The sequence below is a fragment of the Balaenoptera borealis genome (assembly GCF_965194805.1).
Source record: "Balaenoptera borealis genome assembly, chromosome: 2".
NCBI lineage: Eukaryota > Metazoa > Chordata > Mammalia > Artiodactyla > Balaenopteridae > Balaenoptera > Balaenoptera borealis.
In genome coordinates this window covers 64,477,120-64,765,092 of record NC_138867.1, presented here as the reverse complement: position 1 = coordinate 64,765,092, position 287,973 = coordinate 64,477,120, and the positions used below count along the sequence as shown (strand labels likewise).

Here is a 287,973-nt window from a genome sequence, read left to right as displayed (position 1 = left end):
CTGAGACCAGGTGTGCAATCTCAACTAAAAGACAGTGGGGGACTTCCCTGGTGGTGCAGTGGTTAAGAATCTGCCTGCCAATGCAGGGGACACAGGTTCGACCCCTGGTCTGGGAAGATCCCACATGCCACAGAGCAACTAAGCCTGTGCGCCTCAACTACTGAGCCTGCGCTCTAGAGACCACGAGTCACCACTACTGAAGCCCACGTGCTGCAACTACTGAGCCCACGTGCTGCAACTACTGAAGCCCACGTGCCTAGAGCCCGTGCTCCGCAACAAGAGAAGCCACCACAATGAGAAGCCCATGCACCACAACGAAGAGTAGCCCCCGCTCACCGCAACTAGAGAAAGCCCGAGCGCAGCAATGAAGACTCAACGCAGCCAAAAAAGTAAATAAATAAAAGACAGTGGGTTCAAGTCCCAATCTGAGTTTTGGCTGGGTTTGAGTCCCGGCCTGTGGGTTCAAGACCCAGTGTGAGTTGTGAGGTTTCAGGCCAATTGAACTACACATTTGGTTATCAGGCAATTTTAGTTCAGATATCAACACTGTTAACTTTGTGTATGCTTTCTCCCCACCCCCATGCCTCTTTTGTATCTTGGATTCTCTAAGAAGTCAAGGAAATAAGAATATCACTGCCTCCCAGGGCTGTTAGTGATCTGAGGCCAAGGGTTTGGAGAAAGTTGTTTTCTGCAGTTTCCTAGGTAATACCCTTAGCTCCCTCCTCTGTGCAGCATAGATAGGGGTGCAGCTATAGTGCCAGTCTGCCCTTAGTGCCCTCTCACTCCTCTTCTAAGCACTCATTTCCCCTTCCACGTCCCCTCTTCTCCCAGGAGAGTCTCTTAGAGCCTATATTTGAAGGGATTTGTTCCAAAGGGAATTCAACCTAAAACAGATGCTGATAGGTTTAAGCTATTAACCTTCTCAAAGACATTTACATTTCAATGTCATTAATCTCTCTCTGTTGACTTGCATTTTCCAAATTCAAAGACCACTTTCAGTTCTCATTCTCCATGTCCTTGCTTTGGTCCCTAAGAACAAGGTGTTGAAGAGTGGTATTGATCTGAGAGAAGGAAACCTGAGATCCTAGAATGAAACATTTTGTGTTGCAATCCAACCACTTACGCACTTAACCATTTCTTAAGCACCTACTGTGTGCCTGACACTGTGTTCTAGCTGCTGGAGATGTAGCAGAGAAGAGAAGCAAGGCCCCCGCCCTCATGCATCTTCCACTCTAGTGGTGACAATAAACAATAAATACACAAAAAGATACCATTTCAGATAGTGATAGGTTCCATGAAGAGGAATGTGAAACAGTGAACAATGCGATAGTGAAAGATGTGAAGAAAGCCCATTAGGCAGGATGGTTGCAGAAAGCCTCTTTAAGAAAGTGGTATTTCCACCAAAACGTGAAGGGTGGATTTGGGGAAAAAGTGTTCCAGGGAGAGAAAACAGCAAGAGCGAAGACCTGGATGCAGGGACAGGCTTAGCACAGCACACAGGAGGTTCAGAAAAAAGCCAGCGTGGCTGGAATGTAGTAGAGGAAGGGTATGAGATGAGCTGAGAAGTAATCAGGTCAGGTACGGCCTCGCAAGCCATGGTAAAGATACAGAAAGGCTATCTTGCCCCAAGTCACACAGTTGGTAAATGGCAGAGTCAGGATGATAACCCAGGTCTTTTCAATCCTATCAAGTGTTTTTGCATTGTAATCTGGTTTATGCCCAAAATGGTGCTAGATGAAGAGAGACTTTACTGGACATTCCCAAACTGTCCTTCTTGGACATTCCAAAACTCTAAGAAGAGACAGACTGTTATCGCACTCTCTTCTCTTCATTCTCTCTTTAAAAAAAAAAAAAATACTAGATATGAAAACTTCAGAGTGTACCATGCTAAATCATACAAATTCTGTCTTTTAAACAGGGGATCTGAATTTTATAGATATTATAAGTAAATACATATTGAACATTTATCATATGATCCCATAGAGCATGCAGAGAAGTTATTTTGGTGTTGCTATGTTTGACCTTATTAAAATTCAAGCACACAGGATTGCCTAACACCTTTTTTTTTTTTCTACCATCTATTTTTAAACATAAGACCTACTCTCCCTATTACACATTAGGAAACTTAATATAGCTGAGGTGCTGGTCAGGATTAGCTACTACATAGATTGTCTGGGGCTTTTATGTTTTGCTTTTAAAATCAGAAATAAATCAAAATAATTGTTTTTTAAAAGTAAATTTGTGCTCAAAAAAAGAAAGAAATTGGCTAATAAACACCAGATGTGTGTTAGATCTGGTGATGAGCCCTGAACTCATGAGTGTTCCAGGACTGGCTCTGCCATTAGACTAGGGTTAGAATCCTAGCATACTTCCTAGCCATCTGACATTAGGTAAATTACTCAAGACTGCTAAATCTCCATTTTCTCTCCCATAAAATGGGAATGAAAACAATGCATATATCATAGAGCTATTGTGAAAATAAACCAAACTAACAAGTGACCATGCTTGGAATAGACTAGCTATTCCTTGAGTTGATGTCGGTTTCCCTTCCTTCTCTGGGTCTCTGTTCACTCATCAGAAGCATAAACAGGTCAGGGAGATGATGCTAAAGTCCTGTCTAGGATAAGTGTCATCAGCAGCCAGGCCTTCCAGCAATATTTGGACCACAGGGCAGTGAAACCTCCTGTTGTAGGCAGATAGAGAAGTTGCTAGCAAGATGACATGGAGACTGACAGAAAACTCCCAGAGGAAGGAGCAAGGAGGCTTCAGAGACTGGCGCTTGAAGGACCGGGATCCTAGCAGAACCCTGCCTCTGCTCCCCAGGCCCAATTCATCTTACCAATGCATTTGCTTCAACTAATTACTTGTGAGATTATTTGTTTAATGCCTGCCCTCTCCCGAGACTAAACTCTAAAGATTAGGAACTCTGTTTTCTTCACTCATTCTAGATTCAATTTACTTTGTTTTGCACACAGTAGGCCCTCAACAAATATTTGTTGAATGAATGAGCCTCTTTTCTTTTAGTAGGTACATTTCTGAAATTGGAGGTGTCTCGAATTTAGCTAAGCAACATGGTGGCATTGCTGCTCTGGCATTCATTTTGTTGGACCAAGTGGCCTGCAGGGGCCTTAAACTGACACCAGCCTCCTCATGCAAGAACATGTCCCGGAGACAGTCCTCATAGTAAGCTCCTGATATGACTTCCCCAGCAGTTTTTGTGATCAATAGTCTCCCTCACCTTCCATCGTCTTCCCCTTGTGCGCCCCTTAGATAAGACCCCTGTGAAGTTTACCAAAATCCCATGCATTTTGGTTTGAATTGACTGATCCAGCCTTAGCCCAAGAACCCCCAAGAATTCCACACATAGACCCTAATAAAGGCATGTGTGCCAGGTTCTGCCTCTCCCTTTGCCTGTACTCACTCTGCCTTGACCTCCCTGTATGGCCCCTTGAGGTACGCCATGCATTTCCTCCAGGACTTGTGAGTAGTAACCTTCTCTAGTTCAATTTCTCTTGTGGTCTTTTGTTGAACTGTTGCTCATGCTCACCATCCGGCACCCTATGTTCCACTTAATAAATGTTAACTTAATGACATCATAACAGGAGGAAAGTCATTTTATTTACAAATCAACAATTTTAAGCGCCCTAGTGAACTCAGCCAATAAGAGGAAATTTGTGATGAAAATTTCTGTTTAGCTGTGGATTTTTTTTTAAAGAGAAGTGTACCCAAACTAAGAAAGCATAGTAATGGCTCCATGAGAGGGCTTTGAGCATTTAGAGTTTGGTAGCATCAATTAACCCTCCCACATATCTTGGACTTTATCAGACTAGGATGTAGAGTTTTGGAACTGAATACACTCCAGTTGCCTTAATAGAGGACTTTTCTCTAGGCAAAATGCAAAGCCTATTTTTATCTGTCCATCTATGATCCGCCTCAAGGGTCAGTCTAGGGGAGGCTTCCCAATGAGTCACAGAAGGTGGGAATGATAACCACACACATCCTAATTGAAAAATCCCTCAGTACTTATCACTGTCCCCTCCAAGCTATTGTGTTTCCAGAGTCCCTGGCTATTGTCAATCCCTGGAAAATGAATGGTCAGCAACTAATGAAATTCTACCTAATCTAACAGGTTCAACATCCCAACTAAATTTGCTTCTCAAGGGAATCTGGATGACTTGACATTCACCTGCTCATTCATTCACTCATTTATTCATGCCATTCATTTATTAATTCAACAAATATTCCCAGTCCTGGAAATCCTGAGTGATTCTGGATGAGAAAAAGAAAGCTTAAACAGAGCGGTAATTAGCACAAGAGCTGGAACCAGGAACTAAAGAATATCTAATCACATACTGTGTCTGGAATATCTTTCTGCCCAGCTGGAGTATCACCTCTGCAAAATCTTTCTAAATTTCATTTTAAGAATATACTTCTTTTCTCTGTTCCCTTGTTAATATCCTTAGTATAGTGCTATAACATTATGTTGGAGTTAACTGCTTCCCCTCACCAGACTGTGAGCTCCTTAAGAAGGAACTGTGCCATCCAACCACCCTTATGTCTCTGGTGCCTTGCATAGGGCCAAGCATATAGAACTCATTATCAGTGGAACAGTTCTCTGCATTCCAGTGAAGTTAATGGATTTCTAGGTATTATCAGGCCTGTATTGTCCAATATGGTAGCCACTAGCCACATGAGGCTATTGAGCACTTGAAATGTAGCCTGGGGGTGGGGAAGAAGAATTGAGACGTACTGTAAATGTAAAACACACATCAAATTTCAAAGACTTTGCACACAAAAAAGTTGGGGCTTCCCTGGTGGCGCAGTGGTTGAGAATCTGCCTGCCAATGCAGGGAACACGGGTTGGAGCCCTGGTCTGGGAAGATCCCACATGCCACGGAGCAACTAGGCCCGTGAGCCACAACTACTGAGCCTGCACGTCTGGAGCCTGTGCTCCGCAACAAGAGAGGCCGCGATAGTGAGAGGCCTGCGCACCGCGATGAAGAGTGGCCCCCGCTTGCCGCAACTGGAGAAAGTCCTCGCGCAGAAACGAAGACCCAACACAGCCATAAATAAATAAATAAAATTTTTTAAAAAAGTAAAATATCCCATTAATAGTTTTTATATTGATCATATGTTGAAATGATAATACTTTGGATATTGAGTTAAATAAACATATTATTAAAATTAATTTCACCTGTTTCTTTTTACTTTTTTAATGTAGCTGTTAGAAAATTATAAATTATATACGTGGTTCACATTGTAATTATTTTATTATCCAATAGAAATATTGGATAATACTGGGCTAAATCAAAGATTACTATTTCAGGTACAAACCATACCCAGTCTCTTATATCTGATTCTCTCTTTTGGTAGGAAGGAAGGGGAATTTGGTTATATCGTCCAAATTGAGTCAAGGCTTTCATTGAGCCTAGGTTCAGAATATCCAGGGAATATAAGACACTTTTTTTTTTTTTGGCAAAATTCTATCAGTTAATATGTCCCACATTTTGGTAGGTTTGCTGTTTTAAAGAAAAAAAATCCAACTCTTGCTGTAGTCCCTATACGGAGTCAAAGTCTCACCAAGGGCATGTAATACCCATGCAGCCAACACTTAAATAGCCCTTCAATTCCTGGCTCCAAGAGCCTCTGCTTTATCTTCTCTCCTCCCTCAGTCTCTGGCATCCTAAGCAGTCACCCCTCCCATCTCAGCTTTTTCCACTGACCTCAGAAGAGGGCTGTCTCAAATAACACCCTTGTCAAAACATCTAGGTAAGCACAGAAGTGGGAGACATCATATAAATAGACATATGGCAACACAGTGCTCCAGACTGATAACAGAAACCACTTACCAACTCCCCTCACCTTCCAAGAGGTTTCTTTCTTACAATGATTAAATGTAAATGTCACTAATAAGTTTAATTCTATCAGCTTAGGGAGACCTTTTTTATACAGGCACTGGCAAAGCTGCAAATGAACATGATTTTTAAGATTTGGGCACTGTTGTAGCAAAAACCTCTGCGCTTAAACAGAGAAATTAAAATTGACCAACAGGGGCTTCCCTGGTGGCGCAGTGGTTGAGAATCTGCCTGCCAATGCAGGGGACACGGGTTTGAGCCCTGGTCTGGGAAGATCCCACATGCCACGGAGCAACTAGGCCCGTGAGCCACAACTACTGAGTCTGCGCATCTCAAGCCTGTGCTCCGCAACAAGAGAGGCTGCGACAGTGAGACGCCCGTGCACCGCAATGAAGAGTGGCCCCCGCTCACCGCAACTAGAGAAAGCCCTTGCACAGAAACGAAGACCCAACACAGCTAAAAATAAATAAATAAATAAATAAATAAATAAATAAATTTAAAAAGAAAAAAAAAATAAAAATAAAAAATAAAATAAAATTGACCAACAGAAAAGATCCAAAACAAAAATTCTGAAAAATTTCCAAGTGATCTGTGGGAAAGACCAAAAGAGTCAGGCTTCGCTGGACTACAGTCAGAAAAATACAAAAATCATGGATGTCTATTTACGTATCTTCCTCCATACAGGAGACCATAAGCTTGAAACATTTAGTACAGTGTTGGGCACGCAATAGGTGTTCAATGAGTATACGAGAGTATAGGCGCTTACTATTTAATGGGATAATGCAATCACCATGGTTTTCTTTTCTTTTTTTAACCCTGAGTGGTATGGTAGGCAGAACCCAACTTCCTATTTTACTCTGAATACAATCGGAAGCCCTTACCACGGCCTGCAAAATCCTACATGATTTGCAACCCACCCACTTCTTAGACTCGTTTCCCATCACTCTCCCTTATTTGCTCTCGAAACCTGACCTCCTTGTGTTCCTCAAATAAGCCACACACAGTCCTGCCTCAGCGCCCTTGCACCAGCTCTCCTCTTTGCCTAGAATACTCATTCCTTCAGTCTCTGCTCAAATGTCACCTCATCACAGAGGCTTTCTTCACCACCTGATCCAAAACAGTATAATCCTTATCTGCTGTACTTGTCCTCATATCACTGATTGCCACCTGACATACTACATATTTGTTTGTTTATTTGTCTCCCCAATCTGGAAAGCCACTCCCAGGAGGGCAGGGACTTGGTTCATTTTGTTCACTACTGTATCCTTTGTGCCTAGAAAGTGCCTGACACATAGTAGGAGTTCAGTAAGTAGTTGTTGAATGAATAAACAAATGAACATAGATTGGAGTCCAGACACCGGGATCTAGTCCTAATTCTACCGCTAAAAAGTTGTGTGACTTTGAACAAACGTCCCCTGACACTCAGTTGCTGAATCTGTAAAAGGATTGGTTGGGAAAAGATGTTTCTATAGCCTCTCCCAGCTCTCAAATCCTGCAGGTTTTATAGAGATGCTTTTTACATACAACTTTTGTATTAAGTTTTAGCAACATGAAAATCTTTTTCTTGTATCCACAAACAATGAGCCCTCTGGGCACTTCATTATGATTGAAGACCCTACTCCAAAGGCCCTGGATGAAGTCTTCCCCCATCCTTCCAGACAGGATAGACCCCAGGACTTCCTGCCTACTTTGAGGTGTTTCATACAGACCTTTTCTTCCTTAAATCTCTTATAACAGTTAATGACATAATTACATTTTTCTGTTTCTCCACCTAGAATGTGAGTATCTTGAGGACAGTAATGGAGTCTTAGTAATGTTTGTATCCCCAGCATGGTCCTTGGCAATTAGTAGGCATTCCATGAATGTTTAGTGAATGAAGGAATACAGGAAAGCCAAAGTGGAATAGGACCATTTCTCATACTGAAAATGGAGACATCACTCTCGCCTCATTGATGAATGGTGGGCAGAAGGTAGCTTGGCTGCTAGTAATGATTCATCTGAAGGGATGTAAAGAAATTAAAACTTACCGGTAACCTACTAAAGGCCAAGCACTCTTACACATGTTCACATAGTTTATTTAATCCTATGACAACCTATGAATTAGGAATTATCACTAATTATCCCTTTTTATAAATCTGTAAAATTATCCTGATTTAGAGATGAGAAATATGGAGCTCAGAGAGGATGGGGAATTTGCCCATGATGGAATGGCAAACAGAGTTGCCACTCAGGCCTCTTCATGCCAATGATATTCATATCACTGAATGATACATCAGAAGGGTAGTTCTCTAATCTAATACAAATACTGGCATGTATAATGGTGAGCTTCCCTGCACTTTACAATTAAAGGTGATTTTTTTCCTTGATTCAGAAAGGTGGCTATAGATAATTCTATATATTATTGCTGGAAGAACAAAGAAAAGATGCACAAGCAGATGACACTTTGAACCTTTTGAGTTTTTAAAAGTGAGGTTTTTTTCTGATAATAAAGTGCACTGTCTGTTCATTATAGAAAAACCAAAAAATATAGTTAAAGAAAAAAGTTTAGTCGACCATTATCCCATCACTCAGAGACAACCACTATTAACCTTTTTTTAACCTTAAGGTTAATAAAAGTTACTATAACCTTTATTATGCTAAGCTTTATTAACCTTTTAAGCCTTTTCCCAATACATACTTTATTTTATAGTGAGATCATTCTAAATTATAAAATGAACTTGTTTTCAAATTCAATATATGCACTTCCCATAATGTTAGAAATCTTCATAAATAACATTTTAATAATGGCTTAATAATACCAAAAGAGATGCCATAATCAATCATTCTGTTATTATTACTTAAGCTATTTCTATTCAGTTACTTTCATGTGCCTCTCAATTAAAAAAAAAATCAGTCTGTAATTCAACTTCTGCAAATAGTTCTGATCTTTGAGGAAACACAGAGACAACTTTTCCATTCAAGAAGGGGAAAACTCCCATTATTATTCAGAATAGTGAATAAAAGGTCTTCCCTTTTCCTCCAATAACCCTTCCATATAGAAGTTAGTTGGAGCCATTCAAGTTTCCCCTACAGTAAGAAAGGATCTTTCCTCCAAAAGAAGGGAGGTGTGGAAGTCTAGCAGTGGCTGGGAGTAAACAGACCGAGGCTCACATCTTGGTTCTTACATCTACTTGCCGTATACCCTCAGTAAATTATGTAAAGCCTCGGTTTCCTCACATAGAACAGGACAGTTACCTCACAGCGTTGCTGGAAGGGTTTAAAACGAGAACTGAGCCTGGCACGGAGTGAGCCCTCTTTTAACTGTAAAACTTGGATGGAGGAGCTGAGGGGAAGAATGTCTCATCATTCTTTGTTCCCATAAATAGAGAATATTCGAAACTCTCACCTCTAGTCTCAGAAGAAAGAAGAACTTTAGGCCATAATTGTAAACTCACGCCCACCAAAACGGTTTGGTTTCTGATCACACTTTGAGGTTAGAAGACATTCAAGAACTCCCAGTTCCCAGAGGAGTTCCTGCCAACAGAAACCTCTCTCCTGAAAGAGCCTACAGCTGCCACCTCCTTTCCCCTTGCCCCACCATGGAGCAATCTCTACACATCTCCCTTCCTTCTCTCTGCTGCTGCCTCTCTGCTCTGAGCCCTCCCCAAACACAACTTTCCCATCTGCCTGTCAGTCTCCTTTCTCAATGACACCAATCTGTTCTCCTAAATCCTCTCCAGAAGGATTTACTGTTATTGTTGTTATTTACTGATTTCTTGTTACCCATGTCATGAAATCCAAAAATTTTTAAATGGGATGGTTTTCAAGGCCTCCACCACCACCATCTACCTCTTCCCCCATGTCTCCCTCCACTCTACATTCCGACACTTGGCCTGGTGTCCACCTTATCATCTGTAGTCAGAGCAGGCTGACGTTGACTGCAGATAAATCATGCCTTTACCTGAAGATCTTGACCTTTGGCAAAGAGCAACACAACCCCAAAGTGGTATTTTGAATCTCTGTCAGCTGCTCACATTTTAGAGTAAACGAGTTTTCAGATTCTTGGGTGGCAGGGGTGCAAATTTTGCTTGGGCAAAAGGATATGAGGATCCTGGATGCCATTAAGGGAAAAGGTTGGATTGACAGACTTCCCCTTCTCAGTACTGCCCGGGAATCACAGGTCCCTACTCCTGTTCCGTCTCCCACAGGTGCCTTCTCTTCTGCGTCTCCTTTCTGCAACTCTTGCCCATTCTCCAGGGCCTAAGTCATGCCCACTACTTTTGAAGGCAGCCGCAGATCTACACACTCTTCTGACCTTCCACAGTACCATGGTCTGTCCTTCCCTCCCCTCTCGTGTATTCAGCACATTGTCTCATGGTCCCCATATTGCTTCCTAACTTCTTCCGCAAAGCCTTTGAGGGCAGGGACTGTGCCTGCTCCCCACTTGGTAAATACGTGACCGATATTCCAGACTTATCTGACTGACAGTTCACCCTAACCAATGCCCCTCTGTGGGCCGTTTCAGCTTCAGCTCTGCTGTCTTTGGTTGGGCGGCACGTTTAACTTTGGGTAAGATGGGCGCTCTGCAGTGCTGCACAACCACCTGTCACCTACAAAGCCTTTCTACTGACATTAATAGATTTAGGAAGGGACACAGCTGACTAACAAACCGAAAAACAAACAAAAAATTAAAAACAAACACCTTACCCCCATCCCCGTACTCAAAGAGAACAAGGAAAGGTAAAAACAAATCCAAATCGAGAGGAGATGATTCCTGCTATTCTCATTTTAGGGCCTACAAGAAAGAAGGGAGGCAGGGAGACCCACATTTGTGTATAGTTATTACCTAATTGTATTCACATGTAATGTTGATGTTTGAAACCAAAAAAAAAAAAAAAAAAGCAGAATTTTAATAACGGGGTGACTGAAATTCATGCTTCTTTTCTCCAAAGAATGTGTGGGCGTTTGTACCAAAATTAAGTCCTCTTCGAGCAACCTAGGCCAGTGCTGGGCATCCAGGAGACTTCCAGTCCTTTGAAGTTTCCAGAGCGGCTTCTCGGCCTCCACCCCACCCCATACCCTCTTCTCCTCTGGCTCAGGCTTTCAAGATTGTTCCTAGGCTTTGGACCAAATGTAAGCATTTCTGCACAACTCTGCAGTTCGGCAGGACCCGAAGTAAATCCCCAGGAATAAACAAGAGCAGCAGCAAGTCACAAGGAGCCGGCTGGGGGGAGGGGGTGGTAGTGAGGGAGGAAGGGGGGATGGGGAAGGATGAACTTTGCTGCTCCAGCCGGGCCTGTCACTCCAGCTGACAGCAAGCACCTGCACCTTCAAGTTCTTCTTCACAAGGCAGCGCCCCCAGAGAGAAAGTGCTTAGCTCGAGGGAAATGAACCCCAGCGCTTAAAAAGAGGGAAAGGAAGGGTGCGGCGTTTCCCCCGCGCAGCACCCGCCCAGCCCCGCTGCCGCCCTCCCGGCCCGGGCGGCGCGCGTCTGGCTGCGGGCCCAGAGCGAGGGGCCCACGCTACCTGGCGTCCGGCTCCGGCTCCGGCTCCGAGTCCGACTCCGCGGCCGTCCCGTCCTCCTCGCCCGCCGACTCCTCCTCAGTGTCCGGCCCCCGGGTCGCCTCCTCGTCCGCGTCGGAGCCCAGGGCGCTGTCCGCGGCGTGGCTGCTCTCGCTGCTAGCCATCGCGCCTCTCCCGGGCCGGAGCTGGAGCCGGAACCGCCCGCGCCGCGCCTGGTGTTCTCCCTCTGACGGCGCCTCCGGCCCAGCCCGGCCCTGCCCTGTACCGGCGGGGCGGCTCGGGTTCCCTCCCGGGGGCGGGCGAGCCCCGTGACTTTAAATAGGCGTCAGAAAGTTTCACCACCGAGCTTCTGGGGCCCGGGCTCGGCGTCTCCTCTTCCCCGCGCGTCTAACTTCCCCCAGCCCTCCCCGCCCCAATTTAGGCGGATCCCTGGCGGGCCCTTTGGGCAACTGGAGAGCACCACTCCGAGGGGCGCAGGCTCCCGCTGCATCCGGGAGTTGGGAGGAGGAAAGGCACACAGCCCCCCTGCTTCTCTTCCCTCTAGAGTGGGTTAGGTAGGCTTCAGGTTTGGAGCAGAGCTGAGCTACTCGATGGGCCCTTATCCCAACCAAATAACTACTCCCTTTTACAGAGCAGAACACTTACTACTAGTTCAGGCACTCGTAATTTTCCCCTCACAACTCTGCTGTGGTAGGTTTAACTAAGACGCTGGTTTTATAAATGAGAAAACAGGCTCAGAAGAGCTTGGGTACCTAGCGTGCTCAAGGTCTCCTTTTGCTAGTAAAGTGACCCAATGGGAAACAAAGTCTGCCCATTCAAAAGCCCAGTTTTGAACCATTGTTCAGTACTGGCTCCTTTTATATTTGCAAATCAATGTTGTGTATTCTCTTCCTCAGTGACTCCTGGATTATTCAGCCAGGAAACTTTTATCTCCACAAATCTTAAAACTTTGAAGAGGAATAATTTTCCCTACATTGGCCAAAGTCTGTTTTGTCTGAAATTCAACCCAAAGTCCCAGATCATGCCATGCCCATGTTTAAGAGCCCTCAGTGGCTTCCCACTGTTCTAGGACTAAAGCACAAGGTCCTTGGGAAGATAAATGCTAACAACCCACATCTTAGCTGTCTGGTCTTGTCTTTAGAAGTCAGGAGTTCTAACATTTATCAAGTCACACCACTGTGCCTTTATGTACACAATTCCTTCCACCTGAAACGTTCTTCCCATCTTTATTTACCTGGTTACTCATCATTCAAGATCACACCTTTCTCTGAAATCACCAGCTTTAGCTCAATATCAGTTTTAGGTTCCCACATTATCCTACATTCAAATTACGTTTGTGTCTCTTTCCCCAGTAGACTCTAAGTTTGTTATCTTTGTCCCACTATCCCCATCTCTTACAAGCGCAGAAGCTTAGCAAAGTACTTAGCACATAGTAGGTGCTTAATGAATGGTCCCTGCACTGAAGAGAACAGGCCTATGTAAAACAGGTAGAGATATCTTCACAATACATAAAGATCTTTTTTTTCATAAGGATGATTTTATGGCTAGAAGAGCTAACACTGATTTTTAATTACAGCAAATTCTATTCACAGAGTTGTTAAATATGATAAATGTAAATTAGGTAGTATTCCCCAGTTACAGTTATCCCTAGCTCATATGTGTGCATTAGGTCTGTGGGCAAAGAACTGCAGGTAGTTGAGGTACAGTACAGAAGCATCAGCTAGGGGGCATGAGAGGGAAGACAGCAAGAGTCCAGCCTTCCAGGGTTCACTAAACCAGGTTTAACATCAGCAGTATGCATTCTCTTACAGCAGGTAGGCTTTTGCATTAGTAATCCCAAGTGTCTGCTCACTAGGACAAAAAGGAATCAATTGCAGCTGTGGGATCTATTAAACACTAATCAAAACTACAGGTATATTCCCTCCATTTAACTCAAAATTTCTTAGGAACACTAACTATAGTCAACAAGATTTGTGAAGATCCTAGCTCAAACCAATCCAAAATTTAGAACTGCAGTACAGATTGCACATTTTAAACTTTCTAACACTACTTTCTTGAGTAACAACATAAATAGAAATGGCCAGATCAATACAAATAGAAAATAAAAGAATGTATTATTCACAACACAAATAATTCATATTGAAAATAATTTAAAAGCCTAAAAAATTCTCTCATATATTGACAGACCACTTATCTGACATATTTAGCAGTCACAAAGTGCATAATCTTAGGTTTCAGTCTACTGATTTACAACTGTGTGTAAATTTATTAACTTCTTGATCTGTTATAGCGATACGGCTGAAAAGCAGCAACAGTGAGATAGGGGGCCCGGTGGTCATTGAAAGCTGAGAGAACAGTGGCATGAAAGAGTCCATGGTAAATTCTGGGGCTTTATTAGGAAATGTCATAATACTGTAGAGGTAGAATGCCCCAGACACTTACCCATGCCTGACAGCTACACAGTATTACTATGGAGTACTATGGCTATTATTTATTCTTTATAATTATTACCTGGAATCATTACTAGAATATTAATTATACTCAACACATTCTGATAAAGAAGAGTTGCACAGTGTAAAATACATTTTAGGGAAATTTCCAAGAAAAAGAACTAGTATATAAAGCTTAATTGCTTCAAAAGCATTAATCATCAGTAAACTGAAAAATTCACCTGTGTGGAAAGCGTCATTCCTAATAATGCCAGAGAAACAGGGTGCTGATGTGGCTAGTTGGCTTAAAGAAGAATGAACTTGAATCCAAGATTCTCTGCATAATCTAAATAATTATGCACAATAACCGGATTCAGTTCAGCTCCAGATGATAACTAGAGCCTCAATCTCATCTCAGAAGTAAAGACTTTCACAGAAGAAAGAAAAAAGAAAAAAAGCAAAAAACACATCGACAATTTCCATATATAAACTTTATTCCATTTGATCATACAAAAATTTAAACTTAAAGAAAAAAATGAAAATATGCACCTTTTACAAGTCAAAAAGCAAAAGTCTTGTTAGCATTTGAATTGGTCTGCAAAAAAACCAAATACATTAGAGGTACAAACTGTGCTACAGCAGGTCTAAAAGAAGTTGTACACAGTCCTTTTGAAAAAGTTAAAACTGTTTTTAAGATTATTTATATTTAAATTTACAGGCACTGACCAATTTACAAATATTTACATAAACCAAAAACAACCTTAATAAACACTGTAGCTTTTTTAGCAGCCACCACTATTTCTTCTTGTGGAAAAGAAATGCTAAAAAAGATATCTTTACAAACATTAAGCTTTTATTTATAATAATGTTATGTCTTATCTAGAACATTTTATAGTGGCTTACTGCCTAAAAATTCCAGTTTAGATTACAATCCTATAATTATACACAGAAAAAACTCTGATACTATCAATAGGATATAATCTCAACTTCGATCTTTCAGTTTCTGTTGCTTCATGTCACAGGAAAAATAAAAGCAGGAAAACGGGAAGTAAAGCAAAAGTGCAAATTGCACTAAGTTATCATAAAGCACAGAGGACTTAATCTTTTCAAAATGTCTACACTGAACTGATTCTTCAAAACAATTCCCTAACTGCTGTACAATACAGAGTTAGTGCTCATATTACTACAGTGCAAAATGTAGTTGTTTCAACACAAAATTTAAAGCAATCGCGAGTACACCAAAAGCATGTGAGGTACTAATGAAATGCTAATATCGACACAAAGCCTCAGTCTATCCTGATGAGTCAAGTGAGGACTTTAGGCAATTGTCCAGTATTTCATGCCTCCGCAGTGATTTCACTGAAATAAAAGATTTCATTTTGCTTCAAGTAACTGAATAACTGACTCGAATCTTCACTTCACTAGAACAGACTCAGGCAACAAACCATCTACTGACGGTGATACTTTTAAGTATGTATAAATCAGACCCTTTCCAAAACAGTTCACACATCTCTTCAGTATTAGCATGTGGTACAATTAATTACAGTTATAGCAAAAAACTTTTATTTGATAATTCCCAAAAAAATATTTTATTTGATCTCCTGAAAATTCATGCCATAATATTACTAATCATCAATGTAAACATTTTCAAAAATACATCTTTAAATCAAAGGGTTTTATTAGGAAATGTCATAATAAAATATGCATATATATGTCCTCTTAAGAATAAAACATGAAAACAAGAAGAACAATTAAAAAGAAACCATGATGAAGGTAAACAAAATGCATTATGATGTTACTACTGTTCTTTATTAAGAAATAGAGGCCAGTTATCTTTTCAGGATAGCAGTTCTTAACGGTAGTATACTGTTCAAATCTCGTTTGTTTTTCAATCTGTGCCATGACTGGAAGAGAAAGAAAAATCATTCTTAAAACCTAAAGTATATGTGGAACAAAAGACTGAAAGAGGAGTTACTAGAATGTTAACAGTGATTTCTCAAGGCAGTAAAATTTGGGGTGACTTTTTTGTGTCTGTGTTTTTATCTCCCAAGTTTTTAACACAGTAAAAGTATTGTTTCTGTCATCAGAAAGAAGATGTTATTTAAAAACTTTACACCTGTGTAGTTCCAATTCATTAATAAAGAAATGAGCACATAGGTGGTACAAAAAGATGCAACTGACAATATTAACATTTATTCACCAATTTAGATAATGTCATTTAAAACAGCAAAGTAATTAATACAAAACCTTTGGGTTTGAGAGGGTAAGGAAAGATTACTTCAATTATTTGATTGACTATTTTGTATCTAGAAAGCTCTTTCAATTAAAAACTGTATTTATGAAGAAGAGAGTAAATCTATAATAAAGCACTTTATACAATGCATCTAGAAAAAAGAGTGAACAGAATTTTTAAGAAGAGAAAAAAGAAACTGAAATTCTCGTTCATAAGCTAAAAATCTGGCCCACTACCAAAAAATCTGGCTGCAGATCTCTGCAGTTTGTTCTCACCTCAGTTGTTCAACTGACTAAAAGTATTGGTTTTATAGCTAACAATCATAAATGAAAGCTCACCCATCAGTAAGAACAGCAATGTAGAAATGCTATTTTTGAGTTCTCAATTTAATCTGATAGAGAAAAACATTCCCTCTTGGATACTTGTTTTGCCCTGCAGAATTCCATTTCATTTTAAATTTTCTATTCTGGTTGACAAACTGAGAGGGCCTAATTTGAAGGACAGCCTGTAACATGATACACTTGCATTTTTAATAATCATCAAAATAAAGTCTACCTGGACATCTCGGTAATGAAAAAACATGCCTCTAAAATGATCTTCATAAGTTCCTTGATCTTTTTATTCTATGAAGTATTCTCTCCTATATGTCTCATAATATTACTATACATATTTCTATCAATGTGTTTCTACTCTGTACTGTTGTAACTTGAAGCTAGGAATCAAACCTAGCAAAATCACTGATGAAAAAATTCATACTGTGGACTAGAGAGCTAAGGAATAAACTCCAGTTTACACATATATGACTATTTATATATATAAAATGTGTGTGCACACAAACACATACATTCTGTTTAACTTCTCAGAATATAAACAAAGATAAAATGGAGCTCTAGTTCCTTGTTACAGTGGGGTATACAGAAGAAAAATATGGGACATGGCTTTCTTCTAAGGCTACAAGTTCCCCAATATTTTAAGGAGGGAAAGGAGTCCTTTAGGTTTTATTCATTCATTTTGAGAGCTTAATAAGCTCACTGTGAAAATGCTTATTTCCACAAAGTGAAAGCCATGTGAGTAAAGGCGGAGTCAGATCTCTCTGAAGGAGTATTTCTAAATTCAAGTAATAAATTCCCTATTGTGCCACATTAATTGTTTCACAACACAGGAACCAGAGCTGTTCTTTCCTACTACCTATATGTTTTTTTAATTTTCAAAGCACACTAGTGCACTAATGCTTCTAGAGTCAATCTGATGCATTGTTTACCTTTAAAAATTGATCCTTGATCATGTCAAACTTCTGCTTTTCATGCACAGCTCTGGCTGTATTTGTTCCATCAAAAGGTTCTACAATGTTAAATGCACATATAAACAAGAAATTATTAAAATGAGAACTTCAGTTTTTTATTTGAATTATATGAAATTGCCAATATTTGACAGTTTCTGACCTACACAGTAGCAATTGCATGTGGTTTAGCCTAACATTAGATTTATGTGTATAATAAATAGTTTTATAATTGCTATGAGCTGTCTAACAAGGTAGATAAAATTCAAGTGAGAAGATATCTAAAAATGAAGTAATCAGCATAGGTATATTAAGTCTAAATCATAAAAATAGATAAGATTTCTGAAGAATCATAGAGTCAAGAACCTACTGTGAGGGACTTCCCTGGTGGCACAGTGGTTAAGAATCCGCCTGCCAATGCAGGGGACACAGGTTCGAGCCCTGGTCTGGGAAGATCCCATATGCCACGGAGCAGCCAGGCCCGTGCGCTACAACTACTGAGCCTGTGCTCTAGAGCCCGCGAGCCACAACTACTGAAGCCCGTGCACATAAAGCCTGTGCTCTGCAGCAAGAGAAGCCACCGCAATGAGAAGCCCACGCACTGCAACGAAGAGTAGCCCCGGCTCGTCACAACTAGAGAAAGCCTGCACACAGCAATGAAGACCCAACACAGCCAAAAATAAATAAATAAAAAAATTTAAAAATAATAAAAAACCACTGATTTGTCTAGTAGGAGAAAGGTCAATGCCTTTGAAAGTAGAGGTTTAATACCGGGGAGGATGGAAGACAGTACAGAGAACTATGGTGTGACTAAATGGCTTAAAAAAAAATACAGTGAGAACGGTAACTTGTATTAGAAATTTGGCAGTGAAAGACAGAAAAACAGGATAGAGAAAAAAGTGGACGAGACAGGAAGAGAACAAAAGCAGAGATTTTATGTGTGTGTCTCCAATATTACTTTCCATGTCTTCACCCTCACCCCACTCACCCTTCACCCACAAAATAAGAGAGAAGAGTTCATATATAGAGACAAAGAAACTGATTCTATATAAGAGAACGAGGAAACTGAAGATAATAGTGAGAAAAGAAAGATAACTAAAGGCATTAGGAGTGAGATGGAAGCTGAAATAATGCCAGCAGTAGGTTAAAATTACTGGAGTTGAAGAATTTTGGTGTAAAAAAGAAAAAAAAAAGTACTCAGAAAAGCCAGTAGGATCAAGTCAAGAGTATTTTTCAAGGATGAGAAGACCTATGTGTGCTGTAAAGCTGAAAGAGAGAGACTAGAGAGAAAGAGAATGAAGTTGCTAGAATGAGGGGAAAGACCTCAAAAAAGGTGTGAAAGAATAGGAAATTTGATGGAGATGTTAACTTTAGATTTGTCATATAATCTAATCAGGCCCATCATTTTAAAAACTCCTTTTGTTTATTTTTTTATTGCTCAGAAAGGCTATTTCAAAAGAGTTTATTGTCACAGTACTTTTCAAAATAAAATAACGCCATATGCCAAACTATCAGATTACACAGTGCGTAGCACTTTACAACTGTATTTAATATTCAAAAGAACCAAGTAACTAAAATAACATACACACACTGTGCAATTTAGCAAACCAAACACCAAAGCAGGAGATTCAATTTCACATTTATAAACTCTTAAGATGTTGCATTATAATTCAAGATTAAAATACTCTAAATTTGATGTTTTCCTGCAAATGCCAAATCTCAACCCTTTATGTTACCTCAAGATTTACAAAAGTCATCAACTTGGCATCTGTGAGAACAATATTGCCTCTTGAAGTCAGTTTCAACTGACTTAAAGAAATATTCAACTACATGTAAATTAATTTTAGAGAACAGACTATCTGCAGACCATTTAATTTTTAAAGGAAAATCAATTTTATATTCATAAAAATCTAGCTTGTATTAATTATCAATATTTAAGTATAAAAGAACTAATTTTATTTCAAAGAATCATTTTCTTCTACCTGTAAGTCATGAAACTAAATTTCAACCAACTACAAGCATGAGAGGTGCGTGAAGACTGCTCAAATCTTACTGACTGGAAAGATTCGACACCTAAATTCGTGTTTATTATTTCTTACAACTAAAGAATTTTAAATTATTTTTTTGAATTAAAATCTTACGATTAAAAGACTTATAAACCACTTCAGAACATAAATGTATTACTTTTAGATGAAATATAAGCTGAAAGTATTCAAGTAATTCTCTCAGTACCATGATGATAGTTGGCTGGAAATAGAGAGTAGTTGTGGGAAAGCTACCTTCTACACAGATGTATTTATTTCTCCACTCAATACCATCAGGCCTGGGAATGGCTTTGGCTTCACGAACTGAAATCATCTGACTGTTCCAGCTATCAAAAGAAAAACATTAATCATGTTAACTATTTTAACTTCCCTTTTATTATTTTTATTATATCAGTAGTTAAGCTTACTCTGATCTTCTCATAGAATTGGAATTTGCTTCAACCCTCTGCACCTCGATCCCCATTTCCCCTTCTCTACTTCGTTTGTCTCCACAGCACTTACATTCTAACAATTTGCTTATTTATTACGTTATTGTGTGTCTCCCCTAAATAGAATGAAAGCTCCAAGATGCTGAGCTCTTTGTGTATTTTTTTTTTTACTCTTCACCTAGTTGCTCAGTATAAACTAGGTATTCAATACATATTTTTTGAATAAATAAAGTAATATGAAAACTAAAGTGTAAGTAAGCAAAAAAACTATGTTCCTGGTTAACACCCCAGTTAGAATTTTTTATTTGGTAAGAGAGAGGTAATCTTCTTGTGTTGTTTTCTGGCATCATTAAATAATTTCTGTTCAGGTGCACCTCTACTGATATGATTTACGGTAGAAAATTTTTAAATTTTCCAGTAGAAGCAAGAAGATGCTGTTTTAAGGAAAAAAAATAATAATACTCTATGAAAACATACCGTTATTGCTGTATATCAGATGTAGATGTTAACAGTGAAGTTTTATTCAAGTAAAACAATTTTATCAGCATGCTTGAAGGTAAACTGTCCAGTCTTTAGTATATCCTAAACTTACACTGTTCTTTTAAATTTATAATAATTTTGTACAAGTTCAAATTATAATAATTTTATACAAGTACAATTTTCCTTTTTTCAAAAACATTTTAAAAACACATGACCACTCAGCTTGTATTCAACAGAAAAATGAGTTTGGGGTATAGCTGATATCTTTTTTTTCAGCTATATTTAGCTTTCTCCATAATTTCAGTAGGAGAAAGACCATGGTTTGGGACATTCCAAATGCAACACTCGTCCTACTCTGCCTCTATTTATTAGAGAATCCATAAGGACATAATCGTGGGTCCAGTATGGCATTTGTTTCTGGAAAACTAACTAATTTCTATGTTAAACATGCAAGAAAATATTGCATCTTGTGAAGTTTGATAACTGAAAAGAATCTTCGAAGTATGATTTTCTATTTTTTCTTACCAAGAATACAGTTTAGAAATAGTTTGCAAACACAGCTTTAAGTTCTTTAAAAATATATATCAGAATTTATGTTTTTTAAAAATAAGTGGGTTGTCAAAAAGAAATACTTAGGATTGGTTACAGGAAGATGTTTTAGATCCTTCATGTACAGCAGCTCCGTTAGTTTGGGCTCCAAACAGAAAAGAAGTACACTGCTCTACTGGTCCAAGTGTGTTACCAAAATTTTCTTAAACATAACAATGTAAAGGGGAGAGTTATATAACCACATTGCTGACCCACACAAAATTACAGTAGAATTACACCTTGTGCTACTTCACTTTATATGGCATAAGACAAATTTCACTAATAAAATGAACTTTTTCCTGAGACTACTTGTTTCTAATTTCAACTTGTAGGACAGTGGAATCTGCAGTAGAATTAAAATAGGAAATATTATGTTAAAAGGGGGTGGACTGATTTTTTTCTCTCAGACAAGTTTAAAATATTGAAATACTGTATCCTGCTGTTAAACTAAACCTTTTACTTTCTTAAATCAAAGGAACTCTCCTCACCACTATATTTCTATTAAATCCAATTCTGAATTTATATTACATGCCAGTATTTGATTCTAAACTGGATCACAGAAACATATGTGACACATCCATATTCACTTCTTCATCCCTAACCAGATAGTGTTTAATCTTCAACCTATAATCAACCCAAACAATTCAGTTATTTAAATGACTATCATTTGAAGTACTTCATAGAGGAATAAAAAAGAATATTTGAACCACTACTATTTGGACTGATTCAATCTACTGCATTTTTGAAGAACTTTTAAATATTTGAAATTATTAAATATTTCAAATCATAAACATGATACATAACTTATATACTACTTTTAATCTTAGAGGTGAATTTAAATGTAGAATTCAAATGGTAATTTAGAAATATTTTCCCTACACATTTCCTTCTTTAAAACAGGCTCTAAACTAAGCCTTTTATCATACTGTATTTCTCTACCATAATTTGCTTTCCATGTGAAAATCTGTCATTGTCACTCAATAATTAAAGTATAAAATAAGATACAATCTATAAAAGAGGGATGTTTCAGAAAAGACTAGAACAACAGATATGGGACTTAATCTAAAACAGATCTGATAATGTATGATAATCTTTTGAATATAAAACAGATTACTGACTATATTGGTAAGATGCTCGCTTTTTTTCTTCAGTAATGATAATGAGCTGGTACTCATTCATTAATTCTCTTCTAGCCATTCTTTTTGTGACAAACAAAGTATTTTGAGACAATTGATTAAATTGGAAATGCAGACTTCAACAACATTACAAAGAAAAATTTAAGTCTCATAAAGACAAAATTATGCGTCTGATACCACATGGCTGCATATATGCTAAGACTAGTCAAAGTAAGTGAAAAAATTGTATATTTCTGTTCTATTACTAAGGGTTGGGAAGCAAACAATCAAACAAACAAACACTTTGTTAGGGATTTCAAATCTTGTAAACAGAGAAAAAGCCTGACTCTAATCCTAGAGTTTTGTTTTGTTTTGACTGGCTCCTCTTCTGCCTGACCCTTTAAATGCTGGTGTCTATCAGGACTTTGTCTTTTTCGATCTTTTTCAAATGCTAGAGCACTCATCTGGGCTTCAGTACTCTGATGTTTCTTTCCCAAATCTTCTTCTCCAGCCACTAAGCCCCACGCCAAAATTTACAAGTAACTATTGGAAACTGCCACCTAGATGTCCTGTAGGCAACACTGTGCCCATTTTCACGACTGAATTTAATATGTCCTGTCCATTGTCAATTATTAAAATCACTCCCTTGCATATCCCTCCACTCTCTTACCTGCTCTTGCTGCACTGAACTTATCTGGCTGATAAAACTATAATTAAATCTTTGTTTACTCCAATCCTTTCCCAAGCAGCTAAACAGCGCTGGAGAAAAAAATGCAACCATATTGACCTTTCGATTTATGATCACTTTAAATTCATGATGACTTAGCTCAAAAGGATCCTAAATGCTACTACCCACCAATCATACTATATTCCCATAGTTAATTCACTCCTTTACTCTTCTACATGACAATTCATACCTTCTCCTCACTTCTCAAGTCTACTCCCTCACAATCCTTCCCAGCTGATGTCCATGCTTCATTTCACTAAAAAAACTAAAACAATCAAAAGATAGTTTCCTCTAGTTCCCACCACATCAACCTGCATTTGTCTGTATCTATATATTCTTTTTTTTTCCTCATTATTATTAATGAATTGTCAGCGCTTCTATTCCACTTGTGCTCTAGATTCCAATCCTTCTCTACTCAAACAAGTAGACTGTTCAACAATTTACTACAATTTTTCTGGTATCACCAATTTTGCCATAAAGATGGCAAAATTTCTCCTTTCTAAAAACAAAATCTCAACCCTGCTTAATCCTCCAATTTCTACCCCACTTATTCTGCTCCCTTTACAAGTACGTAAATTCCCCTGGAGAGTTAGCTACCCTACCTAAATCCTCCCCTCCTTTTCTCTCTTTAGCTCACACCAATGACACTTTTTTTTTTTTTTTGATAGGTAAGAAGTGGATTTATTTAGAGAGAAACACACTGCACAGACAGAGTGGGGGCCATCTCAGAAGGTGAGAAAGGCTCCAATGACCCTTTTTATCCACATTATTCCACAGAAACTGCTCCTGTCAAGGGTCCAGTAGCCTCCACATGGACAGATGCTTCAATGGTCAGCTTTTAGTTCTCATCTTGTACTTGATCTATCAAAACATGTGACGCACATAATCACTCCCTCCTCCTCAAAACGTTTTTCCCCCTTGGATTCCAAGACACCACATTCTATTGCCTTTCCTCCTTTCTCAATGATTCTTCTTTTTTTTGATTACTATATATTAGTTCCTTCTCATACCTAATCTATTTTTACTTCATCTCTGTATTACGACATTTTTCAAAGGGAAAAATGAAAGGCATAAAACTTAAAAGCAGTGCAACAGTGGTTAATATTTTGCCACATTTGCTTGTGTGTGCGCGTATATGTGTATGTTTTGAACTGACCCTTTTGTTAAGCTGGAGACAGAGTGAAACTTCATTTCTTTATCCTTTGGCATATATCTAAGAATAAGGCTATTCTCCTTTGTAACACCAACAGCATCAAGAAATTAATGTAACTCAAATGCCTTTTATAATTTTTCCACCCTCTCTACAATCCGATTGTAATCAAGGTTCATCCATTGTATTTGATTGTTCCATCTCTTTAAACTGGAAATGTTCCCTCCACTTTTTTTTTTTTTAAGATAATTGACTTTTTGAGAGACTAGGCCAGTTGTTTCACAGAATATCTACATTCTGAATTTGTCTTTCTCTCTTCATTGTCATTTAAAACACTCTTGTATCTTCTGTATTTCCTGTACCCCTCTTAACACTGGAGTATCTAAGGGTTTAGTCTTTGGACCGTTTCTCTTTTCTATCTATATTCCCTTGGTTTTCTCAAAAAGTTTCCTAGCATTAAATACCATCTACCTGCTGACAACTTCCAAATATAAAGCTCTAACTGTGACCTCGCTCCTGAACTCTAGAGTTGTATATCCAACTCTCTACTCAGTATCTCTACTTGAATATTTTGTGGGTATCTCAATCTTAAAATATTCAAAATCAGTAATGTTCCTCCCTTGTCTTCCGCATCACACCTAATGGCAACTCCATCCTTTCAGTTGCTCAGGCCAAAATCTTAGAAGTCATTCTTGGCTCCTCGCTTTCTCTTATGTCACATCTAATCTGTAGCAAATCAAAATGTAAGTGGAATCTGACCACTTCTCATCCACTGCCACTGCAACCACCTTTAACCCAAGCAACATGACTTCTCTTAGATTACTACAATACCTTTCTAAACAGTCTCCTTGCTTCTGCCTTTGGCTCCCCCTTCACTCTATTCTTATCCACCAACCAGGATGCGCATGTTATAAACTAAATCAGATCACGCAATTTCTCTACTGAAACCCCTCCAGTGGTTTCCCGTTTTACCCAGAGGAAAAGCCAAAGTCATCAAAATTAACCACAAGACCCTACATGACATGAACTTCCTTAACTCTCAGACATCATTGACTTCTACACTCTCTTCCAGTCACACTGGCCTCTTTGCTGTTCCTTGAACATGTTAGGCAAACCTCCACCTCAGGGTCTTTGCAGTTGTTTTTCCTTCTGTTTGGAAAGCTCTTCTCCCATATAGACACATAACTCACACCTTCCTCTCCGTTGGGTCTTTATTTCAAAGGTCACCTTTTCGGTGAGACTGTCTTACCATGCTAGGTATTAAACGGCAATACAGGTATTAAAATTGCAACAACTACACACACCAGAATATCCTTTCTTGTTTTTGCTTTATTTTTCTCTACTTACCACCATCTAACATACTGTACATTTTATTTGTTTACTGTCTATCTCTCCATACTACAAGATAAGCTCCATAAAGACAGTTTTGTTAATTGCTATATCCCCAGTGCATAGAAAATAGCTTGGTATAGAGTAGGCGCTCAATGATTTATTGATGAAATAAAATGAGGAAAAAATAGTAAGAAAGGAGATAGAAAAATTGTCCTTTGTATTTCCTTTTTCAAAAAATGTATGTATTTAGGTATATACGTATGTATTTTTAATTCAACAGATAAACTAGCAGTAATGACATGTGATTGGGCATCCAGAAAATAAAGAGAATTATAAAACAGATACCTTTTAAGGTTCTTAGAATCTCCAGTATCTATGAGTCTGTAAGATATTTAGAATTTAAAATTTTCTTTTCTTTTCTTTTTTGTTTTTTTGCTAAATTACAAAGTGATTAAATTCTGACTGTATGTTTTTCTAGACTCCCGGAACCACCTGATCCTTTTTTTTCCTATTTTGTCAGTTCCTCGTTCCTAGGTACATTTCTAGAAACCTGGCTTCATTTTAAGAATTTTCAGCAGCAAGGTTTAAGGAGAAAGCTGTGAGTGAAGTAGGTAAGAAAATCTTTTTAATGGTAATTTTTAAATGGCCATATAAAATTTCTGCACCATTCATACCATGTACACAAGCATCCTTTCACAGGCACTTAATTCTCTGTCTTCAAGTAAAGGGAGTTTTTTAATAGTATCTCAAAGTTCAGAAAAAATCCTTACAAACACTTCTAATGGCTGCCAGAATTCTTCTGCACAGCACCTAGTTCATTACCATGACTACACTCTTGGCTATGCTCCCTACAGTCAAATTTCTGAAAATATCTGGTATGAAACAACAATGCACTATATGATGAAACAGTAGGTGAAGATGTCACCTAAATCATGTATCATCATAACAAGTGCGCCCAAAAGTTCAAAACCTCTTAGCCAGATTCATTTGGCACAGCAAGCTAGTTTCTGTTAATACTAAACTAACATACAAACCTGCACATCTACCATTTTGTTTCAGTCCAACAAAGCAGATGATTTTCAAAGTATTTCTCTAGATGCTCTAATCCTATACTCTACATGGCAGAAAAATATCTTTCTTCTATGAACTTCCCCCAATATCTAATTTACATGACACAACAGACGATGCCAATACAGTCTAACAACTAAGAATGTGGTTTTAGAGTCACCTGAATTTGAATCCCAGTTCTCTGGCTATCTAACTGTACGTTATGGGCAAGTTTCAAGTTCACAAATTCCCGAAGTTTGAAAGGGGGTTACTGTGAGGATTAAATGAGATAATACATGGGATTCACTCAGTATACTGCAGGACACTAGGTAAACATTCATGAAACATTAGCTATTATCATTGCAACATCTTAAAAAATCTTAACTCTAGAATAACCTTTATATTTTCTTATGTCCCGTGTCTCATACAGTCTTAAATCTTTCCTCATCTTTATATAAATGAAAGCTCTTTCCTTTTTATCTTTGTTGCCTAGACTTCCATTCAGATCCTGGTCATTTTTAACCTGGATTATTATAACTTCATTCTTATTGAACTACTTTTCTTCAGCACTTTTCTTACTCCTTTTGTTAACCTAATTCAGTAATTTGTAAGTCACCTTAAGGATCTCTGACTCATATCCATAATCTTACTTTCTGCTTCAAAATTATTTATCTATAGCAAGTATTTTTCAAGTACCACTACCTGGCATTGGGCTAGGTAATGGAGACACAACCATAAACAAAACAGGCAGTCCGATAGAAACTTTACTTGGAGGAATGTAAAGAACACTTCTTCCTTCAGGTCCTATGTTTCAAATCATCTTATATGAGTCAAGTTTCTTTAGAACTCCTGTATAATAGCAGATAATATCAACATTTCAGTAAAGTATCATAGTTAAGAGAGTGAATTTTGCAGTCAAAACTATCTGAAGTATTCCCCTTACTACCTGTGTGATCTGCGGGCCAGTTTCCTCACCTCTCTATATGCCTCACTGGTAAAATGGGCATAAAATAATACCAACTCATTTGGCTATTATGTAAACTAATGAGATAATACATACAATCTGCTTAGAACAGTTTTTCCCACCAAGTAATAGCAATTTATTAGGCTTACTATTATTGTTCCCCTCTCCAAACCTCTTCAAACTGGTACCCTATGATCATTGTACCCTCCTCCTCTAACTGTACAACTCCTAAGTTCTCTCATTTTCTCCTTCAGGCTTTTCCAAATTGATCAGAAGAGCTGCAAACAACCCCTAATCCCACTCTATCTGGACTAAGAACTCCCATAAGAACTTTCAGTTATGGCCATCCTGACTATACACTTTACTGTTTCATGTTTATATATCACCCTCACCAAAAAAAAAAAAAAAAAGGGAAAAGGAGTATTCCTTGATTTGTATATCATACAAACAACTATTTATTCAGATATCAAGTATTAAGTAGAACTTTTTCCAAGTTTGTTTTAGCTATGTTTTTTTATTACAAATTTTAAGTTCCTGGAAAATAGATGTTCCATACTATACAGCACCTACACAGGACCAACACAAACATTTATTCAGGCCCTACAGTGGAAAAGAGGTGGCTAAATATAAAATGGGATCACTACTGAAATCAACTAAAACTGGACTTATTGAACTGTAATTTTTTTAATTAGCTAGAAACAGGAAAGCTATGTAGTTTCTAATAATCATTAGATATTAAATTTTATAAACTACACATTTTTGGAGTAGTTTACAACAATGAAATTGATAAATACAGTTTATGACCCAATTTGTAGCATTCACTTATTTACAAACGAATAAACACAATTTGAAATTTCACTTACTCAAATTCTGTAGCATAATATTTAAGAAAGCCCAGTAAGAGGTCCCCAAGATTTGATTCATTCTTTGAGAGGTAAGGAGGAACATTACATGGAGCTTGATGTACAAGGTGCAGCTGTATAGCAGGACTAAAAGATTCCTATCAAAAAGAAAAAGGGAAAAATGTGAGGCCATTTAAAAACACACCAAAAAACTTTATAAATCCTAACATAAGGCTGTCTGAAGAAGAGAGAATTTTCTTTATTTGGCAATTTGGAAATCTGAAGATTTTCTTCCAGTAAAGGTTTCACCAATGTTTGGAGTAGGCCAGAAAGGACCTGAAAAACTAAGATATTCTAACCCTGACTGAGGTATATCACTCAGTTAACCAAATGAATTCCTATGGTAGCAAAAGATTTTCTAATTCATAAATAAAACCTTACTGTACATACCAAGATTCCATCCAATAATATTTAGATTTCTTTATAAACGTATATCCTTCTTAATTATTTCTATAAAGAGCAGTTGTACTTTCTGAAGTGTATCAAGGACAAGATGAGAGCTTTCTCCAACTGTCACTTAAAATTTCTCTCAAAGGCCATGTAAGTAATTTTAATATATAAATAGTACTTACGCTGATTTTAAGATTTTTTGAAATTTTATTTCATTTTTGTATTTTGTATCTTAGAGGGAACAGAAATAATGATGTTCAACATGAATTGAACTTGAAAAGACAAAGAAGGCAGGGAAAAGAAGAAAGATAGGAAACATACCAGCAAGCAATATTCAGCAATTTACTTTTAGCACAATATGCATAAAGGAGGATATCATCTGCTTGCAATCCAGGCCCAAGCAAGATACTTATTAGAAGGAATACTAATGAGTACTTATTCTTTTTGCCTATGGTATGCCATTCATTTTCATATCTGATCTTTCCTCTATTAGTAGCAAGTTATGGCTCTAAAATAAACTAAATGAACTATAGAAATTCTCAAATAATACATATCTATTACATTAGAAAATACTTTTTCTCAGGTAATTTTCACAGTGCCCTCAAGAAAGGTTTTCTATATTCCCCTTTGCCATCAGAGTAGAAACAGATTTAAAAAACAAACAAAAAAACCCAATTGGTTAAGACAGCAGAATGATAACTACACTTAAGGTTCTCAACTACCCAACAGATCAACTTTGGGTTTATAGATATTAATTCAATTAGTAATATCTGAATAACTCCAATATTTAAAAAAATAGAGGGTCCCCAAATAACTAAGTGGTAATACCGAGAAATAGGGTAGTGCATCTATTTAATGACAGTCCTCAAAAAACATCAGTAAAAACAAAGAGCAAGAAAATAAAAATATATTCTCTCCTGCCTCATTACCTATAATTCTATCAACAATTTTTAACTACCAAGAAGTGATTACCTTTCTGTCAGAAGAAAAATTCTACTCCAACCACAACTCACAAAGTTGGCATTCCTAAATGTGGGGCTCCCCTTACACTTCTAACAGATTTAGTATTACATTATATGACTCAAGTAGAAATCTTATTTGTCTCTAAGACTAGGGGGACTAGGAGAGAAGCACTAATTTGTAATAAAGAGTTTTAAAGGCAGAAGAAAGAGCAGGTTTCTTACTTGTCTTGCTCTTACTTAAGTGTAAAATTGGACTTAGGATAACATTATTTAAAACTGTAAAACTGGCTCCAGCTCTGACGTCGCCTGTGCTCCTTGAGGAGTGACGATACCACGGAACCGGAGCCGTGACTGAGGCTGATGTAAATCTGAAGGCCTACCCTCTTGCAGATGCCCACCTCACCAGGAAACTACTGGACCTCATTCAGCAGTCATGTAACTACAAGCAGCTTCACAAAGGAGCCAATGAGGCCACCAAAACCCTCAGGAGAGGCATCTCTGAGTTCATCAGACGCCGAGCCCCTGGAGATCATCCTGCACCTCCCACTGCTGTGTGAGGACAAGAATGTGCCCTATGTGTTTGTGCGCGCCAAGCAGGCCCTGGGGCGAGCCTGTGGGGTCTCCAGGCCTGTCATCGCCTGTTCTGTCACCATCAAAGAAGGCTCACAACTGAAGCAGCAGATCCAATCCATCCAGCAGTCCTCTGAAAAGCTCTTAGTCTAAACAGGTGGCCTCTGCCACACTCCCTGCTGACTCCTACCCCAGGGGTTATGTATCATTTGTCTGTTAGCATATAGTATTTCGAGCTACCTTCTATTGTTATAAAATATTATAGTGCTCAAAAAAAAAAAAACTATAAAATTTAACTAATATTCTCTAGGGAATTAAACAAAAAGGTTTAAGTTCAAATGACAGGGAAAAGAAAAGTGGGTCACTGTTTAATAGTTTCTGCTCTGAAAGCTTCTTATTTTGATTTCTAGCACCTAGCACAATAAGCATTCAACTTATGAAATGATGCTGAGAAGAGCAGCCATTTTCTTACCTGAAGTTTAAAACTGTTTGAACCCCCTTTAAAAATTTTATTTTGTTCAGTAATTTAAAGAAACACATCAGTAATTGAGAGTAAAACTATAGAGTTGTGAGACCTACTATATTAAAATGCTGAATGACCCTGAACCAACAGTTTGGCCAGTGTTCTCTTAGCTTCAGTGTTCTTTTTCAAGGTCATATATAAAATGGGCCATGTCATACCTACTGAGGGAGAACTGAAGGAGAAATCCAAGCAAACAAACAAACAAACAAAAAATAGGATCCAACTAAAAGAAGCTACAAGTAAATAGGAATTCTATTTAACCTTAAGTAATCCCCATTTTTGGTAATCATTCATATTACAGAAAGATTTTCTGCTTTAAGAAAAATTTCACTGAAGAATTTTTTTAAAAGGAGCTCCCCAACTGCATTTATGTATTGAACAATATATGTTACTTCAGATAGGATGAGGGCACGTAAACAGCAATCCAAAAGCCAAAGAGATAAAAGCAGCCTTTAAAATTACAATCTGAATCCAGAGAAAAACAATTTAACCAATACAATATAACATCTATTTCTTAAAGCAATTTTTCCTTTGGATTATTGATATTTACTAGTTTAATTTTTTTTAACTTAGGGAAGATATCTCTATTATTTTTTAAGGTTATATCTTATTTTGGGCTTCTGATATCCAGGTATGTAATGACTAAATCCTGAAAACATTTTCCAAATGATATTTAAATGCTGAAGACACATATCTTCCATTTCTCTTCACAATGCCAAGTTAAGAAAAATTTAAATAAGTAATCTCTTGAAAAACATTTGAAAAGTCTCACTGTTTTTGCCCATATAATTGCCTAGCAAAAACACCTTTTGCCAGACTCCATGATCTTTTGAGGCTGTGTCATCATATCTTACTTTACCTTCAAAGTTTGAAAATTTGGACAATTAAACACTTTCTGGACTAAATTAGACTGGCTGAACTTTTACTTGGTAACTGTTCTTTAAAATGATGTATAGCTTAAATGAAAGAAGACTGTTTTCCATTTCTAGGCAAAGAAATTTAACTTGCACAATTTTCTAACAATATGAATTTTTAAAGCCTAGAAACGTTGAGGAAGATCTCAAAGAAAAGGATAACTGATATGGAGCATTTAAGTGGAGTTCTACCTATATAGAGAAAGAACTAAATGATACATTGAAGTTCTACCAAGACTTCTTAATTATATGCAGATCACCACTAATCTAGTGATGTACATTAAAGACTGATCATTAAATTACCTTTAAACTATATCTGATATGAGTGAGATCTTTAAAGTTTTGAAAGGAATGTAAGTAGTTAACACAAAGTAGAAGTACTACTATGAAGTGGTTAAAAGCATGAGCTCTGGAGTCAGACCTAGGTTTGCAGCCTTGTTCTTCTATAGCTATGTGAACTTAACCAAGTTATCTAGCTTTCCAAAGGTTAAGCTCCTTCATCCATAATATAAGTAACAGTATTCATAGGGTTGTTATACAAATTAAATGATACAATGTATGGAAAGCATAGTAGCAATATTATCTATTTATTAATTATTCAGTATATGCAAGGCATCATGATTATTTTAACTATACATTTACAACACAGTATGTGGTTACCTCCTGCAACTTTCAATGCATTATTGTGGAATTATCTTTGGCTTCTGAGAATAGGAAGATACCACTAGGGAAGGAAACAAATATAAGTTGTCTTGATAAATCTACCTAGCATAAATCTAGGTGAATCTCATAATATGCTTGCATTAAAATAAAGATCCCTTCATTCGCCTAATCTGAGCTTATATATTTAAACCTTCTCAACTTCATTTCTTTAACTCAACAGTAAATACTCTGTCCTCTATCATTTATGTTGCTTTTTCAGTCAATAGTTAAGTAGTAATAATCGATAATGCTATATATCATGATATAGTTTTCAAAGATAAAGATGTTTATAATCTTTCATCCTTTCCTTTCATAATTTAATAACAACTGAATTGAAACACCATACTAATTTTTTAATTGAAAGTTTTTTATTACTGTAAAGTTTTAAATCATTCTCAAACTTATTTATCAAGCTGAAATTCTGTCATATCAGCTTTTCTTAAAGGTATATAAATATATCTGTATAGGAACAATCAGATATACACAAATAAAATGTAGTAAGCCATGCAAATTAGATGAAATGGTATCTTAGTGACAACTACTATCATTTTGCCTTCCATAAGCAGCATAGTCTAATGGAAAAAATACCAGTTGCTGCATCCATAAGTTGTGACTAAACAGCCTGGATCAATCATGTAATCTTTCTAACATTCAACTGTGAAACAAGGGGAGTACTTTAGAAGTTTATTTGCTTAGGATTGAAGATACTGTATATAAAATTTATATGTGCTGATATAAAATAAATACTAAATAAATGATAGTTACTGCTAGTAATAAGAAACAAGCTAATTTGCTTGTTCCATCAGATGGACCACTGAAAAAAGCACTCCACTGATCAGTTTACAGGTTTCATACAAAACAAAAAAACCTGCTAAGAGGGGGTATTAAGTCCTTATCCATGTAAGTATCAATCTTATAGTAAAGATAATGTGGTTTAAATATTTATGACAATGTAAGCACACATGAAAGCAAATTAAGACATTCTTAAGTCTAGTAGGGCTTGCTATTAGTACTTTTTAAAGCCTTGGGGCTGGGCAGGTATTAAATCTATTTCCTGGTTACAGGTGTAGAAGTAAGATTATTAGCAAAACAGGGTGGAGAATATAGGCTTAGAGGTAGTACATGTGAACAGAAATCAGGACCCTGTCATGGGAGAAAGCTAGATGATTAGAAAAATGAAACACAGAAGTAAAAATGAGGTTCTTCAAACTAGAATATACTAGTAAGAATCTGAGTATCTTGTAAAAGTAATACCTCTGTCTCCCAGCATAGTGCTATTAAACTGAAATTTCATCAGTATTTTATATTAGTAAAAAGAGTTCCAAGTAGTACATGGTTTTAAGTGAGATTTCTGTAGAAGCATCTTTTCAATACACAATAATAATAGATTCTTTAAAGGGTAAGTTTAACTATTAGATCCTTTGTATGTTGAAAAATATATGCAGCTCTTTCTACACTGAAACCTAGGTCTTAAAGAAAAATAAAGTTGAGACAATGCAATGAAATAGTAAACACCCAGTCATTATCTTTGACCATTCAGTATGAGCTAAAGAATAAAAACTATAGAGGGAGGAAAACATTCAAGAATAGGCCCAAAAGTTCATGTTATTTTCATTTCTATACTTTGATGCTTTCATTTATCATAATGCTTAAAAAAGCATAAATACTTATACCTAGCTATACTGTAAACTCATTATAATAGTTCTTCACAGCAGAAATTTGTTTTTAAAAGGAAGACGATAAGATAGCTAGATTCCAAAAGGTTCTTGTGTTAAACAGTCTCTTCTAGTAGATGACACCACAAACTGGGAGGCCCCCACTACAGCAAGACTCTATTTACAGTGAACCCTTTATTATCCAGTACCTCACATGTGTGCATTACAAGAATAACTGATGTTCAAAAACAAGAACATCAGTTCTCAATCATCAAAGATTAAATTACATCTAATTTAGGTTCCATATCAATATATTTATTATATTTTGTCTGATACATATAAAATAAATAAGTTCTTTGAAAACTGATCACTCAAGATGGATGTTATGTTTTCCTTTGTAATATGACTATTTAGTAAGTTTAGAAAACATCTCTTCTTATAAGTTTATGAACAGGTAAAAAATTATGTGGTTTCAGAAGGTTGGTCAAACATTCTAAACAAGCTGCCTAAATATTATTTCCAAAAAAAACCAGGAACAAGAATGACTATGGAAGAAGACAGAAATGGTAAGACTATAAACAAAGAAACAGCAAATTCTGGAAAAAAGAACACAAAAACTAGAAAAGAAACAAAAATACTCAAATAGATTATGAATATGTACATTACCTAGGTTTCTCTAAACTCAAACTGAGTACACACTAAACTTTTTCTAGTAGGCACACTTCATTTCTTGAGTGTTTCCAATTAACTTCACCAGGATTCTTAATAGTATACGCACAAGGATAGTGTACTAATGTTACCTCTTAGAATATTACTTGGTAAGATCAAATGAAAGATAAAAAGACTACCTAATTGTTCATCATCTTAATTTTTTTCCCTGATTTCAAATTATACATATGTTAGGCTATAAAACTTCTGAGTTACTAACTAAAGATATGTTCTAAACATGAAAAAAAGTAGCAAGAAAAAACTGGTAGCATGAAAAAAACTGGTATGTGTCCAAATGGGCCTTCACCAACTAAGTATATTTAATTCCCATTAGTGATAATCATGAGCATCACACAAAAAGTTCCACCATTAATATGAATGACAAGATTGTCTGCCAATAACCAAATAAAATAGCAGAGTCTTCTGAAAAATTATATGAAACATTTTTGCATTCTAGTGGCCAATGCCTCAGCCTATGTAGAAAATGTTATCATATACTTAGAAGGTAATTAATACTACTTTTATATTCACGTTAATACTGCACATAATAGTTCCACATATACTTGTCATAACATGTATTGTAATAATTTATAAGGAACACTTACTGGGTAAATTTTTTGGATGGATGGAAGGATGGGTTCAGGTAGGGCTATAAAAAGAAAAAGTTTAAAGCTTCCGTGATTCACGTAATTCATTTTACAAAGCAATAATTTGTCAGCTACACCCCAGGTATGAGACTATATGGGTTTATGCTAAAATTCAACAGCTTTCATATACTTTGTGAAATTAATTCTGATCCCTAAAAATTTAAATTCAAAATATATCTAAGTTGACAATTTAAGGTCTGTTAATAAATTACATATATTTCTATGTAAACCAATGTTCCTTACATGGTTTTAGAATAACAGGTCATCAATAAATGGACACACATCATTTGGTCCAACATCAGACATACACACAAAATAAGCAAGACAACTGCTGTGCTACAGATATTAAAAAGACATTGTTAAGATGGATGTAGCTATCAAAAAAAAATTTTTTTAAGTACAATCCAATGGCACTACATCATAAGAATAATAGCTCTATCATAATTGTCCCTTTATTATTTAATTTCTTCTAACAATAATACCAAAATTGAGATAGTTCTGGGAAATTGATCTATTGGGAAAAAAAACTGAAAAGATCTTCAACTTCATTAATATATTTTTAAAAAGAAAACCTCAGCAAAGGTTAGAATCTAAATCAGGAGATTTGTACCAATCTGCTATATAATAAATAAAATTTCATACAAAAGAATCATTATCGTCATATGCCACTGTATTTTTTTAACTGCCATTCTGCACCCTTCAACAGCTTTACCCAAATCCAACCTCATTAAATGTGCTAACTGTAATCTCACATCATTATAATGTAGATCGAATAACATGAAAGGCAAAGTGTTTAATATTCACAATATAAGAAGTAACTGTAAAATACAGTGTCTTGAATATGGTAAGATACAAATAACACATTTTCAAGATTTCTTTAAGATTAAAGACCAAATATAGTACCGCATGATAAACTATATATTTAAGAATTAGAAATACATTACATATACAGTTGACGCTTGAACAATACAGGGGTTAAGGGCGCCAACCCCTGTGCAGTCCAAAATCTGCATATAACTTTATAGTTGGCCCTCCATATCTGAGGTTTCAAATCTACAGATTCAACCAGCTGCAGATCATGTAGTAAGTACTGCAATACATATATACTGAAAAAAATCTGTATATAAGTAGACCCGCACAGTTCAAACCTGTGTTGTACAAGGGTCAACTGTAATTAAATAAATTCAGTAACAAAGAATCATTACTTCACTTTTAATTTGCTATTTAGCAAAAGAATTTTTAAGTGACTCCTGGAATACATTAATGAACACATAATCAACCATTATGACCAATTTACATGGTTTCCAACTATGATTATAAATGTATAAATTTCTACCACATAGTACAAAGTAGGATGCTTCATTTAAATATCTCTTCATCATGCTTTATTCCCAAGTTGAAAACTGGAAACTGGAATAAAATAAAATTCCATGATAGTATGGAACGTTCACAGTGTATGAGTAAGAATATTAAGGGAAAAAACTCACTCATTACTTACCAGAATCACTCTCAGGAAGTAAGGATACATATTTTTTTCCCCAAAGGCATTCAAATGCTAAAATTCTAGAAGACCCTACAAATAAACTCAAGCCCCAGTCACTTAATTCTAAAAGTCTCTATATCTGTATAACATTTTTAATGGCTTTTTAATAATTTTCATTATAATATAGAAGTCAAATTGGAAACTCTTATTAGAAATTAGTTTAATTTTTAAATCTAAAAACCTGAGTTCTATTCCCATGGAACACTGCTAGTAAAATAAAATTATAACTTAAAAAAGGATGAAGAAAAGACTGTAGAAAATTCGAAAAAAAATATTATCTCATTCTAGTTATCTAGTTATCTCATAACTAGAATGCTAGGTGAGAAAAATAAACACAAACCACTGGTATAGGGTCTTTCAGTAGATAAAGAGCCTTTAGAACTAAGCAATTTGGAAGCTTTTGGGGGCAAGGTTATCATTCAAAAAATCCCCTGCCTTACAACCTTAAAGATTTAAAAACACTCGTCATTAGAGAAGCAGTTAGTGTACCCTGGCAATTATTTATCAATGCTATCCTGATAGTAACCTCAAAACATTTAGTAGTTTTTCAAATGTTTACTTTATTCCAAACCAACATACACTCTGAAAGAATCTCTCTGTAACAACATCTCTTTTGATTTCAAAATTTTGGACTTCAATCTTTTAATTTTCTCTCTCAAAAGCAAAATAAGACAAAAGTTTATTATTGCAGGATATGATCAATAGATAATGCCTTGAATATATTTAATCTATAAGATTTTACTTTGCCTGTAGTTTGGATGAGAGCTTTCTGGTCAGGCCTTCACAAATTTATACACATAAAAGTTACATACTAATTCATCAAAAATTAAACTAAAAAAAAAAAAGCAGACCTTCAACAACACTAAACAACCACTAATTTTGAAAACGCAAGAACAATTTTAAAATGCCTAAGAGATATTTCTATACCTGGTAATACGGTAAACATTCCATGAATATTCATTCATATTGTTGTTTCTAACCAATTGACACTTTTGCCTTTATTATTAACTCATAATCTTAGATTGCTATTAAACTCTCTTCTCAATAGGTTTTTCCCTTCATGATTTCATCAGTCACTTTTTCAAGCGTATGTAGTTTGTAACTGACTGTTGAAATTCATTCTAGGAAATGCTTTAATCTTTTCAACCTTTCTACATAAAAAGGACCTGTTTCCCTTCTCTGTTCATGGCAGAAAAGATATTAAAGTATTTAAAGTTAAACAAAACTTAAAGGTCATCTAATCCAACCATTAGTGTTACAGATGAATATTAAAGCCAGAGAGGTAGAATAACTTGGCCAAAATCACACAAACTCGTTCACTGTGGCAGAGCTGGAACTGCTCAATACACCTTGCAGACTCTTGTATGACAAGAAGAGCAATTATTAACACTTATTTCAATCTCTGTAATTTCTTCTGTGGAGGAGTAGGTTAAATCTGCCAAAGTACAGAACTACACAGTAGGTCTGGTTAGCTGATGTCTTTTAACAAATACCTAGAAATGGCTGATGAGAGTGCCATTAATTACTAACCATCTCAGTAAACAGCACCACTTTATCAAGAATAAAATGTTTAACAAAATCTAAACCAAATTTTAACATGATTTCATTACACTGGTAAAATACTAACATTTGAATTTTTAACTTGCTTACAAAACCACCAAGGGGCATCTGTGATTAAACTACATTTTCTAAAAAAGCAGTCAAATTAAAATTTCTAATGTAACCCAAAAGAATGGAGAGATAGGGCACATATTATGAATGTTCATGCATGTTATATGCTTTAGTCAAATCTAATGTTTAAATCTCAACTAAAACTAAAAAATGAATAGACACTAGGTGGTAGTACATGAATGTTAGTCTTATTCTTCTTCATATATTTTATATGTATTTTACAAGAAATATTTCTAATCTATTCAATTTTTAATAAAAGTGAACTGCAATCCACAAGATTGGACAGAGTTCACTAAAAAAGCATCGAAAGTAATATATGTTTCAGATTGAACTATAAAATAGGACAAAAATGATCAGTGATATATAAAGAAGTATCTAAAGCAGCCAACATCATGTTTCAAATCCTTTTGGAAGGACAAATCAATCATCAAATTAGTATATATCCAAGACTGTTCAGCAACAAAAATACATGTATTATAATTAGCTTGAAATTCTTTAACAACAAAGAGGAAGATTATCTAACCTTTCTGATGATTACTGATTCACAAAATTTTGGTCCATTTAAACTATTTTAAGTCTCTCTCATTACCTCAAAAAAATTCACCTGATTCCATTGTTCACATAAAAATATACTCTCTTATGTAATATATTATAAAATATCTACAAATACAGTAATATATAAAGAAAATGAATCCTACTGTCCATAAGTAATAACCCCTGATAAATTTTTGGCACATACCTTTTCAGTATTTGTATACATATGCATATATACACACTCAAGTATAGCTACTGTCTTTTAAATAAAATTGGTATTATGTTGTATATGACATCGTATCATAAATATTTTCTTATATCAATAAATATCTTTAAAACATGATTTTTAGAATCTGTATAAATTTCATATTAGGATATATCATAATTAATTTGACCATTCCTCCTACTCTGAAAAACTTAGATTTCTAATCTTTCATTATTTCAACAAACACCATGAAAAACAGCCTTATATAAATTCATATATACATTGCTGATTATTTACCTTAGGATAAATTCCTAGAAATGGAATCATTGAGTCAAAGAGTATAAACATAAATATTACAACAATTGTTTTCTAAACTGTGCAATATTAACCCACAACTTCCTGGTAAATGGTCTTACATTAATATCAAGTCTTTCACCCAATCTCCATGCCAGTTCATAGGATATAAAAGCTTCTTTAAACCAACAAGAAAATCATTTAATTCCTGTCTCAAGTGAAAAATAAAAAACACGATGAATGGTGCTTGAGCAAGATAATGGGTTCACAATACAGTGGTGAAAGTTCTTTGAATACAAGAGTGAATACAGGAAACTGTCAAAAAATAAAAACACAGTGAAACTTCTTTATAATGTTTTCCAGGGGTAACATTACTAAAACATTTGTTCAAAGCAACAAAATAGGAAATGTGGTTGTATGTGCCTTAGAGAAAACTTTTTAAAACAATGGTATTTGAATATAAGGTCAACAGGGAAGACACCATAATGAAGTTTAACTGCATTTCCGTTTTAAAAATTGGGAAAAACTCCACAATACTTACTTTGTAAATAGTGCAAAACCATCAATACAAGACTATAGCTGCTTAAAGTACCACGACTGGCATCATTTATCTCATGGTGACTCGCCCACTTCTTAATCACCAGTACTAACGGACGAACTCGATTTTCAACTGAAAGTAAAATTAAAACTTAAAAATGGTAAGAAGATTTTACAGTTTCTTTGAAAGTTTACATTATTTCCGAACTCCATGCCAATAGAAAGAGCAATGCCTCCTGTTATTAAACACTGTTCACCATAAATGTGTCTTACTTCTAAAACGTACTTCAGTTACCTTTTAAAAATGACCAATTATTAAAATTCATTTTATTGACCTATAACTCTGGTAGTATGTGATTTTAGTGTAGCAACATATTATGTATATAAGAAAATGAGACACACTGTACATAAACACAAAGAGGTATCAGTATTTACTACACACATCTTTATGAAGGAATGAAGAATGAAGGATAAATACAGAAGGTGTTAATTGTTTGGAAATAAACACAAAACTTACGGTATGCATACGTTCTGAGAAGGAATGTGTTTCTTATTCCAACAATATTGTTTACATTCAAGTCGAACTCCACACAACTATTTTAAAAAATGAAAAAAACTTCAGCTCAAATACAAAATAAACTAACTCCCTAGTAACTAAATTCATATCCATCCATCCATCCAATGATACAAAATAGCATAGGCCCAAAGACCTTAAAATGAGACAGTACGGAAATAAGAATGAAAACATACTTTTAGTATGATCGGGGGTCTATTAAAGATATAAAATGAGATTACTGTTGAAAGATCCATAATGTACCAGTAAGGCTCCAACTATTCTTAACAAAAAAAAAAAAAAAACAAAAAACTCTTAATTTTGTAATCTTTTCCAGATAAACAAAATTATATGGCCAAACACATTTCTGGGCAAGTTATCCCACTAAGTTATATATTCTCAATCAATTTTGAACGACAGCATCATTTGCTTTAAAATAGGAATGAAAAGCCAAATAAAGTACAGGTGAAAAACTAAAAGCTCTGTCTACACTTTATATTCCCTCCAAAAGGGTTGCTTAATTATAGTATCATGACAACTTTGGCTACTGACATCTAGGAAGAACTATAACAGCCAAACATATAACAGAAGGGACACTTCTTTGAAATCAAAGATATCATGCAATTCACAATTTAGAAAATACAGCAATAATGATGGGATACATAAAGAATGGCTAAACTCAAAATAACAGGACTAACTAATGCATAAGTAACAGAACCATATATTATCAGGTCCAACTTCTGAACAATGAGTCTTTCTGTGAAAAGTGCCTAAAATACAAACTTAAGAAAGTCCTTTCTATAGCTTTTAACTGTAAAATTTGAAATTTATCTTTTCAGATTTTCTAGTTATGGGAAAAGAAATCCTATAATCTTTCAATTATCCATGCACGTTAATAAAAATGGAGAGTGAAGTTAACACTTCAGATATATTTGGCTTTGGGAAGCTTACGGTAACAATAAAGTTACATTCTTTGTGTTTGTACAAATCTAACACTGAAACCAGTTTGCACTCCCTCTATATAACTCAATAAAGAGGAAAAAACACTTAGATGGAAACTAGTGTGCAAATAAAAACTTCCAAAAATATGAATTCAGAGCTTTAAAAATATCCACAGTACTTGCTTCAAATTCTACTTCTGGAAATACTGAAGTAACCCTTAATATGGAAAGAATTTTATGCACAAAATGCTTATTTAAACAGGGAGTGGTTAAGTTAAAGTCAATAAATTTACACAATGAAATACTGTAAAGCAATTGAAAATGAAGCCAGAAGATAGTCAATGATAAAAGCAAGTATTCATGATATACTGTTAAGTAACAAAGTATGATTTCAATTTTAATTTTAAAAGCTTTTATGCACTCATACGCATAGAAAAGGGTCTGAAAGGCTTATACCAAAACATTAACATCAGTTATCTTTGGATGTTAGAAGTGCAGTTGTTTTTTTCCTTATTGGTGTGTATAGAGAAGAATTATAAAATGGTGCTTATATAGAATACTTAACAATGAAAAAACCTTGTATAATAATCTTAAATAGAAAAAGAATTGTTTATATAACTACATTTTTAAAAACAATTATAATTAGCTAATAGTTTTACTTACATTTACTTTATTTTTATCTCTCTATATCCTCGTGCTTTAAAAAAAAACTTCACCATTAAAAAAAAGAAAACTCCACTGCTACTTGATAGAAATCCAGTAAATATTTATAGATTAGATGGATGTTTGGATGAATGAGGGGGAAAGTTTGAGCCAGCACTTATCTAAAGATTTCTTTAAAATATATATATTCAGTCAATTCTGATTATTCACAGTAGTTATGTTCTATATAGTTGCTGCAAACACTGAACCATCGCTCCTAGGGGAAACAAAGGATTAGGTTTCTAGGAGCCTCCAGTTACATGTTCATCAGCGGATCAATATGTCTCCAGTCACATTTCATTGGGTTGGCCAAAAAGTTTGCTCGGGCTTTTCTATCACATCATATGGAAAAACCCGGATGAATTTTTTTGGCAACACTATATTTTATTTTTTTGTGGCTGCACTGTGTGGCATGTGGGATCTCACTTCCCTGACCAGGGATCAAACCTGTGCCCCCTGCAGTGGAAGCACACAGTCTTAACCACTGGACTGCCAGGGAAGTCCCTCCAGTCACATTTTCCTCAACTGATCAATATGTAATTTTGTTTTATGTATGTTTCAACTTAAAGACACCTCATTTAATATACTGTTCATTCAATAACAGTGAAGTCATTGCAAAAAGCACTGTACTCTACTTGTGCTTGAATGAAGCACATCTAACACACATATTTCCTCCATAAGGCACATCACAGCTTTGTGCAAAAGGACCCTAGACAGTACCTCAGCACTATGTTCGGGACTCACTTTAAGCAGCAAAATCAAGCACAAAAGCACAAAAATGTGAAAAACAGCACTAACTAGACTGTGAAAAGGACATGTTTATATATGAGAGCTGAAACAAGAAAACAGAGTGTCACATTGTTAAACTCAGTTGGGAACACCTACATCAGGTGACTCAAAATTTTCCCCACTCTGTGTATGTCTATGAATAATCATAAAAGTGTTGCAAATGTTAATTTTGGGGGTTACAAAATAAATTTTATCAAGTATGCAAATTCATAAATATGGAATCCATGAATAATAATCAACTGTGTATATACTTATATAATTTCAGTATTACTTTTATAAACTGGGCTAGAAAATCTGATTTATCACAATCCTATATATTTTTTAGAAAATCTTTTTTAAACAATAAAACAAACACCTATTTACATTTTATAAAATGTAAATAGATAGATATTATATAAAAGATTCTAATTCCAATACCTATAAGAAATTCAGAACCCGAACTAGTAGAATATGTAGATAGATATAATTATATTAGTAACAACCACTTTTGATATAAATACACATCAAATTTCATCAATTAAGATATGTTCTCAAGAGCACATTACATTTCCAAAAGGCAAGAGGATCATTTAAAACTCTAAAGTATAAATACGTATATATTCTTTCAATTGGATAGTCCCAAATACTCAAAACGTCAACCAGAATAAGTACAGTTAAGCATGAACAACTGCTCAGACTATTTTAAAAAATCATTTCAAAAACCAAATCATTTCTAAATGAAGATAAGCTATTACGTGATAGCAATTATCTACCTCAGAAGAATACCTAAAAATTATCTAAAGCAACTTAAAAAAAAGAACTCAATAATTACTGACCTGACTTTATCCCTGAACTTCACAATTGGCACTTTTGCTCGAATCAGCTGAGGTCTCTCAATGTAACCAGCTGAAGGATAAAAGATAATATGGATATCTGTAAATGTTTCTCAAATTCATAGTGTTCCAATGCACATTTTTAAAAAGTAGTATTTTACTTAGCTAAAACAATTTGAGAAAATATAGTCTTTGAGACAGAAAGCAAAGACAAAAGGACATTATCAAATTCTTCTAAGTTTGGAACTTCCAATACCATGTAGAGGACTTTATATATTAATACGTTATTTTCAGAAATGTGGTCTAATATTTAATAACACCTATAAAGAATTTCGTCAGAGCATTATAAGAGAAGTATCTAGGCCAGCAGCAGGGGGATAGCTAAATTCTGGTACAGCACATGGCAAGATATTATGGCAGCCATAGAAATCATATTTATAAAGAATCTTAAATGTGGAAATGTTGGCAACATGATACAGGGGGCAGAGATACATTCAAATAAGTATGATCTGTAAGAGGAAAAACACATACATACATATTTTTTTATTCCACCAAACTTAAAAAAAAGTTTTTTGTGAGTTGAAATACATGTTCATTGTAGAAAATTAGGAAAACACAGAAATGTATAAAAAAGAAACTGCGAACTTTTCCCAAATGAGCAATTTCCTAATGTTTTAACTAAAGAAAAACATAATAACATATTTTAAAACTAAAAATTTTCTGTTATAATGCTTCTAACACCAAAATCATAAAATACATCAAGCTTGAAATAGAATTACGTGCAGGAATTCAGTGAGGTTTAATGAAAAATAAGATTAAGAGTTAAAAGTTCTGAGTTCCAAGTACAGGTTCAGACACCAACAAACTATACTCCTCGGGCAAATTACTAAGCCCACTGATCACCACTTTCCTTAATTATTAAAAACACTAATTAAAAAAAAAAACTTTCATTTGAATTATATGATCTCTTAGGTCCCTTTCACTTTTAATATTTTATGATTTTAATAATAGTTATTAAAAATTCACTTATGGTACAAATTACTCCTTTATTTTACCAATGTGAAATTCAAGTCCACTGAAATAAATCTCTTGATTTGTGTCTTTCCTACAACTGATATGTTATTCAAGGGCAATAACTCGTTAAGTGACTTTGTATTTTCCAGCTCAAAGCCTGACACATAAGGAATATTTGTTAAATAAACAGACAAACTATCTTTCCAACATCACAGTGTGACTTCAAATGTCCACAATATTCTGTGTAAGTTTAAATAAATTATTTGAGATGGCTTAACATGTGGATTAAAAACTGCTTCATCAGCTTATTCAAAGAATAAAATCTTACAATAAAATGGCCTAAGTCGATAATTTTGCTTTCTGTTGGAGTAATATATCTGGGCTTCATGTTCAGTGATCATGTTTTTAAAACAAGTAAAGATATATGTCATTGCAAAACAGATGAAATTCTCTATTCCTCACATGAATACCTATAAGACTTCACCTGTATACTTCTTTTGGCTTGTCAGATACTCTGCATTACAGCTATTTACATTCATGCTTTAGCTTCCCGAACGGTCTACAACCTTTTGAGAAAGAACTGAAGCTTACGTATCTTTGAATTCCCCACTACCTTCAGTGGGACAGCTTACAAGTAAACTCAATAAAGATTTGTTGAATTATACATTTCTGTGTTGAATGGTTTACTCTTCTTTTTAATCAAAAGTTAAAAGGAATTCATTTGGGAAAAAGGATCTACATTATACCTAACCTAACCAGAAAATAAACAATCCTTACCAGAAAATAAATATAGTGAGAGACATTTTAAATAAATAGTTGTCAAATGACATATGAACGTGAAGCATGTCAGACTTACAAAGTCTAGTACAGAAGTGTTTATGGACTAAGGTGAGGATATGCCGTGCTTCAGTCTTCTGATTTACCTGAAAAAAACACTGAAAAGTTAAAAATAAAGTGTTTTTTCATTATCTTTCTAAACTTAGTGTTTTATTTTCTTAATGTATCTCAACAAAAAGAAAACATAAAGTATACTTTTCATTGGAGTTGTTTTTCAATATACAGTAACCTACATTATTTAAAAGTCAACCTTTATGCTATCTTTTACATCAATATTTCTAAATCAATTTCTGATTTTAAACTTAAAAGCATAATTTTAAAAGAAATACTGAAACAGCCATATGTCATTTTTTCACTTTAGTATATAAATGTAAAAAAACAATCTTCTCCAAGAAAAATAAACAGAATTTTAACTTTCTGTAACATGTTTTATTTCCCTATCTAGATTGTGAGCTGCTTAAAAATAAAATTCAAATCTATGGTGTTTCAGTATGAGTTGTAACAACATGATTCAGACATGTGAATAAGACTAGAGGATTAGTGTGATGTACCTAAGTATAACCTAATTGCATGGGAGAAAGTTTTAATTAAAACTCTAGTATTCTCCACTATGTTTACTATTTCTGAGGGATTTTTTTTCTTTTTTTTTTTTTTTCAGTTTTCCTTTATATGATTTCAAAGCCTAGAAAAATATCAAGAGTTTCTTTCCTGGAGTAAATCTCCTTCTGATTTGCAGTAACTAGAAGTCAATTTTGTTAGTGGACTAATAGGAATAGTAAAAATATATATTACCATTCAACAGAGGTTTTTGTATTTTTTAAGAGGTGGAATATAAGGCATATTAAAATTACACTGAAATTAACTTAATCTTTGGTAATTCAGAAGAGACTTCATTCAGCATATTAAAGAGGCTGCTCAGGTCAGTTTAATGAACAACAATTATTGTGGAATTAAGGATACACAAGAGTATCAGTTAACAGGGAATTCAAATAAACATAATACTAAATAGCAAAATTTGGTTGCTAAATAAGAAGAAACAAAGTCAAAATATCAGAGACAATTATGTTAAATCACAGTAGTCTTACTTAAAATTTCAGTGAAATCTCTCTTTTTGAATTCCCAAAATAAGTACTCCAAATCCCATAGTATTTTCAAGGGGAAAATAATAAAGATTAAAAATAGAATCACTGAGAATAGAAATGGAAGGAAATATATCAAGATAAAGACAAGCTCTTCCTCTTTGCTGCATCCTGGTAACATACCCAACCTAATAACATTTCAAAACAGAGCCAGAGCTCCTTAAAAACACAGAGTGCAACCACCTCACTTTAACAGTTTAGAAATAAATTAATGCTAGAATTTGTTACGTTTATTGTGTACATGCCTGAAAAAAAAAAAAAAAGAAGCAGCATTTCCTGGCTTTCCTTGAATTCTTATAAACAGATAATTCAAAGAAGCAATTAAACAAAACAGGTTTTTTTCCTCAATGACTCTTACATGAAATTTCTTAAATGACTTAACATGAGAAACACACTTGGAATAAATGTTTCATTACTTACAGGTTCCTCTTTAACAACTAGACATAAATCACCATCACTGCTCCGAGTACCAAATCCATTTAAAGAGGACCCAACTAAAAAAAGTCTGCTCTCTAGAGAAACAGAAGAGAATTATAAGGTATTATTTAAAATTTAAAATTGGGATGCATGTACTTAAAGGGCATGCAAAACAAGGAAACATACGTGGAAATATCAGCTGAATTTCTCTCTGCAGCTCTGTTCGACAGAGTTCTTTCTTCTTTAAATCACTTACTTGCTGCTGACATGCTTCAAATAACTCCAGTATCTGCTGACTCAACTTGGATGCACCACAAAAAAAGAAGTAAAAATTTTGTTCAGAAATGTAAAAGTTATTACCGTACTGAGAAGTATAAAATTACTGACAGTATTTTTAAAATATATATTATCTCCTTAACACATTCCAATACAAAACTACCTTTATTCAAGTAACAATAATTACTTAGTAACTGAAATAGTTACCAACTTTTACATAGTAAAGTATCACTGACAAGTCACAGAGAATTCATAATGAGTATAATTCACGGGTCATCAAACTACAACCTTCAGTTACTGCCTGTTTTTGTATGGGACTTGAGCTAAGAATGGTTTTGACATTTTTAAAGGGTTATAAAAACAAACAAAAATATGCAACAGAAACCATATGTGAGTGGCAAAGTCTAAAATATTTACTATCTGGCCTTTTAAAGAAGAAGTTTACCCAACCCCTGGTATTCACACCACAAATACCAAATACAACAGACTTTAGAAGGAAAGTCCCTGGTTGTCTATGCTCATGCAAACCACCCTCTTCCCCATTCTTACAACACTGCCTTGAACCCTGCCTTCTTGTGGCCATCTATGGACAGATCTCCCTGTTTATCTACCTATCTGGTTCACACTTTCCCCTCCAACTAATCTCTTGCCATCACCACAGGTGACACCCTTACCTAAAATGGGCTAAGTATCATAACATACTCCCAGCATTTCTGAACTTCTTTTACTCCAATATTTTTTATCAGTGTTACACTCCCAGAGCCATAACATGGTCTTTACAATAAAACAGATCTTCTTTAGCTCTGAAATTTTAAATTCCAATATACTATCTTGGCTTCAATCTCCTGTCCAATTTTCGCTTTCTTACCCCCCTCATACCTTCTCTACAACCACACAGACCTGGATTCTCTTGAATCCTTCCTTTTCTCCCAACCCAACAGCACCTGAAATAGCATGATTTCCTTCTCTACGCAGTCTATACCCAACAACTCATCCCTTGAACCACTCTTTTTTATCATGCCTTAACAACATTATACCCTTGTCATGCTCTAACAAAATCCTAATTTTAGGTTCACTACAACTACCTTCTCTGCTCTTATATTTGAGTTGCTAACTTAAAAAAAAAAAAAATCACAAAATTGGTATCTTTCAAATTTATAGTTTAAGAACAAACCTAAGATTGACCCTTCACATCTCTCAGCAATTACTTCCATGTCTCTGGTTAGATATTGCTTCCTTTTTTCACCATCAGCATTCCAAAATGTTTACACCTTTCCTCAAGTTCCCTATACTTATCTCACTTTCTTTAGCAGATAACTTCACATTAAAGTTTACTAAGAAAATTGAGGATACCAAATGTGACATTCCTCAGCTTCCTAACTACAAACTTGCAAACTACTATCTGTATGAAATCTCATCTCCTTACCTCTCCTGTCAAACTGTCCTCTTCCTCGGTTCAAAGTTAATCCCTCTATCAATACTTCTGTATCCATCCCTTCTGGTAGCCTCTAGGGCACAAATATTCCATCAGTTTTTTTGTCTGTCTTTTGCAGTTTCAACCTCTCCCTCTCTAGGCCATTCCCCAAGTCCATGCCCAGGCACAAGTCTCACCCATCATTTAAAACAGTTTCTTTTATCATGTTTAGAATACTCATTTTAAGAAGGCAGAGGCAGTCTGGGCAACTTGGCAGTGAAAGAGACATAATTATTTAATATCCCTGAGTAACCATCCCCCCCCCCCCAAAAAAAAGACAAAGCAACTAGGGTAATAAAACAAACAGATCAAACCAAACCAGAACAAAATAAAAATGGCCAACGAATACAGCACAATTGACTACAAATTACTCATGAACCCTAAAATACTGGCAGTTAGGACCCAACACCAATAGCAGCAAGACCCACACGGTATCCGAACATAACAGAAAGAAGATGAAAGGGATCTGGGACAACCCCAAAGCCAGAACATCCAGAAATCAAACTGCCTAGAGGTACTACTTCCCACCCCCTTCCTTAAATTGGCAGGTCCAACTTGGTGTGGAATAGCAACCAAAACTGGGAGGGAGCTTCACAGGCTACAACTCACAAGTAAATGCAAGAGGATCACACAAAGATCAGAAATCTCAAAACTAAGTGAAACTCCCTTCTAAAACACAGCAACACACCAAGGAGAAACTGCCAGTAAGAGAAATCTAAACTAAGTAGTACAGAGACATTAGGTGTAAAGGAAAGAAAGTCTAAAACTAGAATGATTCTGACTTCCAGAGGACATCTGACAATGTCTGGAAACAGTTTTGGTTATCATATTTGGGGGAATGGGTACGACAGGGTGGTCACTGGCAACCAGCAGGTAGAGGCCAGGATGCCACTGAACATCCTACAATGCACAGGACAATTCCCCGCAGCAAAGATTATCTAACCAAAAACGTTAATATTGTAGAAAGTGAAAAACCCAATCTAGATAAAAGCAGGGAAGGAGAAGAGAAAAGGTCTCAGAAAGTATATTTTTGAATACTACATAGCAACAGAAGAGGATTCCTACAGCCACAAACCTAGCAAAGCTAGCTTATCCAACTCTCCTCATCTAAAAGTAGTATAGGAAAAGTCACCTCACTTAAACACAAATAACAGAAAAGAACTGGAATCTCAAAAAGAGGGGTGAGGACGGGAGGACAGAAAAAAAAAATTTGAAGAAATAATGTCTAAAAAGGATTCTAGTCAATTCACATACAAAGTTTTTATAAGAAAAATGAGAAGAGTAACATTCCTACAGATAACGAAGCATACCAGAAAGATACGCCCACAAAACTAATGAACATTTTAATATAATATGTAGAACCAAGGTTTTTTCTCTCACGTTTTAATTTCCTAAAAAGATAACTGACTATAAAGTATACATACCAGCAAAAAATAATTGGGAATTTACATTTTTTAAATTATCAAAAGCAGTTAAAAGTATGAAATACTTGGAAATATATTAAACAAAAGATATACAAAATCTGTACACTGAAAATTATAAATATTGATGAGAGAAATTAAACACCTAAATAAATGGAGAGATAGAAGAAAAAAGTTGAAGGATTTACCATACCTAACTTCTAGACTTAACCATACAGCTACAGGAATCAAAACAGTATAGCACTGGGAAAAGGACAGACAAAAAAGATAACAAAACAGAATACTGAAATACTTGTGAATGAAATGATATGATACCTGGAATTTGCTTCAAACTAATAAGGGAGGGAGGTATAGACAAAATAAGATTGGTCAAATGTCAGTAATTGTTAAAGCTTGGTGTTATGAGGATTTATTACACTATATTCTATTTCTGTATATATTTGATACTTTCCATAATAAAAAGCTTTTTTTTTTAAAGCTTTTTTAAAAAGGCATCTATCTTTACAAAAAGACTTGAAAAAGGTTTCCAGTTAAAGTGGTTAATATAAAATTTTAAATGGCGCTTGAATAATTAAGTTTTATCCACTCAGAGCAGGGTATTAGTATTAATTAGTATTAATCCACTTAGTATTTGGCCCTGTAGGCCAAATACTGCCTCTGGCCTGTTCTGTAGGGCCAGCAAACTAAAAATGATCCTTACATTTTTAAAGCATTGTTTAAAAAAGAAAAAAAAAGAAAATGTGACAGGGGGCCCATGTAGCTCACATGTCTAAAATATTTACTAACTGGCCCTTTATAGAAAAAGTTTTGCCAACCCCATGATCTAGAGAATCAGTTAGGCAGATCAAAACTGCTACAAGTCAGAGTAGGTACTCAACATTTGTTGAATAACAAAAAGAAATAAATTTCTTGGGAACTCCCTGGCAGTGCAGTGATTAAGACTTGGCGCTTTCACTGCAGTTGCCCAGGTTCAATCCCTGGTCCGGGAACTAAGATTCTGCAAGCCGCACAGTGTGGCCAAAAAAAAAAAGCAAGAAAGAAATTTCTTTACAACAATGCCCAAATGAAATGTTATTACATTTAAAAAATTTTTTCGTCTGAATGATCATGTTCATGTAGAAACATTCACATATGAAAAAATCTATGATTAGGTTGAAAATATGAAATTCCACATATTTGCTCCTCTTCTTTTTTCTACATTCTACATTCATAGAACATTTCTTCTCTCTCAAGTACTACTACAATGGAGACCTAGGAGACTGTTATACAAATGAAATTTCCTCCCTATCTAGCCGCCTTACTGATTATCCTACACCAGACATATAGAGCCCAAATAAGACAAAAACTCAAAAGAAATGCACATATATGCGAAACAAGACTCCTCTTGCTTAAATTTAGAGAAATATTTCAGAAGATGGCTCAATGGTCTTATAATTCTGGAAAAATAGAGGAATGCATGATATGAAATCTCCTTGGCTGAATATTTAGATCATATATGTAATAAGCTGACTATGCATAACGGCATTTCAAGACTTTGTTTTTATTTCATTCGAAAGTAAAATTTTCCTAATCATTAGTTTAAAAAAAATAAAACTATTGCAACAAAGTATCTGTAAAATATATTATTCTTAAAGTTGTTTAAATCTCTACAATACTACCAGTTTAGGCTGCCTGCCAAGATCTATTACTTTAATTTAAAATTAATTGTAGAAGATATCTATTTCTCACTGTATGTAAAAATTATATCTTCTCAAAATTGTATAAAAAATAAGATTTACATAATAGTTTAAAATATTAAAATTAATATTTGTTCCAAATATAAATGTTGCTTTTTCCTAAAAAATATTATAACCTGTCCTCAAACTCAGGCTCAAACCAAATTACCAATAAAGTTATCATTGTCTGAGATCAACACAAGCCATTAAAGACAAGTTAAGTATGGATTTAGATTCAGAAAAGTTTTTAAATGTGTCAGTAAATAAAGCTTCAGGTATAACTTTTGCATGGTATTCTCAGCAGATTCTCCATTTGTCCCTGTTAGCTGGGTCCCCATGTAAAAGAAAGTGAAAAAAACCTTTCATCTGGGAGTATCAAGACCTGATCACTTACTATAATACATGAAAATTGCTAACAGGGTTTGGGCTAAATATAAGTGCTATCTACAAACGACAAACACAAATTAGCAATGAGCTTTCAAGACAGGAGAAATAAAATTAAATATGGTACGGAAAATAGGTCATTAGTTCACAAACACTTCAACAAAAACTAGCAATTCCTCAGGCTCTCTCATTGCCACAATCTTTGTTACACATGTAACTGTAGAAAAAGTTAGTACCAATTACTCAGTAAAATAAAGGTAGTTATGAAATAAAAGTTTAAATTCATTCTTGATACTGAATTCCCTTTCTCTTCAAATTAAATAAAATAGAATCAGGAAAATGTCATGCTGAAAACAACCCACTCTTTATTAATGTGTTAAATTACCATGTTTTTGTGTGTGTGGCCACAATGTAGAGCCTTCATTGGCTTACAAGATAATAAGCCAATTAAGATAAGCCTTCACTGGTTTATCTTAATCAAGATAAATTAATCTCTTGATTAATTTATCAACTGGTACACTGATTAGGCAGTTTGAATTACTGATTTTTTTCCCTGAACCCTGACTGCTTTTAGGCACATACTATTACCTGAACTTAGCCAAGAAAGAATTGCCTAATAAAAGGAGGATGAAAAATTAACAAACAAAACAAGCTTTCATTTGAGAATCTCTTGTGCTGAGTCCTGGTCTAGATTTTCTACATGAATTTGCATCTCAGTGGCTTTAAAACTTTTTTGACAGACACATACATTATAAAGATAGAGCCCCAAGAATAAATTTAACCAAGGAGGTAAAAGATCTGTACACTGAAAACTATAAAACACTGGTGAGAGAAATTAAAGACTACAAATAAATGGAAAGATATCCCATTCATGGATCCGAAGAATTAAAATTGTTAAAATGTCCATAGTACCCAAAGCTATCTACAGATTCAATGCAATGCCTATCAAAATTCCAGTGGCATTTCAAACAGAAATAGAAAAAGCAATCCTAAAATTCATATGGAACCACCAATGACCCAGAATAGCTACAGCAGTCTTATGCAAGAAGAACAAAGCTGGACACATGACACTTTCTGATTTCAAATTCTATTACAAAGCTATAGTAATCAAAACAGTATAGTACTGGCATAAAAATGGACACACAGACCAATGAACATAATAGAGAGCCCAGGAAAAAACCCATGCACATATGGTTAACTAAAAGGTGTCAAGACTATACAATAGAAAAAGCATAGTCTTCAACAGTGTTGGGAAACCTGGATATCCACAGGCAAAAGAATGAAAATGGGCCCTTACCTTACACCATACACAAAAATCAACTCAAAATGGATTAAAGATTTAATTGTAAGACCTGAAACTGTAAAACTCATATAAGAAAACATAAGGGGAAAGCTCCATGACCTTGGTCTTGACAATGATTTTTCAGATTTGACACCAAAAGCATAGGCAACAAAACGAAAATCAACAAGCGGAGCTAGGTCAAATAAAAAAGTTTCTGTACAGCAAAAAAAAAATCAACAAAATGAAAAAGCAGCATAAAGAATGGGAGAAAATATTTGCAAACCATGTATCTGAGAAGGGGTTAATATCCAAAATACATAAGAAACTCATACAAGTCAGTAGCAAAAACACAAATGACCCAATTTAAAAATGGACAAAGGACCTAAAGAGACATTTTTCCAAAGAAGACATACAAATGGCCAACAGGTACATGAAAAGATGTTCAGTATTACTTAGCATCAGGAAAATGCAAATCAAAACCACAATGAGGGGCTTCCCTGGTGGCGCAATGGTTGAGAATCTGCCTGCCAATGCAAGGGACACGGGTTCGAGCCCTGGTCTGGGAAGATCCCACATGCCGCGGAGCAACTAGGCCCGTGAGCCACAACTACTGAGCCTGCGCGTCTGGAGCCTGTGCTCCACAACAAGAGAGGCCACGATAGTGAGAGGCCCGCACACCGCGATGAAGAGTGGCCCCTGCTTGCCACAACTAGAGAAAGCCCTCGCACAGAAACAAAGACCCAACACAGCCAAAAATAAATAAATAAAAAATAATTTAAAAAAAACCACAATGAGATATCGCCTCACACTTGTTAAGATGGCTATTACCAAAAAGTCAAAAGATAAGTGTTGGCGAGGATGTGGAGAAAAGGGAACCCTTATACAGTATTCATAGGAAGTACAACCATATTGGAAAACAGCAAGGAGATTCCTCAAAAAATTAAAAATAGAACTACCATATGTTCTAGCTATCCCACTTCTGGATATATATCCAAAGGAAAAAAGTCTCTATCTCAACAAGGAATCTGCACTCCCATGTTCACTGCAGCATTATTCACGGTAGCCAAGATATGGAGAAAACCTAAGTGTCCACTGATGGATGAATGGATAAAGAAAATGTGTGTGTGTGTGTGTATACATACATAATGGAATATCATTTGGCCCTAAAAAGGAAGGAAATTCTGCCATTTGCAACATGGATGAACCTGGAAGACATTATGCTAAATGAAATGAGCTAGACACAGAAAGACAAATACTGCATGACCTCACTTACATGTGGACTCTAAAAAAGTCAAATTCACAGTAGCAGAGAGTGGAATGGCAGTTATTAGGGGCTGAGGAGTAGGATGAGGAAAGTGGAGAAATATTGCTCAAAGGGTACAAACTTTCAGTTATAAGATGAATAACTTCTGGAGACATAATGTACAATTACAGTGAATACGTTCAGTTAATAATGTATTGTACACTTGAAATTTGCTAAGAGAGTAGATTTCAAGTGTTCTCATCACAAAAAAATGTAACTATGTGAGGTGATGAATATCACCTTAATTATCTTGATTATCGTAATCATTTCACAACGTACACATATATCAAAACATCATGTATACCTTAAATATATACAATTTTTATTTGTTACTCATATCTCAGTAAAGCTGGAAAAAAACTGATAGGAGATGTGGGCATATACATTTGTTCTGTTTCTAAATAAGGTGGAATATTGAAAATTTTAAAGATAGAGCCTCTGAAAAATCTGCAAAGTAACTGTCCCCAAATTGTTCCTCCTAGGGTGCCAAGAGGGTCCATAAAATTTGCTCCTTTCCAAAACTGAACATTACACAAGAAATCTTGAACAATTCATTCATAATCATCTTTTTACTTTATACTCAGTACCAAGAAAACCTCAACCTATCCTCATCTCAACTCAAAATTCAAAATCAATTACTTCAATTCACATAATGTCTTCAAACTACCCAGAATTTTCAAAAAACAGTTATTATAGATGAAATCCAGGAGTTGAGATAATTCTGATTCCTCTACAGCCTCTTTTTTGTCCAGGCAACCATATCTTCACCTAAAAGCTAGAGTGAAATAAAAGTTAAAATCCAGAAAAGTACCTCAGATTTTTTCCCTGAGAAGAGTTCTGTTTGCTAATATAACAACTTGAAAAACAGAGAAAAGACTTCAAAATGGAGGAAAAATTTAAACGCAGAAGGTACTCATTTTCAAAAATTTAATTTTTTATGTTTAATTCTCAAACTAATTAAAACTTCTACTAACACAATATTTCCCTGGAACTTACTAAAGCAGCTGACTGATTTATTATTAATAGTAAATTCATTATTACCAATGTTAAGTGAGCTCTTTACACTACCCAGCAAATACTGTTTCAAACCTTCTCCACTATTCTTAAACCTCAGACATCCCATTTCATCTTCTCTACTGTCAACAGATAACCTTGCATAGTAATTCAGAGAGAAAACATGAAGAAGCCACTCAACTATGGAAACTCCGTTAACTTCTCCATACCATATCTACAAATCTACCTATCTTCCTTTTACCTACACCTATCCTCTCCTCCTATATCCTCCAGTTCCAAAAAGCTTTTCTCTAACCTAAAGCCAATCACTCCACCTATAGGCAGGACCCATGCCCTTTCCACCTTCTAAGGAATCTTTCCCATAAACATTTATATGTGCTTAAAGTTTCTTCCACCTCAAAAACAAAACAAAAAAACTCCTTTGTTCCAGCTTCCCATCTTTGGCTCCTCCTCTTCACAGCCAAACTTCCCAAAACAGTTGTAAATAAGCTTAGTTTCCATATCTGTTTTCCTACCCTTTCCTCAACCTATTTCAATCAGTCTTGGATCCAGGCTCACCACTCCCCCTAGACAATCATACCCATCCTCTTGGCTTCAATTATCATCTACATGCCAATGATCACCAAATGTACACTTCTGGTCAATACCTTTCCTCTAAATTCCAGATCTATATGTATTTTTTTTTAATTTATTTTTATATTTATTTTTGGCTGTGTTGGGTCTTTGTTTCTGTGCGAGGGCTTTCTCTAGTTGCGGCAAGCGGGGGCCACTCTTCATCGCGGTGCGCAGGCCTCTCACTATCGCGGCCTCTCTTGTTGTGGAGCACAGGCTCCAGACGCGCAGGCTCAGTAGTTGTGCCTCACGGGCCCAGTTGCTCCGTGGCATGTGGGATCTTCCCAGACCAGGGCTCGAACCCGTGTCCCCTGCATTGGCAGGCAGATTCTCAACCAATGCGCCACCAGGGAAGCCCCAGATCTATATGTATTAAACTATCAACTCTAAATATCTAATTTGATGTTTCAAATGCACATTTAAGACAACATGTCCACAGAACTCATGACATCCCTGCTCACCCTTCAATTCCTATTAAATACACATACTCCTAAAACTTGCTCCTCTTGCATTTTGTTCTGTCTCAGTGAATGGTACCACCACGCATCCAGTTATAGAAGCCAGAAATTTGGGAGTAATCTTCAATATTTTCTTCTCTATCTAAACCAGCGGTTCTCAACTAGAGGCAATTCTGCCCCCCAGGGGACATCCGGCAATGTCTATAGACATTTTTAGTTGTCATAACCAGCGATAAGTGGCATCTAGTGAGTTGAAGCCAGGAATGTGGCTAAACATCCCAGGATGCAGATGCTTAGATGACCTAATCTCTAATCCATCAACAAATCCTATCAATTTCACTTCCCCCAACACAGCTTAAATCCAGTTTTTCTTCATCTTAACTACCAGCACTTCCTAATTCAAGGCACCATTACCTTTCACCTAGTACCCAACCATAAATTCCCTACATCCACACTTGTTCAACTGCTTAAAATGAAGTCAGAATAATTTTAACTCATCTCTTTCCTGCTTAAAAAACTCCTAAACCAATCAAACTCTAGCCACCTTGGCCTCCTTTCAGTTCTTTGCATACTCCATGCTCCCTTCTACAATTTTTAGGACCCTCAAATACGCTGTTCCCTCTCTCTAAAGCATTCTCTCCACCCCCACTACTCTTCCACTAGTTAACTCCTACTCACCCTTCAGATCTCAGCTCAAACATTACCTCCTCTAGACCATCACTGAAACTTCAAATAAATTCTCTTACCACTCTGCAATTTTCCTTTATAGCACTTATATAAATAAAACTGCGATTTGCATGATTATTTTTTAATGGCTCTCCCTCTCACTATACTGTATGTACATGTTGAAGAGACCATGTACGTTTACCAAAATGTTGTAGCACAACATTGTAGCATATAGCTGGCACTCACAAATATTTGCTGGATACTAAAAAAATACAGAATCTCATCTACTTCAAGAGTTTCAATTGTCACTTCTATTTCAGGTGACTTCAGGATTCATATCTCTGTCCCCAGGCTTGCTTCTGAAATATATATGGCCAGTTCAGCTACAACATGTTTTTCTACAATACTGATTAGCTTACAGACAATTGGTAAATAAGGGAACAGTATCAATTTAATGTATTAATTGGGTTGATTTGTATGTGGAGCTGAAATTGTGGAATTATAACCTTACAAGGAAAAAAAAAAAAAAAAAAAAGCCCTCAGCTTGGCTGCTCACAGGCAGGAGTCCTTATAGATCTAAGACAACTAAAAATAAGCATCCATATCCAGGGTTCCCACTTGATAAGCATACGCCCAGACTCACACAGCTCTCTGCTGGTGTATTTCCTTCTGAGTCTATCTTAACAGCAGACTCACTGACTCAGAGCGCCACTTTTAACTGCCTTGTCTCAGGGCCCTCCACAAGCCAGCATATCTCAACTCTGTATTGTGTATTTTTAATATCCCATGCAGCAGCATCCAACCATGCTAAGCCGCCTACCTGGTCTGTCCAAGTCATTTCCTAAGATATCGATTATTATTCTTGATAGTGTTCTGGTTACAAAACTGTTTAGGTTTTGAGTAGTGTCCTCCAGCCCTATTTCCCCATAGCCCTATATTCTTAGTGTGCAATCTGCAGAACATGAGGTCTTTCAAGAGCACAAACGTTACAGAAGATTTCCCCATAGTTCCAAATAACTCTTGACTACTTCCTCAATCAGCTTATACACCCAAAATCTGGGTTCCTTATCTCTGTTAACAGTCCAGAATCAAATCATTAAAGTTACTGATATCTCTCTCTCTCTCCCTCTCCCCCCTATATTCAATCATTCCACACATCTATCAATTTTTCTTATGCACGGTCTCTCACATCTTTTCCACCACCATCCACCGTAACTGAAAGCTTCAGCACCTCTCATCTGAAAGAATTTGATAATTAATAGCCTTCAAGGTAATCATCCAACTTCCAGGCCCTCCTTATTCCAAACCAAACTCCACTATACTTTAAGAACTATCTTCCCAAAAATGCAAATCTAATTGGGCTAGTCCTCTACTCAAAAACCTTCAACGGCATTCTAATGTGCATTCAAAGCCTCAAACTACTGCTCCACTTTTATTTCTCACTGAACCTCCCACTCATTTTACAATCCAACAGAGATAAACAGAGGTAAACCATACAAACTACTGAGCACGCTGCTGGCAAAGAAAGACACTCAGTAAACATTAGCTATTACTGCCACAGATTACCAGCTATTATAGTCAGTTCTAAGAATGTCATCTCCTTACTCTTGATTTTAAGCATCTTAAGTTCCTCCTGTTTATATTATTAGAGATGAGGGTCAAATCTTGTTTGTGTCACTTACTAGCTGTGACCTTGAGCAAGTTATTTAGCTTTCTGAGCCTCAGTAAAATTAGGATAATATCCATGTCATGGGGTTGTTGAAAAGACTAAATAACATAGCATATGTAGAATGCCTAGAAGAGAAGAGACATCAATAAATGTTAGTTTTCTTAAAAAATGTTCACTTAAAGAATGGACACAGAACTAACTACTTGCCTTCTTTCTCCCACAACTAGGCAAGTACAGAGTAGCACTCAAAGAAATTGGTTTAACAACAGAATATTATCTTTATCCCTTGAGATAAGTGCTTATGCCAAAACCATAAGATTTAGGACAATCTTTTTCTACGCTACTAAGCAAAGAAAAATTTACTGATATGGAACCATACTTTACTAGATGATTTATACTGACTAATGTGAATCATGTTATTACATTTACTGAGACTCAATATATCCTTGATCCATATGCAGAACTAGTAGTTATTTAGTTAGTTCTAAGAATTAACTATTACAAACATACAAATAAATACATGCAAAAATAGAGAGCTTCAATACTCATGCATAATATATTCCATAAAAAATGGCCCTACCTGCATGTATATATCAAAAACCCACACGTAGTAAAAGGTTGTTATATCATCATTCAAAGAATTGGTCTCATGGGATTTATACCACAGGCTTTCACAATATAGTATCACATGAGTTTCTTTAAAATGAGAAAGCAAAGAAAGGACAAAGAGTCGAGGGGGGGTGGGGAGGTACCAAAACATCCCAAGTTAGTCACTCTGCTTTTGCCTTCCTCCCACTGGTATTGCCTAAATGCTTTTCCTACTTCACAGTAAGAAAAGTATGACAGCCTTTTTCTTAAACAGTGCTGGGACAACTGGACCAAGAGCAAAAAATTAAGTTAGATCCCCTACTTCACACCATATATAAAGATTAACTCAAAATGGATCAAAGACCTAAATCTAAGAACACTATAAAACTCTTAGGATAACATGGAGGCATTAATTTTTGTGACCCTGGATTAGGCAATGGTTTCTTAGATATGCCACCAGAAGCTCAAGTAACCAAAGAAAAACAAACTGGACTTCATCAAAATGAAAAGCTTTTGTGCTTCAAAGGAGACCATCAAGAAAGTAAAAAGAATAGAATAGAAGAATTCTATTTTCACACCACAGAATAGAAGAATATATTTGCAAATCATCTATCTGATAAAAGTCTAGTATTCAGAACATATAAACAACTCTTACAACTCAACAACAACAACAACAAAAACAATTTAAAAGTGGACAAAGGATCTGAATAGACAATTCTCCAAAGAAGATACACATTCCAACACACAAATGAAAAGATGATCAACATCATTAGTCATTAGGGAAATGCAAACCAAAATCACAATGAGATACCATTTCGCACCCACTAGGTTATAACCCACCTGGTTATAATCAAGAAGACAAACAATAACAAGTGTTGGCAAAGATGTGAAGAAACTGGAACACTCACACACTGCTGGTAGAAATGTAAAATGGTGCAGCCACTTTAGAAAATACGTTGGCAATTCCTCAAAAAGTTATACATAGAGCTACTGCATAACTCTGCAATTTCACCCCTAGGTATAGACCCAAGAGAAATGAAAACATGTCCACACAAAAACTTGTACACAGATATTCATAGCAGAATAGTCAAAAAGTGGAAACAGCCCAAAAATCCATCAACTGAGGAATGCACAAATAAAATACTGTTTATCTATATAATGGAATATTACTCAGCTATAAAAAGGAATAAAGAACTGAGAAATGCTACAACATGGATGAATCTTGAAAACATGCTAAGTGAAAGAATCAAGACCACATATTGTATGACTCCATTTACATGAAATGTTCAAAACAGACAAATCCATACTGATAAAAAATCGATTAGTGGTTGCCAGAGGCTGTGGGAGAGGGGCAGAGATGAGAAAGGAACTGCTACTGGGTACAAGGTGTCTTTTGGGGATGATGAAAATGTACTGGAATTAGACAGTGGTAATGGCTGCACAACCTTGTGAATATAATAAAAACTACTCAATCATACACTTTAAAAGAGTGAATTTTACGGGGACTTACTTTCCTGATGGCACAGTGGTTAAGAATCCGCCTGCCAATGCAGGGGACATGGGTTCAAGCCCTGGTCCGGGAAGATCCCACATGCCGCTGAGCAACTAAGCCCATGTGCCACAACTACTGAAGCCTGTGCACCTAGAGCCTGTACTCCGCAACAAGAGAAGCCACTGTAATGAGAAGCCCGCGTACCACAATGAAGAGTAGCCCCCGCTCGCCCAACTAGAGAAAGCCCATGTGCAGCAACGAAGACTCAACACAGCCAAAAAAATAAATAAATAAAATAATGAATTTTATGATACAATTACATCTCAATTAAAGACAAAAGGAATGATAGGAGAATAAAAAGCAGCACAACTAAGGAATGAAGCAAGTGTTCCTTTTTGACCCAACATTTTCTGTACACTTACTATGTTCCAGACCTATGCTGGTTGCTAGGAACCCAAAGATGAGTAAAACAAAGTCACTACACTCTTTTCAGGCTCCTTCTCCTTAGCCTACAAATGTCATATTTCTCCAGAGTAGAGCAGCTTTGAAAATGCAAAAACAACAAATATAAGCCACAGACAATTCAAGAGAATGCAGATATTTACATTATAAACGCTTCTAAATTACCCAGAATTTTTTTTTTAGGTTTCACTAAATATGGGGAGAGAAAAGAGATATGCTTCTAATACTGGTATTAAATAACTCATTGTTCCCCAATGCTGATAATGTCATTTCCCAAGAATTATTATTTTAAGAACTTCATTTCATTTATTTGAAATTTTTTTTACAAATAATGTTTTTGATAAATCTTTCCTGATCATATCCCTTTGGAAGTATTACTTTCTCACTGACTCCTGGGTTCTCTATTTTTGACATTAAAAACCTCATGATAAAAACAAATATCCCAAAAGATGCTTTTTAATACTTTACTACAATATCCATATGAAAGCTTGTTTTTCTGTAATAAGAATAGGTAACGACAGAATTCTCTAAACTAAGAAATCAAACATTTTAGGCTTTAATCCCAGATTTTTATAAATCACAGAAAATCTGATATCCTGATATGAAAGCTGCATTTCCAAAGAAGAACAGCTCACAAAAATCAAAGAATCAAATTTAGACAGAAAACTGAATAGTAGTTTAAATAGTGCAAAAAAGGGCATGTTCTACTTCATCCAAGACATTAGATATTTCTGATACTTTTAATACACTATTTATATTAACTTCCCAAAAGATAAAACTAAAATCTACATTAAAATTACCTTATCTTTGGCCTCAGGCAGTGTGATTTCTCTAGGTTCTAAAAATGGTATTTCTCGAAAAGGTGGAACACCTCTGACTATATCTGGTACATAGTGTGTATGAAACAATGGCGGCATTGAGTATCTTCTTTCACCTGATAAAGGCACTATGTGGTTAACTATAGTTGGCTCTTGGTGAGGTGAATGGAAACGTTGTCGTTTACCATCAAGAGGAAGATTCTTTTCATCGCTTAATCTCCTGAAAACAAACAATATACCTTAGTGATTAAAGATATAATTTTCTGATTACAAATAGAAAACACTAAAAATATATAAATAGATGACAATACTGACTTTTTCAGTGAGGCCACATTATTAGCTCTAAATGAACCTTAAAATATTCATTTTCGGCATAAGAGATGCCTTAGAGAACACTTTAGAAAAAATGTGTAATAATGATGCACTTTTAAAAAAAACAAACCACATATATACATTAGGGTTGGTCTCCTGCATTTGAACTACCACAATACTTCATATCAGCAGCAAAAACTTGGCAGGAGAATTTCTATTTATAGAATCACTAACAATAAAAATCCAAACTCTAACATAAGGAGGATAAGATTAACTGAACTGAGTGCTATATATAAAAAAGGGCTCTTTGAGAACACCTATGTTCTGGTTTATCAGTAGGAAAGACCAAATTAAGAGACAGTTACTTTTTAAAAAAGCTTTATATAAAGACATTGGACAACTAAAGAAATCTGAAAATGAACTGCATTTCAGATAACAGTATTGTATTAATGTTAAATTTCTCAGGCATGAACAATATATTTTTGGTTATACAAGAGAATATCCTTGTTCTTAGGAGGAATGCACTGATGTGTTGTGGGGTAAAGTGCAACGATGTCAACAACCTTCTTTCATATCACTCAGAAAAAAGTAGGGGTAGGGAAGGAAAAAGGCAGAATAAAACAAATCTCGCAGAACCGATGAATCTAGGAAAACCACATACAGGTGTTCATTGTACTACTCTTCAAATTTTTCAGGAGGCTTAAAAATATTCAAAACAAAAAGGGAAAAACAATTTAAAAGTAATTATTTGAGGGAAAAGAAAGGTATTTACTTTATTAAGTTGTTTACACCATAGGAAATTATCCAATTCCTTTTGAACTCTAAAATTTTATGAGTCATAGCCACCTGAAGGGTTTTATTTTAATACTCTTGGGATTATGTCAATTACTCTCTCCTTGACAGACCCACAAAATAACTGGTACTCCTACTCACAGGTAAAGATGCTAAAAACATAAGTTTAGGGGGCTTCCGTGGTGGCGCAGTGGTTGAGAATCCGCCTGCCAATGCAGAGGACACGGGTTTGAGCCCTGGTCTGGGAGGATCCCACATGCCGCAGAGCAACTAGGCCAATGAGCCACAACTACTGAGCCTGCGTGTCTGGAGCCTGTGCTCTGCAACAAGAGAGGCCGCAATAGTGAGAGGCCCGCGCACTGCGATGAAGAGTGGCTCCCACTTGCCACAACTGGAGAAAGCCCTCTCACAGAAACGAAGACCCAACACAGCCAAAAATAAATAAATAAATAAATAAAATTTTTTTAAAAAACATAAGTTTATATTTTATTTTTTTTTATTGTTTTTTAAAATGTATTTATTCATTTATTTTTGGCTGTGTTGGATCTTTGTTGCTGCGTGCGGGCTTTCTCTAGTTGCGGCGAGCGGGGTCTTCATTGTGGTGCGCAGGCTTCTCATTGCAGTGGCTTCTCTTGTTGCACAGCATGGGCTCTAGGCGCAGGGGCTTCAGTAGTTGTGGCACGTGGGCTCAGTAGTTGTGGCTCATGGGCTCTAGAGCGCAGGCTCAGTAGTTGTGGTGCACAGGTTTAGTTGCTCCGCAGCATGTGCGATCTTCCCTGACCAGGGCTCGAACCCGTGTCCCCTGCATTGGCAGGCGAATTCTTAACCACTGAGCCATGAGAGAAGCCCCTTTAACACTTTTTAAACATAAAATTTAGAGCTTTATATGCTGAATATCTTCTATTGAGAATGTCAATTTTAGTTTTAAAAATACATACGTATAATTATGAACTAGTGGAATTTATTTTCATTCATGATTCACAAATGGGCTAGCAAGGCAACTTCTAAAAAATGAAAATTTGAATAAAGTCAATAATTTAAGCATCATTATATAGTTTTCCACAATGACAACTTTGAAGAAGAATTCACAGTGCTTCTAAGTATGGGATGTAGAGCCAAACCACCTGGTTTCAAATCCCAGCTATGCTACTTCTACCTGAATAACCAGATCATTACTTCTGTGCACTTCAGCTTTCTCCTCAAAAGACGAGGCGTAACAGTACTTACCTCATAAAGTGTTGTGAAACTTAGTCAAACCATTATTTGCAAAGTCCTTAGAACAATGCCTACTACACATAGTGAGTGATCAATAATTCTTAGCTAGTGTTATTTCTAGTTGGACATAAAAGTTACGGAATGTTTATACAGACTATAAATAGCAATATCTTGCAAATATTGCCAAATTTTATTTTAATAATTACCCCTAAAGTTCTATCATAATTACCCCGTGATACATCAATTTCTTTTAATCAAATTGGTTAAAATGAATTGATTCCTGACTTCTCTATAGAAAGCTTTATGTAAAAATTTTCACTATAATAATATTTATCATGGAACCTTACCTGTGTAAGATAAATCAAATAGTAAACTTTACTAGAAAGAAGGTGTTATAGGCTGAATTATGTCCTCTCAAAATTCATATGTTTAAGTCTTAACCCCTAGTACTTCAAAATGTGACTGTATTTGGACACAGGGCCTTTAAAGAATTAACTGAGTTAAAATGGGGTCATTAGAGTGAGCCCTAATCCAATATAATTAGTGTCCTCAGAAGACTAGATTAGGACACCGAAAACACAGAGGGATGACCATTTGAGGAGAGAGAAAGAAAGCAGCCATCTATAAGCTAAACAGGGAGGCCTCAGAGGAAACCAAACCTGCCAAAACCTTGATCTTGGACTTCTAGCCCCCAGAATTTTGAGAAAATTAATTTCTGTTGTTTAAGCCACCAAGTCTATTGTACTTTGTTATGGCGGCCCTAACAAACAGATACAGAAACCCAACTGATTTAGTTAAAAATCTCAATTAAAAGTAGTTATCTGAAGACAGTTATCCCTAAAATTTTTTAAATACTTTGAAGTTTTAAAATTCTGTTACAGGACTGATCTGATCACACAGGTCCCAGAAAACAAAATGTAGGGCATAGTGTCCATTCAACTTAATACAAGATACAGTGTTAAACAGTTCCCCAAAATGCAAATTTTTCTTTTAAAATAAGTAAGAAATACTTACTTCCTTCCTCGAAATAATGGGGAAGTTGAGGTCTGTATTGGACTGACATTTCCATATGTCAACTGCTGTAATGATACAGCTCTAGACAAGCTACCAAAGACAAAGAAAGAATAGTAGTAGTATACATTTTTTTCCTTAAAAACAAAAAACTAATTTCAGAAAAACTAAACAGTTCACTGATCAAAAGAAAACAAGACATGATGACATTTTCTCTAGCTCCAAATGTTTCATACAAAAAGGATTTGTGTCAAGTAGAAAATGACATGGGCCAAAATAACACCGTACTTACTCTGTATTCTGAAAGTTGAACTGTGCATCTATAAGCTGCTGGTGTGAATAAAGACTTGGTGACAGGGTGAAGAAGTTATTATGTTGTTGATGGTTTGGAGTGAAAGGCGGGCGACCCAAAATTGAGTTTGGGAACATGCTCTTGTTCACTAAGAGTAAACATGTATTCTTCTACCTAGAATAGTTTCAAAGATAATTTATTACAGCTTAAAGACATTGAACTCTTTGGTAACTAGCATCTGCTAATTAATAAACAATTTGTTACCAAGTTACGAATTTCATTTGCAAAGTTCTTTTTTTAAAATTCAAACAGATCTCTTAAGTCACACCATAAGTAACAAAAAAAACTTACTAATAATAAATTTTAAATCTAGATTAACCACATTATTCAAATGATAGTAAAATCTGTGCGTTTCTAATTTTATGATGAATTTTCCCTAATAAATTTATCCTAATATCAACAAATCTTTTAGAATCAAGTTAACACCACTATACTCTGATAATAAAAAGAAACAACCCAAGTGAGACATTTAATGAAATCCTACAACTTCTTACATTTATTCCCAATCTAATTTATTCAAAGGTATAAGCTGTCATGACAACCTGATTCCCAGGATTTAGATCGTACAGATCTGATCAAACAAGGGATGGAATCTGTATCACCTAATAACTATTTATAAAATTCTGAGATTCCCCTCAAAGTCTAAACAACTTATAAAAAGAACTTCCAATAAAAGAGTTTGTTCCACACAAATGGGGAAAACCTAGGTACAAAGCAATCAGAATCGTTCACTGCCCCAAGCAGAAGACTAGATATTTATTCTTTGCAATGACTGACCCCAAGAGGCTATAAACTTACAAAGAGTAGGGTAAGAAAACAAACTGAAAACAAGTATTAAGTGAAGTCTACAAAGTAAAAATAGGATCCCCAGCCTGCATTCCCAATTCAGGCAATTAGAAAACTCATCTATGGAATAATGGAACAAGAAACCATATAATACAGTAACCAAAGAACCTGTAACATAGGAACAGTCACTCACCAAGAAAAAGTTAAGCTCGCTCGCAACGTACAATGAAGCCTACTATTGAACTGCCTACCCATGCACATAAGCTTCCAATTTAGATTTCTAGTTAGAAAACAGACATCCATGGATTATCAAAAGTTAAAAAAAAAAAAGGCCTAGGAATAAACAGAAACAACACCTGCAACAAATGAAAAGTGAGGAGAAAAAAAAAACCCTCCATAATTAATGAAAAAACATTGCATATGTAAATAAGAATGTGTTTTTCAAAAAGCAGAAAGGGCTCTTGGAAAATTAAAAGCAGAAATATCCAGTAGGAAGCTAAAAGATAACATTGAGGAATGAACAAAAAGGAAAAATTGGTGAGGGCAGACAGGAGGCAGGACAGTAAGAGAAAAAAATATAAGAGAACCAAACTATGTGGTCCTACATCCAATACAATAGAAGTTCCAGGAGGAACAGAGAAAACACAGAAAAGGAAATTACCAAGTAAATAAAACAAGAAAATGTTCAAGGCTGAAGAACACCAAGCCTTAGACTGAAAGGACCCAATGAGTATAAAGCACAACTGAATATATATATATATATATATATATATATATATATATATATATATATACACACACACACATATACATACACACACACATATAAAGGTATATTACAGTGAAATTTCAGAATATCAGGTAAAAGAAGCTTATAAATATTACAGAGAAAGAAAATGTTATAAACAAAGGGATGGTATGGATAAACGACAAGGTCCTACCATATGGCACAGGGAACTATATTCAATATCCTGAGATAAACCATAATGGAAAAGAATATAAAAAAGAATGTATAACTGTATCACTTTGCTATACAGCAGAAATTAACACAACATTGTAAATCAACTATACTTCAATTAAAAAAAAAAAACACACCTAGGGATGGTAATCAAAATGGCTTTGACCCTCTCAGTAGCAACAGTAGAAACAAAACAAGGAAGTGAATGCCTTCAAGGCTCTGAAGGAAATGCTTTCTAGCTATAATTTTATACCCAGCTATACTATCAGTGCAAAAGGAAAATAAAAACATTTTTAGACATGTAAGGTATCAAAAAAAAAAACAAAAAAAAGAAAAGAAAATCTGGGATCTAGGAAAAGGGAGACCTGACACAGGGCAGAGACAAATTCCCCAGGATGATTGTGAAGGGAAGCTAAATAAACAGCTTAAGTTAGAACACATAGAGGGCTTCAAGAAGATATCCAAGGAGGAAAAAGATTAACTGGTAGATTACCTTATATATTTGACCACAGAGAGGAGTTCGGCTAACAGAGCAGAAATAATTATAGGAACAGAAATGCAGCAAGTTAAAAATAAATTACTAAACTACAGACAAAACACATTCAAAAGGTCATATAAAAAAAGAAATATAATCAGTCACCTACTTGGTTCTTACAATAACATGAACATTGAACATACTGATTTAAACAGAAATTGTAATATATTTATTATATATTTACTGCACTGTATTTATTTACAGATTACATATACTATATGCTACATATATTTACATGTTTATACACACACATAAATCTCACAATTTATGATGAGAGAGGGTACATAAAAGTGGTAAATCCTCATTTTCAGTGGATGTCAATCCAAAAAACAAGCTTTATAAAAATTTCTGCGTTTTTTTTTTTTTTTTTTTTTTTGAAAAACAGAGGAAAATAACGTATAAGCTGCTAAAAGAAATGGTAATTGCTTCTGGGACTAAGACGAGATGGCTGGAAAAATTAGAATAGGAGACAACAAGAGAGAAAAGAGAAAGATCTGGGAAGAAACAATAAGTCACTCACAGAAACTTTATTCCTTTTCAATTCTGTAAGATTAAAATTTCCTAGACTGGCCAAAGAGTGAGATTCACCAGTCCAAGGTTCATAACAGATTATGGACAATAGTCTTGGGCCACCATCAGATCCCATCCCAAGTGCCTGACTCTAATTTGGACCAGAGACAAGGTGTTACCTCCAGAAAACAAGAGTTTGTCAGCTTTCTTCAGCAGGCCTTTATCTCTTGTTATAGGAAATTGATTAAAACAAAAAATCAATCCTATCAAATCTGCTAAACTGTACTCTCTGATGTTCACTGATCAGAGGAAATACCTTCAACCAAGCAGGATGCCGGAGAATTCTTTATTAAAAGTACACTCAATAATTGTAGAATGCCAGATCTAAGGCTGTCAACTAATGCCTTCTTCTCCCTTTGCCTAGGTTTACACTCCTTCTTGGCTTCCTTGACTCTGCTCCTCTGACTCAACTCCCCATAAAACAATTACTATTTCATAGAATTCATGAGAAAATGACATTAAATACAATTCATTATAATGAATTTTGCTTGATATTTAATTTTGTTGTAACAGATACTATAGATCTGATCAAACAAGAGAAGGAACTTGTATTCAGAAAAACTAGAATTAAAACACTCTATATTCAGATTTATTTAAATCAGTTCATAGCTACAATTCTAGACATTTTGTTTATACCTATAAATAATATGCTTTTGTTTTTCTTCAGGCTTGAGACCCAAAATGACATAATAGCCCAGACCTCACCTAATTTCTATTGCATTACATGGTCAGACTCAAACTTAAGAGTAAGTCAAAAGATGTCTTGTAGCCCAGAAGTACTCCTCAAACGATCAAATTATCCACGGCTTAAAAGCTGAGAATGAGTCCATACTCAAAAGTATACTTTAGGGCAGTTATCTAAATCAGCCTATCCTTAATTCCCAGATAAGCATCAAAGGTTTTCCAGCGCCTCCAAAAACGGGTTCTCCGCAGGATGAATTTTTGGCCCTCAAGTCTGGCTCCTAACCAGGCCAGCCTTCAAAGTGGGGAGGATCATTCCTAGGGAATGTAATCAATGACATTCAATGCTCTCCAACACAAGTATTCTGCACGCCCATCTAAAGATAAGGAAGTAAACCAAAAGCCCATGAATTTCAATTCCTCTTTCTAATATTTCTCCTAATACATTCCAACACTAATTTTGATGAAGATAAAAATGACACCAAAATAATAACCTATTATAATAAAACAATATAAGGGATCATTTTTTAAACAGAATAGAGTTTCTGAGAATAAAATCCAGCAAAACTATTACCATACCAGATTTAAGGGGACCTCTACAAAATTTTAAATCTTTTTCTTTATATTCTGAATGAAAGCCTTGTTCACCAAGTAGACAATGATCCATAAAAAAAAAAATTACTCCACATTAACCACGGTAGCAGGTTTAAGAAATTTCATAAGTAAAATCCAGATATTGGTGGTATCCTATTTTTCTTAGTTTGAAAATTATCAATTTCTCAATCTGTACTTGACTATAAAAAAGAATAATCTGGGTAAATTTTGAACTGCTTTAAAACTGTTGCATTGGTTCTTGCCTTAAGGAGAGAATCTTAAGGATTACTTCTTGACTAAGGTTGCCCATTTGGAAGTTACACAGGTTTATTTGTAAATAATCATATATGAGACAAGGTAGTAATGGAGTACTTCACAAAGTAATTCCTAGTGATACAGCATTTGGTCCTATAACTTACAACCCGGAATTTCTGTCCTAAACTTGACCTCTCCTCCAAGGAATTAGAGAACACTCAAGGTTACATAATTCCTTCATCGAGATTCCCTGGAAAGTGGAATCTACCTAGTATAAAAACCAGAAATGTAGTAGCAAATCTAGTTATCTGTCCACTTTGTCCAAATGCCTTTGATCCCCTAAACTCACTTTTTTTCTCCACAATGCAAAAAGTCCAACTCCTAAATCCTGCTCACCCTCTGTCAAACCACCCACAGGTTTTGAAAAAGACATTCTTTTTAAATTAATTTTTATTAGAATATAGTTACTTTTACAATGTTGTGTTAGTTTCTACTGTACAGCAAAGTCAATCAGTTACACATATACATATATCCCGTCTGATCAAGAATTAGATCCCATCCAAGTATTAAAAAATAATCTAGCCACGTGATTCCAAATGGACATTTCTAAAATACCTATTTCACACAGAGCCTGTTACACTTCCTGATCAGACAGAATTGGGACTATTCACACCAACAGAGTAATGTTACTATTATTTGGCTATTAATCAGTACATATTAAGAGCCTTCTAGCTGTTAATGCCATGTTTAAAGCCTTGTGGTAATAAAGCGTACAATATGAGGGTATTTACAAAAGTAGTATGTCGCCTGTAATTCAAATGCACAGACTTAAGTGTTCAGTTCTGATCCTTCCCCACAAAACCATACACCACACGTTTGTTACGTTGCCAATGCAGCTTGAGTTTGTTTCATTTTCTTTTTTGTTCATCGTATTGGTATACCAATATAAATAAACGACTGCTATTTTAAACAAAGAGCTGAGAGAGGATCAAACAAGCCAGGGAACTTGGATAGTAGAGAATTTATGAGACACAGAAGCCCCCCGTGTTCTGACCTAGAAAGAGAGATGGAGAACCTATCTACAAAGGCTGAACGGTGCAAAAACAAAGGGGATAGACAACAATCTGACAGTCCTAACCTGTGCAGTTTCCTGTAAAGCTAAGAACTGAGACAATTTCACAACCACTTAGTGAAAAGTCTTAAATTTTTAATTATTAATTCAGATATTTACCTTAGTTCTTCACCACCCTTTGAAACCCCATGCAGGGTCCCAAGACAGTCTTCCTCGTTTGGTCCTAGACTGAAGACGGGGCGCGACAAAGACAAACGAATGGGAAACGTTTAAGAGTTCCTAAGATTTTTCAGAAAGTACCGCAGCCTGGGGACCGCCCATACGTCTGGGATATCACAGAGATTATGCCGGAACCTCCCACGCAAAACACTACAGTTTCCGAAAAAGCTCCCGGCGCCCCGCCCCCCACCCGGGCCTACACTGTTGCTTTCCTCTCCGAAACCCCCTAACTCACAAGTGTCCTCAGGGAAGGCTAAGCAGGACGATCTACCGGCACCGCCAGCCCAGGAGCTCCAGAGCCGGAGCAGGGACGGCCCGGCGCGCTCGGTCCTAGCTTTCTCCCGAGCCAAAGGAGTTAGTGCCCAAGCGGAATGGGTAGGCCCGGCTCCGGCTCCGGATTGCGATCTAATTCCCGGGCTCGGCGGCCGGGGAGGAGCGACACAAGAAAAGGCAGGGCCAGCAAGGGTGAGGGAGCTCGAGGGCGGTGGCAAGAGACGGAAGACGAAAAGGTAGCCGGAAAAAAGCGGCGTAGAAAGCCCTGTCGGAAACACCCGGAAGACCGAAGTGACCCCGGATGGAAACAGCGAGTAGGGGGACGGAGGTCATACTTCCGGCAGCCGCCTCGCTCTCTCCTGCGAGCTCTTCGCTCGAGTGCGCAAGCGCACAGCTCCTGGAGGCCCGGCTGGGAGGGAGTGGGACGCTCAGCAGCTGCGAGAGCGAACGCGAGCGCGTAGGGGAGGGGCTGGGACTGCCCTGAGAAAGGCGGAGCGGCAGACGTAGGAGGGTGGGCGGCGGAGAGCTACCCTGCACCGGCTCCTCAAGCTCACATTCTGATGAACATTTTTTTACTGGTCTTTCCTGTCTCTCAGCCGGGTGACTCCTCCCCAGAGAAGCTTTTCCTGGCCAAGTTTTCCCTCACTCTTCTGCACCGATCAGTATCAAGCTTTGTTTTTCCCCGTTAATGAACTGAGAGCTGCTTGGGGACCCTTATTTATCTATAAAGCCCGGACTCAACTCCCTGCCTTAGTAGCTAACATTCACCAATAAAACAAATATTTATTATTTCTTCTTGAGTGAGCTTTAATAGTTGTGAAAATATAAGTTGTTGAATTTATTCGTGTAAATCTGTTAACAATATTCCTTTATTGTCCTTTTTATTCCTGAAATTGGTAACTTGTGTCTTTTTTCTTTTTTCCTGATCGATCTGGCAAGAGGCAATATTAACCTCACTGATTCCAAATCTCAAAGTCAACTTTTGGTTTCATAGATTTTCTTTATTTTTCTTTTCTCTTTCATTGATTTCTGCTGTTATGTTTATTTCCTTTATTCTTTTTTTTTTTCTGAAGTTTTTAAAATTAATTTTCCAGTTTCTTGGAAACTGAGGTCTTTGATTTGAGATGTTTCTTCCTTTGTAATATAGGCATTTAGTAGTATGAGTTTCCTTCAAAGTACTGTGTTAGCTGTATCCCACACATTTTAATATATTGTGTTTTCATTTTACTTCATTTCAAAATACTTTCTAATTTCCCTATATGGATTTTTTTTTTATTTGATCCTCGGATTATTTATGTTATTTAGTCTCCAAGTATCAGACTTTCCGGATACCTTTCTGTTATTGATTTCTAATTTAATCCCATTATCATCAAAGAACATACTTCATATAATTCGAATCATTTTAAATTTATTGAGACTTGTTCTGTGGCCCAGAATATGGTTGGTCTGTCTTAGTAAGTGTTCAGTGTATGTTTAAAATAAGTGTGTATTCTGTAGCTGTTGGGTGAAATGCTCTACAAATGTGAATCACATCAAGTTGCCTGATATTATTGTTCAAATCTAAATCCTGGGGGGGATTTAGAACATACTTACTGATTTTCTGTCTACTTATTTTATTAATTATCAAGGGAAGAGCACTGAAATCCCTCACTATAATTATGGATTTTTCTAGTTTTCCTTGCTGTTCTATCAGTTTTTGCTTTATGTGTTGTGAAGCTCTGCTGTTAGTTGCATAAACATTTAGAATTGTTCTATTATTTAGGTGAATTTATCTTTAATGAAATGAATATGAAAATTATTATGTCATTATGAAATGATTCACTTTATAAATGACCCTCTTTTTTTCCTGATAATATTCTTTGCTCTAATTGTACTCTGTCTGATGGTAATACAATCACTACAGCTTTCTTTTTTATAGCGTTAACATGGTTTATTTTTAAGGGAAAAAGTTATTCCAGTTCTACAAAAGTCTTCCAGGAAATTGAAGGGTAAATACTTCCCAGATCATTCTATAAAGACAGCATTACTCTGATACCCAAACTCAAGATGTTCCAAGAAAAGAAAACAATGGGCCAATAGCCTCATAAACATAGATGCAAAAATTCTTAATAAAATTCTACCTATTTTCGTTCCACAATATATAAAAAATATTATACATTATGACCAAATGAGGGCTTATCCCAGGAATGCTAGGCTGAATTAACATTGGAAAATCAAACAACATAATTCACCATTCGCTAAGACTAAGAAAGAAAAATTGTATGATCATTTCAATAGGTGCAACAAAAGCATTGGAAAAATTCAATACCCATTCCTAGGAATATAAGAGAAAACATACAACTTGATAGAAAGCATCGATAAAAAGCAGCACACTTAATGGGAAAGAACTGAATATTTTCTTCCTAAGATCAGGAATAAGGCAAGAATTTCTGCACTCACCACCTCTTCAACATTGTACTGGGGGAGTTCTAGCCTGCACAATAAGGCAAGAAAAAGAAATAAAAGGCATCCAAATTGGAAAGGAAGAAGTAATACTGGCTTTATTTACAGGTGACATGATATATGGTCAAAATTCTATAGAACCTAAAAAAAGCTACTGGAACTCAAATGAGATCATCAAGACTACATTATGTAAAAATCAACATACAAAAGTAAATTGATTTGTATTATACTAGCAACAAACAATCTGAAATTGAAATTAAAAACACCAAATGCTTAGAGATGAGTTAATAAATAAATATACATTTATTTATTTATACAAATTGTACACTGAAAACTACAAAATACACTGAGAGAAATTTAAGAAGACACAGATAAACAGAAAGATATATATCATGGGTTAGAAGACAATACTGTAAAAGTGTCAATTTCCCCTCAAATTGATCTATAGATTCAGTACAACCCAAATCAAAATCCCAGCAGGCTTTCTTAAGTAATTGACAAAGTGATTCTAAAATTTATATGGAAATGCAAAGGACCTAGAATAACTGAAACAATTTTAAAAGAGAAGAACAAAGTTGGAAAATTTACACTACAGTACCTGATTTCAATGTTTATTATAAAGCTACATTAACCCAGATAGTATAGAACTGATATAAAGAGAGACAAACAGATCAGTGAAACTGAATAGTGAGGTTTTTAAAAGTCACATATATCTCTATGGCCAAATGATCTTCAACAAAGACCAAGGGCAATTCAATGGGGAAAAGAAAGACTTTTCAGCTAATAATGCTGGAACATTTGGATATCCATATGTAAAAAATCAATCAATCTATCTATCTCATACTGTATGTGAAAACACAAAACGGATCATATATCTAGCTATAAAACTTTAAACTTCTGGAAGAAAACAAGAAAAAATTATTTGCAACCTTAGGCTAGGCAAAGATTTCTTAGGTATGGTATTAAAGCACTATCCTCAAAAGAAAAAAAGTGATAAACTGGACTTTATCAAAATTAAGTACTTCTTTTCAAGACACTGTTAAGAAAGTGAAAAGACTAGGCAAAAACAGAAGATGCACCCAACCCCCAGCTTTGGGGCAGAGTCAGGGAAGAAGGACAGCAGAAAGGGACCTGGGGTGTTTTTATGATGTGGTTTTTGTGATTGTTAATTTTATATTTGGCATGTGATTGGCAACATGAGCTCTTCTGTGATGTGGAGTCATCTACAACTTCTAGGTTTGGATGTAGCAATGTGGAATAGAATGGATGTAGCAATGTGGAATAGAATGGATACAAATAAGGACTACTATTGTATTTTGTACCTATTATATGCCATCTATCTGGGGCATCTTGGGGATGGAGTAGTAAACAAAATTAACCCAGTCTGTTCTCTCCTGTAGTTTACAATTCAGAGAGAATAAACTTTACAAATTTAGAAAACAAAAACCTAATTGTATTTTTTTTAAACTGGTGGTTCTGAAAGGAATGCCCTTTATATATATATATATATATATATTTATTTATTTATTTATTTGGTTTTGCCAGGTCTTAGTTGCAGCAGGCAGGTTCCTTAGTTGTGGGAGGCAGTCTCCTAGTTGCGACTTGTGGGCTCCTTAGTTGTGGCATGTGAACTCTTAGTTGCGGCAGGCATGTGGGATCTAGTTCCCCAAGCAGGGATTGAACCCAGGCCCCCTGCATTGGGAGCACAGAGCCTTAACCATTGCACCACCAGGGAAGTCCCCAAAAATCTAATTCTAATGGTAGTAACTAAGAAAAGGAAAAGCAAATAACCGGGGGATCTAACCGATCATGAAGAGCACTATGGCTAAGAATGTGCGCTACTCAGATCTCCTGTGTGCGGAGCATAGTTGACTGACAACCTCAGCTGCTGCCTCTCTGGATCTACCACCACATTTGGAACCGAGGTCATGTCCCTGCTGAACTGCGGCCAGCCAGTGACTGAGCACTGCAGAGATGCTAGAGCCAGGCTTCCTGCAGGACAAAGGACCCTTCTAATGGGCAATTCTGACTTGGGAACTCCCCATTTGCCTAGCCAAAACTCTCTTAGTAGAGTGCTGCAGTCTTTTTCTAACCAATTCTCCTTCCTTCTCCTCCTTCAATAGATGTCAGACGTGCCTTGGAACCTGAGGCTTTCCCTGCTTACTCTTGCTTCCTCCTTTTTATCTTCCACAGGGATATCCTCTAATAAATCTCTTGCATGTCTAATCCTGTCTTGGCATCCGCTTCTTGGAGGACTGGAACTAACACAGAAGCTTTCCCTGTGAAAGTGCCATTTAAGCGAAGACCTAAGGGAGTAGAAGTTAGATGAAAATTTGAAGGAAGAAAGAGAACAGCCCTGAGTTAGACAGAAGCTTGGCACAGTGCCTGGCACATGCTTAATACTCAATAAACATCGCTTGACTAAATGGAATACAAGTGCTTTATGTAGGGCCAGTAATTATTCCTCATAAACAGTTTTACAAAGGGAGTTCTATTATTATCCCTATTATGACAAATGACAAAACTGAGGATAAGAACTGTAAAGTAACTTGCGCAAGGTGAGGCAGCCGTTGAAAAGCACAAACTAGGATACAAACTTAGGTTTGTTTGTTTCCAAGCTTGTTATTCTTAACTGCTTAAATATCAAGTTATACTGGCTCCCCTCAGAGGATTTGAAAGTGGGCTTTGAAAAGAAATGTGTATAATATAATTTTTTTAAAATTCGTAATCCATCTAAAGGACACTGCCTCTTCTAAAAACAGGGCAAGAGATATCATGAATGGAAAAAGATATTCCATGCAAATGGAAATCAAAAGAAAGCTGGACTAGCAATTCTCATATCAGACAAAATAGACTTTAAAACAAAGACTATTACAAGAGACAAAGAAGGACACTACATAATGATCAAGGGATCAATCCAAGAAGAAGATATAACAATTGTAAATATTTATACACCCAACATAGGAGCACCTCAATACATAAGGCAAATACTAACAGCCATAAAAGGGGAAATCAACAGCAACACAATCATAGTAGGGGACTTTAACACCCCACTTTCACCAATGGACAGATCATCCAAAATGAAAATAAATAAGGAAACACAAGCTTTAAATGATACATTAAACAAGATGGACTTAATTGATATTTATAAGACATTCCACCCAAAAACAACAGAATACACATTCTTCTCAAGTGCTCATGGAACATTCTCCAGGATAGATCATATCTTGGGTCACAAATCAAGCCTTGGTAAATTTAAGAAAATTGAAATCGTATCAAGTATCTTTTCCGACCACAACGCCATGAGACTAGATATCAATTACAGGAAAAAATCTGTAAGAAATACAAACACATGGAGGCTAAACAATACACTACTTAATAACCAAGAGATCACTGAAGAAATCAAAGAGGAAATCAAAAAATACCTAGAAACAAATGACAATGAAAACACGACGACCCAAAACCTATGGGATGCAGCAAAAGCAGTTCTAAGAGGGAAGTTTATAGCAATACAATCCTACCTTAAGAAACAAGAAACATCTCAAATAAACAACCTAACCTTACACCTAAAGCAATTAGAGAAAGAAGAACAAAAACCCCCAAAGTTAGCAGAAGGAAAGAAATCATAAAGATCAGATCAGAGATAAATGAAAAAGAAATAAAGAAAATGATAGCAAAGATCAATAAAACTAAAAGCTGGTTCTTTGAGAAGATAAACAAAATTGATAAACCATTAGCCTGACTTATCAAGAAAAAAAGGGAGAAGACTCAAATCAATAGAATTAGAAATGAAAAAGGAGAAGTAACAACTGACACAGCAGAAATACAAAGGATCATGAGAGATTACTAAAAGCAACTCTATGCCAATAAAGTGGACAACCTGGAAGAAATGGACAAATTCCTAAAAATGCACAACTTTCCGAGACTGAACCAGGAAGAAATAGAAAATATGAACAGACCAATCCCAAGCACTGAAATTGAAATTGTGATTAAAAATCTTCCAACAAACAAAAGCCCAGGACCAGATGACTTCACAGGTGAATTCTATCAAACATTTAGAGAAGAGCTATCACCCATCCTTCTCAAACACTTCCAAAATATTGCAGAGGGAGGAACACTCCCAAACTCATTCTACGAGGCCACCATCACCCTGATACCAAAACCAGACAAAGATGTCACAAAGAAAGAAAACTACAGACCAATATCACTGATGAACATAGATGCAAAAGTCCTCAACAAAATACTAGCAAACAGAATCCAACAGCACATTAAAAGGATCATACACTATGACTAAGTGGGGTTTATCCCAGGAATGCAAGGCTTCTTCAATATACGCAAATCAAACAACGTGATACACCATATTAACAAATTGAAGGAGAAAAACCATATGATCATCTCAATAGATGCAGAGAAAGCTTTCGACAAAATTCAACACCGATTTATGATAAAAACCCCCAGGAAGTAGGCGTAGAGGGAAATTTCCTCAACATAATAAAGGCCATATATGACAAACCCACAGCCAACATCATCCTCAATGGTGAAAAACTGAAACCATTTCCTCTAAGATCAGGAACAAGACAAGGTTGCCCACTCTCACCACTATTATTCAACATAGCTTTGGAAGTTTTAGCCACAGCAATCAGAGAAGACAAAGAAATAAAAGGAATCCAAATCGGAAAAAAAGAAGTAAAGCTGTCACTGTTTGCATATGACATGATACTATATATAGAGAATCGTAAAGATGCTACCAGAAAATTACTAGAGCTGATCAATGAATTTGGTAAAGTAGCAGGATACAAAATTAATGCACAGAAATCTCTTCCATTCCTATACACTAATGATGAAAAATCTGAAAGTGAAATTAAGAAAACACTCCCATTTACCATTGCAACAAAAAGAATAAAATATCTAGGAATAAACCTACCTAAGGAGAAAAAACATCTATATGCAGAAAATTATAAGACACTGATGAAAGAAATTAAAGAGGATACAAATAGATGGAGAGATACACCATGTTCTTGGATTGGAAGAATCAACATTGTGAAAATGACTATACTACCCAAAGCAATCTACAGATTCAATGCAATCCCTATCAAACTACCACTGGCATTTTTCACAGAACTAGAACAAAAAATGTCACAATTTGTGTGGAAACACAAGAGACCCCGAATAGCCAAAGCAATCTTGAGAAAGAAAAATGGAGCTGGAGGAATCAGGCTCCTGGACTTCAGACTATTACTACAGTAATCAATACAGTATGGTACTGTAACAGAAACAGAAATATAGATCAATGGAACAGGATAGAAAGCCCAGAGATAAACCCACGCACATATGATCACCTTATCTTTGATAAAGGAGGCAAGAATATACAGTGGAGAAAAGAGAGCCTCTTCAATAAGTGGTGCTGGGAAAACTGGACAGCTACATGTAAAAGAATGAAATGAGAACACTCCCTAACACCATACACAAAAATAAACTCAAAATGGATTAAAGACCTAAATGTAAGGCCAGACACCATCAAACTCTTATAGGAAAACATAGGCAGAACACTCTATGACATAAATCACAGCAGGATCCTTTTTGACCCAGCTCCTAGAGAAATGGAAATAAAAACAAAAATAAACAAATGGGACCTAATGAAACTTAAAAGCTTTTGCACAGCAAAGGAAACCATAAACAAGACGAAAAGACAACCCTCAGAATGGGAGAAAATATTTGCAAATGAAGCAAGTGACAAAGGATTAATCTCCAAAATTTACAAGCAGCTCATGCAGCTCAATAACAAAAAAACAACCAACCCAATCCAAAAATGAGCAGAAGACCTAAATAGACATTTCTCCAAAGAAGATATACAGATTGCCAACAAACACATGAAAGAATGCTCAACATCATTAATCATTAGAGAAATGCAAATCAAAACTACAATGAGATGTCATCTCACACCGGTCAGAATGGCCATTATCAAAAGATCTAGAAACAATAAATGCTGGAGAGGGTGTGGAGAAAAGGGAACCCTCTTGCACTGTTGGTGGGAATGTAAATTGATACAGCCACTCTGGAGAACAGCATGGAGGTTCCTTAAAAAACTAAAAATAGAACTATCATAAGACCCAGCAATCCCACTACTGGGCATATACCCAGAGAAAACCATAATTCAAAAAGAGTCATGTACCAAAATGTTCATTGCAGCTCTATTTACAATAGCCAGGACATGGAAGCAACCTAAGTGTCCATCAATAGGTGAATGAATAAAGAAGATGTGGCACATATCTACAATGGAATATTACTCAGCCATAAAAAGGAATGAAACTGAGCTATTTGTAGTGCGGTGGATGGACCTAGAGACTGTCATACAGAGTGTAGTAAGTCAGAAAGAGAAAAACAAATACCGTATGCTAACACATATATATGGAATCTAAAAAAAAAGGTCATGAATAACCTAGGGGCAAGTTGGGAATAAAGATGCAGACCTGCTAGAGAATGGACTTGAGGATACAGGGAGGGGGAAGGGTAAGCTGGGACAAAGTGAGAGAGTGGCATGGACATATATACCAAACGTAAAATAGATAGCTAGTGGCAAGCAGCTGCATAGCACAGGGAGATCAGCTCGGTGCTTTGTGACCACCTAGAGGGGTGGGATAGGGAGGGAGATGCAAGCAAGAGGGAAGAGATATGGGGACATATGTATATGTATAACTGATTCACTTTGTTATAAAGCAGAAACTAACACACCATTGTAAAGCAATTATACTCCAATAAAGATGAAAAAAAAAAAAAAGAGAGACATCCTGAATTACCCTGGTGATGTGTATGAAAGTCATGAAGTAACTGGATAGGATTTCACTAATGGAGTCCATGTTGCAAGCAGGGTTCAATAGTCAGAGAAACAGAAGGTTGAAAGAAATCCTAGGCAGTTCCTCTTAAAGTAATGCTACTTGGAGATACACAGATGTCTTTCTAATTAGGAAGGAGTGACTGAAACCAGAGGTACAAGATAGAGTTAGATGATTTTAAAATTCTTCAAACTTACCAACTTCTCACTATCCAGTGTGATCCTCTACATGTCATGGGGACACTTTCAAAGTGCATTCTTTTGGGTGCAACTTGAGAACAAATACTGACTGTTGAATTTAGCAGTATTCTTGGGAATTCAAAATACACTATTCCATCATTCTATCTCTAATGAATTTATTGTAGAACAATCTCAGCAAATGATTATAGAGTATTAGAACTAAAATGAAGTTTAGCAATTATCATTGCTCCTCATTTTATATGTAAGAAAACAATGGATGTATTAAAGATAGACAAGGAAATGAATTAATATGTACTAAATCATTTAAAGTATATCAGCATATAATTTCAATTTAGATATTGCCCGAGAATAGACAGAACAATCAAAGAAGGCAGTTGCAAATTCTACATGAATACACTGTGAATGTTTTGCTACTCATTCACCTGGATCGAGCCCTTGGAAATTTCAAGTTGAAATTACTGCCATGTGTTCTCATGCCTTCAGAAATTACTATAGTAAAATATAAATTTGAGTAGCAATTTGCTCAGAGTGATAAAAGCCTGATTTAGTGGGGAGAGGAGTTAATGAAATTTATTGCTTTGTATGATTATAAAAGTAATAAAGGCTTATTGGGAAATTTTTAGAAAATACAGAAATGTATCAAGAAGGAAGTAAAAAATTAAAATTGATGGGATACAATATAACTAAAGTCTGTGACCTGAAAGTTGGCTTTTAAAAGGTTAATTTTATGAAGACAAAAATAAGAATTAAATGCCAATCAAAATCTCAATTTTCATCATCATGAATGTTTGTTTAACAGATATGATTCAATATGGCCCAGATTAATATCACAGTCTTTAACTTTTATTACTTTGAAAACTCAAGAACTGAACAACCTAAAATAATATTCTAAGAGATTCAAAGTAAAAGAAATTCTGTGAATGGAAGAATAATTTACTAGGCAATGAGGATCTAAAAAATCGTTCTTAGTGGTAGGTTCCAAACAACTTTTTAGAATAACTGCAATTAAATGAGCTAATTAGAACCCCCCAAACCCTTATTTTTTTCATTGACTCAACAGTCATTTTTAAAATGGCATCTGATTTTTCTAACCCGAGTCCTGAAGTTATATGGATATATAGATTTTTCAACGTTATGTAAAGGTTAACAAATTCTAGGGACATGTAAAGGAATAAAATCAGTATCACAAACACTTCTTTACATAGTTCATCGCTAAGGATTTGTTTCACATTTACTCTCTTGATCTTGTTTCTTTCCCTCCTGGGAAGGTTCCACTCACTAATTCATTTGTTCATTCATTTAATCAGTCATTCAGTCAATCAACAAATATTTATTGAGCACCCATTATCTTCTGGATAAATAGTTACAGTAAGAATGTCACTATTTGGGAGGTGGAGGGTAGTAGTAATGAAAAGCTGAATAGAAGAAACAGCTAATTAGAGAAGGAGCCAAACTTCAAGACCAAACATGTAGTATGTGAACAAGATTAAACCACAACAAGAGCTAGAAAAGTGTTATTGAGAAACAGGGTTTAATTCCAAAGACTCTTTCCTCAAAAGGAAAAGTAAAGACAAGGGCTGGAAGAAAAGTGAGCTTACTGTCCAAAAAGGTAATTCTCATAAGTATCAGAATGTAATGCTTCAGTTTCTAAATTTTTCTATTTGCATTCCACCTAGCTTTATACCACACTCTCTTCTCTTGCAATTTCTTCTTAAGGAGCTCCAGTCAGAGAAGAATTTTTCAGGGAAATGTTAACCAGATGGCTTTTTCTAATCTTCCTTGGAAAAAAAATCAAAGTAGGGTTTGAAAGTAACACCGCCACCTACAAGTAAGTACTTTGAAAAGAAAAATGACTGAAATCCCAGTCATCTGGGTAGACGTCCAAGCTGCCAGAAATCTAAGAATAAAGCTTTGGAGTGGGGCTTCTGGTTTACAGAAAATAGAAATGTGATTAAAATAAAATAAGAAAAGAAAAATAACTTAAAAGTCTTGGCATATTTCAAAAACAAAAAGTCTATTTGCCTATGTTTTTTGTCTCCATATCAGCTACATCTTTCAAGTCACGTGAGATCCTTGGCCAAGTAACTTTAAACATCTCCACATCTCAGTTTCCTTATCTGCCTGGGGATATTATAAGAGCATCTGCGTCTTGGTTGTGAGGATTAGATTCTTAGTAATTATTAAGAATTGCTAAATTTCAACTCAGATACTTGTCCATTTCATCTTTTCCTGAGTATCATCATGGTAGCCTTAACTACTGCTAATGGCCAGGACTCCTTCCCTTCCACCACCATCTGCCCCAAAACAAAGTTACCAGACCCTTTGTTTTTAGGTGAAACTGAGACTATGCATAGGATTGCTGAGTAATAAGTACTTTCTGAGTCACCCTGCAACTTGAACACCTGGTTGCTACCGTAAGGAGAGAACCCTAAGCTGAACTTCAGCATTAATAAAATAAAGTAGGTCTATAAAAAATATCTAATGAATTGAAATTTTAGATTTTAGTTTTAGCAGTCACTGAATTCAACAGATAGCTCCAAATTCCAAACACATAACAGAGGCATGTGTCTTGACATTAAAATTATACTTACGAACTTTAGAAGCCAGCTTCTTTTAGGTATTGCAGTATCAAAATCAGGGGAGCTTGATTCCCACAGACCACGACTTGATGTTTTTGAGGGATGCGTAGGTGGAGGTGAGGGAAAGGGGATAAAAAGGATGCTGAATACACCAAATTGTACCAACACACTACCCAGATGGTACCACTCTGATAAATAATCGATATTATTCATTAAATCAATCTGAATATCATCCAGCTCTTTATGTAGCATCTAGAAAGTAGATGTATTTAAAAAGATAGATAAGAAATATAAGTGATGAAAGGAAGGAAAAGATACCTTCCAACTGAGGTTAAATTTAACTCAAAAATGAAAAATATGAAGATAAAAATACAAAGATATGTTCAACCATCTGTAGAATGATTTCCCTGGCAAAATTTTTGAAATATGCCAATACCAAGTGTTGATAAGGATGTCAAACAATGAGAAATCTTAAATACTTCTGGTATTTAAAACCACTTTGTTTAAAACCACTTTGGAAAACACTGCCATTTCAAATAACTTTGAATAAGTATATATTTTGAAATCCAGCAATTCCTCTCCTAAGTATATACTCTAAAGAAATTCTTACCCAGGAGACATGTACAATTATGTTAATACCAGCATTGTTTCAAATAGAAAAAAATAAAAACCTGGTAACTCAAATATCTGTTGACAAGAAACTGAGTGAATAAGTTGTAGTTTATTCATAAAAGGAATGCAGCAGTGAAAATAAATTGCAGCTACATATGTCAACACGGATGAACTTCACAAATCTGAATGCTGAAGAAAAATAAAAAGAGCAAGTTGCAAGATGATTCCATTTATACAAAGTTCAAAAACACACAAAACTAAACAATTTGGTTTTTGTTTGTTTGTTTGTTTTTTAAAGTATTTATTTATTTATTTATTTATGGCTGTGTTGGGTCTTCGTTTCTGTGCGAGGGCTTTCTCTAGTTGCGGCGAGCGGGGGCCACTCTTCATCGCGGTGCGCGGGCCTCTCACTATCGCGGCCTCTCTTGTTGCGGAGCACAGGCTCCAGACGCGCAGGCTCAGTAATTGTGGCTCACGGGCCTAGTTGCTCCGCGGCATGTGGGATCTTCCCAGACCAGGGCTCCAACCCGTGTCCCCTGCCTTGGCAGGCAGATTCTCAACCACTGAGCCACCAGGGAAGCCCCAAGAATTTGTTATTTAGTCATACATTCATATGTGGTAAAACTATAAAGAAAAGCAAGGGAATGATCAATACAAAATTCAGGGTACCAGATATCCATGGGGAAAGGGAGGAAATAAGAGGGATGAAATAGTTGAAGGACAGAGCACAGGGCATAGAGTAGTAATAGTCTATTTCTTAAACTAGGTGGTGGGTACCTGGGTGTTCACTTATTGTTATTAATAATAATACTTTATGTATTTGTTATATGTAATGACAAAATAAAATTCTTAAGTCAGAAATTATACATCATAAGAGATACTCGATTAATGTGAGATTTAAGTTTTACAAACATCCAAAATTCAGCCAAAGTAATCTGGACATAACCTCAGGGAGGTCTGATTGGATTGAAATATTACGAATATAATCAATTGTTCAGTAGACCTTTGGTCTTGTAATGATTTGTAATTCTTCTGTGGTAAGAACTTGAATTCTATATACATAAATTCTAGTTTCACAGAATTTCTGGCTACTGAATGAATCTACCTAGGATGGCTTGGAATACACCTAAAAAATTAACTTTATTATTCTCTTCTTACCTTTATATTCATGGGGACGCGTGAACTAATTTTTTTAAATTATTTTTTCTTTGTGGAAATGATCTCCACAAAAAAGCCAACTTTTAGTGCTGGTTTGGAACTGTAGAAAAAGAGAAACAGCTTAATTAAAAAGTGGTTCCTGGAAAAAAAAAAAAGTGGTTCCTGGGACTTCCCTGGCAGTTCAGTGGTTAGTACTCTGCACTTCCACTGCAGCGGGCACGGGTTCGATTTCTGGTCAGGGAACTAATATTCCGCATGCCGCGGCATGGCCAAAAACTAAGAAGTTGTTCCTAACTAGAAGGTTTATCTTTAAAAAAAGGATATGCTATTGAGAAATTTGTAATTTGAAGATTTCTGAAGGTGCCAAGATACATACCCCAAGAATGAAGAGGGAAGAAATGATAAAAAGGAGATTATTGCGTGACTGTACTTACACAGCAGTAATGCTCTTGACATACCAACTCAAACTCCCAGCAAGATCACTGATCTCAAGAATGTATTTATTAGGCCATCAGACTTAATGATATTAGCCAACTAATTTTCCTTGCTGTGATTTCATACTCCTTGTGGTTATAATTCGACTTCCTGTATTGCTTCCCTATAAAAAGAGGATGGACATATCTACCAGCATTGTGCTGGATAATTTCCATTTGGCCTGCATATCTAGCCCACCCATCCCACCCTGCTTTCTGCCTGAAAGACTGACCTATATGGACTCTACCACCGGGTTTCCTTGCCCACCAAGCTTCCTGTTGAGTTGGATCAACCCAGAGCCTCAGGAGATCAGAGGGAGGGAGAAAAGACAGGTTGGGTTTTTATTCCGCAGGCTTCTTCCTGTGGTGTCATTGTAGGCTGGCCATGTTCATAACTGAAGGTTTCCAGTAGCTTTTTTCACACAGCCTTCTCTGTCTCCGGGTTCCAATCATTGCTTCTTTCCCTCACTTCTTCAGGCTGTCAAAAAAGTCTGACCCCGTGACCCTGCTTTTGCTCTCAGAATGCCTGGAAGAGTAATCATATACAGTCTACCCCCAGAAACAACAATCCTCCAACTAACCAGTCATGAGCACAGTGTCATGGTGTGAGGATGGTGTGAAACATTTTTTTATTTTTTCCATTAAATTATCTCCATGCAGAGACAGCATCAGATGGGTGCCAGCGTCCCTTTTTGTTCTCATCTCATCTTGTCTTCCCTTTTTTTCCCTCTGCCCTATCCCCAGGATCCTCTCCATCAGTCAGTGCTCTCTGTGGTCAAGTCCATGGAAATTCCTGTCTCTAGTACAGTTCTAGGAGGGCAATTGTGAGACCTCTCAAACCTTCATTTTAATTGACTAAGGCCTTTTAGGGTCTTTAGAGTGTAGCACCTACAAAATAAACCGCAAACACATTTTAAAAACAAGACTTTTTTTCCTGCAAATATTGCTCTCCTCTTATAGTACAACGTGGGTATACTATTTTACTAAAGACCTTCTGCTCACCTGTGTGAGAAAGCGAAAGATTCAGGGGAGAGGGCAGGGAAGATGAAAAGAATGCAGTGGTAGCTGGAGATGCAAGTCATGTCCAGAGAGCATTTCAGCAAATGAAAATAGCATGTTGAAGGCCCCAAAGCTGGGAAGCTGGAACATTTGTGGAACTAAAATAAGGCCAGTGTAACTGAAGCTTTGTTAGCAAGAGACAGAATGGTTTGTGAGATAGAGCTGCGAATCAGAGAAGGCAGAGCATCACGGGTCACATTAAGGAGATTGACCTTTATTCTAAGTAAAGAAGGGGTGGATGGTTTGGGGGAAACCTGAGGGAAGGCGAGTTAAGTAAATATTGTAAAAGTTTGGTTAAGAAAGATTGAGAAGCTGACCCATGTGATCTATTGCATATCACTCTATTTCTTGGCTTTCTTGCAAAATTTTTTTTTAATTGAAGTATAGTTGATTTACAATGTTGTGTTAGTTTCAGGTGTACAGCAAAGTGATTCAGTTGTGTATATATACATATACATGTATATATACACATATATATATACACACATATATATATTCTTTTCCAGATTCTTCTCCCTTATAGGTTATTACAAAATACTGAGTGTAGTTTTTTTTTTTTTTTTTTTTTACTGCATTGGGTCTTCGTTGCTGTGCACGGGCTTTCTCTAGTTGCGGCGAGCAGGGGCTACTCTTTGTTGTGGTGCGCGGGCTTCTCATTGTAGTGACTTCTCTTGTTGCAGAGCACAGGCTCTAGGTGCGCGGGCTTCAGTAGTTGTGGCTCGCAGGCTCTAGAGCGCAGGCTCAGTAGTTGTGGCACATAGGCTTATTTGTTCCACAGTATGTGGGATCTTCCTGGACCAGGGCTCGAACCCATGTCCCTTGCATTTGCAGTCAGATTCTTAACCACTGCGCCACCAGGGAAGCCCCATAAATATGTTCTTATAGTAAAAATTTTCAACAATACAAACTGAAAATTTCCCCTGACTTATCGTCCTTAATAATTCTTGAAACTTCCTCTCAGTTAACTATTATGTACTAGGAATGTTTACATCTACAACTAACAAGAAAACCTGGCTATCAATGACCTAAGCTAATTGGAGTTTGTTTGATAGGCAGCTGTTAGCGTTGGTTCAGTGATGTCAAGATGGCTGCCATAGCTCCAAGCATGGTATCTATCATTCACGAATCAGTGTGTGGCAATAGATAATTAATTTTCACCATTGTGTGGAATTCCATTGTACAAATATACTACACTGTATCCATTCTCCTGTTAACGGACACTTGGGTTATTTCCAGTTTAAGGGGTTTTGTTTCATTTGTATTGTCTGGTTTTGCTATTAAAAACATGTGCTATTAATAGTCTTATACAAGTCTTCTGGTGTACAAATTTCTCTAGGCTATACCTAGGAGTAGAACTTCTGAGTAACAGAGTTTTCACATTTCAATTTTATTTTATTATGCCCTTTATATAAATGGTATCATGTAGTACATATTGTTCTGTATCTTTAATTTATTGCATAAGCTCAAAGATTTTGTCTATTTTTCTCACTACTCGATCCCCAGCACCATTCATTCATTTAATAAATATTTATTAAATACCTACTCTGTACCAGGCTCAAGTTGGAAACATTTACTTGAGTTTTCCTCTGAAGTCCCTTCCCTCCCTATCTTCCATAAAGGCCCTCAATTCTGATCCTTCAGTTTACAAGTTTACAAGCCGGTATTATGCCAGGAATAGGGCCACTGCTAGTCCACAGGGTGCTTTTATGCTAGTTGAAAAAAAGGCATATCCCTCCCACGGCACCCAATCACATGCCAGGGTTACACACAGCCAGCACTGCGCGATGTTTGGTGAGCAGAGCTCAGCCTGAATTTCAGCCCCCTCACTCCCTCAGCAGATGCTCTTATGCAGGTACAACCTGTTCAACTGTACAGAGCAGCCCTGCCCCAGAAAGCTAGCTAATAGATGCAAACTTCTCTTTAACTGTCTCTCAACCTGGCTATACTCAAAGATGTTCTTCCTTTACCTCTGTTATTCTCTCCTTTACCTATTGCACTAAACAGACTGTAGGAAGAGTCTATAATATTTGCCATGAAGAAAATATTTGCCATGAAGAAAAGCAGCACCAATCAGTTATTTTAAATATAAGTTCTGTGGCTCAAAAAGCATTCTTTGTCAGTAAAACCAACCCAGATACCCAAGCCATAATGATTTGGGTTGGCTTGGATGGAGAACTGGTATATGAGCCAGAAATGATCTCTGTGGGCTAGGAATAAAATATACCAGGTTCCTCTGAAGTGGCTTCACCCAATTTCTGTCTAGTGGCCCAATTTCTGTGGATGCAAAGTGACAGCAGACAAACCAATCAAATTCTGTCTTTGAGAACTACACATGATAGATGAATATAGAAAGGACATATTATTCCAGTTTAATGAGCCCAAGTAATAATGAGAAATTTATGATTTTTAGTGATACTCAGGGTTGCACTAGGATGAAGGGAAATTTGGAGCCTGAGGCAACTTCCCTTGTATAAAACTTCCAACAGAGAATGAAATCTGTGTGACTCTTCTTAACACTAATTGGTCATTTCCCCCACAGTTAAGTAGAAAATGTCTTATATCATTTTCTAAGTTCTGCTTTTCTCTGCAACCAGATGCTAACTTCCCCAAGACGACTTCCTTGTGAGTTCTTTAACCCCTGGCAGACTGCTGAACATGCACATAAGAAGAATTCAATAAATATTTGAGAGGCTGAATTACTTTTTAAAAAATTGTTAATAATTCAACCTAAAACATTTAAGTATCAAATAACATATAACCATTATAAAAAATGTAAACAGTGTAAGTTGGAGTTCATGTACTTTTTTTCTCCTCCATTCTCAACTATCTCTGCTGAAGGCTTATCACTGTTCACAGTTTTTTATATGTATTCCCAGACCTTTTTACATGCACAGACATATTAATTTGTAAGGTTTTTCCTTACATAAAAATGGAATCATATATTGTTCTGCAACTTGCTTTTTTAAATTAAACAATTTTTTGGTCTGTTCTTCATGTCACTGTGTGTGGTGTGTACCTCATTGTTTTGGATGGCTGCTTCCATGGTGTCCCTTTCATAGGATGGATATGTTAATTTTTTAAATAACCATCTATAGCTGAATATCTAGGTAGTCTCCAAGCCCTCACTATTATGAATAATGCTACAATGAACACCCTTGTACATATATTCTTGCACACTTTGGTGGTATTTTTGTAGGCTGTAGACCCAGATGTGGAATTAGAGGGGAACTTATAGTGATGTTTTGAAAAGGACATTTAGTTAGGAAAGTCTAAATTCTAGGCTTGACTCTGCCACTTCTAATCTGTGTTACTCTGAGCAAGTCACTTCAACTCCCTGAGATTCTTTTATTTCATCTGTAAGAGAAGGAAAAAATCTCAGTATGTTTCATAGGATTGTTGCGAAAATCAAATGACCAAACTAAAGCATCATGGTTGACTAATATTAGATTTCAGTATAGTATTAGCAGAATAGGAGTATTTCTTCAGCCTTTTTGTAATCTGCTGAATCTCATTAGATGACTTGCCAATTTCTAGTAGTCGGCTGAAATGTTCCTCTTTTGAATATAGTATAGGGAACCAAGTAGAAGAGTATTATTGAAATCAAATAGACAAATCATTGCATCCTGTGGAAATAGGTCTTCTTCCTTGAAAAGATGAATGCAGATCTCAGTTTTGATCATCCTTAGAAGAGCATGAAAGTGACCCATAATAAACTCCAAAAACAGAAATACAAAGAAAATGTCTTCTCTAGAATCCTATAAGGCAGCGGTCGCCAGCCTTTTTGGCACCAGGGACCGGTTTCCTGGAAGACAATTTTTCCACGGGGTGGGGAGGAAATGGTTCAGGCAGCAATGCGAGTGATGGGGAGCCATGGGGAGCAGTAAATGCAGCTTTGCTCGCTGGCCTGCCACTCACCTTCTGCTGTGCGGTCTGGTTCCTAACAGGGGGTTGGGGACCGCTGCTACAAGGTCGTAGGCAGAGAAGTCTTTGTAATCAAAAAATTCCATTATAAAATACCTTTACTGGCTAAAAAGTACTTGTGCCAGTCATTTTGTTATCAAAAACCTGAGCTTCAGTTCTGGTTTTACCATTAAGTTGCCTGTGGGTAAGAACCTACATTTTCCTCACTTGCAAAATGAAGGGGTTGAATTAGATCATGTTTAAGTTCCCTTTTACTGAAACAATAGTAAAAATTATAATAGTTACATGTATAAAGTGTTTACTGTATTAGAACCAGCACTGTTCTAATTGCTTTATATATGTTGATTCATTTAATCTTCACAGCAAACCTATGAGGCAGGTACTACTATTATCATTTCCATTTTACAGATGAGGAAACTGAGGGACAGAGAGGTTAGGTGACTTGCCTAAGGTTACACAGCTAGTGAGGGACAGAGGCAGGGCTTTGGGTCTAGGTTGTCAGGCTCCAGAGTTCGTGCTCTGAACCTTTCATCCTGTGATTCTCTGATCTCCTCAAACACTTGAGTTCTTTGCTTTGTGTTGATATTTGAAAGAAACTTCTTTTCTAGGAGTTTCTTTCCACTTTGTTTTGTTTCAAAGCTTTATTGACATAAATTTATTTGGAGGTCCTTTTGTCTTTTTTGAGAAAAAAATTAAAAATGAATAACTTATATTAGTTTTCTACTGCTACATAACAAATTACCCCAAGATTTTGCAGCTTAAACAATAAACATTTATTATCTCACTTAATTTCTACTTAGCTGTGTGATTCTGGGTCAGGGTTTCCCATGAGCTCATAGTCATGTCATTGGCGAGGGCTGCAGTCACGTGAAGGGGCTGACAATCTGCTTCCAAGTTTACTCATGGCTGTTGGCAGGAGATTTCAGTTTCTCCCCACATTGGCCTCTTCATCAGGCTGTTCATACAACTTGGTAGCTCGTTCCTTAGAGTGAGAAATCTGAGAGAGACAGAGACAGAGACAGACAGAGACAGAGAACCCAAGACAGAAGCTGAAGTCTTCTGTCCCAGCCACTCTCCTAATCTTGGAGGTGACATTCCATCACTTCTGCCATATCTCTTTGCTGGAAGCAAGTCACCAAGTCCAACCCAAACTCAAGGGGAGGGAAAGTAAGCTTCATCTCTTAAGGGGAAGAATATCAAAATATGTATAAATATATCTTTAAAACCACACTGAGTACAACAAAAACATACGAACAGTTGTATACTCACTGCCTCAAACTGGCAATTATTACCTTATCATATTTTCCTCAAAACATTTTCAAACAAAAAAACATTAGAAATAAAATCTTCTTTGTTCCCATACCCAGTCCCAATCCTTTTCCTATTCTCCAGATTCTAATCTCCAACAATTCTAAGATTATATGGTGTATCATTCCAGTCTTTTTATTCTTTTAAATACATATAGGTCAGGCTCCAATAGGTCAGGGACCTTGTCCCGCTAGCACCTGACATAGAATAGGCACTCAGGGCATATTTGTTGACTAAATCAATGATTTCTAGCCTACAGCCTCAGTCTTCTACTCTCCACTCCTATACCTGATGGATATTTCGAAATGAAAAGCCTGTCACACTCCCCCCCCAGCTTGAAAAATGCCATTGGCTCCTCCGCATGTGGAATAAAGTCCACTCTTCTTACCACGCATTAAAAGTTTCTGTGAAAACAACTCTCCCCTCCCCCCCCAAAGCAAAACAAACACCACTTCTTCTAATAGAGGAAGCAGAAGAAGAAAAACGCAAATCAGCTAATATTATTATAGCTGATGGCCCTGGTAAAAGAAGTCCCAGAGGAAGAGTTCAGAATCCATAGATAAAGGAGGTTATGTAATTATTTATAGATTTCATCTTCATTGTTGTTGTTTTTTTTTTCTTCATGCTCTTTCTCTTTCATGAGAAAAGTTTTACCTATTGTTTAAAGGGAAGGGAATCTAACATTTCATTGAGCACTTCACGATATGCCAGGCATTTGGCTAAATGCTATATTTACTTTATCCCATCTAATATAATTTTCTTCAAAAACCTAGAGTAGGTGTCACCTCTTCTTTCAAAAAGAAAATGACTGAGGTCAAAAATGTCAAATACGCCAAGGAAAATAAAATGTGCTGGTGATTTCTACATTACAAGAAAGTACAAAAGACTTGTACAATGCATATGCTTCTTATTAGTTAATATTAGGTCGTGGGCCATCTGTGGTCACACATCTCATGTGTGATACTCTTGATGTGCCAGTCTTCCTCATAAACTCCTCTCCCATCTCTCTCTCTCTTCCTGCCCTCTCTTTCTCTTCTCTTCCTCTGGGCTTGCCTCTCTTTCCCTTGCTCTTTCTTAATCCCATTATTTTCCGGGTTTTTTTTTGTTTTTTGTTTTTCGTTTTTCTCTCTGCCTACCTCTTAAGCCCATCAACAGCTTCACTGTTGCCTTCTAGGCCAAAAAGTTTACTGAAGGCTTGTCTAAGCTGAAGTGAAAGTAAACAGAAAGAAAGGCTTCCTTTAATTCCTGAGCTAGAATTGCAATAAAGTATAATGATGTTTCAGTACAATATGTGACCCAAAGTGATAAAGTTATATACTCTAGCCAGGCTTTCAGCTTCCAACATGCAAGGGACAGTTGCCCACTGAGCTCTTTATTTATTTATTTATTCATTTTTGGCTGTGTTGGGTCTGTGCAAGGGCTTTCTCTCGTTGCGGCGAGCGGGGGCCACTCTTCATCGCAGTGCGTGGGCCTCTCACTGTCGCGGAGCACAGGCTCCAGACGTGCAGGCTCAGTAGTTGTGCCTCACGGGCCCAGTTGCTCCGTGGCATGTGGGATCTTCCCAGAGCAGGGCTACGAACCCGTGTCCCCTGCATTGGCAGGCAGATTCTCAACCACTGCGCCACCAGGGAAGCCCCACCTACTGAGCTCTTGATGAGATTCTCAATCATTACTGGTAATACGAAGGTTCTCATGTTTCCATTTTGAAAAAAAAGGACCTGTAACCAGGAGATGTTCGTATTTTATCAATATGTAGAAGTTGTAGAGGGAAGTTTCCCTGAGACTTGAAAAGTAAGAATGGAAGCAGAAGAAAAATTTTCTTTAAAGGACAGACAGGATGTGGAAATCTGAAAATAGCATCATGTGGAAAATTCAAGATGAGTCTGGTGGTCCTCAAATTCCACCCATTCATTAGGTCCTGAGAGTGCGGAGGCTGCTTTGGCAAACCAAAACTAGATTACTAATAATGCAGGAGGTTTTATACTCCGTTCGAGTGTTTAAGTGGAGGTTGCCCTCCATTTTGATGCTTTCTGATTCTCCACTTTTAGGCAAACGAGAAGAAACCAAGAGGATCATTCCTTTGGCTCGATTTCAAGAAAAAGGTATTCATTTACTTGCAAAACTTTTCAAATGCTCTCTGAATATCAGACTCCATATTTAAACAAACCAAATCTTCATGAGCAAGCAGATGCTATAAATCATCAAAACAGCTCCCTCTTGCCCCACCTCCCGGGCAAACAAACAGGCATTAAAAGAAAATTAGCGTTGAAGAACGGAGCTAGTGGGTAGGTGGTTTATAGCTTGTGGGTTGATGATCTGACAACATTTTAGCAGAGAACTTTGCTGACTGGCAAAAAGCAGTGAGTTGCTAAACACTGAGAGATTGTTATGAAGACTTAAGGGCGAAGATATTGTTTCCTGGAAAAGGGGGCATTGTTTGAAGACTATTGCCCTATCACTTTCATGATTTGAATCTCATGTGGAGGTGTCTTTCCTTAGTAAAAAGCAATTAGATTCTGGCCAGGTACCACCCCCTCCTCTTCAACAGACTCTTACCACCCTGAATTAATAACATACCTTGTTGACTCGTTAAGTCTTGGTGTCATTTTGATGCATATATTATTACAGCAATACATACAAAGCTACAATATTCAATCTGCTTAAACGATGTTAAGGCTATACTTTGGAGATGAGAAACTTTGAATTATCCAGTTGATTCAGGAAATGAGTTTACTGGCCTATTGTACATTCGTTGGAAGAATGAAAGAGAGAGAGAGAGAGAGAGAGAGAGAGAGAGAATCCCCTGAGGCTTAAATCTGAAGGGAACTCAGCTTTTCACTGTACTTTTAGAAGTAAAATAGTAATGGTACTCATAAGGGAGTTTTATAAATTGGCATGCCCAAAATTTCTTTTTTAGCTATGTGCTCGTAACTGGGTAAGTGAATGAGCTGGACTGCATCAGGGACTAAAGGAAGCCACTTTGCTCTTTTTCTCCACTGCTCTTTCAAACCTCCTCTGTCAAATTATTCTTCTCCAGCCTTGGATGAAATCTGAGGCAGAGATCCTAGTTTTTCTGGTCACATTCGTGTATTAAAAAGCTCAATATCATCTAATATTAAAATGTTATGGTCTCATTTGATTCAAAGTTTCTATTTATGCCCCCATCCCCCATTCCCTCCATCCTCAGGCCTGAATCAAGCTTGCAAGCCCCAAATGGGAAAGGTCAGGGTGGTTTTGTGTGGAATGGGGGCAGGGGGGAGGGGGGAGGGGTGTTCTTTCTTCCTAGACCCACTGACTTCTACACTTTCCAGGCTGCTCTTCGTGGCTTTTCTATGGTCTGATCAATGGAGGAGGTGGATTCAAGGACAAAGGCAATGTTCTCTGCCTGGTGCGGTGGACTTTCTGAGTTCTCACTACTGAAGACCTCCAACCTCCAGTTTCCTTTCACAGAAAATTATTTCAGACTGACGATTGCTTTCTCCACCACTTCCCACTCCAATCACCACATCTCAGCTTGAAGCTTTAGATGGCTCACGACCACCCTTTAGAAAGATTGTTTTGGTGGAGTCTCTCTTTTTTTTTGAATTTTATTTTATTCATTTTTTTATACAGCAGGTTCTTATTAGTTATCTATTTTATACATATTAGTGTATGTATGTCAATCCCAGTCTCCCAATTCATCCCACCCCCCTCCCCCCCACTTTCCCTCCTTGGTGTCCATACATTTGTTCTCTGGTGGAGTCTCTTTTAAGATGACCCAAATCCAGTTCTTTTTAATGTAATCCACATGCAGCTCACAGGAAACCTGTGTATTAGCCTCCTCAGATCCTTATTTCTAATTGCATTAATCAGGGTTCTCCAGAGAAACAGAAACAGTATGTGATAGAGATAGAGACAGATGTAGATAAAGAAAATTTTTTTACGTTTTATAAAAACTTTATTATAGACATTTAAAAACATACATGAAAGAAGAGGGAATAATAAAAAGTGAACTGATGTATACATCTCCCAGTTTCCACAATCATCAACAAACTGTCAGTTCTGTCTTATCTATGCCCACAGCCACCAGCATCCCTGGCCTTCTACCCCAGAACTATTTTGAAACAAATCCCAGATATCATATCATTTATCTGTAAATATTTCATTATATATCTCAAGAAGATACAGATTTTTTATAAAAAACACAATCACAATTATTACACTTAAAAATTAACAAAAAAAGTTCTTGGGCTTCCCTGGTGGTGCAGTGGCTGAGAATCTGCCTGCCAATGCAGGGGACATGGGTTTGAGCCCTGGTCTGGGAAGATCCCACATACGACGGAGCAACTAAGCCCGTGCATCACAACTACTGAGGCCTGTGCTCTAGAGCCCGCAAGCCACAACTACTGGGCCTTAATGCTGCAACTACTGAAGCCCACGTGCTGCAACTAATGAAGCCCGCACACCTAGAGCCTGTGCTCCACAACAAGAGAAGCCACCACAATGAGAGGCCCACACACCACAACGAAGAGTAGCCCCCGCTCGCCGCAACTAGAGGAAGCCCATGCGCAGCAACAAAGACCCAACGCAGCCAAAAATAAATGAATAAAATAAATAAATTTTTTTAAAAAGTTCTTAATACCACCAAATGCTGAGTCAGTATTCACATTTTCTCAATTTTCATGTATATTTTAAAATATCTTATTTGTTTATCTATTTATTTATTTATTTGGCTGCATTGGGTATTAGTTGCTGTGCATGGGCTTTCTATAGTTGCGGCGAGCGGGGGCTACTCTTCGTTGTGGTGCGCGGACCTCTCATTGTGATGGCTTCTCTTGTTGTGGAGCACGGGCTCTAGGTGCACAGGCTTCAGTAGTTGCAGCACGTGGGCTTCAGTAGTTGCACAATTTGGGAGCCTACTTTAAGGAAATGAATATAAAAAATTAGACCTTTAAGTTTTACAAAATCATGAGACCGTGTGAGCACATTGCCAGGGCCCTTTCTGGGAGTGAGGGGCTTCATATAAATCTGACTCAAGACTCAGTCTATTTATGAAAGCATTAAATCTTTAAGGACTATTCTAGATTGTACAATGGTGAATTGGGTTCTACAATCAGATCGGCAGACCTATATTAGATCAATTCAGCTATCTACCAGATACTTCCTGTATATTTTGGGAAAAGTTATTTAAATTCTCTAAGCCTCGATTTCCTATATTAGTAAACCCACTTCATACGATAGTTGCAAAGATGAAAATACGTAAGTGTGTAAAACATTTTAGCATAGCTCATAATTAGTGCTTAGTAAGTGTTAGCTATTATTAGCTATTAGTATTAAAATCTGAAGTATCTGAACTCTGCCCTGTATTTGCCTTTTCAAAACTCACAGATCCTTAGTTCCTCACAACAAAATTCAAGGGATCATCTGTAAGGAAATAAAATCCAGAATATCCAAGTCTGAAGTTTCCTGGTGAGAACGAGCAGCTGGATCCCACTCTCCCCCGTGAAGTTCCCCTCCCGGTGGATCATCTTGCCACCATCCTACCTGGATGATAAGGAGCTGCCCCTCTTTGAACACACTGAGAACAGACTGGGCTGTGAAAAAAGAATCGACTAAAATCTAGGGGATAGTTTAAAAAAAGAATAAATAAAAATAAAGTATATCCAAGGTAGACTCTGCTTTCTCACAGCTATCTCCCCGTTCCACATGAGGCCTTAGAAAAAGAAATTTTGCTTGGATTCCTCCTAGCTTCCAATCTTCCTCATCATGGTAAATACCATACACAGGTACCCACCACATAGGTGTACAATCCCAGACACAGAACTAACATACAGTTAGGCAGGTTGGGCACTGCACAAAGATATCACATCTTAGAAGGCACTATTGGCATTGTAGACATCACAGATTTCTATGTTTACCAAAATAATTTTCTGGTGAATGGCAGCTAAGTATCTTGTTACATAGTCAATACATTGTGATACTTTTTATAATCATTGAAACTAGAATGCCTTGAGGAAGAGTTGGGGAGGGGGTGCCTTTTCCACTTTGTACACATGTATGATGTGGGTGTGGAGGCCTTGACTGGGCATCTAGAATGTTTAAAGTCTAGAAAGAGGAAGAGAGATCCAGCTCCCTGGCTGTTACCCCAAACCTAGAGCCTGCTCTCTCAGTTCCCATTTCCTGTCTAAGGTCTTACCTTTTCCTCTAGCAACTGACATAGAGAATTGCTCCACCCTTCAGCCAAGAGGTCTTTACTTTTTCAGAGCTTAATGATATAACTAGATTCATATAATACAATAATCTACAACAATAAATACACACATGGTAATAGAAAATGATTTCCTTATAAAGTTTCTAAGATACACACGTAGAGTTGTTTATTTTAAGGCCATGTTAATTTCAGGAAGAACAAATTTCTGTTACCCAAATGGCTGAGGATGTATTAAATTGAATAATAGATTATATCTGCTGTTTGCTTTGACAACTTCAGCTTTTATAATATCACATCTAAAACACGAGGAAAATATTACTAAGTTAATTTGGTTTTCAATGTAACACTCACTAGATATGATGTCATATTTCCTGAAACATCAATGAAAAGAGAACGTTTGGTTTTTCAAATGTGTTGGCCCAGTATAAATACAGCTATTTCCAACAACATCAGACCTAGCCATTTTTAGCCTTCCCACCCTTAGTATAAGTGTATTTCTTAAAACATGGTCCTTATTGCAATATTTTGTACTATGTTTAATTCTCAATATGTTCTGAGATTTAAGCTAAAACCAAGCCTTAATTCTAAATAAAAAAGAAAACAGTTTTTAAGGTGTATCTTTGTAACTGCAATATAGAATTTCCAAGTTAATTAAAAATATTAGCTTGTTATTGTTTAAACTTTCTTAGTGTAAAATATATCATACCTTCACAATAGTGTATATGTGTATATGTGCTGTTTAAAGAAGAATAATAAAAGAAGAGCTATGTACCTACTATCCATCTTAAGAAATAGAACATAACCAGTACCTTAGAAGTTTCCTTTCTACCTCTCCCTGGTGACGCTCCTTTCCCTGTCCACCATAAGTAACCATATGTTGAAACTTTGTTAATCATTCCATGCTTCTATTAATTGTTTTATCATATACCTGTATCCTTAAGCAATATATTGTCTAATTCTGCCTTCTTTTACAATTGATGTAAATGAAATCATACATATATAGGCTTGTATGATTTGCTTTTCTGTTCAACATGTTTTTGAGTTTTATCATCTATTGATACACAAAGCTGTATTTCATTCAGTTTTGCTACTCTGGTATTCCTTTGTTATGAGTAGACCACAATTTAGTTATCAATTCTACTACTGATGGGTGTTTGGGCTGTTTCCCTTTTTTTTTTTTTGTCTTTTTATGAACAATGCTGCTGTGAGTTTTTTTAAATTCACATCTCCCGTGTACATGTGCACAAGTTTCTTTAGAATATAAACCTAGAAGTGGAGAGTTTTAGTATTCATCAAAATAGATTAAGAAATCAAAGCAATGTCAAACCACAGTATTCACAGAACATATGTTTGATGACGATGATGATGATGATGATAATCTCCTTGCTGAATAGTGACAAAATAGGAGAGCTCATGCTTTGCTTACTAGCTCTGGCTTCAGAACATTACTAAATATCACCAATCTCACAGAAAGAAATTCCAAGAAACTTAACTCAAGTCCCCAGGTTTTTCCTGATAGGAGACAAGAGCTAAGAGTATGGAAGTCTTAATGAAGGGGTTTATCAATTGATGGTAAAGGTTTGCCAAGTGATACAGAACGAAGAACTGACTGCTATGGGGAAAAATATGGGCTGGATAGGAACAAGAAAGCTTGACTTCTAAGCTGCTTCTATCTATAGATGGCTGTGTGGTTTTTGAGCAAATCAGGTAATATCACTGATTCTCCGTTTTCATGTCCATAAAATATGAAGTTTAGATTCAATGACCTTTGGGTCACTTCCTGCTCTAATTCTGATTCAGTGATTTTAAGTTCTTTTGGAAACGACAGTTTTGCTCGCCCCCTAGTGGTGTCCTCTGGCCTTGCAACTGGAGAAACCGGTTTAAAATGGTGGTTATTGTCTCTCAAAAACTTCCTTGTACAATGTATTTTAGGCATTATAATTAAAAGGCATGAAAATGAAAGGAAGCTTTTTGTGAAGTTATTAAATTTTTTGAAAACACACATTTAAATAAAAGTTTTTTTTCATTGACAAGAATATTTGGTTTTAACAATAATGTCCTTGAGCTGCACACTTATAATTTTTGCATTTATTTTAATAACTTTAAATACAAAATGAGAAAAAAAAGGTTCTGCCTTCTTCGCCCAAGATGTAAAAAGAAATTAATTAATACATTTCCCTTCTACTAAATTAATGCCATTAATCATTATTTAAGTACTGTAGATAAAAGACCGGAGAGTTCCTGAGGATTAAAGAAAATAACTTACATAGTACCCTGCCCATAGTAGGCATTAAATACAGGTTAGATGAGTATGAATCTTCATCTGAAAAAAACCAACAACAACACTTTTTTTTCAGCTGGAGCCTGAGTTGTCTAGTGGATTGAAAGTAAAAGAGAATGGCATTGATCTACTTTGTAAAGCTCTTGGGAACAGACTTGCTTAACCACTTTAAGAATGGGTTTCTCTATTTGCAAGGAGGGAATAAAATTCCTGATGCTTCTTGAAATGACAGGGACATCATAAAGATTAGTGATTCGAATGTTGGTAAAGAATATCATATTCCTTATAGAGCAGTGTTATGTAAAGACTCAGGTCAGTATCATCAGAAACTGGCTACAAGGGCACTATGAAATGCATTACCTGCCATTTTTGAAATAGAGTATAAAATCCCAACAAGAAAAATAGCCCTGCTCACAAAACTACAAAATGTCATTTTTCTTCAAAGAGAGGAAAATTAGAAAAACGAAGACTCTTACCTTTGAATTTAAACACCAAATCGATACATAAAAGAAAAGAATCAGGTTCTGAGTCCTGAATGTTTTTTGTTCTTTCAGAATTTTAATGAATAAATGAAAAATAAGTTTAATTATATAAAAATACTTTGACAGAAGTTTAGCTTTGTCTTTCTGTTGTTGTCTTTTCAACAGTGGCGCTGCCTTGGGAAATCTTTTCCTATGCTCTCGTATCTGTTCACCTGACTCATAGAGACAGCCCAGTTGAGGGGGAAAAAATGAGCTTCAAGTCAGGGAAACTAAATTGTAGCTCTGGCTCTGCCTCTTAAAGTATAAGTGACCTTGAGCAAGCCCCTTGAGCTCTCTGAGATTTACTCTTTTCTATAAAATGGAGGTTTTGATAATAGCAGTAGCTCCGCGCCAGTGCCGTTCTGATGATTAATTAAGAGTGTGTAAATTCTCTTTAGCGACTGCAAAATTATTTCCAAATGTTAATGACTGTTTTTCATATTTTTATTTATTATTATTATTTTTGTCTATACAAACTTACCCATCTTGTCTTTATCAAGTCTTGATGATTTTACCTTCAAAACTCCAGCTCTTCCTCTATATTCCCACCTCTTCTGCCCTGGATTCCACTAGGACCTTTTTATTCACAGCCCCACCTCTCCCTAAACCCCGCCCCAGACTCTCCCCCAGCTCCAGTCAAACCAATCCACCACCAGGGTGAAATTTCTCACCTGAAAATATAGGCACACCCTTCTAGTGATCGGTATTCTTTCTGGCTCCTAATCCACTGCAGAATAAACTCTCAGTTCCTTCACCATCTAGCCCTGCCTACCTGTTCCCTGCATCTTGTGCTCGTCCTTTCTTGTACTGCACAGACTCATAATCCCATAATTGTCTCTTTTTCCTGTCTGCATGCATTTGCACATTTATTTCTCCTGCCTAAAAAGTCCTCCTCCTCCCACTCAGCAACTCTAGTACAATTTTTCTGCAGAATCTTCTCACTGATTGCTGGCAAAATTCTACTTACTCTTCACACCTTTGTTCAAACTCTCTCCCTTTCACATGCTCCCTTTGCACTATGTTGAGATCTTCAGAGTTTTTACTGGATGGATGTTCCTCTTTCAGAATGTGGATTCTTAACAAGGGTCGATCATGCCTTTTCATGTTGCACAAGGCCTGCACCTAGCAAACATTTAACTTTTTTTGTTGCATGAATGACTATTTTCTAGTATGCTTAGCCCTGGACTGATTTCATTTTATACATCTTATTTTTCTAGTTTTACAAGTTTTAATCATTTCTGTATACCAGTTTGGCCTCCTTCCTTCACTCTCATGTAAGTATCAAAAGTTGTAACAACCTTATCTTGGGACAGCATTACTGTATCAAATACAACATTCTTGCTTAAGTTAGGGTATTTATAATTAGAAGGAACAGAGAATTACTCAGGCTAACCCAAGGGAATGGGTGAGGGTGGGGTTGTTTTTAAGACTCTGCAGGGATATCCTGGGGATCCTAGGGAAGGCCTCAAGGGAAATGTGGTGTGTACAGAGCAGTTTCTCCATCTCTTGTCACATCTTCACATCATTCTATATATGTTCTCTAGGCCTTCTTTCCCAGCTCCATCTGTTTTCAATTTCCTAATAGCTTGCCTCTGAATTTTGGCTACAGTTCAAGTCCCCGACATCCTTTCACCCTTTGCCCCCGCACTTCCTCTGTTTTCTCAAATTTCACATCCACATGAGAGGACTCGAACTGACACAGCTTATCTCCTTGGGCCAAGCCACATTCATTCATTCATTCAATATTTATGGAACACCTGATATATGCTAGGCACTCTTATAGGTGCTGGGGTAAAAGTAGTGGAAGAGACAAATAAAAATGTCTGCTGCCACAGAGTTTACGTTCTTCTGGCCACAGACAAGACCCTAAACTGGCTATCCCTAGACCAGATGCCACTTTTCAGCACCATCGTGTGTGGTTGGCAGTGGAGAGAGGCAGGGTCACGTGGTAGAAAATGTGGTCACCTGGTCACCCAAAATTGAGCAGGACAGAGTCCCTAAAAGGAGGTGTGTGCAGGCACCTTTGAGACTTTGGTGCAATTTTAGTTTGAATCTTCTCTTTATTACTCATATTCCCTTACTTTATTTTCCTTCACATCTTAAATATCTCATATATGGTTTTAAAAGCATTCTTTTGATCTTCTTTGATCCATTCAAGGCCACCATGATATCTGAATACATTCTTACATATCCTAAGTATGTGTAATACTGGAAGGGTTTGTAATGTTTTTTAACGCCTGAAGAGTGTAGCCTGAGAGAGGATGGGTAACTTTTTATTCTTGATTTCACTGTATCAGCTCACTTTGCAATTACTAGATGTTGTTATTCCCATTTATATCTATAGTTGGGGAAAAAAGAAATGACTTTAGAAGCCATTAGGACCAAGCCCTAAACTCCATTAAAGTCCATCTTTCTTTGTGAGTCTACCTGTCTCTCTGGGATCACTATGTGCATGTGCACAGGTGTGTATGTGTGTGCACAAAAGTTTATGTGGCATAATATTCTCGCTGCCCCTTGATAGCACCATCTCTATCTCTTTGCTGTTCATCTCTTTCTCTCTCTCTCTCACCTCTTTATCTTTTTCTCCTCCCTCTTCCCACGAACCCTGAGTCCGTTGTTTCTCTCACTTATGTAAAACAGAACTAAAGGCAATGTTTTCTGCTGGTGCCACCACTTCATTGGGCTGGGATTGAAGATGAGTACCTCAGGACTGGATTACCATTTGGTAGCAGCCATCAACAGGTGAGAAGTAATGACCCAGCCAAGGGCCCAAATTGGAAGACTTTTTACAGGAGTGAATAACTGCCACTAAGAGACGCCTTTTCACTCAAAACTTAGTTACTGAAATGCATAATGCATTATGTAAAATTCATAATGACAATAGACAAGAATTTTTTTTATTAAAAAGAGATCCCAATGTGTAAAAATGTCAAGGAAATCTAACATCCTTCTACAGGCAAGAACCTTTCTTATTAACCTTTAACATAATTATAGCTAAGTACCCTGCTCTGCAGTTCACTGCTTAAACTAACCCAGGTTCATTTAGGCCCATGCAGATTAAATTTGCCATAAATATTCTTTTAGAATCAGAAGTCTGCAGGGATGTCCTGGTTCCAGAACTATAGACTGCAGAGCTACTTTTCATAAACAAATCCTCATAGGCAGTTTCCACCCTGCTTTTAAATCCTAAGTGGATCCATAACTATTTGCTTACAATGTATAGAAAGAAAACATTCATTTAATTTCTCTTATTCTCCCTGTTTCTGTCTTTGACCTCATCTTTTGAGCCTCATAGCAAGAGAGAGAGAGGGAGGGAGGGAGGGAGGGAGGGGGAGAGAGAGAGAGAGAGGACAATGTTTAGCATAATCCAGACCTGAACAAAAATCCTAAGATTCCCTTTGTCAACAGCCAGTTCTACAACTATGGACTAACTTCATCAGATTTCTCTCAACCTCATAATTGATTTTTTTACCTTCACTTGCCATCTATGTATTATTAACTTGTTTCAAACAGCTTTAGTACAATTCCAAATTCTCTTTTAAAACTTGCTTCTTAAAGAAACTCACTCTTAAAGTGGTATCAGACCTTCCCTCTCTTATTCTAAAACAGTTTTCAATATGTTAAAATAACCAGAGTTTTTAAACAATTAATTTGATTTTTCAACAAACATTTAGTGAGCCCCTACTGGGCTGGGCACTGGGAATACAGCTGAATAAAACAGACAACAATCCTTGCCCTCTTGGAGTTTACCTCCTACTGATGATAGGGGAGACAAACAAAAAGTAGCTAACAATTATGTACTATCTTAAAAGGTGAAGTGCGGTAGAAAAAATAAAGGAAGGCAGGGGGATAGGGAGTGAGAGTTGCAATAGTAAATAAAGTGGCCAGGTAGGCTGAGTCTTTTGAAACAGTTTCATGTTTTCTATTAACTTTAAAAGCAAAGATATATTCATTTATAATCCTCCCACTATAAAAAGGTGAAATACTATTTTTAATTGCTTTTGAACTTATACACCCTTGATTAAGTATTTTTATGTGGCTCTATCACCTGCCAGGAAAAAATAATCCTAAACCAGAGTTCATGGTTTGCTGGTTGTATGCAGCTGCTTTAACTGATCGCTTTATAGCAGCATTCCACTTTCTGAAGTGAATAGCAATCTTGGGCATCAGAAAACCTGTCTCTAAGAGTTGAAGATCCTGTGAATAAAGAGTGCAGTACTCTAGAATATCTGGAACCAAAAGCCTCTGGCGAAGCCACCTGATTTTAGTTTTTTCAGACTGATGCAGAAAAAGCTTACATGCATACACTTCAAATAACAGTACTAACCAACTATAAATATTTGGGGATTAGTATGGCGTGCAATTGTCATTGTTTTCCCACAAATGAAAATGGGTTTTGTTTCTCTGTCTTGCTTTGCCTGGATTCTCTTGAGCATCATTCTTACTGGCCAAATAGTCACACGGCATCAGTTCAGCTTCCAGTCAGCCAAACCAGTGGGTCTTAACCTTGGCTGTGACTGGAATCGTCTTTTAAAATTACTAATGCATGGGCCCCTGATTCCAATTAAATCAGGATCTCTGGTGGGTAAATATATGTATTTAATTCCAATTACACAAGAGATTCTAATGCATAGTCTGGGCCAAGAACCTGTGCACCTAGCCTCTCAGTCCCTAACAGCCTCCTACTCAGCACCTCTGAGGGTCTCCTAAGGTCATTAGCGATTTATTACCTCCATAGAGACCTCAGCTCTCACCCTCACTTGCTTTTTCTTTCAACTACTTTACTCCCTTTCCTTTACTTCTTGTCCCCATTATTTCTGCTTCTGCCTCAGGCCTGCCAACAGTACCTGGTAAGGTTGTTTGGCCCTATTGGTGGCCAGAGGTGAGCTAGGTTTTCAGCTCTCTGATGCAAAACACACTGATCTAATTACCTGCAGATTGCCCACTCATCACTTCTGCAGCTGCTTCTGTGGTTCTCCAGGGCCTCTCCACCCCCTGCCAGCCTGGCCGCCCTCCATGTCTGGTGCTCCGCTCAGGGCTGGCCCCCAAGGTGGAAAGCTTTGGCACTCAGGATTCCCGTTGAATACGTACTATCATAGTGTCCTAGTATGCTCTCAGTGTGGCATAGAAGGCATTTCATCATCTGGGCGTGACCTCTTCCCCACCTCACTCCCCTCCACCACCACCAGCACCTCTCCCACCCCACACACTTCCCCTTACATTATCACGTTTCTCTAGATATACCTGTTTGTTTGTTTGCTTGTTTAATCTAGAAACTCCCTTCCTCATTCTTCAGGTCCCTAACTCAAATTGTTGCTTCCCTAAGAAGCCTTGTCTAACCCCCTTGATTATAGCATTGTTCACACTGTATCATGATGGCTTATGTGTTTATGCTCCTGGCCGCCCCTCTAGACTTGAGGCAGAGGCTGGATCTTTATCTTCCATATTTTAAAATACAGACTAGCTTCTTGGGCAATGTTGGGTGGAAGAAAGACTGAATAGACTGTGGATGGCAAACTATAGCGAGCCTGTGGACCACATCTGGCCCATCACCTGTTTTTGTAATGGTAGTTTTATTGAAACACAGCCACATCTTTTGGTGTATGTATTGTATAAATATACCCATTTGTATGTACGTATAAAGTTTTATTGAAACATAGCCAAGCTCATACGTATTGTCTGTGGTTGCTTTAGTGCTGCAAGGGTGGACTTGAGCAGTTGCAAAAGAGACCATATGGTCCCCAGAGCCTAAAATATTTACTATCGGGCCTTTCACCAAAAAAAAAAAAAAAAAAGTTTGCTGACTCCTGATCTAAAAAACACCTGAGAGATCTCCTATGGCAGTGTGCCAAGTAAAAAGATAATGCAAACCATATAGGTAATTTAAAATTTCCTAGTAGCTACATTTAAAAAAGGAAAAGAAACAGATAAAAATAATTTTAGTAATATGTTTTATTTAACCCCAAATACCAAAAATGTTATCATTTCAACATGTAATTAATATCAAAATGATATAATGAGATATTTTGATAGTACTAAGTCTTTGAAATCATAAAGATATTTTATACTTACAGACCATCTTAATTTGAACTTGTGCTCAATAGCCACATCTATAGCTAATGACCAAATTATTGGACAATTCTAGGCCAAATCCATCAGTTTATAATTGAAGAAATTGGTCCAGAGAGGTTAAGAGTTTAAAGTCACATGGTGGAAGAATCAGGCACTAAACCTAGTTCTCGTTATTCCTAGGCAAGTGGTCCTTCCACAACATACTGCCTTTGGTCTTATTGTTTGTTTACTAGAAGAGCTATGATAAGGAGACCTGGTTTCTAATTCTGTACAAGCATCAATAAGTTGTGTGACTTTGGGATAGTTCTTAGCTTCCAGGATTTTCATTTCCTCATCTCTAGAAGCATTGGACTGAGTGATCTTTAAGTTCTACTGTTATGTGACAATCAAACATGTTGGTTTGAAAACCAGAATACACCGCAGTCATTTTGCCCAAGAATTCTGTTCCTAAGAAGCTGCGTGTAGATATGAATTCAAGACCATGTAGGTTGTCACCATAACTTAAAGCTTTTAGGGGCCAGAATTTTAGATAATTCATCCATTCAAATTTACATGTCAGTAATCAGGAACAAGCCTAAAGCCTGATACCTTCGTCACAGAAGCTCTCACAACATCAGTGTTACGTTCGCAAGAGATTTTGGAGATGATCCAAGAAGGCCACTGCTGAGCAGTGAAAAAGCAAAGAAGGGACTGGTGTTAGGGCCCATTCAGGGCAGCAGAAGGGTTTCCTTTCTCTGCTAACCAGCATCAGGGTCTGTCACAAATGACAGGAGGGTAGGACAGTGAGGAAATTGATCTGGCATAATACCTATGGGAAATTAGGGGATAGAGAACTGTGACCATGATTAGATAATGAAATTTTAGTTTGCAATACCAAATTTTATAACAGAATCAGTAGTATTAAATTTGTAATCCAAATCACAGAAGAAACATAACAGTGTAGGAGAAAGGTTCAGAAATGGAAGTAGACAGGCACCAAAGAGAGCTGCATCTTATTTACAAGTTTGCCTAAGACCAATTGTGCTCGCTTTTAAACTTATTCATATCTTGCCCCTCCTCCACCACAGAAAAACATTTCTTTCCTACCAGAGACTGGAGAAGATTGCAGTAGAGGGCAAAAGCTATGTGCTTTGGAGCTGGTATGAACCCCAGATCCTCCTTTTAAAAATGATATGGCCTTGGCACAAGTTTGTGCCTTAGTTTCCTGCTCTGTAAAATGGGCATGATAATAGTACTTACCACATCGGACTGAATATTAAATGAGGCAATATGGAAAAAAGTTTTTAGCACAATGAGTATCACATATTAAGTACTCAATTAATCTTAGCTAGTATTCTCATTCTGAAAACAGGATTCAAGAAGCAGGAGAGGAACTACCAGTGTGCTATACCTGCAAGTGACTGCCGGTGATTCACAGATGCTCTACCACGTTTATGGGAATATTGGTGGTATATATTAAATTGTGTGCATGGAAAGCAGTGTAATCTGACTGTGTCACTGAATCCTCCATTATTAATGCTTCAAGATCAGTGACTGGACATGATGGTGTGGAGTTCCCCAGTGAAGCTCACTGGACATTTTGCTTTTATTACTTGCTAGGTAAGTTCTTCAGAATTCTAAAGCTGAGTTTTGCTTCTTCATGACAGTATTTCATTTTCATAAGCTTGTGCATTGCTAGCTGACTTTAGTTTGCTTTGGTTAATCTGCCTTCTTTCTGGGAAAAACAACATGAGAGTAGCTTCAAGTTTACATCCTGTGTTGGGAAACTTGCCCTCCAGGACCAAGAGACTTTATAAAACAGTCCTTCAGCAGTTGTTCAGCCAGTGGAGAAGAGGTGGGTTCTCTTCCCTGCTGACTCATTGATCACGTTTCCTGCAGAATGGATTCAACTCAGCATATTTGGAATTACTGGCCAGAGACCAAGGTGACAGCCCTGGGTGTTCTTTCCTGGGACATTTATCAAGGGAAACTCAGCCCCTTAGATAGAACAGCAGGTTGGTTTTGAACCAATCATCAGCTACAGTAATTATCATCCCTATTTTACGAAACTGAAGGACAGTGAGGTTGAATAACTTGCCCAAGATCACACAGCAAGTAAGAAGCAGAGCCTGCGATCTATTTTCGACCAGTTTTTTCAATGGAACTGCAAAAATGTAGATTTTTAAAATTTTTTATTTATTTTACTTATTGTTCTTTTGGCTGCGTTGGGTCTTCATTGTTACACACGGGCTTTATCTAGTTGCGGTGAGTGCGGGCTACTCTTCGTTGTGGTGCGTGGGCTTCTCATTTCGGTGGCTTCCCTTGTTGCGGAGCGTGGACTCTAGGCACACAGGCTTCAGTAGTTGTGGCACATGGGCTCAGTAGTTGTGGCTCGCGGGCTCTGGAGCACAGGCTCAGTTGTTGTGGCGCACGGGCTAGGTTGCTCCTCGACATGTGGGATCTTCTGGGATCTTCCCGGACCAGGGCTTGAACCCGTGTCCCCTGTATTGGCAGGCGGATTCTTAACCACTGTGCCACCAGGGAAGTCCGAAATATGTAGATTTAATAGTCTATTTTGTTTAATCGAAATGATTTACAATAATTGATTTTGATACAAAGGCAATTTGCACTCTTTTAAGAACTTTTAATTTATTATTAGTTCCTTGCAAAAATTATTATAGAATTATAATATGTTTTATTTTGTGGCTAAACAATGAGACAGATGATAGGAAGTACACTCCTTCCGCTCCTTATCTTCATGTTGTCTTCCTATACATCCCTCAAAACCCAGGAGTTCATTACTTCCTCCTCTGCTACTCCTACAACTATACACATATCTATAATTGCACTCATCACATTGCATTGTAATTATTTGTGTATCTCATTTATGGCCCCTGCTCAACTGGACAGGATCTATATTTTTCTTCATGTCTGAATTTGTGTAATAAAGTCAACAAAGAACAAATGCTCATTGAACTGTATGTGAGGAAAATGCTTATGTTCAAATAGATTTCTTTTATGTGAAATGTCTTTTTCAGCTGATCAGATAGATTTAATATAAGAGAAAGTTCTGGAGTTACATGATCCCTGATACTCTATTTTTCAATTTTTAAAATAAATTTATTGATTTATTTTATTTATTTTTGGCTGTGTTGGGTCTTCATTGCTGCACACGGGCTTTCTCTAGTTGCAGTGAGCAGGGGCTACTCTTCGTTGTGGTGCGCAGGCTTCTCATTGTGGTGCTTCTCTTGTTGCGGAGCTTGGGCTCTAGGCGCACGGGCTTCAGTAGTTGCAGCACACGGGCTCAGTAGTTGTGGCACGCGGGCTTAGTTGCTCCGTGGGATGTGGGATCTTCCCAGACCAGGGATCGAACCCGTGTGACCTGCACTGGCAAACAGACTCCTAAGCACTGTGCCACCAGGGAAGCCCATCACTGATACTCTTTTTTTTTGTTTTTTTTTTTTGTTTGTTTTTTGTTTTTTGTTTTTTCACACACACACACTGTATTTTATTTTTACAAGAGATAAATAGACTGACACCAAGCATTGTACATGGATGACCACAACAAAAGCAACACTGATTGCAATTACCAAACATGAAACACACTCATACTATGTCATAATATTGACATTCAGTCCAGTAATCCTTCACTGTAACAGCTCCTTTACTTTGCAGTGAAAATTGATTTGTATATTCTTTGCCTCTGAGTCCTTGTGGGATTTTTTTTTTTTTAATTCAGACAGAAAGTCACACAAATTATACTCATCCTCATCAGTTCACTCAGTCCCATGTAATTAATTTTTTTTTCATCTTCATCTTTTGTTAGCACTTTTATGAGTTCATCAGTTTTTCATTAGAGTTCTGAAAATGCTTATTCATTCAGTTCAGCAGTACAGTCAGTTACCAGAAACCTGTACTTGTCAGAGTCTTTTCCATGAATTTCTTGAAGATGAAACCCTTTTATAGGAACATATTTGCAAAATCATCAGAGTACACCCAGAACTGTCTGTAAATGACAAAAGACTTAAAGATGACCACGGTTAAAGATTTGATGAAAGTTCATAATAATGCAGTTGACAAGAAAATTAGTTATTTCTGAGATATACATTTTAAAGTAATAACTAGGATTATTACTTATAACATTATACCAGAACATATAAGATTTTTAGAAATTTCATGCAATGTCTGAAACATTTATATTAACATATTTCCATACATATTTCCATACAAATACAAATATAAGATTTTTAGAAATTTCATGTAATGTCTGAAACATTTATATTAACATATTTCCATACAAATACAAATACAAATATAAGATTTTTAGAAATTTCATGTAATGTCTGAAACATTTATATTAACATATTTCCATACAAGTACAAATACAAATATAAGATTTTTAGAAATTTCATGTAATGTCTGAAACATTTATATTAACATATTTCCATACAAATAACCCAATGAAAGTTTAGTATTAGTTGTTTTGTTTGTTTTTTTATACTGCAGGTTCTTATTAGGCATCAATTTTATACACATCAGTGTATGCATGTCAATCCCAATCGCCCAATTCAGCACACCACCATCCCCACCTCACCGCAGTTTTCCCCCCTTGGTGTCCATATGTCCATTCTCTACATCTGTGTCTCAACTTCTGCCCTGCAAACTGGCTCATCTGTACCATTTTTCTAGGTTCCACATACATGCATTAATATACGATATTTGTTTTTCTCTTTCTGACTTACTTCACTCTGTATGACAGTCTCTAGATCCATCCACGTCTCAACAAATGACTCAATTTCGTTCCTTTTTATGGCTGAGTAATATTCCATTGTATATATGTACCACAACTTCTTTATCCATTCATCTGTTGATGGGCATTTAGGTTGTTTCCATGACCTGGCTATTGTAAATAGTGCTGCAATGAACATTCGGGTGCATGTGTCTTTTTGAATTATGGTTTTCTCTGGGTATATGCCCAGTAGTGGGATTGCTGGGTCATATGGTAATTCTATTTTTAGTTTTTTAAGGAACCTCCATATTGTTCTCCATAGTGGCTGTATCAATTTACATTCCCACCAACAGTGCAAGAGGGTTCCCTTTTCTCCACACCCTCTCCAGCATTTGTTGTTTGTAGATTTTCTGATGATGCCCATTCTAACAGGAGTGAGGTGATACCTCATTGTAGTTTTGATTTGCATTTCTCTAATAATTAGTGATGTTGAGCATCTTTTCATGTGCTTCGTGGCCATCTGTATGTCTTCTTTGGAGAAATGTCTATTTAGGTCTTCTGCCCATTTTTGGATTGGGGTGTTTGTTTCTATGATATTGAGCTGAATGAGCTGTTTATATATTTTGGAGATTAGTCCTTTGTCCGTTGATTCATTTGCAAATATTTTCTCCCATTCTGAGGGTTGTCTTTTCGTCTTGTTTATGGCTTCCTTTGCTGTGCAAAAGCTTTGAAGTTTCATTAGGTCCCACTTGTTTATTTTTGTTTTTATTTCCATTACTCTAGGAGGTGGATCCAAAAAGATCTTGCTGTGATTTATGTCAAAGAGTGTTCTTCCTATGTTTTCCTCTAAGAGTTTTATAGTGTCCAGTCTTATATTTAGGTCTCTAATCCATTTTGAGTTTATTTTTGTGTATGGTGTTAGGGAGTATTCTAATTTCATTCTTTTACATGTAGCTGTCCAGTTTTCCCAGCACCACTTATTGAAGAGACTGTCTTTTCTCCATTGTATATCTTTGCCTCCTTTGTCATAGATTAGTTGACCATAGGTGCGTGGGTTAATCTCTGGGCTTTCTATCTTGTTCCATTGATCTATGTTTCTGTTTTTGTGCCAGTACCATATTGTCTTGATTACTGTAGCTTTGTAGTATAGTCTGAAGTCAGGGAGTCTGATTCCTCCAGCTCCATTTTTTTGCCTCAAGACTGCTTTGGCTATTCGGGGTCTTTTGTGTCTCCATACAAATTTTAAGATGATTTGTTCTAGCTCCGTAAAAAATGCCATTGGTAATTTGATAGGGATTGCATTGAATCTGTAGATTGCTTTGGGTAGTATACTCATTTTCACAATGTTGATTCTTCCAATCCAAGAACATGGTATATCTCTCCATCTGTTGGTATCATCTTTAATTTCTTTCATCAGTGTCTTATAGTTTTCTGCATACAGGTCTTTTGTCTCCCTAGGTAGGTTTATTCCTAGGTATTTTATTCTTTTTGTTGCAATGGTAAATGGGAGTGTTTCCATAATTTCTCTTTCAGATTTTTCATCATTAGTGTATAGGAATGCACGAGATTTCTGTGCATTAATTTTGTATCCTGCAACTTTACCATATTCATTAATTAGCTCTAGCAGTTTTCTGGTGGCAGTTTTAGGATTCTCTATGTATAGTATCATGTCATCCGCAAACAGTGACAGTTTTACTTCTTCCTTTCCAATTTGTATTCCTTTTATTTCTTTTTCTTCTCTGATTGCCGTGGCAAGGACTTCCAGAACTATGTTGAATAATAGTGGTGAGAGTGGACATCCTTGTCTCGTTCCTGATCTTAGAGGAAATGCTTTCAGTTTTTCACCATTGAGAATGATGTTTGCTGTGGGTTTGTCATATATGGCCTTTATTATGTTGAGGTAGGTTCCCTCTATGCCCACTTTCTGGAGAGTTTTTATCAGAAATGGGTGTTGAATTTTGTCAAAAGCTTTTTCTGCATCTATTGAGATGATCATATGGTTTTTATTCTTCAATTTGTTAATATGGTGTATCACATTGATTGATTTGCGTATATTGAAGAATCCTTGCATCCCTGGGATAAATCCCACTTGATCGTGGTGTATGATCCTTTTAATGTGTTGTTGGATTCTGTTTGCTAGTATTTTGTTGAGGATTTTTGCATCTATATTCATCAGTGATATTGGTCTGTAATTTTCTTTTTTTGTAGTGTCTTTGTCTGGTTTTGGTATCAGGGTGATGGTGGCCTCATAGAATGAGTTTGGGAGTGTTCCTTCCTCTGCAATTTTTTGGAAGAGTTTGAGAAGGATGGGTGTTAGCTCTTCTCTGAATGTTTGATAGAATTCACCTGTGAAGCCATCTGGTCCTGGACTTTTGTTTGTTGGAAGATTTTTAATCACAGTTTCAATTTCATTACTTGTGATTGGTCTGTTCATATTTTCTGTTTCTTCCTGATTCAGTCTTGGAAGGTTGTACCTTTCTAAGAATTTGTCCATTTCTTCCAGGTTGTCCATTTTATTGGCATAAAGTTGCTTGTAGTAGTCTCTTAGGATGCTTTGTATTTCTGCGGCGTCTGTTGTAACTTCTCCTTTTTCATTTCTGATTTTATTGATTTGAGTCCTCTCCCTCTTTTTCTTGATGAGTCTGGCTAATGGCTTATCAATTTTGTTTATCTTCTCAAAGAACCAACTTTTAGTTTTATTGATCTTTGCTATTGTTTTCTTTGTTTCTATTTCATTTATTTCTGCTCTGATCTTTATGATTTCTTTCCTTCTGCTAACTTTGGGTTTTGTTTGTTCTTCTTTCTCTAGTTTCTTTAGGTGTAAGGTTAGATTGTTTACTTGAGATTTTTCTTGTTTCTTGAGGTAGGCTTGTATAGCTATAAACTTCCCTCTTAGAACCGCTTTTGCTGCATCCCATAGGTTTTGGGTCGTTGTGTTTTCATTGTCATTTGTCTCTAGGTATTTTTTTATTTCCTCTTTGATTTCTTCAGTGATCTCTTGGTTATTTAGTAACGTATTGTTTAGCCTCCATGTGTTTGTCTTTTTTACGTTTTTTTCCCTGTAATTCATTTCTAATCTCATAGCGTTGTGGTCAGAAAAGATGCTTGATATGATTTCAATTTTCTTAAATTTACTGAGGCTTGATTTGTGACCCAAGATGTGATCTATCCTGGAGAATGTTCCGTGCGCACTTGAGAAGAACGTGTAATCTGCTGTTTTTGGATGGAATGTCCTATATATATCAATTAAATCTATCTGGTCTATTGTGTCATTTAAAGCTTCTGTTTCCTTATTTATTTTCATTTTGGATGATCTGTCCATTGGTGTAAGTGGAGTGTTAAAGTCCCCCACTATTATTGTGTTACTGTCGATTTCCTCTTTTATAGCTGTTAGCAGTTGCCTTATGTATTGAGGTGCTCCTATGTTGGGTGCATATATATTTATAATTGTTATATCTTCTTCATGGATTGATCCCTGGATCATTATGTAGTGTCCTTCCTTGTCTCTTTTAACATTCTTTATTTTAAAGTCTATTTTATCTGATATGAGTATAGCTACTCCAGCTTTTTTTGATTTCCATTTGCATGGAATATCTTTTTCCATCCCCTCACTTTCAGTCTGTATGTGTCCCTAGGTCTAAAGTGGGTCTCTTGTAGACAGCATATATAGGGGTCTTGTTTTTGTATCCATTCAGCCAGTCTATGTCTTTTGGTTGGGGCATTTAATCCATTCACGTTTAAGGTAATTATCGATATGTATGTTCCTATGACCATTTTCTTAATTGTTTTGGGTTTGTTTTTGTAGGTCCTTTTCTTCTCTTGTGTTTCCCACTTAGAGAAGTTCCTTTAGCATTTGTTGTAGAGCTGGTTTGGTGGTGCTGAATTCTCTTAGCTTTTGCTTGTCTGTAAAGCTTTTGGTTTCTCCATCAAATCTAAATGAGATCCTTGCTGGGTAGAGTAATCTTGGTTGTAGGTTCTTCCCTTTCATCACTTTAAGTATATCATGCCACTCCCTTCTGGCTTGTAGAGTTTCTGCTGAGAAATCAGCTGTTAACCTTATGGGAGTTCCCTTGTATGTTATTTGTCGTTTTTCCCTTGCTGCTTTCAATAATTTTTCTTTGTCTTTAATTTTTGCCACTTTGATTACTATGTGTCTCAGCGTGTTTCTCCTTGGGTTTATTCTGTATGGCACTCTCTGCGCTTCCTGGACTTGGGTGGCTATTTCCTTTCCCATGTTAGGGAAGTTTTCGACTATAATCTCTTCAAATATTTTCTCTGGTCCTTTCTCTCTCTCTTCTCCTTCTGGGACCCCTATAATGCGAATGTTGTTGCGTTTAATGTTGTCCCAGAGGTGTCTTAGGCTGTCTTCATTTCTTTTCATTCTTTTTTCTTTAGTCTGTTCCGCAGCAGTGAATTCCACCATTCTGTCTTCCAGGTCACTTATCCGTTCTTCTGCCTCAGTTATTCTGCTATTGATTCCTTCTAGTGTAGTTTTCATTTCAGTTATTGTATTGGTCATCTCTGTTTGTTTGTTCTTTAATTCTTCTAGGTCTTTGTTAATCATTTCTTGCATCTTCTCAATCTTTGCCTCCATTCTTATTCCGAGGACTGATACTCTTATAAAAAAATTTTCTTATTTGAAATACTGAGTGTGAAAAAATATGGAATAACTTATCTGCATTCATTCTAGAGAACTGTAGTCTTCACATCATGGAATATTTGTAATCCATTCTTCCAAAATTAATAACTGTGTGGCTATTCATGTTTATCTACCATTTATTCTAAAATCTTTTGGACTCAAAGTTTTTAAGAGTTACATGAAATCATTGTGATCTGATTTTTTTTTCTTACTATTTCCCTATTGTGTCTTAGGTATTATAATTAGAAAATGTATCCTTGCTTTTAAGTTTTGTTTTTTACACGCTGTCATTTCTCGTTATTATTCTATGAAGCGAATGTCATTGTACACAGGATAAAATGTTTAGCAAATATACAAACACCAGATTTTAGCTGAAGAAACAAAGAGCACAGTGTTGCAGCTCAATTACACACATAGAAGCAAATACATTTATGTTACAGCTTACATTTTCACTGTTTTTTTTTTACAAGGAAAAAAACAAAGTAATTATGTTGCATAATCTTTGATTAAAGTTAGTTGAAAACCAATATAACTCTAACATGTTATGTTGTAACTCACCTAGCAGTCAATCTTTTCAGCTTTTCAAACCCCCACAATTTATGTAATTCCTGCTGTTAAACATATTAGTTTAGCTTGAATTAAAGCAAAATTTAAGCTTATGCTATCTACTGACTGGTTTCTTAAGTTTATTATATTTTAAATTAAAATTTGGAGTTTATTTATGCCATTTTAAGATGATTAAATGTGATTTCATATGTTTAAATTATAAACATACTGGTGTTTATAATATTTTTATTACAAGCCGTACGGATCTTGGACCTCAGATTTCCTAAGGGGCTTTTAGGAACTTGTGGTAAATATTTATTAGAGGATATGAGCTTTCTTTTCTTATTTTAATCTTTCTTTTTTAATTTCATTTGATTTTTTTTTTTGGCCGTGCCATGTGGCTTGTGGGATTTTAGTTCCCAACCAGAGATTGAACCCGGGCTCTTGGCAGTGAGAGTGCTGAGTCCTAACCACTGGACCACCAGGGAATTCCCAATCTTTATTTTTTTAGAAAGAGATATTATTTAATTCATCTATATTTATTCTATATTTTCATACGATAATGCAGAGGGGACAGCGTGCATTTATGGAACTTAACTTCCAAATTCCAAAAGGCTTTTTATATTGTGAATGTTTGCCTATAATGAAAGTCTGTTGAACAAGCTGAAACAATTAGAGCATCACAGGATACCAAAAGAACAATTTCCTCTCTTATACTACACTTACAACTAGTCTTGAAGATTTCTAAGAGTCAATCTAGAACCAAACTCTTTTTGCAAACATAGTACTGAATGACTTTTTCCTTCATGTGCACTGTTTGATGTGTAAAAAGAAGCCGTAATTTTTGTGAAATCATCTTGCTTTTTAAAAATATGTTTGTTTTTAAGTTTGTGGCTTGCCCAATTTTAAAACCATGATGGGAAAAAATTTTAATGGCCTACAACCTCACCAGCTTCACAAATTGAGATTTTATTATTTTCTGTGTCTGCATAAGATTTGTTTTGCATATTGCTAACTAGCCTGTAACATGAGAATTTTAATAACATCATAGTTTTCTCTATATTCAGCCACTAACTAGGCATTTTAACTAGTATGGGGATGGACAAATGAAGGACAAGTAATCATTAATCTCTGAAATGGCTGAATCTTTTAAATATCTCCCTTCACGAACAGTTTACACTCTTGCTGCTTTGCTCCTGATGGCAAAAAGCAATGCTAACTTTGGTCATTACCAGTATTTCCTTTTGTGCAAGTCCAAGTTGACTTTGTTCAACTTAAATTCAAGCCATTTTTGTTGATTTCTCTCTGGAGCTTAGAGTGCATTCAACAGACATGTGGACCTTTGATTTATTGGTCACAAATAAAACCTAAAAATCTTCCAAGAGGATAAAACTCATCTTTGTTTCAGCTTATTTTAGCAGGAAAGTTGTTTTAGCCCCACAGAGACTCTGAACCTTATTTTGAACTTATTGCCTGGTGCCTTTGAGCCATGGGATCAATATTTTGAGGCATTTGTTCCAAGCCCCACAGTTCCAAATCAGTCTCAGCAAGTTGAACTAAACTTTATTTGGCTTTAGCAATTCAAACCTCCAATATTTCTTTCAATACATGATTGAAAGTCAATCATATCTGCTCATAAATGTGTTTAGGTTTTGTTTAAGCACAGGTGTTTTATTCATTTGTAAAAGCCTTGAATTTTTAGGCTTATGAAAAAAGGATAAACTCATTATAAAAAAAAGTCCAAACATTACAAAATTATTGTAGAAAGTCAAGCTCTTGTGATATGGCGAGCCGTTATTAACAGAGGAGTAGCAGTATTCCACAAGAATGTTTTCCTGTTTACTAGCATGTATTACTGTCCTGAGAGACCTTTTTTCAATAATTCCTTGACAATTATATAGGTCTTGAAACATACTAATCATACAATACATACTATTTTGCACATCGTATTTCTCATTAATATCTCTTGGATATCTTTACATGTTAGTATTACAAAGTCTACTTCATTCTTTTATTTGGCTAAATGTCATCCCATTATACAAATGTACCATAATTCATTTAAATAAATCCATAATTATGGGCACATGGGTTATTTCCAGGTTGGTTTTGTTCGTTTGTTTGTTTGATTGGTTGGTTTGGTTTGGTTTGCCATACCAATGTTGCAGCGAATATCCTTTTAAACATATCTGTGTACAGTTGGAACACTATTTTAAAGCATTAAAAAAAGGTAATGGCATAATACTGTTTTCATGTATGTATTTCATTCTTGTTAGCACTCCAGATTATTGTTACCAGCATACCAAACTTGTAATAAATAACATTTCAAAAATTTAACTTGGTGGCTTTAGTTCTAAAGAATAAGTGCGTTTTTCTAGAATTGGAAAATATTGACCCATGAGTGACCTTCCAACACATTCTTTTATTATTCATTGAATGATAGTAATAATAATTCCTTGAGCATTATATAACTTCAGTTTACAAAGCACCTTCATATAATTATCTCATTAATAATATATTAATATAATTATCTGACTTCACATCAGTGTGATGTGTGCAGTGCAGGTTTATAGGAAAAAGTGGTGCTGACTTGGAATTTTTCACTGCCTGAAATAGTTATATAGAGTGTAAGTCCTCTGTTCTGCTAACTGAAGGAGTCAAGGCCACTGTCATGATAAGAGCGTTATATCATACCGGTACCTTAATGTGAAAAAACACTTATGTGACACTTCAATAACTGGTTGCTAATTTACTATCCAGTTTTCAGGCATTTTTATTTAATTGTTTAATATCCAGAGATTAGACTCACCAGGCATTTATTAGCTAAATGCTCCAATAATTGCTACTCCAGAACCAAGTATTTAAAAGACATTTATGCAGCAGTTGTTAATGGTGGAGGAGTCTCGGTGCCACTTTACCTCATTTGGAATTGGGAGAACTGAGAGTAATGGGAGAAAACGAAAGTCTGTAGAATGTAGCACCAAGAGGACAGTGCTTGCTAAAACCTTAGAAATTACTCTCTCCACTGATTATGACTTCTGTATTTTTATGACCCTTCCTTTACCCAGTGCCTATCATGGTAGGCTAGTAATAAATGGCGAAGCTTCTCTGATTTCCCACACTCCTGGTAGGAAGCAGGCTCCTGTGCAGAGAAAGGAAATCATTGTTATGTTGCCTCCAGTTTTGGGAAAGGAAGCAATCTTGAATGACTATTGTTGCAGTAGCTGCAAATTTATGTTGCCTCATTAGTGGATCTATCCCCACCCTGCGTTTAGCTGAGAATGCACTTCTGAACTTCCTCTCTTCCTACATCTATTGTAACATGCGCAGGACCACAAAATCAGTTTCCAGATCTGGAATCTTATGAGATGGTATCCACTTCAAGCCCTGCTTGTTGAATATGATAGCATTTCTAACCAACCATGATTCTACAGAGTGGCTACTGGGATAAACATATACATACTACTATATATAAAATAGATAATCAACAAGGACCTACTATATAGCACAGGGAACTCTACTCAATATTCTGTAATAACCTATATGGGAAAAGAATCTGAAAGAGAATGGATATATGTATAGCTGAATCACTTTGCTGTGTACCTGAAACTAACACAACATTGTAAGTTAACTATATTCAATAAAAATTTTTTAAAAATCACATTGCTGACAATACTTAGAAATTCTGGTGTTCTCTTCTCATCAGCACCATTACAGGAAGTTGATCTGCCCCTATTTCATCTGTCCAATATTATTTTGTACTTTTCAAAGTATACTTGACTGTCAAGTCAAGCTGGTTTTTTCATTGTCCCATGTGTAATACCTAGTTCATTTCCATCTTTCTGTCCAACCTTATATTTTTTCTCTCTCCTACAAGTCCTTTTTCTCTCTTGCCTAAGTGAATTCTAATTGAATTTGAAAACAAACCCCCATGTCCTGATAAAGCCTTTCCTGTTACGACAGCCTTTCCTGAGGTTTGTACACAGGCAGAGAAACTCAACACCTTTCTGCACATTCTGTCTTTCCCTTCACAACCTGTGGCTGAAATATCAAGTTTGTACTCTTGACATTCAAACTCTTAAAATAGTAACCTGTTTACTGGATTACAATAATCGTATTAGGCACCAGAGTATAGTGTATGCCTTTCTCATTCTCCCACCTCTGGGCCTTCTCTCTGAACCTAGTAGGGAGATATACTGATGAGCAAGGTTGGGTTTTAGTGCATACCTCTGGACCTATCAGAGGACTCCCATTGAAGTTCAGAGTCAGCTGCAGTTGATCAGTTTCTTACTCACATAGTGTATGGGAATGGTGGAGAGTTTCAAACTGATCAATGGCAAATACCCTACCATTCTTCTTACTTGACTAACAAATTCCTCTTATATACACAAGAATGACCTTTTGGCCCTCATGGTGTTTTTACAGCAGGTACCTTTGGACACATTTCACTTACTCAGGATATTTCAAGCATTAGTATTCCATGGCTGGTTAAAATTTCACTAATACTTTCTCATTCAGAATAATATATTTTATGTGTAATAAATAAAAAATGTTTCCAATTCAGAAAATTAAAAAATACAAGAAGTATGGCATATCTGGAGGGTGAGCATTTCCTATGATAATTTTATCTCCTGTCTCCTGACTAGTCTTATGAACTACCTAATTTAAGATTTAAAATCCTGGACTTCCCTGGTGGCGCAGTGATTAAGAATCTGCCTGCCAATGCAGGGGACACGGGTTCGAGCCCTGGTCCGGAAGATCCCACATGCCATAGAGCAACTAAGCCCGCGCACCACAACTACTGAGCCTGCGCTCTAGAGCCTGCAAGCCACAACTACTGAAGCCCGTGCGCCTAAAGCCCGTGCTCCGCACCAAGAGAAGCCACCGCAATGAGAAGCCCACGCAGTGCAATGAAGAGTAGCCCCTGCTCGCCGTAACTAGAGAAAGCTTGCGTGCAGCAAAGAAGACCCAACGCAGCCATAAATCAATCAATCAACCAATCGATCAATCAATTTATTTTTAAAAAAAAAAGATTTAAAGTCCTGGGAATTCCCTGGTGGTCCAGCGTTTAGGCCATAACACTTTCACTGCCATGGGCCTGGGTTCAATTCCTGGTCAGGGAACTAAGATCCCGCAAGCTGCATGGCATGGCCAAAAAATAAAATTAAATTTAAAGTGCTGTGTTACATGTTAATTTTTTAGTATATTGACCATGGACTTTCTAATTAGATTATAAACTTCTCAAGGCCAAGAATCATGTCACCAATGACTTTGGTACCTCTCACAGCACTTAGTATAATCCTGAGCATATCAAGATGTTCAATATGTATTCATTGACTGAAGTCAATGTCATCTTTAGATTGAAGTGCTTAAATTCCAATTCAATGGCCTTTAGGTAAGAGATGGTGAATCAGTTGGGGTCCTAAGGAAGAAACAAAATTCACCCTAGGTGGTTCAAATGAAGAGATTTTAATGAAAAGACTACTCAAAGATATACAGACAAGGATAAGATAAAGTATGGTGAGCCACCCAGCAGCCAGCTACAGAGAGAGAGCCATTTCCCCCCTGGGGATGAAGAAACAAAGAAAGGAAATAGAGTTAGCAGAACCCAGTGAGAGCTGGAGCTGGAAAAAAAGAGTGATCTGACAGAAAATGTGGTTGAAGATTGATGGGCAAGAGCTGGGGTGCCAAATCAGGGGGGCACAAAAAATACCCCACTTTCCACCCTCAGATCTCCTATGTGTTCCAGCTCACAAAGAGTCATGGAGATATAGCCAGCAAATTTCCGTCTTCTGAGGCACGGAGCAGGGCAGAGAAGGGTGGAGGAAGATTGGTGTGGCTAGGACTTGGGCAGGACTGGGGATGGGGTGGGAGGGAAGGCATGCAAAATAACCCCCATAGAAGGTTTCTATTATAAACGGAAACAAGAAAAAGGATGAATTTTTTTTTTTTTTTTGCTGGGTTGGGTCTTCGTTGCTGCGCACAGGCTTTCTCTAGTTGTGGCGAGCGGGGTCTACCCTTCGTTGCAGTGCACGGGCTTCTCATTGCAGTGGCTTCTCTTGTTGTGGAGCACCGGCCCTAGAGCTCACGGGCTTCAGTGGTTGTGGCTTGCAGGCTCTAGAGCGCAGGCTCAGTAGTTGTGGCGCATGGGCTTAGTTCCTCCGCGGCATGTGGGATCTTCCCGGACCAGGGCTCGAACCCGTGTCCCCTGCACTGGCAGGCGGATTCTTAACCATTGCGCCACCAGGGAAGTCCCAAGGCTGAATTATTATGTAAAGAATAAGAGAAGCCTAGAAATCTAAAAATTATCTGAGGAAAAACTAAGTCTGACTTAGCCAGATCTAAGCCCTGACTGTTAATTTTCTTCACTAGATCACCCTGAATACAATCTGAAAAAGGGAATAAACACTCTGTTACATTCAAACTTTCAATTATTGCAGTTTCAAGTCAAGCAATGAACATGTATAGCCATGACTCATAGCAATGAATAAAATTCATTTGCAGATATAAGTGCCATCACACTCAAAGTGGGGGCTGTACTGCTCAATGGGCGCCTCAGTGGGGTTTTTTTGGCGGGTAGGGCTGTGAAGTAAAATAACAGAACACACATGTTCCTCCTGTGTGGAGGAATTGTTATGAATAATATCAAACTGTTCTCTTTCCACTTAAAAGAGAAGAACGTTTTCACATTTTTTCCTTTTGTTTGGTGCCTTTCTATTGACCACATAAGGTTATGAATATTTACATAAATAGAACGAAAAGGTCTTGTAATCTGCTAACACTTTTAACACATAAAGAAACAGGTTCCCACAAGTCACCTGCCCTTGCTCAAATAGCTGTTCGTGGCAGAACCAGCCCAGAATGCAGATTGTCAACATCCTAATCTGGCCACTCACAGTTCTAGAAATGCTTGATTTAGCTCCAATTAAATGGCAAAAGAGTATAGGGGGTTAAGGGCAAAGGTTTGGAATTAGGCAGATTTGTGTTCAACTCCAGCTGGACTTCAGGCAAGCAACAAATAAATTCCTGCTGTGCTTCCGGTTCCTCTTCCATAAAGTGGGGGTGAATACCCACTCCATTAAAGTTATTGTGGGACTTAAAAAATATAAAATGTTCAGCACAATGCTTGGCATGTAGTAGATGTCCAATAAATAAAAGCTATTATATAGTAGTTTTCTTTGAAAATCAACTGATAATTTAGTAATAGATGATGGTCAATAAGAATTTGAGAAGCATTTTGTAGGAAACCCTAAACCAAGAAAAGAACCTTTAAGTCAATCAGAAGAGGTAAAGCAGAGAATGAGGGGAATTACTTACCTGGAGTGGAAAGGAATACAACAGACAGTCCTAACGGTAAATGAATTGGTTTTCTTTTTTCTCCTCCGTCGTTACTAAGGAAACACGACCATGAGTCCCACTTTTAAATTATGTTTTTTTGATTAATAGGCTTTATTTTTTAACGTAGTTTACCTTTTGATTCACAGAGATTAATACTAGTGGACCCACGGAAAAGTGGAAAATAATTGAAAAGCATAAAGCACTATACAGATACAAGGTCATATTATTCTTATGAATAAATACTGTGAAGTGCCTGGTTACTAGTTAACACACCAGAAAGAGGTGAATCAACAGAACTTCATCTACATAGGTTTTTAAAGAACATCAAGGGTTAAATGGTGCAACTGCTGGCAAACTTTCCCGGGGACTGATGGATTGCTTATCTGAATTCTATCTAAATGAAGAATTGCAGGCGTAGCTGTGGAAACTTACAGACAGCGAGTATTGCACCATACTGGATAAACCAGTTGAATCTGTAATTAAATGGTAGGACCATTGAAAAACGTATAAAACAACCTACTGGGGAAAAGGCACCATAGCTTGTAAGGGAAATTCACATAGAAATATTATGAGGTCTTTAGAGAAATAAAGACTATTGTGCCAAAGGGAAAACTAGTGGGCAAAACTTATAAGACTTTCCCCAAATCCTTAAATGCAAAGACATCTCCTACTATTTAATAAGAAATTTTGATGAGGTCATCAGTGGATTGGCAGTACTTTAAAAATAAAATAAGGATAGAGACCTGGCTTAAAATGAGGAAACAGAGTATATGAACATGTCTTAATGTAGGGAAGCATAAACAGCAGGATTTCAGAGATACCTCTGTGCTGAGACAAACCTATTTAAAATTTGTGTAGGTAATCTGGAAGACAATATCAGATTCATAGATGATAATGAGTTCCTCCAAGTAGGAAGTACCTATGAGAGCAATGGGAGAAATGATAGGAAAAATCTGAGCATTTGGGTAAGTAGGCAGAAAGGTAGCAGCTCTCATTCCTGTACACTTCATGCTCAGGAGTGTTGACCCCCTTTTTAGATGAGAGGGTCCCAGGGAGATGCTGTTAGTTAAGGAAATGCCACGCACTGGAGGAATGCTCCATGTAGCTGAAGCCTCTGTGTTCACTCCAAAGTAGGTGCTGGGTGAAGGACAGAGGTAGACCACTTTCTCTCTGGCTCCAAACTGTGGGATGTTCTGTCGTTCCAGAGAAGTCTTCTTGCAGGAGTGGGAAGGGCAGAAGAACAATGAAGAGAGATTTTCCCCTTAAGGAAAAATGTTTTGTGGACGTTTAGCTAAAAACTGTAATAGGTACCCTAATGTACTCTTTTTAGTTTTATCTTTTGGCCGCACTGCTTGGCATGTGAGATCTTAGTTCCCCAACCAGGGATCGAACCCATCCCCCTCCTGCAGCGGAAGCACGGAGTCTCAACCACTGGACCGCCAGGGAAGTCCCTACACTAATGTACTCTTAAGGGCTCAGTTAACTCATGCTGTAGGCTTTGAGGTCAACTTTGACTGAGATGTCCAAAGGCCTTTGAAGTTTGACATGAGCCTTTGTGCAAGGAAAGGCATTCTTTAAAGGCTGGGAGTTTACTCTGGTACCTATGTGGTAAATCCAGGGTCAGGGTTAATCTGCAGACCAGTTCATGGATGGAAGAGACTACAGTGTAGTAGTTCAGAAGGATTCGGAGATCACTGGGCAAAGTAGAAAAGATTTTGTATTTTTATGCTAGATTCTCTGTATTTGCTTTCCTTTTACACTTGATAAGATCACAGAGTTGGTATGGTATGCCTCTGTGTAAAACTCTCAAAGGTTTTGGATGCTTTAAAGGAAAGGAATGCATTTTAGAAACAACTTTGAAGTCAGTTTCTCTAATTCTTACATAGTCTAATGTTGCTTTTCCATGTATATAGTTCCTCTTACACAGCTGATTACAGAAGGAGTAGGAAGAGTGCCATTAATTTTCATGCCAGTAAAAGAAATAAAAAACTGACAGCTGCCTTTCATACATAAAAAATGCATTTACTAAGCATTTGCAATGTACCAGTGTTTTATTCTTCATTTAATTATTATAGCAAACCCTTCAGGTATTATTATTATACACATTTTAGGGATTGGAAAGTTGAGGCTCAGAGATATTCAATAATTTATCCAGGCTACCTGGCAGGGCCAAGAAGACTCAAAGTCAAAGTCTGTCTGATTCCAAAGTCCATATTCTTAATATCCATATGTATAAACTTGTTGATGTTCTTTAAGTCCATGTTTGATTGTAATCTGTATTAACACAACAAAAGGAAGTTTAATTAAAATACTTTATCATCTTTAATCTATAATATTTTAATCTCTACTTTTAAAATCTTTTCATTTTATTCTACATGCAGCTTACCCTGTTAGTAAAGAATCCACCATTACAGATTATAAAAAATATTTTTCAACAAGGGACATGCCACTGAATGTCATGACTATTCATGTGCTGGCTCTAGTGCTTTCAGACAAATTTGTTTTTGGGTGCCCACTCTATTGCACTGAGTAGGTTGTAAATCTTGTTAAAACCAATAAAAATGTAATTTCAGAATGTTTTAAAAGCAATCTCTTATGTCACTGGATTCTCAAATGCTTTCTGTTTCTACTTTCTTTTACATATAGTGCAAAAAAGATTCTGATAAAAATAATTTTATAGTTAAGTATAATATTTTTCTAATTATAAAAAGTAATACATGACTTGACAGAATTTAGAATATGTATAAAGGTATAAAGAAAAAAGTATCTAGAATTCCATTACCCACAGATAAAACATTATAAACATCTAATGTTCTTCCTTTAAATGTATATGAGAACAAAATGTTAACTGTGGATTATTTTGGAAAGTGGTTGAAGAATTTCAAGTAATTTAAAATTCTGTATATGTACATTTTAAAAATACTTCTATTTTATATATGTATATATTCATCTAAGATATTCATTGAAGTTTTCAAATATTCTCTAAAGTTAATTCCATTTCTCTATATGGTGACTATGAGATGTTATGACTTTAAGCAAAAATTTGGCCAATTTGTCTAGATGAGAATTGAAAAAAATTAATGTGATTTATACATAATAGAAAATTTGAATTTTTGCATCTTTTAATTTTATTTTTCCTGTTTACAAAGATAATATGTGGTCCTTGTATACAAATCAAATAACACATAAAAGTATTAAAAATAATTAACATTTGTTGAGTGCTTTCTATGTGCCAGGCACTGTTCTAAGAGTTTTGTTTATATTAACTCATTTAATCCTCACAATAACTCTATGAAGTAGGGACTATTATTTATTGTTTTTATTTTACAAATGAGAAAACTTAGGCATTGATAGGCTAAGTAATTTTTTTTTTTTTTTTTAGACCAGCGTAGTAAGGTGGCTTTTTTTTTTTAATTAATCATTTATTTATTTATTTATGGCTGTGTTGGCTCTTCGTTTCTGTGCGAGGGCTTTCTCTAGTTGTGGCAAGTGGGGGCCACTCTTCATCGCGGTGCGCGGGCCTCTCACTATCGCGGCCTCTCCCGTTGCAGAGCATAGGCTTCAGACGCGCAGGCTCAGTAATTGTGGCGCACGGGCCCAGTTGCTCCGCGGCATGTGGGATCTTCCCAGACCAGGGCTCGAACCCGTGTCCCCTGCACCGGCAGGCAGACTCTCAACCACTGCGCCACCAGGGAAGCCCCTAGGCTAAGTAATTTGCTTGAAGTCTTGGTTTAGTAGGAAAACAATCATGCCAAACAGCATGGTTTTTATTTGTTCACTGAGTTGTTTTAATGAGAAACAAAGATGATGAATTAGAACCTTGTCATGGACATATTATAGTTTCATTTTGGGAAATAAAATGATGAAGTTCCACATGATGTTCTTATAGATGAAGAAGGTAAAGGGAGGGTGGATGCACACCTAGGAGGATCTGGAGCTGGCTGAGCCCTGGGACTCAGGACAGGTAGTGGGTCACTGTCAAGGACATGTAGATGCTAAATGACAGAGTTGAGATTCAGACCCAGGCAGGATGTCCCCAGAGCCCACACTGAAACACTCCCTAAATTGCCTCTATAACGTATAAAAAAGAAAGGCATTAAGAAGAAAACCAAAAACTCTGATTCCACGACTCAGGGACAACAACTGCCATCATTTTGGTAAACATATTTCCAGACCCTTTTCGATGCAAAGCTTACCTGCAGCTGATCTAAGTTTTGGCAGACTGTTCTGTGATCCTCTTGGAACGTGAGACCGTGGGAAGCTTATTAGGAACTGCTGCTGCAAAGCCATTTCTCACTTGTCTCCACATCTTTCTGGGAGGGTATCATGAGACCATTTCTCACCATCTCTTAGGTTCTGAACAGGTATGAGGTTTTCTGCCTTCCCCTCTGCAATGCAATTATGATGCTAACCACCCAGAATCAGGTCAGACTTCACAGGTTAAGAGCACAGTTCCTTGCTATACACCTGAAACTAACAGTACGTTGTAAATCAACTATACTCTAATATAAACGAACAAACAAATAAATAAAAAACCCAGTCCCCACAAGGCTGTGCTCACTTAAGACACTAGCCATTAGCTCAGGGGTTCTCAGGCCACCCACACTTCTGACCAACTAGCTACAAATTCAGGTGCTCCCACTATCCCCTCAAGTTTGATAATTTACTAGAACAACTCACAGAACTCAGGAAAGCACTAGACTTATGATTATGGTTTTATTATAAAGGATAAATCAGGACCAGAAAACTGAAGAGACACATAGGGCAAGTTCTGGAGGGTCCCAAATATGAAGCTTCCATATCTTTAGGCTGTGTAACCCTCCCACACATCCTGTATGGTTACCAATCGGGGAAGCTCACCTGAGTCTCTGTGTCTAGAGTTTTTATTGGGGTTTCTTTATGTAGGCAGGATTAATTGACTCATTGACCAAATGATTGAATTGATCTCTAGTCCCTCTCTCCTTCCCAGAGACTGGGGCTGATATCACCTGGCTCAAAGCCCCAGCTCTCTAATTATATGGTTGGTTTTTCTGGCATGGCCAGCTCCTGTCCCAAGTCATTGTATTAGCAAAAAATTCAGGTATGGCCCAAGGTACCCACCATAAATACTGAAGACACTCTTATGCCTTGGGAAATTCCAAGGATTTAGAGGTTATCTCCTAGAAACCAGAAATAAAAATGTCAGCCAAATCCTTTATTATATAACACCACCCCCCTTAGCACATCACTGCAGGCTATAAAACTACTTAGCTGCAGCATGGAATCAGTTCCTCAGCAACAGTGTGTCCCACAACTCATGTTGCATTGTCACCCAGGTCCTTTTGTTTCTGTGTTGTCTTGTGGGACAAGGGACATGAGGAGCTGGCACTTTTGCTGTCTTTGCTTTTGCTATTTATGTAAGTAATAAACTATTTGAATTTTAAAAGGGCTTGTTGTTTCTTTACCAGTCACATGTGTTAGCCTTTCTTGACCTATCGTGTACAGAAATAAGAAAATCCCAAGAGGACAAGTATGGATATTAAGGTGTTTAACTTGCTTTAGCCATTTTGATTTTTAAGAACACTCAGTGGGGCTGCTCAGTAGGCTAGATGTGAGATCAGAGCATGGAGGGTAGTGAAGAAGGTAAGTTGTGCAGTAGCAATGACTGACATCAGAGGAGAGGGTAAGTTTTCTGAAGGAGACAGTGTAGAGAAGCTAATGGTGAAGGATGACTTTGATGTGAGCTCAGACTTGAATAGTCATAAAATCTTTGAATAAAAAATGACTTTAAAGGTCTTATATCCAACCTCTTACCCGATAAGAGTAACATCATCCCAACAATTGGTCATAAAGCCAGTTTATGCTGTAATAGACATACTGAGGAAACAATAAGCCAATTATTCTCAGGGCAATCAATTCTACTGATAGAGATCTGATCGTTTTTGCATTCTTTCTCATACTGAGCTAACAGTTACCTTTTAATAAATTTTACCATTGACCCTTTACTACCTCATGTAGCACATATTCACACAGCTATTAACTATTGTTTGGGACAGACATGCTATGAAGTCAGTCATCATGTCTCTCCTTGGTTTTGTCTTCAGCAAATTAAACATCTGCCTTCACCCACACCTCACGTGGCCTTGTCTCGGTTTTCACCACCTTTGTTATCTTGCTATCTCGTTAGCATCTTTCCTAAAATAAAATATCAAGATATTGTTGCATCAGTGAAGAGTATAATGAAATCACTATTTCCAATAAAATATCTTATTTCAATTTCTTCTCTTTGTATAAATATATTTTTGAACTTATACAGTCTTCTTCAAAAAAGGATATGAGGGAGATAGGAAAATAAAATGTATATTAATGTCTTATTCTGTCCTCCTACTGTTAAGTTTTAACATATTTGTGTGTTTTAAATAATATTTTTAAATAATTTGGTTTGGTTTTACATTATGAAGATAATGTGTTAATGGTTAAAAAAAAAATTCAAACAATACAAATAGTAATAGGGAAAAGTTTTTAAAAATCCCCCTAACTCTCAAACTTATAATCCCACTCCTTAAAGCACAATTTAGTTTACTGTATTCATCCAGAATTTTTTTATATTGGGCATCTTTCCTTATCAGCACTATGGATCTATCTCATTCTTTTTAATAGCTGCATAGTATTTTATTATACGGTTATACCATTTTTATTTATCAGTCCCCTTTGATGGACATAGATGTTGTTTGCTCTCCTTTTTTTATTTTATAGCAATACAATAAATTTTTGCATGTGTCTCTTTGAATGCATGAGAAAGCATATCTGTGGGATAATTTCTTTAAAGTATTTAGAACCGCTATGTTAAAATTTATGTATGCCTTCAAGGGTACACCAATTTACACTCCTGCTAACAGTCTGTGGTAGTACAGTGGACCCCTGAACAACATAGGTTTAAACTGCACAGTCCACTTACATGTGGATTTTGTAATACTACGTGATTGGTAGTTGGTTGAATGGGAGAGGTGGGGACGGTCACTGTAAAGTTATACTCAGATTTTCAGATTTTCCACTGGATGGAGGGACGGTGCCCTAATCCCCATGTTGCTCAAGGCTCAACTGTACTTGTTTTTCCATGTGCCAAACTCTAAATAATTGTTAATCTAACAGCTGACAAATAGAATATGATTGGGGCTGGATTCCTTCTGTTCACCCCACCAGATACACCCTGCACTCTTCTCCCTGCTCTTTGCCCCAGGAAGACAACCTGTATAGACTACATCACTGGACTCCTGTGCCCTCTAGCTTCCTATATGTCAAGTTTAGGAAGGGGGCCACCAGTAGGAGATGGGGAGGGGGTAAGGGGAGAGGTATTTATTGGTGAAGTTGAGATCTTTATTTCCTGGGCTCCCTCCTTGTGGGATCTCTGTGGGCTGGCTATGACCCTTAAGCCAAGGACTCAGCTCCTGTCCACACAATCTTCTCTGTTTCATTTCTAGCCACTGCTTTCTATTCTTGTCCTTTCAGGCGTAGAAGGGTGGTCTGCCCTGCTAAGCCAGATATTGCCCTCTCTCTTATGGTTTTCCTACACCCTGCCCCACCTTTGTAAGTAGTATCTTTATTAAGCATGCCTTGAAGTACCCAATTTGAATATTCTGTTTCCTGCCAGTTCTCGTTCCTGAGAGCTCCACTTAGAGAGATTCCCCGGGATGTTCAGGAGGTATCTCTCAAGGGATGCAACGTGAACATAGACCTGAATGGTAAGGAGGAGTGTGACTGTCTTAGGCATATGTGTTCCAGGCGGCAAAGGCCCTGAGTTTGGAACAAGCTTGCCATAGTTGAAGAGCAGCAAGAATAGCAGAGCAGCTTTGGGCCGAGTGGCAAATATATGGTTTGCTTGTCCAAGAGCCATTGCCTCTTCTTCCTTGCTGAGAGAGCTCTAATTTTGTTCAGACACAATGGGAAGATTCAAGGGATGAACCGTCATTTGTCTAAGCGAATCATGAAAATTCTGTTCCAAAGCGTCAGTGATTGATTTAGGGATGGGCATGTAACCCAGTTCTGGCCAATGAGACATGAGAGGGAATTTTCTGGGGTCCTCTTGAGAATTTTTCTCTCTGGTAAAAACAGGCATAAAGGAGAAAATTCCTGTCTCTTTCTCTCCTTTTCTGCTTTGGATGCTTTTTGTGAGACTATGATGCCTGGAAATGCAATAGTCTTTTAACAACCATGAGACAAAGGGCCAGGTTTAAAAACCAACATATGAAGATAGAAGAGCGAAAGGTTGGAAAGAACCTGGACCCTAATGATACACTGGGACCTTCCAAACCAACTGTAGGACCACCTAACTTCAGACTTCTTGTTAAGTAAATAAGCAAATAAAAGCCAATCTTAGCTTAAGTCACCATTAGGTGGGGTTTCTGATCCTTTGCAGTTGACACACCAACTCACACAGTAGCAATGGAGGGGGTGAGGAATGGTAACCAAGGTAAGAGAGGTGGGCAGGGGTCCGTCATGCAGTGTCTCTTAGGCCAAGGCATGGAATTTGGATTTTATTCCAAGGGTAAGAAATTTTTGCAGATGACCCGGTCAATACAGGCATATAATACAGATCTATCTAGCTATCTGTCTATATCAATGTACATATTTATCATGTATATGATAAGAATATTATTTATTATTAAAATAATAGATACTGACTAAAGATATATTTACCATTTCCATTTTAAACTTTAGAGAAATTACTATTTACAACCAGATAAAAAGAAATAAAAAGTCTCACGAGTAGCTTATAAACTAACTTGGCTGAAACTCGTAAATGTTGAGAATCTTTTTTTTTTTTTTTTTATAAAGTCTTTTAAATTTTATTTATTTATTTATTTACGGCTGTGTTGGGTCTTCGTTTCTGTGTGAGGGCTTTCTCTAGTTGTGGCAAGCGGGGGCCACTCCTCATCGCGGTGCGCGGGCCTCTCACCGTCGCGGCCTCTCTTGTTGCGGAGCGCAGGCTCAGCAATTGTGGCTCACGGGCCCAGTCGCTCCGCGGCATGTGGGATCCTCCCAGACCAGGGCTCGAACCCGTGTTCCCTGAATTGGCAGGCGACTCTCAACCACTGCGCCACCAGGGAAGCCCAAGAATCTTTTTTAATGTCTGACCTCTTATGCTTGGGAGACCCTTCAACACAGTTTCTAGGTATTGCTTCCGCCTGCTTTAGCCATGTCAGTCTTTACCAATTATGTTCTGCTTCAGAGAGCTTGCAATTGTCACCTCAACCCCTTATCTCTCTTTGAAAGAGCCCCCAGTTTTTGCCTCAGCCTTGTGTCTTTGAAAAGAAGGCAGCTTCCTTTAAGCATGGCTGTCCTAAATACCTTGGATGGTGTTTTTCTCCTAGCTGGCACCAAAAACATCACAGAATAAGGTAGATCATTTAAAACATTTGCCTCATGGTTGTCCTGTTCCCCCATTCAGCAGAAAGATTATTGGTTACCATGGCAATCAGCTTCCACAGCATTCCATTCTAAGGAACTGCACAGGTAGAGCGCAAGCTTTACTTTGCGTTCTTTACCCCAGCTCTCTGCAGATCTGCATATTTTTCCAGCCTGTACTCTGTAACTGCTGTTTAGAACAATCAATCAACCAACCAAACAAACAACTTGGAGTTAAGCCAGATAATTTTTTCAAAGGCACCATATCCCCTTCTCTTCTGAATATTTTAAAAATTTACATAAACCGTTGTACAATGATTTTCTCACAGCACCAATTGAAAACTTTCTGGTATGTTCTTTCACAAGTCTGGGATTCTAGTTGTATCTCTTTAACCATGTTTAGAAAACAAGTAATGAATTTACAGTAAAAATCAGAGCAGGAGATAGTTCTATGAGATCACTGCCCATGGGCTTTATAGCACATCTTTCCTAAGGATAATTCTCTGACTTCCCTTCCTCTACCACTCCCAAGCCCTCTGATAAAATAGTGCAGATACTCAGAAGGGTAAAAGTTGTCCTCAAGCCATTGCCTTGGAGGTGCCAAATGCTTAGACTTTCACCCCTGAGACCATTAACTACCCTGTTTCTATTCAGAACCTTATTGGTAATAGTAAAAGATGGTTTTAAACAGGCCAAACAAATTACTGGCACCCAGTACCTGCTACATTTATGGAGGAGATGGAATAACTTTGGAGCATCAACCAGATAAATTCTATTTCCCTACAACTTTTAAAAAAGTCTTATTACTTTTAATCTTTGCTGATTATTTAGTTTCTTCATAACTATGTCATATAAATGAGGAATCTAGAGATTTCTGTGGTATGGAGAGATATCTTTCAATCTATTATTTCTACCTATGACTTTATTTGAAGCAATAGTGGTATTTTGGTAATGAAAAAGAGAGAACGTGGAAGGGGAGTTGCTATTATCTAATGTTAAGCAATTAAAAATAAAATCTGGCTTTAACCCTCTTTCATGGAAGTCTTTTCTATTACCTAGATATCTTTTCATTGAAAAAGACGTATCTCATGACCTATCTATGAACATCCCATTGAACATCACCATCCCCTATTGAGGGCACGGAAGTAAACTCTGTAACTAAAACAGATGCCTCCGCCCACAGATTCTAAAATCAGTGGGTATTCATAAACCTTGCACAAATTTTCAGAGCATAGTGGGAAAAAGGAACTGTTAAAAATTTGAAACTCTACTAAAGTACTTTCTGCCTCTTCCGGTAAAAGAAAATATATTGCTTTCTAGGAAGCTCACTACTTTAAAAAACAAAACAATCAGGATAGGAAATTCATGACCAGCATTTGGGTTACATCAGCTCAGTTTTAGGAGAGAAAATATTTACTTTTAGATGGAAAGCCATATAGAATGGTTCTCTGACTCCTCTCAGAATGGTACTGGAATTGTTTCAAGGGAGGAGAGAGACAATTTATTATTCTATTTTCTGAGCAGACATACCATGATACATAAAATGTTACAAAGTTTTACTTATTCCTTTGGGTACATGAACGCATGTATTACCTTATATGCTAATCCCACATAAGTTAGAAAGAAAAATTGACCAATTATTGGTAGAATTTTCTAGATTAAGTGCAGAGGCTAAAATAAAAAATAATCGCACAAACTTCGAGTAATTATATCACAGTGCACCCTGAGATTTATATAGAAAAAAAAAGTTGTTCTCAATTTTCAGTTGACAAAAAGAGCAGTTGAGAAGGGACCATGTAGGTTTGAAAAGCAGAAACGCTAATGACGGGTCAACATTGTAAAAGCAGGGAGGCAGATAACATACTGTTTTGACAGCTGAGTAAAAATGAGGGGAAAAAAGATTGTAAACCAGAGGAAGTCATGATAAAAAGGTAGAATGAAGTGTTTGAAAATGGTAAATTGAGAGCTTTAACATTGATGGCAAGAGCACAAAAGAGAGAAAAGTGATTTAGTTTAGATAGGAAATGGCTTGTAGAGAAATTTGAGTAGAGTAATAATTTGTATTTTAATTTGCAAGGGCCAAGAGTTGACTTTATTTGAAGAACGATAGCTCTATTGCTTTAACATTTTATACACACTTAAGAAGCTCCATTTGTCTGATATATAAATTAGTACAATTTCTATTAATAAGATATATATATTAGACAAATTGGCAAGCAGGGGTTTGCTTTTGATCTTTTGTTATAACCTTAATAGAAACTAGTTTCAATATTTCAAACTATAAGCAAGATCATGATTTTATAATGTGAAGATAACAGAAAGCTTGATTTAGTTGCAACTTGGTCCTAATTCTTTTGGCTAGTGTTCTTTAGTCCTGGGCTCCTAACCTGATCAAGAAAGTGTAAATGCAGAAAGAAGTAAAAACCAATGTTCCTTAATTAGGAATCATGTGAGTAGTTTAATATTAAAAACATTAAAAAAAAACTACACATGATATAAATTCCGTAGAGTTTTAGCTTCTTTTATTTAAACTGCACTGATATCCATTTACAGCTCTCCTAACAATCACCGAATAGGTTGGCAATCCTATGTCCTGAATTTCCCAGGTCATTTCAGATTGCAAATATTTTGTCTATTGTTAAATGATGTGTTTGGATTTTGGTTTGGAAAACATGGTCACTGAACTTACAGACTAACTCTGAAATAGCAATAGCCTTTGGCATTTTGTAGTAGCTCTGTTTCGGGGCCATGGTTACCATGTTAAATCAGATCAAATCAAAGTTCATTATTTGAGTTGACCTAATAATATAAACTATGAAATAACGGAGACATTTAAAAAAACTTTGTAGTAATTTGGAATTTGAAGAGCATTCATAGCATGATTTATTATAGACACAAACACACACATAGCTAGTAAACCTATAGATAGGTGGCTCCTCATCGTTGCCATATAGGAAATGAAAAACAGCATACTTAAGAGATATTGTGTTATACGTTATACGGTCAAAACTAAGGAAGACAAAATTAGTCTAACTGTGCTTGTATTAATACTTAAACAAAAAGGATTTGGTAGTCTTTTTTATTTTCAATTTCCATAGACTGAAACTCATATTCTTGATAAACCAGAACTGAGAGGGTACACTGGGATTTGCTATGTGTTGTACATGACGATAATTATAAGGGAACAAAGTCAAGATTGACTCATTATCCTATGCCAAAACATTGCTGTTTTGCAAATGAAAACGTTTAGATCATTTGATGCCCCCCACCCCATTATTATCCTTCATATCATTAAGATAGTGTTCATGGCTCCGCTCTTTATTCTTTAGTGATTTAGGTAGCCACTAAGAAAGAAAAAAAGTTTTAAAGACTACTAAGTCCATAATGGCATTTAATAACTCTTTCGAAAATTAAGGTGCTTTTCCCCAAGTCTTGCTGGAAACATATCTACCACTGTGCTCAGTCTCTCCTCCCACATTTCCGTGCTAGTGGGGACTTGAGAAACCCGGGAAAGCTGCTGAAACAGGGGTGGGAGTGGGAGATAGGCTATCACCCGCTTGACACTTCGGCACTGTTGCTATGAATGATTCACTTGTGTTTGGCACATTTGTTGCAAGGAAATCTCCTCCCGCCGCTCCTCTCGGCTGTCTCCTGCGCTTTGGCCTTTAAGGAGAAGCGAGAGCAGGTGGGCACAGAGGAGCTCGCCGAGTCCTCCTCCCCCTGCTCCTTCCCTAATTTAGCAGTACTTCCGGCCGCGTGACATCATCCCCCGCACCCCGGTGACGTGAACGGCGGGTGACGTGTGTGCGGAGAGGAGCGCGCTGACGTTGCTATTTAAAGGTCCTCCTGCGGGGAGGATGGAGACTCAGCGAGAGCACCGGGTGTGGGGCGCGGAGGAGGCTGTGGCGGCAGGGAGCGGGGCCAGGAGCCAGCAGAGGAGCAGAGCGCACGGCCCGCGCGCCGCCGACCACTAGGGGAGGGGGGAAAGCAAGGACGGACCGCCGGACCTGCCGCCTGGCCTAGCTCCCCACGAGGGCCGGCTCGGCCCGTGACCACGAGCGTCCCCGCGGCCCTCGCAGCTGCCGCCTCCTCCCGCTACCCTCAGGGCCCCGCCGGGCCCTCGAGACGGATCAGCGCCCCAGCCCCTGGTGCCCGACCGCGTCCTCGCGGCCGCGTCCCGCCCCCTCCCGCGAGCAGGGGGAGGGACCTCACTGCTCCCGATTCTCCCCGCCCCCTCCCCCGCCCCTCGCAGCCAGCTCCACTGCCGCGCTCGCCTCTTGCGGGCAGCGCTGACCTGGGAAGCGGCGCCCTCCGCTCTGTGAGCGGCCGGTGGAGGCGGAGGCAGCGGCGGGCTTCGGGCCGCCCGGCCAGCGCTGCTCTGCCGAGCAGGAGCTGGAGGCCGGCGAAGGCGGGCGGTGATGGAAGTGTGAGAAGGCGGCGGCGGGGCCCGGGGACTGTGAGGCGGCGTGTGGCAGCGGCGCGGAGCGGGCGAGGCGAGGAGCAGGGGTGGGGGCGCTGGAGCAGCGGCTGTTCTGCGGCTTCGAGCCCCTTTCCCCTGGTCCCGACGCGGGATTAGCCGCCCGCCTCGGCTCGGGCGGGCGCCTGTCGACCCTTCAGCCCCGTCCTTCGCCGCTGCTCGGCCCGCCCCGGAGCTGGGGGCAGGGTGCCGGGGGCCAGCGTGGGGCTTGGTTCTCTGATTCATTCATTCTCCGCCGCCGGAGCCTCGAACTTGCGGTGCTCCGAAGAGCGGAGGGAAGAGCGGCAGCAGCGAATGAAGGGCCGGGCGCGAGCCGGGCTCCATTGTGCTCGGCGACGGGGGGCGGGCAGGGGCTGAGGGAGGTGGGATCCGGCCCCCTCCCCCTGCTCCCCGGCGTGCGCTGCGCCCCCAGCCTGCTGCCAGCCTGGAAATGGCTCCGTGTGTTCTCCTCGGGAGAATGAATCGATCCTGCCCAGCCTTCTCTTCCTCCTCCCCGCCTCCTCTCTGCTCCCAGTCTTAGGAGGGGGAAAAAAATTAAAAGACAGATTCCAATGTGGAGTGCCGTGCACGTCGCGAGCCGCTGGGTTTGCACTTCGAAGAGATTTTTCTACATAGCTTTTTCTAATGTGAGCGCAGGGAAGCAGTGGCATTACTGCGTTTAGAATTTTTATTTTCTCGTAGGGATCTCTCAAGTGCACGTCGCATTGGGTTGCACGCTCCACCCCCAGGGACCTGGCGTGGTGGAGAAATTTGAACCCGCAGCCTTAGTAGCACCGAAAAGGCTGAGTTACCTGGGCTCTCCCTGAGTGTGGAGGAGGACAGGAGAGAAATGACCACTGAACTCATTTTTTATAGGACTCCGTGAAGCTGGATTCTGCATTTCCCGATTCATAGACTCGTTTTGTGGAATAGAGTTGACCACCGTCTCCTCCGCGCAGCATTTTAACTCTAATAAGCAAATGCCACCTCTGTTTGAACATTTTGGTATTTCCCAGAGAGAAATCATTTTACCTAAGGGAACTAACTGAATTTTCAGCATCACTGAAATACCTCCACAAAAGGATCTCGGGGGGTGGAAAAGCAACTGCGAAATAACGGACGGAGAAATTCCTTTGGAGTTATTCCGTAGCATAAGAGCAGAAACTTCCGAGCAAGTTTTCGTTGGGCAAAATGGGGTAAGGATTTTGTGCTTAACCCCGCTTCGAGTCTGTTATGTATGTGTGTTACTGAGCGGTGGTGGTGAATTGTGTTTTATGTTTTCAAACAAATTTGCCACCTTGCTAACCTGGTCGTACTTTAAAAATATAGGTGTATTAACCTTTTAAGAAGTTATTTTTGTGGAGTGACACCGGAGGCCGTAATTAAGGAACGTACGTCTATTATTGTAACCAGAATGTAGCTTTATTAGTGGTATTTAATAAGAAGACCACACGTACTGCCCTTTCCTGGTCGAAGTGCCGCAGCAGTTTATAATCAAAGTCGTGTTGTCTTAGGTTTTGTTGCCCGTATCTTCCAAAAAGAAGTCCTGCGTTCTCTCAGTACTTTGAGAATAATCAGGTGCACAAAGGACAATTGTAAAGTAATGAGTGGTTAGACTACAGTCCTTGAAAATGATCCAGTGTAAATTGTTGTCCTCACTGTGCCCTCCTTTTTGCCCTTGAATAGCCGAAGCTAAAATCTATAGAATTGCTCTATTGGGGCATTTAAAACGAAAATCTGAAAGTCTTAGGAGGACTCCACAGTGCCCTGCATTTAGTTGAAGATCAGAGCCTGAATAGGAAACAGCTTTTTGTTGAAGGAACTTGTTCACTTTCTCTGTTTTTTTTTTTTGCTTTTATGATCAAGTCTTCAGTTTGTGTTAACAATGTCAGATGTATACCTTCTTTCAGATCCAAGTCAACCAAGAGTTCATTTTCCAACCTTTAATTAACTTTTCACACAGTAACTCGATAAAATGCTAGTGACTCTTCCTAATTTAAGCCAGACTTCCATAATATATTAATGGAGTAATGATCTAGTTTCATTGACAGATTTTCAATGATTTTTTGTCAAAGAGGAACTTCTAGAATTTTCTCTCTTTCTCTCCCTCTCTTTTTTGTAGTTGAAAAAACACATCTAAAGTGTAGTTAAGGGACAGAGATTGAAAGGACAGACACTGAAATTGGTTGTGACAGTTTAGGGGTGTGCACACCTAAACTTTCATTCTTAAAACGTTCAGAGGAAAGTTCTTAATAGTACTACCCTTTTTTGTTGGAATTAGAACTTGAAGTTTATTAACTTAAGTTTGAAGATGTAGAACGTACGTTGTAGGAGTCCATCAGAAACTGATGAGAAAGAGCGATACTTGTTTTTAAAACTTAAATGACAAAGTGATGACAATGTATATAACTTGCATGTTTTGGGATACTGCTAACAGCAATTAAAATACCTCATTCTATTTCTAGTGCTGCTATTAGTAGCTTGGTGATCTGAGGCAAATTGCTTGACCTTTGTGGACTCTTGTTTTTTTAACCTGTAAAATGAAGGTCTTAGGTGAGTTTTAAAATTTTTTCCAGCCTGTAAAAGTGAATTATTTCTTTTTCTCCTTCAGTTTTCATATTTGCTGTTGGTTTCTTGAAGTAAATCTCTCAGATGGAGAGATTTTCTCTAAGCAGTTTTGAAGCATGTAAGCTGGAAAATAATGGCATTTGAAAAATGTTTTGGGTGAATTGTACCAATTTTAATGAGAGAAAATACTGAAAAATACTACTATTCAAAACCTTTGAAATATGGCTTCCCTTGAGAGTCTGCAGCTCTTATGTTTAAAACGTGTCAGAGAAGAAAAATCAAGTGGCAGTTTTTCATGTTTTTCATGTTGAAGGCGGCATTCTCTCTAAGCTGTGGAGTGGTGGCATCATGAAAGAAAATTCATGGTTTTCCACAACCTTTAAGCTGCATGAATGTCCATGGTTTTACCAAGGGAAGCTTGAGATGAACTTAATATGAAGGGGATTGGTCTTTAAAACATGAAAATAAGCCCCTGCACATAGCCCGGATTTTAGATACTTCAGTGTAATTAAATGTGTTTATAAACGAATTTATTAGTCCTTAATAAAGTCTTAAAGGTGGACTGGAGAGGCAAAGGAGTGAATGTTTATGGCATAATTTTTCTGCAAGTCTGCGTTTGGGGCTGCAATTCTCAGTAATAGTGACTTGTTTCATCTAAGTTGTCAAGAGAAGGCATTTGTGGAAGTTTCCACACTTAGTAGGTGTTTGTACCTAATAAGTGTTTGTGGAATAAGCACAGCCTCCTGCACCTACTTAAAACAAAAGGGAACAGAGCTTTAAATGGCCTTTAAAGTTTTACCTAGGCAATCCTAAATTACCTTACTCTGACAGGTATCTAAAATTTAATATTGTGGGTGAAGAGTTTCATGTCTTATGAATACATTTTTGACTAATGTTAGGTTATAATAAAAATTTATCTCTGCCTTAGTTTTGGATATAATTGCAAGTCTAGGGGCAAAATCAAAACAAAAGGAATGATTTTGAAAGAAAATGAGTGATTAGTTCAGGCAAAAAACAAATCTAAGGCTCCTGTAATAGTAGTTTATGAACTATGGTGGAAATGAAAAAGAACAGCTGAAACTGACAGTTGGCAGAATCTGTCAAAGTATCTTGGATGCTGCCTGAACTGTTTTTAATTACAGTGAAGGTGGTTGAAGTATTGGTTTGTGAAATAGGTGTATCAGAACCCCTAAAAATGAGAGCAGGTATGTAAGGTAAAGTCTAGGAAAACTTCCGGGCCCCAGCGAGGAGCCCTTGTTAGGTATGACCCCCAGTCCTCCAAGTAGTATCTCCTAAGGAGAGCAGTGAGTCAGGAGCTATTTTGGAATGATTAGAGTAGGCAACAGAAATCACATAACTTCAGTGAGGTATTTCATGCTACCTTTTGTTTTACTTAGCTCACATTGGCAACTTAGTGACCTCAGCAAGGGAATATTCCCTCCCCCCTCTTATTAAGAGTGAGTTATTTTTAAAATGTGATTTTCCCTGCAAATGAGGTTGATAAGCTGTTTGTGATTTATCTCACCTGCCTGTGGGCGCCTCTGGAAACCCTCTTCTCCACCTTTCCTCAGATAACTTCCTGAAGCATGGAAGTGGGTGCTGCCTCATTGCAACCTGAACCAAGTCGCTTCTTTGCTGGGAGAGGAAGCTGACACCTCTTTCTGCCCCAGGCTACTGGGTGCTGCTCTCTGGGAACTTTAGCTAAAATGCAGAAATCTTGATCCAGCATGCACTGCAATCTGAATGGGCTTTGTTGCAAAGGCAACCACTCAATCATTTCTAACATCAGGAAAGTTAGATGGAAGTCTTAATTATTTGTTCTTTTTACCAGGTTTGAACCCCTATCACATGGCATATACAGCAGCTCAGTACTGCTGATACAGAGACTAGTAACATGTGCTTCTTCCCTTAGGGAGTTTATAGCTTAGAAGTTGATCTAGGATAATTACCCGAAATGGAATTCATGGCAGTTAAGGGATTGACAAAAGTGTCTTTATACTTAGTTGTAAACTCAGTTTAGTTTTAAGTGATTAAATGTCTCAGATGAAAAGGTGGTTAAAAATCTCAGAAGGTCCAACATCCCTACTGCAGTGTGTTTGTTTTTCCAGACCTATGGTGTTTAGTTGAAATATTTATTTTTAGTTACTCCATTGCTTTGTTTTGTTATTTAAGATTAATCCAACTCACTGGATAGAAGAGTAGGGAAAATGAGTTCCAAATATTTAAGTGTTTCCTGATATAATTTTTAAATGACTGAATATAAGGCATTTTAAATAGCTTTATTTCTCAGTTAGGATCTGTTTAGTTGAATGAAATGTGCAGTTTCTTGTTTGTGTTGCATATTTGTAATGACCCATGGCTTATACAGTAAAGTGACCCTATAGTTGATTATGTTTGTGGAATGACTGAGATTTTCCTAGAAATCAAAAAGACTTCTCGGTTGAGGTTTGAAAAGTTGAGTGCTTTTTGAGACAATATAAGGTTTCATGCTCATTAAGTATCTCATTTCGAAAGAATCTCCATGTGATAAGCAGCATTTATATACATTACAGGAATTGAGATAAAATTTTCCAATCTTATTGAATGGGCATTGCAAGAGTAAGTAAAACTTTTTAAAGGCTAATCATTCAGTGGTCTTTAACGTGTAATCATACAGAACTGAGTCTTACTTTTAGGTTAAAAAATCTTAATTTTCACAACATATCTCTGTATACTATAAAATTAGGACATCCACTATCACTCTGTTAAAAGAGACAGATTTATCAGTGACCTTGTGCTCTTAATTGCAGTTTGATTTTCCTTTCTTCATCCATCATAAGTGTAACACATTGGTTATTTCTGTGCTCCCTAATAAAATATCTGATTTGAAAAAAAACATGAAATTGATGAGAATCAGTGCTGCTTGTTTTAAGCAACATTTTTTAGGGAAGCAGTTGAAATTAATCACATGTATACGTTACCTTTTTTTGTGCTTTGTCATTACCCTCCACTTGTGTTTTTTTTTATTTCTCATCTTGTTTTTAAAAGTTTTAAAAAATCTCACTTCTCTGGTAGGTATAATTTAGAATTACTTTTACAGGTACAAAACTAAATTACTTGTTATTTTTGGATGTGTTGGGTCTTTGTTGCTGCTTGCCGGCTTTCTTGGCGAGCAGGGGCTACTCTTCACTGCAGTATGTGGGCTTCTCATTGCAGTGGCTTCTCTTGTCACAGAGCACGGGCTCCAGGCGTGCGAACCTCAGCAGTTGCGTCTCACGGGCTCAGTAGTTGTGGCGCACAGGCTTAGTTGCTCCATGGCACGTGTGATCTTCCTGGACCAGGGATCGAACCCGTGTCCTGGCAGGCAGATTCCCAACCACCGAGCCACCAGGGAAGTCCCTAAATTACTTTTTAGTGACCTTGCAAAGGAAAAGAAACAAACTATTCTTTCTCATGAGGGTTTTTTTTTCCCCCCAATGATTAATTGTGAACCCAGTATGGCTCTTGTGTAGCTAAAAGAATTTTAAATATGTAAAACAAACATTTGACTTAGTTAAGATCTGAATTTCATTTACACATAATTATCTTTTCTCTTTTAAGATAGGCTACTGGAAGAAGGCAAAGCGTCATTGTTCTCTTTTTTGTATCAGAAAATAAAATTATAAAATCCGAAAAATTAGCAGTCTAGTCAGTACTTTCTCTTCATAGTACAGTTTACCTTTGCACTTTCTCTAGCTTTTGAAAAATCACGTTAGTCTTTTAACACCTAATATTAGCTTTTAAAAAATTGCTTTGCTTCATGGACATTTTCTTTTAATGTTCTTCCATAAACCATGAAGCATTTCCGTGTTATCTTTGAAAAGAGTTGGCACCAGTTCCTCAAGGCAGAGCAGTTTTAAGAACTGAGGGCTTTCTGTAAAATTACCAAACAAGAGTTAGACAGAAATTAAACACAAACAAAAAAGTGTGCTGAGGGATCACAGATACCAAACAGCTTTTTTTCCTTTATTAGGTTGTTTTAAGTCATGTTTATGATGTCATGTCTATGGGCACATCTGGATCCATGTGTCCACATGCCTCAGAGTCCAGAGGGCTGTGGAAGAGAGTGTCCTTGACCCCTGCCCCGCCCACAGAAGGGCTTGCTCCTCATTTGTCCCTGTCTTTAGTAGGAGGGCGGAGATAGAGAGCCGCAGCTCTGGTACGTATCTCTCTGAGTACTGTACAGTGTGTTTCCTAACCACCTAGGTTGTAGCAGAGCTCACATGTGCGGTGTAAGTTGAAGGGATCTGGGGAATTAGACCCCACTCTTAGTGTACAGAAAATGCCGATTCCTAGCAGTTGGGTATAAGTTGGATGTACCAATTCTTCTTCTGATAAATTTTCTTGGTAAATTGTTGGATCCTTTAACCTTCACATTTAAGCATGCCTCAATCTTACTTAAGTAGTGTTGCTTTCCTTCTGTTTCATTTAAGTATGAAGTTTAAGACGGTTATTTTGAATAAGGCTTTTCTATGAGTTGGTATTTTCTGCCCTAGTTACTTTCAGTTTCCCCCATTAGGCTCTTAATAACGGTCTCTACGAAATTCTCTTAAGTGGATTTGACTATCAAAGAGCTCAAAGTACTCGTATTAGAAAATTTCTGTCCGTGTTCCTTTGTGGAAGGTAAGTCTGTACATGACTAAACTTAGGTAGGACAATTATTTTGAACCAACTGTAATATTTGAGTGTGCTTAGCTTATCCTTTTACGTTTCTGTGCTTTCTTTTTGCTTATCTTGTAAAACTGCTGTTTTCTGTCCTCTGTAGTTATGAATCTCTTTTAACATTAAAATTCATGTGCTTTGCTTAATCACCCTGCCAGCTCCCAAGATGTTTACAGAATGAGGATTCCACCTACTCTTGTGTACTCAGTTTTGCCAGGGATCTGTATACATTCAGCTGAATGGGAAGACTCACAAATCACCCTTCAACTCATCTTCCTTGAGGTTCTGTTGATTAAAAAAAAAAGTTCTGGATCTTGCAGGCTGCCTTTTTTCCCTACTCAACTGAAAATATATAGGATTTTAGTTGTCTATTTTTATTGTTGCTTTCATTTACTATTTTTTAATGCTAAATTGATATTTATTGCTATGCCTATGTTAATGTGAGGGTAATAAGACATTAATGGCAATATTGCTACTTAGTTTTACTTGGTAGCATATTAGTATATTTGGAGTAATTAGTGTATGATCTGTGGGTAAACTATAAGCTAGTCATATGGTAGGAAGCTAGCCTGAAAAATATTTTCAAAGATGGTGCAGTGGTCGTTTAGAAACCAGGATGCAAAACTGTATATTCTCAACTATATAAAATACATCTGTACATGCATAAAAAGATTTGAAGGAAATTCATTAAAGTGCTACCATGTTTATTTCTGGGACATACGATTGTGAAATTTTGTTGAGTCTTTCTGAATCTTTAAGTTTCTCTGTGATTAATGTATTAAGTTTTAGAGCTTCTCTTGGGTTTAAAGAGTGAAGGTATTAAAAAATACTAATATCTACAGTACAAAGTTACCAGGATCAGTCACTGTTCCTACATATACAGATACTTATGTGTTTGTATCAATTTTAGCTTGTTTATTTCAAATTTTATTTTTCTTTTCAAAATTGGCTAAAGAAGTAATTACACCAATGATAGCAAAACTAGTTTCTTGTTTAAGTGTAAAGAGTAGTTCAGAATGTTAGTACTAATCCCCACTTTTTTTGGAACTAGAGCTCAAAGGGAAAATGTGACTAGGGGGGGTTATGCAGGGGCAGAACATGTGCTATATCTCCAGCTCCTTGGGGTTCCTACCATTAGCTCAGGAGATCCTAAATGGATGCTCACATATACAGGGGGGGTTTCTAACCCCTTATAGTTAAAAAAAAAAAAAATTCTAATTTAATGTAAGCTTAGTGTCTTGATAGTGAGTTTTAACTAAATGTATGTTGTTTTCCTTTTAGATGGTACTGAAAGAAAGTGCATTCTAATTTTAGCGTAATCATTGTCTGCTCAGTGCATTATATTTTAAATACACTGAAGTCTTTCTCATAAATGAATTGAAATGTTATTACATGTGTTTTGTATAGTTTCCAAAGTTGATTCTACAGTGTAAATTCCATCAGTCAAAGCCCTGTTAACTGCTCTTGTAGTTACTGGACACATGAGCCTCAAGAATATGTGAGGAAGCAGGGTCTACTTCTCTGAAGACTTCAGACCAGAAAAAGAATGCTTAAGATGTTATCTTGAAACACTTTTCCTAGAGCTTAATGTTGGACCATGAGACCCACAAGTGGAAGGATCACTTGTAGCATACAGTACAATTCCTGAATCATCATGCAACAGCTGTAAGTTGTTTGATTCCCTAGAATTCGTAAGAGACAGCTGGGCCATATTGTATACAGATTTAAAATTGTTATTCTTTCTGAATCTTTTCCCCCAGAGGTCCCAAACTCTAATGCTATCATTGGCTGGGCAGAAAAATGTGTGAATATATAAGGTAGAAGGTAGTAAGGATTGGTGGGGACTGTGGGAAAGTGAAGAGAGCATGTTGTGCCTGAAGGCATTCATAGCCAGTGTTCTAAAAACCCTCTGGTGAAAGAAATATACCTGAATCCTAATCTCTTATTTATTTGGCAAACACTTTTTGAGCTCCTACCATGTGTTAGTGACTGTGATACTTTGATCTAGGTTGGATACAGTAGGTTTGGAAATGCTTTAACTCTTGACTCAGGAAGGAAGACCAGAGCATAGCAGGGTAGCGGCAGAAATTCACACTAGATTAGTGGTTCTCAAATTTGAACTTGCATCAGAATCACCTGGAGGGCTTGTTAAAAACACAGATTGCTGGACTTCAACCCACGTTTTTGATTCAGTAGGTCTGGAAGTGAGGCCCACGAATTTGCTGTTCCAATAACTTCTGAGGTGATGTTGATGTTGGTCCAAGGACCTTAGAGAGTCATGGCGTTTGAAAAACGAAGCTTACGTATGAGAAACTTCTGTCCATTCAGAAGCCTCGATGATTCTTGAAGCTTTCTTTTCTCTGCTTGCAAATTGCAAAACATCATAAATTTGAACTAAAGGGGGAAACCCTGATTGAACCTTTTATCTACTGTTTATAAGCTAAAAGATCCAGGACAACTTGAAACTGATCTCTGTCTCTTTAAACCTGATTACCTCCAGCAGTACTTACCAGTTAACGCCCCTTTCTTCAGAGTGACGTCTGCTTTCTGGCATTTCGGAATGTATTATTTTGAAACTACCTGACACTGCTTTGACTTCTGAAGTTTTTTTTGTTTTTTTTTTTAATTTATTTTAATTTATTTCTATTTTTGGCTGCATTGGGTCTTCGTTGCTGCATGCGGTCTTTCTCTAGTTGCGGCGAGCGGGGGCTACTCTTCATTGCAGTGCATGGGCTTCTCTTGTTGCGGAGCACGGGCTCTAGGCACGCGGGCTCAGTAGTTGTGGCTCGCGGGTTCTGGAGCGCAGGCTCAGTAGTTGTGGCGCACGGGCTTAGTTGCTCCGCAGCATGTGGGATCTTCCTGGACCAGGGCTCGAACCCGTGTCCCCTGCACTGGCAGGCGGATTCTTAACCACTGTGCCACCAGGGAAGTCTGACTCCTGAAGTTTTTATGCTTTTGGAGGAAGTATGATTTCCTTCTAAGTTGTTTATCCTGTTTAGCTATCCTTAAGTTTGTCCACATCCTATCGTATTAGTTTTCTGTTGCTGTGTGACAAATCACCGTAATTTTAGTGGCTTTAAAACAACACCCATTTATCTCAGTTTCTGTGAGTCAGGAATCCAGGCACCTTAACAGGGTCTTCTGCTCAGGGTCTCACAAGGCAGCAGCAGTCAAGGTGGCAGTTGGGACTAGAGTCTTATCTGTGGATCAGCATCTCCCTCAAAGCTCCCGTGGTTGTTGGCTGAATTCATTTACTTGCAGCTATAGAACTCAAAGTGACTGTGACTTCAAGGCCAGCAGGAGGAGCCCCTCTCCGGTGCTTCATCTTCTTCTAAAGGACTCGCCTAAATAAGTCAGGGCCACCCAGGGTACCCTCCCTTTTGATTAGTTGAAAGTCAGCTGATTAGTGACCTAATTACCTGTGTGACATCCCATCGTATTCAACCCTTCTACCCATACTTAAGGTGAGAGTTTTATGCAGAAAATGCCCACCAGGGGGCAGTAATCTAGGGGCCATCTTAGAATTCTGCCTGCTGCACCACATCAAATACCTATGGATATTTTCCAAATGCTCAAGTGTCAGTATGACCAGTCCATTTTTTTTGTTTGTTTTTTTTTAACTTTTACAAATCTGTAGTCCTCTGCATTCCTGCTCCACTATGGACTGGTTACTCTTTAGGCATATTATATAGTCCTCATACTAGACTTTCCCTTAATTTTTTTGGGGGGCGGTGGGGAGGCATCATATCTCCTGTTTCCTGGACACTGTTTGTTTTCTTCACTTATCCTTTTGTTTTACTGAATCTCCTTTTCCTGTAGTTACCTGAAAATGACTAGGTAGGAGACAACTTTTTTGAGACATATGTGAAAGTGCCCTCCCCCTCAATTGAGGCTAGATCTCTAGAGAGGAAGTAATTTTCTCTCATTACTGTGAAGGCACTGATCTATTGTCTTCTAGTTTCCAGTGTTCCTGTTGAAGCCTGCTTGTTTCTGATTCCTATTCCTTCACGTGTTACTCTTACCCCACTTTGGAATGTTTTAGGATTTATTTTTTTTCCTCTGCTGTTCAAAAATTTCACGATGATGTGGTGTGGCGCTTTTTGTTTTTTTTTTTTTTAATTGTTCTTTTGGTCACTGCTGGACCATTTCAGCCTGTCAACTTCCCTAAGTTTGGGAGATTTTCTTCTATTTTTAAAAAATATCATTTCATACATTTTTTTCTCTTTATGACCTATTAGTTGGATGGTAACCTTCTTTTTGTCTTATCTACCAGTTTTTTTCTTTTTATCCTGCCTTCTAAGGAAATTTCCATGACTTCATCTTCTAATACTTTTATTGGATTTTTAATTTTCACATAATTTTAAATTTCCAGGTCTTCTTTCTCAATGTGTCATCGATTTGAGGACACTTATAGTGTTTTGAAGTTTTGTTTTCTGTTCCCTAAATTTTCTTTTGTGTTCCTTTTTTGTTTGTTTAGTTTCTTCTTTCATGATGGAAACTTTCCTGGAATATCTGGTAATCCTGAGCTGTGTGTAAGAGTAAGATACTAAAAAGCTGGTTAGAAGCTCTCTGTGACCCAGTGAGTCCTGTCACCGGTAGGCTTCATGTTAGGCATTTAGGTGGTGAACAGGCCATTTTCTTGGGTGATTTCCAGGTGTCAGTAGTAGAGATCTGTTCTCTGAGATTGTAGGTCTTTTCTTTGAGACTGTTCACTCTAGAGAACAATCTTCCAATGTATATACCTCTTGGCATTCTGAGAGCAAGGTATATACCCAGGAGGCATATTACCTGCTGTAAACTGAAAACCATGAAGGGGAGGGTTTGCAGCCTTTCTCTTAATGCTTCATCCTTGTTTTCTGCTATTGGTAAAGGTAGTTGCTTGACTATGGAGGGTGGGAAAGGGGGAAAGGGAACTCTCATTGTTCTGTTACTTAAACTTTGGATCAACTCCCCAGTATCAGTCCCATACCTCACACCCTCTCCTGCAATTCCTTTGCCTCTGAATTCTGGCCAGCAAGTTGTTCACTCTTTAGTTCCCTTTTTGCAGGCACTATACAGTTTCCTTGGCTTTGCCAAATCACGTACTATTCCTTCTTCCAAATTACTTCTTTCAAAATTGTATTAAAATTACACAGTGGAGTCACTTCTGTTCTTTGGTTTCATGGGTTTATACCTTCTTTTTCCCTTCACTTTCATTTTAGTGTAGTTTCAGGAACGGGAGATATATGTGTGCAATTAATTTGCCATGTTTGACCGGAATCACTGAGCCTTAGCTTTTGAATTTATATAGGGCATCTTTCAGAATGTGTTGACAGTGTTGATGGTTAATTGATTAGCATTTGGTGGATGATGAAGTGTTGACTTTCTAAAAATCTCTCTGATTTCACCGGAAGACTCAGTGCATGATGTAACCACATCTTAAAATTTAAAAGTTAAAGTTGATCATCAGCCCAAACCGCAGCAAAGCAGAGCACTTACTCTCTCAACGTGTCAGGTAGCTAAGGTGTTGCTACAGTTTGTTCCTTAGCACTGTGCCTCTTGAGCACTTGTAACAAACATTAAGCACTTTATTTGTGTCATGAGTCACGCTAGGCGCTGGCAATACAAAGATGAGTAGACAGTCATGTAAACAAGAAATTACATTACTGTGACTTAAGTGCTGTAATAGAGATGTATGTTGTATTTGCCAGCACAGAGAGGGAAGTGCCCACCTCTACCTGGGAAGGTCAGAGAAAGCTTCACGTAGCCAGTTATGTTTGTTTGGAGCATTGAAGAACAAACAAGAGTTGATGAGGGCCGGGGGGGCCAGTGAGGAGAGGGAAAATGTGTGAGGAGGTTGTTAGGGTATTTTGGGGAGGGGAGTGGCAAAGGTACAGCTAGCTTCAAAGGCGGCATATGCTAGTTAGAAAGTTTAAGGTAGTTTGGCATAACTCAGATATAATATAAAAGTAAATTTGGCTAGAAAGTTAGTCCAGGGCTAGATGATGGCTGTGTCATGTTAGAGGATTGTACTTTCTGTAGATTAGTGGTCTCCACATGTTTTTGTGGCACCCATATTAATGAAAGATGTTGAGCATATTCCTTCATATGTGTATATTTATAAGTTGCATGTCCTACTGTGTGTTTGTAAACACACATACATATATATTATAAAACATAAAAATAGAAATGAAAGAGGAGAAAATAACTTATTCCTGTACCCCACTTTAGAGGCCATTGCTTTACATAGTGGTGAGCAAAGGAACAATTTTAAGCTGGTATAGTTAATACCGCGCTCGTGTTTTAGATTAACTACTCAGGTTACAATATGGGAAGAAGTTTTAGACTTGGAGGAGGGGTGTGTGTATATGAGAGAGAAATGAGTGGGGGTCTTGGAGATCCTCAAATTTAATTGTTTAATAGGTTAATGGCAGCAGCTTAGTCAAGAATAATGGCTTGAATTAAGGTAGAGTAGAACATGGGCTGAATTCAAAAGAGATTTAAGTAGTACTATCTATAGGCGTTGACAGTGAACTCTGTTGATATAGAGGGGTAAGGAGATTGGCTTGGTCAGCCATTAGTTGAGATAGGGAACAAGGAGAAAAGCAAGTTTGCAGTGAGGTGAGATGACAAATTGAGTAAAAACTGATGTATTTATGGCCAACTACGTAGGAATGTCTTATAGTTGGGTATCCAGGTCTGGTATTCAGGAAAAGAGAACTAGGCTGATGATAGAGTTTTGGGAGTCATTAGAATATGTAAGTAGTGGTTGAAACTTTGAATGTGGGTGAGCTCATTCAGGATATTTATAGAAAAGGGCAGATCAGGCCTCTCTGGGGGAATAGTCATTTAAGGGGCAGCAAAGAAACTGAGAGAGCTGTCAGGCTAGAACAGTGAGAGAACAGTGTCGAAAAGCCAAGAAAGGGAGTTTCCAGAAATGAGTAGCTAGGATCAAATGTAGCAGAAACATCAAATGAGGCAAAAAGTATCTATTAGGTTGGGTAAGTAGTGGTCCTTTCACGACCTTACCTTGGGAAGTTTGAGCAGCCTGGGATGGAAGCCAAATTGCCACCGGGTGATGGTGCTAATGAAGGATGAGGAAGCAGGGACCATAAGTGTAGGCTTTTCCTTTAAGACTAAGCCTCTCTGAAATAGAGTGTAGCTTCAGCAAGCTCTAGAGTTCAAGAAATTGTTGTGGTTTTGTTTTCAAAATGGGACTAAGCATTCTTCTTAGGCCCTGAGAAAGGAGTCCATAGCTAGGGGTATTTAAAAATTAGAGTACAGAGGGATAATTACTGAGAAAGGAGATGGGAGAGAATGCAATCTGGAGCACAGGAGAAATAGTTAACCTTAAATAGGAGGCATATCTTCCTTGTAGACTGGAGGGAAGTATGTATGGAAGGATATGATTGGGTTAAGTTTGTAGGTTAAAGGGCAGGAGACTGGGAGGGAGTTCCTTAGCTGGGGGACTCCATTTCCTCAATTCATTCCCTGATTCATGTAATAAACAAATATTTATTCTAAATGCCTGCTATGCGTCAGGCACTATTCTAAGTATATGAGCTACATCTGTGAACAAAGAGTCTTGCCTTCATGGGCATGTATTCTAGAAAATGATGAAAGACAAGGCCATCTTCTGAGAATGTAGAGCAGCAGTCCCCAACCTTTTTGGCACGGGGGACCGGTTTTGTGGAAGACAGTTTTTCCATGCGGTTGGGGGAGGGATGTGGTTTGGGCAGTAATGGGAGCGCTGCGGAGCGATGGGGCGCGGCAGATGAAGCTTCGCTCACTCATCCACCGCTCTCCTCCTGCTGTGTGGCCTGGTTCCTAACAGGCCACGGACCGGTACCGGTCCGCGGCCCGGGCGTTGGGGACCCCTGGTGTAGAGGATGAAGGTTGGTCAGAGCCTTGGGAAGAGAGGTGAAGAATGGGAAAGATTACCGACCATGAACAGTGAGGAGCTTGGAGGGCCCACCTGAGGTTAAAGCCACAGGTTTTGGTGCTCCTGTTGTGGAAACAGTCTAAATCCAGGTTGCTCCTGTACCTGAGGAGCAGAGAACTGTGTCTTAGAAGGGCTTTCCTGGCCTCCATTCTGCTAAAAACGAAGCACAAAAGAGGTATGTCCAATTTTGGTAGTGTTCTATTTAGAGTTATTTTCATATGCCACTTTTCCCCACCCCAGTGGCCCTTTTCCTTCTGTAGAGAACATTCTTATCTTAGGAAACCAACCTAGTAAGTATTAAGTTTGCCAGAATGGCACCAGTTTCTTAACATTTGAAGCCTTTTCTGTGGGAAGCATCCTGGAGCCTAGTCCTGTGGCATGTCCTGGAGCTCTCCTGAGTTCTGGGGCTCCATTTACTATTTATCTCCCCATCCCCGACTTGTGCCCTGTACACACGCCACACACAACACACACATGCATTCATGGGGAACCAGAGTGCAGAGAGGTCCTTTACTGAATTTTTTCTTCTGTCATACTGGGGAAAGTCACAGAGGTTAATTGATTGGCGTAAGCACTCGAACATAGCTCTGATGCCTATTGAGAACTCAGTACAGTATTACTATTTTGGAAGCAGTTTTGCAACTTTAACTTACCCTGTCTTTCTTACTCTTGATAAATGTAAATATTCTTAGTCTTCTTGGATGGGTGGGCTTTGATTTCTTTCTAGTCATTCAAAGTACCTGTACTCCTTGGCTAATTCTAATTTCACTATCATGACAGCTTGGATAGCATTTTATTTTTTATGGGGACTTTCATACTGGAGGAATATGTCTTAAATAACAAATTGAACAGCATTTTTCTTTTTTTGTAGTAGTTAGAATCAGTTAAGAAACAGAGACTTTGAAGTGAAATAAATTTTACTTCATCTTTTGTTCTATAAACTTTAATTTCACCATCAAGCTATAAATTGATGGGACTGGCACCATTTTTTAAAGTTTGTTTGTTTTTTTTTTAATTTAACATCGAGAGATGGATTTAGGCCGCAGAAGCTCTAGCTGTGATATAGAATAGCATAGCATAATACAGGCAGAGCAGTTTAGAAGTCAAATGAGGTCTCTCGAACCAGCCAGTGGCTGCATTTAAATTGTTGATCCTCTTAGCTCTGTGATCTTGGGCAGGTTACTTAAGTGTTGTATGTCTCAGTTTCCTCATCTGTAAAATGGGGATAGAATTATGAAGGTTAAAGGATCACATATAAACAAGTTGTTAAAACATTGTGGCAATAGGAACTACTTAATAAATCACAGTTATTATAACTAGAGTTTTTATACAGTTACATTTCTGGTATTAAAATTAAGTTTTGTGTTTTTTTGACTTATAAATAAAGAACATGAAAAAATTTTTTTAAGTTCTAGTATTACTGAAAGCCAAAGATAAGATTGTAGACTTTATCGCCTTCTAATAAAATACCCATTAAAAAACCCCTTCCTCCTGTATTTTATATCCAAAGAACTTAAGCTGTTTAATGTTCTAATTTCACTGATTATCTTGAAACATCCTGATTTGGGAGGCCTTGATGGAACCATGAAAATATTAATTCTCAGTAAGGAAGTTGAGGTTTAAATATTATATGTGGGCTTCCCTGGTGGCTCAGTGGTTGAGAATCTGCCTGCCAATGCAGGGGACATGGGTTCGAGCCCTGGTCTGGGAAGATCCCACATGCTGCGGAGCAACTGGGCCCGTGAGCCACAATTACTGAGCCTGCGCGTCTGGAGCCTGTGCTCCGCAACAAGAGAGGCCGCGATAGTGAGAGGCCCGCGCACCGCGATGAGGAGTGGCCCCCGCTTGCCACAACTAGAGAAAGCCCTCACACAGAAATGAAGACCCAACACAGCCATAAATATTACATTTGATAGGAATAATCACCTATTCTACTGTAATTAATTTTATAAGATGCACATACAACTGTTTTTATGAAAACTCTTCTGTATAGTTAAGCCATCTTGTTGGTCACCTTAATAGGTCTACAGAAGATTATTTAAATACCTGATTAGGTCTTTCTTATTAGACATGTTCACCAATTACAAGAATCTTTAAAGTCAGATATTATTAAATTACTCAGATTAGAGTTTAATATAGGAAAAGTTAAGTAAAAAAACAAAACAATAAAACATACTCATACTTATTACCTGAAAATATGTTTCTAAATTCTTATGATAGCATTAGTTTAGACCATAAGTGTCATGAGGGCAGGGACTGCCTTGTCTATTAATTCAAGTAACAGATGTTTATTGAGCGTCCACCGTGCACCCAGCACTTTTTGAAGTGCTGGGAATATTTCAGGGGACATAATAGACAAAAATTCCAGTCCTCATGAGATCACATTTTAATGTAAATTGTATCTGCACTGCTTGGTACATAACAGGTGTTCAAGAATATGTTCCTCTACACCCTTTAGCTGCCCCAGAGGCTGAGTATAAAGGTGCAAATAGTCTCCTTCCCTAGCCAGTTACTGTTAGGGGCTACAAGTCAAGTTATGCTAGGGGGCTTCGTATGTCCCCTCCATGGGTCTGTCTGCAGAGGTCATAGGACCCTGGAGGATTTTAAGCAGCAGAGTGAAATTTCAGTTCATGTCAAAGTGTTGCATTTATGCAGTTGAAATACTTGTTTGACCCCAGAGGGCCTGTTTTTCCTCTTTTAGTAACTGAATGTTGGGTCTAACTTGAATATAAGTTAAAAATTAAAGTAGTATATTAACTTTTTCAAGTAGAGTTTTCATGTAGATGGAGGAAAGAACCTTAGAGATATTCTGCCTGTTTTTTTTTTTTTAATTAATGTTTTGTTTCCCTTTGTTTTCAGATGCAGAAATAACCTTGTAAGTCGGTATCTGTGTTATTTTTAAGTGAAGCAGGTGAGGGCTTTGCCCAAAGTCCCAATGTTAGATGGTGGTAGAGCCTAGCCTTCTATTGCTTGGCCTTGTGTTCTTTCCTCTAGAAAGAAACATACACCACTCAGTACACCATCCATTAGTTAGTACAAGCCAACCTAAAAATCAGTTGTTTAACAAGTTTATACATTTCTTGTATTTTGAAATTTTGAAATCTCTCCCTTTTCTGAATCCTCTTAGCACTTTATATTACCTCTCCTGTGGCATTTATCACTTTGTACTCTTACATAATTATCTTCTATTAGAAAAAATTTTTTTCTAGTTGAAACCTCTCTGAGAATAGGATATGTATGTGGTTCCTCTTTGCATATTCCCCACAGCTCTTAACCGAATGCCTGGTATTCACTAGGTACTCAAATTATTAAACATGTACTCAGAGAGATTATATTTTGGGTCTGGTAACCATGAAAACCCACAAGAATCTATTTAGCCTACAACAATTTAAGAGGCTCTTTGGTTTAGCCTCAAATCTAGGTTTGAATTCTGGCTCCATCCTCAACTTGGCTTTGTGATCTTGAATAGGTCACTTACATCCTTTTCTTCATCTGTAAAATGGAAATAGTATGTGCTCCATCCAGATTGAAGATTTAGGTAGTAAAATGTATCCAAAGGATCTAGTGTTTGATGTACTAAAAGCCACTCAATAAATGGTAACTATTCCATTTTGAAATTTATTTTCTATTTATTATAAATGTGCAGATTTTAGTAATAGCTCTATTACTATGTGCAGGATTTATAACATAGAGGAAGTTCTGTGGTGAAAAGTTGACAATATTTTGGTGTGGTTATCAGATTGTAAAGTCTGGGCTTTTTGGCTTACTAGTTATTTATTTAGGATGTCTGATTTTGGGCTCTATGGACTGATTTACACTACGAAAACTTAAAAACGACTGATAAATAAACTGGAATGGCAATTTATTAATAAGTCATTAGAAATACATCCTCTCCCATAGAAAAAAATGCCACAGTGGAACCCTTGCAATCAGGAGGTTGCTTGATGAGTAAAGGTAATTGATTGGATGTTTAGTGCTACAGTAGTCTCATGAATCCACCTGCCACTGGGATTGTTGGGACCCCCTCACTCCCAGAGAGTGCTAGGGGCACTGCCTAATCACCTCTCATGAATCACCTGTTCTTACAGAGTAATCTACTTTTGTGTTGCATATTCTTGAAGGAAAAAGCAAAACACTTGGAGGGTTTTTTTTTGTTTTTTGTTTTAAACTTCGGGTTTATTTAATTTATTTATTTATTTATTTATGGCTGTGTTGGGTCTTCGTCTCTGTGCGAGGGCTTTCTCTAGTTGCGGCAAGCGGGGGCCACTCCTCATCGCGGTGCGCGGGCCTCTCACTATCGCGGCCTCTCTTGTTGCGGAGCACAGGCTCCAGACGCGCAGGCTCAGTAATTGTGGCTCACGGGCCCAGTCGCTCCGCGGCATGTGGGATCTTCCCAGACCAGGGCTCGAACCCGTGTCCCCTGCATTGGCAGGCCGACTCTCAACCACTGCGCCACCAGGGAAGCCCCAGAGGTTTTATACTTAGTCATTAGCCTGTCATTTCTGCCTGAGTTTACAGCCTCACTTTGGTTGGATTAGGGGAGCTTAGATAGACTCCTAAATTTTTAAGATTTAAATTTTGTATTAAGAAAAGTTTTAAGCATACAAAAACCTAAAGAGATTTGTATAATTAACCCCTATGCATCCATCATCCAGCTTCAACAGTTATTAACATATGGCACATATTGTTTCATCTATACTGCCTGTCCCTCTGCACATTATTTTAAAGCAAATTCTAGACATGATATAATTTTACCTGTAAATATTAAGTATGTATCACTAAGAAATAGGACTATTTTAAAAAATATGTACAGTACTATCATCATACCAAAAAATCCCACTAATAATTTCTTAACATCTAATCAGTGATCAGAGCTCCCCAATTACCTCATCAGTCTTTTAAAATCATTGAATTGTTCAGATCAGCTTCCAGACATGTTTCACACATTGCACTTGGTTGATACATTTCTTGGGTTTCTTTTAATCTGTAACAGCATCCTCCCTTTCTTGCTGTTTATTTATCAAATTTGTCATCTAGAATTTTACATATTCTGGATTTGGCAGGCAGTATCCTCACGGTGTTGTTTCACTTGTTCCTCTGTTCTCCTATCTTTGGTAAACTTGTGGCTAGGTCTAGGCTTGATTGGATTCAGGTTTGAAATTTTTCCCCCAAGAATATGTCATAGGTGGTTGTGGTTTACTTCCTGTCTGTTGCATTATACCAGAAGGCAAATAGCAGTGTTTTGGCAGTTCTCTTTTTGTATGTTAACGTTGATCATGGGGCTCGGTATTATCAACTTGATCCATCAATTATATTCTTTCAGTGAAACCATTATAGTTTAGTTATTTCTAATTTTATTCTCAAGGAGTACCTTGCTGTCAAACATTATTGCCTTTCTTCTAATTTGTTCTTCACATGCAGACAGAATGATCTTTTAAATATTAGTTAGATCATGTACTACCCTGCTTAAAACTCTTCAGTAGTATCCCATTACTCATAAACTAACACCTGAACTTCCACCCATTCTGTGAAGATCTGCATAACCTGGGCTTGATCTGCCTTTCTACACCTCATGTTATGCCATTCTGTCCTTTGAGTGGAAGTACGCCTTTGTTCATAGCATAGGCTCTTGTAGTAGACTGCCTGAGTGTGTGATCTTGGGCAAGTCATTTAACTGCTCTGTGCCTCGGTTTCCGCATGTGTTAAAGTCAGTGTTTTAAGAGTATATGCAATAGGATTCTAATGATAAAGTAATACATATAAATCACTCAAAACAATGCCATACAAAATAATAAATACCAAATATTAACTGTTGGTTGTTGCTGGTGCTGGTGTTATCTCTCTCTCTGTGTTGCAGCCACACTGTATTTTTCAGTTTCTGGAACTGCCAAGCTCTTGCCAGCCTCAAGATCTATCCACATTGTTCTGATTATCTCTTGCTACATAACAAACCACTCAAAATTTAGTGGCCTAAAACAACAGTATCATTTATCTAGCTCACCAGTATGCAAGTTGGGTAGAGCTTGGTGAGGACAGCTCATATCTGCTCTATGTGGCACTGTCTGGGGTGGCTTAACTGGGGGCTGCGAGATCTCCTTTTAAATGGGTCATTCATATGGTTGGCAAGATAGTGTTGGCTCTTGACTGAGAACTCAGCCAGGGACCTTGGTTCTTCTCCGCAGGCTGTTTAGCTTTCCTTTCTGCATCGTGGTCAAGTTTGAAGAGTGAGTGCCCTACAAGAACCAGGCTGAAAGCTAGATGGCCTATTACAACCTGGTCTCAGAAGTCATACAGTGTCACTTTGGCTTCATTGTTTTGGTCTAGCAATCACAAAGGTCTATTCAGATTTAAGGGAAGTGGACATAAACTCCACCTCCTGATAGGCGGATGACATGGTTCTGGAAGAGGGACAGGAGTTATTGTTGCAGCCATCTTTGGAAAATGCATTTTGTCACACACATGCTATTGTCTGAGCCTATGAAACACTATTATCACTCCGATTCCCACTCTTTAGCTAACTATCCAATCTAAATCTCTTCCTCCATTCCTGATGTGCACTCTCTTTCCCACAGCTCTCTATTTTCTTTGGCAATACTGATCACAGTTGGTAATTATCTCTTTAAGTCCATGAAGGTTAAGGCCTGTTATATACCCAGTACCTTGCATAGAATCCTTTAAATGTTAAAATGTATTCTTAGTAACTTACAAATATAAGCATCATATATCACATTTTCATTAGCAATAGCATATTCCAAACTTTGTTGGAAGAAAGGAACAGAGATATAGAAACACCAGGAGTCAGTCCTTTAACTCCTCAGAGTTCATCTCCTGTTAGCTTAGGGTGAGGATGGGGTAGAGAGGAGAAACACATATATAAATTTTGTAAGGGAGAGGAGGTAGGAGGAGGAAGCAGTTTGAACGGCTGAATTCCTACTATTCTCCCTGTACTTTTAAACCTAAACCCACAAGTCTATTTTCTATTCCCCTATTCCTCTAGGATCCAGTTCATGGCAAAAGGCTTCTAGCTGGTCTGACAAAGAAATACTCACTACTCTCAGGGAGCAGCCAAATAGATGTACTTTATTCAAGAAAAGCTAACCAGACCCTCACTCAGAAACAGTGTTCTTTTACTTTTGGCACAGATCTAACAAGATTAGGTTCCAGGTTTCTCAGCCCCCAGGAGACTGGGTAGGAAAGAGAGAATAGACTTTTCGAAGTGAGATATAGATAACAGCAAGAAAAACAGCTGTTGGTGCCTCAGATATTGTGGCCTGGGAGTGGTTAGGTGGGGCAGAAGTTTTCACAAATTCTAAAGGCTTTTATTAGTTAATAAACATAGCATGCCAGTTGCTGAGTGTTAGAGACAGAAGGGTGAACAAACTCATGGAGCTTGCGATCTGGGGATGGGAGTAGACTTTATGATTACCTTTACTTTTAACCTACATGTGTCTTTATATTTTAAATGATTTTTAAAATGATTTTCTTATAAACATCATATGGTTAGGTGTTCCTTTATATCCAGTCTGACAATCTCTGCCTTTTAATTGTGGTGTTTAGACCATATACATTTAATATGATTATTGATATTATTTGGGTTTAAGTCTACCATCTTACTTGTTTGCAGTTTGTGCCATCTATTCTTTGTTCCCCTCTCTTCTTGCTCTTTTGCCTTGTTTTGGCATACTTCCTTGAGTATATTTTATAATTCCTTTTATTTACTATGTTGGCTTACTAACTATACCTCTAAATATGTTTTGTTGTTGTTTAATGATTCTTTAGTGTTTATAGTATGTATTTTTAACTCATCACACTCTACCTTCAGGTGGTATTATATCTCTTCACATATAATAAGAACCTTACAATAGTATAGTGTTTGTGCTATTGTTATACATTTTACTTCTACTAATAACATAACCCTCAAAATAAATTGTTATTATTTTTACTTAATCAATTATGTTTTTTTAATTTATTTTATTTATCTATTTTTGGCTGCGTTGGGTCTTCGTTGCTGCGCATGGGCTTTCTCTAGTTATGGCGAGCAGGGCCTACTCTTCGTTGCAGTGCGCGGGCTTCTCATTGCGGTGACTTCTCTTGTTGCGGAGCATGGGCTCTAGGTGCACGGGCTTCAGTAGTTGTGACATGCAGGTTCAGTAGTTGTGGCTCGCGGGCTCTAGAGAGCAGGCTCAGTAGTTGTGGCGCACGAGCTTAGTTGCTCCGCAGCATGTGGTATCCTCCTGGACCAGGGATTGAACCCATGTCCCCTGCATTGGCAGGTGGATTCTTAACCACTGTGCCACCAGGGAAGTCCCTTAATTATTTTTAAAGAGATTTTTAAAATAAGGAAAAACACATTATATTTACCCACATATTTACCATTTTTGGTGCTCTTCATTCCTTTGAGTAGCTCTAGATATTGATATCCATAAGGTATCATTTTCTTCTACCTAAAACTTCCCTTTAACATTGTCCCACAGTACAGGTCTGCCAATGGTGAATTCTTTCAGCTTTTGTGTGTCTTGAGAAAATAATTTCACCCTCATTTTTTTAAAGGTTTTTTTTTTTTTTTTTGAGGTAAAATTCATGTAACGTGAAAGTAACCATTAACTATTTTAAAGCATATAGCATTTAGCACATTCACGAGGTTATGTAAACATCGCCTCTGTCTAGTTCTAAGATATTTTCATCACCCTAAATTCACTTTCATTTTTGAAATATGTTTTTACTGGGTAGAGAATTCTTGATGAGTTTTTCTTTTCATACTTTTAAGATGTTGTTTCACTGTCTTCTGGCTTGTGTTGTTTCCAATGAGAAGTCTGCTATCATTTTTCTCTTTGTTCCTCTGTATGTAATGTGCCCCACAATCCTGAGATTGTGTTTAAGATTTTCTCTTTATCATTGGTTTTAAGCAATTTAATTATGATGTCCCTTGGTGTAGTTTTTTTTCATGTTTCTTTGTGCTTCACATTTGTCAAGCTTTTTGGGTTTGTGGCTTTAGGATATTTTCCAGTTTGTAAATTTTCCAACCGTAATTTCTTCAAATATTTTTTTCCATTCTTCCCATCTTTGAGGATTTCAATTGCATGTATATTAGGCTACTTGAAGTTGTTCCATAATAATTACATTGATACTCTATTTTTGTGTTCTTTTCCTCTGTGCTTTATTTTGAGTAGTTTCTATTTCTGTATCTTCAAATTAGTTTTCTTTTCTTCAGCAGTGTTTAATTTGCTGTTAATTTCATCCAGTATGTTTTTCATCTCCAGAAAACTGATTTGGGGCTTTTATATATCTTCAAGTCTCTCCCTAAAATGCTTATGCTTTTCTCTGCCTTCTTGAACATGTGGACTATCATTATAATAACTATCTTAATGTCCTTGTCTACTAGTCCTATCATCTGTGTCATTTCTGGGTCTCTTTCTGTTGACTGATTTTTCTGTTCTTTATGGATTTAATTCTCTGAGTGTTAGATATTTAGAATTCTAGTTTATTGAGTGCTGAATATTTTTGTATTTTAAATATTCTTGTAGAAGGGCCTAGTGAAAAAAGCAGGATATTTTCTAATATTTATATGGAGATAATAACTTGTATAGTTATAACGCTCATCTCAGAGGGAATGAGGAAGTAAAATGTATTTGTTAGCATGACAATAACAAAGATTTATAACCTATGAGATTTTGAATCAGTCAGTCAGTAATTCAAAAATGAAGAAGAAAGAAACTTAAGTCTAGTTTTCATTGCCAGACAACATTCTCTTCTTTGGAAGTAGTGAAAAGTCCTGGGCTTTGCAGTTGGTCTTGGATTTGAATCCTAGAGATACCAGTACTGGCTGTGACCTTTGGCCAATTATTTAAACTATCCCCTCCTCCAAGTCCTTTTTTGTTTGTTTGTTTGTTTTTAATCTAACTTCTTTTATATCTTAGAGTTGTTTTGAGATGGAAATGAGAATTTATATAAGGTATTTACATGTAATAGGAATTCAACAAAATGTTACTTTCTTCCTCTACCTTTTCTCCTTTTAGCTGTTTCATTTTGCAACAGTGCTGCTTTTGAATCACATGTTGGTTTGAAATGGGAGAAAAATAGTCACTACTCAACTACTCTTGTTACTGTTGAACAATTATTGTAACTCTTCCCATGGCAAGAGTTATTCTTGAGCTTTAATTTTCATCAAATTACCCGCAGTTGAAAATACCCAGTTGGCAAACAACTTGCCTAAAATTGCTTTAATACATTCAAATTTGCTTCTATTAAGATTTTATGCTATTTTTTTTCAGTTATTCTATCCCTATTAAGTAAACATATTATTTGAGATATATGATGAGAAACTTATTTTTAACATAGTTTAGAATAAATTAATTCTATAAATGGCAGAGGGTTAATAGATTTTAACTGAAGATTTGTACCGTCTATTAGTGTATTAGTTTCCTATGTCTGCTGTAACAAATTACCACCAAGTTGGTACTAAGATAACACACATTTATTCTCTTACAGTTCTAGATGTCAGAAGTCCAAAATCAGTTTCACAGGGATGAAACCAAGGTGTCAGCAGGGCTGCAGTCCCTCAGGAAGCTCTAGGGGAGAATGGTCTCCTTGCCTTTTCCACTTTCTAGAGCTGCATTCCTTGTATTCATGGTTCATGGCCTCTTCTTCCATTTCAAAGCCATCAGTGTAGCATCTTCCAATCTCCCTGACTCTTCTCCTTTTGTCACATAAGCTTCTTCTTCACTTAAATCTCCCTCTGCCACCTTCTTATAAGGACACTTGTGATTACATTTCGGGTCCACCAGCATAATCCAGAAGAATCTCTCCGTCTAAGGAGTCTTAATCACAGCTGCAAAATCCTGTTTACCAACAAGGTAACATTCACAGGTTCTGGGTATTAGGACCTGGATATCTTTGGGGGCAATTATTAAACCTTCCACAATCATTTAAAGAGGATATCAATAAATCCTATTTTTCAAATGGTATATTTGCAGCCCTACATTTAAAAGATCTGTCAATTTATTGAAGTCTTCTGTTGCTCTCCCATTTTACATTGATTATTTACAGTTTCACCTAGTGAAGTATGTTTTTTTCTATGTCCACGTCACAAATACTTAGTTGTGATGATTGATAAGAAAAAGACTGTTTAAAAGTCACATCATTTTCAAATAATTGATAAGTATTTCCTGAAGTAGTTCATATAGCCCACTTTATAAAACTTGTTTTTATGGAATCTAACCTTTCTGACTGTGTGTGTGTGCGTGCATGTGTGTGTAGGAATCCTGTAATGGTTCAGACAGCTTTTACAGAAAGTATAAAGTACAACTAGTTATGGAATTACATTTTTAAAACTGAAGGGAAACACTTTCCCGGAAAAACTTCTTTATCAGAGGTGAAGTGTTCAATAAAATGCTGGAAGAATTGAATTCTTAGATGTTTTTTGCCAGAAAGAAACCAAATCAAGGCAGGAAAAACAACAAGGAGAAAGTAGAAGGTATCTTCACAAGTGTATAGCTCCTCTGTCATCAAGATATGCGTATTATTCCTGTCATATAATCCTTTTCAGAAATGCCATGTGTGCTGAAACCTAGTTAATGTCTGAAGCAGATATAAAATACATTGGAATTAGTAACTTCTAGTCTCAGACCAATGTTTTCACCTCAGACAGGCTAACACTATTATTGTTATTGTTGTTGTTATTATTGTATTTTGTTACAGAGGTGAAATCACTGTATCAAAATACAGATCAGAGAGTTATCTTCCCTTGCAGAAGGAAAGCTCAAGAACTATGATAATTGGCATGACTAAAAGTAAGTTTTTGGATTCTTCCAAACCACACTATCATTCCAATAAAGTGTTATAATACAAATTGTCTTCAAAATACAAGTAAAAGGTAAGTGGTGCCAGTGCACATACATATGTCCCATGAAAACACTTAAGTACTCTTAACAGTGCTTAACACGCATAGTAGGCATAGTTGTCTAGCTATACTATCCCACTTCTGTCAACAAAATTTCAGCTCAAGGGCCATGCGAGAGTTTGGTTACATCAGTGAACTCGGGTTTACCTGGTAAAAGAATTCTTTTCCCATCCAAGGAGTCAGTATAGGACAAAGATGTGGGCTCTGGAGGCAGGCTGTGTTTGTGTGCTGGCTCTACCATGTGTCATCTTGAGCAAATCACATACCCTCTCTATGCCCCAGGTTCCTCATCCTCAAAAGAGGGTTAATAGTAACTACCTCGCACAGGTTGAGAGGATTAAATAACACAGGCGTAGTGCTTATAACAGTGTCTGACCACATGGTAAGCTCTCAAAAATGTTAATTATAACCAAAGAATTTACCACATATCCATTTTGTAAGTTTAAGCTTTTGTTTTCAGGCTTAAGAGCGGCATATTTGAATTTCTTAGTTTGAATTATCCAATCTACGGATCTCTTCCTTTGGCACAAATGATGGAAGTTGTATGCTTATTGATTTATAAAAGGGAAACGGTTAAGATGTTACATCATTCCAACTGTAGAAGGTTAAAAACTCAACTTTTTTGTCACTATTACTTTTTAAAATTCAATAACTAGTGTTTAAGCTATTCAGTTTTTATTATATTAGTTCTGTAATCTTTCAGTTACTACAGAGAATTTCCAGTAATTTGTAAAATCAGGAACAAGGTAAAACAGGATGGCTAAAGATACAGTGTTGAAAAGAAATATGAATAGATACAGCAGGCACCTGAGATAAGATCAGTATTAGTGGAAAACAGAACATGGCTGAGCTTCTTGACAAATGAGTGAGAAGTGTGTTGAGTTGTAGTCTTGTTTCGGCATAACAGCAAGCAGACAAGATTTTCCCTAGCGCTGTCATATGAAATACTGAATAATATGGGGATCCAAAGGGAGTTTGTTGTTAGTCTGTTAAGAGATTCAAGGGAGAACTTTAAATCTTAATTCAGTGAAGGCATTCTTCTAAGGAATTGCGATAAGCAGAAATTTGCCTTCTGACTCTATTAATAATATAGGGGGAGGGAAGGTTTAGTCTTGGAGAATTTATAATAGTTAGCAGGGTTCTTTTTTTTTTTATCTTTATTAAATTATAATTGCTTTACAATGTTGTGTTAGTTTCTGCTGTACAACAAAGTGAATCAGCTATATGTATACCTATATCCCCTCCCTCTTGGGCCTCCCTCCCACCCTCCTCATCCCACCCCTCTAGGTGGTCACAAAGCACCGAGCTGATCTCCTTGTGCTATGCAGCAGCTTCTCACTAGCTACCTATTTTACACATGGTAGTGTATATATGTCAATGCTACTCTCTCAATTCGTCCCACCCTCCCCTTCCCCTCCCATGTCCACAAGTTTGTTCTCTACGTCTGCGTCTCGATTCCTGCCCGACCACTAGGTTTATCGGTACCATTTTTCTAGATGCCATATATATGTGTTAATGTACGGTATTTGTTTTTTTCTTTCTGACTTCACTCTGTATGACAGACTCTAGGTGCATCCACATCACTACAAATGACTCAACAAATACTTTTGATATTTCTGCCAAAGTAGAAAATAGTAGAAAAAAGTGAATGCATTTAGGATACTGGGGATAGGAAGGTGTTGATTTTTTTAAAAGTGTTATGGCCTAGCTTATAAATTCATATAAACGTTGCATTTTTCTCCATAGTCTAGCCATATTTATTTTTGATATGATTTTTTTTTATTACCATGATGGAAAATTGTTGTACGATAACATGCTGTGCTCATGTGCTGTCTGTAGTACCCTTGCCGTTAAGACCACTGCTCTCTTCTTGAGAAATAAGGCTAACTTGTTTTTTCTCAAATGTCTCAAAAAGAGCATTCAATTGAGGCTCTAGAGCTCTTTTTCACATGATGAGAGGCTATGTTTGAGTAGGAAAGATTTAAGAGTAGATTTTACCACTTTGTCCAGAATCCAGGTTATAGACTTTTATAGAAGAACCGAAGAGAACTGGTTCCTAAATGGTCACTGAATAGTTGGATGAGGCAACCTTAATCCGAGTTCTGTTATTATCCACTTAGATAGTGTGGAATGTCTGCCAAACACAAAGCCTTTAGTAGAATTGATACTTTTCTATTTATCAATTGGTTCAGCTAATATTTGTACTTAATGTTAGTTAATCCATCATCATCTTCTATGCTGTGTTAGCTGCAGAACCAGTTAGGGAACTTTCTCCAGATTTAGATGATTGGCTTTCTTAGAGTTGATACTTTACAGGATTTCATAGGACAAGCTTGCTGGTTCACAATTAAAGGCACACAAGTAGTTTTAGATTACTGTTGTATAGGATAACTCTAGGTATTGTTGCACACCATAAAGAGAATTCTGAGGAGACCTAGTTGATGAAAAAACTTGCGTCAGTGGAGATTTGTGGATGATTTGTAGGAAGTATCCCACAGGCAAGAGTGTCTCCAAATCTCTGTTTGCCAGATGAATCCATTATCACTCAGGCTGTAATATTTTTAACTGTCATTCACTTTTTAAAAAATTTAAGGCATATATTCAGTAAAGTGCACAAATCTAAAGCTCAATGGATGTTTACATAGCTATTTATTTGTGTAATCACCGAGATAACGTTCCACTAATTGTGTTTTTTTAAAACAAGGAAATACATTGCATTAAAATTGTTTGCTTAAATTTTTTTTCTTATAAATATAGTAGATGTTCACATATTGAAAAGTTGAGATAAGAAAAAATAAGTCATTTGTAATCCCACCACCAAGAACTCTAAACGTCTTGGTATATAATCATTTATTCATTTATTTATTAAGTATTTTCTGGGTGCTTAATATGTGCCAGGTGTTTGAGTTGCTGGGAACACAGCCCTGATTAAAAATGGCAAAATCCTTGCCCTTGAGGAGATAACACTTTAGCTGGGGGAGAGGGATAATAAATAAGAAAATACGTTGTATGTCAGATGGTGATAAGTGCAGTGGGGAACAGTAAAAGAAGGGAGATAGGAAGTCCTGGGAGAGGAGAGGAAGGGGCTACAGTTTTTATATAGAGCAACCAGGAAGGCCTCACTGTGAAAGTAACATTTGAGCAAACACCTGAAGGAGGCAAAGGAAGATTCTAGACAGATCTGAGGGGAAAGAGTGCTTCAGGCAAAGGCCCTGAGGTAAGGGGTTCTTGGCATTGTTTGAGAAACAAGGAGGGCCACTGTGGCTGGGCAAAAAACAGTAAGCAAATGGCATTATTTTGTTCTTTTTTATGGCTGAGTAATATTCCATTGTATATATGTGCCACATCTTCTTTATCCATTCCTCTATTGATGGGCACTTAGGTTGATTCCATGTCCTGGCTATTGTAAATAGTGCTGCAGTGAACACTGGGGTGCATGTATCTTTTCGAATATTACTCAACCATAAAAAAGAACAAAATAATGCCATTTGCAGCAACATGGATGGACCTGGAGATTGTCATACGGAGTGAAGTAAGTCAGACAGAGAAAGACAAATATCATATGATATCACTTATATGTGGAATCTAAAAAAGAGGGTACAAATGAACTTACGTACAAAACAGAAGTAGAGTCACTGATGTAGAAAACAAACTTATGGTTGCCAGCGGGTAAGGGGGAGGAGGGATAAATTAGGAGATTGGGACTGACATATACATACTACTATGTATAAAATAGATAACTAATAAGAACCTGCTGTATAGCACAGGGAACTCTACTCAATACTTTGTAATGGCCTCTATGGGAAAAGAATCTAAGAAAAAGAGTGAATGTATGTATAAGTATAACTGATTTACTTTGCTCTACAATTGAAACTAACACAACGTTGTAAGTCAACTATACTCCAATAAAAATTAAAACAAAACAAAACAGTAAGCTACGGACAGGTTGGAGAGGGAGCACGGGTCATATCCTGTAGTGGTTTTTCCTCCTGAGAGGTGATTCCACCTGAGAATCACCTTGGAAGCGGGACTGCCCACCAGACCAGTGATTCTAGGGCTTGGGGCCAGGCGTTTGTAATGCAGCCAGGGTTGAGAAACACTGATGGCAGGTCTTTAGACCATTTTAAGGACTTTGGCTTTTACTAGGAGTGAGATGGGAAGCCATTGGAGGGTTTTGAGCAATGCTCCACCTGATTTAGGTTTTATTACTTTAAAACTCTATATTAGGAAATGTTTTAGACATACAAAAAAGTAGAAAATACAGTCTCCTATACCACCATTTTCCCACCCACTTCAGTAGCAGCCTCATTTTGCCTTACTTGGTTTATCCTAACCTCTCGCCCCCTTTTTTTTTTTCCTGGAGTATTTTAATACTAGCTTCAGTTTTTAGAAAGATCACTCTGGTTTCTGTGTTGGGAAAAGGCAAGGCAGGGCAAGGGCAGAATATAAGTATATCTTCCATGGATTTTTTTCTCTGAATATACAGTTGACCCTTGAACAACACGGGTTTGCGCTGCGAGGGTCCACTTATGCTTGGATTTTTTTCGCTAGATACATATCACGATACTGCACGATCTAAGGTTGGTTGAATCCAAGGATACAGAGAGCTGGCTGTAAAGTTGTACTCGGGTTTTTGACTGCTCAGAGAATCGGTGCCCCTAACCCTCACGTTGTTCAGGATTCAACTGTAGATAAATTTTTAAACAAAAATTGAATTATGCTGTGTTAACAGTTTTACATAAACTCTTTTCACTTACTATATTGGACACCTTATGTCACTGAATATTCTGGAACTTTGTTTTTTAATGGCTACATAGGATTCCGTTATGTGGATCTACCATGATTTATTTGATCTTACGTCATTAGATGTTTTAATTTACAATCTTTGCTTATCATAAACAGTGTGGTGATACATCCCTATAGCTAAATCTCTGCATATATATATATAATTTCCTTAAGGTAAGTTCCTAGAATGGAATTGCTATGTCAAAGGATATACACAGAAATTTAAAGCTTTTGATATGCATTGTCAAAGTGTTTTTGGAAAGCCTTTACTAATTTATACTCCCACTAGGTGTTTCTGAAAGTGTCAGATTTCCTTAAACTCTAACATTGAATTTTTTCATTAAAAAAAAAAAAGTTTCCTGTTTAGACAGGTGAAAAAATGATAACTCGTGGTTTTAATTTGCAGTTCTTTGATTCCTAGTGAGGTTGAATTTCATTTCCATTTGCATTTTTAAAAAAATATGCTTATTATATCATTTTCTAGCTGTGTGACTTTGGATAAGTCACTTAGGACCTATGCTTTTGTACTATGAAATGGGTGTTGTATACCTGCTTCACAGAGTTTTCATGAACATTAAATAAAAGCATTTTTTATCTCCAGGTTTTTAAACTTTTTGACCATGATCCACAGTAGAAAAAAAAAAAAAGACATCCTGCTTTGTGACAAGCATATATAAATATGTAGCCAAAAGTTTCATGAAATGATACATATACCCTTACCAAGTGTGATACACTCTGATGTTTTACATTCTCATTCATTTCTTAAAATGCCCATTAAATTAATTATAACCCTCTGGGTTGTGACCCAGTGTTTGAAAAACACTCTCATAAGCTCTGGAGTACTATATCTTGTCAGGTGCTCTTTTATCTTTAGTGATTATCTCTTCCAGGTAGCTCAGAAGTCAGCCTCCCTTTACCTCTACTAAATTCATTTTCAGGAAAGCTAAAGAGGAAACAAACAAACAACCAAATCTAGCTTACCGTACTGTTGAATCAAATTTTTGGTCAGTGAAAAATGTTAAATAACTTTGCAGTCAGAAAATTTGTTTGTTTGGGCTTTTGTGGTACCATAATGACTGAATTGTTAACACAGTTGTTCTGTGATAGATCTAATGCATTTGAGCAAAACACCACATCATTACAGGGATTGATTGTATTTGCAAAACCCCAAATTGGGACACAGCATCTGCTAGTTTTGCCTATAATTTTTGTTACCTGAAAAACCGACAAAAATGGAAAACATAAATCACATTTAGTTATATTTAATACAGCCTTTTTCAATGGAAAAATAAAATAGTATGAAAGCTAGGTAATCCTGAGATACTGGGAATGTGTGGCGACCATGCATAAAATACCAGATGCTGTTCATTGGTAGGACTTGTAGCTAAACTACTTGAGGACCACTCAGAAAGGAGATAGATCTAATTATTAGCTTTGACTAGAGAAAACTTGATCAGATGAAAGTGAGAATCACTTCCAAGCTTGAGGGCTGTTGGAGTGAGAATTGCAGAGAGAAACAGAGTGGGAATGGACTGGTGGCATTTACTATTTGGAAAGCATCCAGGAGTTTAACGTCTTTGAGAAGAGAACTGTGTTGTTACTTTTGACTTCTAGTTTAACATTAAATATGTTTTATTTGTTAAAATTATTTTTTGATGCTAAGACAGAAAAATTTTTTGATGACTCTAAGTTAAAAGTTTGACTAATACACATTTACCATTCTCCTACTCGCCCCTCCACAAAGGAGAAAATTTTGAGGCATGTCAGAAACAATTTGGTACAAAAATATGAAAACTAAACTTTATACCAAAGAACTGAAATTTACCTTTGAAAAGTAGCAGAATATATATGCTATATCTATACTATATTGATTTTTAAACATTAAATGTCATCAGATTTAGAAAAATAAGCAACTCTGCCTTTCTCTATGTTAGTGGGTGTTCACCTTAATTTAGTTCACCTTAATTCTAACATGTGGTTAGAATTGTATATATGAGATGTTTCCATGCATATAGTTTGAGTGATGACTTTGGATTCCGGTCTTTTCACTCTCTGCAGCTAAAATAGAATTTTAAACAACCTTAGGGATAAGGGTAGAAATCTTTGGGGCTCAAATGGCCCAGAAATATATGAAGACCTCCTCAGCCTCACTAGTAATCAGGGATGTGCAAATTCAGCAATGGTGAAATACCATTTCATGCCCATCAAGTTGGCAAACATTACTTGGACCTTACCAAGTGTTGTGAGGAAATAATATTAGACTATTAAAGTATAAACTGGTACATGTGTTGTGAGAAGTAATTCAGAAATATGCTATGGTGCATACCTCGTGACCAGAAATTCAGCTTCTAGTATCTCTCTTGCATGTGTACACAAGTGAACATACAGGGGCATTGTTTGTAATAGTGCAAAAATTGGAACAACCTATATGTCTGTCAGTAAGGAAGTGGCTACAAAAATTGTCCAGTATTTTCCACTTGAAATACAGTATGAGTAATATATGTAATTTTAAATGTACTTTTACAGTTTTTAAAAGGTAAAATAAATTTTAATATATGTTGACAATACAGTTGACCCTTGAACAGTGCTGGGGTTAGGGGCACCAACCTCCCACGCAATCAAAAATCTGCTTATAACTTCTGACTCCCCAAAAATTTAACTACTGATAGCCTATTATTGACCAGTACTGTTACCAGTAACATTAATAGTTGGTTAACACATATTTTATATGCTATATGTATTATATAGTGTATTCTTATGATACAATAAGCTAGATAAAATAAAATGTCATTAAGAAAATCATCAGGAAGTGAAAATACATTTACAGTATTGTATTTATCAATATCATTAAGTATATATCATCTGCTTACAAGATGAATCACCTGTCAGTACGTACATTGATATTGTCTTATATGATACAAAACAGTGTAGATGTTATATATATTGCTAACACTAGACATCAAAAGTGATAAGATAATGTGAAAAAGAAATTCATTTTTATTTACAGGTGTAACAATTCATGCATTGATAACGAAGAGGCAACAATGTGATGGCTTTATGGTAGCCGTGTTAATAATCAATACAATTGCTTCACAGTAGCCTTGCCTATACACTAATGAATGAATTATTATAAAATTTTTATGGCATACAGTATTACAGTCATATTCATAATATAGTATTAGAAACATTGTTACTTTTTGGTTTTTTTTTGGCCACGCCGAGTGGCATGTGGGATCTTAATTCCCCGACCAGGGATCGAACCCGCACCCCCTGCATTGGAAGCATGGAGTTTTAACCACCAGACCGCTGTTACTTTTTTTAAAACTGCTTACCTGTGATGATAGGCTGATACGCAGTTTCTCCACTTATCAGAGAGAGGGGCATACTGTACAATAATGTAATTCTTTGAAAGCAAAGTTAAAAAACAGTAAGAAAACTAACTCATTATTAATTTTATATTAAATATTACTCACCTTATACCTATGTGAGGATAGACCAGTATCTACATATATTTTATGCATTCATGACATACCTAACTTTTTCAATTTTCCTAGGCTATGTGGTTTGTCTGCGAGTTTTTTCAAACTGTTGTGTAATCTGCAAAAAATTTTCTAATATATTTATTGGAAAAAATCCGTGTGTAAGTAGACCTGCACAGTTCAAATCCATGTTCAAGTGTCAACTGTATATCCATAATATTTTTAACATATGTAAAGAGATTCAGATTTTACATTCTTTTTTCATGCTATCCACTGTGTATTGTGCACTTAGAGCACCTCTCAGTTTGGATGCTAAAATTTTTATCAAAAATACTTGATCTGAATTTAAATTTCATAAAATTTACATTTGAAACAGTAGATTCACATATCGAAGTTGTTCCATACATGCTTAAAAGTATTTCAGTAACTGACTTACTTGAGTATCAAATAAACTAACTCACTTTCTCAACTGCCCGAGCCACATTTCAGATGCTCAGTAGTCACCGTATTGGATAGTGCAGTTCTGATCATAGTGCCAACTTTTGCACAGCAGTTTAAAAAAAAAGATCTATATGTGCGTAAAATAAAATGTGGCTGATTTAGTCAGATTTCTCGGTGTTAATAAGAATTCTAGAGAAATGGTGTGCGGTTTTTTTGTTTGTTTTGAGCAATTAAAAATATTCAGAATAATACAGGGAATAATGTAACATCTGTGCAACCACTATTCAAATGTAGCAAATGTTAATATTTTGCCAAAATACCTTTGGATATTTCTCTTCAATCATAGGTTTATTTTTTAGAGTATTTGCTTGTTCAGATAGAATATGGATTGCATATTCACTTGGCTAGTTTGTAGTTAAGTGTAAAGGAAAAGAGTACCTAAGAGTATTATTGTTCCTTGAAGTATTGTTGGTATTAGAACTTAAATAATCTTTTAACATTTAATTCACTTAAAAAGTTTTTAGGAATTGGATGTCTACTAGAAAATTACTTATTTTGGATTTTTAGGAATGTGCCATATATATTAACAAGATTAAATTCTCATTAACAAGAGGCTATTTTCCTTAGATTTCCCTAGTGTATACTGTGAGTTCTCAGAATATAGCTTTATTTAGTGGAAATCAACTGGGAAAAGAAGAATGTTGAAAGTACAGTACTAATTTTAAATGTAACTGAGTTACCAGGAATACCTCCTCGTATATTTTAAAACACCAAGTATTTTATCTGAAATAAATAGGGTTTTAAAAGGGGGAGTGGGGCAGAGATGATATCACTTGGGAGTCAATACTCAAAGGACCTAGCAAGCCAGGTCCTTTGAGTATTAAAGATGTTGCTTAAATATATACATTGAGTGGGTTTACTTGCTCTTTCCTATGAATTTGAACATATTCCTTTGATCTTTTAAATGTAGCTACTGATTAAAGTGCCCAAGGTAAATGAGTACTGTAATCCCTTTTAATAACTAGTGCTGTGCCTTAATGAAAGGACTGAGACTGAGAAAAAAAAAAGAAAACTTAAAATGAAGGCTGTATATAAGGAGTATAAACAATGTTGTTACTGTTGAAGTACAGTTTTATAATTTAGTAATCTTAAACTCCAGATGGAAAATTTTAATTTATTTGATTATATTTTCTTCAGATATGCTAATTAAGTCAAATACCTGATGTCATGAAGATATTTCTGATGCGCAGTTGTTATGATACAATGATTTTCTTAAAAAATCTTTCGTTTGAATGTGTAATTAACCAGTTCAAAGACCAAGGAATTTAGATCATACACTTTTTAAGAATTCTTCCAGAAAGGACGTTTTGTAGTTGTTGGTGTCACATTTTAAGTCTGTATACCTATGTTATAGCAATATCCTTTACAATTTTGTATTTGCTGTATAGTAACTTGGAAGTTTAAACAAACACCTGCTATGTTTTTGGTTCATCACTAGATGGCGCTCTTGTGGTACAACTATGTGTGGGGTAGCCATTAGTCGGATAAGCTTTGCTTGCCTCAGAGGAAGCATGTGTTGTTTGTTTGTTTTAAAGAAAATTCAAAATGGATAAGTAATCACCTGTTAAACACATAACATGGTAATAGAAATACATAGCTGATAATATGCAGTCATAATCTTTGAGCCGCATCAAAACAGCTGTTTTAGTCGGTAAGATTTTTCTTACAGGCGTGTGCTGGGAGAGTAGAGCTGGGTGGTGGGATAGGGGAAGTAAACCAATTACCTGATAATCCAGTGGAATTACACTTTATATTATTAACTAGTACAGGACAGTTCTTTTGAGGACATTCCAGTGCTTGAGCTCCAGCTTGTCTGAAGACATGCTGTGCCAGCTCATAATGGCACTGAGACTAAATTCTTCAGGCATTGCATTTGAGGTTAAATGGTCATTAGTGTCCATCCACTCCTTGTCTTATCCTTGCCCGTGTCCTTTTGGCCTTAACACATATTGTCCCACTTCTCTTCCCACTTCAAACTCCAAAAACCAAGCTAAAGGTGGAATGTTTTTTGTCTTACTTCCGGTGTATTTACTTCTAATGAAGGAGGGAAGTGGACGTACCTTCAGCACTTCCAGAGCCATAGTTGGACACATTTGGAATTTCTGCTCCTGTCTTACTTTCCCTTTATTCCTCTTTATGAATAATAAGAATGCTTTCAGATGATGTCCTGTTAAGTTAGTTGAGTTCCAAGCTATTAAAAATTGTCACTTATTCTGTGGTTCTTTGGCAGTCTTCAAAAGTGGCCCCTAAAGCATTCTTTTCTCAGCATTAACTGTGATGTAAGTGTAGCTTCCTACACTGTGCCACTTAAGAAAATCTTTTAGTACTAGGACAAGTTTTAAAAGTTAAATAGTACTTAAAGGTTTGTAAAGACAAGTACTAAGTTTCCTATCTCATCTTGTCCTTCATCTAGCCCCATCCCCCCAGGCAACTGCTTTTACAAATTCCCATTTTTATTTTTCTTGGTAGTTGTCTGCATATCTCTAATACGCTGTTATACTGCTGTTTCTTGATTAAAAGACTTGGATATTAAATCCTTATAGCAGAAAGTCAATTGATAATGAACTTTTATGATTTCCATGTTTCTTCCACCCATCTCAATCAGTTAGTCTTATAAATTTTTCCATTGATTACCTCTACAGTATTAAATGGGGCCCTAAAAATCTAATTGTATGTGGATCTGTGTTACAAAGTTAATGAATGACCAGTGTGTGCTAGCTAGCCAGAGGAACTGGAAGACCACCAATCACATTTTATTGGGGAGCACGTTATTGCAGAATTTATTATATGTAAACTTCTTTCCTCAATTATTATTTGTGTAATTTTTTAAATGACAACTGCTTGGAACAACTAGGAAACTTGTTTTATCACATAAAAAGCCTAGAGGCTGAGTCATCGATTCAATGACATAATCAAGGAAACAGATTCCTGGTTTTTCCATCTGCTCTTGTTCACAATGTTGGCTTTGTTCTCAGGTTAGCTGCCCTCAAGGTCCTAAGATGACTCTTCAGGTCCGAGTGTCACTGCAAACAATGTTATTTAAGAGAACGTCCCTTCTTATGTGTGTATCTTTTTGTGAGTGTACCCAGAAGCTTCCAGCAAACCTTCCCTGATTATCTCATTAGCCAGAACTGCTTCAGAGGTCCATTCCTAAACAGACTTCTGGCAAGGAGAATGGGATTGCATTGATGATCTTAGTGAAGCTCACAGTCATGTGGAGGAGGATAGAGAACATCTGAGGTGTGTTAGGAAGGAGCCAGGAGGAATAGTTGGCGGATAGTCAGCGAGCAGTGTCTGTAGCAATGTCAAACTCTTAGTGGAAGGTATCATCTACCTTATACCTTTAACCTCTGCCAGGCTACTTTCTTTTGGAAAATTAAGTGGAAAGTCTGGCAATTGTTTGAAACCATAACTTTCTTCATATCCGCTTTGCTATGTATGTATTATCAATACTTTTACAGTTTTAGCCCACAATTAAGACCTTCAGAATTCTTCTTATACCAACTTCCTAGAATTATTTTATGAACCTTCTGGAAAATACTTCAGTAACCTCTTCTAACAGTAAGGTCATTTGAACTACTCATTGCCTTGACTTTTTTTTTTTCTTAATTTTTCTTTCTTTCTTTCTTTTTGGTTGCACTGAGTCTTCGTTGCTGCATGCGGGCTTTCTCTAGTTGTGGTGAGCGGGGGCTACTCTTCGTTGTGGTGTGCGGGCTTCTCATTGTGGTGGCTTCTCTTGTTGAGGAGCACGGGCTCTAGGTGTGCAGGCTTCAGTAGTTGTGGCACGTGGGCTCAGTAGTTGTGGCTCATGGGCTGTAGAGCACAGGCTCGGTAGTTGTGGCGCATGGGCTTAGTTGCTCCATGGCATGTGGAATCTTCCCGGACCAGGGCTCGAACCCGTGTTCCCTGCGCTGGCAGGCGGATTCTTAACCACTGCGCCACCAGGGAAATCCTGTCTTGACTATTGATGTAAGAAATTAGAAAGTAGATGATTCTCTAGGATTAAAATGTGTGTGTGTCTCTCTCTGTGTGTTCTGTGTTTAGTTTTGTTTCTCTAAGCTAGTTAAAAGCATTTCATGCAAAAATCTATTTGCTTTCAAAATTGATTTTTAGATTAATGTTTAATTTCTTAGGAGAATTACTTTGTGTTGTTATATCTGTTTAAGAAATAATACTGTAGTCATGACTAAGGCCTCAATTTTATATTATGCCATATATATGTATATATTCTAGTAACAGTAATGTCAATAAAGATGGTAGAATATACAGATTGGCTTTCAGTGAGATGTGTTTACCTCAAAATTTATCTTTTGATTCTCATATTGTGGTTATAAATGTAAGTCCTATGAGATGTTACTGTGTTACGTGAAAAAGAATTCTAGGATCAGATCACTTTGCTGCATGCTGGGTTATTCAGGGTTAAATGGATTTCTTTACTGCAGGACTTCTCAGAAACTTTAATATATTAACGTGCATTATAAATGTTTCAGAGTGGAACACGTAAGTGTTTGCCGAACTTATTTAAGTATGGAACACTCAATTCTAGGACTTTTGTTCCATAGAACATACTTTGGAAAATGCTGGTATTTGATGCAGTTATTTTTGTGTGAATTGTTATAAAGGAAGTAGTGTGTCTAACCTTTATTTATAAGTGCCATCCAGTTTATTTGAAAAAGTATTAGCACTTGAACACTTGGGATAATCAATGTCAAATGCTTTTCAGATCCTTTAAGAGATAAGTGCTTTAAGATTTCAGGTATAGCTTCTCTACTTCTGCTTCTACAGCTTTTCTCTAAAATGAAATTTATCCACACGCTTAGTGTTGAAATGTACCTTAAACAGACTAGTGATAAGTTCTCTTGATGATTCCCAGAACTTTTCACTCCAGCCTAGTTTTCTCTACTGAGCTCCAAACTAACATTTTAAGTTCCCTTCCTGACAGTTTTACATGCAAACCCTGTAGGCATCAGAACTTGGTCAAAACTGAGCTCATCCTTTCCCTCACCATCCCCCCTGTTCCAGACTTTATTTTCTGTTTACCATACTGCCTAGTGGCACTGTCTTCTTTTCAGTCACCCAGACCAGAAGCCCAGGAGACTCGGATTCCTCCTTCACCTCCTACATCACGATTTGTTAACCTTGACACTGTTGACATTTTTGGCTGGATAGTTTTTTGTTGTAGGAGGCTGTCCTGTGCATTGTAGATGTTTAGCAACACCCCTGGCTTCTTCCCACTAGAAGCCAGTAGCAATCTCCCTCCGTTGTGACCACCGAAAATGTCTCCAGACATTGTGAAATGTCCCCTGGGAGACAACTCACCCCTGTTTGATAAACCACTGCCCTACGTCCAAACTGTTACTTTATCTTATTGATTCTACTTTCTAAATTTACCTTTAACCCCTCCTCATGTCTTCATTCCACTCCCTAACCTCCTATTCTTTTTATTTTTTTAATACTTGGGATCCTTTGTAAGGTTCTGACTAGTGTTCCTATGTACAATGTTGTTTCCCTTCAACCCACCCTTTTCAGTGCTACTAAATTTATCTTTCTAAAATGCAAAGCTGTTCCTATTTACATCTCTCAGTAGTTTCCAGCGGGTACCCTCATGAACTGGCTTCTCTCTCTATCTCTAGCCTCATTCTTCAAAGGCACACATACTCACTGAGGTTCTTGCTACACATGCGTAAGTACTATGCCCTCTAACCACTGTGCCATGGTTTCAGACTCTCCTTAGGCATCAGTTTCTCCACAGTAGCCTTTACCCACTTATTTTCAGAGGCTCTGTCATGGTGAAGAGCACTTTGTTTAACATATCTCTCTTCCCTCACCAGATTGAACTTTTCAAGGGCAAAGACCATCTCTCTCTGTTTTTACCATGTAGTAGATATTCCGTAAAAGGATGAATCATCTGCTTGTATGCCCTGACAGACGTAGTAACATCCTCGTTACTTCTAGGAATTCTCTTCCCTGTGTATCAGCTGTAAAATTATTTCACTAGTCTTTATCATCCAGATGTTGATGGCTAGGCCTTTAGCCACGGAGATCTTGAACTACAACTTTTTTTTTCTTTGAATGAACTATAACTTTCTTTAAGAAATCAGCTATTCAGAAAAGGATTCAAGAAAACAGCGTGTTTAGTTGATGTCAGACGTTATTTGCTTGTAAAATAGCTAGTTTACCCTAAAGGTTTTTATTCAGAATGGAATTAAATTGTGTGGAATAATTGTGCAGATTAATTACACTGTGTGAATTAATATGGTGTGGAAAGTATTTATTGGACTCAAAACATCGCATTTCCATTGAATAAGGATTTGATGATTGGTCATATAAGGCTTGCAAAAGCAATATCATTGTCTTAACAGTTTTACTTTTTTGGAAAATACATTTATTAGAACACATTCTTATAATTATCAGCCTACACTATCTAGAAATTTATCCCCTGTCAAATGAAAAAAATATTATCAAGTCAATAGAGACAAGAATGGCCCACTTCCCTTCCTTATGTGTCTTAAAACATAGAATTTTGTGTGAATGAATTTCCCTGTGAATTGGAACTAGCTGCAGTCACTGAACTTTAATTAAAAGGTGAAAAAAAGAAAAGCAGAGGTTGCAGAGCTTTTGGACGATAACCCAAATGTAGCACCAGCCTTACTATGAAAGTCAAGCATTGAGGATGGGGAAAGGGAATGAATAGGGCCTACTCCTAATTTGGAAGAATTCTGCATCCTGGCATAGCGCCTTGCCAGATTATTAATAATTATTTGCTGAATGAACCCATGTATAATGGCAGTTAAGCCGGAAGTGATGACTTTCTGCTTCATTTTTCAGGGAGGGGCATAAAATGTATCGCTCACTTCCTTTCAAAGAGCCCAGTTACATACAGGGAAGGTACCTCCCTTTCCTAATAGCTCTCTAAGGGCTAAAAGTAAATCATAGGAGACATATGTGACACCCAGCCCATTATTATTAATCCAAAGAATCATTTTGCCAAAGACCAAGATTTGCCTTGCCTGTTTTCTAATCTCACTCTTTCCCATACTCTCTTTTCCCTTCTTTAAATTTAAAATTGGAAAAAATTTTAATTCTTTAAAATTAAAAAATTTAAACTTACTTAATTTTAACATTATATATATAATACCAGTTAAAAGTCTCTTTAGGACCTTAAGCTGCTTTAGGAAAGAAAAGTGTTATGTAAATGAAAGAAACATTTGGACTCCAAAAAAATTTTTGGTAAATGCTCTTTACAAGAGAATTCTTACTGAGAACTTGGAAAATTTTGCCTTATAATGCTTCTATCACATACAGATCATCTCATGCTTGTTTTTTCAGACTGTAAAAGAAATCTGTAATGATCATATTTTGAATATATATTTTTGATAAGTTTTGGTTCTTGAAATTATAATTTTAAAAACCTCTATTTATCTTTAAGGCCTTACTTGATCTAAGTAAAAGATACTGTGATGATGGGCTACTTTTTTTTCCATATATTTTTCAGTATAGAGATTATATTGAAAGTAAACTTTCCCAGTAAATTCTTTACCTGTTACCAGAATAATGTAGTTTTAAATGGGTAAAAACTTTTAACTTAGTGAGAGTCACATATAAGATACTTGTATTTTAACAGCATATCGTCAGTTCTAATTATTTGCAGTGGTTTTGTTCTATAAAGGCACCACAAACACTGAATTAATGAGTATTGAACCATTGTCCGGAGGGAAACACAGGGTTAGATTCCTGTGAGCCTCTGGTCACAACATTTTCATTAGCCAATCAATAATGACCTGGTTTGATGTATGTTTCTGTCTAAAGACACCCTATTTAATATATATTGTTGATTCATTACCATTGAACTCATGGCCGAAAGCACTGTAACTCATGCCTGAACAAAACTTATATAACATTTTTTATCCATGAGGCACATCACCGTCTGCTTACATCTAGGAACAGACAGCACTCAGCACTGTGCTTGGGGGCCATTTGAAACAGTGAAAGCACCAACAAAAAGAACAAAAATGCAGACTTCATGGTGCTAAACAGATTGCAAAAAGGACACTAGTTTATAGTATGAGAGCTGAAACAGGACAGCAGAGTGCTGCCTTGATCAACCTCAGGTGGAAAGGTGCATGTCAGGTCACTGGAAAAGACCAAGGAAGTACCTCAAGTATGGATTTTGGGGTTACAAATGCATTTTATTGAGTAGGCAAAATCACAGATACAGAATCTTCAAATAATAAGGATTGACTGTAATTGTTTTAAAGAAGCTTATAATACTGAGTATTCAAATTTAAAAGAAAGTTTCTCTTATTTTCAAGGATGTGGGAATTTTTGGGTAAGTGGAATCATACAGTTTTCATGTTCTATTGTCCAGTGGAATAAAAGTGGCTGCTTTCATCCTGTCATTTTGTTTTCTCCCCCACAGGGAACAACCCATCTTCAGCACTCGAGCTCATGTCTTCCAGATCGACCCAAACACAAAGAAGAACTGGGTACCCACCAGCAAGCACGCAGTTACTGTGTCTTATTTCTATGACAGCACAAGAAACGTGTATAGGATAATCAGTTTAGATGGCTCAAAGGTAAGTTACATTTACATTAAATAACCTTGCTGTTTTGCTTTATATAGTATACACTTCAGTTTCATTCAGAAGATTTTTTTCTTCATTAAAATAAAATATTTCCTTTTGAGCTTTAAAAACTTACCTTTTAAAAAACAAAATTGATCATTTTTAGGGTAGCAACTTTTTCATCCCCTAAATTACGTGGATTAACCACCTTATATATATGTATTGAGTTACATGCCAAAATATTCTACAAATTTGAAGTCAGTTTATTTGATAAATATTCATTGCATATCTGTTGTGTCAGGCACTGTGTTAGGTGCTAGGAATATAGTTTTCAACAGAATGGACACAGTTTCTACTCTTGGAGCATGTAATCTAGTGAGGAACTAGACTTCTTTTCAGATATGCTTCTATAGTCTAGTAGGCAGTTCAAAATCCCTAAATCATAGGAAGTCTTTCAATATTAAGTTCAATATTCAATAATAAAGCTGACATCCATTATTCAGAAGAGAAGCGTATGGACAAGACCTGTTTTTATTTGTTAGGAGAGGCAGATAGTAAAATGTTTACGAGCATGGATTGCCTGGGTTTCTATCTCAATTCTACCATCTACGAAGTTTTCAATTTGGGGCAAATTATTTATTTACTGTTTACTTCTCTGAGCTTCACTGTTCTCACCTCAGTAGTAGTTGTAAGGATTGAGTTAGTATCTACAAAGCACTTGGTTACCTCAGTGCCTGATGGAGTATACCCCTCAATAGGGGGGAAGTTCCATTTTTTCCTCAATGAATTTTCAATAATACATGTAGATAATTCCTAGGAAATTTTCACAGTTCAGTGTAGAGTTAAGACCACAGACTCTGAAGCTGGACCATCTGGTTTGAATTTTTACTTTAATACTTAGTAGCCATGTGACCTAGAGCAAGATATTTAATGTCTTCATGTCTCAGTTTTCTCATCTATAAAAAAGGACTAATGTAAATAACTACATCATTACACCGTGGGATTATTGTGAAGATTAAATAAATTAATTTAGGCAAAAGCACTTAAAGTGTGTATAGTAATCACTATACAAACACTTACTGCTATTGTTATTATTAATATTATTCAGCTTTTAATTATGTATTGCCTAGTGGTTTGGGGGAATAAAAGGTAATTTAATTTAATGTTGAACTTTCAGTCTGTTTTTTGTATGTGCTCATTCCTTATCTCCTTAACTGGATTATAGGACTCCAGGGGCTGTTTGCACTTTGTCTTGTATATAAGTGACTAACATGTATTTATTTGAATAATTGATCCTCTTTTCATTTTTACTCAGGATTTATAGGACTTGGGAAATAGCAATAGTTAATTTCTCTGAAGTTTTATTTAATGAAGAATCATTTTGCCACATTTTGTAACTGTTTAGTGAAATTAACAGATATTAATTATTATAATCTCAGACCCTAGAGTGTTAATTTATTTCTTTTCCCTGACTTGAACCTTCAGTTCTCTGTAATTTGTATTTCTCTCTTGGCCCAAACCATGGATAAGATGTGGTTTTATTAGAGAGGGCAGTTAAATGATATATAAAAGTGAAGTAGGCCCAAGTCCATTGTGATTAAATAATCCTCATGTGTTTTTCTCCTGAAGCAGTATGAACTATTGCTTCTGTCATTTCCATTTTTGAATACTTTGTAGCTTGTAATTATTAGGCTCTTATATAACTCTTGTGAAAAAGTTTTTTTATTTCTTTTAATAAAATCTACTCTTTGTACTGGAGTTATATTTTCTATCACATTTTCCATTTTCTAGTTACTTTTCTAAACTGATGCTATTAACTATTGCAGTTTCCTGCAGGAGTAGTTTTTTGGTAAGCAGTAGTGGTTAATTTGATGCAGCTAAGTGGGTGAGTTTCTTCTCCCCACCCTCACTTCTATTTCTGCACAACATGATGAGTTGGGAAAACCTTAGGTGCCCCTAATTAGAAAACGTCCATTTGTTCTCACTTAAGGCCTTTTCTGTGCATGTCAAGTTTGCTTGAAGGTTTTCTAATCCTGCTGCAGAGACATCAGTATGGCCAAGGGCCAGGATCAGGGCACTATATGGTTGGTAATGACACAGCATTTCTACTTCTTTTCCTTGAAAAGACAAGAACTATGGGATTGAGAGACATATTTATTTTAAAGAACTAAAAATTTTAAAAAATGGATTTATAGTAGCATTCTATTTTAAGAATTCTAATAAATAATTTTAAGTGCAGAATCATCTATTATTTTAAAGTTTTATTCACTGATTAAAGAATCCCCAAACAAGTCATATGGTTGGCAAGGAAAGGTTCAGAATGGGGATTAAAATGGAACTCTTAAACATAAAAGCAGAAAGAAGTTAGTCTGAAATAGCCAAACCAGAAGGTCAGTGACCAGCAGCTCGTGAGTCACAGCTCTTACATGCCTTATAAAGCCTGTGGTCGCCTCACTATGTGAGAGTTATTAGGGTCAGCTGTAAGATGCCCATCTCTCCTTGGAAACACTCAGATCCCAGCTCACATGTACATGTACCCTCCTCAGGGAACACTCAAGGACCACCAAATCTAAAGTAGTGCTGGCCAGCCCTTGCCTTCCTGCCTCTCAGTCTTGATCCCATCCTGGTCTATGGTCTTCACAGAACTTAACCACTCTCTGAAATTTCATTGGTCAGCTACTTGTTTACTTGTTCAATGACTGACTCTTCTTGCTCTAGAATGTAATCCACAATTACATTGCTTCTCACTGTTGTATCTCAAGTTCCTAGAGTTGTGCTTGGCATTTAGTAGGTACTTGCACATGCGAAAAGTTGCACATCCAAACGAGTCCTTACCATTCGTTAGTATATTTTTTCCCACTCAATCTTTCATTTGATGACAACCCTGCATGTTAGAGCAGTTGTTAACTACGTTTTACAGAATCTAAAATGACATGCCAGGAAAAACAGCTTTTGAACCAAAGGGTAAGGCAGTATATTAGTGTATTAATTTTGTCGGAGGTGAAAATGCTTATAGAGGATAAGGGTTCTCATGTAACCACAGGTAACATGTCTACTGTCTGTGAGAGAAGGCAAGCCACCACTCTCTTACTGTCTACTTTAGTAGGACAAATGTCATGCATCCATTATAACTTCATCAATACCTGCATAGCTCATAAATATTTACTGTTTATACTGTTGTTCATGTGGTGTACAGATTTAGTTTTGTTCTGGAATGCTTGATCCTTATTCCACATTTAATAGTTCACCAAATAACTGCTTATGGATTTGATAACGTATCTATTTTTATTATTACTGGGATCACTTTGTAATCTCAATCTCAGTTACAGAGTCATTAGACTACTTAACTAAAACTGATTCTACACCTTAACAGTACTGGCAGAGGGCATGAATGAACTGAAATTAATGTGTTAAAGAGTAGTTGAAGTTTATTAAAGTGATCAGCAAAGTTAATATTTAATAAAGTACTAAAAGACTAGTTTTCTAAGAAACTCTGTTATAAACAGAAGTGATAGTGATTCTCATTACCATGATTTTATACCACTTTATATGTAAAGAAGCAAAGTATATATTTAAGGGTTTGTTTTTCTCTTGAGTAAAGGAAAACTTACTAAAGGATTGAAAGTCTTTTCTGTATCACAGTATATTTCAGGTAAGTTGGCTTTAAGAAAATTCTTGTTGATGGATTTTAGAAAATAGTGATCAAATAGAAAATTTGTTCTATTGCTGCCTTCATTTTTGAAAGATTCTTTGGAGAGGGGGACCTTACTTTTAAATAAACAACTATTAAAACCTACTTGCTACTGGTGAATATCATCCAAAATTCATAGATATTGATCCTAAATGTTCAAAGAGAAGACACTGACCACATTAAAAACTCTTTAAAAGTTTTTGCATCACAGGAAAACTTATTTTGCTTGTAAAGTATTAAAATTTATGAGAGAGTGCCATTATATTTATAGTTCTATTATTACCATATTGCCACACTGTCACTTCAAATGTTAAAAACTGTTTCTCTAACTCTCTTTATATATTTAACATTGTGGCACAATAGGAGTCCTGAGTTTTTATGTAACTGAATAGTCCTGTGCTTAAATGCCTATTTGCGAATTTTGGGCTGGTTACTCATACTTGTTTTATTTTTCAGGCAATAATTAACAGCACCATCACCCCAAACATGACATTTACTAAAACATCTCAGAAGTTTGGCCAGTGGGCTGATAGCAGGGCAAACACTGTTTATGGACTGGGGTTCTCCTCTGAGCATCATCTTTCGAAAGTAAGTTAAATCATAAGATCTGAGTGGAAATCTACATCTTCAAGTCAGACGTCTTAAATAATATAATAGAAAATGGAGAGTATAAAATGTAGGAGAAATTTCTTTGATATTTTCAGAACGGCTGTAGCGACAGCAGAGCAAGAAGTGAGAGATCAGTGGATCCCACTGTCAGCTGGAAACATTGTATACATTAAAAACAGTCACCATTGATGGAGGAGGGTTTTTGTGGTTAACTAGGTATGATAGGAAATAAACTGTGGGAATTATCACTTCAGAATGGACTTTGCTCGGGAGTTAGCACCCTTGGTTGATGGTCTGTAAGATAGGTAGACACCAAACGCTTCTGAATGGTGAAAACTCAAGCTGATAGTGATATTTCAGACATAATAGCAGGCACACATAAGTTACTGTTTAGGAAAGTGGTGCTTTGGCTGGGTGAGAATTACTCTGATCTCTCTGATGCAACACAGAGTAAGATCTAAGAGACACCATGAGGAGTTCTCGGAACTGACCAAGTAAATTACTGTGGCTAGAACGGCTGATAAAATACAGAGCATCACCAGGCTAAATACTGGAAATAAAACAGTTTTCCTGCGTATAAACAAAAGCCATGCAGTGTTCATACCAGCAGCATCTTGAGTTCTTGTGGATGTCACAAAGAAAGAGTTTATAAGGAAAAGGAAACAATCTCAGGATAACAAGATGATCAAGGAGATGAGGATTACTCACTTTCACCCTTCACATTTGATGCTCACCAGACCCAAAGAGTTATGCTTAAAACTTCTCTGTTTGAAGCATTCAGTTAAAAGAATAACCCTACATTTTAACCATATTTTATGTATGATTTGGTATACATAGGATCTGATGGCTTGAGAGTTGAAATTGCTCAAGTGCAGGATAATCAGGCTCTTGTTAGATATACACCGTTAATACTTAAGTTAAACCTAAGCTGTTCGTTATAGAAATCATTGAGATTCTTAAAAATTACTTCTTTTAAAAACTCTTACACTTTTGTGAATATTTATTGACTTGAAGTTATAATTAGATAGTTCAATAGTTAAAATAATCTTTCTTTCCTTTTGTTTTAGTTGTAAACTTTCCTTAACACTGTTGTTTTCAAGTGCTTTTGTTATCTTTTTGATATAAATTAGAGTTGAAAGCTCAATTTTATGACTATTTTAACTTTTGTCTTGATGATTATAAGTCATTCTCTGTAAGATGATTAAAACAAACAAGTGTTGCCTGATTTCATTTCTCTTACACCCATTATATTCTCTAAATACATTTCTTGAACTGTGGTAAAGTTATAAGTTTTAGACTTAAAGTATTTCAACATAGCAGGGACACAGGCATTGAATTAAGCATTGCCCCTCCATAAACAATCCCCTTAGGAAATTACACATTTATTCTAATAGTTTTGCCGTTACTCAGAACCTTTTTGGAAATTTTCTTTTGAAATTGTCTATTAAAGCCCATAGCAAAAACATTAAAACTATAATTATATTACACTTGCTGAATTTCTTGACAACAAAGGAACTAAATTGTGGATTAATTTCTCAGACCTGCATGAAATGATTTTTGAGCCTAAGTAATTTTGACTATATTAAGTTGTTGTTGTTTTTGTACTACATCTTTCAAGTTACTGGGCAGACAGCTAATGTGGCAAAGAAATAGTTTATTCAATTCTGTCAATCATATTGTCTCCTCTTATCTGATCTTTTTTTCTGAGAATAGCTTTTATAGTTAAAGAATTTTATTTTTCCTCTTTAAAGTTAACATATGCTTTTGACCAAACTGACTGGTAGCGAATTCTAGTATTGTATTGTGAGGGTGAATTAACCATTAGGAAACAAGTCAGTAGCTCCTGGAGCCAAACTCTAGTTTGTTTATTCACTAGACTTGGCTCCAAGAGCTTATGATCAGTCTCTTCAGAATGTTTTGGTCCAAAGATCACAAAATCATGACTTATTTTCCAAGCTACCTTGAAGATTAATGTTGGTGCTTTGTAAACTATAAGGGACCCAAAGGAGTACATAATCTTTTACATGAATGAAGCAAGCATGTAAATATTCTGGCTTGTTTTTTCACTAAAATCATACATGAAATGAAACATTGTAAGAGTTTGGAGAAGGCTCTGAAGGCAATTCTAGACAAGGTACTCTCAAAATATGAGAGAGCAGCAGCATTGAAAGAAATTTGTGGTCTCCTAAGGTTGATGTATGAGGAAAATTCCAACTATGCTTGGATTGTTAGAGTGCTTACAAGTTGTATTTTGTTATCATGGAAACCTAAACCTATAAAAATTAGCAACAGCATGGGTCTTTATGAAGTTGAGAAGACTTTTAAACATTAACTACTTTGGAATGCCAAATTAGTGTAAGAAAAACTTTGTGTATTATTTCAAATTACATAAAGAGAAATTAATTATGGTTTTGCTTTTATTTCAGTTCCAACAATGTGAATGAGACCTTTTTAGCTCTATATTCAGACTTTTTTTTTTTTTTACAGTAATGAGATATTCTCTTTAATTAGATAAGTATAATAATACAGATTCAGTTTCCTGATCTACAAGTTGTAGGTGGGGGTAACAAGGTTTAAGAAGGAAAGTTGTAATAATGACAACTTTTATTTTGACCCTCCTCCATCTCCCTATTGGCAGGTCAGAGTATCATGAGACTTTCCTTACAAAGCTTTCCTTCCCAAGACGGCAGTGAAATCGGGGTTGGCTTATGGGGTTCGAAGAGGGACCTATAATTTCGTATTTTTATTGCTAGCTATAACAGATGTTTTGAGTTGCACAAAGATTTTAGATTTTTAAAATTTGGTTATTTTGTAGCCTTACGTTATTCTCTCCGAGAACAGTGGCAGACTAGTTTCCACTTCCAGTTCCTAAGTAGATACTGTTTGTGGCCATGACATTTATTTGATCACCATGGGTTCCTAAGAGTTAGCATTTCATATAAAGTAATTTTTTTTAATTGTTGCCAATCTTAAAGACCTTTGTGGGGTCCTGCTTTTCCTTTCTGCTGCTGTGCATTAGCTGTTTAGGAATCTTTGGAAATGAAGTTTTAGTAATGTCAGTTAGTGATAGTAGTAAACGTTGCTGTTTGTACTGCTGCAAATAAAATGCCTTACATAATACAAGAGTTTATATTCTAGTAAAAGTTAAAAACATGCTCCAGATACAGAGATGATTAGGAGTGGACACTTAAGCGATTTAGCTTTCTCCATGAGAAACAAACATAGTATACCCATCTTTACTGATTCCACTCCCAACCTGTACCCCCACCTCGGTCTTAGTAAGGTATATCTGAACAACCAAGGAGAGACAAAACTAAGTTAGCTGACACCAAATTTTAACTTAGTTGTATCATGATTTTTTTTAATGAGATTTGTCAGAGTACTTTATAGTGCGCAAATGTTTGATATTAGGTTTATTTTCCTGTCATTTTCATATTATGCCTGTAATTGATTTGAGGGCTAAGTTGCTGTGTAAGAGTCAGTTATTCCGTAAAATGGAAGAAAACTAAGATAAAAGTGGGCATTAAGACCTATTTGTATTTGATTAATGTATATAGTCTTTCTGCGTTCAGTTTGCAGAAAAGTTTCAGGAATTTAAAGAAGCTGCTCGACTAGCCAAGGAGAAATCACAAGAAAAGATGGAACTTACCAGTACACCTTCACAGGTGGGTATCTAATTTCTATTCTTACTTATAAGCCTTGTTCATTTTAGATGGTATCCTTTATGCCAGAGATAAGTTTAGGAAAATAATGGCAAAATTAAGGTGATTGGATTCCAAAGTAGACACAGAAATGCACCCTTCAGTTAATCCGTACTAGTGGAGAAAGGGTTTTTTTTCCTATATACCAATGTGTACAAGAATCTCGGGGAAAAATCTGTTTAGTAATTAAAACTTAGTTTTTTTAATGTGCATACAACTTAAAAACAATTGTATATAAAAAACATAGATTGCCCTGTTGTTTGTATTCTGTGTTCTGTGATGGTCAGTTGGGTGCAGCCCCGCTAGAGAAGACATAGGAGAGGCTTGGGAAAACAAAAGTTTATTGTCCTCACAGGTCCTAGAAACAGGAGGCACGACACACCTCTGGGGGGACATCAGGGATGCCTCAGGGTGGTCAGAGGGCAGAAAGCAAGAGTACAGGGGAACACTAAGGCTGGAGCCTGTATTGGGGTTTCTGTTGGTAATGGTAGGGTAGAGTGGACAGTTTAGGACTGGCTAGTCTGAATGATTTCAGTGGGCCGTAAACTATAGAGTTAGTTCCTAGTTGCCTGGTACTGGGCCCCTTGGATGATTAAGGCAGAGGAATATTGTCTCCTGGGATGGAGGGGCCAGATAGAGGAGGTATGGCCTGGAGTGGTTAATTTGCATATCAAAGCCATGCTCCCACCTTAGCCCCCTGCTATCTCTAAGAATTGGCTTGCCAGAAAGGTTTTTTAAGATGTCAAAACATCACAATAGGGACTTCCCTGGTGGCACAGTGGTTAAGACTCCGCGCTCCCAATGCAGGGGTCCCGGGTTCGATCCCTGGTCAGGGAACTAGATCCCACATGCCACAACTAAGGTTTGCATGCCACAACCGAGGAGCTGGCGAGCTGCAACTAAGGAGCCCGCCTGCCGCAACTAAGACCCAGCGCAACCAAATAAATAAATAAATAAAATATTTTTTTAAAAAAAGAAAACCCCAAAAACATCATAATATACAGAAAATAGAAATATATAAACAATATAGTTTGTTCTACCTGATTTTAAGGTGTGTTTAAATCTGACAGTTGGGACATTTTACATCTGAGCACTGAGACCCAAAGGTTGTAGGTTTTAAAGTATCCCTTTTTGAGATTGGAATTGATACTATGTATAAAATAGATGACTAATGAGAACCTACTGTATAGCACAGGAAACTCTACTCAGTGCTCTTTGGTGACCTAAATGAGAAGGAAATGCAAAAAAGAGGGGATATATGTATACATGTAGCTGATTCATCTTGCTGTACAGTAGAAACTAACACAATATTGTAAAGCAACTATACTCCAATAAAAATTAAATAAATAAAAAGAAAAAAAAAGAAAAAGCATCCCTTTTTCCTTTAACAAATGAGTTAATACCTATTACTTGTCCATTGTAGTCTTTCTTCAGTTGGAAATTAATTACATCTCCAAATAAAATTCATTAAACAGTTACATTTCAGTACTTTCACAAAGGTTTTTTTTTTTTTTTAATTAATAGCTACTTTATTTATTTATTTATTTATTTTTGGCTGTGTTGGGTCTTCGTTTCTGTGCGAGGGCTTTCTCTAGTTGTGGCAAGCGGGGGCCACTCTTCATCGCGGTGCGCGGGCCTCTCACTATCGCCGCCCCTCCCGTTGCGGGGCACAGACTCCAGACGCGCAGGCTCAGTAGTTGTGCCTCACGGGCCCAGTTGCTCCGCGGCATGTGGGATCTTCCCAGACCAGGGCTCGAACCCGTGTGCCCTGCATTGGCAGGCAGATTCTCAACCACTGCACCACCAGGGAAGCCCTCACAAAGGTTTTAATGTAATAATATGACTCATAGAAAGCCAATAATTTTCAGCTTTTTAATAATAGACTTTTCTAAAGTTAATCTTTATTTCAATTGTCATCTTAAGAGTAAGGTTCAGCTTTGTTCTGGGTTCTTCTCTAGAGTAATTGTTTGTTTTTGAAGTGTACTTAAGAGATTTTATAAAAGGAAGGATTGGATGTTACAAATGTTTCTGTGGAGTATGTCAGTAGTAGCTGATTTACATAAAACTTTCTTAAGTAAGTAAATGGTAATTGCCTTGGAATTTTGTGACTAGCCAAATGATTGGAACATTTTAGAAAATATTTTGCTCTTCACCTTCCTCCCCACCCCTGGCACCCAACTCTATTTGGTAAACCCTACTGGTATAAATAGTTTTGAGTGTTTTCAGAGGAAAGAAGAGTTCTGTTGAGTATGCTTAAAGTACATACTTCCTCATAAACTAAAGGTGTACTCTGGATTGAAGCCAAAGCTCCATGATACCTCCTCTGTACTTGCAGTGACCTGGAATAACAAGAATGATCATTTTGAAACTTCCCTTGAATCTATCTTCCCTAAGTGCTGTGATAATGTAGTGATGCTTTTAAGCATAAAAGCCTATTTAAAATTTAGTACCAGTACACGTTGGGAGCTCCAGTTCCTCGGGTGAATGATTCTAGTGTCACAGGAGGATGCTATAACACATTCAATAAGAGAATACTGAAAAAACTCCAATAAAATTGTAATGGTTTACACTTTGCCATTGTACTTAGTTCCTGCTTCTCTAATCATAACTTGTTTTTGTTTAATTGGTCATAAAGTGTTACAAGTTGCTGCTAAGATACCTGCTTCTCTTTGGTGGAAGGAATGTCTTTAAGCCTTTACTTTCTATCAAAAGAATATATCAAAGATGTTTGTATTTGGAAAGTGCTGTGAAATATAAGGAATAAAGAAATGTCTTAAGTTCATTAGGATTTGAGGGCCAAAATATGCTGACCTTAATTTATATTTTTAAAATATTTGAAGTCTGATTGTTAATTTACAGAGCCAGAGAAATAGGGGGAAAATGGTATTTTCATTTCTCTTTCCTCTCCTTTCTTTTTTTTTTATGACAGTCCCTTACAGAGGTCATTACTATTTCTGTTTTGACTTGAATTGTATGACCTCTGGCCACTCTGATTCTATTCAGCTAGAAAGCACAGCTTGAGTCTCACTGGTTTAACCCAATCTACTAAATTAATGCTCTGCCTGAAGACTAGAATATTACTCAGGAATTCAGCAAAGGGGATAGAGAGATTAAATGGGATAATTGATAATAGTAGACACTGAGTTGGTCATAGCTTTTGCTTTTATTCGAGGTGGTATAACAGACCAGTTAGGCGTATGTATTTTCAAGTCAAACAAACTTAGACATAAATTCTTTTTCTGCCACTATGTGATATTGGAAAAATTGCTTAACCGAAGTCTGTTTATACATCTGCAGCATGAGTATTACATTACTTACCTTACAGGATTGTTGGGTGGAATAAGTATGATAATGGCAATGTCATGTTGACACAGTCATACAATAATGGCAGTAATGTAGACTCTAGAGCTTGGCTTTGATCTGGGCTCTAACCCTTGTTAGTTTTCTGAACTTAGGCATGATAGTATTTCTTTAGTCCATAAAATGGGAATAAGGACAATATTTTCTTACAAAGTTATTGTGAGAATTAAATAAGGATTACAAAGTGCTTAGCATATAGTAAAGGCTTAATAAATGTTAACAGCTGAGTTTCCAATGTGGCTGTAATGGTGAAGATGATGATGTAAAGCCTTGACATAGTTATTTAGAAAAATACAGATGCCTTAATTGAATAAAGTCTATATCAGAAGCCCCTGGAAGACATGTTAAAACACAAATTGCTGAGTCCCAACCTTAGCATTTCTGATTTAGAAGGGCTGAGATGGGACCTGAGAATTTGCATTTCTAACAGGTTTCCAAGAGATGCTGATGGCTTGGGGAATCAGACTTTGAGAAATAGTGCTGTAGACAAACCATTCCATCTCCCTAAAGGCTTGTGATGAAAGGAGTCTGGCATTTAGAACAAAGTTGGCCAATTCCCTCTTAGACTCTTGAGCTAAGGTTGTATACTTGATATAAATATGTGGTCATATCAGATAATCTTCATGTTGTCTTCATCAAGGTAACATCTCTAGGAATACTTTGAATCACATATTAGTTGTCAGTTTCTTTTACATCTCTCTTTAAATAACAGACATTAATTTAGAACTTTTCCTCTGTTGGAGATCTTATGTTCTCATGTTTCCATGGGAATATTTTAAACAGTCAACTTGATATAAAATCAAGAGAGATGATTGACTTTAAACTTGAAATTTCTTACATAGTTCACAGTTTTAAAAATACTGTATTTCAGTTAACTTGTTAGGCACTTTCCTCAGAATATGCATTGAAGAAAAAGGGGCTATATGATCATATAATCCACATTTTTCTTCATTGGAGTTTAGAAAAAAAATTATTTTTAGCTGTCAGTTGACTAAGACTTTTAAATTGAGTAAAATCTATTTACTCCATCACTTGTTTGTAACCAAACAAAAGTCATGGGCTTTTTTTCCATTTAAGGTATCAGGTTGTATAGCATTAAACATATTGTAGTAGCTATCTTGATTTATATTTAGTATGTCTAAACCTCTTCCTCAAGATTTTTTAGAGTTCACTTTATAGAAAAAACGGATTATATGTGTGTGTGAGTGTGTGTATTCAAAGAAAAATAAAGTTTATTTAGCTTTGTTATAAATACCATAATTTTAAAAATGTTCATTTTAACGATAAATTATATTTACCCAATGGCACTGGTTTATTGTAAGTGATTATTAGGCTCTCTGTGACTAGCTATTTGATCCTATGAAAGTCAGTTGATCTCTTTGGCCGTGGTTCTTGAATCTGTAAGGTCAGAGGTTTGAACTATATCATTTCTAAGGACATTTCAAGTGCAGTAAATCTCGAATGTTTTAGATTTTCCTGCTATAAATGGATTTTTTGAAAAGTGGTCTGCATTAGCCAACTGTTACTATCGTAAACTATATTATTTATATATCTAGCCCACAAATATACCATTAGAATTAGTGAATGCCTATACATTAATATGATGCCTTCTTAGTATCATATGACAAGTGTGGTTTTACTGAACCAAATACCACGAGAACAACTTTTACAACTTCAGGAAAGTTTCGCTAGAGTTCCCTGGGTATTTTTTTTTTGCTCTCCAAAGTAAGGGCAGTGGAGATATGTGTCATTAATCCTGTTACTTGTCCCAATGGAGTATTTATCTGTTTCTCTATTGGGTTTACCTGCTAGGTATTGGCAGTGAGAATAGAGAGGGAGGGAATAGACATAATGGTGAACTTGACTGAACTTGGAGGAAATGTAAGAATTGAGGAAATAGTGAAGGCAAGAGAGAATGGTAAAGTAAGATATTAAGTTAGATGTTTCTGAAACTTCAATTCTTGGTTTGTAACATGAACTTCAAAGGAGAATATCTACTTCAGAGAATGAATTTCAATCCTATTGGACATACAGGTGAATAGTGTGTAGTTAGAAATTCAGAATTGGAACTAAGTCTCAAGAATCATCAACAAATGAGTAATAGTTAAAGCTGTAGGTGAGAATGATATCATCCAGAAAAAAATAGGATGGAAAGACAGGAGAGAAAAGGGTCAAAAATTGTCACTTAAAGATTGTCACTTAAAGGGACTTCCCTGGTGGCACAGTGGTTAAGAATCCGCTTGCCAATGCAGGGGACACGGGTTCAAGCCCTGGTCCGGGAGGATACCACATGCCGTGGAGCAACTAAGCCCGTGCACCACAACTACTGAAGCCCATGTGCCTAGAGCCCGTGCTCCGCAACAAGAGAAGCCACTGCAATGAGAAGACTGTGCACCACAATGAAGAATAGCACCCATTCCCCGCAACTAGAGAAAGCCCGCGTGCACCAACAAAGACCCAACACAGCCAAAAATAAAAATAAATTAATTAAGTTAAACAAAAAAAAGATGGTCACTTAAGGAATTTGAGGGAGATATAGGGAAAGACACAGAAGTAGGAAATGAACCAGCAGAGAATGTTAGCACAGAAGTCAAGAGAAGAGCATTTTAAGTTGGAGACAATGACTTGGCAGTGCAGGGAGCAGAGTTCCACTAGGTTGAGACTTTAAGAGGACTTTAAACCTAACACAGTGGAGTCCACTTGTAAATACAGGGACTGTTGGTGAAGGAAGGGCAATGTGAAGCACTTTCTAGAATGAAAGGAGATAGATAGTGACTTTAGGTTATTCTTGAGGCCAAAATGCTTAGTAATAAGAATAAGGTAACAAATATTTTGTTCTCTTGTATGAGGAGAAAAAGGGTTAGCGTGATAATCTCAGGAGGATATGGAGCTAAGAATTTTTTTTCTGGAATGTATGTGTGGGAGTGACTGGAATGTGTTCTTAAATGGAAGGAAGGAGTTAGATAAGGAGAAAGAGACGAGAAGGAAAGGATCATTGATGGAGCATTGTGCAGAAGAGGGTAATGTGAGAGGGAAGGGTGGAAACAAATTAGCTACTTGATTTGAGACAAGAGGGAAGGATAAAAACAGATTTAGATGCAGATAGGTGGGAGATCGAGGAAGTCTATGCCAGTTTATTTCCATTTTTTCTGTGAAGGAAGAGTTAGATCATTCTCTGAGAGGAAGGACAACTGAAGGAAGAGAAAGCTTGAACAGAGGTTTGAGACTGCTGTTAGTTAAAGAAAAAGAGTCAAGTGGGAATAAGTAAAATTAAAGAATACTCAGCACTTCAAGAGCATAATTGAAGTCAGAGCTCAAAATTATTTTCATGACACTAACCAGCATATTTAACGTATTTTCTCCCATAGCATTTGGTAGCTTGGGCACATGAGAATAGGGAATGATGATATGAATTAGAAATTGGCAAGACGGGTGTTGTGGAAGGTAAGGAAGCCCGGAAGTTGGGATGATGCTACTGAGAATATAATTAAGGTGATTGACTTTCTATTGCAGGCTGGGTATGGAGAGAAATAAAGCCAGGTTGAGCCTGACAACTAGCATAATAGCAGAGGGCCAAGAGGATGTAAGACTTGATGAGGTTGAAGAGCAGGTGGAAAGGGAGTGGGACAGGTTGGGAGGATAGGAGGTTGTACAGCGTAAGCCCTCTTATCTGTTGGAATCAAAACCAGTAGTTGATGAGTTAATCTAAAAAGTCAGTTAAAGACTTTTTTTTAAAAAAAGATTCTTTTACATTTATAAATTAACATTCAATAATATTATGTTTCATTTGTTCACCAGTATTTTGATTTAAAGCTGAAGGCTTTTCTTTGATTATTAATCTTTCTTACATAAATCATACCAGTAATTGATCGTCTGCAATTTCCTGAGTTTTTTTTTCTTTAAGTAGAGCTAACCCTTGACACCCCATCCTCCTTCTATGGCACATACACCTGAGAGTAGGCTGGTGACACCACCCTGAAGGCCTGGCCTGGAGTGAGGGCCAACATCATTTCTTTTCCGTGTGATTCAAGATATTTCTGGAGCTTTTTGCTTTTTGCGGGGGAAGGCTTTCTTGCCACTTCATAAATGAGTAGAGAGAATTCTTAAGCACTTTCTGAGTCTTACGTCGTTGCTCAGGTTCCTTTTTTATAGTGTGGTCACATGTGTTAGTTTTGGCTTCCTTGCTACTCTCACATTTTAATATGCAAACTTTTTTTTCAATCTGACTGTTATTTTTCTTTTTCAGATTATTTATTTTGGTGTGGGGTGTGAGGGAAATTTCCCAGAAACAGTGAGATGTGAGTTTTATTTTCTCAAAATAAGGATGGAGAGGTGATAGAAGTTGATTAAATCTCAGTTTTTATATTTTGCACTTTTTATTTTTTTTATCAACTGTGATCAAAGAATATATTATTTGATAATTTTTTCCTTAAACATTTACCATAGAAGTGGCTAGCCATATTAGTTTAGGAATCTCTTTCTAAAGAGGAATTATCCTACTTTCTCAAAAGTTCGTAGTCTAACAGATATACCTCCATGCTTTTTATTTTAATGTTTGATTTAAAGATGTAAAATGTAGGTTTTATGAAAGTTAGGGTTTTTAAGGAATAACTAAAGTGGAATGTTGAGGAAATTACACAAAATTTAAACTAAAAAACAACTAGATGCTTGGAACATGTTAAATAAAACAAGTTTCACAGTGCTATTTTTAGCATATGTAAAATTTCTAGAAGGTTTCACACAACACTTTTGGCTGCCTGTGCGGCTACCTAGTTGGAGTAGTTGGAAGGCAAAGGAGTTTCATTTCCCTTATGTACTGTTGGAACTATTTCTTGTTCTCTTGAGCAAATGTTAATTTTTTTTAAACATCCTTAAAAATGAAACATGCTTTGGGCTTTTGTTTTCATTTTAGGTATAGTGTCTAGGGTAATTTCAATATGCCTTTTGTTAAATATAGCTAATATTCGAGCTTTCAGAAGAAAAGCTTGCCCTGTTGAGATGCTGGAATTGTTGCAACCTCTGTCCCTTTCTTCCTTCTCTCCTTCTTAGCTTGTCTCTGAGAAGTGTCTACTTCAGTAGCATCAACAGTTATAGCCTCCCCAACACCCATGCCTCATAATCTTTCTTATTTCACCCCAGAAGGTAATAAGAACCAGAAATCACACTACTCCTCCTCTGACTCTTTCTTGTAATCCTAATCGACTTTTGGCCCTCACACTCTTATCAACCAAATCTAACAAATCCTTAGTTGCTAACACTGGTTATGCCCTTTCAGGTTAACAAGGTAATTTTTTCTGTTATCACTTCCACTGAATTAGGTCTTGGCCAACTTACTGTTTAGTTGATTGGACAGTCAATCTTTATTATTTTAGTTTGGCCTTTCTTGGAGAAAAATTTTCCTGATTTATTGAAACCAAATATGAATACCTCATGGTCTCTTACTGGCTGCTTAAACTTTTTCAGGCTAATTGACATGGTCCATAATTGATCTAGAGATAGTCATTTTGGATACTATTCCCTCAGTAGGATTTGACTTTGTTGTAAAACAAAATTTCATGTTTTCACAGTATACTACAAACTATTCATACACTGACTATCAGTTAATAGAAACAGTAGATTCAGAGTAAAGATTTTAAAAGAATGAAATTAAAGGTCAAACTAGAGGTCCCATTAATAATTGAAAAATAGTTAAGGGAGGATGTGGAATCAAGAAAGTAGTCTTTTGATCTTTGATAGCTTGTATAATTTATAGCACTATGGTACTATTAGTTAAAATATTTAAATGTAAAATAAAACACATACAGCAATATAAAACCAGAAGCCCCAGAAAAGAAAGTTGGTCTCACCACATTAATATCAATATTTTCCATATTTCTTTCTAGTGTTTCTTCATGTGCAATAATTTTTATGTAAAGTATATAAATTAGCATAATCTAGATATCTCCTTATATTGTCCTCTTTTTTCTAGTTATAAGCATTTTCCTATATTACACATATTCTTCTTATTTTTAATTGAGGAAATCTTATATTCTTTCAAGTTGACAAATTATGACCATCCCCAACTACTCCCCTATTGGACACTGATGTTTTATTGTGACGTTTTATTGGTCAGAGATTGCAAGGGGTCTGTCAAGCTGCTCTTTAACAATCTGGTGCTAGGATGTCCCCTGGTTACTAGGGTTATCAAATGACTCCTCATTCTGCCTTCTAATATCAAATTTAGATAATCTGATGATGGCAGTCATAAGAGTAGGTGTCAGAGTGACCTTTGTTTTAAATCCCATCTATTTTCCAGTGGGATAAACTAAATTTACCTTGATAGAAATAAGACAGGAAATATTGCAAAGAGAAATAATTTCCTTATGAGTAGCAGGCAAGAAAAGCTGAAATACATTATATATAATGTGTTATAGAAATATTTCCAGTTACTTTTCTAAATGACTCTTGGAATTGAAAGCTATGGCAGATCAAAAAAATTGACTTGTTGAAGATTTCGTTCCCTTTCTCTTCCTACCCTCCCAAATAAAAAATAAAATCTTCTTGCATTTTTGTCCCATCTTTTTTCTTCTCAAGTAATTATTTGAATATCTTATTTTAACCAATTAATTGCTTATATAACCTAAAAGTTTTTCAGTTCTTTGAAACTACATTTCTAAATTGGTTATGTTTACATTTTTTAATTGTATTGTTTCAGTTAGTTTTCTTGTGCGTTGCTTTGCTTTAAAATTTTTTCTCCTTCAAATTTCATTTTTACGTCTTTGACTCCAATTTCAATTGAAATATAACTATATTTCATAAGTAAGCATACATCAGAGTCAGTTTTAACTTTTAGATGATCTTGTGTATTTTAACAAAAGTGTAACACTTTTTTATCCCCACTCCCTTTTTTTTTTTTTTAAAGGAATCAGCAGGAGGGGATCTTCAGTCTCCTTTAACACCAGAAAGTATCAATGGGACAGATGATGAAAGAACACCTGATGTGACCCAGAACTCAGAGCCAAGGCCTGAACCGACTCAGAATGCATTGCCATTTTCACATAGGTACAGATTCAATTCAACCATCATGATTAAGTAAAATGTGTAGAAACTTACTTGGTTTCAGATAAATCTTGCGAAGTTACAACCCTGAGTGAAATTCCAGGTCAGACTTTTTTTTTTAATTGTTAACCTCAGAAAAGTTTTAATAATTTATAGTTGCCTAGATGGACTGGAGTGGACATTTCCATTATCTTTGTAGAAAAAGGGCTACTGAGCTAATTATAGTACAAATTGTTTTTCAGTGAAACAACATATTATTGCAAATCTCTTCTACTTATTTCTTAACCCAGCCCCTAAAAGGCCCTCTTTGTTAACCTGGTTTCCATTTTCATGTATGTTCTTGAGGGTTATAAAAATTTTTTTTTAAAAATAGGTTTCCTATTCTGAAATTAAGCTTTGCCGGTCTTAGAGGTGATCTCACTGTATTATTTCAAAGAAGAAGACAAGTTATTGGTGTAACTTCCAGTATGGACCTGTTAATGTTAATGTCAGGTTCATTTTTGCACACCACCTAACAGGAGATAAATCTTCACATGCTTCTGAATTTTAAAGAATTTGATACTTTAAAAGATGCAATTTATCCTAAATATGTTCAAAACCAGTTACATTAATTATTGGCCATATTGTGGTATTTTTAGGATGTAAGGAGGTCTATGAAACTGTAAATGTAAAAAAATACCTCTCAGTCATTGTCTTAAAGTTAATTTTTATCCTTCTTTGGAAACTTTTGACCTAGATAATTTTAATTAAAATTCAGAAAAAAGTTTTCCTTTGTTGTGCATCTCTTTGGACCAGTTCAAAAAGATCAAATTCTTTAGCATATTCAGAAGAATTGTGAAGTGAAATATTCTAAACTCTCTTTTTCATGAGAATTTTAATTTTGATTGTATTGGTTGAATATTAGGGGCACAGGACGAAACTTATTAGAGACTAACATTGAGGGACCTCATAGTCAGGCTGAGGAAGAAGAAGGAATTTGTTAAGATTTTTCTAGGAATGAATGGGGAAAAACTCTTTGACTATGAGGCTATTCTAATTTGTTCCTAAAAATGCTAATAATTTTGCATAAAAGAGTTAGGCATATTTTAGAATTTTCATAGAGGTAATGCTTTAACTATTGCAGTATAAGTGTGTTCTCTTTTCTATAGCTAAAAAATGACTGAACACGTGAACATTTTTGGTTCTTCCAATCTGAAGACTATATGTTTACATTGATTTGTAAACCATACTGGTTTTTAAAATACGCAATTACTACTAAAGAGCAATGTGATTCATATGCAGTTTTAAAAATATTTGTGTTGAGGGAAGCAAAAATTTCTTTCCTATTATATTTAACACGTCCAATTAATAAATAGATGTAACTATACTGAACATAATTATAACCTTGATTTCTTTGGCTGACACTTAAATGAGACATGTGCATTGGATACTGTAGCATTATGAAATAAGAACTTTTATATTTATCATTTGTAAAAGCTGTTTCTAGTTTACTTTATGCACCTAAAATTTTCTGAGTGTTTATTATTTTGCTAATCCTTAGTGTTTGGAGTTATTAATTGTGATTGGTCATCTATTGATTTTCTCTGTTTTGGGGAGTCAAATAGGAGTTTACTTTCTTTGATGTGAAGGTACACCTTCTTTGACTACTGGAATATATAATTAGCCAAGGAGATATTTGACTTCTGAAAATGAAATTTAACAGGTCAATTTAAGCTTTTAATTACGTTAAAGGCATTATATAATCTTACAGTTTTCTTATTATTTAAAAAACACTTTAGCATAGGATTTTAGAAGACTTATTCTCTGAACTTGTTTTTACATCAATCAGTATCAATGAATATTCGCCTAGTTACTTGATTGAAATTAAGATTTCTACCTGAGATAGAAAATTGAGTATTTTACAGCTAATGTTAGAACCTCAAAATAACAGAGGGGACCTCAGAGATGGTGTAATCTAGGATTTTTCAAACTGCAGTGGTTTGAAATCAACTTAGGTTATTCATGGCATTCTGAAAAAATGAAATATAAAATGAAATAAGAAACACCAGGATAAAACCCACATTAAGAGATGAAATTGTGTTTCAGTAACATACATATTTAAGTGTGGGCTGGATTATAGGGTAAAACGTCAAAGTTTGAAAGCATGGGCCTTTGACACATCCCAGAAGTTAGGTGATTTGTCCTAGGTCATACAGTTCATTAGTAACAGCTTTAGAACTACAGCTCAGCTCTTTTGACCCTACTATGTACTGCCAGTTAGTTAATAGTGCATTTTAGTCTAATCCCCAAAACAAGCACATTGTTGTGTCAGGAAGTTAATAACTGTTTCTATTTTGGGAGAACTATATAGAAATAAGATCAGTGTTTCATTAATGAGAGACACAAAGAATATTAAAATAATTTCTATTCAAATCTGAAACTCACAAATGTTTAAAGTTGATACACTATCCTTTTTTCCCATAGCAGAGAACATTTAAAATCTATGTTTTTAAGGCTTACTTATACTATTTATTTTTGTCTTTCTTCCTTAGCACTTATTTCAACAGAAAAGAATGAATAGGAAAAAAGATACTTTGCCAACATTCCTCTGTTCTGGTTGATACCATTTTATTGCTAAATTAGGAGCAAAATCACTAGAATATCTGTGTGGTTTTTGTTTTTTCTTTCAAAGATGGAAGGATATAGGGAACAATGATCTAGTCAGTCAAGTTGATTGAGTTGATTGTAGTAATAGCTACTTAGCAAGCCAGCTTGTGCTCTTCTTAAAATTTAAATTTTATACCTAAATCTTATTAATTCATTAATTAACATACCAAAAGAAAACCCTGATTTTCATTTGGTCCTGAAAATTTAGTAATGTGTTTATAGTTTATTTACTCTCTGTAAACTTTATTTATTTTTTAAAAAGTATTACTTAACTTTAAAGAGAAAAGCAAGATTTTTTTGTTAGTCTTTAAACTAACACAAATTTTCAAGTATATTTGAAAGAGATAATACTATAGTGAACTCCCATGAACACGTCTCCCAGCTTCAACATTTAGGAAAAAATGGCCAGGCTTGTTTCGTTTCTAATCCTACCCACTCTTCCACTTTTGTATTATTTTTAGAGCAAATTCCAGACATATAATTTCATCCACAAATACTTTTTTAAAATTACTTTTGAACTTTTAAAAAACTTATTTACTAAGCTGGTACAACTTTTTATATTCCATCTAACTCACTGGCATTATAGAGTTACCTTTATTTACTCTTTTCTTTGTTTTTTTAAAAATTACACTGCTGAACTAAATTTTAAAATGTATGGGCTGCTCAATGCTTAGTCAAGTGCTATATAGTACTGTGTTGTGTCCTTGTTATAAACTATGCAAAAACATTCTCATTGAATAAGTTTAGATAAATTAACACTTTTTTTAGTATATTTATTTAAATGCTTTTAAAAGTCTACAGGTGTGTAAAATAGGAAGATTATGAGGATGAAAATGTTTACAAATTTCTTTGGGGAAATGGTAATAACTTTTATCTAAATTGCTATTTTTTCTTAAAAAATATTTTTTTAACCTAAATGATAATCTCCTTTTGGGACTGAACAGGTGTACACTCTGACCCACTGAAGTGTTCAGGGCATCCTTTGAGACTGTAGTCTTAGATTAGCTATATGGTTGACCCTTGAACAACACAGGTTTGAACTGCGAGGGTCCACTCAAGAGTGGATTTCTTTCGATAGTAAATATTACAGTATTACAGAATCCGCAGTTGGTTGAATCCGTGGATGTGGAACCACGGATACAGAGGACTACCTGTAAAGTTATGCATGGCTTTTTGTCTGCACGGAGGGTAGGCACCCCTAACTCCCTGCATTATTCAAGGGTCATCTGTATACTAAATAAAATAACTACTATATGCTTGATAGTATTTATATATATATGGAGGAAAGTTTTGTGCTCTCATTCCAGGAGGGATTTGCTTCATAGCATCAGCTGTCTGGAATTTACTTGTTATTTCTTAATAAATTCCAGGATTTTTTTAAAAGATTTAAAACTATCTAAAATTCTCTTGGAAATAGTTAATTTTATAGTTTCCCAGTGCTGTTAGAATGTAATACTGAAATATAATACTGAAAACTGAAACTTTTTATTTTGTTCATTGTGAATTTATGATCCTCAGATATATAGTGATATATTGATAAGTAGCTGCTGTTATCCTATTTTTGAGAGTTGAAAGCAGATATGTGTATACAAGCAGTAGTTCGTGAAGCTATTTTTGTACTGATAAATTTTTAAAAGTTTGATTATCTTAATGGAAAATAGGCTGTTTTGAGCACCAATTATATTTAAATTCTTCTAATGTTTAGATAATGTATTCTCATGGTGCTGCTAGAATTTATGCATTTTGGGGGTTCTGCATGTATCTTCTATTCTGTTAAAGAGATTTTTTTTCTGCCACTTTGTGTGTTTCCAACAGATATTCATTAAAGGATATGTGTAGAATCATCACTCCTTAGTATGTTGATTTTGCTTTAGATCAGTATAACTACAATTTTACCATAATCTGGGCGGGTTTATTCCATTTGTATTTAATAGAGTCATTTCTTCATTTATTTTCAGAGTTTCCAAAAGCTACTACTTTAAAACTGTGATTAAGGATTTTTGTAATCTCAAAAACTAAATTTCATTGGAAAATATACATACCACTTTAGTTTTATGTTAAAAAAACAAGCAGTATTTTATCTTGAATCAAATATATTTTGTACGTGCTTTGAAGATGATACAAACAGGAAAAAACTGAATGACTGTTAAGAGCTCTGGGGTACTATATTCTCCACAGCTGTGCCATTTGTCTCTCTTTTTTATGGATAGTAAGCAAAACTTCTAAGATTATAGTTATGAAGTAAAAGAGAAATAATTTCTGTGGATAACTCTTGTTTGAATAAAACTGAGTATAAAGCTGGGGGTTGATTTCACAAGAAGTGCCTTATCATTGATAAAATTACAGATGAAAAATTTAACTTGTAGGATTCCCCTTATTATTAGTTACAATTGACTTGAATATTGTTATTCCTCTACCATCGAAGCTCAAAATTAGAATTAGTTTTTAAAAATTAATTTGAAGACCAAGACAATTTGTGAGAGATCACAACTCAACAATTTGGAGATGTCAGAATTTCCTGTAGCATAACTGTGAACAGATAGCATTTTGTAAGAGGTGCTGTGGTAATTTGGCAGTATATATAGGTCTGCATTTTCTGGGAACTAAGAAGCAATTCATATATTTTTGAATAAGACACAATAAAAAAATACAGTTTAGTGACTAAGACTGTTTATTAGGTTTTTACGTATGTATACTTAAATTTCCTATCTTAAATTTTTAAGAACTAATTTTTATTCTATTTTAATGTCTTCTAAAAGATTTTGAAGAAAATATAAAAATTTGCTAATGCATTTTGTTGGGAATTATCACTTAATATGGATTATTTGCAAGAAGAAAAATACTATTCGTATGAGATAAGGACATTACTAACCCACCTTCAATAGGGATCGGTCCCTTCCCCTTCTTCTTCTCTGCCTTACCATTGTAATTAATGGGAAGAATTTTCACCAGTCCATCCCTAGTGATTGTTAGTTTCTATTCTCAGGATGATGGGCTTGAAGTTAGAGGTGTGATCATTCACAGTGGAACAGATTGATCTTAGGTTAGTTATGACCTTTTTCCCGTGGAGGGCTTCTAAAAATTCTTTTTTCCTTCCATTTCTGTTCTTAGAAGACCATAGTGGGGCTTCCGTTGGAAGGGAGGTGTGTGATAACAGTTCTGCTCTAGGACTTAGGGAAAAATACTCTTCCTTTGGATTTGGCTTTCTATCTTTCCTCTTACTAGAATAGTAAGGGACAAGATGAAGTAGTGAATGTAGGCAGAGGCCAAGCAAGTCACATAAATGTGTGAAGTTTGTGATGTATATGACGGTATGGAATTGTGAGGTCTGTGGTAAGGTGGAATGTACACGGTTCATCTAAAGATACTAAAGTTTTTTAAAAATAAGGCCAAACAGAGAGATGAGGATTAGATGACCCATCTGGTTTCTAGCTTAGACTTTCAAGAGAAATCTTTGTGATTTTCATATGGTTTAGCCCAAGGTAAGGATTTTAAGCAAATTCCCAGCTAGTAATATCCGTTGTCATGATGCCTTATTAAATTCTTGCTGGTGGTATTTGGGAGGATATGATTTGCAGATTTGGAATCCTGGATATTTGCTCTTTGGTGACATATTACTCTGATAGGTGTTATTACTAATCTCAGACACAAAAATCTGACCATGTCACTTTTCTCCTTAAAATATTTCCGTGGCATTATGTATGTAGACCAATCCATGGTCATCAGATGAGGCTTCCCCAGCCTCATCACTTTGTGATTCTGTAGTAGTTACTTGCATTTGCTTGTAACTACTTACAACCAAGCAACCATGCTATTGCTCACCTGCAAGTCTTTGCTCCCTTGTTTTTGCAACGTTCTCCCTTCTCTTTAGAGTGGCTGCATACACACACACACACACACACACACACACACACACTCCATACTTCCTTGCACCCCACCTCTGCCTCTAACTTGATCACCAACTGGTGAACCCTGGTATATCCTCATAAGGTCCAGCATCGTCTCCTCCAGTAAGCTCTCTTCCATGTCCTCAGACTGAATTATGTCGACTCTATTAAATCCCTTTTGCCTCTAAACCGACATATACAGGTTAACATTAGCTTTTCAGTCTCTCCTGGAACAAGGATTGTGCTTTATTCATTTGTATCACTGGTGCTTAGTACAGTAGACATCCATTAAACATACGAAGGAAACAATTTCCCTCACAGAAATTGAGTATATGCTCTGAATGCCCTTGGTACGGTGCTTCAGTCAGCTAAAGTTACACCTACAATTTCATAAGACCTTGAAGTTAAAATATAAAACTAGTTATATTCTTTGAAAAGCAGTCACTCTTGTCAAACTTAAGACTTGAGTTTAACTGACTTAGTCTAATTTTCTTCAAAATTTTGTAGTTTGTGTAAAGAAATGTTAAAGATAGTGTTATTAATAAACAGTGTTATTAAGTACCTAATAATGTGAAAGATACTAAAATGTGCATTTTCAATGTAATAGAATCATTTTTCATCCCTTTCTTGAGAATAATTTTTCTTATTTCAAAAGCAGTGCAGAGTAATTCAATGATGTATTTTCTGTGAAATTAGGCAGTATTTATATTCTGTGTTTTTAAAACCAGTTAGAAGCAAACTGTGTTTTTAAAAATATCATCTCTTATAAAGTTCAGCACAAGTACTTACTATTTGACTCAAAGAAGTGAATTTAGGGACTACAGATTTTTTTAAATTGAGAATTATACTATGTACATTTGGCAAAAGTAAAGATGGAGACCAACTCTTGCTTTGTGGGATAACACATTTCACAAGGAAATAAGCTGACAAGTAATTCACTGAAACATATTGAAAGTAGTCTTGTTCCAGGGACTATCTTCCTTGTAGAGTATGTAAAATGTGAATACAACTAAACCATTGAAATACGTGTAAATTTTACTTTTATTTGTTTATCAGTTTACCATTTTCCTTTAACAGTTTAGATTAGCCGTATATTCATTGTAGACAAAATAGTTAATCTTTTTGACTCTGGGCTAAATTGAAGTCTAGATGTTGATATTAGAACTTTGGAGATAGAAGGAACCTCCACTATTAATTGTCCAGCTACTACTTCATTTTACAGAAATGGAAGCAAGTCCAGGGAAGAGGTATTCAGCATCACTATTTGCTGATGGCTAGATAAAACCAGAAAGGACTCCAGAGTCAGTGGTCATTAGGGTCCATCCGGGTTGTGGCAGCTCTCCTTCTACTAAACTCCAAGAGGGTTTGTTTTCTGTATGACCTTTCCGATACTCGACGTCTCAGTTTTTAATCATTGTTGAACGCATATTTAGCACCACTTGCCAAATTCCCCTGCTAGAGTCTTAGCTTCCGGCTAAGCCTTGTTGAGTTGTATTGGTACAATATTAGAATTACATTGGTTATATTGGTACCAGTATTTCTTGGTAGCCCATATTGTTTCTAGTAATTTAGGCATGTAAGAGATAAGGAATAAATGTGTTGCATAAAAAAAAATGTATATGCTCTTACTGTTACTGAGATGACAGAAAGGGGTAAATAAATTGGTGCAACTTGATCATTAGCATCAAAAACATACCATATACTAGGCAGGGCTAAAAAAAATACTGATATAAAGAATAATTAGTTTACCTTTTTAATTCTAATGGGGTCTACTTAGCTATTAATATTCCCATTAATATTGTTAATAACAGTTTTATTGAGATACGATTCACATACTAGACAATTCACCTGTTTAAAGTGTATAATTCAGTGATATTTGGTACAACCAAAATTGTACAACAGAGTTTCTGCAACCATCACCACAGTCAATTTTAGAACACTTTCATTACCTCCCCCCAAAGCCTGTACCCATTAGCAGTCACTTCCCTATTTCGCTTCACACACTTCCTGCCTCCCCCAGTCCTAGGCAACCACTAATCTACTTTCTGTCTCTGTAGATTTGTCTGTTTTGGACATTATGTATAAATGGAATCACATAATATGTGGTCTTTTACGACTAGTTTCTTTTACTTAGGATGTGTTTTCAAGTTTTATCCATGTTGTAGAATGTGTCAATACTTCATTTCCTTTTATTACTGAATAATATTCTATTAACCCACTCATCAGTTGATAAACATTTGGATTGTTTCCACTTTCTGGAAGTTCCACCATTGTTATGAATAATGCTGCTGTGAGCATTTGTGTACGAGTTTTTGTGCGGACATATGTTTTCAGTTCTCCACGTATATACCTAGTAGTGGAATTGCTAGGTCATATGGTAATTCTATGGTTAACCTTTAGGAGCAACTGTCAGACTGTTTTGCAAAGCAGCTGCACCATTTTAAATTCCCACCAGTGGTATATAAGTGTTCCAGTTTCTCCACATCATCATCAACACATTATTATCTCTTTTTTATTATAGCCATCTTCATAGGTGTGATGTGGTATCTCATTGTGGTTTTGATTTGTATTTCCTTGATGGCTAATGTTGACCATCTTTTCATTTACTTATTGTGCACTTGCATATCTTCTTTGGAGAAGTGGCTACTCAAATCCTTTGACCATTTTTAATTGGGTTGTTTGTCTCTTTGTTGTTGAGTTGTAATTACTTATATATTCTAGATGTTAACTCCTTATCGGATAAATGATTTGCAGGTATTTTCTCCAATTCTGTGGGTTGTCTTTTTCACTTTCTTGATGGTGTTCTTTGCAACACAAAAGCTGTTAATTTTAATTAAGTCCCATTTTTCTTTTGTTGCTTGTGCTTTTGGTGTCATATCTAAGAAACCATTGCCTAATCCATGGGCACAAAGATTTACACCTGTTTTCCTTGAGAGTTCTGTTATTTTAGCTCTTATGTTTAGATCTGGCCAATTTTGAGTATTTTTGTATATCATGTAGGATAGAGACCCAACTTTATTCTTTTGCATGTGGATATCCAGTTATCCCAGCATCATTTGTTGAAAAGACTGTTCTTTTCCTATTGAGTTCTCTTGGCATCCTTGTCAAAAATCAGTTGACCATAAATGTTTATATCTGAACTCTCAGGTCTATCCCACTGATCTATCCTCATGCCATTCTTCATTATTGTAGCTTTGTAGTAAGTTTTGAAATTGGGGATGTGAGTTCTCCAGTTTTATCCTTCCTTTTTTAAGATTTAAGATTATTCTGACTGTTCCGAGTCCCTAGGATTTCCATGTGATTTTTGGATCAGCTTGTCAATTTCTGTAAAGAAATCAGTTGGGATTCTGATAGGAACTCCATTGAATCTGTAGAAAAATTTGGATGGCCATCTTAATAATGTTAAGTCTGTCAATTCATGAACATGTGATGTTTTCCCACTTAGCTCTTCAATTTCTTTCAACGGTGTTGTTTAGTTTTCAGAGTATAAGTTTTGCACTTCTTTTGTTAAATTTATTCCTAAGCATTCTTTTTGATGCTGTTATTAGTGGAATTGTTTCTTAATCTTATTTTCTAATTGTCATGCTGTATCTAGAAATACAGTTGATTTTGTATAGTGATATTGTGGCCTATAAACTTGCTAAACTCATTAGGCAATAGTTTTTTCGTAGCTTCCTTAAGATTTTCTATATACAAAATCATGTCATCTGCAAATAGAGATAATTTTACTTCTTCCTTTCCATTCTTGATGTCTTTGATTTCATTTTCTTGACTAATTGCCCTGTCTAAAACCTTCAGTACAATGCTGAATAGAAGTGACAAGAGTGGACATCTCCTTCTTGTTCCTGATCTTAGGAGGAAAGCTTTCAGTCTTTCATCGTTAGGTATGCTATTAGTTGTGGCTTTTCGTAGATGCTCCTTATGATGTTGAGGAAGTTCCCCTATATTCCTAGTTTTTTAGTGTTTTTTCCATTAATATTTATTCTGATTGGTTAATGATTACCTCCCCTCAATTGGTAGCTTTAGGAAACTATGCTTTGACAAATGTAGCCATATGCTTTCCTTACATGGAATTGTTCTTAAAAGGTAATTTTTTAAAATTAATTTTTTTATTGGAGTATAGTTGATTTACAATGTTGTGTTAGTTTCTGCTGTACAGCAAAGTGAGTCAGTTATACATATACATATATCCAATCTTTTTTAGATTCCATTCCCATATAGGTCATTACAGAGTAATGAATAGAGTTCCCTGTGCCATACAGTAGGTTCTTATTAGTTATCTATTTTATATACAGTAATGTGTATATGTCCATCCCAGTCTCCCAATTTATCCCTCCCCCACTTCCCCCCTTGGTAACCATAAGTTTGTTTTCTACATCTGTGACTCAGTATCTGTTTTGTAAATAGGTTCATTTGTACCATTTTTGATAGTTTAAAGGAAAAAAAAAGAACTCGATTTGAGGGGAAGAATTTTCTTTATAAAACTGTCATTAATTTTTAAAAGCTCATCACTAGGCTTCAGTTTTCCTATCTAAAAATATGAAACCTTCCAGTTTTCTAGCTTTTCATCTGCAGAATATGTGAAGCAGCTTTTATAGACAGTGGGAATGGTGGTACATTCACTTCTTATCTGATTTTGTAAGTGATATAGTTGACTTTTTTCTTCATATTTTTTAATTAAGAGAAAACTGATTAAAATGCCCCTTTTTTTAAGAAGAGAAAGAATGTAAATAGTCTTTTTAAAATGATAACTGGATAAATCATAGCATTATTTCAATAAATATAAAGCATGTCCTTATTAAATATGAATAGAAATACACATATTAAGTTATTCATTGCAAATAACTCTGATTTCTAGTGTAAATATTACTCTTGAAAAGACTAATCCTGCATTTTTTCCTTATAGCATTATAGAAATGTTAGCTGATGATTATTTTAAATCATCAGTTACGTGATCAGTACTTGTTTTATGCCAATAGTGTTCTACCTAGTTTACCATGAAGGAGTTGTGTTTCTGGATGCATATAGTCTAAAAGAGTTTTCAGCATAGTTGTACATTAACCTTTAAGCAACATAAGCATGTTATAATCATGCCGCAGGACATTTTAAAGCCTGCCATTGCATACAAAGTAGAAAATTAAGTCGCTAGGTAAATTTAGTCAGATTTTTTTAGTGTCATTTACCAGGGGAACCAAAGTTTTTTTTTATTAATTTAAAAATTTTAACAATAAAATTTCTCCATGATACTTAATATGAAACCTTAGACACAGTTATATAGAGAGATTTCCTTCATAGCTGCTTTGGCATCTATAACATGAGGTTTATGGAAAAGCATGTTAGCAAAAGTGACTTTAGAAAGTATATATGATCCTTTGGGTTAATAGTTTTTTGTAATTGGATCATTTTAGGGTATGCTTTACTCACAAGCTAACTTATTATTAAAGAGACGACCTGAAGCCTCTCTGGCTCTATGAAATAATAGATTTTTTTTTTCTCTAGAGATATAGAGAATGAATATTAGTAATTTGTTAAATTACAGGAAGAAACACATCATTGGGTATTATCTGAGTGCACAAACACTGCTATTGTATAGTAGCCATACCTTTTCAACTTCTTTTAAAAGGTGTAGCTAAGCCATTCTGTCATTATTACATATTGTCAGAAAGTCTTAGTTTCCATAGCAAAGGAGATGTACTTTATCCTACAGGTCTCACAATCCACGGGACCTACTAGGTGTCAAGCCCTTAACTAGTACTAGACATATATCACATTTTGGTTTTTTGGAGAGAAATAGGTATCTTGGGCAGAAACAATAAAGAAGAAAAATTACATACCTAAATGAACTCATTTCCCTTTCCCCCGCTTCCCACTTTAAGAAAAATTTCTGTTTGAACGTTTTTTCTTTTTATGGAAAAGCTGGACTCCTTACTTCCTTACATCCTTATACCTGCTGGATAGGGTTTTTTTTTGAAAGTCAGAAAAGATCAGTCCTCCAATTTGGATTTTTTTCCTACTGTGGAAACAACCAGTTTTCCTTGGTAGATGACTTCTGTGACCACCTCTAGTTTTGGAACGTAGTGGAGTCACCATTTCCATGGAAGAAGAGGATCTGCAGTTTATCCTAATTGAAAAGATGCAAATAGACCCTGACGAGAGAGAATAACTGGCATGGAAGAAACATGACACTTTAAAAAGACCCAGTCATCACAGATTTAACTTTGAAGAGCCAAAAGAATTAGTACCTATAAGGAAGATACTGAAATGTATCAGTTCCTCACTATGCCTAGATAGCATTTAAGATACCTCTGAGTAGCAGAAAAAAAAAAATGACTTGGCATGGCATCTTGTGTTTCGTTCCTTTGGCAAAATGCTATTATACTTGCTCCACTTAATTTTCAGAAGTCTTAAAAGCCCTTGATGGAGAAAATTTTCTGTTTCTTAAAAATCAAAATAGCTATTATTCCTGATAAAGATAGTGAAAAAAAAAAGCAACCTAATTTTCCTGGACTTCAGAGTAGAAATGGTTCATAGATGCTGTTTCTATTAAGAGTTTAATGTAGTTATTTTCCTACATGTAATCTGATACTCATTTCTTGGTCCATTTCTTTTGTCGTCACATGACAACACTTAACTCCCCACCTCACAGGGATGTTGTGAGGCAAGTTTTAAATGTTTCTAAGAAAAGTGTAGAATTTATAACTCTTGACTGTCTCTTTGTTGGTAGTTTCTACAATCATAAGATTTATTTTAAAATTTACAAGTGCTTTCCTATAGTTATAAATGGATATTAGGTATGTTAAAATGGAAGTAAGATAATAAAGTTGTATTTGATTTATCACTGAGCATCCTTGTAAATAATTTAACTGAATGAAATGTTGCATTGATTTTTTTTTCAACGAAGAGCTTTTATACAATTATAATTAAAGAAAAGCTAAAGTAAAAGTGTCTGGTTTCCCCTTTTATTTAGTTGAGATTTAATTACTCATATGTCTTAGAGAGATGAAAGGTAACCCAATTCATCAATTTCTAATGAATAGAAAATGAAAAATACAATGAAATAGATATAATTTAAGGGAAAAAGTTATAGAGAGGTGCCCAGAATTTGGGTTTTGAGTAAAACTCTGTGTTATTAATTAGATAGAGGTGAAATTTTAGTAACATTTTCATTAAAAATAGGATTAATATAGGAATAGAGATTTGATAAGCACTTGCTTCACATCACAGCAAAAAGGGTTATAAAGGAAATTTGCCTTATTAAGTAAAGGAAAAATGTTTAAATATTAGCTAAAATTCATGCATAGAAAAAACTTATTAGCCTGCAGAATTTGATTTCATTTATACAATTTCATTTTCATAACATATTTTAGAAAGTAATTGTATAACATATTCTCTTCCACATAAATCAACCAGCCCGATTTTGCAAATCAAACTTAGATATAGTGTGTGAATTATCAGATAATGACTCCCAGAGTGAGGTTTTTAAATTGCTATCAAATGTCTACTTTCTGCTGCTTTGTTTTCACTGTGTATAGTATCAAAAGACAAATCAATTCAAAGTGAATCTTTGGAGTCAGCCTTATAATCTGGCATTTGTAAACAAATAATTTAGAAAATCTTTTCTAAATTGCCATATTATTTAAATGTGTGTTTTATAATTTATTCTGTATGCTTTAAAAATGGGAATGGACATAGTCCTGGGTTAAGTGTGTTAGTATCAAGAAAGCATTTGAAACCAGAATACCATATTTTTTGAATGCCTCACTTTAAAAAAATTGAATGGCTTTAGATGAACTTTGTATGCTTCATTTTACCAGAGATCCTACTGCTCCCTACTGTCGTATATACCACAAAATTCACTCACTCATGTTGTTTAAATTATTAGTTTCTTTAACTTGTATAGGGAGGTGACTGTTGAGGGGCCTTTCTTTGGCTAACTTGGTTTATCCCTCTTTTCAACATTTTATAATTTGCCCTCCTTTAAGCATTTTATGCATATGTTCATATCAACTACCGATATGAATCAAATACACTGGTTCATAGTGTATTCCTCTTTATCCAGTTTAATGCTGATATGTTTGCATACTGCAGGGAGAATAATATTTTGGAAATTCTAACCTCATAATAATGAGAAAAACACTGTGTAAACAGCTAGTTTGAGGATAATTATGAAATTATTCATAAACTTTATGTATAAGCATTAATAAAAATGAACTCCTTTAAGAATAATTCTGAACCTGGTTTCTCTTGCCCATACTGATTTTTTTTAACATCAAAAACACTGAGAAGTTATTTTTTGATTAAAAAAAGTAGAGTGCTTTCTTTTCCCCTCAAATATGATAGCATCTAATATAGTATGTGTGTTCTTCTAACCAATCTATCATAGAAAGCAAATATTAAAGTTGGTGAACATGTGCTTCAGAAATAATGAAGAAATATAACCATATTAGTCATTACCTTAACAGTATTCTTTTTCTGATGTTTAAAACTTAGAAGGGCTATCTTATATGAGTGTCCATTTTATTATGGGAACAGTTTATAAAATACATCCTGAGCCTGACATAATTCTAGAGAGAATAATTTCCTGGGAGGAAATGTGAATAATATAATGGTTTTGTGATTATTTTGTTGGTCTCTAAAAATAAAACATGTTCTTACCATCATATACCTCTCAAAAATAAAAAGGTGAACTTGGGTTCTTCTGGCTATGCCACCAGTACTATTCTTTCAGGCAAATTACTTAATCAAATTACTTGAGCTGGTTTCCTTATCTATTAAGTAAAAGCGGAGGGGTGGGGGTGAGTAATGATTTATAAGGTACTTTCTCTTGATTATCTTGAAGTGATCCTGCCTTTAATCCAGGAAATAAGATATCCTCTTGCAGTGTTCTGTGGCTGGGCGTGAGATTTAGTACTGAGTTTATAATCATTAAGAACTTTGATATGTTACTTGCTACATAAAAAATTATACTACATAAGTCAAATTAGCCATCTCTGTCTTTAAATAGAACATTAGGAAAAAGAAGTCTTATGCTTTTGCATTATGTGCACACATAATTAAAATTATTTAAATTCCTTCCAGATGACACTGGATTCAAAATGTGTGATCCATCAGTTATTACTTTTCAATAATAATAATTTTCATTTAAAATTAGAGCACTAGCACAGGAGATAGCATAGTATTGTAATGTCCTGGATTGGATTATTATAATGGGATGAATTTCTGCACTAAATACTACCTAATAACTAGACTTATAGATTGAAACCCATAATGACAAGTAAATCTTCTATACTTGGGAATGGATTTTTAGCAGTATCAAATCATAAACAGCAAACTGAAAGAAACTTGCTTTATGTAGTGGCTCACTTTGAAACATGGTATTAACCAATGGAAAATGGTGAGGTCGGATATGCTGTCCTTTGAGAAAGTAAGATGTAAAAATTTAATAAGTAATATATTGCTACAGCTGGAAATAATAGTGTAGGCATTTAACACTTCAAATAGTGTTGTTTGATGTCTCATCTGTGAATCATACCTCACAGTTTAATACAACTTCTAAACTAATTTGTAGAAAGCATTATGCCCAAAAAGGCAAGGGGAGAATAGTCCTTGCTTTTAATTCACTGAAGTTCAGTGATACCAATTGAGGGAAAAATCATCTTTGTGTTTCTTCTTCCTTTATTTTCTTCCTCAAGAGATCATCTTGTGTTTGTTTGTTTGTTTTTAAATTTTTATTGGAGTATAGTCAATTTACAATGTTGTGTTAGTTTCTGCTGTACAGCAAAGTGAATCAGTTATACATATACATATATCCAGTCTTTTTTAGATTCTTTTCCCATATAGGTCATTACAGAGTATTGAGAAGAGTTCCCCTGTGCTATACAACAGGTTATTATTACTTATCCATTTTCACCTTGTAATAGTCAGTTTATTTCAGTTCAGAACTCTGAATGCTAGGCTATGTGCACTATCCTTAGTGCTTCCAAAGGTTAGGTGGTATGGTGTGTATGGAAGTCTATTTATTAAAGGGCCTTAGATGAGTATATACATACACATTTTACTTTTTTTATAGTTTTATCTCTACTCATTTTATTTTATAATTGTCTCATGAGAAGAAGAACAGATACAATTTCTTCATTTTCCAGGAAAAAAAAAATCTGAGGTGTAAGGAGGTTAGGGAATTTTTCTAAAATCTATAGATATCAGAATTAGAATTTGTCTCTAACCCTCTGCTTCTCTGCCCCAGTCTTTTTCCAGTTTATCCTGAAGAAATTTTAAGCCCATGTGGAGACCAAAGTTGAAAAAGATAATTAACAAAATTCATTTGTTGTTTGGCACAATAGTTTTTAAATATGTGGTTGAAATTCACCAGTAAGTGGTAGGTCTGTAGGCATTTAATTCATTTGAGAATGTATTATTTATTTTGGTTAAGTCAGCATGGTCATATTGATTTTAGAGTTATTTACATTGACAAATATTTTAATAGTTTATCGTGTGTGCTTGTATATGTGTATAGTCATAGTATTCTTGATTATATAGCTGCAAGCAAAGGAAAATCATTAGGGAATCTTAGATTTAGGTAATTTATATTAGTGTCATAGTAAACTTACACATTATACGCTTTCTTTGCTCTTTAGTCTATTGATCTAGTAATATAGTTAAGAATACAATCTGGGTGTTTACTAAGTAGCTGGCTAATGGTTTTAATACTGCTTAGAGCTCACCTTTATGTTTCCAAAACCATCATGGCATGAACAAACATTTGGAACACTTGTCCTAAGAGTTCTCAGATTTGCATGTAAGGGTATGGCAACTTAATAGCATCTAGAGAGGGTCTCACAGCAAAGGTCATTTCTTAGGAGCAGCAAGTTGAAACTTGCAAATAGCTTCAAAGGTATTCTGCAAAATATGGTCATAGGCCCTGAATAGTTCAAAATTAGATTCTAAATTTTATTTGAAGGTAAAGAGGTTAAAAGTAGCTCTACTATAAACCAGTGATTCTAAAGATGTGTCCAGAGGTGAGGAGCACCTGGAAAGAACAGTTATCTTTGTGGAGTGTTTTTATATGTGTATATATATATATATATATATATACACACATATATAATCACATGGATTAGAAATCATTTAGCTAACCCATTATATATGTAAAAATTACCATGAGCCACATGCAAAAGTGTGGTCAAAATAAACATGACCAGCTGTTTCTGGAAGTTATCCACATATAGGTCCTTTTTAATACTCATTCGTTCAAAATCATTTATTGAGCGTGTCTGTGTGCCAGGACAAAGGGACTAAGATTGCCCTCAAGGAGCTTTGTGAGGCAATAGAACATATATTTGCTGGTGATGATGATGATGCAGAGGTAGTGATTCATGGAGTGCTCTGCAAGCCCCAAAGAGCCCCAGCTGTCTTCATAGCTACTTCAACACTCTCTGACCTCATGCTTCCCTTTATACTCTTTTTGACATATTTGAGTGCCAGGTACTGTGAATACCTCAGTGCACAAGGCAAACATCTCTGTTCTCATGGTGTTTAAACTTAAGTGGGGGGAGCAAGAAAAAGCAATAAATGACTGTATAATTACTGTTATGAAAAGTATCGTGTAAGAGGAGATCAAAGGGAGAGGGCGAGGGCAGGTAGTAGTCTGTCTAGATCAGAAGAGGAGGCCTCCTTGAGGGGTCACTTATCAGTCATCCTTCCAGAGAATAGAAACCACCTAGAAGACTGGGGGAGGAGCACTGCAGGCAGAGGGAGGGGTGCCTGCCTCCGCCTTGAAGCCCTTGGGTGTTCAGTGCCCTTATCTGAGGTCTTGGTAGTGACAATGGAAGGAATCTGTAGAGAAAAACTGGGATGGAAGAAAAGAGAGGGTTTTTTCACTCTGCAGCTCTGAGAGCAAGGAAATAGGAAAAGATAAAGGTGTTTCTACTCCACGAGCTTGTAAACCATTTGAGAACAATAGCCATGATTATTTATCCTTAAATTCACATTGCCTGGTAGAGTGCTTGACACATAGTAGGTGTGCAAAAAACATTTGTTGACTCAAGTGACTGAGTAATTGTTCCTTATGTATTAGAATTTTTTTTCTACAATTAGGGTAGAAATTCCTTTGAGGATGAGAAAAATATATACATCTATTTAGTGTTAAGTGGTATCAGTAAATGGAATCTAAAATAGACTTGTCTTCCTTCTTGAACTTCTCTGTTCAGTTTTACAAAAATGAATCTGCAAGAGTATTTATACTCTCAAAAGATTAACATTTTTAAGTTGCCTATGAAGTTAGCTGCCACAAGTCATGTCATTTTAATATAATTCTTGAAAAAACTCAGCATGGAAGCTAGCTTTCCAGATCTATATTTGCATAGAGTTTCTCCTAAGTATTTTTTTTTCCAGCTTGAGATATAATTGCTGTATAACATTGTATAAGTTTAAGGTGTATAATGTGTTGACTTGGTGCATTTATATATTGCAGATGATTGTGTTAGCTAACACCTGTGTCAGGTTACATAATTACCATTTCTTTTTTTTGTGGTGAGAACATTTAAGATCTACACTTAGCAACTTTCAAGTATATAATACAGGATTATTAACTGTAATCACTTTGCTGTACATTAGATCCCCAGAACTTATGCGTCTAATACCTGGAAGTTTGCACTCTTTGACCAACATCTCGATTCCTTTTCCCCAACCCCATCCCCTGGTAACTGCCATTGCGGTCTCTGTTTCTTGCGTTTGGCTTTTTTAGATTCCATATGTAAGTGATAGAATATAGCAGGGGTCCCCAACCCCCGGGCCTTGGACCACTGCTAGTCTGCGGCCTGTTAGGAGCCGGGCCGCACAGCAGGAGGTGAGCGGTGGGCGGGTGAGCGAGCAAAGCTTCATCTGCTGCTCCCCATCACTCCCCATCGCTTGCGTTTCCGCCTGAACCATGGCTCACATCACCGCCTGAACCACCACCGCCCTCCACCCGCCTTCCGTGGAAAAATTGTCATCCACGAAACTGGTCCCTGGTACCAAAAAGGTTGGGGACTGCTGGCATATAGTATTTGTCTTTCTCTGTCTGACTTATTTCACTTAGCATAAATGCCCTTAAGGTCCATCCAATGTTGCTGCAACTGGCAGGATGTACTTCTTTCTGGTGGCTGAATAATATTTCATTGTGTGTATACCACATCTTTATTCCTCTATTGATGGACACTTAGGTTGTTTCCATATTTTGGCTATTGTGAATAATGCTGCAGTGACCCTGGGATCATAAGCCTTTAACTTGTTTTTTATAAATCAGTAACAATCATAGAGATACAACTTAACTAATTGAAAGGCAAAAAAAAAAAAATCAGTCATTACAAGCTCATAAAATATTTACATAAGGACTTCACTAATATGGGCAAACTAATATATATGATAAAAGCTCCTCTGAAGCCTGGGATTTGTAGTTATTTGGGGTTATTTTCCAAAGGCTGTTAATAAACCAAGGAAACCTCAAAGCATATTTTAGTGCTAAGAGCCTAGATTTAGTAGAATCTGCATTCATTTGTAGAAAACAGCAAGCAAAAAGTAATAGAAGGCCCTTAAAGTAATTATGCAAATATTCACATTTATATGTTTTATAAAATTATTTACTTTTACATGTAAATGTAAGTAAAACAAGTCATCCATCTCTATAATATAAAGTCTTTTGATTTTGAGTTATTTAGTGATATGGATGTCTACTGTTTTCATATCCTCAAAAAGAAGTATAGAGATCCTGCTTTATTAGTCAATCCATACATGTAACCGTTCTTCATTTCAAAATATGTTTTGCAAATTTTGCTATGATGTCGAAGACCTTTGGAGCAATAACTTGAATCTGTTTAATCTGCTTAATCCAAACTTAATCTATTTAAATTAGTATAATCTGATAATTATTTTTATTAATCCACATTCTAAGCTAGTTGAAAAGTAGTCACCTGCATGGCATTCTCAACACCCTTACATATGATTGCGTATAGCCTATTGTGATAAATAATAGAGCAGAGGAGCACATGTGAAAAAAGGCTTTATGGTTTAGTTGGAAAAACTTTAAGGCAGGAGTCTTTATTCAAGTTTTAGGTCTGTTGCTGCTATATAGAAGGCAGAAAGTCCCCATCCATTACAGCATTTGGATTCAATAGTCTGAGTTAGTTAATTCAGTTACTTAAGCTTGGTATAAATGAAGCCCGCGTCACTGATCTTGATATCATATGTGATAGCTTCACACAAACAAAAACTCTTTCCAAGTCACAGATTACGGAAGAGGTGTTAGAGCAAAAGGGAAACTTAAATTTGTGGGATGGTTATGTTCAAATCTGTCACTGTTACTAGAAAAACAACACAAAGCACATATCCTGCTGACAGTGATTTTAGTTGTATCATCTTTCTATTGCTAAAGTGGTGACTCTTGCAGAACTAATCTGCAGTTGGAGTACAACCAGTCTTCATCAACTTGGCCAATAAAGTTGGTTCTTGGAGTTACTTTGGCTTCCGTCCAGGCTGAGTAGGCAGGCTTTAGAGGGAAAACCAAAAAAGCCTGTCTTGATAATAGCCAATCAATCAGTAGTTAGACTAAGCTATTATTAATTCTGAGGTATATTCACTTATCATCTCCCCCTTTTTAAAGTTCGTTTGCATAATACTTCTGGTCAGGGCCTTTACTTTTGCATATTATTTACATAGCTCACATATACATTAAATAATTGAAGTTAGTAATGATGATCTGCCTCAACTAAAAAGCAATAATAGTTGCAAGTAAAATTTTGTTCATTCTACAACTCAAACTTTTAAGTAATTTGAAGTTATGTCTTTTGACTCTGGCCTTACCTTTAAAAACAAATTTAAACTGAAATGTAAAAGTTCTCTGATTCTGAGTATTAAGTAATGGTCAATTAAATTATTTATTACAATTGGTTTCTAAAAAAATGAAAAGTTTTCATGACAAGAAATTGGAAAACAGATTTTACTGTAAAATTATCCATATATTTCTACTCAATTTTAGCTTTTGCAAAATCTCTGTTAATAGCATCTTTTCCATTCTGCTAGTACTGAGCGAGATTTCTATTTTATATATTTTGTTTTTCCCCAACAATACTAAATATTGTTGCTGAACAATTATTGCTGAACAATTTTTAGCATGGATTTTCTTTAAGTGACCTACTTTGCAAGGAAATAGAGGCATCTTAGCCTCTAAAACTCAATCAAATTATGGATAGATAAAAATATTCATTTCTGTCTTGAATAAAGTATGATGATTATAATGCTATTACCCTGTAAATAAAAGAACAGCCTCAATATTAATTGATCTCACTCTTTGTAAAAGATAGATGTATATTCATAAGAGATAAGAGGAACATAATTCTTAGTATGTAAGGTTGTTTCCCTGAAGACATCTCCCCAATAGGATAATCTAACATCGTTCTCTGAATAAGTTTCCAAAGAAAGTTTTTAGTCACTGATCAGTTTTTATAAGAGGGAAACCAACACAATTATTGACTTGCCTGAAGGCAGTAGATGCGCAATTCACAGTATCACCTTGAGTAAATTCTTTTTTTTTCTCATTTATGAACTAGCAGTAGGCCTAAATAGTTTTTTCTCCCTTCCCTTACATCCAGCATCCAACCCTCCAAATTCACTGATGGTAGGGAAAGTATGATTTACATTAAAATATTTTAAACACCTATAATGTAGTTTGAGCCTTTCACAAATAAATATCATTGAGCAAGAAGTTGGTATCCACACCTACTTTACTTTAAAGAGAATAGGCTGCTTTACATTTTCAAAGGGAATCTCTTTAAAGGTTTTAGAGGTCGAAGAGGTAGGGAGTTGCAGTGAGAGTAAAAAGGGAAAATGAAATTGGGACCTCCCTTATCCCTTCACCTTGTTATCTCCATTCCTTGACCACAGGTACTTTAAGGCACATGGCAGAGACCACAGACGTTACTGTGCCAGGCAGGCCGTGTGCAGATGTTAGCAGATACTATAGTATGAAGCCATCTCCAGTGAAAGCTACTCTAGCACATAGATATGCTTCCATTACTGCTAGGAGCACAGTTATGGGTGGTAGGGGATTTCTAAGGGCCTCTTTTTAGTGGGTTTATGGGTCCCTCCATTTTAGTGAATAAAAACAGGCCTAGGGCTAGACTTTTTGTGTCCTCTAAAGTCAAATGGGAAACTCTGCATTGAAGTGCATGATGTTTTTATGAGGTAAACATAGCATAGTTCAAATTCAGATTTCACCTTCTCTTCTCACCCCTCACAATCAGAAAGCAACCTTAACACTTTATGAGAATCAATTTTGTTAACTTATTTTCTCACTCCTTCATTAGCTTGATAAATTTATTCTGAGGTCTACACCAAAGGTTTAAACTTATAAATAATACACCTATTTTACCTAAGGGTGACAGCAGAAATCATGGAGTGCACACCTGATGTGGTTTCACTTGAATTGTATCTACTTAAGTTATTTACATCACTAATCAAAAATATCTCCCTTAAAATATTTAATGTTAAATCTTTTTTAGCTTTAGAGCTTACTGAAGATTCTTTCAAGATTCTTTATTGCCTGTACATGTACAAAAGGCACTAACATATGACGGTTAGGTGCTTTCTTCAAGGGTACTTTTATTTGGGCTGTTTATTCCTCAAAATTAATGAGGAGAGTTAGTACTAATCCTAATTTTACAGATGAGGAAGCTGAGACCCAGTGAGGTTAGATAACATGCCCAAAGTCCTGTAACTAGCAAATGGCTAGAGCCATGATTTGAACCATGTCAACAACAGAGTCCTGAGCCTGTGCCTTTTTTAAATTGAGATATAATTGACATATAACATTGTATTAGTTTTCAGTGTATCTGAGCCTATACTTTTAATCACTGTTTCACAGTTGGTTCTTGCTTAATGTATACTTTTAACAGAATTCTTCACAACTTAGAAATTTCTATTTATAGACTGATACAGACATGCATTATACATTTGGAAGTAATTTGCTTCAGATTAGTTTCATAACTTCCTCAGAAAAGTCAGTGGTATTTCAGTTTCTTTACCAGAACTAAGGAAAATTCTGTAGTTTATCTGATTCCAGATGCCTTTGATAAGACACACTATTATTTATATACTACCAAGAAAAAGCATTGTCAATTAAACTGACTATAACAGCTCTTTCAGGTATATTTAAACATAGATATTAATATATCTATGTAACACTTTTGTACATACGTAATACATGTAAAATAAATGGTTTAAGATGTTCCTATAATTTCATCATATTCAGAGTCCAACTCTTCAATTCACTTTCTGATTCTATAATTTATGTCCAGTTTTACAACCCAGTATCATCTTTTGGGGCTGTCAGTAACATTAGTGATACAATGTTTCTTTAAAAACTACTTTACTCTTATCTCTGAGATTTTCTTCCAAACCACTGTTTATTAAAAGCTTTAATACTTAAATTCCATTTCACTTCTAAAAACTGTGTTTCCCAATTATAACCATGTGATTTCCAGTTCACAACAGGGCTGTCTTTAAAACTTTATTGGCAAACATATCTTCATCTGTTTACCAGTAGTGATCACTTTCTATATTGTATGTTAATCCAGAGACACTAGGCTCTGTGCAAAGATAATGGATTGTGAGGCAGGGAAGGAATCTGAGCTCCAAAGTAAAATTTGGGAGATTATCAAGGCAAACTTTGAAAGCAATGGTCAGAGGAGGCAGCTTTTAGAAGCAGGTGCCAACAGGAGGGTAAGGAACAGAGCAAAGGGAACATCTGATAAAAAGGCCCCAAGGATAAGCATAAAGATAAGGAAGGAAGTTGCCAAAATTCCAATCAGCTTTGAGAGGCACCTTGTTAAGCATTTAGGCAAATTGGGGCTTTCAGCCATATCTAGTAGAAAAATTCTTAGTATACTAGGTTCTTTAAATACTGTTTATACACAATGCAAAATTACTGTTTTCATTTAAGAGGTATTTCTTTGCTCTAAAAGGATAACTTACATTGTATTAAGAAAAACAAATTTCGATCCAAACCGTTGAAGAAGGCCTTAGTTTCTCAGTGGCACTAGCTTGGGGCCAATAAGCTGAGAGCACCTAGCCCGGAAGTGGCACACAAATAGGTTGAAGGCCATGGTGGCTGCAACTGCATCCACAGGTGTGGAGAGGGAGTGAGGAGAGAAACCAACAGGCAGGTCCTGAGACAAGGCAGTATTGTGGTGTGCTCACGTCAGCCCTCTTCCTTTCATAGTTAGGGAGTGACCTCACTACCAATATTAATGTTAAGAAGTAAGCCTGTTGCAACCTAATCTTAAATCCTCTTTTAAAAGCTTATCTGGATATTTTTCACAGTTCTACATAATTAACATGCTTATTAGGAAATATATATCAATACAAGGGGCTACCATTCCAGAGACTCTGATGGTGGATCCTGGGCCCTGGAGGCATGGGAGAGAGGCATCTTTCTTCAATGCTATAACTGACCATTCACATAGAGGATTCACTCCACAGGTTAAATAAGTGCATTGTTTGTGCATAAGATTCTTATTTTGTTATTTGTTTATTTGTTAGATAGTACAGTCTTTGTTAGATAGTACTTTTGAAGTACTTTTTCTTCTAGATTTTATGTAACTGATTTAATGAAGTTACTACTTTCTTGCAGAACTCTGACGTTAGATGAAGGAAAACAGTAAAATTCCAGTTTAAGGAACCTTTCAAATGATGTTTTTGGAGTGTTTTGAACTCCTTCATCTGACTTCTAGATCTCAAGCCAACAGGAAATCAGCTGGTCCTTTTTGAAGGGAAACTCTACCAAACAGTCACAAGAATAAGGAATTATTTTGCCCTTTACTGCAGCATTCAGACATGAGATCATAGTTGTATTTCAGTATATCTTCTGACTCACCGGTGTCTCGAGCTAAGCAATTTCTTTGCAAACAGTTAATGTGAAACTATCAAAACTGTACCTATAAAAACAGACCAAATTAGTAGCCAGAGAACCCCAATATTTTTTTAAAAAAACAAGTGTTCTGAAATGTAAAATGCTAACTTAAAATGTTGGTATCAGAATGAATCCCAAGGTATTCATTACCGCTAAAAATCAGGAACGTGATACCTTAGAGTTGTACACTAAAGCAAGGAACATTGTTTTTGCAAACTTGCGAAAGTGTGCCAAGTATTTAACATTATATGTAAGGGCTGAACATGTCTGAGATAGCTCACGTGTGAAACTTCCTTCAGGACACTCTAGAATTCATTATAAACCGAAATTGTGGAAGGTATTCTAATATACTGGAATATATAAAGAAGCTGTAGAGAGAAAACAGGGCAGATTGACCAAAATCAAAAACATTTTATTTCCTAAGTTGTGCTCTAGAAAGACAGATTATTAGAGGAGCAGCTCATAAAGTACAGGAAGCAAGAATGTTCTGAAAGATTCAGATTTACGAACAAAGATGAAATTTTGGTTGATATGGCAAAATAGCCTTAACAACACATATTTATTTACCTTGGAACCAAGTATAAAAAAATGCAGAAACAAAAACTTAGCATTGAACTGCTCTGCAATAGTATTCATTTCGGCACTATTAAGTCTAAAATTGTTATGGTTTACTGTACTCTTGTGCAACATGCGTAAAAGTATTTGATATGACAGTTTTTTCAACATTTGTTTTTTAGTGCAATCAGCAGTACTTTGGGCTCTGCAGAGGAAAAAGGTTAATGGGAATCCATTGATCAGCTTATCTGTGGCCAGACATCACTACTTAATACATTAGAGGTTCAAAACATGTTCAGGCATATGAAGTAAACAAGATATAGTACATCAAAACTTTGTTCATCTTTTTCTTTCCTGTTCCAGAGGCATTGTTTTAATTTTTTCCTGCCCAAATCAATTTTAATTATACCTTGTCTATGTCCCATTCCTTTCCTTTGCGTATATCTCTGCCTCTCTAATCCTATTTCTCCTATCTACTTCTTATCACCATCTCCAGTTGCCCTCATCTCCTTCCTTTTAATTTTCAACTCTCTTATTATGTGTCACAGCTGTTCTGTTTCCTGCCCACCCAGTCTCTTCCTATGCCAACAAATACAGACATGAGTGGAGCAGCTTAGAGACCATTCTACCCATTTTAAGAAGACCTGACTTTCCAGAGCTCCTATTATTTGTAATCCTACAAGAAAGAGTATCTAGGAGTGCTTCGATAGACTTTTTTTTCTTTTAGTTGTGTGATATTTTTATTTGAAGTATAATTTATGTATAGTAAAATTCACCTTTTCTACTCTACAGTTTTATGAGGTTTGACAAATTTGTACAGTTGTGTACACATCAACACAATCAAGGTAAAGAAGGGTTCAATCACCCTGCAAAATTATCTCCTGCTCTTTTGTAGTCAGCCTCTCCCCATTACCCCCAGCTCCTAGCAACTAGTGATCTGTTTTCTGTGGCTATAGTTTTGCCTTTTCCCTAATGTCATATAAATGGAATCATACATTAAAGAAAGAATGGAATCATACAGTATGTAGCCTTTTTTTTCCTTTTTAAAAAAACTGGGGTAAAATATATATAACATAAAATTTATCATCTTAACCATTTTTAAGTGTACAGTTCAATATTGTTAAGTATATTCACGTTATTGTGGAACCAATCTATAGAACTCTTTCATCTTGCAAAACTGGCACATTATATACCCTTTAAACAAAAATTCTCCATTCTTCTCTTCCCCTTAGCACCTGGAAACTACCCTGCTACTTTTTGTCTCTACGAATCTGACTACTCTAGCTAACTTATATAAGTGGAATCATATAGTGTTTGTCTTTTTGTGACTAATTTATTTCTCTTAGCATAATGTCCTCCAGGTTTGTCCATGTTGTAGTATGTATAAGAATTTCCTTCCTTTTTCTTTTTTTTTTTTTAAAGTTTTTGTTTGTTTGTTTGATTTGGCTGTGTTGGGTCTTCATTGCTGCGCACAGGCTTTCTCTAGTTGTGGCGAGCGAGAGCTACTCTTCATTGCGGTGTGCGGGCTTCTCATTGCAGTGGCTTCTCTTGTTGCAAAGTGCGGCCTCTAGGCACGTGGGCTTCAGTAGTTGCAGCACGCAGGCTCAGTAGCTGTGGTACCCGGGCTTAGTTGCTCTGCGACATGTGGGATCTTCCTGGACCAGGGCTCGAACCCGTGTCCCCTGCATTGGCAGGCGGATTCTTAACCACTGTGCCCCCAGGGAAGTCCCAATTTCCTTCCATTTTAAGGCTCAGTAATACTCCACTGTATGTATGATGTATGTACCACATTTTGTTTATCCATGCATCAGTGGATTCTTGGGTTGCTTCTACCTTTTAACTATCTTGAATGATACTGCTATGAACATTGTTATGCAAATATATTTTAGATATTTACCAAGAAGTGGAATTACTGGATCATATGGTTATTCTATTCTCAATTTTTTGAGGGACTGCCATACTGTTTTCCACGGCAGTTGCCCCATTCCCACCAACAGTGCACAAGGGTTCCAATTTCTTCATATTCTCACCAACACTTGTTATTTTCTGTTTTTTTTGACAGTAGCCATCCAAATGGGTGTGAGGTAGTATTTCATTTTGAATTTGATTTGCATTTCCCTAATGATTAGCGATGTTGAACATCTTTTCAATTGCTTACTGGCCATTTGTGTATCTTCTTTGGAGAAATATTTATTTTAGTCCTTTGCCCATGTTTTGATCAAGCTGCTTGTTTTTTGTTGTTGTTGAGTTGTAGGAATTCTTCATATATTCTGGATATATGATTTGCAAATATTTTTTCCAATTTGTGGGTTGCCTTTTAACTCTCTTGATTGTATCCTTTGATGCACAGAAGTTTTAAATTTTGCCATACTCCAGCTGTATCTATTTTTTTCTTTTATTACCTGTGCTTTCTGTGATATATCCAAGAAATCATCGTAAGTCCAATGTCATGAAGCTTTTCACATATGTTTTCTTCTTAAGGGTTTTATAATTTTTGCTCTTATGCTTGATCCATTTTTAGTTAATTTTTGCGTATGGTGTGAGACACAGAACTAAGTTCATTCTTTTGCATGTGGATATCCAGTTTTCCCAGCACCATTTGTTGAAAAAACTGTCGTTTCCTCATTGAATGGCCATGGCAACCATGTATGTGAAAATCATTTGACCACATATGTGAGGGTTTATTTCTGGACTCTCTGTTCCTTTGGTCTATATGTCTGCCTTTATGTCAATACCACATTATTTTGATTACCGTAGCTTTGTAATACATTTGAAATCGGGAAATGTGAGAATTCTAACTTTGTTCTTCTTTTTCAAGATTGTTTTATCTGTTCAGAGCTTCTTGAGGTGCCATATGAATTTTAGGATGGATTTTTCTATTTCTCCAAAAAGCACTGTTGGGATTTTGATAGGGATTACATTGAATTTGTAGATCACTTTGGGTTGTATTGACATCTTCACAATATTAAATCTTCCAGTCCCTCTACATGGTATGTCTTTCTGTTTATTTGTGTCTTCTTTAATTTCATTCAGCAACATTTTATAGTTTTCATTGTACAAGTCTTTCACCTTCTTGGTTAAGTTTATTCCTAAGTAGTTTATTTCTATTTAATACTATTGTGAACAGAATTGTTTTCTTAATTTCCTTTGCAGATTGTTCAGTGTATATAGAATCACAACTAGTTTTTGTGTGCTGATTTTTGTATCCTGCAACTTTGCTGAACTCATTTGTTAGTTCTAACAGCTTTTTTGTGGAATCTTTAGGGTTATCCACATGTAAGATCATGTCATCTGCAACAGAGATAATTTCACTTCTTCCTTTCCAATTTAAATGCCTTTTATTTATTTTTCTTGCCTAATTCCTCTGGCTGGGACTTCCTGTATCATATTGAATTTAAAGTGGTGAAATAGTCATCCTTCTCTTGTTTCTGGTCTTAAAGGAAAAGGCTTCAGTCTTTCACCTTTGAGTCTGATATTAGCTATGTGCTTTTCTTACATGGCCTTTATTATGTTAGGTAGTTTCTTTCTATTCCTAGTTTACTGAGTGTTTTGAAAAATCACAAAAGGATGTTGAAATTTGTCAAGTGCCTTTTTTACATCAATTGAGATGATCACATGGTTTTTTTCCCCTTTATTCTGTTAATGTGGTATACTATATTGATTTTTGCTTTGTTGATCCACTCTTGCATTCCAGAATCTCTTTTCATTTTTAAATAGTGTCTTTCAAAGAGAATGTTTCAATTTTTATAAAATACCTTTTCTCAGTTTTTTAAAATGGATCATCCTTTTGGTGTTGTATCTAAGAAACCTTTTCCTAACTGAGGGAGACAAAGATTTTCTCCTATGGTTTCTTCTAGAAGTTTATAGTTTATATTTTGAGTTAATTTTTGTATTGAGTATGAGATATGAGTCAAGATTCTTTGTTTTTCCTTTTGTATATGGTTATCCAGTTGTTTCAGCACCATTTGTTTAAAAAGACTATTCTTTCTCCTTTGGATTGTCTTAGACCCTTTATAACTATCTTCATTTTAATCATTTTCAGATATTTTCCTGTCTTTTCTGTCTCCCTTGGAGATCCAGGTTTTGCTCTTGTATCATAGTCTTTCACCTGAAGAACTTTCTTTAATATTTCTTATAGTGTATGTCTGCTGTTAATGAATTCTCTCATCTATTGTTTGTCTGAAAAACTCTTTATTTCACTTTCAGTTAGAGAGGTATTTTTGTTGCGTGTAGAATTCTGAGCTGAGAATTGTTTTCTTTCATGACTGTCACTCCATTGTCTTTTAAATTACTTAGTTTGTGATCAGAAACCTACTGTAATTGTTACTTTTGTTCCGCTATATGTAATATGTTTTTGAGTTTTTTGGATCTGAGGTTTAATGTCTTTTATTATTTTTTGAAAATTCTTAGCCAGATTCTCTTCAAAATATTTCTTCTGCCTTCTTCTCTCTTCTCCTTTTGGGATTCCAGCTACACATTTGTTGAACAGTTTGATATTGCCCCACATCTTGAATACCTTGTTTCTTTTTTCATTCTTTTTTCTATTTGTGTTTCAGTTTGGCTAATTTCTATTTGGTTTCAAGTTCACTGACTTTTATGCAGCCATGTCACGTTTACTGATGAGCTTGTCAAAAGAATTCTTCATCTCTATTATCATGTTCTTTACTTCTAGCGTCTCCATTTGACTCTTATAGTTTCCATCTCTGTTGAAATTCAACATCTGATGATACAGGATGTCCTCCTTTTCCATTAAAACCTTTAGCATAGCTATTTTACATTCCTTGTTTGATAAATACTACATTGTGGTCATCTATGGGTGTGACTCTGTTGACTGTTTTCTCTCTTGGCAGTAGGTTTTTTCCCTTGCTTTTTGGTATGTCTTATAATTTTTTATTGACTGCCAAAAGTAAGGCATTCAATAAAGATAAATAGTATTTACTCCTGGAGATGGGCCTGACTCTTCTGCTAGGTTGTTAGTGTGAAGGTTAAGCTGGTTTATTCAGGGGTTGACCTGGATTTGGAATTTGTTGTTGCTATGGTTACCACGAGTACATCACAGGCTTTAAACATGTCTAGCATCACCATGTGCTTAGAGTTGGGTTTGGCTTGCTAGAAGGTTTTCTTACTGTTTCTGCTCCACCCTCAGCTTTTGGTCTTTTCTGTGTACCTTTGCCTCAGAGGGGGTCTGTCTCTTGACCTTCCCCCGGTAGAAGGCTGCTATCCGCTTGGTGGTGGGGGATAGGGTAGGTTTCTCTATTGTCCTTGTCCAGCCTCACTCTTGGGCAGGCCCTGTGTCCTGGGGTATCAGGGTGGGGTTCTCTTAGTGATCCTGTACCCCTCCAAGTAGCAGACAAATTCAACCTTGTAAATCAAACAGTCTTATACAGGAGTTTCCTGCCCCATCCCCCAAGGTTGGAGACCTCTAATGGTCTAGGACCTCTAGTAGTCTAGGACTGTTTTTTGTTCTTTTCACAGGGTTATAGAGTTTTATTCCCTACTTTTCCCCTAGCCATCACGGGTCTTCATCTGTGTCTGGGAGGGTGGTGGTAACAAGATTTTCTCCCCTTCTCCCAGTGATTTAAGGCTTTGTTTCCATAGAGGAAAAGAATCCTGACTATGCTTTTTTTTTTTTTTTTAAACATCTTTATTGGAGTATAATTGCTTTACAATGGTGTGTTAGCTTCTGCTTTATAACAAAGTGAATCAGTTATACATATACATACGTTCCCATATCTCTTCCCTCTTGCATCTCCCTCCCTCCCACCCTCCCTATCCCACCCCTCTAGGTGGTCACAAAGCACCGAGCTGATCTCCCTGTGCTATGCGGCTGCTTCCCACTAGCTATCTATTTTACATTTGGTACTGTATGTATGTCCATGCCACTCTCTCACCCCGTCACATCTCACCCCTCCCCCTCCCCATATCCTCAAGTCCATTCTCTAGTAGGTCTGTGTCTTTATTCCCGTCTTGCCACTAGGTTCTTCATGACCTTTTTTTTCCCCTTAGATTCCATATATATGTGTTAGCATACTGTATTTGTTTTTCTCTTTCTGACTTACTTCACTCTGTATGACAGACTCTAACTCCATTCACCTCACTACAAATACCTCCATTTCATTTCTTTTTATGGCTGAGTAATATTCCATTGTATATATGTGCCACATCTTCTTTATCCATTCATCCGACGATGGACACTTAGGTTGCTTCCATGTCCTGGCTATTGTAAATAGAGCTGCAATGAACATTTTGGTACATGACTCTTTTTGAATTATGGTTTTCTCAGGGTATATGCCCAGTAGTGGGATTGCTGGGTCATATGGTAGTTCTATTTTTAGTTGTTTAAGGAACCTCCATACTGTTCTCCATAGTGGCTGTATCAATTTACATTCCCACCAACAGTGCAAGAGTGTTTCCTTTTCTCCACACCCTCTCCAGCATTTATTGTTTCTAGATTTTTTGATGATGGCCATTCTGACTGGTGTGAGATGATATCTCATTGTAGTTTTGATTTGCATTTCTCTAATGATTAATGATGTTGAGCATTCTTTCATGTGTCTGTTGGCAATCTGTATATCTTCTTTGGAGAAATGTCTATTTAGGTCTTCTGCCCATTTTTGGATTGGGTTGTTTGTTTTTTGTTATTGAGCTGCATGAGCTGCTTGTAAATCTTGGAGATTAATCCTTTGCCTGACTATGTTTTGTGGCTTTTCCACAGTGGTGGCCTCTTCCCTCACCCAAGGACCCCTGGAACTTCTGTCACTGTGGAGTTTGGGGCCCAGCACAGTGGCACGTGAATGCATTCTGGTTCACTGACGTGGAGACTCTCCAAACCTCATCCTTTTGGGTTTTTGTGGAGGCTCCATTATGTAGACATAATTGATTAACTCATTGGCCATTGGTCATTGATTCAGTCTCCAGCCCCTCTTCCCTCCCTGGAAATCAGGGATTGGGACTGAAAGTTCCAACTCTGTTCTCATGGTTGGTTCCCTTGGCAGCCAGTCCCCCCATCTTTAGGGGTTTCCCAAAAAGTCACCTCATTAACATAAACTTACTTGTGGCTGAACAGGACTTATTATGAATAACAAGACACATTTCACCTTTATGGCTCTGGATCAGTTTCAGGAACTAAGGACAAAAGACCAAATATTATAAAAAAGATGCTCCCATTGCTGTATTGCTTAGGAAAGTCTAAGGGTTTGGGGAACTGTTGAACTAGGAACCGTGGACAAAGACCAAAATGTATGCTTATTATAAATTACAATATTAACAGATATATAGTGGTTTTTTTTTAAGTTATATGTAGTATTAGTTTGTTTGCTAGGGCTACCCTAACATATACCACAGTCTGGGTGGCTTAAACAATAGACATTTATTTTCTGTAGGCTGGAAGTCTGAGATCAAGGTGTTGACAGGGTTGTTTCTCCTGAGACCTCTCCTTGGCTTGCAGATGCTTTCTTCCAGTGTCTTCACATGACCTTCCTCAGTGCATGTCTGTGTTCTAATTCATCTTCTTATAAGGACACCAGTCATATTGGATCAGGGGTCACCCTAATTACCCCATTTAACTTAATTACCTCTTTTAAGACCCTGTCTTCAAATATACTCATATCTTGAGGTACTGGCGGTTAGTATTTTAACACATTCATTCGTGAGCAGACACAATTCGCCCATAATGCAAAGAATTGGGGAAAAAAACGGAAATGTAGAGATCATCTAGGACAGTACTGTCCAGTAGAACTTTCTGTGATGACGAAAAGTTCTGTATCTTTGCTGTCCAGTATGGTAGCCACTAGTCACGTGTGGCTGTTGAGCATATGAAATGTGCCCAAAGGGATTGAGAAGCTGAATTTTTACTTTTATTCTGAGCAATTTAAATGTAAATGGCCACATGCAGCTAGCGGCTAATATTTGGACAATACACAAATAGTGACTGAAATAATTGTGATGTAGGCTGAGTTCTCAAATTCTTAATGGACTTTGCTACATACAGATTGTAAAATAAAACCTAGAGAAATAAAAAATAAAGCACTCTCATTTTTGTTCTTTTTCCTTTTATAAAGACAGTAATCTTACTTTATAATTGTGAAATTTTCAACAAATATGTTTTAGAAATATTCAAAATCATTTTTTCTGCTCTTTAATTTTTAAGAGGTTTGACATTTGCATGTATCAAGCGTTTAAATTAGTTCAGTAAGATTTTTGTTGTCAGATTGTAGAGTCCATTTAAATAAAACTAACATCTGTAGCAGAAAAATTGGTAGATGGTTTAAAAATCTGTAATTCAGTTAGGACAGGTGAATCGGTGCATGGTTTACTCAGAAAATCTGAACCTCGAAAATCATTCCACAAAAGAAGAAATGGAAAGAGCTTTCTATTTAAGGATAGAAATGGATTAAATTAATAGCTTAACTTATTGTTTGATTTTGTCCTTTCATGTTTGATGAAGTTTTTTCTGTAAACTTTAGAAAATTTTTTAACTTTTCATTTAAAACTAATTTTAGACTTACAGAAAAATTGCAAAAACTGTACAGAGAATCCCCATATACCCTCATCCAGCTTGTCTTCATGTTAACATCTTACATAACCATAATATAATTATCAAAATCAGGAAATTAACATTGATATAATGCTACTAACTAAACTACAGGTCTCAATTTTCACCAATGTCCCTTTTCTGTTCTAGGAACCCATCCAGGATCCCACATTGCATTTAATTATTTCTTCTTAGTCTCCTCCATTCTGTTTCTCAAACTTACCTTTTCTTGACACTTTTGAATTGTGCCAATCAGTTATTTTGTGGAATATATATGATGTTTTTTCAAAATTGGAATGGTGGCTATGCATTTTGGGGAAGAATGCCACAGAAATGATCTTGTTATGCTGATGTGTCTTCTTACTGGTGATGAGCTCTAGAAATCTTGATGATTGAAATGATGCTTTCTTTTATACAATATATATTAAGATTACTATAAAATATCAATCCACCAAAACATTTGCTCTGTGATGCAAATGACTTTTTAAAACCCAAAATGCTGATTAAAGAAAGCTATTATCATCACTAGTTAATGGGATGAAGTTAGTAGAATTTCACTAATAGGAATAAACTGTTCAATAATGAGAAAGAGAAACCATCTTTTTCTTTCAAATGAGGTAATTCTTTCTTCATTGGAAAGTTAAGAAGGAATTATCAAGAGAGGGGTCTTCTCACCTAATGGAATTGTCTTTGTAATAGAAAATTATCTTGGTTGAGATACTTAACTCTGGGTAACTTATCAAGTAGAACATTAAATGAGGAAAAAGGTGATTGCTTTAGTTTTGTTCTATAAGTGACACTGGAATTCTATCAGAAGTTAAGTTTTTAGAACCAGTTTCTAGGTCTAGCCTATCATATGACCTGAATTCAATTTATTGCAGTAAATTTTGTATTTTGGGCAATTAAAAATTCTGAATAAGATGACGTAAATCAACAATTTCAAAAGAAATACTGTATTACATGTTCCAGACCTTATTAACATTGAAGCATCCTCATATGTTTTATATGAAGGAATGAAATTGTACTTCAGGCTTTGACGCTCTTAAAAAATATAGTACATTGTTAGGTTTTGTTTATAGATATTTTTCAAGATATAATGTTTATTCCTCAAAAGAGAATGGGTAGAATCTCTTCTGCAGATACTTGTATCTGTCATAAAGAAGGGAACTCTTCCATATTAAGCCTCCTACTTTGGTAGCTTTTATATTTCTTTACTTGGTAGGTTTTATTCACTAGGAACATTTCAGTGAATTATTTGTGTTTTTATTCTTTTTGGGTTGTTTTTGAAACATTCATGGATTATAAACCAAATAATAGAAGTGAGTACTGCTGTCTCTTCAATGTAACAATATTCAGCGTAATGGGTAGAATTTTCTTTTATTTCAGTTCAGCAATCAGCAAACATTGGGAGGCTGAACTGGCTACCCTCAAAGGAAATAATGCCAAACTCACTGCAGCCCTGTTGGAGTCCACTGCCAATGTGAAACAATGGAAACAGCAACTTGCTGCATATCAAGAGGAAGCAGAACGTCTGCACAAACGGGTAAGTTCAGGGCTGCTATCGGTAAGGATTTATGGCTAACAGATTTTCTTGATCAGAGGAAATTTACATGTAGATTCAGCACAGGAACATCTTATGGAGATTTTTATTGGTTATCAAAACATATATATGGTTTGTGTTATATGTTTATTGGTTAAGAAAAATATTTTCTGCAGTTTAATGGGAATGAAGAATATACAGCTTTTGGAGTCCAAACACCTGATTGCAAATTCCTGTTGTGCCACTTATTAGCTGTCTGACCTTTGGTAAGTTATTCCCCACTTTCTGCTCAGTATTCTCATCTATAAAATAGGAATAATAACATAGACTCTGTACAATTCCTGTGAAAATTGAGATACTGAATTGACATGTAATTCCACTGACTTAATGATAATGCTTTTATTATTTTATTTTATTGTTGTTTCTTAAAGAAACAACAGTAAATTTGAAAAATACAGGTAGAAAATTCTTTATAAAAGTTGGTAACAATACAAATATGGGGCAGTAAAAGAAAAATCAGACATCACAATACCATTAATATCAGAAGACTAAACAATTACTTAATAAAGAAGTTTTTTATTCAAAGCATATGTATTCACCCAATAGGAAGCAGATGCCACTAGTTTCTGTTTTTCAAACAGCTGCCAAAGAAGTGAACCCCATAGACAAAAGGAAATGGACTTAGAGCACAATTTGAGGAGTGTACTTAGTGGCCAGGATGACCGGGGAAGTAAGATAGAAGTTGAGTAGATACAGGAGGGAGAGTAAGAACCCTGAGTAAACACCGTTCTATCCTAAGTATAAAAGTCAACTCATGAGTGGGAAAGAGGGAAGTTGTTGTTTAATGAATATAGTGTTTCCATTTTGCAAGATGAAAAGCTCTGGAGATCTGTTTCACAAAATGTGAATATACTTAACGCTACTGAACTGTACATTTAAAAATGGTTAAGATGATAAACTTTTACTGTGTTTTTTATTGTGTTTTTTACCACAATAAAAAAAATTAACTTAAGACAACTGATTCATAATCCAAAAAACATTCATTGAGGAGCTATCCTTTTTATGTATTCCCTGCCCTTGAGGAATTTTTGCTTTAAATAGTCAATTGAATTTTAAAGAATTTAAGAAACAAAGTATTTTTATTTACTCACATAGTTATAATTTCCACTGCTCTTCTTTCCTTCCTGTAGGTCTGAATTTCCATCAGGTACCATTTCCCTTCAGCCTGAGTAACCTCCTTTAGCATTTTTTATATATATTTATAAATACATATGCATATATATTTTGTCTTTACTACAGGTTGCGTTTTCCTATTTCTTCACATGTCTAGTCATTTTTGGTTGTATATTAGATATGGTAAATGAGATGATGTTATAGAGCCCATAGATTCTGTTATCTTTCTCTGAATATTCAGTGTTGAGTTTTGTTTCAGCAAGCAGCTAAATGACTTGTATAGTCATCCCTTGGTATCTGAGGGGGATTGGTTCCAGGACTGTCCACCCCCCCACCCCCACCACCTCCTGGATACCAATATCCACGAGTGCTCAAGTCCCTTATATAAAATGGCATAGTACATTCGTCCCTTCGTATCCATAGGTTTCACATCCACCGTGGGTATGGAGAGGTGACTGTACTTTGAAGTTTGGGAGGTATAGACTTATGCTTTACTAGTTGGTTTATTTCCATTTTGTTCTTAATTCTAGGGTGAATCCTTGAGTCCTGGAAAATCTTTATTTCTAAGGCATAACCCTTCTGGGGTTTCAGTGGGAAGCTTAAGGTGCTTGCTAAGACCTAATTTGGTGGGACTCTAACCTCAAAGTGTCTTCTCTGTGGTGAGCACTACCACGGCTTAGCTCTTTCAGCCTTCTAGCTTTTCTCCCATACCCCTGAACTCCTTGGAGTCCTACTTTTACATGTTCAGTTCAGAAGTCAGCCAAAGATTTAAGAGGTGTCTATATGCTTTTTAGAGGTCTTTTTTTCATACAGTTCCCTGAATTTCTAGTTGCTTAAGCTGTTCTGAGGCATCCCCAACTCCTCAGACTCCTTGAGAAAATAAGATCTCAGGTTTTTCCTTGAGTTCTAGTCAAGCAACTCAGCCAGACTGCACAGTGCCTTCAGGCAAAAAGATATGTAAGTGTGTATCTCACCCAGTATGATGCTTTCTTTCAGTCTTTTGCCCAATTTGGTCATTCACCAGGGCCTTCTAACAGTTGATGTTTACATTTTGCCCATGATTTGCAACTGTTATCTGAGGGAAAGGTAATCCAGTACAAGCTACTCCATCATTATCAAAACTAGAACTCCTCGTGAGGAATATACTACCTAATTGAGCAAAGAAAACTAATATATATTAAACAGTAGGGAAATAATTCCCAAGATTTTTGAACAGATGTTCAGTGTTGTGGACCAGAGGTCAGGAGAGCCTTGAGCACTTGAGTAGATGGGAATGGCTTTCTGGAGAAGTGCATTCTGAGCTGAGAGTTGAAGGTTTGGTTAGTTTTGAATGGTTTTCAAAGGTAAGAGAAGACATTCTAGTTAAGTCAACAAGATGGATATGAGCATGGTTTGTTCTTAGGACAAGGAGATTTGCCTGCTTTTAGTTGAAAGTGCATAACTAGGTGTCTTGAGCAATGAGATGTTTAAGTAGTTTGTGGCTAGCTTATGGAGGACCTGAGAGTTTAGATTTGATGCTATGAAAAAGATGAGCCATTGAAAGGCTTTTAATTGGACAGTCACACAATGAAAGATGGTTATTAGCAGTTTGCAGAAGAGATAAAAATAGACAAAGGATATAATTAGGTCCCCTGGCAGGTCATTGTTTTTGTTTACACCTGGATGATAAGGATCTGCACAAGGCTATTAGAGCGTGAATAGAAAGCAAGAAAGCGATATGAGAGGTAGAGTGACAGAATATGGAGGTTAATTCAATATTTGGAAAATGTGAGGGAGAGAGATTTGCTGTTTCCTTAGTAGTCTACAATTTATTATATTTTAGTCAATTAAGATGTATGAGATCCTGACGTGTAGAGAGCTTTGATAAGGTGTGTGTGTATTTATGTTGACTTCTGTCTATTTTGACTGTTTTTGGATGGTATAACTTTTAGGGATAATGCCGTTCTCTGTTCTCTCAAAAAATAGCAAGTGCACATTAGAAGTTACATTGCTCTCTGGACCCTCAGTAAATTTGTATTGAGTAGAGAGCTGTTCTCTTTTGCTCTAAGAACAAATTGATGTGAAGATATTCTAGTATCAAATGATTTAAGTTGTATTTTAAGCATATCTTTTCTTCCAGATTCCTTTACATTTTAGAAATGTCTTTGAAAAATTTTTCACTTCTGCAAGGCCAGTTTTCAGAACCCATATTTAATTTGAAGGCTACAGATGGAGGGCAGATGGCTGATTTTGGATTTGTTTTCAGAAGAAATTTTTAAAGAAGACTTTCGTTACAGGGGTTCTCTACTGTCATTAATCACTTAATTTAAGTTTTCCTAACCTTTTCATGACCAAGTCTAATTATTTCCTTTGGTCTTTTTCCTTAGTCCCAAATTGATTTTTTTTTTTAATTTTTAAATTTTATTTATTTATTTTTGTCTGCATTGGGTCTTCGTTGCTGCGTGCAGGCTTCCTCTAGCTGCAGCAAGCGGGGGCTACTCTTCGTTGTGGTGTGCGGGCCTTTCATCGTGGTGGCTTCTCTTGTTGCGGAGCACGGGCTCTAGGCGCACGGGCTTCAGTAGTTGCAGCACGCAGGCTCAGTAGTTGTGGCTCTCGGGCTCTAGAGTGCAGGCTCAGTAGTTGTGGCACAGGGGTTAGTTGCTCCATGGCATGTGGGATCTTCCCGGACCAGAGGTGGAACCCGTGTCCCCTGCATTAGCAGGCAGATTCTTAACCACTGTGCCACCAGGGAAGTCCCCTAAATTGATATTTTTAAAGAATCAATTCTATTCATTCTACTCTGTCAGTATTTCTCAAAATTAATTTTGATATATTGATTCAAAATTCATTAGTCACCTATCAGGGACTTATATGTCTTCAGCAAGAAATCCTTTGAAATTGTCGTGTAATTTAACCTGTGTTCTCATTTAATTTTAGGTTACTGAGCTTGAATGTGTTAGTAGTCAAGCAAATGCGGTGCATACCCATAAGACAGAATTAAATCAGACAATACAAGAATTGGAAGAGACGCTGAAAGTGAAGGAAGAGGTATTTGCTACTTCTCACTTGTCTGTAATCTCACTAAAATATGTGTACAAACATTACAGTCTATGTCAGATTTAAAGGTACTTTATGCAGTTAGGTCAGGTTGTGGGGTGTTTTTAGGATGAAATTTTTCTTGAGTGATATTAAGCTTGTTCATATTTTTCCCATCCCTGTGTCTGTTGTTATGAACTACAGTGAGGCAGTCAGACTGAGATACTGCCTCTTGCCTTCTGTATGAGAGTTGCATTCATACAATCAACAGAAAACCATTAGAAGTTAAATGAATTTTACAAGCTGTTCCTTTCTCTAGTTTCCAGTCAAAAGATTTAATATCCCAGGAAAGAATTATATCCACAAAGCTTGAAGCAACCTTAAAATGTTCAGACTGCTGTTTCTTAGCAGTGCTGTACCAAAGCAACCAAGCTGATTTGTTGCTTAAGATTAGCTGTACTAGACAACATACCCATAAAGATGAATTTACCCCTTGAAATCAGTATAAAGGAATGTTTTTTAAGTCATCTTTTTTCTACGGACTGGGACAATAATTTCAGGGAAAAATAAGGCCTTCTCTTTCCTTGATATAGTTAAAATATTGTTAAAGACATTGCTCTACTTTTTCTAGGAAATAGAAAGATTAAAACAAGAAATTGATAATGCCAGAGAACTACAAGAACAGAGAGACTCTTTGACTCAGAAACTACAGGTGAGCTATAATAAAATTTTTATTCATTTCTGCATAAATGAGAGTCATCAATCATTCTTTCACTTAGTAATGACTTTTTTTCTGCAACTCCATTTTGTAGGTTATTGGTCACTTCTCTTTTCCAGGACTTCTGATTCATGCCTGATCATTGATTTTTCAAATATTACTTGATAACTTCATCTACATAGCTTATCATCATAGACGGTCGTTTTATAAATTGTCTTTAGTAAATTATTTTAGAAATGTCTACTTTTTAACATAAAAAGTACTCTGAACTTGAAGAAAATTTCTCAAATGGATTATATTCAGTTTTGGAATTCTGCTCATTTTTTTTCACTCTGAACTAATGTATGAGTTACAGCAGTAGTTGTGCCCTAATGGAAATCAAGGTAGTGTTCTTCTTCTTTCTTTGCCCTAACTAATTTTACTCACTTTTCTCTGCATAAATAGTATGCTTCCTGACTCTAATTCACATATACATATCCTGTGTCGGTGGTAATCAGCCTTGGTTGGAGAAAATTTCTCAAAATTACAACCAAAATCTCCTGCTGCCAGCTCAGGCACTTTTCTTATACCCCATGTCCTCAAGAAGGGTTAGGACCACTTCAGGGTTTGGAGTAGTTATAAATGTATGTATAAAGTGATGAATTTGGGACAAAGGGTGATAAATGGGACCTGAAAGCCTAGGATTGGAAATAGTACCTAGATTATTATAAGAATGACCAACACTTATTGAGTGCTTACTATGTACCAGATACTGTGCTTTACTTATATTATACATTTAATCCATAGAACAGTCATATGAGGAAACTAAGGCTTGGATAAGTTAACTTGTCCAACCTACATTTAAATGAGCGCAAATTCTGTAACAGAGACCCTTCATAAAACAAACAGTTTCTTTATATGAAATGAGATATTTCCTTCTTTCTCTCCCATCACTGACTTTCAGCAGTCTACGAAAAATGAAGTTGCTTGTTTTGGTCTGCCCTATTAAACAGTGTTCCTATATTTAACCATTTGTGTAGATTAGTGGTTCTCAACTGGGGTTAGTTTTGTGCCCCAGGGGACATTCAGCAATGTGTGGAGACATTTTTGATTTTCTCAGCTAGGGTAATGGAATTGATATTTAGTAAATTGAAGCCAAGGTTGCTACTGAACATTGAATTATCCAGCCCAAAATTTCAAGAGTGCCAAAGTTGAGAAAACCTTGGTGTAGAATTAAAATATGAAGCATGTAATCAGTGCTGGAAGAAATGGGAGAAATGCAGGCTAGTTTTGTCTTTTGTTTTGGTTTGGCTCCCCTTGTTTAATTACTTGCTTTGATACAGGCAGTTGCTAAGCACTTACACATATTAGCTCTAACTCTCACAGTAACAGGTAGGGTATCCCCATTTTCAAAGAGAAGGCAGCAGTTTAGAGGTGTTAACAAGTTTAATTAAAGCACTTAGAAAGTAGTGAAGCCTAGATTTGTTTTGATTCTGAAATCTCTGTTCTTTCTGCATCACCACACTGTTTCAGCAGCCAAGCATCCAAGCCATCCCTAACAATTCTTGGGAAGTTTTTTTTCGGTTATGTATACATTTACATTGTCCCAGAGAACCAAGAAATGATTTATCCATATCAAACTTCTAAATGTATTTCATCATTGATTGAGCAGTAATTGAATTTTACAGCTGGCACCTAGAATTGTGACTATCAATTCTTACCTGTTCTTTCACTGAATATCAAAAATACTTATCAAGACAACCTACCTGGAATAGGACAGGGAAACTTCCAGAAAACCTAAGGGTGAATTCTAAAAGGCCAAGCCACAGAAATAACCTGTATTTTTCCAATTTGAAGAAAGTTCCTCCTTTATAGCCTGGCCCCTCCTACCTAAACATCTGCTTGTCAAAAGTTCCAACACTCTTGAACCTCCATTCATAAATTCAGTCCAAAAATTGGGATCATTAAATATTTGGAATGGTAGAGGAACTTTGAAATTGCAGTGTATGGATTTGGATTGTAGGTATGAATATGGATAAAAAATTTGTAGTTATGGGTAAATTAAAAATAGTATGATATGATTTTTCCAATTTGCAAGTGTTTTTTTCCCTCAAATGTCAATGTAACATATGCTCATTGTAAAAAATTTAGAAAAGTGTAATTTAGCAGGGAAAAAAACCCCATAATCCCATCATCCTAAGGCAAGTGTTTAGAATTTTATTCCCCCAATGTTTCTTTGGATAACTTTTTCTTTATGTGAGACATATAGATACCAATTTGTTGTCTTACTTTCCTAACTTAACATTATGTCATAAGCTGCATATGTCATATGGCTGTATAGTGTTCTCCTATATAGACGTACCATAATATTCTTCCAACATTCTTACAGGGGTGGTTATTTGTTTTCAGTGTTAGCTGTAATAAATAATGTCATAATGAATCTTTTTACATAATCCTTGCCTTTCTCATTATTTCTTTAAGATGAGCTTTTTAAGAAGAATTACTAGGTGTCAATGTTTTTAAATTACTTATGCTGAGAAATTGACGTCAGGAACAGCAGGATACCCTCTGGATATTGGTCTCCTCCCATCTTTGCTGTCTGATAAGGAACAAAGGGGTAGCTTACTATTTTTTTAGTATTATCATTTTTTTGATTACGAGTTTTCCATATGCTTATTGTCATCCTTCTGTATCTTGGAGACACCAAGTACATTTTCACCTTAGAGTACCTGGTGTATCCTTGCCTGGAGGTCTAAGCCCCCAGATCTTCAAATGCACTGGTTTCTAATGTAATTTAGGTCTTGGCTCACATGTTAATTTCTCTGATCTCCCAATTTAAGCACTACTTTGCAGGCCACCACGCCCCCTCCCCCAGTACTCTTTATAATATTACCATGTCTTATTTTCCTTGTAGCAGTTATCACCGTATGAAATGATCTTGTTTTTTTTTTTTAATTTTTAAATATTTATATATTTATTTATTTATGGCTGCTTTGGGTCATAGTTGTGGCATGCAGGATATTTCATTGCAGCATGTGGGCTTCTCTGTAGTTGTGGTGCGCGGGCTCCAGAGTGCGCAGGCTCAGTGGTTGCAGCGCACGGGCTCCAGAGCACGTGGGCTCTGTAGTTGTGGCACGTGGGCTCTCTAGTTGTGGTGCACAGGCTCAGTAGTTGCGGCATGTGGGATCTTAGTTTCCCAACCAGGGATCGAACCCGCATCCCCTACATTGGAAGGAGGATTCTCAACCACCAGGGAAGTCCCAATGATCTTGTTTTTTTAATTTATTTTTAAACTTTTTATTTTGAAGAAATTTCACACTTACAGAAAAGTTGCATGAATAAGACAAAGATTTTTCATGTACCTTTCACCCACATCCCCCAGATGTTAACATCTTTGCCATATTTGTTTTGTTTTATCATTATGGAACTCTCTCTGTATATATTCATATTTTTTTTCTAAACGTTTGAGAATAAGTTCCAAATATGCTATCCCTTTGCCTCTAAACACTTTAATGTGTATTTTCTTTTTTTTCATATTTAATTTTTTAATTAATTTTATTGGAGTATAGTTGATTTACAATGTTGTGTTAGTTTCTGCTGTACAGCAAAGTGAGTCAGTTACACATATACATATACACTCTTTTTTAGATTATTTTCCCATATAGGTCATGACAGAGTACTGAGTAGAGTTCCCTGTGCTATACAATAGGCTCTTATTATCTATTTTATATAGAGTAGTGTGTATATGTCAATCCCAGCCTCCCAATTTATTGCTCCCCTTTCCCCTTTGGTAACCATAAGTTTGTTTTCCACATCTGTGACTTTATTTCTGTTTTGTAAATAAGTTCATTTGTACCGTTTTTTTAGATTCCACATATAAGCGATATCATATGATATTTGTCTTTCTCTGTCTGACTTCACTCAGTATGACAATCTCTTCAATGTGTTTTTTCTAAGAGTAGAACAGTCTCTTAGATAACCATCAAAATCAAGAAATTATCTAAAGACTTTATCCAAATTCCCATAATTGTCCTAATAATCCTCTTTATAACAAAATTTTTAAAATTGTTTTTCTGGTCCAGGATTCATTCCAGGATCACAAGTTGCATCTAGTTGTCATGTCTATTTATTTTGTTGTTTAAGTTGTCCCAGATTTGGCAAGTGGGAACCTTTTTAATCCTGCTTCTGTGTCCTTTGGATGTGACCCTATCATTTTTTAAAGAACTTCATGTTTTAGCTCAACTAGATATTCCTAGTTGTATTTATCAGCTCCAGCCTTGAAATTAGCTATTTCTTCAAAGAAAAATTTTTTTTAGCGAAGTTTGGCATTTAGAAACCAAGTTCTGGGCACAAGATATACCTTTTGCTATTGAGATGTCATTGTTTCTAGGCTCTATTAATGATCAGAGCTAGAAGTACACACATAGCACATTATGTCCATTACAATAGCTATATTGAAAAAAACAAACCTGAAATCATACTCATACCTCCCACTGCAGTCCAGTACTATGGAGTTCATTTTAGCCTTCCCCATTTTCCTGTTAGTAACTCCTTTCCCCAATATTGTTATAAAGCAGAAACTAACACACCATTGTGAAGCAATTATACTCCAATAAAGATGTTAAATAAATAAATAAATAAATAAGTAAGTAAATAAGACACAAAAAAAGAAACCACAATATGTTTATTTGCTTGCTTAGTCCTTGAAAGCACAGAAAGTAGTTTCTAATTGATACCACTGCCAAAACAACAACGACAACAAAACTCTACTAACTAGAGATCAGTATTCTTTTTGTCCTTAGCCTGTGTTCAAAAGTTAGGTTAGTTCTTCCACTCCCCCTTTTCAATTGGTTAGTTATTCATTTGAAACACACTTATGTTCATTTGTATCTTATTATATTCCATTTTAGTTTCTTCTTCCCCATCCTTCTTTATTTCATATTTGTGTGCATTTACAGAGCGTATGAAACATTAACATGGTTCTAAAAATCAGAACTATTCAGGAAGATATCTTCAGGGACACGTCATCCTGTCCAATCCAGTCTACCCCCATTCTTGCCCCCCATTCCCAGCTGCCCCCTGTGGTAACTAATCTCATTAGTTTCTGGTTTAACCTTTCTGTGTTTCTTTTTACACAAATGAACAGATATGTCTCTTTCTTAATTTCCTCCCCTTTTTTTCCTATGCAAATGGTAACATACTCTAGATTACTCTTCCGCACTTTGCTTTTTTTTAATCTAAGGTATGTCCTGGAAATCACTCTATGTCCTGTCAGTTCATAGAGACCTTGTTCAGTCTTTTTTTTTGGCTGTATAGTACTTCATTTGCATGTGTGATAGTTTTTTCAACCACACTCCTTTATATGGGTATTTAGGTTGTTTCCAGTATTTTGCAGCAGTACTACAATGAGTAATCTTGCACATAGGTGTTTTGTTATTGTTGGAGGTGTATCTACAGGGTGAACTCTTAGAAGTGAGATTTCTAAGTGAGAAGATCATGTAGTCAAATTCCTCTCCATGATGGGTTGTGCCAGTTTTCCCTTGTATCATCAGTGTGAGAGAGTGCCTGTTTCTCCACAGCCTCACCAACAAAATGTGTTCTCGTGCTTTTTTAACTTGTGACAATGTATGATAGGTGAGAAATGATAGTTTTAATTTGTGTATCCCATATTATGAGTGAGATTAAACATCTTTCATAAGCTTAAAGGCCATTTTGGTATCTTTTTGTACCTATGTAGATTGTGTATTCTTGTTTTTGCCCTTTTTTGGTCCTTCTTCCACAAAATTTCAAGAGTTCTTTATATATCTGCAATTATATGTTACAAATATTTTCTCTCAGTTTGTCAATGTTTTTTGACTTTGCATAAGATGGTGGTGTTGTTTTATGTAGTAGTCAAATATATCATTCTTTTCTTTCATTGCTCTAGCTGTCAATCATAGTTAGATAGCTCTTTTCCAAACTCAAATCACTTAGGAATCCATCCATATTTCCCTTTAGTACTTCTGTGGTTTCATTTTTTCCATTTAGATCTCTGAGTCATTTGGGGTTTGTCCTTCTGTGTGTGGTGTGAGATATGGATCTAACTTTATCTTTTTCCAAATGTCTATCTAGTTATCACTACCATTTATTTAAAACTTTATCCTTTTTTCCAGAGATTTGAGATATTCAATTTCCATGTGTGTTTTGGTGTATATCTGGACTTCCTATTCTATTCTACTAGTCACTCTTATCTATTCCTAGTACCACACTGCTTTAATTGTAGAGGCTTTACAGTATGTTTTAATATCTGATAAGGCCAATCAGTCCTCATAGGCTTTCTTTTTCATTGTTTTTTAATATATTCTTACATGTTTATTTTTCCATACAAATTTTAGTATTAACGTTAGAACCAATTTTAGTATCAATGAAAAGTTCAGCTCTATAAAAAATTTCATGGGGATTGCTTAAAATTTATAATGCTAGTTTAGCAGAAGTGTGGTTTCCATCCTATCCAAGAATAAGGGATGTCTTCTTATTTGTTCACATCTACTTTTGTGTTTTTCGGGAGCATTTTAGGATTTTCATGCTGTGAATTTGGCATGTTTCTTGTTTATTTGTAAATATTTAATATTCTTTTTTCCTATTGAAAATGGAGTTTTCTCTACCATCGTATCTTTTAATTGATTATTGTTTATATATTGGGTTGGCCAAAAAGTTCATTCGGGTTTTTCCGTAAGATGTTACGGAAAACTGGAATGAGCTTTTTGGCCATCCCAATATACGAAAGCTGTTGAATTCTGTTTGCTAATTTTATATCCCTCTACCTTACTAAATTATTTCATTGTTTGAACTAGTTTTGTCATTTATTCCATTTATTCTCTAAGATTTCCTAGGTATACTAACATATGATCTGCAAATAGAAATAATTTTACTTCTTTTCTTCCAGTTCTTATGCCTCTGTTGATTTTTCCTGTTGAATTACACCTGTTAAAAATACAGGTACAGAGGCGTAGTCAAGGTGGCCTACCAGAAGGACGCGGAATTCGCGTCTCCTCACAACTAGGGCACCTACCAGGCACCAGTGGGGGACCACGGACACCTAAGGGGACAGGAGGAACCCCCAGCAACCGGCTTACAGGATCTTGGTTCCCAGGCCAGAGGTCGGGCCCAAGCTCCTGTGGTGGGAGCTCCAAGTCCAAACTGCTGAACTAACAGAGAACCTCAGACCCCGCGGAATATCAGTTGGAGTGAGGCCTCCTGGAGGTCCACATCTCAGCACCAAGACCCGGCTGTATCCAACTGACTGCAAACTCCAATGCTGGACATCTCAGGCCAAACAACCAGTAAGACAGGAATACAGCACCACCCATCAAAAAAAGAAACAAAAATGAAACGACAAAAAAAAATGTTACAGACGAAGGAGCAAGGTAAAAAACTACAAGACCAAATAAATGAAGACAAAATAGGCAACCTCCCTGAAAAAGAATTCAGAGTAATGATAGTAAAGATGATCCAGAATCTCGGAAACAGTATGGAAAAAATACAAGAAACATTTAACAAGGATCTAGAAGAACTAAAGAGCAAACAAACAGTGATGAACAACACAACTACTGAAATTAAAAATACTCTGGAAACAATCAATAACAGAATAACTAGGCAGAAGAACGGATAAGTGAGCTAGAAGATAAAATGGTGGAAATAACTGCCAGGGAGCAGAATAAAGAAAAAAGAATGAAAAGAATTGAGGACAGTCTCAGAGACCTCTGGGACAACATTAAACAAACCAACATTCGAATTATAGGGGTCCCAGAAGAAGAAGAGAAAAAGAAACGGTCTGGGAAAATATTTGAAGAGATTATAGTCAAAAACATCCCTAACATGGGAAAGGAAATAGCCACCCAAGTCCAGGAAGCACAGAAAGTACCATGCAGCATAAACCCAAAGACAAACACACCGAGACATATTAATCAAACTATCAAAAATTAAATACAAAGAAAAAATGTTAAAAGCAGCAAGGGAAAAACAACAAATAACATACAAGGGAATCCCCATAAGGTTAACAGCCGATCTTTCAACAGAAACTCTGCAAGCCAGAAGGGAGTGGCAGGACATATTTAAAGTGATGAAAGGGAAAACCCTACAACCAAGATTACTCTACCCAGCAAGGATCTCATTCAGATTCCACGGAGAAATTAAAACCTTTACAGATAAGCAAAAGCTGAGACAATTCAGCACCACCAAACCAGCCTTACAACAAATGCTAAAGGAACTTCTCTAGGCAGGAAACACAAGAGAAAGAAAAGACCTCCAATAACAAACCCAAAAAATTAAGAAAATGGTCATAGGAACATATATATTGATAACTACCTTAAGCATGAATGGATTAAATGCTCCAACCAAAAGACACAGGCTTGCTAAATGGATACAAAAACAAGACCCATACATATGCTGTCAAGAGACCCACTTCAGACCTAGGGACACATACAGACTGAAAGTGAGGGGATGGAAAAAGATATTCCATGCAAATGGAAATCAGAAGAAAGCTGAAGTAGCAATTCTCATATCAGACAAAATAGACTTTAAAATAAAGACTATTACAAGAGACAAAGAAGGACACTACATAATGATCAAGGGATCAATCCAAGAAGAAGGTATAACAGTTGTAAATATTTATGCACCCAACATAGGAGCACCTCAATACATAAGGCAAATGCTAACAGCCATAAAAGGGGAAATCAACAGTAACACAATCATAGTAGGGGACTTTAACACCCCACTTTCACCAATGGACAGATCATTCAAAATGAAAATAAATAAGGAAACACAAGCTTTAAATGACACATTAAACAAGATGGACTTAATTGATATTTATAGTACATCCCATCCCAAAACAACAGAATACACTTTCCTCTCAAGTGCTCATGGAACATTCTCCAGGATAGATCATATCTTGGGTCAGAAATCAAGCCGTGGTAAACTGAAGAAAGTTGAAATCGTGTCAAGTATCTTTTCCGACCAAAACGCTGTGAGACTAGATATCAATGAGAGGAAAACATCTGTAAAAAATACAAACACATAGAGGCTAAACAATACACTACTTAATAACCAAGAGATGACTGAGGAAATCAAAAAATTCGTAGAAAGAAATGACAATGAAAACACGATGACCCAAAACCTATGGGATGCAGCAAAAGCAGTTCTAAGAGGGAAGTTTATAGCAATACAATCCTACCTCAATAAACAAGAAACATCTCAAATAAACAACCTAACCTTACACCTAAAGCAATTAGAGAAAGAACAAAAAAACCCCAGAGTTAGGAGAAGGAAAGAAATCATAAAGATCAGATCAGAAACAAATGAAAAAGAAATGAAGGAAATGATAGCAAAGATCAATAAAACTAAAAGCTGTTTCTTTGAGAAGATAAACAAAATTGATAAACCATTAGCCAGACTGATCAAGAAAAAAAGGGAGAAGACTCAAATCAATAGAATTAGAAATGAAAAAGGAGAAGTAACAACTGACACTGCAGAAATAGAAAGGATCATGAGAGATTACTACAAGCAACTCTATGCCAATAAAATGGACAACCTGGAAGAAATGGACACATTCTTAGAAAAGCACAGTCTTACGAGACTGAACCAGGAAGAAATAGAAAATATGAACAGACCAATCACAAGCACTGAAATTGAAACTGTCATTAAAAATCTTCTAACAAACAAAAGCCCAGGACCTGATGGCTTCACAGGCAAATTCTATCAAATGTTTTGAGAAGGGCTAACACTTATCCTTCTCAAACTCTTCCAAAATATAGCAGAGGGAGGAACACTCCCAAACTCATTCTACAAGGCCACTATCACCCTGATACCAAAACCAGAAAAAGATGTCACAAAGAAAGGAAACTACAGGCCAGTATCACTGATGAACATAGATGCAGAAATCCTCAACAAAATACTAGCAAACAGAATCCAACAGTATATTAACAGGATCATACACCACGATCAAGTGGGGTTTATCCCAGGAATGCAAGGATTCTTCAATATATGCAAATCAATCAATGTGATACACCATATTAACAAATTGAAGGATAAAAACCATATGATCATCTCAATAGATGCAGGAAAAGCTTTTGACAAAATTCAACACCCATTTATGATAAAAACTCTCCAAAAAGTAGGCATAGAGGGAACCTACCTCAACATAATAAAGGCTATATATGACAAACCCACAGCCAACATCGTTCTTAGTGGTGAAAAACTGAAAGCATTTACACTAAGTTCAGGAACAAGACAACATTGTCGACACTCACCACTATTATTCAACATAGTTTTGGAATTATCAGCCACAGCAATCAGAGAAGGAAAAGAAATAAAAGGAATCCAATTCGGAAAAGAAGTAAAATTGTCACTGTTTGCAGATGACATGATACTATACATAGAGAATCCTAACGATGCTACTAGAAAACTACTAGAGCTAATCAGTGAATTTGGTAAAGTAGCAGGATACAAGATTAATGCACAGAAATCTCTTGCATTCCTATACACTATTGATGAAAAATCTGAAAGAGAAATTAAGGAAACACTCCCATTTACCATTGCAACAAAGAGAATAAAATACCTAGGAATAAACCTACCTAAGGAGACAAAAGACCTGTATGCAGAAAACTTATTATAAGACACTGATGAAGGAAATTAAAGATGATACAAACAGGTGGAGAGATATAGTATGTTCTTGGATTGGAAGAATCAGCATTGTGAACATTGTGAAAATGACTATACTACCCAAAGCAATCTACAGATTCAATGCAATTCCTATCAAGCTCCCACTGGCATTTTTCACAGAACTAGAACAAAAAATTTCACAATTTGTATGGAAACACAAAAGACCCCGAATAGCCAAAGCAATCTTGAGAAAGAAAAATGGAGCTGGAGGAATGAGGCTCCCTGACTTCAGACTATACTACAAAGCTACAGTAATCAAGACAGTATGGTACTGGCACAGGAACAGAAATATAGATCAATGGAACAGGATAGAAAGCCCAGAGATAAACCCACGCACATATGGTCACCTTATCTTTGATAAAGGAGGCAAGAATATACAGTGGAGAAATGACAGCCTCTTCAATAAGTGGTGCTGGGCAAACTGGACAGCTACATGTAAAAGAATGAAATTAGAACACTCCCTAACACCATACACAAAAATAAACTCAGAATGGATTAAAGACCTAAATGTAAGGCCAGACACCATCAAACTCTTAGAGGAAAACATAGGCAGAACACTCTATGACATAAATCACAGCAAGATCCTTTTTGACCCAGCTCCTAGAGAAATGGAAATAAAAACAAAAATAAACAAATGGGATCTAATGAAACTTAAAAGCTTTTGCACAGCAAAGGAAACCATAAACAAGACGAAAAGACAACCCTCAGAATGGGAGAAAATATTTGCAAATGAAGCAACTGACAAAGGATTAATCTCTAAAATTTACAAGCAGCTCATGCAGCTCAATATTAAAAAAACAACCAACCCAATCCAAAAATGGGAAGAAGACCTAAATAGACATTTCTCCAAAGAAGATATACAGATTGCCAACAGACACATGAAAGAATGCTCAACATCATTAATCATTAGAGAAATGCAAATCAAAACTACAGTGAGATATCATCTCACACTGGTCAAAATGGCCATCATCAAAAAATCTACAAACAATAAATGCTGGAGAGGGTGTGGAGAAAAGGGAACGCTCTTGCACTGTTGGTGGGAATGTAAATTGATACAGCCACTATGGAGAACAGTATGGAGGTTCCTTATAAAACTAAAAATAGAACTACCATATGACCCAGCAATCCCACTACTGGGTATATACCCTGAGAAAACCATAATTCAAAAAGAGTCATGTACCAAAATGTTTATTGCAGCTCTATTTACAATAGCCAGGACATGGAAGCAACCAAAGTGTCCATCGACAGATGAATGGATAAAGAAGATGTGGCACATATCTACAATGGACTATTACTCAGCCATAAAAAGGAACGAAACTGAGTTATTTGTAGTGAGGTGGATGGACCTAGAGACTGTCATACAGAGTGAAGTAAGTCAGAAAGAGAAAAACAAATACCCTATGCTAACACATATATATGGAATCTAAAAAAAAAAAAAGAAAAGGTCATGAAGAACCTAGGGGCAAGATGGGAATAAAGACGCAGACCTGCTAGAGAATGGACTTGAGGATACGGGGAGGGGGAAGGGTAAGCTGGGACAAAGTGAGAGAGTGGCATGGACATATATACACTACCAAACGTAAAATAGATAGCTAGTGGGAAGCAGCCGCATAACACAGGGAGATCAGCTCGGTGCTTTGTGACCACCTAGAGGGGTGGGATAGGGAGGGAGGGAGATGCAAGAGGGAAGAGATTTGGGGACATATGTATATGTATAACTGATTCACTTTGTTATAAAGCAGAAACTTACATACCATTGTAAAGCAATTATACTCCAATAAAGATGTTTTAAAAAAAAAAACCTAAATGTAAGGCCAGACACTATAAAACTCTTAGAGGAAAACATAGGCAGAACACTCTATGATGTAAATCACATCAAGATCCTTTTTGACCCACCTCCTAGAGAAATGGAAATAAAAACAAAAATAAAAAATGGGACCTAATGAAACTTAAAAGCTTTTGCACAGCAACAGAAACCATAAACAAGACAAAAAGACAACCCTCAGAATGGGAGAAAATATTTGCAAATGAAGCAACTGACTAAGGATTAATCTCCAGAATATACAAGCAGCTCATGAAGCTCAATATCAGAAAAGCAAACAACCCAATCCAAAAATGGGCAGAAGACCTAAATAAGCACTTCTCCAAAGAAGATATACAGATTGCCTACAAACACATGAAAAGATGCTCAACATCACTAATCATTAGAGAAATGAAAATCAAAACTACAATGAGGTATCACCTCACACCAGTCAGAACAGTCATCATCAAAAAATCTACAAACAATAAATGCCGGAGAGGGTGTGGAGAATATAGGGAACCCTCTTGCACTGTTGGTGGGAATGTAAATTGATACAGCTGCTATGGAGAACAGTATGGCAGTTCCTTAAAAAACTAAAAGTAGAACTACGGTACGACCCTGCAATCCCACTACTGGGCAGATACCCTGAGAAAACCATAATTCAAAAAGAGTCATGTGGGCTTCCCTGGTGGTGCAGTGGTTGAGAATCTGCCTGCCAATGCAGGGGACATGGGTTCGAGCCCTGGTCTGGGAAGATCCCAAATGCCGCGGAGCAACTAGGCCCGTGAGCCACAATTACTGAGCCTGCGCGTCTGGAGCCTGTGCTCCACAACAAGAGAGGCCGCGACAGTGAGAGGCCCGTGCACCGCGATGAAGAGTGGCCCCCGCTTGCCGCAACTGGAGAAAGCCCTTGCACAGAAAGGAAGACCCAACACAGCCAAAAATAAATAAATAAAGAATTAAAAAAAAAAAAAAGGTCATATACCACAATGTTCATTGCAGCTCTATTTACAATAGCCAGGACATGGAAGCAACCTAAGTATCCACCGACAGATGAATGGATAAAGAAGATATGGCACATATATAGAATGGAATATTACTCAGCCATAAAAAGAATCAAAATTGAGTTATTTGTAGTGAGGTGGAGGGACCTAGAGTCTGTCATACAGAGTGAAGTAAATCAGAAAGAGAAAAACAAATACCGTATGCTAACATATATATATGGAATCTAAAAAGAAATGGTTCTGATGAACCTAGGGGCAGGACAGGAATAAAGACACAGACATAGAGAATGGACTTGAGTACACCAGGAGGGGGAAGGGTAAGCTGGGACGAAGTGAGAGAGTGACATGGACATATATATACTACCAAATGTAAAACAGATAGCTAGTGGGAAGCAGCTGCATAGCACAGGGAGATCAGCTCGGTGCTTTGCAACCACCTAGAGGGGTGGGATAAGGAGGGTGGGAGGGAGATGCAAGAGGGAGGGGATATGGGGATATACGTATGCATATAGCTGATTCACTTTGTTTTACAGCAGAAACTAACACAACAGTGTGAAGCAATTATACTTCAATAAAGATGTTAAAAAAAAAAAAGACCTCATGCACTGAGGAGTAAACAAACAAAAAATACAGGTACAGTGTTAAACAGTAGTGGAGGTGACAGACTTATCTTGTTCCTCATCTTTGTGGAAATGCCTCTAATATTTTTCCATTAATTGAAATGCTGGCTTTACCACTAAAATATACGTATCTTACCATATTATGAGAGTGGCTTATTCCTATTTTCTTGAGTGTTTTTACCACGAATGAGTGAATTTTGTTAATAGCTTTTTTAGTATCTATCGAGATCATCATAGTTTTTCTCCCCAGATCCATTAATATGGTTTATTTTATTAATGGATTTTCTAAAAGTGAACCATGTTGCATTCCTAGAATAAATACCACTTAGCTGTGGTGTATCATTTTATTAATGTGGTACCAGATTTTTGTTCCCTATTATTTACAGTTTTTACGTGATATTCATTTGTAATATTGGTCTGTAACTTTCTTCCTTTTTCAGTTGGGGGCTGATTTATAAGATTTAGGTATCAAGGCTATACTAGCTTCATAAGATAATTTGGAAGATTTTGTTTATTTTCTATGCTCTGGAATAATTTATGTCATATTGGAACTGTCTAGTCTTTGAAAGTTTAATAGAACTTCCCCTTGAAACCATCTGGGCCTGTTGCTTTTTATGGAGTAATTCCTTGATTACTCTCTATTTCTTCTGCAGATATTGGGCTGTTTAAGCTTTACTCTGGGTTTTCAAATATTCGGTGGGAACTCTTATAATTTCTTATTTTATATAGTTGTTTTTTTTCCTTTTCTTTCTTAAGTAATGGTATGTCTATTTTAAGTTTTTTGCAAAAGGAGATTTTGACTTATTAATCAGTGTTATTACTCTTTTTCTGTCCTCTACCTAATGAATTTTTACTTTTATCTTTATTTCTGCCTTATGCTTTGTTTTGGTTTACTTTTTTATTCTTTTTCTAGCATTTTGAGAAGGGAATTTAATTCCTTTATTTTCATTTTTATTTATTTGTGTTTAAGGCTATAGATTTTCCTCTGGTCATTGCTTTAATGTGTCCCATAGATTCTGACAGTGTTTCCATTATCATTATTTCTTGAAATTCTGTAATTTTGGTTTTATTTCCCTTTCACACTAGAAGTGTTTAAAAGAACATGTTTTAATTTGCTCTTGGAAGGGCCTTTTAGTTTTATGATTTAGTTACTTATTTCTAGTTTTACTGCATTGTGATCACAAGAGTTTGTTTATGTAATTTCTCCTTTGCATAATTTACCAATTTTTTGTGTAATCTAGCATATGATCAATTTTGTGAATGCTCTTTATTGATTTTGTAGTTTAAGCCTTCTATATCTTACCTTTTTTGTTGTTGTTCCTCTTGATCTGTCCTATATTGAGAGTGGAATATTAAAAGCTCTTATCAGTGTATTTTTTTCTATGTCTCCTTACAGCTCCTGTAGTTTCTACTTTATAAAGGTGGCTACTGTGTTTCTTGGTACATAAACATAATTGTTATATCTTCATTGTGTGTTGTCACTTTTAGCATTAAAGGTGTCTTTCTTCGCCACTTTTTCTACCAGTATTACAACCCCTGCCTGGTATACCTTTGCCCATATCATAATTTTTGGACTTTCTAAATGAATTTCCCAGTAGAAGGACCATTTATTTTATGATTAGCTATCCCCAAAGTCCCTTTCTCTTCTTTTTACTCTCAGAAGTATGCCTTTCCAAGGTTGCTTTCTCGAGTGTCCTGTACACTGTGAATTCGCTTCTTGTAGGCCGCTCTGGTCTACCAGGACTTTTTGTTTTCCACCAGTATTTTGGCACTTTCAGTGGTCTTTCTCTTTCTTTGGATTATTAGAGTTCAGTCTTAGGCCTTTCATTCTCCTCTTCCTTCTTCTGTACATTTCCCCACAGCCCTGCCTTGCCCTCTGTGAAGAGAGTAAGAACTTGAGAAATATCTTTGCTAGAAGCTGGTGCTTATATCTCCTAATTATAGGTAACTTGAAGTTTGTATTGTTCTCTTTCTTCTAGTTGAAGTTGTGGAATTCGTGTCATTTTATTTGTTCTTATTATTGGTTTACACAGTTTGGAAAGATGGTTGAAAGATTTCAATGTACACAGTGATTTCCTTAGTTACACAGACGTCTGTTCTGTTGACTTCTTTGTTACCAGTATCTTCCTTCTAGAATGCATGCTCCATCAAAACAGGGCCCGTCTTTGTTTATTTTCTACTTTATCTTCAGTGCCTAGTATGTAGAAGACAGTAATAATTGTTGAAGAACTTCTTTTACCCATTTTTCTGTTGAATTATTAATACTTGTTTTGATGATTTATGTCATGTTATATATGAAGGTTAATAATCTAATAGAACAATAATATATCTTACTTTTAAGAGTTTAAGGTGTGAATCAGATATCAATAAAGACAATTTTTTGTAGCTTTTATTTAGATTAAATGATGCAAGATTTAAATTTATAACCTGACCTGGTCCCATTGATGGTGGTAATAATTGTTTACATTTTTTTAATCACTGTAGTGTTGTAGACTCCATATCTAACAAATACAGAGCATTTGTATTTATATACTTTCAGTTACTGCCTTTTAAAGCACTCAAAAGGGATTTAGCAAATTCTGGCCTTAGTGCTTTATCTTGGTGCCCCTGGCATATGCTCACATATCGGTAAAGGAGAAGGGGAAATACTAGCACAAAAATGATAATAAGCAGAAGAATGAGTTGGGAGGAAGAATAAAAGTCAAGAAGAAGGGATGGAAAATATAGACAGAAGGCAGAAAACTGGGACATGCCACCAATCAGGTTGCTTCATACTGATCCTGGGTTGTCTGTTCTTCCTCTGGGATCTTATTCTCTGCCTCAGAATAGACCAGCACCAACAGCATTGTACTGGATCCCTTTTGTTACGGGCCTAGTGAAATTCCTCCATCAGAGAAATGGCTTAGAGCACGAGACTCCTGGAGAGAACAGCTCAATTTTAATAGCTGAGGGAATTTGGTGTTTTGCTTGCTTCCACTGAAAATGGTTGGATGTTTCATTGATTGGCAAGGAGAACAAGGAAGCCTTTCATTTTTAAGGACGGCTTTAGAGGGCAAACTGGGCGGTGCCTGGTGAAGTGGGTGTTTTCTAGTGAATGACATTTGGTCTATTTTTACAGTTGGAAACATTCTACAGTACTCTTAAGCTTATTGTTTAAGCAGGCAAGAGAGCATGCTGTGCAATCATGAGTGGAATTTTTACATTTGATCCCAGGGTCTGTTTTCTCCCCCATAGTTTAGAGCCTCCATGAACTTGGCTTCTGAATTTATAAATATTTTATTGGTTTCAGAATCTGCTCTCAGTTTACTTATCTTCACCTTGTAGATTATTCAAAGGAAAAAGATTAGAAACATACCTGGTTAACATCTAACAGTAAATACTTTAAGATTAGATTGGAATTCCCTAAATTCTTTCTTTATAAGTCATTATAACTGCTTTCTTCCTTTTTTTGTATTTTCCCAGGCTCTTCGACTCATCTGTGGTGTCCTTTTGCTTGAGCTTTGCTCTTAAACATGTGAATATTTCTTTGTGTTGAGAATGCTAAATCAATGGTTACTTTCTTATATGTATTCAAGTCAATTTTCCAATTATTTTTCTCAAAAGTTTAATTTTGCTGATATTATAGGACAAATACATTTTGGAAAGAAGTGCTCATAATGCCAACAACCAGAACTGTTTCCTATTTTCTGTGTGTACTTTAATTCCCATTGTTTGTCCTCATGCATACAAATTTTTGCCTTGTTGCAGTGTGCTGCTTCATGTTCTGTTATTTTCATTTAACATTTACCAGATTGCCTTTCAATAGTTTTTTTTAAAAAATCTACTGTCCTTCAGATATAATATATAGTAACTTCTAAATAATTTTTAAGTATGCCAGATTTTATTCTGTTTAAAAAGTTAAAAATGTTTTTGTTGTCATGAACTTTTACTTCCCTTTTGTCATTTTTTTCTTTCCTTAATCTGCAGTATATTGGAATTGTTAGTTGTATAATTCTCTTATATGTACAGTTATTATATATCTTCACTACAGTTTTTAGCAGGTGAGCTACATTCTCTACCATATGCATTCATTTGATATTGAGGCGAAACAAAGAATAATTAACATATTCGGAGGATCCTAAAACCTTATTTGAGTCATTTTTCTTCTCTAAGTCTTTCTCCAAAATTTCCAATAAGGAGAAAAAATTAATTTCTCTCTTTTTCTCTGCCTGCTTTCATCTGAGATTGCTAACAATTGTGCCAGAGGGAAAGGACGTGGGCAGAAATAGAAAAGAGATGCAGATAATCCACAAAATGGGTCTTCATCCGATCTCAGTATTTGAAGTGCCTAGACTAGTGTTGCCTGGCACAAAGCAAGCAGTCAGGAAATTTGTGTTGGGGGGACAGATGTATTCATGAACAAGCCAATCAATAAAACCACGTGGATTTCTCAGATGGCAAAATCTAAAAACCTCCTTAAATTGCATTGAGACTCAGAAAGTCATCCTAATTATCAAGCTGCATTAACTACCACAATATTAGTCATAACAAAAGTTATATTGTTTGTTAAGTCTTAAACTGACACACATATATATATCACACTTCTGTTTCTAAAGGAAGTAGAAATTCGGAACAAAGACCTGGAAGGACAACTGTCTGACTTGGAGCAACGTCTGGAGAAAAGTCAGAATGAACAAGAAGCTTTTCGCAATAACCTGAAGACACTGTTAGAAATTCTTGATGGAAAAATCTTTGAACTAACAGAATTACGAGATAACTTGGCCAAGCTACTAGAACGCAGCTAAGGAAAGTTAAATTTCAGTGCCAATTGATTAAAAAATATACTGTCTCTCTTCATAGGACTGTTTGGGCTCTGCATCAAGATTGCACAAAAAATTTGAATATCCCTTGTCCAGGAGGAGGATCTTTTGAAAATTGGAATTGTATATTTCAGTGTAAATTTTAGAGTTCAGCTTGTAGCTAGTTGGGGAAAAAGAGATGAAAAACTTGAACTACAGATTACCTCCATGTATATTATTGGCCATAGTTAACTAGAAAGTTATAAACAGACACTTAATGCAATCTTTTTTTCTGATATTAGCCAATGGGAGAATTAACAAATGTCTGGGTCACATCCCCTTTTTGTGTTCAACACAGTGAAGGTTATCTGCTTTTTAAATTAATTTATTTATGATATCTAAAGCTGTGTTTTGTGCAAAAACTTAGTGATGAAAGCCCTGTCTTTTGTTGTAATCTGAATAATTTCTCAGGATATTTTTGCACTGCTGGCAGCAGTGCCATTACCAATTAATTCTTGCCAGGAGTGAGAGTGAGCTGCATCTTTAATTGAAACATACTTACTATAACTGGGTGTATAGAGTTCTTCCCTTTTTTTATACTGGAAGATATTTCACTCTGGTGACCACTCTGGTACACTCTGGTGTTCTCTAATCTTGTCTGCTGTATAGTTTACTTTTCCATATTGATTCCATGTATTTATGAGAAGATACTGTCTCCCATTTTATTACACATTTTAAAGCCAACTAATGAAGGCAGCTGAGTCCCTCCAAAATCTTTCTTTTTAAATTTCTAATAAATTTGACACACAGTACTGAAATACAGCAGCCCGTCCCTGGCGGTCTGGTCTAGCAATGTTAAGTATATTTACAGAATATGCAGTTACATTTATTTATATATTTTGCAAGAAATCTTTTCTGAATGATTAATGCATTTCAATTTACAAATAATAATGGTTGTTGGGAAACTGTTTATTATAGATCATTTTAAGGTGTATAGCTATTTTAAAGGCGATCCATTTCCATCAAGCAGCCAATCAGAGGACTATTGGGATTGGAGCCGTGTACTCTGTCTGGGTCTTCACATCAACCACGTCTCTAGTCAATCCTCACAAGGCAATATTCTAAACTGTTAACTAGGCATTTCAAAACAGGAATTCAATTCAGCGGGCTCTTCTCAGTGAACAGGATTTAATGTTGTTTTGAGGTAATTTTAAAGGACTTTTAGCAAACATGCATTTCTTTATATATTTCTTTTAAGAAACTGTTTTAAAAGTAAGTCAAGTGCTGTCTAGTCTGCTTTGGAGTAGGAACTGCATCAGAGTCCATATATTCTTGCTGTCCAATGCTTGTGATGTTGAGGAGGGTTCTTATTTAAAGTGTATGCTTGAGTATCTGACTCCATGGAGTTTACAAACGCACTGACTTTTTGTCTGTACCCCAAAACAGTTGAATTGTTAAGTACAGAATTAAGATGGTTAATCAATCTGTAACCATTTTTTCACTCACAAACAGCTAATCAACACTAGACAATTTTGTTTTATATATGTATGTGTATGTATGTAAATACATACATATTAATTTATATTAGAGTGAAAAATAAATGGTTTGTTTCTAAAGTTAGTTTCTAAAGTGAGTTTTCAGGTGTCTCTGAAAAGTTTATATCAGACACTTAATCATCTTGTATTATATGTGCTATAATATCATGTAAGTTACCTCCATCTATTTTAGGGTATTTTCCTCACCTGTTTATAATAGGGAGGATAATTTAGGTACACAAGCTCAGAGCTATTTCTCTGATAAATCAGGTAATAAAATTTATTTGATTGATGGAATTTTGAAGTAGATGTGATTTTATCCATCAGTTTCTGAGTAACAGAGCACCAGATTTTAATTTGAATAGGGGATTTAACACTAGGGATCAGGAAATTTGTTTATGAAGAGTTAAAAATTCAAAAAAAAAAAAAAGGGTAAGCTGTTGAAATGGTAAGTGAATTATTTTAATGATGTAATAAGATATTTTTAAATTTTGACATAGTTGTCATTTAATGGGAAAATAACTCACCAAAATGTCTCCACTTGAATTGTATTGATATATGAGACATCTGTAATTCAATATATACATATACTCATATGTATATACAGAAAATTATTTTTAATATTTTCCTATGGACATGAAATCTAAAATTGGAAATTTTGTGAGTTTTTTCCTTTCCAATAGAGTCTAATTTTTTCTTTTTTTAGTGATTAAACAATTTCTTGAGGGCTGCACCTTTAAATTCCCAGATTGTCATTAGACGTGTACAGTATATGGGATAAGGTGGACACAAGTGCACATATAAATAACATTTTCTTATTAAGACTATTTTAAACATTCATTTACAGTAGGAGAGTATCTAGAAATCATCATCTACAAGTCATAATTAGGTTGTGTGCCTACTGTAGTTTTCTTCATTTCTGTATTATATAAATAAAAGTTTGCATATTAAAATTTGATTTTTCCCAGAGACAAGTATTATATAATGTATATTTAGATCAAACTGTGGTAATATATTTATCAGAAAATACTGTTGGGGACTATAGCCTGAACATGTGGACTTGAAGTGACACAGAAAAGGAGAGCAGAGATTGATCCCATTTGTGTGTAAGTTATTATATGATAACTATGAATTCTTGTACAAAAAAAAATTGAAAAAAAGAAAAACAAAAATACAGTTTTTATTTTGAAATACATTTGTTGTTCTCTGGAGAATGTATCTTTTTTTCCTTCAGTCTTTTACAGATACTTTTTAAAAAGCATTTAAGTGATGGCAGCATTTACTTAAATCTTACAGGTGCTACTGGATTTTGCATTAGTGTGTTATGTTGTGAAATCCTAACTTTGACATAAAAGGTTTTATAAGTATTTCCCTGCCTGGAAAATTAGTTTTTGTTTCTCCTCTCTCTCTCTTTCTCTCTGTCTTTTTTTTCTCCCCCTTTCTTTCTGCAGATTAAAAAAAGTTCATGAAGTTGCATCCCTCTTGTCCCTAATAGAAGAACTCCAGCACCACCATAGATTTAAAGTTTTGCTGTCATTGAACTGTTGGGAAGCAGTTAGAGGGAAAATTTACACCTTTTTTTCAAGTGGAACTAAGAGAGACACTCAGTTAAACCACCACCACCTTTTAAAACTCATTTCTTTGCCTTGTTAAAATTAAATGTATTCTTTCACATGTGTGCTCCGGCCTCCCATGTTTTTACTTAACTCTGGAGTATGCAGCTCAGCTGCTGTCTCCTTGCAGACCTGATTTTCTGTCAGCTCTGGAATGTGAGGCAGGCCGTTTGGGAAAATGTGTTTGGTGGCAGTGGTTTCTTGTTTTGTTTTTTAAAGAAATCCTTTTGTTTATTTGATATCAAATGATTTTAACATCCTGATACTCAGTGCTTAAAGCCATGAAATAGTCTTCATTGAACTTTTTTCTTCTGGATATTTAACATTGTTCCTTTATCATTCATGAAGTCAATTAATTTATATAAATCTTAAAGAGGAAAACTTTCAGGTAAGAAGTAGTTGAGAATGACACATTTTTAAAAAATTTCTCAAGTAGGATACTATGCTATAATAAGTATTTGTTGAGAAGATAATTTTCATGTGAGAAAATATTGTAAAAATTACTAGAAAAGGATCATTTTATAATGGAAACAGATGTATCATTCACCTTACTCTAAATTGTGAAAGTGTATTTTTAACTAATATTCATGTTAAATTGGACCTTAAATTTTTATGGCAGTTTTTCTCTATGGGAAACCAATATATAGGTGTCACACAAATAAGCATAGCTAATGAATTAAAAGAAATGAATGTTTTTCTCTTTTTGTTTATATATTGATATTACCTAGTAAAGTAGCTACAAGTTGCTAACAATTTTATCCAAGGAAAAAATCAGCACTACACTGCCAAGTGATTTCTGCTTAGTATATTAGATAAAAAAGAATTGAGTTATTTTTACCAAAAACAGGTGACCCAGGGAGAGAAATTGCATCTAGAATAGGGGACAGGCCATAAGCTCCCAACAGATTTCTAGTCAATTCGTTGATCTCTTTAAGTACGCTTTTTATCTTGTAGATTAAAGGACACGTTCCAAAGGCTACCAGAAGTGTATGTGGGTAAGGAGAGGATATTTTTTGTGAAAACAAAGCCAGCAAAAAGAGTAGGAGCATGATGACTTCAGCTTTTATCTAAGACACATCAGGGTAGCCAGAGTCACATGAAGTTCTATTTCCTACCTTGCTGCTGCTTTTAACTAAACAAGTTGGGACTGCCCTAGTGAATTTCAAAGGCTTTCAGAAGATCCTGTCATTATTGCCTGTCAGGATTTATAACCTAATATAAGACACCTAACATTCAGACCTCACCATTCCATGGGATTCTGACCTACTTTTGTCAATTATTTTCACGTCAGATCTACCCAGGGACAGAAATGTTACTCTCTTTTCTCCTAATAAAACCAAATTAAGATGACAGTGGGTGCCCCCAAAAATTAAGCCCATTTCTGTAATATAGAAAAATTTCTTTTGTGGGTATTTTTTCTAACTACATTCATGATTTTATCTTGTTATCCGTGTTTTATAACTATGTTACTATATATGCATATATATGTATATATATCTAGTAAGTCATATCTATATGACTTGTGTATATGACTTATTTGATTGTTATACCTTAAGTGGAATGACTGTTTCAGAAAACAGGGCTAGAAAGCAGACGTACTTGAAGTAAATGCTTTCCCAACAACTTCAGTATAAAATGGAATAGAAATGGGTGTTTGTTGAATATCTGCTATGTGACAGGCACTGTACTAACTGTTTGACATTTCATTTCTACGTATAGGGTCCCTGCCAGGGGTTTTCCTTTGGAGGGGGGATGAGGGAAAAAGGCTCAGATGATGCACCTGCTATGTTCCCACAGCAGTCAGTCTGGTCATCCAGCCCACTGTCAGAAGGTGGAGATCTTACTCATGTTGCTGGTACCGTTTTTCCCTTGAGCTTGCCTGTCTGCAATACCTCTGTTAGGACACTTCTTAACTATATATTTCATATTTGCTCTTCTTGAACTTCTTCATTCAGCTTCCTTTGATGTTTACAATGCTTGTCATCATTCAGTTGCAAGTCATACTTTGTTTGCAGGTGTTATATTCATGCAATATGTTTTACTCCCCAATTTTTTTAAACTTACAGGCTTCAGATAATCCAAAGAAAGTAAGTTTCATATGCAGAATTTCAGTCTATAAAATTTAAGTAGCAAACTGTTTATAAAGGCCTTGGGAAGACAGTTTATCTCTTAAGTTCCCTAATGAAGTAAGTTGTAAACTTGTAAAACTCATCCTCCAACACTAAATAATAGTTAAGCAGGATGTGGGTTTTGCAGTCAGTACTAGGTAACTTTGTGATCAATTCTGTTTCCACAGAAGTTAAGGCCTCTGTGACTGATCAGGCCATTAGATCATTCACAGAAGTGACTCATGGCCCTAGGTTCTTTAGATGGGTGGTAGCCCTCATATAAATGGAATCATATAATATTTGTCTTTTTGTATTTGGCGTTATTTCACTTAGCATAATGTTTTCAAGGTTTATCCATGTTGTGGCTTATGTCAGAATTTCATTCCCTTTCGATGTTGAATATTCCATTGTATGGATATTACCACATTTTGTTTATCCATTTATCTATTGATGGACATTTGGATCATTTCCACCTTTTGGCTATTGTGAATAATTCTGCAGTGAACATTCATATACAAATATTTGAATCCTGCTTTCATTTCTTTGAATATATACCTAGGAGTGGAATTGCTGGATCATATGGTAATTCTATGTTTAACTTTTTAAGGAAGGGTTGGGTTTGAATTGAATTAATTAAAAAGACTCATAGAGCAAGGTGCCTTCTCACTGGGAAATCACAGTTGTGGGGTTAGTATTTTGTTAATAGGCCTGTAAGTGATCCATTGGCCTCTTAAGTCATGCCTTCTATTCTCTTACCTAAAATATTTGTTGAGCACCTGGTATATCCCAGGAATAGAGACACAAGAGAGAAGCTCATACTTCGGTGCAGGACACAGACAGTTTACAGTGCATAAGTACTCTGATAAAGAGGACTAGCATGAGGAAGCCCAGAGGGAAGAAGAGTCAAGAAATCTTTTCCAGAAGAGATGATACCTAGCTGAGTTTGGGTGGGGGAGTAAGAGCTAGCTAGTTGAAGGGGTGTGAGAGAATTGTAGAGAATTTGTCATGTGCAAAGGCTTAGAGGGATGAAAGCATTGAGACATTTAGAAGGTTAGAATGGGTTAGTACACTGACACACAGGGTGTTAGGGAAAGGTATATGGCAAAAGATGGTGATGGAGGAGTAGGCGAAGGGTAGATCAGGAAAGACTTTGTAAGTCATATGAAAGATTTGGGTTTTATTCTGAAGATAATCTAGAGATATTGAAGGATTTTTTTTTTTTTCTAAAGAAGTGATACAGTGTTAAAATATATGGTTTAAAAGTCTAGGTCGTTCTGCAAATCACAGTAGTCCCTGTTGAGAGGTGGCTTTATGGTGGTTGTACTGGGATGGAAAAGGTGAAATGGATTCAGAGAGTATTGGGGAGGTAGAATGAGTAGGGCTTCTTGGTGGAATCAGTAGATGGCAAAGAAAAGAGAAGAATGTAAGATGACTCCTAGATCTCTTGAGTTGGACAGCCAGGTTTTACCATCCCATTTACTCAGATAGTGAATTCAACATGGGGAAAGGGTTAGTTTTGGTGGAGGCAAGACAAAGCAAGATGAATGATGGGTTAGATCTGTTTTGAGTTTAAGATGCCTATGGAATATCCAAGTAGAAATGTAATTCTAGTTGGAGCTTAGGAGAAAAATATGAGCTGGAGATAGATACTTGGGAATTGTCAGCATATGTATTGATAATTGTAATTGAGAGCATGAGAAATGGGGAGATTACAAGATGAAAATGTCACTTTGAGCCAGGTACAAGACAAGAGCTTGTGAAAGAGACAGAAGGAATGACTGAGAGCAGTGACTAGACAGAGTGAGGGACTCGTGGAAGCGCACAGTAGCCAGATTTCACACGCGAATAAATAAATCAACAAATCAATTCATGTCTTGAGGCAATGATATTCCAACTGTGTTCTGTTGAAACTCTTCATTAATATTTAATATATTTGAACATAAAAATTAAAAGCCAACAAACTCAGATACGCAGTTTATAACATTTTAAAATACTGAAATCCAGCAAACATCAGTACCAGGTTAACTCTTTTTGTGCAGATGCCAGAATAAAGCCATCTCTGGTAAACTGAAGAGCGCCTTGGTATTTCAAGGTGAGCTGTTAAAGAACTGCTACCATTTCTTAATGTGAATCAGGACTTTCTCAATACTGTGCAACTGAAACAAAATACAGAAATAGGGTCTACGTAAGATAATGTCTGTCTTCTGTAAACCCAGTCTCAAATGCTGTTTATGAAAATAACTTCACTTTTCTTATTGACTTATTAAATTAAATGTTACATACCATTCTTTCTGTTAATATATTGGTTTTCCAGGTGGCTGTCATTTCTAAAAGGTTACAGGGGTGAGGGTCACTGTTCCCTAGTAGAACTTGGCTTATTATCTTTCTGTGGCTCAGCTGCCTCGCCTCAAAGTCAAGTTCTAGAGGCTTAAGTGTATTACATGTACCTTTTTAAATGTGTTATTTTGATACTAAATTCACCACTAGGACCAGACGGCGTTTGTGTTTGCATTGCTATAGAAAGTTTTGAGAGTTAATATTTCTGTTATCTTAAATGATCCTTACTTTTTTTCATACTGATTCATAAACATAACTGTATACAAATTATCTCTGGTAGAAATTATCTCAAACAAGGGCAACAAGCACAAAATACTCTCTGTATTTGGTTTTAGAATGCTGTGTGGTATATTTGATTTTTATTTCTAGTTTAAGTTAAAATTAGCTTGAATTCCTTGAGTAGGCACGGCTTGCACTACTTGGGCAACAAATTAGAGCATGTTAGACATTCCAGGAAGAAAAGAGGAGCTACTGGTTTTCAAATTTGGCTCCAACTAATCCATAAAACTTGCAAATCACTTGTGAATTGTCAAATAAACTCTAACTTTTCAACCACCTTTGTTCATATTTTTCTTATGTAGTGATTAATCTTGGTCTCCTGTGGCAGAGCCTTTATTTTAGAATATATTCTGTGCATTAAAATCCCATGTTCTATGTAATAGTATAAAACGGAATGTCACTGTCTATGGCACGTGGCCATCTCACAACAGCTCACAACAGATTTTCACAGCAATGTCATGACCTACGTGTTATTGTTATCCCCATTTTATAGATTTTGTAGAGTCTGAGATTCAGCAAGATTAAGTGATGGGCCAAGTAAGAGACAGGAGGAGGAGTAGAACGCAGGTCCTCTGCCCGCTAATCGTGTTCCCTTCCCACTCCATCGTGTCTGAACTATGAACTGCAGACCTTTTGTAAGAAGGCAGGTACAAAAATTTATCAAGTCACGATACTTAACAATCTATCACTTAATGAGAAAAATCGTTCGTTTTCCATTTCACAAAGGTATTATGTCTTTGAATGCTTATCTCCCTGCTTCTCTCCTTTTTTAGATAAAAAACCCCTTTATTTTCATTTTAATTATGCAAGTGGTTCATATATGCTTTCCTTTTTCAAATGTCTTTAAAAGTATAGATAAAGCAAATGTCACCCTTGATCTTTCAGTTCCAGCCCCAGAAATTACTAGTATAATCTATTCCATGTACGTCCCTCCAGCATTTTTATATGCATTTATATACAACATATATGTGCTTATAGAAATAACTAGTTGTTTGGAGGGGAGGGAGTACATAACTTTCATCAAATGGTATGTCTTGTTATAAATTTGCTATTTTTTACCTAATCTCTTGGGATGATCTGTCCAAGTTGGTACACATAGACCTACCTCATGCTTTTTAGCTTCTTCAGAGTATTACATTTTATGGATGGATGATGGTTTAAGCATTTCCATATTTTTTTCTTACTTTTTGTTCTACCCCCTTCTTTCTGACCTTGATGCTACTTTTTCAAGTATTAGGGATATTCAAGATTGATTAATCATCAGTTAATCAAATCAAACGTTCCACAGTCCCTCTCGTGTCCCCGGGGAGTCAGAATGAACTCTGGATAAATAACTTTTCCTGAAAACTAAAACTGCAAACAATTTTTAACTGGTCTTGATGAAAATCCTTCTAAATTACACTACACGCAGCAACCAGCAGCATGCTTTGGACGTAGTCATCACTCAGTAAATGTGCTGCATGACCGAACACGCTTACTGTCTTAGAAAAGAGAGGATGCTTAGTGTAAATGTTTACCTTTGCTTAGTGACTTGGTCCACCAACCATCATACAGGGCCACCATCTGGGATGCCTGGAGGACCCCCAAGGGTGTGTAGGACAGTTTAAAACCCAAAGTGCTGTGCTTTATAGCCTTCAAAGTGGGGAAGAAGGACATATGTTTAAAAAGGAAAGGAGAAATAAGGAGATGCTTAAACTGTGGTGTATCCAGCTACTGTCTCCCTCTTATGCCAGGAGACTTTTGTCACCTTACTGGTGGCTTTGCTTCTGGTCCATCCCCTGCCATTTGGCTGTTCATTCAGTGAAAGATTTTTTGAGCACCTACAATGTCACAAGGGACTGTGCTGGGCCCTGGAAATAGAAAGCTGATAAGACAGAGTCCCTACCCTCAAGAAGCTTATAGTGTAGTGAAGGAGGAAGCATGTATGTTAGCCAATAAGTGCAATAAGACATGAACCTTATCATGGAAGGAGTCATAGCTTCTAGGGAATATACAGAGAGGGGAGATAGTGTCATTGAGGAGGTGGCGTTTGAATGTAAAAGATGAATAGCAGTCCACTTTGAAGATCAGGTGAACGGATGGAGAGCCGAGGAGAAAGCCTCATCACAAGGACAGAGAGACGTGCTCAAATTCAGTTTAATGCCCAGTGGCTTAGCTTGGAGCATCAGAGCAGACAACGGTGGACAGATTCCAGGTGGGACCTTGTCTTGTGTTCTCGGCAGTTCTGACTCTTCCTAAAGGGAGTGGAAAGCCACTGAAACCTCAGGGGAGGGAAGTAATGGGACTGGATTTACATTTTAGAAAAAGTAAGTCACTCTGGCCACAGTATCAAGAATGAATTCAAGACTATGTGAGGTGATGGAGGTGTTAACTAACCCTATCCTGGTGATCATTTCACAACATATACATGTATCCAATCATCACGTTGTACACCTTAAACTCACGCAATGTTACATGTCAATTATATCTCAGTAAAGCTGGGGAAAAGAATGGGTTAAAGAAAGGTTCTGCAAGACCAGATTCAGGGTTCAGGGTGGCTTTTTTTTTTTTTTTTTTTTCCAATTGTAACAATCCAGGTAAGAGACAAAAAAAAAAGTGATGCAAAAACAGCTGAACTAAATATGAGAGATGTTCAAGAGATATGTGTTGGGGTGACATTTTGGAATTTTTAGTTTCTCCTTCTTTCCTGGCATTTATTGCTCCTTTCCGTGCCCTGCACTCTCAGCAGTTCAGGCAACAGCACAAATATCCTCTTCCCTGGCTCTCAGGACTGGGTCGTTGCTGTAGTAATGAGAGAGTCAACTCCCTACTTTTGAACTTCTCCCCTCAAATGAGGTTTTTTTTTTAAAAGACCCTCCCTCCTTATGTCAAGGAAGAGGAATGGAAGGGAAACAAGACAATGAGAGGGGGGCAAGTATCACCAAGAAGGAGCCCCGAGCGCTGCCTCTCCTGCCAACACTGCCTGAGATGAGAGTTTGTGGGACAAATAAGTGAGTCCCCAGAGAGGATGGAGGATCAAAGTGACAGCCCTGCCTCAGTTTCCAAGTCTTGCCTGGAAGTTTCCTGGGGGTCCAGGGTGGCATAGGGAAGCAGCTGAGAAGTTCCCCTGCCTCACTCTCTCTAGCAGGCACAGAAGCCACTGGCAAAGGAGCCAGTGAATCGGGATAGAGGGTCACCTGCGTGGATCCGGCACCAACGACCAGACGGACATCTCAGTGGATGCTGGTACAGAAACATGCCAGTGACCAGGGCCAGAGGGAACCCAGCCATGTAAGCAAATGCAGCATCAACAGAAGTGGATAAAGAGCAAGGACCCATACTCTCCAAGCCCCCCCAAGCGCTTGATATGAGGTGAAACTTAATTGTAACCGCAGGGAGGAGGTGGTAGAAGGGAAACTCTGATTGGCTGAGTTTATGTTGAATTGACAAAAACAATGTTTCTGCTGCTATGCAGAATGTATTTTAGAATAAAATTATATTCTTTGCACACTCTAATTGTGGCCTGGGAAAATGTATCCACTAGCAGTAGACATTGCAGGACTTGGTAAATGTCGAGGACTTCTAGGTTTCCAGATTGGGTTTGAAGAAAGATAAATTCTGTTTGGATCTGGTGAGTTTGAGGTACTTCTCCAGAAGCCTCATGGATCTGAAGCTTGGGAGAGAAGTGTAGGCTGAAGAAATGAATTTGAAAGTTACCAGAAAACAGGCTATTGGTGAAGCCATGAGTAGAGGAAATCAAACAGAGGGTGAGGATTACAGGACCGGAGCCCTGGAAAGCCCTGACATGTAAAACGGTGTGCAGAGAAAATGGAATTAAAAAAGAGCCCATGAGGAAAGGTCCAAAATAAACTAGAGAAGAACTAGCAGGTGACACCAGATAATCCAACTGATAGCTCTCATTTAATTTTATACTAAATCAATAGGATCTAGCTCCAGCATAGTTCATGGATACAAACTAAAATTCTCTGTGACATCTCTTCTCCTTATTATCCAGGAAATGATCTTCCTCATGTCCAAACTCAAGGCCACATTCTGGTTGCCTGAGGATGCCGGGATTCCAACTACAAGGGCCTAATTTGTGTTAAAATGGTGAAGGCTTACTTATTTCCATAGTGTTCCTGCAAGGTAGATCGTACTTCATGTACACGGAGAGCATTTTTGCATGTTATGCCAAGGAGCTGTCAGAACTTTTTTTTCACTATCTTACCCAATTCCCCTTTTAAGAAAAGAGCTCTCACAAATTATTTTCAGAGATTAAGACTAAAATAATTTGTTCTTTTGACCTGTGCTTCTTATTTCTAGGCATTGACAACTATATACATCCATTATTCCCTTATTACCCTGGCTGCTAGGAAGCTCAAGACCAGATTTTGGGCTTAATTGCTGTAGGGTTCCTCAGATAGGTGTTCTTAGAATTCTAGGTTTTTTTCTTCCTTTTGGCCCTTACTTATTTGTTAGTGTTCCTGTTTTTTTGATCAGTAGTTTGGTTTTGTTATACTGGCCTGATGGTACATATATATATATATATATATATATATATATATATATATATATATATATTGTTTGTTTGTTTGTTTTTTTGTTTTGTGGGGGGCTGCGTTGGGTCTTCATTGCTGCACAGGATTTTCTCTAGTTGTGGCGAACAGGGGCTACTCTTCGTTGTGGTGTGCAGCCTTCTCATTGCGGTGGCTTCTCTTGTTGCAGAGCACAGGCTCTAGACGTGTGGGCTTCAGTAGTTGCAGTGCGTGGGCTCAGTAGTTGTGGCTCGCGGGCTCTAGAGCGCAGGCTCAGTAGTTGTGGTGCACGGGCTTAGTTGCTCCGCGGCACGTGGGGTCTTCCCGGACCAGGGGTGGAACCTGTGTCCCCTGCATTGGCAGGCTGATTCTTAACCACTGCGCCGCCAGGGAAGTCCTGGTACTTATATTTTTATAGTAAGCTACTTCAAATCTTTTTCTGAGTTTGGCAAGAATTAGAATAGCTACAAAAAAATAAAAGCTATGTCATCATAATTTTGCAGGGTTTTTTTAACCTGTATGTCTAAGGCTAACCATTGGTCTATGTTAGTAACTGTCTTCATTTATTAGTTGCAAAGTTCATTCTGTTGAATAATTCAGAGAATCTTTTTTTCTCTATAGTCAACCCATATATTAACAATAGCAAAACTTAAACATGTGATTGCTTTATGTTATAGAGCATTTAAGAAGACAAGGTAACCCCAGTGAAGTGATAAAATTAGCTTTCCTCTTTTGTCTGTTAGCTCTGCTTATCTGTCATGGCACGTTGGTTAGAATAGTGGCCACTAATCTTATGTCATTGATATAAATTTTTTTTCTCCATATCTCATGTCAGAGCTGATAACAAGCTTCTTGCTCTGACTGTTGAACTATCATGAGCAAGAACTCAACAAAAATAAATAATAGCATATGTACTGTGCTAGGTTCATAACTGTGGGCATGCTTTCATTTGTCACATCTTTTGGACTATCACGTCTTTTTTAGGTGTCAGGATCTACTTTTACCATCACCAGTGAGGAAGATACAAGGCTTCCCTCCAAGGTGAAGACTGAACGATTGAAAGAGACTATGTCAAGACAAAATTTTTCCCCAAGAGTCCTGCCAAAAATTGGCCCCTGGGGAGGATGCAGCCTCCTTCAGAGAGTGAAGAACATACCATGTAATTCTCCTTTTCCTCCACTGGCTACTAAGTTAACCTTTAAGCCACATATGCCAGGTTAGAATGCAGTCACCAATCACCATTGCTTTAATTCTCCCAACTTACATGGCGCTGAGCCACCTGAACTGAAAGTTGGATGAAACTCTCCTTTGAATAAGGCTCATCACAGGACTTAATGTAGCCTGGTTCCTCAGCCAATGCCTGCTAAATACCAGCTTGGACCCCAACAAGGAGAAAAAAAGGTCCAAACTCTCCTTTTGGCTAATGATTTGATTGTCAAACCAAGATGTCTCAAACCTATAATTCTAGTTTTAATTGACTGCATTCTGTTTGAAAGAGCATTAGCTTCAGGGGAGGAGAGTAAGAACTTTTATTAACCACAGAGTGTGTATTGGGCCCTGGACATGTCAGGTCATTTGGTCCTTAAAACAGCCCTGGGAAGGGCAGTAGTGGCTCTGCTTCACAGAATAGCACCCAGGGACCCCAGGAAACCAGTGGTCACCCAACGCCATATAACTAGCAAAGAGTGGAATCTAGTTTGAACTCAGATGGGCTTAACTCCTTTTTTCCTCTAAGAAGCATGTTTTTCCTTGCCAACCTCAACAATGAGAGAAAAAGAGGCAGAAAGATAATCTAAAAAATGGAGTGACTGCTTACTTAAGAGGCTGTGACAAGATTGGAGCTTGGTGGCTATTGCTAGAGTCTCCAGGGCAGGGTCCTTAGGAAGATTCCTAAATTGCTGACCGTGACTCATTCAGTCCTTTTTGTTGCCTGATTTATCATCTGATCCTAAGACTGTGCTGTAACTTTGGGGTGAAAAAAACAAAGCTAAGAATCCATACAGTATTCACAACTCCCATCTAATGCCTTGATTCCTGAGATGCCTACTTTATACAGAATGGGGGAAACGCATACAAGGAACTTGCATGCCGTGATTGAACAACACTCCAAATACAGCTTCCGACTTGTGCCAGGACAGACTAATTCATGTGGACTCAGAGGAGCCTTGGGGACAGGTTTTTGGAAAAGCAGGCCTTGGGGTTCTGGAAGCTTAGTGCTCTTACTACAGAGCGCTCCTGTTCCTGCCTCCTCTTCCCTCTGGAAAGAGTCCCGGGGTTGCTGGAGTCGGGGTCAAATGAGGGGTCAGTAGTAGCAAAGGTGATGACACTCCCTCATTCCTCCGCCTAGAGAACCTTCTGAGCCTTTCCCCAGACATGTTCTCTAGTAAAGAACTCCTTCCACTTCAGCCTTGCTGGGATCCACAGATTTCAAAATGAAGATTTTGGTTCCGCCTTGTCCAAACACTGAGACCGTTTTCGTTGCAGACTGGGAGCTGGCAGCGGCTCTTCAGAGCCAGGATATGTAGAATTCCTTAAAAACATGCAGCATGGAGCAGCATGAAAACCTTAGAAATGCTTTTGAGAATCAACTTAATCTTCCAGCTCTGAAACCAGCTACGTGATGATGGGGGCTTTTGTTTTCTTTGCAGAGCCTGGGCTCCCTTTGAGAAAACTGACAAATTTGTAAATGTGGTAAAGATAACACTTTTCAATAAGCTGTTATTTCTCCCTCTTTATTATTTGGGTCAAAGAATTTTTTGAATTCATTCCAATTCTTTTCACCGTGTGTATCAAGAAAAACAGTCATAGCAAGAAAGACTTGACCAATATATTCTTTTCATATCACAAATTCTCAAAGTTTTTTTTTTTTTCTGAGAGGAATGAAAGTAATTTTATTCGTTGTTGGGTTATGGTCAAGTACTTGCAAATGACATGTTTTTTTCCATGAAATAAGCGCTTTCTGATCTACCTGATTGCAATACTTAAAATGTCATGCATCCAGTGGCGTCCCGTCTAAAATGATTTGTTGTTACTGCTAAAGATGATTTTACAAATATCCCTCCAAGTGACAACAGAAAGCAGACATGAACTGATTTTTTTAAATTAGAATTTTGTTAGCCTTATGTTTTGGATTAAGAAAGAGATGTGGTCAGTTAATGGTTTTATTCCATTTTTATTGCAAACAAGAATGAAAAAGAGAAAAAATATTTCCACACTGGATTCCCCTTGAATGAATTCAAGCAAAGTTCATTACTAGTGATTTTGCATCTGGCAAAGGTGTAACATTGCGCCCATAGAGGTGTCGATTTGCTCCAATTCAGCAGGGCCCAGCCCTTTGGTGGGCAGTGCTGGCCTGGGAGAAGTGGCCTTCTCTGCACATCTGTTAAGTCCCAGGGGCTTCTGGGGTTTGGTCAGAAGCTCATGCTAAAAACGATCTTTTTCCCCACCAGATTCTAGGTAGAAGAGGTATGTCATCCACTATAAACGATGACTGGATCATTTCAGACTCTGACAATACGAGCCACGTCTTAGGACTATGCAGTTCTTCCTGACATTTCCTTCCATGAACAATTGCACACAATTTCACACACTTGTGTTTGCCAGTGTTCTTCATACACGTGGGACCTGCCAAAATCTTTAACGCGCCCTGCAACTCTGCTTCTGACAGGTCCCTCATCGCCCCAGGCCCCCGTTTCCTCCTCTGCAAATGAGGGAAATGCTCTATAACTCCTTCCAACCTCTTCTTCCATCTCTAGAATATTCCATTAAGAGGACAGGGTTAAGAATCATTGCTTCGAAAGAAACTCTAAGGTTTCTATCACCTGAGGGCAAAGGTGGGCCCGCAAGTCATTTATTGTCTCAAAAAATTAAGACCTTTCTTTAAACATAGACCTACCATATGGTCCAGCCATTCTACTCCTAGCTACTTACTCAAGAGAAATAAAAACATGTCTGCACAAAGACGTGTACAGGAAGCTTTATTCCCAAAAACCCCAAACTGGAAACAACCCAAATGCCCATTAATAGATGAAAGAATAAACAAAATGTTGTACATCCATACAATGGATTACTATTGAACAATATAAAGGAACAAAATGACACATGCAATAACATAAATGAATCTCACTGCTGAATGAAGGAAGCCAGACACAAGGCTACATACTGTATATTCTGGTTATGTAAGATTCTGGAGAATGCAAACTAATCTATTCCAGTTACACAAGGCAGGGCAGTGCTTGCTTGTGGACTGCAGAAGGGTACAAGGGATCTTTTTGTGGAGGGAAATGTTCTGTATTTTGATTGTGATGGTAGTTTCACAGGTGGGTGCAACTGTCAAAGCTCATCAAAATGCACACTTTAAATGAATACAACTTATGTAAATTGTTTCTCAAAGTTATCAGGGAAAATTTTTTTGTAAGCTCTTGACTGTTCAATCTGAGGCTTGAATAAAATACATAATGGGCAGCGGATAAAGTTTTGAGGGGCCATGATATCAAAAAAGGATTGATAAACCCAAAATATTCTTAAACATTCTGGAAAGCCCTTTAGATTCTGGGCAGCGGATAAAGTTTTGAGGGGCCATGATATCAAAAAAGGATTGATAAACCCAAAATATTCTTAAACATTCTGGAAAGCCCTTTAGTTTCTGGGCAGCATGTATGAATTTGTAGGAAAAGAATTTATCTTCTGATTTCAGGTAAAGCCCAGAACAAAGAACTGCCTTGGGAGCTAAGCAAGGTATGTTGCTCCACGAACAAAGGCAAGTACATGGTGGTGCGCAGCTTCCTGTCTTTGCAGCAAGTCAGGCTCCTTCATACCGATTTCTTCCTTCACTCTGCCCGAGGTGGTATTTACGGGTCTACTCAGGAGTGGATTCCATTCTACTTTTTGAATGTCTATTCAGAAAAACTAGAAAGCTGTAGGGCATATTCTTCCTTTATAGGCTACATGGGGCGACCGATTTTAGTTGGCACCACTTGTAGAATCACAGGATGTGAGATTTGGAAGGAACCTCAGAGATTCTCCTGTCCAACTTCCCAAAGGAGGAAGCTGAGGCCCAGAGAACGTAAGTGACTGGCCTGAGAACACAAAGCACAAGCAGGACTAAAAATCACTGCTCTCCGGGAGTCTCTCCACTTTAATACAGTGGCTCCTCACGTATTGAAAAAGTACAACCCAAAATCTCTAGCCAGATCCTAAATCCGAGCTTAATTAGCCTGCTGCGTCTTTATTTTTTTTAATTTTTAAAAATTTTTTATTTTTTTTAATGAAAGCTATAAAGTGGTTGGATTCTAGCTGAGAGAAAAGCAGCAAATTCTCAGTTCTGGCCTACTGTGAGGAAATGTAAGGATCAAACCTCGGCACGGGAATGAATGCAAGGCATTTATGATTCTTGTAGAACTTGGCAGCAATTACAAAAGCCTGTTCCATGGTGGAAATGACCATGTTAAATTTCCATTCTTATTTGCATTTGCAGAAATAGAATAAAATTATTTCTTGGGTAGAAGCATTCTCTGTGACTGGGAAGTGCTTCTTGTTCGTTACTGCTCCTTTTACTCTTCATGTATTTCCCCTTGATGGCTGTTGAAATAGCAGATATTTCATACAGAGAGAACATTCATCACAGCAGATTCTTGACTGCAGTTGAGTCAGATTCTGCCGTCAGAAGCAGCCACTGCCAGGGAGTAAATTAGGCCTTTCTGGAAGCTCCACTACCACCCAGTCTAATATGGCTTTAATTTCCAAACTACAGTTTGGCAGTTTGGCAACCTCCTCTTCTTGCATCTGACCCCTTGGCGCCTGGGCAGGCATGGGGTTTCACGGGGCCGAGACGTCCCCTCGGGGGTCGTGAGGTTGCTTCCCAGTGGTATCTGGATGGCACTTGCCAGCTGGTGCTGGTGCAGGGGAGACAAAGATGATAGCGGTGTAACTTAGCATGGCCTTGGCCCTTTGGTTGGCCGGTGCACTGGTAACATGTTTTGCTCTTCCCGCAGACTCTGCAGAAGGTCTGTTGTAGAGTTTGGTAGAATGACTAGGACAGTAACTTCTGGAAGAAGACTTCGGATTGTTGGAATCACCCCAAGCCGAAGAAGCAACATCGGCGGCCCCTGCTTCTGTGAGGGGGCTCCTGGATCACCAAGCGACGGCACGTCCTGGGGGTGTCGGCAGTGCTGGGGCCCACCCTTCCCCGTGGTGGTGTTTCCTGGGTCACTCTGTCTTGTCCTGAGGGCCATGCTGTGCCGTGGCTGCGGGACACACCTTTCCTGTGTGGGCACCGTGGGTGGGCGGGTCTGACCCTGTACCCAGTGCCTCCCGCCACTGAGCACCGTGAGGGACAGGCCCCCTCACACTGCCGACACCTGTGCGTCCACGAGGGCATCTGTCAGCGCTGAATTCCTTGTTGAGCAAGTGGATAATAAGGTACTGGCCTTAATGGTTTAATCAAACCAGTGTAGCAGTGACACAAGAAATCATTGAAAAACTGTGGGAGAAGAGCTGAAACTTTCTCTAGAAAGTTCATTAATGACCAGAATAGATTATATAATCTACATACAATCATGGAGAATTGAGATGGGTACTTGAAAAAAGAAAAACAACGAAGAAAACATATTCTCCCCACCTCCTCTAATACTTTGAATTTAAATCATTCCCATCATTGAGGTCAAAGGTGTTTGGGCCACCTGAAGTACAGAATTAATTTTCTTCTCCATTTTCTATTGATTTATTAATTATAAATGTAGTCTTTTGTTTACCTAAGAGACAAGAATACAATTGCTATTTCAAGTCACTTTTACTTTCTATTTACTATTTTTTTTTATCAGCACACAAGCATGTTCTAGTGTCTCTTACCTTTAAAAAAAAAAATCCACCCTTAATCCTTAGAGCTATCAGTTGATTTCTCCCCTCTTCACTGAAAAACTTCTGAAAGAATTGTGGGCTCATGAATTATCTCCATTTCTTATCTTTCCATTTGTTCTTCAGACTTCTCCACTCTGGCTTCTGCCCACACTGCTCTGCCAAAAGTGCTCTCTCCAAGGTAACCAGTAACCTCTATGTCGTCCTTTCTGGGGAGCATTTCTGAGTCCTCATCTTCCTGGAATGCTCCTTGGAGGACCATCTGAGAATCCTTCTACTGCACACAGAAGAAAAACCAACTCAAACTGTGGCAAACAAAGCAGTAGGTTTATAGTATGGTTTCTTTAATAATTTTCTCCCCTCCACTTCTCCCTTCTTTCTGGCATTAATCAGATATTAGATTAGCTGAATCGATCCTCTATCTTTTCTATCTCCTTAGCTGTTTATTCAGCTCTAAGAGTTCCTCGCCTATCTTTTAAACCTTGTATTGCATGTGTAATGTCAGCTGTCAGAGTTTTTGTTTCTCAGTGTCATCCCTTGTTCTCAGATGGTTCCTTTTTATTGCAACACATTCTTGTTTCATGGATGTAGTATTTTGCCTTACTTTTCTGACAAAATTAATTTTAATTTTTCCTACTACTTCCTGAATTGTCTGTTTTCTGAGTTACCTTGTTTGTTTTGGTCTCTGTCTATTGTGTGGGGACTTTCCGAAAATGTGTGTGACTCAAAGCAGTCTGTTCATATTCTACAGGGAGACCCTGGGAGCTCTAGGGGACCAAGAGGGCAGAGCTGGTGGACTGGTGGCTTTGGGGGTAGGTTGATTGGGTGGGAGGCCAGCTTTGTCATTTGATAATCTCCATCTCTCCTCACACCCAAATATTAACATGTGCTGGTCTTTTCTCTGGGGTGATTTAGTTTCTCCGGAAAGGGATCTTCCAGACTCCTCTGGGAGGGTATAGATGCCTAGCTGAGAGCCATCTCAGAACCAGGCAGGAGGAGGAGGCCAGGGGCCTTGTGATTCTGAAGGTAGATTGTAACTCGATCCTACAGTGTTCAGCATTACCTCTGCCCGCCTCTTGGACTGCTATTTGAGTCTAGATCTTCCCTGGCTCAGTTTATCCAGGGAATGAACTTCTAGACTCTTGCTGTGGGAAAGGAGGGTCTGGAAGGTGGGAGGAGGGAAGGTCTCTTGCTCCTGTTTGAGACTCCCACCACTCTCCTTCTTTTCACCTGATACCTCCTCCCCACCTTTCACAGAACACAGCGCCCCCCCAGTGGTGCCACACCCTTCAGGACTCGGCCGGCCCCTCAAGTGTCTCACTGCACACTCTCAGGTCAGCTCCCTCCACTCACTTAAGCCATTTACCTCCCATACATCATCTTTCAAAGGCTGGACATTTTTTGTCCATAATTTTCTCCTCTTTTGTTCTTTATTCCTTTACTGTCATGTTAGGGCTTTAGGAGGGAGTATCAATAAAGGCATGTTTCAAGCCACCATATTTAACTGGAAGTATGTTGGCATTCTTTATAACTTCGGATTATATTTTGATTCTTTAGGTCTGCCTTTCCACAGAAAGTCAAAATAGAAATTCTGACTTTTTCAGCTACACCCAGTTCTTTCTACAAAGAGTAAACATGAAGGTAAGGATTTTTGTTGTTAATTTAAAATGTTGCCTGTTACGTAATATTCATTTTGTGTCATGTAAGTAAAATTATGTTCTATTGAAGAAGGAAATCTATATGGTTATTGCTGCTTTTTCAAATTATCCAGGAGCATCTATTCTACTCTCAGATGTCCTTGCTGCTAAGTTACTCAAATCTTTGTAGTTCTTTGTGAAGGATTTTGGTATCAGATCTTCCGAGTAATAATAGCTAACATTCATATATGTGCCGGGCACGCTTCTGTGCGCTCATTTAACCCGTACAACAACCATATGAAGATGATATCATTATTTGTCTCTCCCTTTGGAACACAAAACTGAAGCACAGAGAGTAATCTGTCCAAATTCACATGGCTAGTGTCTCAAGAGTCCTTGCTCTTCACCACTATGCCATGCTCTGTTGCGAAATCTTTTTCTTCTATCTGATGAAATTTCTAAAGATTTTCCCACCTACTTCCCCAGAAGTAGATTTTCCCACCTACTTCCCCACCTAGAGATAGAGTTTAAAACACACACACATGCATACACACACAGAGCCAATTAAAGGAAGCTGTGTAGACCGGAAGTCTGAGATGAGTTGGTTTTTCCATTGGAGCACTAAATTTGGCTCTGATTTACTGTCAACTAATTTTAAAAAGTGAAATGTTAGATTATATGGTTCTCATTGTTTTGTAGAGCAAGCATGCACATTATTTTGCAGAGAAAAAAGTTTTTGGCAACTGAATTCTAGAAGTAATTTCTAGAACGCTAATAAAAGAACTCTAGGGTTTTTTAAAAGCTTTTTATTGGAAATGTAATACATAATCAGAAAAATACAAAAACATAAACACATAGCTTACTGAATTATTATAAAGTGAACCCCCATCTCACCACTACCCTGGTGAGGAAAGAAAAGCTTAGCCCCACAGAAGCCCTCTGTATGCTCCTTTCTGGTCATGAAGCTCTGCTCTCCCCAAACGTACCATTATCGTGACTTTTGTGCCAATCATCTTTTTTTCTTTCTTTTAGTTTTACCACCTAAATAATATCCTAAACACTATAGTTTTGCGTATTTTTTTTAAAACTTTGACTGGAATCATGTATTAGATATTTTTGCTTTTTGCTCAACTTTATGTCAGTGAAATTCATCCAAATTATTTTGTGTAGCTGTGTTCATTTTTATTCTATAGTACTCCATTGTCTAACTATACCACATTTTAGGGATATACTACAATTGTCCATTCATCAGCTGATGGACCCTTGGGTTGTTTGGTTGTTGGCTATTAGGAAGAATGCTGCTATAAGCATTCTTGCATATGTCGTCTGATTCAAGGATACACATACTTCAACTGGGTCATTGGGTGACCATATTTTCCTCATGTCTCTTCCCATAATGTTCCATCTATACATGTCTATATCCAAATTTCCCCACTTCATAAACATACCAGTCATAGTGGAACACAGCCCACCCTAATGACCTTATTTTAACTTGATTATCTCTGTAAAGACCCTATCTCCAAAAAAGGACACATACTGAGGGTCAGGACTTCAACATATGAATTTTGAGGGACACAACGAAGTTGGCCATACTAAAACAAGGAACAATTCTAGAAAGAGGACAGTTTGTGCATAGGCCCTAAGGTAAGAGAGAGATTATACACAATGCTAGAGCTCAGTAAGCCATGAGGCTGATAGGAAGGGCCAGATCACATTCAGCCTTATAGTCCATAGGAAGGAGATTCAGATTTTATTCTAAGTGTGATGGAAAGTAACTGGAGGGTCTTATGCAGTGGAGAGACATGATCTCACCACTTTTGAGTGGAGGATAAGTTGGAAGGAGACAAGAGTGGCAGTGAAAGATCAGTTAGGAGGCTACTGCAGTATCCTACTTGAGAAATGAATGTGGTCTGGACCAGTGTAGGGGTTAGGGACAGAGAAAGCAGTGGATGTATGCCAGGTGTAAAATGGAGTTAGGGTTGATAGGACTCGTTGGATATGGAGGATGAGGGTGAGAAGGGCAGCAAGGATAACTTCCAGGTTCCGAATTCCAGAACTGGATGAATTAAAAAAAAAAAAGAAAGAAAGAAAAGATAAAACTGAGAAGGATTGGGTCCAGGTTTTAATAGAGTAGGAGTCAAGGGAACCATTTTGGACATGTTATACTTGAAATTGCATGAAGCATCCAAATGAAGAGATCACGGGGCAGCTGAATACATACAGATCCAGTGTCCTGAGAAGAGGTATAGGCCAGATAAAATTGGGAATCATTATGACACAAATGTCATTTAGAACCATGGGGAAAGGTGAGACTAAGAAGATAGAGAAAAGGGTAATGAAGAAAGTCTAGAAATATTGCTTATAGTGCAGTGAAAGAATTGCTGGAGTTGGGGAGATAATATTCTACGTATTACCTTCTGATGATTCACCTTAATGCAATACCAAAGCTTAGATAACGTTAGAGAAACTCATAATTGAAATGTAAAAACCTTTCAGCAAGTTCTGGGCCACAGTGAATTTATTGTTGCATCTTCTGATGGTTGTTGGAAGAGTTAACCTTCTGTTTCAAAAACCTGGCCCTGACCCACACACTTGCCCGGATAGGCCATCCTATTTCAGACAAGAGGTGGGTCACAAAGTGGCCTGTAGGTAAGACCAGAGAATTTTTAAATTGAGATTTGAGCCACTGGAACACTTGAACTTTTACGTAAAGAAGATTCCAGAGGTTTGGGTCTTTAAGCATGAAAAAGATCATTTTGCCCTAAAACATTTATGGGATGTTTTTGCCAACTGGACTACTTCCACCATAGAGCCATAGTGTGGCTTTTGCATAATGTAATTTTGAATAAGATTATATTGCAAAATGCCCATGTTGGCTACTTTCCCTCATCTCACTCCTCTCCCAAGTCAATAATGTTACTTTACTGTTCTAGCTTAAATATATATTTACACACTGTAGAATATCTGCAAAATAAAATAATTCAGAGTAGTGCTTATTCTAACTCTTTCATTAAGAAGTTTTAGGAATAACTGATTGATTCCTGCTAGACTTCATTTTCTTTCCATTGGAAAATGGTTACAAACAACCTAAGGTTTCTTTGAGGTTTGCCAATCTATCATCTTCAATTACACAAAACATCTGTCAGTGGAGGAAGTTCAATGCCCTTGGGGATGAGTAACTTTTTAATTGTTCTTGGTGGTAAACTATTCTGACAGAAATTGGCCAGTGGCTTTAGTTGCTTAAGGCTTTTCCTCAAAAACCATTATCATACTCATAGACTTGCTATAACTTGATAAAAGGACTTTTAAATATTATTTCAATATAAAAGGCCTCCAGATAACCACAGAGATAGACTAAGACATTTATTCAGGGTTGAAACAACTCAACCTGGCTGCAGTCACCGGGAATTTTCTAGCTCTAGAAGCACATGAATACAGATAAGCTGCTGAGGCTAAGAGAACACCCCAGCATCTGAAATTCTTGAGACATCACTGGAAGTGAGACAAATAATGGTCTAGGAGTTTTTATGTGGGGATATATATGTCCCCATGACTCTCCCTGCAGGAACTACGATCTGGGGAACAAAGTTCCTAAATCCACAGAGCATAATAGCACTATGTTACACCTAAAGCACTTCAAAGGAATCTGCTATATAACTCATTCATGTCTTAAAATAAGTTGCCTCTGAAGAGATTTGAACTTAATAGCTTTTTTTGGACTGACTTTACTTGAATATTATTTGAAGTCGCATCTTGATGTCTTTGATACTCTTTGTTTTTATTCTTCTTGAAAATGTTTAGTGATCAAGTGTTTCTCTAGCACATCTCAACATAGGAGACTCAGGCCTAGTTTTAGCCTAGAATGAAGTGCTCTTCTCCAGACCATCTGAAGCGCCACTTGCACCTTACAGGGTTAGGGTTAAGAGGAAGTTGAAGATGCTGTGGGAGATAATTGGGTGGGGCAGTGTTTAAAGCAAAGCTCCCTGCCACTCAGTAGTTGTCACCCCAGACACGTTTAATATCTAACCCTTTTCTTGTGCCTCATTTGAATTGTGAAGATTAAATCAGATTCTGTGATTCTTCCTTTCATGTCTTGTTTTCCTTTCAATGTTCTGATTAAGAATGTTGACAGACAAGGAGGGCCAGACACATACTGCCTATGTGCTTTCCAAATGAACATACTTGACGGAATTTAGATTATGATGAGGTCTAAGAACAGCATTTTAGAAACGTGCAGGTGGAAAGGCATGAGCTGAGCATGAAAATGCAGATACTAGAGGTAGACTTAGGAGACCAAAGTTGGCCCACAGAACGCCTTGTGGCATCGGTGCACGATTTTCTTAACCAGCATGGAGCCAGGAAGCCCAGGACTCTACCGCAAGGCCTGGCCATCGGAATTGGTGACAGGGAAGAAAGATGCGTAATGTCCTGAGTATTATGAAACCCTCCACAGCAACAGGAACAGCAGGTGGAAGAGGCAGGAATGAGGGAAAGTAGGAAGTGAATGTGATTAGAGGACGGACCTGCTTGAACTCTGTAGAAGAATTAATGGGTCAGCAGTCTGTCAGAGGTTAAGCTGACAAATAGTTGAGTTCAGAGAACGAGATGAGAGCACAAAACTGGTGAGCTCTTGGGAACAAGCAAGATTATTAGTAGAGAGATCTGGAGAATATGTTAGCAGTGAGGAAGAACTAAGTTTCTGGTGAGCAACAAAGTTGTGGGTCTCTGTGGGAAAGGTATCCACTTGGCACTGGGACAGAGCGCTTGGGAAACGTGCTTAAACTTCAGTAACTAACAGAATGCGATGGTATTCTGGTGGGTTTGCACCAAAGAACTTTAAACCTCTTCCACACAGACTCCTGTAGCAAAAAAATGAAGTTTCAACCAGTTTACAGAGCTCAGCAAGGTCAGGATGAACGACGGAATCACAAAGGACTAAGGAATTCCACAGGGCCTAGATTTCCAGGAGAGGTTTTCTCCTGTCTTGGTAAGTCACCCAGTAAGCCCATTCCAAACCAGCCACAGCATGATTTTCACAAGGGTGGACTAGGGTGGACTGTGTTGAGAGCTGAATTAATGTATTAACTAACTCATTTTGAGGCAGAAGGTGATTCTATCAGTTTGGCTAAAGCACTTCTATTAAGTCCATTCTCTAAACTCTCACAGAAAAACTACCTAGTAATCAAAGCCCTCTGTTTAGTTTCAGATATATTTATGGAGGGAATACATGGAAGAAAGGCCCTTCCTTGGGAGAAATGTCTCCCTTAATCTCCCCCAATTTAGATGATCACAAATTGACTG

At 36.7% G+C, this 287,973-nt stretch overlaps 3 protein-coding genes and 1 pseudogene across 13 annotated transcripts in view; 2 read left to right on the top strand and 2 right to left on the bottom strand.

The window, feature by feature from the left end:
* The window catches only part of CMYA5 (cardiomyopathy associated 5), a 113,415-nt gene extending 101,698 nt beyond the window's left edge, over positions 1-11,717 (bottom strand). Inside the window, exon 1 of one of the 4 annotated variants that reach the window (XR_014238982.1) lies at positions 11,361-11,717. Coding sequence is in view for 3 of the 4 variants with exons in the window: in XM_082374639.1 (XP_082230765.1) it covers positions 11,361-11,521 (161 nt within the window). In the remaining variant the exon portion in view is untranslated. The remainder of the gene's footprint in view (positions 1-11,360) is intronic. The other 3 variants (XM_082374639.1, XM_082374637.1, XM_082374638.1) reach the window with 3 other exon arrangements.
* Positions 11,718-14,257: 2,540 nt separating this feature from the next.
* On the bottom strand, positions 14,258-72,721 carry TENT2 (terminal nucleotidyltransferase 2). Of its 5 annotated transcripts, XM_082377714.1 has the most exons (17): positions 72,357-72,720; positions 72,062-72,130; positions 68,993-70,358; positions 66,392-66,565; positions 66,103-66,192; positions 62,752-62,989; positions 47,322-47,436; positions 47,139-47,230; positions 45,599-45,677; positions 43,732-43,801; positions 40,449-40,525; positions 39,936-40,064; positions 35,106-35,149; positions 28,038-28,174; positions 19,578-19,669; positions 17,281-17,360; positions 14,258-15,690 (listed from the first exon to the last, which is right to left on the bottom strand). In XM_082377714.1, exons 4-17 carry the CDS (start codon positions 66,526-66,528, stop codon positions 15,616-15,618), a joined length of 1,455 nt encoding a protein of 484 aa, XP_082233840.1. In that variant the 5' UTR covers positions 66,529-66,565; positions 68,993-70,358; positions 72,062-72,130; positions 72,357-72,720; the 3' UTR covers positions 14,258-15,615. The 5 variants fall into 5 exon arrangements, with proteins under 5 accessions (XP_082233840.1, XP_082233839.1, XP_082233841.1 ...); XM_082377713.1 differs by lacking the exon at positions 68,993-70,358 and having other exon boundaries at positions 72,357-72,719; XM_082377715.1 differs by lacking the exon at positions 68,993-70,358 and having other exon boundaries at positions 45,599-45,665; positions 72,357-72,719.
* LOC309622519 (NHP2-like protein 1 pseudogene) lies at positions 29,755-32,085 on the top strand (annotated as a pseudogene). Its single transcript has one exon. The product of its transcript is annotated as an NHP2-like protein 1 pseudogene (transcript).
* Positions 72,722-138,945: 66,224 nt separating the features above from the next.
* On the top strand, positions 138,946-264,698 carry HOMER1 (homer scaffold protein 1). Of its 3 annotated transcripts, none has more exons than XM_082378364.1 (9): positions 138,946-140,307; positions 183,364-183,520; positions 187,656-187,787; positions 191,381-191,473; positions 201,771-201,910; positions 237,855-238,011; positions 242,098-242,208; positions 242,828-242,908; positions 260,479-261,596. In XM_082378364.1, the coding sequence occupies exons 1-9, from the start codon at positions 140,303-140,305 to the stop codon at positions 260,524-260,526; spliced, it is 924 nt and encodes a 307-aa protein (XP_082234490.1). In that variant the 5' UTR covers positions 138,946-140,302; the 3' UTR covers positions 260,527-261,596. The 3 variants fall into 3 exon arrangements, with proteins under 3 accessions (XP_082234490.1, XP_082234489.1, XP_082234491.1); XM_082378363.1 differs by lacking the exon at positions 260,479-261,596 and adding an exon at positions 261,612-264,698 and having other exon boundaries at positions 140,174-140,307; XM_082378365.1 differs by lacking the exons at positions 138,946-140,307; positions 260,479-261,596 and adding exons at positions 165,062-166,069; positions 261,612-264,698.
* Positions 264,699-287,973: the final 23,275 nt, after the last annotated feature.

Excerpts from the sequence above, each read along its gene's own strand:
- HOMER1 (XM_082378363.1), top strand. Across the intron at positions 183,521-187,655 it reads TCAGTTTAGATGGCTCAAAG|GCAATAATTAACAGCACCAT; the intron begins GTAAGTTACATT and ends TTTATTTTTCAG. Across the intron at positions 242,909-261,611 it reads CTTTGACTCAGAAACTACAG|GAAGTAGAAATTCGGAACAA; the intron begins GTGAGCTATAAT and ends CTGTTTCTAAAG.
- TENT2 (XM_082377714.1), bottom strand. The coding sequence starts at position 66,528 with ATGTTCCCAAACTCAATTTTGGGTCGCCCGCCTTTCACTCCAAACCAT. Across the intron at positions 62,990-66,102 it reads CCATTATTTCGAGGAAGGAA|GAGATTAAGCGATGAAAAGA; the intron begins GTAAGTATTTCT and ends GTTTGTTTTCAG. Across the intron at positions 28,175-35,105 it reads CCATCCAAAAAATTTACCCA|GAATCTTTTAGTCCTGCTAT; the intron begins GTAAGTGTTCCT and ends TCTTTTTGATAG.